Below are 283074 nucleotides of genomic sequence, written 5' to 3'. Positions count from 1 at the left end.
CTGCTGGATCCACAACCAGCTGCAGCCCATTCTTCAGGGGACCACTTTGCCTTAGGACCCTGGACTCTTTTTTTTTTTTTAAATTTAAATTTATTTATTGGGGTGACAATTGTTAATGAAATTACATAATTTCAGGTGTACAATTCTGTATTACATCAACTATAAATCCCATTGTGTGTTCACCACCCAGAGTCAGTTCTCCTTCCATCACCATATATTTGATCCCCTTTACCCTCATCTCCCTCCCCCCACCCTCTTACCTTCTGGTAACCACTAAACTATTGTCTGTGTCTATGAGTTTTTGTTTCTCATTTGTTTGTCTTGTTTTTGGTTTATATACCACATATCAGTGAAATCATAGGGTTCTCTCCTTTTTCTGTCTGACTTATTTCGCTTAGCCTTATACTCTCAAGATCCATCCATGTTGTCACAAATGTTCCTATATCATCTTTCCTTAACGCCGAATAGTATTCCATTGTGTATATATACCACAACTTCTTTATCCATTCGTCTATCGAAGGACATTTTGGTTGTTTCCATGTCTTGACCACCGTAAACAAAGCTGCAATGAACATTGGAGTACACGTAGGACCCTGGACTCTTAAAGCAATTTTTTCTTTTACTCAAATCTCTATCCTTTCAAGTCTAATTATTTAATTTTTATACATTGATGAGAAAACTTTTACATTGGTCTTGAAAAATAATGTGATTTTAAGGTAGGGCCTTAGAGAAGTTAGGGGCACAAAGAAACTATATCAGGGATTCTTAACCTGGCATCCAGGATAGAATTTATTGGGTCCATGAACGTGGATAGGGGGAAATTTCATCTTTATTTTGAAGTTTAGCATTTCCTTTTAGTATAAATGTTAGTAACAAAACCACAGCAGTACCATACTTCTGACTGTCACTGATGGAAATCACAGATAATTTCCTATCACACTGAAGTTGTAGTAGACACGTTGATATAGTTTGCACTCACTACTAGATCTTGTTATTTAATGTGTTAATAAAGAAACATTTATTACTCTCATAAATTTTTTATATTTTGATAACTGTTTCAGTATAATAGGGCTCTTCGTAATATCCTCATAATTATTTGGTACATTTAAAAACATTATTCTGAAAAGGGGCCCATAGGCTTCTCCACTCTGCTAAAGGGGCCCGTGGTACAAAGAAAGATTAAGAACTCCAACTGTAATCAAAATAAATACTATTAGTAATGGGTTATAAACCATTGAATAAAATAAGAATCCATGAATCCACACTGACATAAATAAGTAAATGAAGCATTATATAAGTGTGGGAAAAATGAAGGCTTTTCCTTTTAGTAGGATGACAACTAATACATACAGATGGAATGATGGAGTGAGAAAATGGTGGATGAAAGTTTGATGAGTAGCAGGATATTTACACTGGCAAAGTATCTCTCTATAAATTACTTAATAGTTATAAAGGGAAAATAATGGAGGAACCTCTCACTGACACCACTTTAACCAAGTCATCAAACCTATATCACTGGTACTGGGACAAACTGACATTATGTATCTCTTAATAAGAAGCACTGAGGACACAACATCGCTTCAGTGGTAACCCTGCCAAAAATGCACAAACTGAATCTAATCATGAGGAAATGTCAGACAAACCCAATTTGAGGGCCATTTTAAAAAATAACTGGCCTGTACTCTTCAAAAATGTCAAGGTCAGGAAACAAAAAGAAAGGCTGAGGAACCCATTCAGATTAAAAGAGACAAAAAAGACATGACAACTAAATGCAGTGTCTGACCCTAGATTTGATCCTGGACCAGGAAGAAAAACAGCCCTAAATGTCTTTTAGGATAATTGACAATGTTTAGTACGGGCTGTGAATTAGATAATAGTATTATATCAATGTTAAATGTCCTAATTTTTATATCTATACTGTGGTTACATAAGAGAATGGCTTTGTTCTTAATAAATAGCACACTGAAGTATTTAGGGGTAAAAGAATATGAGGTCTTTCAGTCTCAAATGGTTTAGAAAAAATGCATATATTTGTAAGTCTTTATGTGAAGAAAGAATCATAAAGCAAATGAAACAAAATGTAAATAATTTTGAATTCAGAAAAAGGACTTAGGGAAGTTCCTTCTATTGTTCTTGAAATTTTTCTGTAAGTTTGAAATGATACTGCTTGAGATCGTTTGTTTCATCTCCTTACTCTGAAGAGGTGAAAATTCAACTTTTGGAAGGTAAAGACTTGCTCAAGGTCACTCAACAAGTTAACCATGAAGTTAGACCCAAAACTCAGATCTCCAGATATGGGTTCTCAACTGGGTCTCTTGGTGTTTGTGTTTGAATGGCAAAAGTTGAGCCACTCCTTTTACTTCTCTTTTTATTTTCTTGGTTCCTTAGAGCTAGTTCCTTCTGCTAGAGAACCAGAGTAACAAAACTGTAGGCTTCTTTCAGTTCCTTCATGATTAGGCAAGGATCAATTTGAAGCTTTTGAGCTGTATGGTTAGGATATCCCTTTCCTCTTACAGGTTCAAAACCTTTTATATTGCCAACCTTTTTCTGTACATGGTTGGCTTTGTATGGTATTATTTGTACCCCCCTCCCATAAAGTGATAGTGTATTGTTTTTTAAACTCATTTCCATAGGCCACTCCATTTCAAAGTCTCTTCAATATTATCCATTCTAAAAAAAATTGCATGTTTTCATTTCTGGGATTCTATTTGGGTGGTGCAAAAGTAATTGCGGTTTTTTGCAATTATTTTTGATCTTTTAAACCGCAATTACTTTTGCACCAACTTAATATGACACAGTTTCCTTAATTGGTGGAAAATTAAGGCAATAATATACTGAAAAAAAGGGAAATATAGCATCTCAGAATTATAGTCTTGAAATAAGGAGATTAACCATAATAATAGGTGGTGGGGCCATTTAATATCAGCTTTATCAAAAAATTAAGAAATCAAATCTATCATTTTCCATGTAAATCAGCTACTTGTCATCAGTGTGAAGACTCCTTTTCTCCAAATGAGATAATGGGAAAATATTCAGTTTAACCATATGAAATTGCCCTTTTTTGTGTGTGACAATTGAGTATCAACAATTTCATATGGCTCAGCTTAGTAGAAGTAAGCATATTATTAGGTAGTGATGTATTTTTCTCTTATGGCAATGGCAGAAAAGTGGAAATAGTTCATGTGTATCTGCTTTTGACTCTTCAATTTCTCCGTTTCTTTTCCTGCCCTGGCTGTACCTCTGTCCTGACACTGTAAGATTCTTGCTAAGCTTCAGATTCCTCCAAATTTCTGTCTTGGCTTATATTAGCTTCTGCCACCTGGGAGTCTTCCAGCAATTCATAGAAAGTTAGAGATGGAATGAATATCAGAGGCAGTTTGTTCAATGTCCTTCTACTTCAGATGAGAAAACAGAGACCAGCATCATAAAGCTGTTATCTCAGAAGTTTGGCCAGAATACAATATCCTGACTCCCAGTATAGAGGTCTTTCTATCTCAGCACCCACATTCTGTCTGAACTTTATATCTTCTTTTCTTTTTTAACTTTTTTATTTATTTAAGTGTGTTTTTCCAGTACCCGTCAGCTCCAAGTCATGTAGTTGTTTCAGTCTAGTTGTGGAGGGCGCAGCTCACAGTGGCCCATGTGGAGATTGAACTGGCAACCCTGGTGTTACGAGCATCGTGCTCTAACCAACTGAGCTAACCGGCCACGCCTGAACCTTATATTTTCTACAGCCCTATTGTAGGGACTTGGGTCTATATGTCAATCTCTCTTTCTCTCTTTCCTCCCCTATCTTTTCCATAGCTTTCAATTCTTGTCAGTTAACCACCTCAATCTTCCTTGTTTTTGCCTTTTTACCATTCAAAAGCAGCCTTAGCTTGTGCATTCTTTCTCTTTCCATATTTGCCATTAATAAAGGTGAAGAAATAATTGTATTTCCTGATTTTTTTTACTTTCTGGGTGATACCATGAGGGAGTAGCTGGGATAATTTTACTTTTTAAAAAAATTTTATTGGGGAATAATGTGTTTCTCCAGAGCCCATTAGCTCCAAGTCGTTGTCCTTCAATCCAGTTGTGGAGGGCGCAGCTCAGTTCCAAATCCAGTTGTCATTTTCAATCTTTAGTTGTAGGGGGCGCAGCCCACCATCCCGTGTGGGAATTGAACCGGCAACTTTGTTGTTGAGAGCTTGCGCTCTAACCAACTAAGCCATCCAGCCACCTCAAGAGTAGAGTCTTGAATTGCCTTTTGACTCTGTTGAAAATATGCCATATCTTTATTCCTAAAATACTAAACCGTTTATTCGAGAAAACCTTTGGGGATTATGTTCAGGGGAGCAGAGTAAAATATCAAGAAATTATATTTACACGAGACAAGTCAAAGATTTTAGGGTACTGAGCGAATCTTTGGGTCCTAAGAATATTGTTACACATTTTAAAGGTCAGAGCAGAGGCAATTGCTTTCTTATAATTTACGTATTTTTAAGACAGTTCAGCTAGAGACTCAGTCACTAAGTAGCAAAACTTAGGAATGAATGTTTGGTGTATAAATCTGGGACCTTGAGGAGCATCTCAGGGACCTTGAAGAGTATGTCAGGTTACCTTAAGAGAGTTACCTATTATAAGAAGTTCCTCGCAAACCCCTATTTTGTCAGCATTTGCATCTTTGCAGGCCAGGAATTTGATTTTGTGTGCTTTTTCTGCTTTGGGACAAATTGGCCTTCTGTTGGTACATGTGTGGTATGCAAGACACCACTTCAGACTGGAGTTTGGGTAAGCACTGGCTGATAGACGTAAGCAGTCAATGGAGGGTTAACTCTTAAAGAGAAAGGTCAGTGTTTGTATTTTCTTCCATCTGCCACGTTGCTTTTCTAGAAATAGTCTGGGTTTCTTTTATTAGTTAATCTTCCACTCCTATCCCCTAACCCACCCCCATCCTCACCTCCTCACCATCTTTTTATGTGTAAATGATTGCTTTTTGTTGAAAGCATTTTATAGCAAAGTTGTATAATTTTCCTTGGAAAATAGAAGATGGATATGTATGTGAGTATCTGTCTCTTTTCCTTTTCAAGCTTTAATCATCCTCTTATTCATAGACCTGATTTGGAAAAACATAGAGGAGAAAGACCTCTTCATTTGGGGTAAATGGAGTTACCATCAATTATTGTAAATGGGGTTTTAGAGACTTAATGATTCTATCTTCATAAAGGAACAACCCTTAATTCTTTAATTTTATCAACTACGAACTTGCAGTTTTCTCCAACTATCAGTTGTTCCTATTAGAGAAGATGTAGTATTTATTTCAGGATACATTCTAATTACATAGGGAAGCTGAGATGTGACAAATGCATTACCAGGTGCCTTCTCAAATATAAAGGAATCAGTTGCTCATCACTCATGCCTCTATTCTGCAGGTATTTCCTATAAATACAGCAGGCAATACATTTTTTACAATTTCACTTTAACTTATTTTACTAATAGTTATTCTTTTATTTGTTGAATTTGCTCCAGGACTCCAAATAAAAAGAGCCTTGCTCATAAAATTTAAAGAGTGACTCAGGTTAATGAGTACCCTTTCAGATTTCTTCTTGATTAAAGAACTTGGCTGATAAACTTGACTTAGTCAAAAAGCTACCTAGATTCATTCTGCTTGGTTAGGATTTACTAGTCTTAAAAATTTGTCTCAAATGCCCTAATCTTCATACAAATTTCCTAATAAGATGGCCAAGATAATCTTGTTTGTCTAGCCATCCATTAACACATTATGCATGCCAATATTTCCTAAGCCTGTTGGATTCCTTGAGATATTACTAGGTGTTCAGAGTGAAATAAATTTGTGAAACACTGTATATTACATTCGTCTCTTGTATATATTCATAATTCATGTTATGAATATATTATAAATGAATATTAAAGTCTCTGAGAAGGTCTCCAATAAAAGAAACCTGCTTAATTTTGTTTAGCCCAGTGTACTTAGTAAATACTTTCTAAATTGCAAGTTGTAATTCAGATGTCACTTTCTACATGAAGCTTCTCATGATTCCCACAGACAGTATCCAATGTATCCACCACTAAATTTACATCGCTCAGAGTTACAGTATAAAGTGCTATAAAAATTTAGTTTCTGTTAATATTATGGTGTAATCTTTTGTTTGTAAGCAAAAGAAAACTTATCGCACACAAACTGGTTTAAACAATTAAGGGAATTTACTAGTCATCAACTGAAAACTCAGATAAAGTTTGGTCCTCAATATTGAGGTGCAATGATGTTACCAAATACCTGGTTTCTTTCCATTTCTTCTTCTAAAATATTCAAGTTTCTAAAGTTTGCTCCTTGACCTCAATAAAACTAACAGTTTCTAGGAAAGCTACGTGTGCCTCCCTCATCTCTAGTAGGAGGAGAACATCTTTTTTTTTTTTTTTTTTACTTTTACTTATTTTAAGTGTGTTTTTCCAGGAGCCATCAGCTCCAAGTCAAGTAGTTTTGTCAGTCTAATTGTGGAGGGCTCAGCTCACAGTGGCCCATGTAGGGATCGAACCTGCAATCTTGTTAAGAGCACTGCGCTCTAACCAAGTGAGCTCACCGGCCACCCTGAGAACATCTTTTAAGGAAGCTACTTCAGAATAGCAAGGAAGCATCTTTTCCAGAAACCTCAGCAAAGGTTGTTTCATATCTCATTGGCCTGAATTAGGGTCACTTGCCCGTCACTGAACTAATCAATGTCCTTGGAAATGGGATGGGCTGGTCTACCATGGATTTGGGTATGAAGTCAGCTTTCTTGGAAACTTCCTTATGTGATTACACATAAGAGAATATGGATATTATTACTAAGAAGAAGAAGGAATAAATTGCTGGGCAGCAAAAACCAATAAAAATCCACTACATGATGCTCACCACATTCTATTTCTTCTGTATTAATATTGTTATATTAATTGATACATAATTAGTACATTCATGAGCTGTCTGATGAACATGTCTTTACATAACAAGTTTTCTGTAGAAGTTCATTCTGTATTAATTACTTTATTTACACAAAACCTACACAAATGTTCATAATAGCCAAAAAGTGGAAACAACCCAAGTGTCTGTTAACTGATAAATGGATAAAGAAAATGTGGTATATCCGTGCAATGGAATATTATTCAGAATTAAAAAGGAATGAAGTACTGATTCATGCTATAATATGGATGAAACTTGAAAACATTATGCTAAATGTAAGAAGCCAGTCACAAAGTGCTACATATTGTATGATTCAGTTTATAATGAAATGTCCAGAGTAGGCAAATACATTTGCCTGGAGATTAGTGAGTCACCAGAGGCTAAGGGGATGGGGAAATGGGGCATGGTTGCTAATAGATACAAAGTTTCCTTTGTGGAGTGATGAAAACATTCTGGAATTCTACAGTGGTGATGCTTGCACAACTTTGTGAATATATTCAAAACAACTAAATTGTACACTTTAAATTTAAAAGGTAAATTTTATGGTATGTGAATTATGTCAATTAAAAAAATATACATGTATAGTATCTACCTTAAAGTTAGGAGTCCATTTTCACCTTTATATTTTCAAATCCCTTCCCCCCAACCCCAGTGCCTTATACATAGCAGGTGCACAAAAAGATATTTGAATGAATGAATGGAAAATTAAATTGAAATAATTGATTATATTTTTATCATTAGGATCCAGAAAGACAGTTACCTAATTCTCTCCTTAAATTAGCAATGGGTATGAGTGCAGACCAACATCTTTGCAACTAAAAAGTCTAAACTATCTTCAAAGATTATTCTTCACTTTTGTTGTGATTTGCCACTTGAACAGATGCCATTTGGTCACATATCACAGAATTGAGCTGGTTAGTCCATGCTTTCCTCATTTCCAAGGTATTTATTTTTCTGATTTACTTGTAAAAATTGCTTTCATTTAATTTTCAGCTTTAAGAGCAAAAAGTTTAACTGTGGCTCTGAATTTGTTTTGTCTGATCACTGCTTACAATATTTATATTATTTTTTAAAACTGTTACTTTGAGTTTGTGTTTCCTCCCCAGAAGGCTTTAATTATATTAGCACCATTCAACTTAATGGTCTCTGTACTTAGCTCTGTAAAGGCAGGATGTAAAGGGAACTATATGTGCAGGGGTAATTATTGGTGATGCAAATGTTTATGAGTCTGAAACGGGAGGATCAGAAATAAATTTATCTTCTAAGTTCTTTCTGGCTTTATTTAAACTGGCCACTGTACCTTCTCCTTGGTACCCCAGTTTATAAGTAAGATACAGAGCCTGCTTAGCTCTGCCATTCGGAAGCGTTAGATATTTTCATAGCCCTAGCATGTTGAGGGTTGGGTTGGGGATATAAGGCAGCAGATCCTGCTGGTTTTGATTTGGGACTTCCAAGAAGCTTTCTGAAATAACTGTCTTTCACCCATGGATGCTGCTTTTAAGAACTGACAGCCCCAGTGTGGCTAGTAAACATATATATATGTATATGTATATGTATATGTATATGTATATATGTGTGTGTATATGTGTATATATACATATATACACATATACATATATACACATATACATATACATATATACACATATACATATACGTATATATATATTTAAGCTAGAGAAATACTCTTATTATTTTTTCAAACTTAATTTTTAATAAATTTTAATTCTACCTAAGATTGGAAAAAATAGTGCAACAACCGTGCCATGTACCCTTCATCTAAATGTATCAATTGTTAACATTAAATTAATATTTGCCTTATACACTATATATGTATATCTATATATATAAAATACACATATATACTTTTAAAAATATTATTTTATTATTCTTTCAACAGTAAATTGCAAACTGCAGACATCATGGCACTTTCTTAAATATGCTAAATATTTTAGCATGTATTGCCTAAGAAAAAAAATACATGCATTTCCTACTGTATTTGTTTCCTGTGGTTGCTGTAACAATTTCCACAAACTTGGTGGCTTAAAACAACAGAAATATTTGCACAGTTCTGGAGGCCAGAAGTCCAAAATCAAGGTGTTGGCAGGGTCGTACTCATTCTGGGGGCTTATGGGAGAATTCTCCTTTGCCTCTTCCACCTTCTGGTGGCTTTTGGTGTTCCTTGACTTGTGGCCACATCACTCCAATCTCTGCCTCTGTGGCCACATTGCCTTCTCATCTCTGTCTCCTCTGTGTGTCTCCTTTAGGGACATTTGTCATTGGATTTAGTGACCACCCAGATAACCCAGGATAATCTCATCGCAGGATCCTTAACTTAATTACATCTACAGAGATCTTTTTTTCAAATAACATTCAAAGGTTCTGGGGATTAGGTCATGGACATACCTTTTGGGGGGCTATCATTCAGCCCAGTAATCCTACATATCCACAATACAATTGCCACACTTAAGAAATTTAACACAGATACAATTTTGTTACCTAATATATGATCCACACTGAAATTTTACCATTTGTCCTCATAATTTATAGTTTGGTTTTTGTAAATTCAAGATTGCATTTTATCCTCAGATATGTTTAGTTCTTTAGTTTCCTTTATTCTAAAACAATTCCCCACTTTTTTCATAATATTACCATTTTTGAGGTAGGCCTGTTTGGATTAATGTGATTATTTACATGTGATTAAAGTTAAACATTTTGGCAAAAATATTACATAAGTGGCCAGTTGTTCTTTAAGAAAGAGTGTGTTCTGGGGTGATTGGCCACTGGCTTCATCCCTAGTTTCCCCCCTAACACTTCTTTGCCAGCCATTTGTTCATCCACCAAGCATTTGCCAAAGCAGCCTTTAAAAAATATGTTGGTCTAGTCTCTCTTTTCTTTAGCCCTTTCCCCAACTTAATTTTTTTCTTTTATATACAAAAATACAAATATTGGGTTGGAACAAGTGAGATTCTTGAACATCATGGCTGAAAAATTCTCATGCAGACCTTGGGAAATTATATTAAAGCTACTTGGTCTGTCACTGAAGATTCTTGGGCCTAGAGGCCAAAACTATTGAAAAAGAAGCCTTTCAAAAGATCAAAGAAATGGCTCAAATTATCAGTACCCATGGAATACCAGAAAATTCTCACTATTATTAAATGAGCATATTTTAAGAACAAAACTAGGAAATCTACTTTGTGATTCATTCTTTGGGTAAAACTTTATTATTCATTTTATTTTGCTACTTCTTTAGTTTTGGACTACTGATGCTTTTCTAAAGACAGTATCTTCACGTTAGAGTTGAAGCAACTACTTAATGACAGTTTTTTCTTGCATCCTAAGAAGCTTTGTACAACTGATCACACTTCAAACTTTCTTTTTGTTCCTCTTGAAAGAACTACTATTGCTTTTCTGTTTCCTTCCTAATGTCTATTTTTTTCTTCCTACTGTCTATTTTTTGGGGGAATATGGTTAAATAGGTCCTTTCCGGTTTCCTTATCCTGGTGAAGGTGATTGCTGATGGGTGGCCTATCTGACTGGCCAGGCTGCCCTCTTAATCTTTCTCAAGAAGATTTCAAAAGGTGGCTCCTTGGTACTCACAAATATTTGGCCATTTCTCCCTTGGAGTGCAACTGTTAGAACTGGTTGATAGGGGTGCCTGAGGAATGCTCTAAATTTGTTAGTAATTGCTTTGATTTCTTATGATATTTGATATATGCTTAAGGTCTCTGATTTTTCATAGAAGTTACAGAACTATGTAGATAGAAAAACGTGTTTTGTTTGTTTGTTTGTTGCTGCATTTGACCAGTAGTGTGATCAGTGAATATCCTTTGTATGGAAGAAGGAATTAAAAGTTAGAAGGAGGGTGACCAGTTCGCTCAGTTGGTTAGAGCATGGTGCTAATAACACCAAGGTTGCTGGTTCGAACCCTATATGGGCCACTGTGAGCTTAAAAAAAATAAATTAGAAGGAAGAAGGGATGAAAATGTGGAAGGAAAACAATAAGAGTTTGTTGGAATGAAGAGGGAGGTGGGCAAAATGTAAAGTAGCCCAAAATTCAACTCATGAGTCTGTAGCCTTATCTTCTAGGCATGAAAATAAAGAGTTAGAATCTGAGAGTATCAAATTTAGTAAGAGTAAAAGAAGTTAGGAAATTGCCTCTAAAATGATGTTGTCTACTCTTCCTCAAAATATGCCTGTATCATTTATTCTTAGAAGGAAGGGGGAAAGTTTTTTGTAAGTATTAAGGTCCAGTGAATGACAAACCACCAAAATGAGCTATTTTTTGGAGTTGAAATTTATAGAATCATGACACTTAAGATCTGAGAAAAGTTAGAAAGAATTATTCTTTACTCACATTCATTCATTTATTCCACAGATATTTGTTGAATGTACCTGGTACAAGGTCAGGTCACATAGGTGAAAACATAATTCCTGTCCCGAAGGATAGGATAATTGCTACAAAAAGGTTTATGCACATTACAAAGAGCATACACAGGAAGACGTGTCTGTTTGTTTGTTTTTGTTTGCTCATTTTTGAGATGAGGTAACAATACTTAAGTCTTGAAAAAGAAATAGGAGTTTGCCTAGTGAACAGGAGGGGAAGAAATCCTGGCTGAGGAGATAGCATTGAAAAAGCACAGGAATGTGATATAGGACAGTACATTTAGAGAACAGCAAATAATTTGGTATATTAGAGATGCCAATCATTTTTCTTATGCTCACATCCCTTTCTTAGGAAGCTGTCCTCCTCAAAGCTAATATATATTGAATGACCCTGTACCCCTGGCCACAAGACCAGGAATGGGCCCTCGACCGGAGCTAATGAGATTTTCTCTTGCAGGAATAAAATAAATCAAATGGACTTTCATTGTTAGTAATGGTAGACTATGTAATTCAAGTCAACCTTCCTACTGAAGACAACTAAACAAATTGGATGAAACATGAAAAGCATCTAATCACTAGCAAGATAGTGAGGAATTACTGTAGGACCAAGATTTTGAATAGGTAAGGAGTTTGGAGTGATGAGCCTAGCACTCATGCTGCTTCTGTCTGGAGGCACTTACTGATTCAGAATAAGTAACTAGGAAGCCAAGCTGTACTTTTGGGCAGCATTGACAGCCGATGGGGACAAAAGTTGGAGTCCAGGACCCATAAAGGGTGGTAACCCTGATATTTCACCCACTGCTTTGGCCCAGGACCTTATTTATTTATTTATTTTTAAAGATTTTATTGGGGAATGGGAACAGGACTTTATTGGGGAACAGTGTGTACTTCCAGGACTTTTTTCCAAATCAAATTGTTGTCCTTTCAAGTCTTAGTTGTGGAGGGTGCAGCTCAGCTCCAGGTCCAGTTGCCATTGCTAGTTGCAGGGGGCGCAGCCCACCTGGAATTGAACTGGCAACCTTGTGGTTGAGAGCCCACTGGCCCATGTGGGAACCGAACCGGCAGCCTTCGGAGTTAGGAGCATGGAGCTCTAACTGCCTGAGCCACCGGGCCAGTCCTAGGCCCAGGACTTTAAAATACTGCATGGTAGTTGGAAGGGAGCACTAGAGGTAAACTCACCCTCCTACAGACTGCAGCCTGACTCGATACCATCTAAGTGGTTTAGAAAAATCCCAGGGCCTGAATTTGTGTTAAATTGGCCTTAATTGCTAGTGGTAAGAACAAATAAAAATCCTCTTTGTAGGAAAATATCATTATTCTAGGTCACAAATTTTTTTATATAATATATTTTTTTAAATACAGTGTCCAACACAAAGATAACCAAGCACATGAGGAGATAAGACACGATTAAAGAGGCGAAATAACAGATGATAGAAACAGATTCACAGGGATTGTATGCTGCAGTCATTGGACACAGACTATAAAACAACTCTGTGTACTATGTTCAAGATAAAAGCCAAACTAAAAACCTTGGCAGAGAACTAGAAACTACAAAAAGTGACATAAAAAAACAACATAGTAGATTTGTAAATGAACAAAATGGAAACTCTAGACTGAGAAAGTGTGAACATAGAAATTTGTAAGTTCCGAGAGACTCAAGTCTACTGGTTGGTCTCTCTGCAAGTCTAGGAAGAAATACAGAAAGAGATAAGAGAGCATGTGACTCCAGGGAGAGAAAGATGCAGAGAGTAGCTACCTGACTATTTTTTAGTTCAGCCTCTTTCTACTACAAACGATGCCACAATAAATATCTCTGTATACATATGCTTATGCACGAGTATTTTTATTTCTATAGAAAAGATCCCATATGCTACAAGAAAAGGATGTCTTAAAATTTGAAAGATCCTGCCACATTACTTTCCAAAAAGGTCATAGCAATTCTCATTTTCCCCAGTAATGTGTGAGAGTTCTCATCTCCTCACATTCTTTCCACTACTAAATGTTATCAATGTTTTGATATTTTGCCAATCTGGAGAGTTAAAAATGGTATCTTAAAAAGTCTATTTTGCATAAAACATACATAACCAATGGACTAGAAGAGAGAATCCAGAAATAAACTGTTCCATGTATGCTCAAATGATTTTCAACAAGGATGTCAAAACCATTCGATGGGAAAGGATAGTCTTTCAACAAATAATATTGGGAAAACTAGATATCCACATGCAAAGGCTCTTACCTTACACCATATACAAAATTTAACTCAAAATGTGTCAAAGACCCAAATGTAAGAACTAAAACTATGAAATTCTTAGAAGAAAACTTAGTGGAAAAACTTCATGTCATTGGATTTGAGAGTGATTTCTTGGATATGACACCAAAAGCACAGGAAACAGAAGAAAAAATAGATAAATTGAACTTCATTAAAATTAAAAACTTTTGTGCATCAAAGGATACTATAAACAAATAAAAAGGTAACCCACAGGTGGGAAAAATATTTGCAAATTCTATATCTGATGAGAGATTAATATCCAGAATACATTTAGAACTCCTACAACTCAACAAAAACAAAACAAAACAAAACAAAAAACACACAAAAACCTAATTAAAAAATGGACAAACGATTTGAATAGACATTTCTCCAAAGAAGATATAAAAATGACCAACAATAACATGAATGACGCTTAACATCACTGTTCATTAGGAAGATGAAAATCAAAACCACAATGAGATGTCACTTCACATTCACTAGGATGGCTGTAATAAAAAAGACAGATAATAGCAAGAGTTGATGAGAATGCAGAGAAATTGGAACTCACATATTGCTGGTGGGAATGTAAAATGGTGCACTATTTTAGAAAACAGTTCATGGTTCCTCCAAAAATCAAATGTAGAATTACCATATGACCCAGCAATCCCACTTCTGGGTACCTAAAAAAATTGAAAGCAAGGACCCAAGCAGATATTTGTATGCCAGTGTTCATAGTAGCAGCTTTCAGTATAGCCAAAGGTGGAAGCAACCCAAGTGTCCACTGATAGATGAATGGATAAACAAATGTGGTAGATACATACAGTGGAATATTATTCAGCCTTACAAGGGAGTAATATACTGACACATGCTACAACATGATGAACCTTGAAAATATTAAGCTGAGTGAAATAAGCCAGATACAAAAGGACAAATACATGACTCCACTTATATGAAGTACCTAGAATAGTCAAATTCATAGAGACAGAAAGTAAAATAGAGGTTACCAGGGGCTGGGGGTAAAGGGAATGGGAAGTTTCTGCTTAATGGGTTCAGAGTTTCAATCTGGTATGATGACATAATTCTGGAGGTGGCTAGGAGTTATGGGTACACCACAATGTGAGTGTATTTGTACTTAATGCCACCGAACTATACACTTAAAAGTGGTTAAAATGATACATTTTGTTATATATATTCTACCACAATGTAAATAAATCTATTTTTGTATATCCCTGATGACTAGTGAAGTTGAGTACCTTTTGCTTTTTTGGACATTGGTGTTTCATCATTTATAAATTGTCTGCTCTTGTCCTTCACCCACTTTCCCCCCCTGCTGAGTTGTTTACCATTTTGTCATTCATTTATATGAGTTCCTTTTACATTAGTAGTATTAGCTCTTTGTCTACAAGGGCTTTTTCTTCCATTTGATTTAGTTTATGGAATCTTTTGATACACTAAAATTTCACAAAATGGCTGCCAAAGACCCATTACCGTTATTAGGTGAATTTAATGTGATGAGAGGTGGTGAAAGCAGTTCACAGAACTGGACACAAAACCTAATTGGGTACCTACTAAGTGAAATTTTGTAAAGATGTGGTCTCTCCAGCAAAGAACTGCAAGGAAATGACAGGAGGCACCAGATATGGATACTATTAGCTACCAGAGTCATGGTTTACTTGTCATGATTCACTCATTGATTCCTCCAATAATTTATTCACTCATTTAACAAACATTTATTTAGCAGCTGTAACGTACCAAGCACTGTATTATAACAGAATACAAAAATAAGTAAGACATGGGTCCTGTTTTTGAGAAGCTCATGGTATATTTGGGGAGATAGAAATGTTAAATTACAAATAAATATCAAAAAGATGAGTACCACACTAGAAAGATGATGGTGTCTCAGGCTAGGAAGCTTTGGACATAAGAAGTGAATGAATTTGCGTTATATTTTAAAGGTAAAACTGGAAGAACTTATTGATGACTGGCTATAGGTACCAGGGAAAGAGGAATCAAAAATGATTCCTGGGTTTTAGACCCGAGCCACTGTGAATGTCCAGAAGCACCTTTTACTGAGCTGGAGAAGACTGAGAGAGACAGGGGTTTGAAAGAGAAAAACCAAGAGTTCTATTTTAAATATATTAAGTTTGAGATGCCTACTAGACATCCCAGTAGATTTTTTAAGTGTATATTTAACATGTGAATCTAGGAGCTCAGGGAAGAGAGGTGAGGCTGGATTATAAATTAGGTGGTTAATGGCAATATTTAAAGCTCTGGGACTAGATGAGATCACCTAGCACAAAATGTGGATAGAATAGAAAAGAGCCAAAGGCAGAGCCAATCTTTAGAAATTAGGTAGAGGAAAAGGATGATCCTACCAAGATGATTGAGGGGTGACCAAGGAGGCAAGAAGAAAACTAGGAGAATGAAGTATCCTAGAAGCAAAGAAAAGAAATTACTTCAAGGAGGAAGTAATCAACAGTGTCGAATATTGTTGAGAGGTTAAGATGAAGGTAGAGATACGACCACTGGATTTGGCAAGATAGAGAATGTAATGACCTGGACAAGGCAGTTTCAGTAGAATGGTGGGGACGAAAACTAGATTTGAATAGGTTGAAGAGAAAATGGAGATGAGAAAGCAGGGACAGCAAATAGAGACAAACCCTTTGAGTAGTTTTGTAAAGAAATAAAATGTTAGCTGAGAGGGAGGTGGGTCAGGGAAAACTTTAAAAATATTTTTTAATAAAAATAATTTTTTAATAGCTTATATTACATGGTACAAAGTTTTAAAGATACAAAAGGATATACAATGAAAATCTCACTCCCCCATCTTTTCCCCAGTCACAGCGTTTTCCTACCTCATTTCAATGTCTCCAGTCTCTCATGAATCCTTCTGAAAATATTCTCTGTATATACAAGCAAATATTTATATGTATCTTTCCACCTTCCCTCCTTTTAAACAAATATACAGATGGTAGCTCACTATATACACTGTTTCTGCCCCTTGTTTTTCTACTTAACAACATATTGTGAAGATTGTTCCATATAGGTATATAAAACGGTCTTCTGCTTTATTCATGGTTGCATTTTGTTGTTGTACCTTAATTTATTTAGTCAACCCCCTAGAAATCCCTACTGATAAATATTTAGATAGTTTCCAATCTTTTGCTATTATAACGCTGCAATGAATAATTTTGTACATAGGTCTTTTCACGTGTGGCAATATATCAGCAATATAAAATTATTTAGAAGAATTGCTGAGTCAAAGAGTAAGTACATTTGAGAGTTTGATAGATATGGTGCTAAAATGCTTCAATATAATTTGTACCAATGTACCCTACTAGCTATGATGGGAAGGCTGGGAAGGCCTGTTTCCCCATGCAGTGTGTTTTCAAATTTTCTATCTTTGCCAATCTAATAAATGAAAACTTGTCTCTTGGTTTTGTACCAGCAATGGTCTCTTTTATTTGGCATTTCTTTTTCTTTTTTTTTTTTATTGGGGAATATTGGGGAGATTGTGTTTTTCCAGGACCCATCAGCTCCATGTCAAGTTGTTTTCAATCTAGTTGTGGAGGGCACAGCTCACTGGCCCATGTGGGAATCAAACCGGTGACTTTGGTGTTATGAGCACCGCGCTCTAACTGCTGAGCCAACGGGCTGCCCAATTTTATTTTATTTTTTGCATTTCTTTTGAATGAGATTGAATATATTCTTAAAAGTTTAAAAGCTATTTGTATTTATTTTTCTTTGAATTGTCTCTTCCTACCTTTTGCTCATTTTCCTAGTGAGTTATTGGTTTTTTTCTTATTGATTTGTAGGAGCTCTTACTATATCAGGCACATTAGCCTCTATTTGTGATATGAGTTACAAATGTCTTTTCACTTTGTTTATAGTGAATTTTTTCCTGAAGAATTTTTCTTTTTCCCCACATGGGCCACTGTGAGCTGCTCCCTTCTTGGTATTATTAGCACCATGCTCTAACCAACTGAGCTAAACGGCCACCCCTCAGAATTTTCTTTCTTTATGTAGTTATATTTATCTGAGTTTTGTGTCATACTTTTAAAAGCTTCCCCATTCCAAAAGCATTTTTTAAAATTTCCCAGAAGAATTTTTTTTTTAAGAATTTTTTTAAGTATGGGGAAGGAGATACTAGGGCATGCTTGCATGTTTTCAATTGTAAGTGGGGAATTGATGATGCAGGAGAGATTAGGGAAAATCTCAGGAGCAAAGACCATGACTAGGCTAGGATGGGATGGGTACAGAACCCAAATGGGATGATTGACCTTTAATAGGAGCAAAGACACTTCTCCCTTTGTCAAAAGGAGAGAAGACAGTATATGGGTGCGATGCAGATGTTGGTGGTGAGAGGAGAAATTTCCTGTCTGAGTGCCTATATTTCCCCACCGACATGGAAGGCAACTTCACTGGATGAGTTTAGGGCAGGAAAGGGTTATTCAGGTTTGAGGAAAGATGAAGATTGAGGAGTTTTAGAGTCCTTATGGGATTAGATGTTCTAACTTCTGTTTACCCAGAATGACTTGGTTTCCCTTTGAAATCTCCTTTATCCTTGGAGAACGCTTCACATGATCAGATTAGTAGAAGTGACTTGGCCTCCTGTGCTATGTCTGGATTCCTAGTGGTCAAGAGGTGTTTGGGTTCACGCTTTGGATGACAATTGAAAGCTTCTCCACAAATAATTCATTTTCTGTACTTACCGCACAGCTGCTCAAAGCTCAACAACTTGGGTTTCTTGCCTTCTCTTTCTTCACCTGGCATTTATATATCCCTAAAGAAAGAATTTGATTGGGTTGATTTGCCATTACTCCGTATTAAATGCTCCTTTTGAACATTACTGACTCAGTGTCTGTTGGCTAGCATGTTGTAGTTGCCTTTGGCTTTTGTCTTAGCCACTGCTTAATCAGCTATGATGCCAGGGTTTGTTTCATTCAAAACAGGTTGTACTAGTCATAGTACTTGAGCAGGAAAGAACAGTTTACTTTGCCTAGAAGGGAGCCATGTACCTGGCAAGCCTAGATGGCTGCATGGACTCCTTCAACCTTTCCAGTAAATTGTTCGTATCCTTTGTCAAAGTAATTAATTAATTCTACTTCTGGGAATCTAATGTAAGGAAATAATCTTTAGGAGGCAGTATAACAGAGTGGTTAAGAACACAAAGGCTTTGGAGTCAGATACACTGAGAACTGAATTCCAAATGGTGTTGTTAAGTATCTACTAGAGTTTTATTTCTCTGCCTCTAAGTAATCACTATGCATTTTTAAAAAACAACAAGCATTTTCATTGGGGTATAATTCACATACCATAAATTCCACTCATTTAAAGCATACAATTTAATTATTTCAATATATTCACAGAATTGTGTGACCTTCACCACAATCAATTTTAGAATATTTTCGTCATTCCTAAAAGAAACCTCCTGCTTATTAAATCACTCTCCATCCTATAGAAAACCCTACACAACTAACCTTTTTGTCTATATGGATTTGCATATTCTGGACTTTTCATATAATAGAATCATATAATATGTGGTCTTTTGTGACTTTCATTTCATTTAGCATAATGTTTTGAAGTTCATCTGTGTTGTACCATATATATATGTACTTGATTCCTTTATATTGCTGAATAACAATTCCATTGTTTGAACATCACACTTTCATTTATCCATTCATCAGTTTAGCTATTATGAAAAATATTGCTGTGAACATTCATGTACACCTCTTTGTATTCAAGTTTTTGTGTGGACATATATGTTTATTGCTCTTAGCTATATTCCTAGAAGTGGAATTGTTAGGTCATTGAGTAACTCTGTTTCATTTGTTGAGGAGCTGCCAAACTATTTTCCAAAATACTGAATCATTTTACATTCCCACCAGCAATGTATGAGGGTTCCAGTTTCTCCACATCATCACCAACACTTGTTATTATGTCTTTTTTATTATAGCCATCTAGTGGATGTAAAATGATATCTCATTGTGGTTTTGATTTGCATTTCTTTAATGGTTAATGATGGTTGAGTATCTTTTTGTATGCTTATTGGACATTTACGTATCTTTGGAGAAATTTGTTTCAAGTCCATTTGCCCATTTGGGGAAAAAAATTATTGTTAAGTTGTAAGAGTTTTAAAAACTATATTTCTGGATACCAGTCTCGTATCATATGTTTTCTCTCATATTGTAGGTTGTCTTTTCACTTTCTTGATGTTATTATTTGCAGCAAAAAGTTTTTAATTTTGGTATAATCCAATTTATCTATTTTTCTTTTCGTACTTGTCTACTCAATGTTTTGAGTTCCTCTCCTCTCAGTCTCTCTTGAACCTACTCCAACCAGGCTTTTGCTTTTACCACTCCAATGAAATTACTCTTGATGAAGTTACCTGTGACCTCCATGTTGTTTATCCAATGGTCAAGACTCAGCCTTCATTCTTATTTGACAGAGCTCTCACCCCCTCCTTCTTGAAATGCTCTGCTTTATTCATTAGGTTTCCAGGATTCTACACTCTCCTACTTTTCTCCTACCTCACGCACTGGCTGTTCCTCCTCAGTCTCCTTTGCTGGTTCCTCCTCATCTCTCTGACCTCTAAGTATTGGAGAGCACCAGGATTCAGACCTTGGCTTTGTTTCTCTTCCACATTCACTCTATCGGCGATTTCTTCCAGCTTGATGGCTTTAAATATCATCTATATGCTGACAACTCCCTAACTTATATCTCTGGTCCAAACTCTGCCTAAAATGTTCTCCCCCCAGATATCTGTACTACTCACTCTCTCTTATTGACTGAATTGTGCCCCACCCCCCAAATTCATATGTTGAAGCCCCAACCTCCAATATAACTATTTGGAGATAGGGTCCTTAAGAAGGTAATTAAGACTGAGTGATGTCATTAGAGTGGGGCCCTGATCTAATAGGATTAGTGTCTGCGTGAGAAGACTGAGGAGCCCTTTCTGTCTCTCCCTCTCTCAATCTCTGTCTCTGTCTCTGTCTCTCCCTCTCTCCTTCTCCCCACCCCCTATATGCACACATCAAGGAAAGGCAATGTGAGCACACAAGAACCTTATGGTCTACAAGCCAGGAAGAGAGCTCTCACTGGAACCTGAGCATGCTGACAGCCCGATCTCAGATTTCCAGCTTCCAGCACTGAGAAAATAAATATCTGTTATGTAAGCCACTCAATCTATGGTATTTTGTTATGGCAGCCATGAGTGACTGATACACTCCTCCAATTTCTTCAGGTTTTTGCTTAGATGTTCCCTTCTCATGCGGTATTTCCTGATTGTCTTCTTTAAAGTCACCACCCTACCGAACCCTGGCATTCTCTTTCTCCTTTTCCTGCTTTATTTTTCTCCAACGAATCATCTGACATATAGTCCACTTCTATTTTTGTCTGTCTCCCACCACTAAAATGAAAGTTTTTGAGGGTAGAGACTTTTGTTCACTTTGTTCATCTCTGTGTCCTTAACACCTAAAATAGTGTCAGGCAAAATGTAGGTCTTTAAAATGTATGTTTTGAATGAATGATTACCATTGTAGCTTGAAAATATATAATAAAATTGGATATATGAAATTGTGATACGATGAAGTTAGCTACTTCTGTGGAAGTTGGAATTCAGGTTTTCGTGGTTACTTCATAGGTGTAGGAACCGTTAACTAACAGCTTTGTCGGCTTTATCAACTAGGTAACAGAGCTCCTTCCCTAATGACCATTGCAATGAAAGACACGTGGTGAGCAAGCCACAATTGGAGCTAAGATGCTCTTTATATCAACATCATATAAACAGAGCCCAGTCCTAGAGCGTCATGTTTGAATGTTCCATTCAAACACCCTATGTACAGTGGCGGCTTCCCTGAGTTTGTTAGGAGATCTTCTTCAAAGCTATGTGGTCCATTGCTGGAATTAGTGTACTTTCCCTTTTTTTGGACAAGATATGATCTATATGAAAATATCTGAATATGGGAGTACCTTCAGAGTGTCAGCTTAAATATGGTCTTTGCTTCTTTACCAGGATCTGTGTTTTATGTTGGTCATTGTACTTTGGCAATTTAAGGTAGATTTGTTTTTGATATTTCTTTATGGCAATTCTTTGTATATGACATGAGACCTTCAGAGAAACAACTAGTGAAAGATATGATGTCATTATTTTGATGATGGAACTCTATATGGATACATTAGTGTGAAAAAGTTATACTAGTAGCCACTGTGACCAGAATTGTAACAGGAGAAAATTAACTGAGTCTACTCTCAGTCATCTGTAAATCAACTGATACTTTTGCTAGTTTTAGTTAGTGTGTATATTTTATTATATAATTTGTATCAGTAGCTTTGGTTGAAGTCAGGACAGATCATATTTGATATGTTGTGGTATAATATGATACTTTAGATGTACTTTTTCCACTGAGAATGACTTCACTAGTTCTCTAAATTTTCACAGTAACATAAAATAAAAATTAATTTTAAAAGTATCTGCTGACTTGTTGATATCATAATGGCATTTGCAACCATGGCCTTTTATGAGCATTATTGTAAATACTATACAATCTTGAGACATTTTGCTCTGGGCTTTACTATTCCATGTATCATAAATCATCCAAATCCTCTGTTATCACTTGAACTTTCTAGTATTTTGAATGGCATTCTTTCTCAAGGGAGCCCTTCTAATTGTAGAATCTGTACCTAGTATCCTTGGATTTGCTGGTTCAGCATAAATAGGGATAGATTAGTCTATGGAGCCACATATCTTAAGGAATGTATATTTTCTGTGGTCTCCGCCTGCCAAACTGAAACAGCTTCTAGACCAGAAGATGCTATTATCCTTCCTCTGATTTTACTGTCTCTCTGAGCAGGACCTCGTATTTAAATTTGCTTTGGAAATTTTAAATTCAATATAACTGATGATACCACAAAAAAGCAAAGAATCCCCCCAAACAACAATCTTGAGTGAGATGGCGTTATTTCAAGTTTTGAATAGTATCATGGGTAGTCTATATCAGTCATTCCACAAATTGACCACATCTCTTAATTTATTACTCAGTAGCATTTATTGGACAGCTTTGTGGTGGGCACTTGCAAATGCTGGAACTATACGGTGATATGTTGAGGTCCTTGCCCTCATGGAGCTCACAGACTGCCAACTATTACTTGGTGTGATAATGCTACCATAGAGGCACATAAATATTTTAAGCCTATGTGAAGGATGATTTTGGGAAACACAGAATTGCAATATATTTTAGGGATGGATACAAAATGTTGCGAGCAAATCACTCTTGGGTTTAGGATTTTTTATTTTGTTTGTTGCTAGATAATTACTAAAAAATATTTGAATGCCTCCTGAATGCTGGGAGTTGTGCTTGATGAAAAATTAGATGTTATCTCTTCCCCAGAGAAGGAGATAGACAAAATTTAAACAAACATAGAATTGGATATTTTAAATGCAAAGAAGAGAAGAACAAGGTGTTCTGATAGACTACAGGAAATTTAGACAGAAGAAAAGCCACTTAGCATATTGTATGTTATCTATTGCCAGATAATAAATAATTTCAAAAATTAGCCTCTTAAGACTGTAATAAACATTTACTATATAGTTTTTATGGGTCGGGAGTTCAGGAGGGTTTAAGTCGTGTGCCTCAGAGTGTCTCATGAGCTTATAGTCAAAATGTCAGTCTGGACTGCAACAATTTGAGGCTTCCCTGAGGAAGGACAATCCAATTCTAGCACGGTTCACTCTCATGGTTGTTGGCAGGAAACCTCAGTTCTTTGCCGCATGGACCACTTCATAGGGTTGCTTGTCTTCAACACATAGCAGATAGTTTCCTCCAGAAAGTGAGCCAAGAGAGAGCAAAGCAGAAGCCGCATGTTTTTCATGACTTGCTTTAAAAGTCATATATCTTTATTTCCACAATATTCTATTGGCCCTATTCAGCATGTGAGGGTGCCTGGAATACCACGATGTAAGGAACATTGAGGGCCATCTTGGAGGCTGGCTGCCATATATATGAATCACCAAATGCCAGCTTGCTGAAATCAAACTTTTTAGAAGAGCCTAATGCAGCCACTTTATAAACAGCATCTGTTTGTGTCTCCAAGGGAAGGGTATATTTAATTGCATGTCAAGAGAGGATTTGCATGTCCCGTTTCCTGCTTAATTAGGAATCCCACCTCTTTCTACCTTTCTTCTCCACTTTATTCTAGAAATGTTTATAGAGTACCATAATCATTAGGAGCTTCATTTTGCTCAGTTCAGAGAGATGTAAAGACAGAATACTTGCCCTCAAGAGGTAAACTTACAGTACAAGTGGGATAATGGGTGCATTGAGCAATTAGATTGGAGAAGAAATATTTAAGTAGAGTTGGGGTCAACAAACTGAAGGTCATGTGCCAAATCTAGCCCACTGCCTATTTTATAAGTTTTGTTGCACTACAGCCTCTCCCAATGGTGTTATTTTTGCACACTGCAAGAGAAGAGTTGAATTACTGGGACATAGACTTTATTTAGCACTCTCATTGCTCTTGGCCTATAAAGCCTAAAATATTTACTATCTGGTTCTTTACAGAAAAATGTTGCCAACCCCAGATTAAAGGGAATTAGAGACTGCTTCCAAATATCACCAAAGAGGTGATATTTAAGATGAGAATTGGGGGAACCATAGGAGTACCTCTGCTGAGGGAAGCATGAGATAAGGTATGAAGGGATATGTCATCATACATTGGAGAGGAGTCTTTATTGGAGCAAGATACACTAGGTTAACCCCATTCTCAATCATTATAGCTTACAACGATTTGAACTGAACCAACAAGAAACTAGTAAGAAAACATAAAACCCGACATTAAGATAGTGCCAGAGCTCAAGACCCACATCCCCTCTTCCCCCTCCTCGTCACACAAAGATCCAAAGCAAAGCTTTCAATGGTGAATTGTTGACCTTTTTTAACTCTTAGTTAAACTAAGTTTTGACTACAACTGATTTTGGGCCCCAACTTTGATGTGGTGGAGAGTCTGAAGAAAGAACCTCTAGAATCCCAACACTGTTTACCACAATGAAAATGAAATGTTTCCATCTTCTAGGTAAAAAGGTAGTAGGTGCACCGAATGCCAAGTAACAGACAAAACTGTAAATCTGAAGGAAAAAAAGTCATGAAAAAAACCAAGGATGGACTTGGCCAGAGAATCATGGAATAATATAACATAGCTCACTGGGTAGAAGCAGTTATATATATACATATATATTGAACTAACCTAAAGCAGAAGCAGAAAATGGAAAAAAAATGAATTAATTAAGGCAAACCGATATTCATTTTTCATAATTAAAGATAAAAAACAGCTAAAGAATTAAAGACTTCAAAAGGCTGCTATAGATGTTAAATAAGAACTCAGAAAAGTATAATTCTATTGTCATTTATTCATCAGGAGACCATACCGCTGACTGACAGAACTTGTGAATAGCTCCTAGGAGTCAAATCATCTCATGTCTTTTCACAGAAGACCACGTCTCCTTTAATCCAGGTTGACCACTTTACATCTTGCAGTCACAGGTGTTTTAGGAAATTGCCTAAGATTTCTTCTTATTGAACTACTCCTGTGCCTGTTCTCATCAAAGTCTCAACTCCATATTCCATCAATCCAATATTTGCCTTTGCACTCTGGATGGAGGTGTTCATATCCCCGATGGCCATCTGGCTGTCATCATGTGGCTTTAGATCTGCTTTTATGGAACCCAACCCTGGCCTTTAAACCACTTGGCCAGTGTGGGCCAAACCAGATGGGCTAGTCCAAGTTACTCCCACCTCTTCCCTCGGGGGGGAATCTAGCAGTTGGGAAGAACCGCTTCCACTTTGTCATAATAATTGCTGATTATAGACTCGGTTGGTTAACACTCATTACCAGTATGTCCATGGTCAAGTTGGCCACAGTACTAGAATACATGCTGAACGCCCTCTGAGCAATAGTGTAAGGAAGGCAACTTGATTCAGACTTTGAGAGTAGCTTTCTAGGTCTGTGCACCACTAGGAGGGAGGGAGATGGAGGAAGGGAGATAGGCACCCCCCAGTCCTTAACGCTCTTCATTCATCCAGGGGCACCCAAATCCCCTATTCCTTTCTGTTAACACACAGGCACTTGACAGGTCTCTTGTCCACTTTTGTTTAGCGGCTGCCACTCCAGAGCTAACTACCAGATGTGCCTGACACTGAGCTTTGACCATGCAATGAGGTGAAATCCTTAAGGAGGGCAAAGCAACAATATGAAAAGGACCCAAGTCCCTAATTGACCAGATGGAGCAGAGTTGCTGCTGTCCAGGATCTTCCAGACTGTTGTTTGAAAAATGAACTTCTGTTTTCTTTAAAAAAAAAAAAAAAAAAAAAAAAAAGAATGCAGATTTTTGATTCAGGGTTGAATTTGAAACTCAGTTCTTATACTTAATGTTCCTGTGACCCCAGTTAAGTCACTTAATGTCTATTAGCTTCAGTTTTCCACAGATGTAAAGTAGGATTGTTATATACTGTACAGCACTGTTCTAAATATAGGGAAGAAAATATGTGCACCTGGCATATAGTGGACACTCAATTCTAAATGGTAGCTGTTACATTTTCTACCCCCCCTCTTTCCACCCCCACTCACTCCAGTTCAAGCCGTTGTTTCTCAGTCTAGTTGTGTAGGACACAGCTCCCTGGCCCATGTTGGTATTATGCGCCTTGCGCTACCCCTGTAGGTCGCTGGTCGGCTAACGGCCGGCCACTCACGCTGGCTGCCGGCCGCTCTGGCAGCACACAGCAGCCTGCAACAGCTCACGCCAACCTCCTGCTGTTCACGGCAGCCCAGCTCCACAGAGAGCCATTGTTCTCAATCTTAGCTGTAGAGGGCACAGCTCAGTGGCCTATGTGGGAATCGAACCGGCGACCTTGGCATAAAGAGCATTGTGCTCCAACTGCCACCAAGCCAGCCCAGCTGTTACATTTTCTAAATTGAATACATTGATTTTAACTTAAAACTACAACTTGGGCCTTTTTACTATCAGAACAAAAACATAGTATTTGGAAGATTCCCTGTAATCTATAAGGAGATCTGTAAATTTTACCAGGTTTCTAAGTTATTTAGGTTCTCTTTATGCCCATATTGTAAGGACTGATGGTTTGAAATCAGAAATCAAGAGGGGCTAAAAAGAATAGTTTAGAAACAAAGGAGAACGTTTGATGGAGAAAATCATGTCTGGCTGAATTGTGTTAGCAGAAAACCTCAGTTTTCTACAGCAGGTAATTTATCCAACAATCTAGGCCATCTGTAGGGGAACTGAGAATACTAGAGCAAGTGAAAAGAAACATTGAACTGCTTTTGAAAAGCCTGTACTACACACTTCCAGGAGAGACTCTCGAATTCTAAACCTATTTGCTCTTACTTTACACACAATGCTCATAAACTTGGTTATCAGTTTCCTAGGACATAGATTAGGAAGAGAACTGCCAAATCCAGGCACCCAGGAAGTAGCAAGAGGTACTGTCTAATAGCTTAACAAAAGGGGGAAAACACAAAAAAATTATTAGAAAAACATAAAATAACACAAAAACACATCGGTCTTGGATTACTTTCAGTAAAGCAAAGAACCTAGTATATTCTAGTATTTCCTAAAGATGCATTACTTTGCATTCTAGTTCTGAATGCTAATAATCCAAGAAAATAAGAAGAGGTTACATTATATTTGCTATATTTTATGAAGGCAGGGATCTATTTATGTAAATAATATTTCATTAAAGGCAAATTTTTAAACATTTTGTATTTTAAAAGATTAGTTTCAATTATTTAGAAAACTAATTCAGACTTTTCACATTCTCCAAAGGTGTTAGATAAATAAAGCTTTTCTAAATTGTAATAGCAAAGTCAGGTAAATACACACCTGTTTATATCGACAGATCTTCCAAATGTGTCTTTAGATCTGGTTGGTTGCTTTGACCCCCGAGCAAGAGCAAATAAATAATGTATTCCTCTCCAAGCTGACTAACAGTAAAAGTGTAACAAGCTCCCATTGGTATGCCTGGCCCTGTGGAAGACAAAGAGTAGAAAATGGGAAAGGTATGTAACACCTTATTCTGAGTTCCCAAGGGGCTTAAAGGATGACCATACAAACAAAGCCACGATGCGATTTATACTGCTGAATAATATGAAACTATATAAATTAACAAAGATTATATATAAGAACAGTTTCTAAGCAATGCCTAATATATATAATATATATAGTGTATATATATAATATATATATAATATATATATATATTTTAAGAATTCAATAATGTCATGAAGTCCATTAATGCTATCGCAAAGTTCCTCCGCCTTTGTGATACCTCTGTGGTTGTCGGATTATTCAAAGGCCAAAGTAAGTCGAAGTTGAAAATGTGCAAGTCTACCAGCTAGGGCCACATGAGTCCATATGCTTTTCTTCCTTGCTGTTCTAGACAGCAAGGTCTTTCTTTCTTTCTTTCTTTTTTTTTTAAGATTCTATTGGGGAAGGGGAACAGGACTTTATTGGGGAACAGTGTGTACTTCCAGGATTTTTTCCAAGTCAAGTTGTTGTCCTTTCAATCTTAGTTGTGGAGGGTGCCGTTCAGCTTCAAGTTGTTGTCCTTTCAGTCTTAGTTGTGGAGGGCGCAGCTCAGCTCCAGGTCCAGTTGCTATTGTTAGTTGCAGGGAGCGCTGCCCACCATCCCTTGCGGGAGTCGAGGAATAGAACCGGCAACCTTGTGGTTGAGAGCCCACTGGCTCATGAGGGAATCAAACCAGCAGCCTTCGGCATTAGGAGCAAGGCGCTCCAACCGCCTGAGCCACTGGGCCAGCCGAGCAAGGTTTTTCTTACCTGCCTCACTCAGGGAGAGTAGGGATCATCAAGACACACTGAGGGAATTAGCCAAGCACATGACAGATGTATTAGGGCTGCAGTCTACCATTATATGTCCTCCCCCAAGCCTCTGGGACAAAATTTCATGAGAGATTGTATACAGCACAAGGCTGGCATATAGGACTGTCCAAACATTTCTTGAATGAATATGGTAGAGTGGCAGTGAGGCTTGAGGTACCTGGAGCCTTAATTTGGAAAGACTCCCAGGAGTCAGGGCACAACCTGGGGATTGATGGGATACTCAGGGAGTACAGGGTAGTGTACCACAATCTGTAATGGAACTATAGGCCCCAAAATGAACTCAGACAAGATCCCAAGTCCAGGCGTGGGAATCCAGGGAAAGTGCTTTTGTTACCATGCTAGTTTTTTGAAGGGACTGATAATTTATGTTTCATAACAAAAATTTGGCTTTGGATAAACCTCATTTATCAAAGAAGAACATCGTGATTTGGAGAACAGAAAACCTTTTCCTTGTTTTGCTGTTCCGTTGGGCAGAATGTTTAAACTGACTTTTTTTTTTTTATAGACGTAACTTAGCATATTCAAATGTCTAAGTACACAACTGTCATGCTGCTGGAAGTAGCAAGTGCAAACAATCCAGGTAGAAATGGACAGGGAGAGATGTTTAGGTTCCCTATTCTGTGAAGAATAACATAGGGAAATGAAAGTGAACTGAGGAGTGGAAGAGCAATGGGAGCTGCAGAAACAGCCAAGAGAATCAGGAAGAGAGATTGCAAAATCCGGCCCCACTTTAGCCCCAAGTGCATTTGCAATTGCTTCTTTCTCTGACTCTTGGTTGTCTGAAGGTGCCAGGCGTGGGTTCCCACACGGCACACCCTCGACCTCTCCTGGTCACACTCTGTCATGAGTCACAACCTTGACTGCTGTAGAAACAGCAAAGAGCAGGGCTCCTGGGGAGGAAGACAGCGCCTGACCCAGTGTCCACTACTTCAAGAAATGGGCATAAGGTGGCAGCACTGGTAGTGCCTGCAGGTGTTGTGGAGAGAACTTGGCCAAGGGCCAACTGCACTTGAGCTGCTAAGTCCCAGGGAGAAGATGGAAAAAGGGAACTCTGTTACAGACCTCCTTATTAAGGTAGTAATGACGGGAGAAAGGCTTCTCCTAGGGCAGTAGGGGCACCAAGGAGCTCCTTTGGGTGGAGTGGGTGATGGGGTCACATTGCCTGGTACCCACACATCTGTTTGAAAGAATAACAGCCACTTATGAGGAAGGATTAAGACAAATTGATGAACAACATGGATGGACCTTGAAAGCATGGTAAGTTTTGAAAGAAACCAATCATAAAAGATCATATATTGCACAATTCCATTTATATGAAATATCCAGGATTGGCATATGTATAGAGACAGAAAGTAGATTAGTGGTTGCCTAGGGCTTGGGGCTGGGGAGAATGGGGGGTAACTGCTAAAGGGTATATGGTTTCCTTGTGGGCTGATGAAATGTTTAAAATTGACTGTGGTGATAGTTGCACAACTCTGAATAAGCTAAAAACTATTGAATTGTGCACTTTAATGGTGAATTATATATAATTATATCTCAATAAATCTGTTTCTAAAAAAAAAGACAAAAAAAAAAAAAGACTGATGAACATTTCCTCTAAAACCAGAGAAGTAAGGTTATAATGTACGTGCATTCTTACCATCCTCTCCCTCCTAGGTCATGAAATGAATGGCGGTGAAAGGCATCCCTTTTCTTGGAATCACCTATCTTTAAGACAGTGCCTCTTAAACTTTAATTTGCATACGAATCACCTGGAGATCTTGTCAAAATGCAGGTTCTGTTTCAGAAGGTCTGAAGTGGAGCCTGAGATTGTTCATTTCTAAGAAGCTCCTACCCTTTAAGTGATCCTGAAGCTACTAGTCCCAGAATCACACTTTGAATAGAGGGGCTCTAAGAAACCCAATAAAATTATATTTAGTCTTTAATTGGAATCATTATGTCAACTCTGTCCTGAAGTTAAAATACCAATTAAATATTTTCATTTATATCTTCCCATCCTTGCTAGTGGCATAATATATGTGATGCTTCTAATAACAGTTAATACTGGTATCTTGAAAAAGTACATTGCTAACATTATGGGATTTATTATCCATTTTATTGAAAACCTCAGGATTTGGAATTTACAAGAGAACTGCTTTTGAATCCTAGCTCTATCATTTATCAGTATCATGGCCTTGGATTATTTAATCTATCTGAGCTTCGGTTTCTCCATTTATAGAATAGACAATAATACTCAGTGGATTTTTGTTGAGTATTAGAGACTATATGGTTCACACAAAATAGTCACTCATGAGATAACTACTATTATTGTCATCAAATTTGTGTAAGATGGAAGGATCTACCCCACTTTCCATTTCGTGTCTGTATCACTCCATATTTTCTTTTAAATCTCCTAAATCTTGAAATTTGGGTTGTGTAGCTGCTTCTCGGAGATTATTTTTCTTCATTTGAGGAAGGCATTGTTGTTTAGAACTCTAGTAAAATCCATATGGGTTATAATTTTTAATATATAGATATGTGCTTCCTTTTTTAGGGATTGGTTCTGATATTAAGGGATTCAAAGTAAAAGTTCAGGATATTCAATAAGGAACTTGGGTCTCCCGATTCTTAAATGTGATGCTGAAATGATTTTTATTTTTGTTGCGTATTTTTTCAAACTGAGTTACTTCGTTTTGTTTTAGGGCCTCTGCTGTTTTCCCTTTCCTTTCCAGGTATAGCAGGCAAGTTCTCCTAATGCCTGGCCCTCAGGGAAGCCTACAGAGCAAGCAATTTCGGAAACCCTGGTTTGGAACTGAGCTGCTCCTCAATAGCTCCCCATGGAAGAGGGATTCCTGCTGCAAATGACATGACATCACAGGCACGTAGCTTGGGCTGGAGTGAGGACCGCTGTTTCCTCCTTCTGGAGGTGCTCTGATCTGTGTTGGGGGCATTCATGGACTATTTGGGCGATTGTCCGAATGTTATATTCCAGCTATTCTCTGAATGTTACAGAGATGCAAGAGGCTGCCCAATGTGTTTCTTTCCTTTTGTTTTTATATTCTTTCAACTTTTAGGCTGACTTTATCTCCTTGGTTTTCCTGGTTTCTGAAACAGAATGTGGCAAATACTAATTGTCACTGGCAAGTTCCTGGCATGCAATGTTACTGAAATTTGTTTCTTCTTTTTTGTTGAATCATATATTTTTTTACACTTATAAATTTAACCTCTTGTCAACATCTTTTTATCACTGTGTACTCAGTGTTACCTATATGATGGCCTACGCAGTATGAAGACTTCAGAATTTGTTTTCTTCTCTACACAATTTTAAATTACAAAAGAGTTGAATGCTGGCAACTGGTAAAAGTTTAGAGCTTAAGGTAAACATTACTCCAACTTTTTAAAAAGCTGTCATAGAAAACTGGTTTTGGAGATGACATTTTTTAAAAACCTGTTTTATAGAGAATTCTGAAAACAAGGGATTCTACCTGTTCAGTGCAGCTTTGAATATTTAGGATTTCTTCTGTTAACAATTCTGCTTTGTGTTGCTGCTGCATGAGGTGCTCCAAAAGGCTGAACCAGAGGCACCAGCCCCTGAAAGGGCCAGCCCCAGATTCATGGAGTGAGGAAGTGCTCACTGCTGGTCGGGGACTTCCCAGGTCACTAATTTTGAAACCCCCCAAACATTGATCTAAAGATCAAATTCTCATCTTCAGAAGCAAGGATCAAAAGGTTGGAAGGCTGTATTCTGTTTCTTCATCTAGCACCAGGGTTCTGTGGAAGAGTTGCAATCAAATGGACTCTAAGTCTGGCTTCTTCTTTCATTTTCTCATCTGTCCAATTAAGGACATTATTTGATTTGGTGCATCCTAGCCATTCATTTTGGTGGACAGTTGTGTCTCTTGTAAAAGAGACCAAAGACCACTCTAAGCCGAGAGTCAGCCAAATAGGTAGAACAAATGTCTCATAATTCCACATAGCTGCCTTAGGAGCACTGGGTTCCAATCTCTGCAGGAATCCCTGGCATGAACACTGTGATGCCCAAGAGCCTGAACTTTGAGAGCAGCCTGTGTGCCATGAATTTTACCTTGTGGACATTCCTGTGCCATTTAGTTCAAGTACCATTACCCAATGTGACAGCATATGTGACACTGAGACAAAAAAAAAAAAGAGAAGAGGAAGGAGCAGAGAGAAGTTATCTTAATTCTCTTCTCCTCTAGGGGAAGAAAATGATGAACTATATACCCTGAATGTAAGAGGATTAGTAATATTAATAATAATGCCTTTGATGATTAGGCCAGATCTCAAAGTACTTTTAACATCTATTATTTTGTTTGTACACACCAAAATCTCTAAGTTCCCATAGAATGGGAATTGTCATGTCTTAAGTTTTTCCTTGATTTTCTTTTCTCTTTGTTCATCAGCTTTCCCGGAAAATGAGGGATCTTGACTTGAGTGCTAGAGACATACACATTTTGAATGAAAAAGGCCTATACTATTTTGGAGGTATATCTTTCCTCTTAGGTAGACATCAGCTTACAAAGTACTTTATGGGCAGTACAAAGGTAGTATATATACAATGTTGTACATCACAGCAGGAAAATAATTGTCAGAGGACCTCCCATTTATAGTAAACTGAATGAGAGGACTGGCATCCAGAATCCAAAAGTGGAAAATTCTAGACTGGTTCAATGCATCCCATTGAAGAGATAGTTATTTGACTCATGGAGAACCTCTGCTCTATGCTTGTGAGCATACATCATCCATATGATTAGATTTTGTGAATCTATTTGAAATCTTGATCATTACAGTTTATAAATGGATATAGCTATTTGGAAATTTGACGTAGAATGAAACTAGACATTTGTCTCAAATGTTGAGGTAGCTCTCAAACTGTAGGCTCTTTGCCTTGAACATTAGGTAGGTCATCCTCCTTTAACCCGTCTTCCCTTTCCTCATTCCCCACTTCCACTCACCTCCAAGAATACCTCTTGCAGAGTTTTCATCTGTCTTTGTAGTACTCCCTCCATTCCTGTAACTTCCTTCTCCGTGTTTTTGTTCTGTTTCATTTAGTTTGGAAAATGGCAGTATAGAATATAGTTGTTATAACCCTAATCCTGGACAGCCTCTGTGATCCCTTTAAAAAATGTGTGTGTGTGTGTGTGTGTGTGTGTGTGTTCTGGGTTGAAAGTATAGAAATGAAAATCTTAAATAAAACACAAAACATAATACCTTATTATCCAGGTCCCCTCCATAGTTTTAGTTGTTTAAAAACATTTCTCCAGGGGCTGCCGGTTAGCTCAGTTGGTTAGAGCACTGTGCTCTTAACAACAAGGTTGCCGGTTCGATCCCCACGTGAGCCACTATGAGCTGTGCCCTCCACAACTAGACTGAAACAACTATTTGACTTGGAGCTGAAGGGAAAAACACACTTAAAAAAAAAGTTTCTCCTGTTATTCCTGTTAATTATTTCTCATATTTTGGCATCACACACCAAAATATGATGTCAGAGTTGTGTGTTTATGTGTGCACGTGTGTGTGGTAGAGCTGAAGGAGAGACTAGGTCAGATAGCATAGTGTGCGCAATGGTGAAGAGCTTACTCACTAAATTAATTAATCTTCAATTAGCAGATCACTGAGGATATAAATCACTCATAGGCAGTCAAAGGTGATGTCAGTAAACGGTTATGGCTCAGCATGACTGCTCCTGTTTTTCTATTGTATTTAGTCTCAGTGCTATTGCTATTGCAGGGCTCTCCTGTGAATTTTATTGTGGGACTTCAGAAATGTCTACTGCCAAGGCTAGCATTAATAAGGATTCTGGGAGATAGTTAAAGCAAGGAACAAGGTACTTAATGAAGTTTATAAAAATGGCTTTGGAATAATCTTATTATTAGCAATAGTCATACTATTAATTTCTAGTTGAAAGAGTAACATGATCACAAGATTTCTGAACCTCAGTAGAAGATCCATTTTGGTGAAAATTGGGTCAGAACAGCAATTCAAGGATTGCTGAAGAAGGGCAGGTGCATAGGTAATGTTGCTTTGTCATGAAAGGTGAATATTTAGGGTAGAGACTATGTGACTGCGTGCCCTTGGTCTACAGTATTTGGTTAAGTTTATAAAATGGTTTCTGTTTAACCTCTCCATAATCAGTTACAAGTTGTGCTAATGAGGCGTTACTAAAAATCCTCAGTAGCCAATCAGGTTGCAAACTCCTTACCTCTAAGCTTCTTTCTAGAGAATATCTTCTTTTTGAAAGCCATGTAATACCTCAACTCCCCTATGGTTCCATCTTGGAAACACTGAATAGTAGTAGGTCATAAAGAAACAGAGTAGTTATGGAGTCAATTAGAATCCTTCTTTTCTAGAACACTCTGGACTTCCAACTTTAGCTGGGCTAAAAGAGAAATACAACATCAGCCATGAACTCCAGTTTTTGCTGGACAGAGTGTCCTTATTTTTAGGTAGCTGTGATTGATTGGGAAAAATTACTTAAATGAGCTTTTGGACTTTGTTCTGAGGTCAAAAGGGACTTCACATAAAAAATATGTAATCTATGTCCTGGTGTTGGTATTTGGGGCAAAAATAGTGTCTAATGTTATATGGCATTATGTACTCTTTTGTTTGAGTATAGTTTGTAGATGGGCTCTATTAATGAAAACACATGTGGTGAAGAGGAGTGTGTGTGTGTGTGTGTGTGTGTGTGTGTGTGTGTGTGTGTGTGTGTGTGTTTCAGCACTGTTTTTAAATGGCTTGCTGGATAGGCTCCATGAAGTGTGTTGGGTATTTCTTCTTTGTCTCCTGTTCTATCCCTCCACAGCAAGACTGGAAGAACAACACACTTGTACAGAGGCCTTTAGTAGTCTCTTTAGGGGGATAGGCCAGTAAGAATCAACCTGCTGGTCCCAACCCCCAGCCTGTGGTACCTTCTGAATCCAGTTTCAATGTTGTTGAATTTCAGGGCAGGAAGTGATAATTTGGAAAAGTGCCAAAACCCACTGTAATTTTTTCCTGGGAGCTTTCCCTTGGTGTCATTAGTAAGTTCTGCATTTCACTAGAATGCCACACTACTACATGCCATACTACTACAGTATCCCACAGCTGATTTGTTTGTTTGGTTCACTTTTCTTCTATCTTTGAAGAAGTTATTTTCTGTTGGAATAGATGGGTTTAAATTCTATTAAAGCCAGTCAGAATGCTTTCCCTTAGGGGCTATTCACTTCCTGTCTTATGCCAAATATGTTTCTTTGGATTTTTGTTGATTCTTACTTAAAAAGCAAGGGATGATCATACTGGAGTATTCTCTTGAGATGGCTGTGTTGCAGAGAACAGGCAGCACATTTGCTGTTTTAGCCTCCTATCCTGTTTCACAGGACTGCATGCCTGCCTCCTTCCATTTTGTCAGTGCTCACACTGTGTTTATCCTTCTTTTTCCAATTCTCTTCTACAGAACTTGTGCTGGAGCAGAAGACTCCATTCCAGATCCATTCCAGAGTTGCTATGAGAAACTTACCCACTCTCTGATTCTTTTTCCTATCTCAGTAAAATGGCAGTGTAAGAAAGCTTTATGCAATCAGGACTGAAAGAAATACCCACCTAGAATATTTGATTTTCCTCTGGTTTTCTTCTCCACCTTAACTTTCAAAATTTTCCCTTACAATCATTTTACATGTATGAAAATTTTCTAGATTAATTTTAAAGAATAAAGCAAAACAAAAGCAGCCTACATTGGTTTAATATGGGAAGTCAAAGATAACAGACTTTTCCTGTTCCTGAGCAATAGCCTTCAGTATTAAGATTGGTGGCTTTATCTTTCCTTGGTAATATTGTTGGTGCTTAGTAAATACCAAACACAAAATTGTTAAGCTTTTCTTCTTTTTTTTAATTAAAATTTATTGGGGTAACAATGGTTAGTAAAATTACATAGATTTCAACTATACAATTCTGTAATATATCATCTATGTATCACATTGTGTTTTCACCACAGTCACTTCTCCTTCCATCACCATATATTTGACCCCATGTTTCTCTTCTGATGGATTATAAGAGTGGCTTTCAAGCTTCTTTTCAGTAGGTTTTTTCACATACTATTTTTGTATCAGTTGGTGAATATAAACCTTGGCTCAGCAGAAATGTACAAATTTCTGATCTACCCAGTGGTTTTAGAAAACTCCAGTCCAGGTTTGTTTGGCTTAAAAGTGTTATTAGTAGTTTTACTCTGGCTTCTCCAAAAGAATAATCGGCAAGCTCACCAATGAGATTGGTAGATAAGGAAAATGTAGGGATTTGAGTGTGAGAGAGTTGGTACCTTTTTCCTTGTGCTAAATTGACCCTGGGTGCTATGTTTTGTTTGAAACCTGCCACAAACCAGACCAGCGTGGACCTTTATTTATTTTACTTTTGATTTTAGCTTTTTGGGGAGGTGATGATTAGGGTAATCCTTATTTTATATTGGTAAAATAAAAAAGTAAATTGACTTAAATGTCTACAGGTATTTTTGCAGAGGTACTCTTCTGGTAAAAAAAAGTCTCATTCAGAAATTAATATTTCTCAAAATGTGTTCCTTATTATTCTGAAATGTAAATTCCTCTAAATTGTTTAAAACTATGAGATGATCGGAAAAAGCATCATCTAAACAAGCGGTTGTTGAAAGCCCACTAAGCCTTGATGCCTCTGGGGTTGCTCCTTTGAGATTCTAGTTGCTGGGCAAGCACAATTTTACAGCGAAGAGCCGTGGAGCGCGGTTCAGACTCCATTCCATTTTTCTCCGTGCCGATCCAGTTCGTATCTTACAGCTCCTGTTTGGGAGCCGGTAATATAATGAATTGCCTTGACTCTCGCTTCAATCCACTTTCCTCTCTTAATATGCAGCCCAAAGTTTTGCAGCTCGCTGTCAGATGGTAGTGCTAGACTTTCACACTGCTCCCAAAGCCTCCGCTGGGGCTGTTTCTGAACACAGAGTTGCAAACTTTAAGAAACAGACAGCTCCAGAAGGAAATCCACGCCAGGCTTTGAACTCTGCTCCTGGCTTCCGTCAACTGACATAGTTGCCCTTTTGCTCAAACTCGCAGCTCCAGTTCGCACTAGAGAGAGCTCGGCTGGGTGTCAGCTCTTTTGCCGCGGTGGAGGCGCATGTGGGGGCCACAACCTGGCGCTCCACCGATTCCCCGCGCCTTAGTTCAGAACCAAGGCAAATCCTCACTGGGTCCCTGGGCTTAAAACATCTTCCCCCAAAAGGAGTGGGTGAAGGAAGAAGCCTAGTTTAATCTTTTGTTTGTTGAATTTTGCATTTCGGACACTTAGGGGAAACAAATTGAGAGAGAGGAAGGGCTGTCCACCCTGCAAACGTTTCCCTCTCTTTGCAAACCCTTCAGGCCTCGATTCCACATTTTGCAGTTGACTGCGTGGATTTTAACATATGTTGTTCCCTTGTTCTCGAGCCCAATCCATAAAATGAGAGCACATCCTCTGCCATTTTCAGTCAGTTTGTCCTGGCAGCCCTGCCCCCCTCCTTGGCTGCCGCAGCCACGAGTTATATTGCTCGCAGAAACTCCGCCTGATCCTCCGGGCGGGAAATCCAGTCCACGTTTGCCTAGTGCCGTGCGGTCGGGGATGGTGATAAGAACTCTCTTGTGAGGGAGCGAGCGAGACTTTAGTCCGGTTTCCATGTCAACGATTCAGTCCATATTTGCCATCAGGCTGTTGGTGGCTGAGGCGCTTTCGTGAGGGTACGCGCTGTCCTAGTCCTAGTTCTCTAATCTGCGCCGGGATTCCTGCGCTGCCTGGGTGTGGGGTTAAAAGGCAGGGGCCGTAGGGGAGAAAACTCCACGGAGGGAAAGACCCATAGCCCCAAACCTAGGGCTCGCTGCTCGAGCCAGCCACGTGCCCAGCTCCGCCCCTCCCCCCCTTTCCCGCTGCCATTGCCCCTAGGGAAAGCTGATGGGCCAGTTTCTAAGAAAGTTCCCCTTCAACTCCGCGGTCCCTGGGATAATGGTGTGGGGCTCTAAATGTACGGGGTGTAAGAGAACACTAAAGGATTTGAGATTTTAAAAATATATAGTGGAAAAGGAGAAATCCCACATTACCTCCTCCAACCCAGTGGATAGATTTTTTTGTGCACTTTACCTTATTGCTAAATAAAAATGGTGGCTGTTTTCTAAACAGCTTGCCCACGTGTAGGAAAGAGATTTTGACACTTTGCGAATTTCACTGCCCTTGAAGAAAAGGGATGAGGGCTTCCTCTGGAGAGACCCATTCTGGCTTCCAGATTTTCACTGGGCTCTGGGTTTCCTATTACACTCAAGCTCTGAGGAAAATGGCAGGGTAATTGCATGTAAAAAATTCCTCATTTGTGTGCGGGACTCGACTGTTTGCCAGCTCAGAGGCAGTTGATTAAATAGCCAAGCTCCATTTATGAGGCCGCCTATAATTTGGCTTCTAGGACCTAGTGCATGGGGAGAGTTGTTGCCCCCGAGGAATGAGGGAAACAGGGCACTGGCCCATTCCAGTCAGTCAGGTCCTGGCGTTTGGCTCCTTCCTAGGAGGGCGGGGTGGGGGAACACCACTCTTAGATTGACAGGAAGGTGTTGTCTTATTAGGGTAGGATGCTCTTAAGTGTTTTGGGGGTAGGAATGAGTTCAGGTTTTTCGAATTATTCATGGTGACCAGTGGCACAGACATTCCAGGAGCCTGCCGAATCTGGACATTCTAAGATAATAGTTCTGTGGCCAAGAAGTCTCCATTTGCCAAAGCTGAGAGAAGAGGGCCTGATGGCTCTTCTACAGCCGAGGCTACATGGGCCTCGGCTTCTTTTTCCTAAGGCAGCCTTGGGCCTGGTGAGGCGCTGGAATCTCCTCTGGCTTTTGTAGCCTGTCACATCAGAGCATTCCAAGTCAGCCTGAGGAGGAAGAGGCTGCTGCTGGGATTTGGTTGGGCCTGTAGATCTGGAGTTTTATATGTAAGCCGCCAGCTCAATCGGCATCTCTTAGAATGTAATGGTAAAACTTTGAAGAATCTTTTCAATGGAGAATAGAAAACAAATTGGGTTGCATCCGTTTTCTCAGTGACATGTCAGGCTGCCCTTTTTCTTTTAGCCATTCTGTGTAGCCATTCCTCTCCTGCAGTGGTTCCTTCACTCACATTCCTCCATCCCTTATAGCTTCTTCTGTGGTCTGTTTATAGGCTCAAAGATACTGTATTTGGAGACGGGCTATTGGTCACCGTGGGCTAAGTTCTCTTAGGAGACAAAGATGGGGCTTGGGTTCTGCTGGAAGGCTATCATATGCCCCAGAGTAGCTTCAGTGGTGAGCATTTTAAGACAGTGTTGAGATGACCAGCTTTGATCTCAAATCCATTCTGATAATCAGATCCCATTGTTGGATATGACACAACTTGACTTTTTTTTTTTTTTTTAAAGCTTAAAGGCTAAGTAGACAAGGGCAACTTTGGGGACTCTGCTACTTTTTAAAGCCCCTCTCCTCTGTCATCTAACTTTAAGTGATGGAGCAGTCCCTTCCCCTATCTTTCAATTCCGTAAAATGGGGATAATCCGATCTCATGCCCCCAGGGCCTTGGGAGGACCTGTTACTGAGGGCAAGGGAGAGGGAAAACGGAAAGTCTGAACAATAATATGTCATTATGTCATTACATTAGGTTTGCAAAGGGGTTTAAAAGTAAGGCCCCCTCTCTCACTCAGCTGGGTCGTTAGAGCGGGTTTGTAAAAGGCTTTGAAGAAGAAAAGTACGGTAGAGGTGCTAAGTAGCGGCCAAGAGACCAGGCCCGCTGCCAGGGGGTCAGGCCTGGGCCTGAGGCGGCCGCGGTCTCAGGCTGAGCCAATTCTGCAGACGCGAGTAAAGTTCACGCTGCCCGCTCCCCTCGGTGCGGCCTAGAGGAGACCGACCCGGATAGGAACGACGGGAGGAAGGCGGCGCAGGTTCCGGAAAGGCGCAAGCTCCGGGCCGGGTTTTCCCCGAAGCCTTCGGCGGCGGCGCTGCCGAGCGAAAGCGGCAGAGGGCCTGCTGCCGCCGCGGCTGGTTATCTCCCCTCCTCCTTTGTGAGGGGAAGGGAGCGAGTCCGTTCCACGGCCTGCGCCCGCTCCGCGCTCCGTTCCGGGTTTGCCAGGCGGCCGCGACGGCGCTGGGTAAAATGGCAGTGCTGAGCCTCGTGTCGGAGTGAGGGGGACTCGGAGGAGAGTGGGGCGCTCTAGCCGCTCAGTCCGGCCGCTCGCCCGCTCGCCCGCCCGCTGCCGCGCAGCAGCCTCGGTCCGCGTCGCGGCCGGGGAGGGGAGGCAGGGCGCCCGGCCCGCGCTCCGACTCTGACTCCAGGCGCCCGGGCTGCCGCTGCGCGCCCTCCAGCCCGCCCGTCCCGGGTCCCCCTCCCCCCGCTCCCTCCCTCCCTCCCTCCCTCCCCGCCACCTCCCCCTCGCCTCCCTCCCTCCCTCCTCCTTTCTCCGGCAGCAGAAAGCGGAGAGTCACAGCGGGGCCAGGCCCTGGGGAGCGGAGCCTCCACCGCCCCCCTCATTCCCAGGCAAGGGCTTGGGGGGAATGAGCCGGGAGAGCCGGGTCCCGAGCCTACAGAGCCGGGAGCAGCTGAGCCGCCGGCGCCTCGGCCGCCGCCGCCTCCTCCTCCTCCGCCGCCGCCAGCCCGGAGCCTGAGCCGGCGGGGCGGGGGGGAGAGGAGTGAGCGAGCGAGCGCAGCTCAGCAGCGGAGCCCCGCGAGGCCCGCCCGGGCGGGTGGGGAGGGCAGCCCGGGGGACTCGGCCCCGGGGCGGGGTGGGAGGGGGGGAGAAGACGAAGACAGGGCCGGGTCTCTCCGCGGACGAGACAGCGGGGATCATGGCCGCGCAGGTCGCCCCCGCCGCCGCCAGCAGCCTGGGCAACCCGCCGCCGCCGCCCTCGGAGCTGAAGAAAGCGGAGCAGCAGCAGCGGGAGGAGGCGGGGGGCGAGGCGGCGGCGGCGGCAGCGGTCGAGCGCGGGGAAATGAAGGCAGCCACCGGGCAGGAAAGCGAGGGCCCCGCCGTGGGGCCGCCGCAGCCGCTGGGAAAGGAGCTGCAGGACGGGGCCGAGAGCAATGGGGGTGGCGGCGGCGGGCCCGGCGCGGAGCCGGACCTGAAGAACTCGAACGGGAACGCGGGCCCTAGGCCCGCCCTGAACAATAACCTCACGGAGCCGCCCGGCGGCGGCGGCGGCGGCAGCAGCGATGGGGTGGGGGCGCCTCCTCACTCAGCCGCGGCCGCCTTGCCGCCCCCAGCCTACGGCTTCGGGCAACCCTACGGCCGGAGCCCGTCTGCCGTCGCCGCCGCGGCGGCCGCCGTCTTCCACCAACAACATGGCGGACAACAAAGCCCTGGCCTGGCAGCGCTGCAGAGCGGCGGCGGCGGCGGGGGCCTGGAGCCCTACGCGGGGCCCCAGCAGAACTCGCACGACCACGGCTTCCCCAACCACCAGTACAACTCCTACTACCCCAACCGCAGCGCCTACCCCCCGCCCCCCCAGGCCTACGCGCTGAGCTCCCCGAGAGGTGGCACTCCGGGCTCCGGCGCGGCGGCGGCCGCCGGCTCCAAGCCGCCTCCCTCCTCCAGCGCCTCCGCCTCCTCGTCGTCTTCGTCCTTCGCTCAGCAGCGCTTCGGGGCCATGGGGGGAGGCGGCCCCTCAGCGGCTGGCGGGGGAACCCCCCAGCCCACCGCCACCCCCACCCTCAACCAACTGCTCACGTCGCCCAGCTCGGCCCGGGGCTACCAGGGCTACCCCGGGGGCGACTACGGCGGCGGGCCCCAGGACGGGGGCGCAGGCAAGGGCCCAGCGGACATGGCCTCGCAGTGCTGGGGGGCTGCTGCTGCGGCTGCGGCGGCGGCAGCTGCCTCGGGAGGGGCCCAACAAAGGAGCCACCACGCGCCCATGAGCCCCGGGAGCAGCGGCGGCGGGGGGCAGCCGCTCGCCCGGACCCCGCAGGTACACTGCTGAGTGGGGAGGGGCTGGGGCGAGCGGGGTCCGGGGAGTGGGTGGCGGCTGCGGGGAGCAGGCCACAGCCGTGGGCTACCCCCGAGTCCGGGGCCCCCACTGCTGGGGAGCTGCCATTGTCTGGCTCTTCTCTCTTAAAATGGCTGCCTGTCTGCCTTCCTTTCCTTCCCTCCTTCAGCCTTTGTGTGGGGCTTTCCCTGAGGTGTCTGCTCCCCTTCTCCCTCTCCCCTGTTCCCTTTGAACTCCGGGGGTCTTCAAGGGGTTGCGGGGCAGAGTGCGGGGAAGGGGCCTGGTCAGGGGTGAGGGGGTGCTGGAGGCTCAGGTTAGGGGTGCAGGCATTGCTAGGAGCTCAGGTGTTAAGTGAACAGTTCTTTGCTCACCTGCCGCTCCTCTCTGCTCCCCCCCGCGTTCCTCCAGGCCGTCCCCCATCTGTGCTTTTAAGGAGGGGCCCCTCAGACTCGGGGGGACCTCGAGGGAGGGCAGGGGCCTGCTTGGGGGCAGCTAGAGGCCGGCCGCGGTTCACCCAGGGCAGCTTGGGCCACCTCCTGCTTAGTCTCCTTCGGCCCAGTGGCCTGGGCTTCTCCCTGGAAGTGCTGGTAAACAGCTGAGTGATTGGAGTAGTAAGTGCAGATTGCTTTGGTTTGGGATTTGAATTATGGAGGTAAAATCCTTCTGTCAAAGCCAGGAGACAGTTGGTCTTAGGTTGACATCCTATCTGTGATCTGATTGGCTCCCCATCTCCTGCTCTTGGCCATTTATAATTGCCTCTGATGTAATGGTACAACAATCCTGATGAGCTCATAAACTTTTACACTCTGCTTTTCTGCCAGTGATAACCCAAACCATCGCTGCCACTATCTGCCTTTTATTCCAGAGCTGAAATTGGCTGTGACCTTGAGGAGGGAGGTTTAAGCAGCAATACTGTATCAGCAGGAGCAGAGCCCCAGACAGGCTGCCCTTGTTACATTGTGCCTGAAACAAAAGAGGAGGCAGTGGCATTTTGCTTGTACCTTGGATTTATTTTGCCTGTTATGTTTTATGCAGCCTAAAATAGATTCTGTGTTGTCAGAACAGTAGCTGGGTTTTTCTCTACAATGGGTTTGCTGTTTGTTTTGGTTTTGTGACTTTTCTGATGGTATAAATGACTTCTTTGATGGCTCTGAAGATCCATTTGTCTTGAGTAATTTTGACCCTGTTCACTTTGCAGAATTGAAATTATTTTACTGGATTTCTTATTGAGTGCCAAATGTGGGGTCTTTATGGGAGGAGGTAATAGAAAACTTTATTTTTTTTGAGAACTAGAAGCTTTCAGAGAATTTCATATTAGGTTCAAGAGTTCTGTTTTAAGGAAAGCTGGCCTCATTCTTTGTTTACATGTTGAATCTTAACACTCTTTTGTTAATTGAATTTTGGTAGAGCAGCTCAATTTAAAGGGAAGTGACATCTTTCATGATCTTGAGAGGGAGTTTATCCTAAAGACTTGGCTTTGTGTTCCTGGAATATCAAAAAGGCTAGTTTTCTATTTTGTCATTTTAGAGCTTTAAAAATAGAGGACGGCCAATTTTTTTCTTTGCATTTTAAGGTATGTTTCTTTTTTTTCTATATTTCAAGATAAGAAAGATAGGACCTATAGTGATATTTAAAATTTGCTTAGAAATTACGACTTTCAAGTACTTTTTTATGCAGTCTCTTTTATGTTGCTCTTTTTCCCTCTTCATGTTCTGTTTACAATGCTTTGATCAGAAATACTGGGTGTTTTATGGAGTCATGTATCTTTTCAAAGAGGAGGAAGAAAGCTCCAAAAGCTCCCTGCATATTCCCCCTCCCAGCAGTACTCAGTTTACCTTTGTGGTCCTAGGTTCACTTAGACAGCCTAATTAGCTGTATTCCCTCCCCATCCTAGAACTGCTGTTCTCCTCTTCCACTGACCTGGGAATTTTGAAAATAGTTGTGTTAGATGGCAGATTTAGAGCTCTGTGCCATGACTCCATGTCTTCCATGATGTTGTACATCTGGGCAAGAGATAGGGGAATTTTTTATTGGATTTCTAGTGTCTGGAGAATAAGTTTTTTGTCTTAGAAAACAACATTCTCTTATCTCTGGGTCATTCTATATGTAGTCTACACCTCTTTCCCCTCATGCCTTCTTTTTTTGGTGGGGGGTGAGAAATTTATCTGTCTTAAACTTAGAGCAAATAATTTTGGGTAAGTCAAGGCTCATTTAAAAGCAACTATTAATTTGAATTCTGGTTTTGAGATATCAGGCAAACACATGTTTTTTGGGGGGGAGGAGGGAAATAAAACCACCTTTTGCTGTATAGTGATTTCTGTTTTTCAGTCATTAAATATTTGAGCACTTTCTATGTGCTAGATACTATGCTCTGTGCTGAGTAAATGGTAGGAAAATAGATACAGCCCCTGTTGGGAAGCTTGTTTGTGCTGCCTTTGGGTGAATTTTCTCATTCCCTTTTAACATCACCAGGCCTGGCACTTCTCATGCCATAGATTCTTGTTTGGTTTCAGTTCAGTTGTCTACTACCCTGAGACCCAGAGAATGGGCTGGTGAGCATTCACTTGTGGAAGAGACGGTGCAATTTCCAGTTTTGTGGGGCTGCTTCAAGTGTGTCGTCTAGATGAGGGTTGTAAGTTGATAGATTTTGTTCTGGATCCCTCTTTGCTACTTAAGGATAAAGCTCTTGTCAGACCATGATGCCCTATTAAGTAAGCATTCTTAAATAATAGGATCTTGCTGTCTCTTTGTTTCCCTAACTCAGTTTTGGGTTATGAGTATTTTGCAGAAACTTGATTGACACAGCTAAGGTGGTAATGTTCTCATTTGACTCTGCCTTTTTGAAATAATGATTAGGTAAGTGCGTGTATTGTGGCTATGTCTTTTTCACAGGAGCTGGGAAGATTCCAGCAAACTCTCTCTCTCCCTTTCCATAAGTAAGTACTGTGTCTCAAGGTGTTGAATCCTACTGATGAAATACTTTTCGGTCACCTGATATAAAGCTTTTTACTTGGGGTGTTTCTAGGTGTGTAGTACTTTGAGAATAGGAAGTACCAGCTCATCAAAGTAAAAAATGAAATAGAATATGTAGTCCAGGATCAAGCTGGATTTGATTGTAGTAGTTTGGCTGTTAGATACTGCTATGGAAATATCAAATGTTATTTCCAACTACTGGGTAACAAATACAGGAATCCTGGGCTTATTATGGGAATGCCTACTGGCAAAAACTCTGGGCTGGCTGAAATACAGGACTCTTGGAGCTCTCTCAAGTAGGAGGGACCAGGAAAACCACACTGAGATGGCACTTAGTTGTGGGGGCTTCATGTTTCTGTACTGTTCGTGAGAGAACTGGCGTTGATGGGGGTTGGGGTGGTGGTGAGAGAAAAGAGAAAGCAGCCAGGACCAAAGTTGGCTTCTTTGTATTGGGCCCTGCGAGGACTTTTTTAGGTCCCTTCCTTTGTGTATGACATAGTAACCATGACAAGTGGCACCTACTGTAACAAGATGTCTTGGATTGCATTAAACATTCATATGTTGGATTGATTCCTATAGGGTATGATGTCTACAGTAGGCCTTTTGCAAAGTGGTTAGTGAACTTTTTAAAGAATGTGGAAATAGACAAATGGTCTGAGCCCCTTACCATTGCACACCCCCGCCCCGGTTGTATTGAATGGCTTCAAATCCCAAAATTCTAGAAGCAACTGAAACATGCAAATATGGTTAAAATAATGGTATTCAAAATAAATTGGCACCGAATAGTTTTTCCTGCCAGTGAGCTAGGATACCTTAGTCCCTGAAAAGGAGTCCTGATTCCCCTGACTTTAATCTCAGGGTTTCACCTTGTTTAGATTGGTCATTATCTTCATCGAGTTGTGTGTAGTGCATTGGTGAGGTGTAGAGAGCACAAGACTCCGGAAGAGAAGGCTTTGGTTCCACATGCAGCTCGGAATTAAGCTGTGTGACTTTGGGCAAGTCATTTGCCTTCTGTTTCTTTTGGTGGACTGCATGACCCTCTCTGATGCTGCACATCTCTCTGTGCTTCCATACCTGGCTCATTATGAGGGCAGCATCTTCCTGTACATTTATAGGTAGGGGTCTTGAGACCATCTTTTTAACCCTGGGTTCAAGGAACTCAAAGCTGTTTTCTTATGAGTATTTACAGGAACAAGTTCTATACATCTGGGTACCATGGTGGTCTGTAGCCGTTTGCAGAAAAAGCCCTACCAGACTGTTTTGCCTTTAAATTGTTAATCTGTCTGTTGTCAGTCATTCCACCTGGCTGGTGGTTTAAAAACACTAAATAGTAATTGAAAAATTAGGCAGACTTCATTAAAGCAAGACTTGAAAAGTAGTTGCTTCAAAATCTCCAAGAGGGAATTTTGGGGATGGATTAGGGATGGGGTGAGGAGTCGATATTCATAAATTCAACGTTAACACTGCTTTCAGGGGTAGGGCTGGGGTAGGAAGGTGGAAGAGGTGGCGTTAAGCTCTCTAGACTCTTTTGGTGTTTGGACAGGTCTAGGTCTGGTTTGGGCAGTTGATTGTAATCTGATTGCCTGAACTTGCCCTGTAAGTTTTTCTGATGGGAGCAAAAGTTCCTGAGAGTGGAACAGGAAAAGCTAAGCGTCTCAGGGTCAATTTCATAGGCATATTGCCTTTTCTCTTACCCTTGTTTTTTAAACTATGTGGTGTGGTTTGCAAGTCGTCCTAGAAATGCTGTTCTTTCTTTTCTCTAGCACACCTGAATTTCCGTGCTTTCTCCTCCTGGCTTAGTAGTTTAAAAGTGTAATTTAGGCATATTAGAGGTGTGCTAGAAGGAAGCTTCCCTTTATAAAAGAGGGAAGAAGGTAGAGGGAAAGGTGTTTGATAATTCTCTGCTTGACACGGCAGCTTCTTCCCCTCTGAAGGAACCAAATGTTTCAGAGCTTTGTGTAAATACTTGCTGAGCTGTCAATATGTACCCAGGAGGTTTCTGTAGTAAGATGTGAACGGCTCTATAGAATGTTTGACAGGCAAATTAATAAACAGTTTTTCAAGCAAAGATAATGCTAGTCTCTTCTCATGTGGTGCAATAAAATAACACTGGAGAAAAAGACATGGGAATACGGAAGAGGGCAATGCAGAGGGTGGTGATGGAGAGCTCAGAGATGAGGAGAGATGATCTAAACGAGTTTCGAAGTGCAAAGATGCTGGCTGCCCTGCAAGAGAAGCCTCTGGGACTCGGGCTCCGTGCTAAGTTCAGGGCATGTAGCACCCTGTTCAAAATCAGTTACGACTCCACAGTGAAAACAAAAGTTTAGAAAGAAGGCCCTAAGCTTCAGTAGTGAGGTAAGTGTGTTCCAAAGCTTGGTGTTATGAGACTTTGAGTGTTAAAGGTTTTGTAGTTTGGTGAGATGTTTTTAGGGTTGGGTTTGCATTTTTGGAATACCGGAAAGTAGAAAAAGAAAAAGATACTGCCACTTCAGCGCGTCTTCCCTGTTCTGCTGTGGCTCCCAGGGTTATAAGCCCCCTCCAAGGGGTTTATGCATGTAGTTTTTACTGAACTCTGTGTCATTTGCATGTGTATTAAAATTAATACCCCTAGGTTCCTGGGTCAGTACAAAGTCCAAATGTTTGGGGACTCAGCAAATACTGCTTGAGGGGTTGTGTGGGTAGATTCAGTCTTTGTGTTTGAAGTTGCCATTTTAGGATTAAAAACATTTCTGGGTTCCTTCAATGAAACACTCCTTACGAAGATGTTTTTAGAAGTACAGTGTATCTTTACCTGTCTGCCTGTAGTATACTCGACTTTGGTAGTCTTGTGAGATGACCACATTTACCTTCCCAAAGTCTGGTTTTAAACTAAATCCATTGACTCTGACACCAGTTTTCTTTACATGAAGTGTTTTTTCAGACCAGAGTGCTAGCATTGTAATAGGGGATACGAGTATAATCATGACGCTGACCATAATTTTTCGGTTCAGCTAACTTACCAAAACTTATCAGCTGGTCTTAAAACAAAATACAGAACCTTGGGTTGACACTAACATTGTTTGCCCTGGCCCTTCCTGATATGGTGGCGATCAGGGTATCAGAACTTCAGACTTGCTGCTGAGAGCATGATATATAGCTTTGGGAGCTCTGGAGGTTCAAATGGAGGTGGGAAATTGCCATATGTGAACACACCAATTAAATACTAAGAAGGGACTGAAAAATGAAAAGATAGAGGCAATCTCTGTTTCAGAGTAATTTCGTTTTCTTTGGGAAGCATGCTTATGTGCGTGTGTCTGGAAAACTTATAAAGCAAGGTTTTATAAATGGATAGAGACCAAACAGTCTATGGGCTGAAGGAATGTGAGACTAAGGAACAGAGTTAGATGTGTTACCTTGGGACAGCTTTTCAGAAGCAGTGATTTGTGAAGCTAAATGTTCAAGAAGGGGAAAGTTGAACTATTTAATTTGCCTTTTCATAACTCTACTGAGTTCTATGGACTTTATAGAATCCAAATTACACATCTATCCACAGACCAGTAGTTGTCTCATTCCAGTGACTTTGAGAATTTGGACTCTAACCATAAAAATTCCATGAAAGAGAGTGGTTCCAGGGTCTTAGTGGTTCCTGTGGTTATGTGGGGCCTTTCGTGCAACCTGCCAAGTTCTCGGCCCGTTCAGGGGCTCTTTTGTAGTAATTTTGGGTTTGGAAGGTCGTGTCACCCTTAGAGTTGTGTGCCCTGGACAACTCTGCAGTGACGGCAGTTCAACTTTGTTTGGAGAGCCTGGGTTGTTTTTTTTTTTTTTTTTTTTGGCTCAGTTGACCTTTCGTAAAACAAGAGCCATGAGTTACCTGTCGGGACTCTTGGATTGCTGCTATTTCTGAAGAGCTGGGAGCTGAGCTCAAGCTGAGTTGCTTGGATCAGGCCTTACATTGAGGGTTGATGGGTGGGTAAGCCTGCACTTATGCAGTTTGCCCATCTGTTCACAGAAATAGCCTTTAATATTGTTTTTGATTAGGTTGGCTGTGGCCACAAAACTCATAAATGCTGCAAATATTTGCTTATTTCTTATGGGAACCTTTGAAATGTAGTGATTTGGGTTTCTTTTCACCTGCTGGTCCGTGTGTGATTGGACCACACATAATTTCTGGCAGTTTTCAAGGGCTGTAAGTGGATGCTTAACAGCTGAAGATGCATGGAGTGTCCAGTGCCAAGCTGCTACAGTGCTGCCACCTGGAAGAGAAAGACGGCTTACCCTGTGCCAGTGGAGAAATGTGGAGTCTTGAGTACAGATTTTAGTTTAGAAATGCCCTCCAACTTCTTTTGCCTTGCCGTTCTGGCATTTTGCAAAAGCAGGGTTCCAGTAACTCGGAATTGGGCACAATGGTTCATCGGCCATGGACAGCAGGTATATCGGGGCTTGATAAAGTCCTTAGTCAATCCCAGGTTTTAGAGGAATCCAAGGTCGGGTGAACGGTGACGGAACAGCCTTGACTGCTCTTCCCTGCAATTGCTTCTCCCCCTATTTAAATGGATGGAATAGCTTTTATTGAATGTGAAGGGACATCTGAGTGAACTTTTATTTGCTTTTGTTAGTCATTTGTGCATACTAGAAGGTGGTCTTGGGACAGGTTGACTCTTTATTTCCCAGTGGCTTCTGCATTTTCTAAGGGTGTACTGCAGTGGGAAGAAGTCGGATGCCAAGAATGCATTCCAGCATGCTGCAGAGGAGGAAATTTGATCCCTAAAATGTTGACTTTGTTGGTTATGGTACATATTAGAAATCACCCAGTAATCCAGGACAGATTTTTGTCGCCCTCCTGGAAGTTAATGTTGATATGAAATACTAAAGGGCTTTGGGCGCTGCAGCTAAGTGCTCTGCAGGCCAAGAGTGCTGCTGGAAATTGCCACCCATATGAAGAGGAAATGTGCCATGTGCTTTTTCTCTCTCTTGCATTTGGGCTTCCTTATGGCTTCTTCGTTGCTTCTGGGTTCCCAAGTCTACAGTGTTAGATATTAGACTTTCTCCTCCCTTGGCACTGGCACATTCATGATTTTCTGTGGCTCATCACTAGCAGCCAAGATTTTTGTATGCTTTTTCCTTCTTAAACTTGTTAGTTTTCAGCTTGCTTATTTATAGACATCTCTGTTAAAAGGAACTCCCCCCTCAAAATCTAGCACGAACATGACAGCAGCAGGGGATTTTAGGGGTTGATGTGATATCATTTAAAGACTCATTTGCTGTGTGCTTGGTGTTTTTTATTTTGCCTCCTGTTTTCTTTGAGTTCATAACTTGCTTGCCGGGCATGAGTGCTTCTGCGTCCAGCTGTTTCCTCTCAACTGACTTGTGCCTGGTGTACTTTGACTTTTAGGAAGAGTGAGTTCAGCCTCATGGTGGACGATTAAAGGCTGCTCGTTCTGGGTGCTGCCTTTTAGAGGAAACAGATATGTCTTTGGGCTCTTCTAGCCCAGTGATTTCCCCTCTTTCTTGGGTAGACCTTATTTTGGCTTTCTGATGTCCTTAGAGGACAAGTCATCTGAGCAAGAATGCTGGGAATTAGATGCTGTTTCTTACTACGTCTTCTCTGGCAAATACAGAGGGCTTTCTCTCTTGCCCTTTGGGCAGTTTTCAGGTCTGGTCCCTAGCAGTGGAGTTCATGAGTTGGTCCAGCATTAGTTTAGTAGGAGTGTGAAACTCTTGATATTCCAGATTTGGATAACCTGCCTTTCATCTCCACACGTCTAACTTGTTACCTGTTTAGGAATCTGGGCTGCTAAAGATAACTATATTATAAAGGATTTGGGGAACAATTCTCATGGGTAGTTTATCCACAGCTTTGTCTTGGGTCAGGGATAGGCTGAGAAATTTGCCCTAGGGCAAATAGCTAGTAAAAGGTAGAGTTTGGATTTGAATCAAGGTTTGTCTGATTCTCCAGAGCTATAACACTATAAATGACTAAAATTGCTTCTCCAGAATAAATTATTCAAACACTAAGGCTTATTGGGACATTATTTTTGCAATAGCCTGGAACTCTTAAATGGGGTGAAAGACTGAAAAGCCTTCGGTTACAATTTGACATTATGCCTAGATTTTTGTCCCGTACGTCCTTTCCATTTAGGATTTTATTTAGGTTTCTGATGAATGGCCATGTGATCCCAGTGGTAAGAATTGGCAGCATTTGGTCCTCAGCTCCTTTCTTGGGAGGGATCTTGGAGAGTGGGGTTGGGAGTGAGATTCAGGTTCAAAGATAGTCGTTTACTTTGATGTAACTTGCATTATGAAAATATTTGTAGAGTGATCTTACTTTCTGTAACTTGGAGCACTCACTGGGGAGGCAGGGATTCTTGTCTTCATTTTCCACTTGGGGAAAATAAACACATGAAAGTTGAGTGCTACACACAAAGTTTCAGCACAGTCAGCTCTAAAACTGAGGTTTAAAGTTCCCTTAGGCTGTGTGACTTTAGGCAAGTCACTTAACTTTTCTGAATCTTTATCTGATTATATGAGGAAAAATACCTACCTTGTAAGCTGTAGTAAATATTAAATAAGATATGTGAAAGTACTACTGGTATTATCAAATAAAATTCGAACATGACTCCTGGTTGGTAGAGGTCCCTGCTTGAGAGGAGGATAGAACTGAGTGGTTAAAGACAGTATTGGTCTCCGCTAAATTAAAAGCTATCCCGTAGTTCTTAGCTACATCTGAGTTATATAAATGTTCTCGTTTGAGAGCTAGATTAGTGCAGTGGTTCTCAATGTGGTCCCTAATCATCAGCATCAGCATTACCTGGGCCCTGTTTAGAAATGCAAATACTCTGCCAAATTTAGTGAATCCAAAACACTGGCTCTGTGTAATGAGCCCTCTACGCCATTGTGATGCAAGCTCAGGTTTGGGAACTACTGGATTTATGCTCAACTGGGCTCCAGAGTACATCCGAATTCCTGGAAGGGCTTCTTCCAAATTACACCATAAGCTAATGTTTTAAATGTATCTTCCCCTCCCATGATGTCAAAGTATAATTGGATGGAGAAAAGGTTAAAAGTGCTTGAGGTTGGGGGAGAAGAAAGAAAATACTTTTGAGATGGATCTTCTACTGTACAATAGTGATAAACTCTAGTGATAAAACAAGTCTGTATTTATAGGACTTGGGGACTCCCTGCCTTTCATTTCTCTTTCATCTCCTTAGTGACCCAGCATGAGGAGGATAATCTGAATCTGTGGTCTTGGTTGTTTGATGAAGGTGGGAAGGATCCTTTTAGGAGAGTAACCTATGGTGCTCTCCAAGTATGATCAGCTGATTAAACTGCCTAAGGAAGTGATTCTTGAAAATGCTCCTCGAAGGCCAGTATCGGAGCATTAAATAAATGTCAAACGTCCCTCTGCTTGTGATGGCCAGTGGGTCTGAGAACAGGGCCTTTGGTGACCTGGTGATCTCTCAGTGGGCCTCTCTCATCCCCTGCCCCCCAGTGGCCACTCTTGGGTTCTGCTGTGATTCCTTTGTGTCCCTTGTGAAGTCCTAGCAAATAAATCCTCTAAATAGGCTCCTGACAAGTCGTCCCATCTCTGAAGTGGATGAGGTCTCTCTGAGGAGTGGACATTTGAGCCAAGACCTGTCCCCACTGTATGACTTAAATAAGAATTGTGTTTGACACAGAAATGGGACTTACAGGAATGGTTGTAATAAACATTGACAATGCAAAGACCAGGGGGAGAACCAGTGTTCTAGTTCACCTGGGCTTTCTGAAAACCCAATGTGGTTTCTGTGTCCTCCCCATTAAAAACACGTTTCCTTGTACCAGACCTATTTTTCCTCCTGCCAGAGAAATGAAGCTGTTGTGATCATTGTGATCTGGCTGCGATGGAGGCAGCGGCTTCCAGGAGGCGGTCTGCTGACAGTTTGATCTGTGATGGGATATTTGTATGCATAGGCAAGTACTTTAGTAGGGATTCTTTTGTTCTTGGTGTGTGTTTGTGTATTTTAAACTCACTTTATCATCCTTCTGACTTTTAGCTTTATTTTTCCTGGTCTTGTTTTTTTTCCTTTTTCATTCTCTTTTTGGCATCTAACTTGAGTAGAATGCGAAGCACATGGAGACCTCGGTAACTTTACCACGCCAGAGCTGGTAAAATGCCTCCTTTCAGGACTGTAGATGCAATTTATACCACTTCCAGATCAATGTCATTCAGTGAAGATTCCTGGTATCTGCTTACCTGTTGGAATGGCCTGGCTAATTACAGGCAGAAAGTGCCTTTCTCTAATTATCTAATAACAGAAGTTTCGTAATGATCTCTACGTCTTCTCTTTTCCTACTTTATTGCCTTTGGTGTGGAGATTTGGTTCAACCCTCCTTACTCTGTTTTTAGGGTTCTTTTGGCGCAAGACAGATTTGTAACATTCTTGTTTTTCTTTCTAGTCTGTGATTTGAATCTTCTGCTTTCCCAATGCAGCTTTGAGTTGGCTTCTTTAAAACCCCTACATAAAACCTCAAGTGACCAATATGTGGTCACATTATGGTATTTTGGGTTAAAATAAAATGAGATTGAGATAGCTGGGTGTTCACCTCTTCCCACCCCTTACTGCCCTCCCCCCCCCACACACACATTCACCAATGGGAAATTCTGTGTGCCTGGGGTAAGACAATCTCAAGAGTGTGGGAGCCAAAACAGACTTGTGGGCTGGGAGTGGGGGGAGAGATACATGTTAGTTAGATTTCCATAGCTTAGCATGCCAAGTATCCATCCCAATTTGGTTATACTGGCCAGAGACAGCAAATAAAGAAGAGAAACAAATAGGTTTCAGAAAAGACAGCTGCTAACTTTGGTCTGGTCCCCTGTGTTTCTGGTCTAGATGATGAAGCCAGGGTCTCCTGCACATTAGTGAGGACGGTGGTGTCGAGGAGGTTGACATCAGTATATTTTTGGAGCTTTGACAAGAACTGGAAAATGGACAGGATTCTATGGCTTTTCCTTCAGGGAATTTGAAGAAGCCTGAGGATTTAGAGGCGCCTATAATCTTAGTAAGGTTGGCTGTGCCCTAAGCCATTCTTTAACTTACTTAAACACGCCTGCTGTGGTTCAGAGTGGACTTACGGGGGTCAGGTGAAAACTTGTCACTTTTGGAAAGTGGTCCAGGACAGTCCTAGGAATTAATGAAATAGTAAACACTGTGGTATTGCTGCTGCTCCTGAGTGTCTTTATCAAAAGACCTGACTTGATTGGATTGATGACAATCCATGAAAGCATGATAACTGGAATCCCTGACTGCATGGCAATCAAGTTCCTACAGTTCAGTGACGTGTCACAGATAATCTTTTTCAGTATAGAAGGAAAAACTGCAGGACGTAGAACTGTGTAGAGAAATTTAGGATCTTTTTATATAACCCCTGCAAGACCAGTCCAAGTTTGGAGTTATAGATAAAATGAAAGGAATAGGCAAAATGAGAGGTGTTTTTTTGTTTTTTTTAAAGAGAAAGCAAATGAGGCCTTAACGTTTTGTCGTTTAGGAGCAGTTTTTTCCTTGCCTTTTTTGTTTGTTTTTGAGCAGTATCTGCAAAGCAGTTTAATAGGGAAAAGGGAGGAGTATTTTAGAAACTAGGTCAGAAGAAGTAGGTGTGATTTAGAAGTGTTGTTTTTATTTAAAAATTGGTATGCATCCTCCTCGGGGAAGCTCCGTACGAGTATGTGACCCTTGCTTTTATATGTATTCCTTAAGTGTATTTTATCACTTAATGATGAATGGCAAATAAGCAGGACAGAAAATGTCTTAAAAAACTGCCCCGTTCAGTTGGGTTTGTAATCCATCCGCACGAAGGTCCTTTCCCTAGTTGAAGCACCAAAGGATGGTTTGTGGGAGGAAGTACCTTTTTCTGGTGTCAACCCATACCACATCATGTGGGTAACAAGGTCTGTATGTTATTAAGCTTTCAATTATTGAGCACGTAATAGATGCAGAATACCAACCTACCTTTCTTGCATACCATCAAGATTCCCTGGACTTTGATTGCATTCCCCATTTCTTGAGACTTTTCAGGATAAGAACTTTTTAAAAACTCACTTAATTGCCCAGTCCTATTGCCGAAATGTTATCTAAAGCATACACTACTTGGGACTTGGCCAAAACGGCAATACTTTTTTTTGAAAAACCTGAGTCCCTATCACATGCCAGTTGCTTACAGTAATGCATTAACTACTTATGGAGCTTCTGCAGTGTGTCAGGCACTGTATTGTGAACATAGGATTCACAATTCCTGCCTCTCATGGAGTACTTTCTAGTGGGGAAAGATGTAAGTAAATCACAAATAACTACCGTGTTTCCCTGAAAATAAGACCTAGCTGGACCATCAGCTCTAATACGTCTTTATAGACGTATAGTAAAATAAGTAAAATAAGACCCGGTCTTATTTTAATGCTGGGTCTTATATTAATTTTTGCTCCAAAAGACATATTAGAGCTGATTATCTGGCTAGGTCTTATTTTCGGGGAAACACAGTATGTAATTATAATTCTATAAATACACTGTAGGAGACGTACTACCTTCATTAAATTATTTTTCAACTATTTTTTAAAGTAAATTTTAATTTATGATAACCTTGGCTAGTGGGGTAGTTTTGTACAGTTGGGCTCTTGGGATGGGTACTGGTCAGTTTTTTCCCTTAACTGCTCCAGGGTCAAATGTTACAGGAAATTCTCCATCTGAGATTGGACTTGAGTCTGTTAACCTCTAGTGGACTCTAATGGGCTAGAGGCCATTGTTTCTTAGCAAGGCTGTTTGTGTTGGAGGGACATTGCAGGACATTTGGCATCCTGCTCCTCAGGCAAGAAATGCCAGTAACACCACAGAGTTGCTGTGAGAACCAAAAGAGGTGCTTTCATACTTTATTCCTAAACACTTCTCCGGGGTTAGTATTGCCCCGGCTGAAAATTATTGGGCTACACTGTTAGGATTCTTGGAAGGAGCTATTGAACGGATTCCTTTGGGAGAACAGACTGAAAATAGGTAGAGCTTGAAAATTGGACTGGTCAATCCTTTTGGTGTGTAACTTGTGTGTTCTTGTTTTTTAAGTAGGTATTTTGAAATAGCTTTCAATCCCATTCTGCTTTTTCTCCTATTGACGGTGGAGAGGGGAAAATAATGTCTGTTATGAACTGGTACTGTAAAAAACATTTCACGTACTTATCATTTGAAGTGTCTCATATCTTAGGAAGTTTTTAAATTCCCATTTTACAGATGGTGCTGGTGCTAAGGGATGAAGGAACTTGCTCAAAGTAGTGCCAGAGCCTATGCTGTTTTTCTTTTTTTAAAAGTATAACCGGATTGATTGCTAGTTAACCTCTATCTAGTTTACCACTCTGGATTTCCGGTATTGAGTAAATGGGACCAGACCTTAACTATTATTCTGGTTTCTGAGTTTTATTGCTAGAAATTTGGGACTTGCGTAGGATGAGAGAATAGCTAACGTTTTAGGTGATGGAAGATACAGCAGTCAGACACAGACACATCCCTACCTCCTGGAGGTTATATATTCCAGTCTAGGATATAGATATTAAACAAGATAAGTACGTAAACCATATAGTGTGCTAGTGATACATGCTGAGGAGAAAAAGTTAATCAGGGACCGGTATAAGAAGTGTGCAGGATTGAAATTTTAGATGGGTTCACCAGGGAAGGCCAAATTGAAGTGATACTTGATATGAAAAGAGTGAGCTATACTGGTATCTGGGAGGGGATAAGAAAGAGTATTCCAGGTGGAAGGATCAGTGAATACAAAGGTTCTGAGGCCAGAGCATGTCTAGCTAGTTTGAGGAAACTGTGTTTTGTTTTGTTTTAATGTATTAACTCCTTTCATTCAACCCTGGGGGTGCTACTACCTTGTTTCCCCGAAAGTAAGACCTAGGCGGACAGCCAGCTCTAATGTGTCTTTTGGAGCAAAAATTAATATAAGTCCCAGTCTTATATTACATTATATTATGTTACATTACATTATATTATATTATATTATATTATACCTGGTCTTATATTACAATAAGACCGGGTCTTATATTAATTTTTGCTCCAAAAGATGCAGTGGAGCTGATGGTCCGGCTAGGTCTTATTTTCGGGGAAACACAGTACTGTTATCTCTATTCTGTTGATGTGCAAACTGAGGGACAGGGAAGTGGAAGGCATTGTGGGGGCAGAGCTCTTAACCACTGCCTAGGACTGGAAGTGTAGACCAAAGCATTTCCTCTCAACACCAGAGGTTAGGAATTCCAAGGCCTCTAGAATTTCACTTTCTCCTCCACAGTCCCTTTTCCTTTCCTACTTTTAAAGTTTTACACACAATTCTCTACCTTCCTGGAGCATTATATTCTAATCTAGGATACAGACAATGAACAAGATAAGTAAGTAAAGCACACATAGTGTGTTAGTGATACGTACTCAGGTGAACAAGAAAATCAGGGGCTGGGTATATAGGAATTTGGGAAAGCTTGGCTTTGAGAATGCTGTTTATTTGGGAACCTGGGAATCTGAGGTGCTGGAGATGGGAGGAGTTTTGGGAGGGAGGTCCTGTAGCCCAAATGCTCCCAGACTGGACGAATCGCCTGAGGAGATTCCTGGCCCCATCCCATAGCTGCTGATTCAGAATCTGGAGAGCAGGGTTCGATTGTGTAGCTGACAAGGTAAAACCTGGTTAGTGCTTGCCTGCTCCTCTGAGGAGTTGCAGACAACTGGGATCAGAAGCCAGGTGTTCGCTCAATCTAGTACTCTTTTCATCATGCTGCACTGCTGCCTTACTCTTGAGATGAAAAAGTTGTAAAGAAGGGATGTTTAATTTTATCAAGTGGTATTTCGGTTCCTGTTTAATCATCTTCTTGGGGCCTTACTGTTTTTATAACCGTGGGTTTTAAGCAGCATCTGAGGAGGAATTCTTTCTTTAGTTGTGTGATTGCCTTAGAAGCTTTTGTAATTTGTTGGGCATTGGGAGATACCGGTTGGCTAAGTTTGGTCTTCCAAAAAAGTTATCTTCATCATTTTTGGAAGAACATTTTTGCTGTTGAAAGGTGGCTAATGAAAGTGCTCTGGATGAGGAGAAGGAATTTATCATTTGTTGGAGAATTCATTAGTTTGATGTTCTAGCTGTATTTGAAGGGCTCTTTCTGGGACCAAAGAAGAAATAAAGAAATACCAGCCACCTGGTTGTGGTTTTTCTGCTGTGCCTCTTTTGGATGGGCAGCTGTGAGGTGGTTAGTACGTTAGGCTCTCATAATCTGAGTTTTGCTGGATGATTTAATGACTCTTCCTCCTTTGGTTTCTTTTACCCTTAGTGAGTGTTCTCAGATCTTCTGATCTGGAAGGATGGAGCACAGTAGCCTAAACAGCTCAGCCTGGGAGGGAGCCAGGCCTTTTGTCTTTCTCTGTCACTTTAGAGACAGTGTGGGTTGGAAGGTCCTAAGTCTGATGTCTTGTTGCAGCCCCTCCTAGGAGTTTGGTCAGGTTGGTGCTTTGGGTGATATCTTTGAAATGGGCTCTTCTAAGTCTATAAAATGGAATGTGCCGACCTTGTAGAATCGTTTCTGTAAGCAGAATGGGGTAGATAAAACTTTTCATTGACTTTGGATTTTTTACTTGTATTTAACTTGGACACTTATAGAACTTTGAAAGAATTGAAAACAAACACAAAAAACAACCCAAAACCTGTCTCTTTGGCATGGTAGTTACAAACTTGTTGGTAATCTCTCACATAGACCAGCTTGTTTAGAACTTGAATGAACTAGAACTAGAATGAAAGGATCTTTTTCCATCTTTTGTGAAAGGGAAAACTGGGCTTTAATTCTCAGGTTATGAATGATAAGAATCATAGGCTGAGTGGATTCGATTTCCTGGGTCAGGTGTTGGTATACCTGATGAGGGATTTTTATTTTAATATCATCAATTTAATTTCAGGAAATCTTGAATGATGTCTTCGGTGAGGCCACATAGGAGGTTAGGAATCTGTTATTGCCCTAGGTGGGGAAACATGACTGTTTAAATGAGAAACAAAAGGGAAGGAGTCTCATTTTAGGAGGCAGGGTCTGGGGGTAGAAGTAACCAAGCAGTTTCTGGGCAGTTTCTCCTCAATTGGGATAGGAGGAGTCCTTGCCCAGTCTTCAAAGCCCTGAAGTAGTGGAGGAGTGAGAAAACACAGGGTGAGGGGGCAATGGGTACAGATTTCTGTGTGTCTGGGGATGGGGCACGATTCTCTGGTCAACTCTGGGTTTTTCTGGAATTCTGCTGTCCCTCCTAAGATGTGAGTGGGGCCACGTGGAACTTGCACGTTGGTTGGGAGAGGCCTTAACTTTTATATTTGTCCCTGCCTGGAATGCTTCTCAACAGGGGAGGGTCCGGTTCGGGAACTGGATCAACAGCTGCCGCCTGTCCCTGTAATCACAGGAAGCTGAGGCCGGGTGCCTTTGTATGGGAGCTCTGCAGCCAGACAATAGTTTGTGCTGGCGGGGCCATGTGGCGAGTCATGTGACCCGGGGCTGTTTTCTTGCCGGGGTCCTTACCCATCTGTTCTCTCCGCTCTTTCTGGGTTATCAGGCGCCAGTCCAAGTCCTCCCAGGCAGCCAGCTTCATGGCCAGAGATTACGAGCACTAACCTTCCTGGCAGGGGCGGTGTGGCTTCGCGTTTATGCAGATTAGCCATGTGTTTCTCACTTCAAGGCGTTCCACAGGAAAAGCCTTTTCCTGTGTTTGGCTCTCAGTGGGCGGTTCCCAGCTTACTGTACTGGGACCCGGCAAGCAGCAGGCCAGCAGGCGTGCACAAGAGGGATCACAGTACACTGGCCCCCTCCCATTCCACCTCCAGTGCTACGTCACCACAACACAACCGCTCGCGCGCTCATACTGTTGGTGTCATTCATTCGGTGCCAAGATTGCTTTAAAAAATTCCCTTGGCCCCAGTTCAAACAGGAGTACAGCTGGGATGTGTTAGATTTTAGGCAGTCTGCCCTCAATTTGAGATGAGTTATAAATAGCAGTGCCGACTTCCTTAACTACCGCTCTCTGAGGTAAAATGCAGGTTAATTACTGTGGGAATCAATTAGGGGGTTCTTTCAGTTAAAGAGCCAGGGATGCTTTTTAAAAAATTGTTATTATTAAAAGTCATGCAACAAATCTGGCCAGGAATAAATTGAAAGCACAAGGATTAAGGAGTAATATGTAAATGTCCAAAATCCAAGATCATGGCTCTAGGTTTATACTGGCTCCAACTAGTTGGCATTTAGGGTGACAGAACCAGTGGTAGTCAGAGCTTTCTGATGGACACCTTTTCCAGCCCCAGCCCATCCCTCTCGACTCGGGTTCTTGCCAATCCAAACCTGGCTCCTTAGAGTTGCTGCCTGGTCACTTCCTTTCTCCATCTTCGTTTTGAGACTGAAGCTTGGAGCTTCCCTTAGGTGGACTTGGATTACAAGAAAATTAAGAAGTTTCTCTTTCCTGATGGACTGTCACGTGGTTTGGTGCATTTTGGTGAAAGTATCTTTCTGCTGGGAAGTTTGAGTCCCTGGTCCTTTCTTCTCGGCTCTCTTCAGTTAATCAGTGGTGGTCAGAGGCTGGATGGAGAATTTAAAGTCCAGTCTTTATAGCTCAGCAACCCCTGAGGGTCCTTATGGCTTTGCTGGATGCAATAAGAAGCTGTAAGGGGATTACATGAGCCCCCTGGTCTGGAGGGGCTTGTCATTCCATTGGCTTGGAGCAGAACTCTCTGTGCAAGTGGTTAGTCTGCAAACTGTTCTGAATATATTCAGAGGGACCAGCTTGCTAAGGCATCCTTGCCTTCGATGCCCCCCAAACTGCATCTTTTGATGCATTTCATTTGGCAGGCAGTTTGTAACAGCCAGTGATCTGGAAAGAGATAAGTGGTGGATAGAGATGGGGCGTTTTCTTACAGCTCTTTTCCCTTTTTCTTATTTTATTTTTTATGAATGCAGGAGGGTATATAGCAGGGGGCCCCACTTCCCTGATCAAGGGGGCAGCATTTTCCTCTCAATTATGTGTCTTTATGGCAGAGCCTTTGCTTTTGAAGTATAATCACAGTAATCTATGCCTGTGGTTTCCCATTGAAAGGATTTCCTTTCCGTCTTTCCCAGAGAGGAATCTCCGGCCTTTTGCAGCCAGGGTTTGGTGTTTACCATCCGTTGCCTTTTCCTTGGTGCCTGCAGACTGCTGATGATACTGGTTTTTCTGTCTTAATGTGTAGTAGAGATTTTTCTGGTCTGAAATTGCTACTTTCAAATAAACTGATTAAGTGAAGATTTAAGGCCCTTTCTGTGTTACAAGAGATTGGAAGTTGGCATTTTATCTATAACTGCAAATCACAAATCTTTCACAATGGTTTTAAATGTCAGAAGTTTGAGTTAGGTCCCTGCCCACCTCCCTTTCTGATAATGAGCAGATGTTTAACTTTGACATGAGAACAGAGTGATCTGATTGTTGGAGCCGAATGTATTTGTTCGCTAAGCTACGTATTCTGTTGATTACAACCCTTTGGTAAGGGAGGGGCTTAGCAAGCTGATGTCTAGGAAAAAGAAATGTCTTAATTTTACTTTTAGAATAAGAATTTCTTTGACTTGTGTTTATTTTTGGTCTGCAAAGATTTCCTAAAGTTGACGGATGAATCATAGAACCCTTTATTAACTAGTCCCCATGTAAGTAGCTGTCCTCTATTGGGAGTGCAGTTCACCTGTTGTGGAGAGGAAAAGGTAACTTGTCTTTTGTTTTTAAGCATGGTGTTTGGGGGTGCCTGTACGGTTTGAGGGCCTATCGGGTAAGGGATGGCACATAAGATTCTTTTCAACAGTGTGCTGTTCTCCTTTGGCTGTTTGTTCCACCTCTCGTCTTCTTTTTCAGTTCAATTCACTTTTTTTTCCTGCCCTCAAAGTCATAACCTGGTTTAGGGTGTGCCCCCCAGCCGTGTAGTTAGATGGTGTGATCTGGGCTTTTTTTTTTTTAATTGAAATGCTATTTTACTGTATTTCATAGGGAATTAGAGGAAATCTTTATTCCTATTTCAATGTGATTTAACCTCAATGGTTGCTAAAATATTTATGACACGACAAATTCTTTTGGAGTCTAATTCCTGTATTTCATAATAATGACTTTATACTCTTTTTTAATATAATTTTTTTTCAATTACAGTTGACACTCAACATTCTATTAGATTCAGGTGTACAGTATAGTGTTTAGACATTTATATAATTTACGAAGTGATCCACCTGATTAGGACCCACCTGGCACTATACATAGTTATTACAGTATTGTTGACTATACTCCCGATGCTGTACTGATCTGGGCTTTCTCTCCATAGTATCGCCTACCTACTTCTTGCATTAGGGCAGCCTGACACATTGCAGTTACTGAGCCATCGCTCTGCACTTGGGGTCCTTGGGAGGGGACACTTTGAAAATAAAAGACCTTTATCTCTGTCTTCCCAGAACTTAGCCTTGAGAGATGCAGTCAGTTAGCTGGACAACTAAGTGCCAAACCTTATGATTCTGACTGAATTTACAAGAAGACATTTAGCAATGGGAGCGATCGGAGTGTGTTGAATTGGGCAGTAGTTTCATGTTGAAAGGGTGGATTTCTGCAGGGTACCATTGCATAGATCTGGGCATGTACTGTGTGGGGAACTTGGGCATGAAACTGAAAATGTGTAGCATTGAGCATGCTGCGGAGGGCTTCGGAGCCAGACAGAAGTCCTGTTTATCATTTATTGATAATACCTATTACTTACTGGGCATTTAAATACCAGGTGCTGTGTGAAATGTGTTATGTGCATTTTAGGTGAAAAACTGAGTATGTTCAGGGTCAAACAGTGATAGAATTAGGATCTGAACCCAATTCTATTGATTTGCTACGCTCTTTGCTCTTTCTGTGCAATACTGTACAGGATGTAGCAGGTTAGGAGGTAGGAAGTTTGGAGCTATTGTTGAGCAGGGAGAGATGAAAATTATTTGCGAGCATTGTTCTAGAACTGTGTGGTTCATTATAATAGCCACTAGCCACGTGTGGTTATTTGAATTTAATTAAAAGTAAAAAAAACAATTCAGTTCCTCAGTTGCACTAACTATATTGCAAGTACTTAATAGTCACACCTCACAGGAGATTTTATTGGGTAGTGTTTCTCTGGATCACTGGTTCTCAGCTAGTATACATTAGAATTATCTAAGGATCTTAAGAGGTAAGGGTGGGGGAGCCCAAGCTCTTCCAGACCCACTAAATTGGAATCTCCAGGGAGAGGCCCAGGCCTTCGTGAATCGTCGCAGAAAATTTTGATCTGTAGCTCTGATTAATAGGTACTGCTCTAGAAGCTCCATGGTAACCATGGTAATGACTGCCCCTCATGTGTTGTGGGGAGACCTGGACTGCCGGAGATACTCAGAGTGGGCTGGTCTCTGTTTAGCAAATGTAGTCTCTTCACCTGGAGGCCACATGGACAGCAGCTGCAGTCTGGGATGAGATGAGGATTTCCTCATTATTTCTCCTCCTTACGATGTGGTGGTGTATAAGCCCCTGAGCTCTTTACCAGAGAGAATGGTGATGTTTGGCTCTATTGCCAGGTGTACCTGGGGAAGACCACATGCTATTTATTACTTACTAGTCCAGTTGTTAAATTTGAACTTCCTAAACAGTCCCAAAAGAATCCATGTAGCTCCAAAATTATGATTGGGAACATTATTGAAGCTTCTGATACAGAGGCAGGACTTGGGCGAAAATTATTTAGTTATATTGAAAACTAATAATATTATTGACAAATAATATTAAACAAATAATAATATTGACATGCAGTAGTGATCTGGGACACGGTTTTACTATGATTGTAGTTTAGAAACTTGGAAGGTACTCCCATCATCACTGTTATCTTTTTAGCTGAGATTTCAGCTGCAACCTAAGAGAACTTTGCTTCTGCTTTTCCCCTCTTGATATTTAGAATAGTCTGTGGCTTTTTGTCTTATCCATTTTCCTCATGACAGCTTGACTTCCTCTATTATAAAACTCTTAGGTAGTACTCTGCCAAAAAAAAAAAGAAGTACAGAGAACCAGTTGTTTGAATGCCCCCCGCCCCCGCCCATTTTGGAGGGGGTTTTGTGATTTTTAAGATCTACCACACCTTAAGTTACAATTTATTAATTGTGAAATAACAGAACTAGAAGGGACCCTCGGTATGATCTAGACTTGTGGTTCTTAAAGTGAAGTCCCTGGACCAGCAGCATAAATATCACCTGGGAGCTGTCACAAATGCATGTCCTAGGCCCAACCCTGAGCCTGCAGAATCCAAGACTTGGGGGGTGTCTCGACAGTCTGTGGTTTAACAAGCCCTCCAGGTAGTTTTCATGCATACTAAAGTTTGAGAACTACTGAACTCCTAAATTTGAGACTTACTGATATTCAGGCCCAGAGTATTCATGTTGACTCACGACCCCTAATTTAAGATTCAGTTTTCAAGTTTTATGTCAGGTCCAGGCCTACTTTCCAGCGTGGGTGTAGCTCTTTAAGGTACTTCGAGAAACTCCCTATCCTGTCCACACCAGCAGTAGATACAGGTAGGCATCTCTGACAGGGGACAGGATGCTGGGGCTCCCTCTGTCTTGTATATAGCTCCAACAGGATAAAGTCATGTCAAAGGTGAATGAGCTGATTGGGCCTGTTGGCCCACAGAGAGTTAAAAGAAATCTATGTTTGTAGTGAAACACCTGTGAATTGAACTTAGCTTTTATTATTGGTGCTATGCTGTACCTCTATGTCTTGTTCTTTAAAGAGACAGAAGGTCGAGTCTCCTTATACCCTGAAACTCTTGAATATTAAAGGAAATGAACTTGTCAGTTGAGAGGCACAGGCCTGTAAATTCAAAGTCACAGTTCCCTCAACAATTGTAACTTAGCCCTGTTAACCCATTTTGAAGAAAGCATTAATTAATGTGCTTGCGCCATCCTGCAAACAAGCTATAGATGTGCGAGGAAAAAAGATTCCACTATTTAAAGGATAGAAACATCTAAATGCTTGTATACTTGAATTCCCAACCACAGCATTGAAGCCTCAGTTTTGGTGTTGAACCAAGATCCTGGGAGAGTATAGCAGTACCGTAGTCCTCCCCCGGCTGCAGGGCCTTTGCTCTGATTTTCTACCCCATGGAGTGCATCTATTTATTGCTCCACACCTGACCTGTCCCTTGGATCTCAAGTAGTACCACACTTACAAAGTAGCATATAGCTTACAAGATGCTGTCACAAACTGGTGGTATTTTCATTTTACATATAAAAATCAAGGTTCTGAGGAAGGTTAAATGAATAGCCCAAGGGTTACTGGGTCTATACCATTACTCTTTCATACTGTTTTTCTGTGCAGCATACAGACCTGTATACTTGGGTTTGTGTTTATATTGGCCAGAGACCATTTGAAAGCTTCAGGTTAATGAAATGTTCTTTATTTTGTAGCCATCCAGTCCGATGGATCAGATGGGCAAGATGAGACCTCAGCCATATGGTGGAACTAACCCATACTCGCAACAGGGACCTCCGTCAGCACCGCAGCAAGGACATGGGTACCCAGGGCAGCCATATGGGTCCCAGACGCCGCAGCGGTACCCAATGACCATGCAGGGCCGGGCACAGAGTACCATGGGCGGCCTCTCTTATGCACAGCAGGTGACTCCAATTACCTTGACCCTTAATCACTCCAGGATCTGGTCTTGAGCTATAGAATCAGAATGGGCTTTGGCTTCCAAACCTCTTGAAAGGAGGGTAGGCCAACTGGCTCAGTTGGTTACAGTGTGCTACAAGGCCAAGGTTGTGGGCACCGTCCCAGATAGGCTCAGAGGAACGCTGCTCCCTGGCCGCATATCTGTCTTCTTCTTTGACTTGGCTGGCCGGCTGCTTGTACCCACTGAGTGGTGGTCTCTGAAGGAGGTGGGAAGAAAGAAAGGGAGTGACTGAGCACCTCTCCACTGCTACCAAGAAAAACTAATCATAATGTGTGCCCTGGGGATGGAAGAGGCCCTACACATTTCTCCGGGCTTTCAACATACAGCTGTCTGGTTCAAAATGAATGTTTAGGAGGGACGGGGGGTTAGAAGGAAAGGAAGAGTCAACAGTAAAGACGCTAACAGTGCTGTTAGGAATGTTAAGGTTCTGCTCATTTTGTCTGCCCATTCTCTCGTGTCTTTTTTTGTTTTGACAGCTTTTTCTACCATTTATATTTGAGTGATATTCATACTGAAAATAGTGAGGGACAGAATATAAAACCTAACTTTACAGCAAAGTGTGCCTTTAAATATAAAAAAAGATATTGGGATATTGTCGCTTTTTTTTTTTTAATGAGAAAATGGAGGAGAGATGGGATGGATATTGTTTTTTTCTTCTCCCCTTCCCTACTTACCAAATGTATCTCTGTTGCCTAGAATAGTGCCTGATAAAAGGAAGCAAACAGGCTCTCAAATATTTTTTTGAATGTGAAGATTATAAATGAAAAAGAGAGCTAGAGTAGCTGAGTGCTTTGCACACTGTCTGGATTACTAAACCCTAGGTTTTCAGTCCGCTGAGCCAGGCTGCTGTTGACTATTTGTTGTGGCTAGGATACAGATTCCTAGCGCTTATAAAAACAGTGTAGACCGTGATTTTTTAAAATAGTAGGTTCATTGGTGAAAACAGCTGCTCTTGAACTCTTGTTAAGTTGCCCAAATATTAAATAGTATAAATTTTTTATGGATGAATGAAGTCTACTTGTAAACAAACCAACTAGTAACCCAGCTTGACCATCCTTCCTGGCTCAGTTTAGACAGGGACGGTAGAAAATCCTGCGCCATCTAAGTGTGAGGCTTGGCTTGCTTGCTTTCTGTACCCGTAGCTTTGGACAGAATATCTTACCTTTCTTCATCTAGAAGAGTCAGTGCTAAAAGTATCCTTTCCTTTCCTACAGATTCCTCCTTATGGACAACAAGGCCCCAGCGGGTATGGTCAGCAGGGCCAGACTCCATATTACAACCAGCAAAGTCCTCACCCCCAGCAGCAGCAGCCACCCTACTCCCAGCAGCCACCATCCCAGACCCCTCATGCCCAACCTTCATATCAGCAGCAACAGCAGTCTCAGCCACCACAGCTCCAGTCTGCTCAGCCTCCATATTCCCAGCAGCCATCGCAGCCTCCACATCAGCAGTCTCCAACTCCATACCCCTCCCAGCAGTCTACAACCCAGCAGCACCCCCAGAGCCAGCCCCCCTACTCACAGCCACAGGCACAGTCTCCCTACCAGCAGCAGCAACCTCAGCAGCCAGCATCCTCGACGCTCTCCCAGCAGGCTGCGTACCCCCAACCCCAGTCTCAGCAATCACAGCAAACCGCCTATGCCCAGCAGCGCTTCCCTCCACCACAGGTGAGATGCCTCTGTGTCTTGCCCTGCATGTGACCCCATGCAGGTTGGCGGTTGGTGTCATGAGAACTTTGCCATAACTACTGGTTCTCTAACGTGCACGTAAAACCCCATTAAACTCTGGGTAATCATGCTAACTGGATTGATTGAACTAATAAAGGCATAACCTTCTTAACTGCTTAAAAACCTGTAGCTCTCGTTGCTGGTGAAGAAATAGAGCAGTAGAAAGTTGCATAGACAGATAAATTGAAGATAATGGGACTGTTTTGTTTTTTTTTTTTAAACTAGCATTCAGAACTTGAGCATCCAAATAAGTTTTGTCTTTTTTAAAAGCAACACTTTGGGAGGCTCTACTGTACGTTTGTTCCAACTGCCATTCCATTCAGCTATTGCTCAAAATATTTTGGATCCCTTTATAATGAAATTGCTACCAGAGCCAACATCACACTCTTCAGAATATTCTCAGTGTGGCAAATCCTTTTCTTTTTTGAGGGTGGATATGGTTTTTTGGAAATAGCTAAAATTCATTTGTAGCCATGTCTGTGAACAAGGTAGGTGATGAGGCCTAAAAATAACAATTTGGGCTTTAGTCTTTAAAGAGCAAAAAGAGGAGAAAAAACTGAGTTATGACAGATAGGTCCACTAAAGATTTTGTGCATTGGTCTATTGTTGGAAAAATACCTCATCCCAAGGCAATATCTTTGAAGGAAGCGGTAGTCATTTTAATGCAAAGGTTCTAGCATGAGTTTTCTGTTGTTTTTTAAATTAATTGGTCTCATGCCTTGATAGATATAGCTTGTAGTTAGCCAGACTTGAGCATTTAACCCCAAGGGAACAGCTCTAGGTGAGTGGTGATCAGTGAGTGGTCAACAGTGCCATCAGACAGTCTTACATCCACTGTTGACATTCTTGTCTCAAGAGCCACGCCTTGTATTTTTCTGCTTTCAGATGATGCTGTGCATAATTGGCCACAGTAGTCTCTCTCACCCAGCTTCCCCTTGGGTGAGATTCATAGCCCTTTTACCACGAAGCCAGCTTACCTGCTTTGTCAATACCAGGCCTTCACCGCTTCTGTGTTTCTTGTTTTAGGAGTTATCTCAAGATTCATTTGGGTCTCAGGCATCCTCAACCCCCTCAATGACCTCCAGTAAGGGAGGGCAAGAAGATATGAACCTGAGTCTTCAGTCAAGACCTTCCAGCTTGCCTGTGAGTATTCCTGCCACCCTCTAAAAGATGATGGGGGAAGAGAGGAAAGCAAAGAAAACCAGATTCTGGTTGGATGTTTTTTGGTGGTATTAAGCTAAATGAACAATGAGCTATTCCTTGAATTCAGGTTCAAAATTCTGAGTAGAACAATGAGCTATTCCTTGAATTCAGTTTCAAAATTCTGAGTAGAAATTTATGGACTGACCTCATAGACAGTGTCTGTTTTGGCTACCTGCCAAGGGAATAGGTTTGTGATCTCTGTCTAGAGTTTTTTGTTTTTGTTTTTAAATCTTGGACTCTTAGGCGTGGACCGAGGTGAGGGACAGAGAAGATGGAGGTGTTGGAAACACTATCTGTTCTCCATCCAAGTTGAAAGAAGTCTAGGTGTTTTGTTTTTTTCTTTAAACGGAATTTATTTTATTTTATTTTATTTTATTTTATTTTATTTTATTTTATTTTATTTTATTTTATTTTATTTTATTTTATTTTATTTTATTTTATTTTATTTTATTTTATTTTATTTTATTTTATTTTATTTTATTTTATTGGGGAATGTTGGGGAACAGTGTGTTTTTCCAGGGCCCATAAGCTCCAAGTCGTTGTCCTTCAATCCAGTTGTGGAGGGCGCAGCTCAGCTCCACGTCTAGTTGCAGTTTTCAGTCTTTAATAGCAGAGGGCACAGCCCACCGTCTTATGTGGAAATTGAACCAGCAAACTTGTTGAGAGCTCAAGCTCTGAGCCCTCTAGCTGCCCCTCCAGTAGCTCAGTGGCAGCTTGTTGTCTTCAGTCTCGTTGTGGAGGGTGCAGCTCACTGGCCCATGTGGGAATCGAACTGGCAACCCTGTTGTTCAGAGCTCGTGCTCTAACCAACTGAATCATCCGGCCTCCCCCAAGAAGTCTAGGTTTTGGTTTTTGTTTTTTAACTTTATTTTTGAGAGCTTAGTTTTCAGATTTTTGTCTTAGCATTTAGCTAAGAGGTAAGATCTGGGGTGCAGTCAGCATAGATTGTCACATTGAGCATGGGCACAATACAGGCAGTTTTTCTGCTTGGTGTTTTGGGTGAATAGGTGCTTTTGTCTAGTAGAGTGCTTGGTGCCCAGATGCTTCAGTAGTATTTATGGAATGGACTCACCATATCCTGAGAAAGGCATTATGATCTGCTGATTAAGAACTTGGGCTCTAGAGCCAGAGTTACTGGGTTTGCCACTGACTCCGTAACTTTGGGCAAGTTACTTAATCTCTCCACACCTTAGTTTTCACATCTGTAAAATGAACCTAAAAGTACCCACTTCATAGGAGTGGTTGTTAACATTAAAGAGGTTAATATAGAGTGCTGGTGCATTGTAGGCACTCCATGAATTTCAGCTATTACCATCGTCATCTCAGAGGGCATAGGAACTGTCCTTGATACCTGAAAGGCAGTTTGCACATTTAATAGTAGGCTGGTTCTGGGAACATTTACCTTCAGTCTTAGTTCTGTTAGTACATGTGAGCAAGTCAGTCAGCTTCTGCAAATTAATCTCCTGGGCACGGGAATAAAATGGGCTGCTCTGAAATCTAGTAAGACAGTAGGTAGCAAACCCTCCATTACAAATCCTGTTTCAGTTAGGAAATGGAAATTCAGCCACGTATGCCCAGACAAAAATCTTTTGAACTTTGGTGGTTCTTGGAATCAAAGCCTATCTCTTTAGTTATTCTGACTCGGGAGAAAATGGTTTCTGGGTCTTTAAGAAATAAGTAGGAGGCAGGAAGCCTCCCCTGGTTTCCCCTTAAGATACCTGAGCTATAATCTCAGCAGGGCAATGTCTGTGGAGTCCCTTCACACCTATTGTTCTGGCTTCTCACCTGGGTGAACAGCCACTCTCAGATTGGACTTTTGAGACTGTTGACTTTCTCAGCTGAGGAATTGGGGGAGGAAGTGTCTGAATAAGGCAATCCCTCTTTGTTCCGTTCTCATTCATGTCTGTTAACAATCCTTTTCTGCATCCTGAACTTCACTGGAATGTGCTTTTCTAACCTGATTCAGTCAGAAATGTGTAACCACTCCCTCATCACCTGTGGTCTGTGGCTTCAATCTGGGTGAGGTGCTATTGTGGGAAGAACCCAGATTGGTGGATTTCTGCTAGTGCTGTAAGATGCTCCCCATAAAAAAGTTGCTGCCTGCTCCTAGTGACCTTTAGACAGAACTGTGGTTGGTATATTTTAGTCCTGAGAAACCTTGCATACAAACACATTGCATGTCTTCTAAGGGTTGAGGGCCTTGTACTACTGAATACAAGAGCTTCTGATTTGACCTACTGAAGTGAAAGTGCTGGCAGCTTCTTGGGCCCAAGGGAGGGTTGTTCCTGGGCAGCCTATCGCAAGGATCATTCCTAAGTTCAGGCTTCCATAGATTCATCCAGATGGATCATTTGCTCCGTGGTAGAAGCTCCATGTGGGAGGTGAGCTGGCTGGGTTATTGGCATCTTGTTTGTTGAATTGCTTTTTTATCCCTCTGCTACTTGGACTAAGAAACAGAAGGTGGTTTTTCTTTGAAATTTTGGTTTGATGCCAAATTTGGCAAGCCACGCTGGGAAATAGTCACATCTGAAAAAATGAGAAGTTGGGATTCCCTGCAAAAGGCTCTCTCCTTTCTTAAGCAGCGCTTTTCAGGGATCCTGGGGTTTGCCAGTTTCCTCCTTCACTTCAACACCGATTTGTGCTTGGCTGCAGAGCAGATGCTAGCCTGACTGGAGGGCAGCCCCTCCAATTCCCACATCGCCCTCCTCACTCGCTCACTCACCTTATCATTTAGCCTGAAAAGCATTGTGGTTGTGACCCTTGATTTAAAGACTGTATGGTTTCTGATCCTGATTATTACAAAAATTAGAGTTTGAGAAGTTTTTTTTGCTCAGCTATTAATTCCAAACTATTTAGCCACTAACATCCTTATTATGTTAGCCCTCTATTTAAAACCTCAATTATTTTTCATTAATCTTAGAATAAAATCCCACCCCACTTTCTGATTCGATAGGCCTGGAGTAAGGCCTGAAAATTTGCCCTTTAACAAGTACCTCCATGCTGCTGATGCTGCTAGGTCGGGGATGGCACCTTGAGAACCTCTAGTCTGTCCTTTTTGACTCTCTGTCTTGCTCTCAGCTTTCTGTTCCTGTAAGGGCCCATGCTTTTGTCCTGCCTTCAGGCCTTTGCACACACTCTTCTCCTTGCCTGATAATACACGTTTCCTTCCCACTCCTCCAGTTCACATTTCAGACTGCATTTTCAAGATCATTTCTTCAGAAAACTCCTTCCTACTCAAGCTTCATCACATACTAAATAACTCAGCTTAAATAACTTCTGTGATGCCTTCACTGACTAAAGGCAGTTTTTATTTATTTTTTTAAAAAACGTGCAATATTAAGACATATGAAAAAGTATAAAGAATAATCCAGTGCTTGCGTATTCATCTTTAGAAACCAAATCTTGCTGACGTAGAGAAAAGCATCTTATATAGCCCTCTGGGTTCACTTATGTATTCTCGTACCCAAAGAAGTACTATCTTGTATATGAAGTTTCTTTGTTCCATCTTGCCAGAGCATTTTGCTGATACATCTACTTATGTGGGTTTCTTCTCCAAGGTGGTAATTTCCTGGAGGGCAGACACTGGATTATTGACCTCTGTGCCTCCAACACTGATCATGTGACTCCCAAGGCCAGTAGTTCTCTACCTTGGCTACATGTTAGAATTCCCTGGGGAGCAAATGATTTTTAAAACCAATGACCAGGGTTCATAGAGTTCTGATCTGTTTGATTTGGGATGGGGCTTGGGCTTTGGTATGGTTAGAAGCTGTCCCGGGTGATTCTGATTTGCAACCTCAGTAAAGGTCCACTACTCCAAATTATGTCACGTTCTACTGCTATATGTCTTAGCACGCATGCTTTTTGGTCAGTGCTTCTCTCAAGTGTAATTTCAATGACTTATTTAATGCAAGCTCTGTGAGGGCTTTAAGACTCGCTCTGTCTTGCTCATTGCCATCGTAGTGCCTGACACATAGTAGGCTCCAATTCACTGAATGAATGAACCATTACATTGCTCATCCAGAAAGTGTCTGTCTGACAGGGGACAGCATGACCATTATGGCCCGACTGTAGTTTTCACTGCTAGGGCCAAAGCAGGTATTACAGACTGTTATGGAAGGTCCAAACTCCATTTCAGAGGAGGAGTTGATTTATTTGTACTTCCTGAAGAAGTTGGGGTTGGGGTTTGTCATCTGTCTTGTATAATAGCTGCCACTTCACCTTATGTTAAGAAGGTTCTTGTAAAGGGATGGGTGAGCAAATCTCTAGGTATTGCATTAACTCTTTAATTTTCTTTATTTTGGGGCAAAATCTTTAAGGGACTCTGAAAATTGGTATCTGAATTTTGATTATAGTCATATTTTGAGAATGACCTGGGGTTGCATCTTTGAAAGCTTCTGTTTAAGTGTATGTCGTTTTCCTAGAATGATGAATGCTTCCCATATTTTTCTTACTGAAGCACACTTTTAAATTTACATTTTAGTCTTGAAAGTGTACCTGATTTAGGGTTTCCATTCAGTGGTAGAAAATGGATATAAGATTGAAAACCCTGATCTGGAGGGGTTAGCTAGATTAGTACTTCTCAAACTCTAGCATGTGTTAAGAATCAGCTGGAGATTAAAACCATACATTACTGACCTCTAGGCAGAGAGATTCTGACTTAGTAAGTGTGTGGGTGGGTCCCAGGAATTTGCATTTCCAGCAAGGTCTCAGGTGGTACCGGAAGTTGCAGGTACAATACTTGAATAACTGTGAGTTCAGGTGGTCCTTTGAAAAAGGAAGAAAAAAATTACTGGACTGGGAAGCCTGTGGTAACTTGAATAATAGTGGTGACTTCCACAGTAGTCTGACTCTTGATGAGCTGGAGGAAATGCTGTTGGTTGAAAATGGTGGGGATAAAAGAGACTTGGGAGAGAAGGACTACCTGCAGCCGTGGCCTCAGTGCAGTTTTTTCCTGGGTTAAGGCAACCCTTGAACTGCCGCCACCACCCTGGGAGCATTCTACTCTGGCACCCATCACTGGATTCCTTCCATAAGTTGGTCACCAAATCCTCATCTCCCTCAGAAATGGCTTTTGAATCTGGTTTCCCCTGTCCTTCTCCACTGCCGGTTTTTCAGGGCCCTGTTATCTCTCACCTGGTGTCTTGCCACAGCCTCCTGACTGTTCTGTTTCTTTTCCTTCCAAATCTGACCTCAACATAATCACCAGAGTGATCACCTTAAAAAACCAAACCTGGTAACATTACTGCTTTAAAACCTCTGGCTACCTATTGCTTATAGGTTTTTAAGCCAAAGGGTGACATACAAGTTCCTTTGTAATCTGGAGGATGAAGATACTAAAAAAATATATTTTTTTAAGTAGGTAAGTTCCCTGTCTCTGGAGTAAAACCTGGCGCACTGTTGGCTGTGGGTGTTATATAAAAGGCAAGTAGGCATTAGACAAGGGTTCGGCTTTGATGACTTCTGAGGTAACCTGAACTCTTAAATCTGTGCTTCTGAATATGACATGCTTCCTACTCTCAAGGATCCTCCCGTTTCATTAGTGAAATAGATAGAAAAATGTGCACCTAAATGTTACTGTGAGTGCTGTCAGAGTTTGGTGAAGTCGGTGATCCATTTATGTCTAAATAGTTGAGGGAAGACATCACTGCAGAAGTTTAGAATGAGCTAGGTATGGATGTATTTGGGTGATTGGAAAGTAAAAGAACAGCAGAGCAGAGGCCAGATGGGGGTGGGGTGCAGTATAGATAATGTTTTGGGGGCTGGTCAGGATCAAGCTTCTTGGGGTGGGGAGTGACAGGCAGGAAAGCTAGATCACAGGGGTTGGGGCCCTCGTGGGCTAATAAGTAAGCCTTTGGGATTTGATCTTGCAAGCCTGCCGACATGTAATTAGGGCAATAACATGATAAAACTAATATATATTTTTAAATGGTCCATTGGTGTGTAGTATGGTTTGAAAGAGGGCAAGTCTGGACGGGGTTAAGTTAAACTGTTGAAATACTTCTGGCAAGAGGTGTGGAGTTGTACCCCTCCATCTCATTTGCATGCTACGTTGTCCTAATTGTGAGATCTGCAGGAAAGAATTTATAGAACTGAGAATAAGTGGACTCTGTTGGGTGGAGAATTTAACAATTTTGAACAACAGGTGGGAAAAAAAGAGAAATCTCGTTGGCAGAAACAGAAAGGTTAATAGGAAAATTCGTTTTTGAGGAGAAATTAAGTTCCCTATAGCAAGATGTCTAAAAACAAGTGCTTAGTTACTATGAGTTGGAGACAGGAGACTGAAACTTGGAGTTAAGATCTGAGTCTGAATAGAGTGTGAGACTCTATTGGTTAATAGTTGTGGTTAATAGCAGTGGTTAATAGTTAAACCATGCAATGCAATAGGCCTCCCAGGCCACGGAGTAGAGAGAACAGAGCCCGACGGAGGCCTGAACAATGCCTGCCGTCATCGTGGAGAAGCGCCCAGCATACAGCCAGAGCGATCGGAGGACGACCGGGATTGTGTCATACTTCTGGAAGCCAAGGGGACAGAAAGCTCGTCCACATCCAATTTATATTTTAGGGAATGTAAAGTTGGATCTGTCATGGGGCATCTTATTTAAGATCATTTTATGTAGGGAGAGGTCCTGCTGTCTGAGGACTGGAGGAAAGGAAACGAGCAAGGCAAAGAGCACCCTCGAAAGGCATTGAAGGGGGAGGCAGCTGAGTCAGCCCAAATGCCTCAGCATTGTCTCAAAGACCTGCATGTTATAAGGCAGATCGGGGAAGATGATGGCAGGATATTTGGAGGGTATAAAGGGGCACATCTTTCGGGAGTCAGGAATCAGGCACTCAACTGAGTTACCTTGTAAGGGACAGACACTATACTGAAGAAGACCTAGGAGCTACTGTTGAAGATCTAGAACATACTTGCTTCCTCTGGTTAGGTGGGAGTGAAGGTTATTAATGCAGGGTGAGGTGGAGAACAGGATTAGGATTTTTAACATCTGTTAAATTATCTATAGATACTCTTAGCACTTGGGTTTCCAAGCCCTTCTTTAGATTTGACTTAACAACATAGTAGCTGTTAGCACTCAAATTTTACTTCTGTGATATTGTCAGACCCTAAGAGTTTGGGTTATAGGGATCTGGGAAGTGAAAGTGGGAGGGAACTGCCGTTTTTCCCCCCAAAATAAGACTTCGCTGGACCATTAGCTCTAATGCATCTTTTGGAGCAAAAACTAATGTAAGACCCGGTATTATATTATACTATGCCCGATCTTATAAGACTGGGTCTTTAAAAAGACGCATTAGAGCTGATGGTCTGTCTAGGTCTTATTTTTGGGGAAACACGGTATGTTGTTCCTGTAGAACCCGAATCTTAGGGGTAGAAGTGAGGCCGAGAAAGGATCTATAGCCTATACCAGTCCTCATAGAAGGGCGGGAATTGAAATATGCTTTACATAAGAAGAAACTAAAGGTCAGAACCAGGATTGGAATCCAGCTTTCTCTGATGTTTCAGATGAAATCCTTCCTGTAGCATCCCACCCAGCAGAGGAAAGACATGGTCCATCTGATCTTCTCATGTTCAACCAAAAGCCCAGCCATTTGCCATTTAACATTTACTAGAACTTGTGCTCAAAAAAGGAGTATAAATGGATTTCCATTTCACTTTTGTTTTCCCAGACCTCCTTGTAATGGAGGCACAGATGGGTTGTGAAAAGGGCAGCTGAGTAGCGGGGAGGGATGGGAGAGGAAAGATGGCCAAAATCCATAGGGCAGGCCTGCTGGAGGAACTAACCAACTAGGAAGTCACCTCAGACAGTGGAAAGTTGACTAGAGTTTGGTTCTTTGGTTCCCCTTGTGTTTGTTGTATGGGAGCAAGCCCTGTTCTATGCATTTCTTCTTAGAACACAGTGTTCCGATAAATGCTAACTTCCATCAGTTATAGCCTTGTTACTGAAAACACGTGGTCCATTATCTAGCAGCACAGGCACCACCTGGGAGCTCGCTACAAATGCGGGTTCTTGGGCCCCACCCCAGCTTTATAGAATCCAGCGCTGTTAACACGATCCCCAGGTGATTAATTTGTCTGGTTTAGAAGCAAGGAGTTTAGACCCTGAGAGCTGAGACTAAAGTTTTCAAACCTGGGGATTTTGGAATACAATTAATTTTACCCACTGTGCCTAGTAAAATATAAGTAATTTCTGAGTGTGGGGGATGGGAGTGGGAGATCACCCCCGATTGTTTTGTGGGTGGTTTTGGGGCCCTTGCACCTCACGCCTACAGTCCAGACCCCATTTGGGGGCCACCCCCAGCTCATAGCATACTTCTGCAGCTTCCTCTCTGGCCACACAGGTGTGTACCTTAAGCTCCTTAAAATTCTTGGTCCTTCCTGCCATTTTCCTTTTGCTGAAGATGTCGTGTGGGTTGTCCCCCTGACCCTTTTTCTTTTTTTAATGCTCAGCAAACTTCTACTTTGGCTTCAAAACCTACATGAAATACCTTCTCGAGGACTCCTTAATTTTCTTCAAGCAGTTTCTTCATGTTGGCATAGCGTTATGCTGGTACTTCTGTTTGAGAACTTAGGTCTGTATCTGACACCTGTATCAGGGAGATTACTCTGTAAACCTTTGTTGAATAGCCCCTAGGTTCTTGTTACCTGAGCTTGAGGGCCAGCTTTTTGTCATCTTAGGTTTATTGGGAGGAGTGACAGAAATCCTCTAACGGCTTAAAAATTGGAATGTTTGAAGGATTTTAATTTTATACTGTGTGTGTTCCCTTTTGTCACATTTCATGGTAAAAGGAGGCGGGGCCAATGGTTTTTGCCTATGTTTTTGATAGCTTATTTTCAAAGGGGTAACAGAAATGCCACCAGCAGTTTGGATACCCAGAGAAATTAGACTGTTCTGAGGTTGATGACCTGTTTTCTTTATATCTGACTGTGTCAGTGCTTGTTCTCCTTGAATTGTAGCCCAGGTGCTCTCACAAAGTCTGAAAAAGGAAATCCCCCTCCCTGCCCCCCTTGTCATATCTGCCCAGACTGCTCAGAGCAGTGTGTACCCTGTGCAAGTGGCCGTCCTTTCTCTAGAAAGCTGATTCTCTGGCAGGGCTAGCCACTCGGTTTCTCCATCTTAGTCACGCCGCTCCGGCCCTGATACTGCCTGGTGCCTGCTGGAACCTGTGCTGCTTGTAGCAGATTATTGTATGCTTGTTCCTGGGCCCATTTCCTGTTTCTATTCTAGTCGCTGGTGGCTCAGCTCTGCTTCCTGCCTGTGTGTCTCACACAGATTCCTCTTGATGGAACCTTTTGTTTTCTTCGGAACAATTTCAGTCTGAATGCTAACTGAGCTTACCTCTAGTGTGATAGCTCCTGGGGTCAGTTACCTACTGAAGACTGGTGGGCAGGACCCCCCACCCCCAGACATATCACTTGGGTTTGACTTTGTTTTTTAGTTTGTCTCCAGCCCTGCTGTAGGAAGCTGGTGGTTGCCAGAAATTGGTAAGACGATAAGCTGGGATCTTGTGCAGGCCAAACTCACTCCACTCATTAGCTGCACAGGGCTGTTAGGATTGGTGTGGCCTGGTTCTTTTGCACATGGAGTTTATAAACAAACATAATTCCTGCTGCTGAGGAAGATACTTAGTACCCTTTCTAAACACAAGCCTCCCTCAAACCCAGAGAATACTTACTTTGGTTTGGGCAGGTGATGCCATCCTCAGCAGAGTAAAAGCTTGTAAAGAATATAGGGATGGAAAGGAAAGCATGTGCTGACTCAACCTTCCATCTTGTGTGAGCAATTCAACCTCCCCAACCCCCCCCCCCCCCCCGCCCCCAAGCTTACAAGTAGGAGGGAGAAAGTGCAGGGAGGTTGTAAAAAGGGAAGTGAGGGTGGTTGTCCTGGACAAATGTATTTTAAAGTTCTGAGGCTCCTCCATCTTGCCTGTTTTCCCCAGAAGACACTGGCTTAGCAGAGAATATGCGTTGTGAATAATTCTGTTCTTTCTCCTTCACAAATACTCTTGGGTTCATCTGATAATACTGTGTCAGAGTGGTTTCTACACTGAACCCTAGGCCTAGGTATATTTAATAGAGAGGGATTCAATATAGGGAATTGGGCTTATGAAATTATTAGAAGGATTGAGGGAGTAACTACTAGGCTTGTCCTACAGGAACAGACTCTAGACCTAGATTTGACCCACCAGGGGAACTCTTACTTGTGAGCCACTATCAGATTGAGTGCTGTAAATCTGCTAACCAGGGATCAGTAAACTGGAATCAAGAAGCAGTAGCTGCTGCCATCGCCAGAACCAGCACCCAGTTAACTGGAAGATGAAACCAAAAATGCTCCTGCAGAAACAAGTGAAGGAGACAGAAATATAGTCTCTGCCATACTTTGATCTAATCTTGAGTCTGCTTCTAATTAGCAGAACCTGAATTGTATCCAAAACCCATCCACACAGCATTTTGGGAAATGTAATTTTCAGCTTTTTAACTACAATTAGGGAAAGAGTAGAATGGAGACAGCATAAGCTAGTCCACAGAATATTTACCACACTAACACAAATACCACCACTCCCCTTCACCCCCCACTTTACATATGAGGAACCTGAGGCCCAGAAAGAGTAAAGGACATGGCCAAGGCCATTCAGTAAATGAAAACATTGGGTTCCCAGACTTCTAGTCCAGTGCTTTTACTATTAGGACCAACTCCTATAAAAGGATCACGAAAAAGGATCTGGAAAAAAATGCCATCTTCAGAAAACAGACTTTGTCTTCCATTATTCTCTTCTCTTTGGAGAAAGGGAAGGAGGAGGTATGGAGAGATACGGGGTTGAGATTTCTGGGCAGAGGTAGTGATAGATACTATAGTTTCTGGATTTAGGTCTACTCTCCAGGAAGATGTAGGAAGCATTTACTCTGGAAGGAAGAAACCTCAAAAACTAGAATTCCCTGACATTCTTGAGTCAACTTATGGATGAACTCAGTTGCTTGGTAACAGTGGCTTTCTTCTACCCATTCTCTTCTTATGCCCTTTCTCTCCTGTTGGTGCGTTCTGCAAAGCTGCCATTGTTCTTCTCTAAAAAGACCAACCAAAATCAGAAAGCCAGCCCCCACATGTGATTGCCAAGCTATTTCTTTTCTGCCCTTGGGGACTTAGGCTATTTGAACAAGATATAAACCAAGTCCTCCTAGAAATGTTATCCTTACAGAAACCACTAGGGCCCCTCTACACCACAGTGAGAATTTGTTCCTTTAAACTTGGTCCAAAGGGGAGGACCTCTAGGTGTGGAACTATGTTAACGTGCCTGATAAATCAAGTATAGAATTAACTCTATCGTCTTTTTCTCATGTTTCTCATGTAGCACTGTTTGCTACCTGAAAGCTGTGATGAAACTGACATGATCTAGTGCTGTCCCTTTGGGGGGACCAGTGCTTGATCTCTTGCTCGGTTCACTTGTGTGGCCTAAACCTATTCCATCTTCTCCTCCTGGTGTCAGCATGGAATTGGCTGGTATTGTGACATAATCTCGGATTGCCATGAGGCAGAACTCACCTCTCAGCTGCTAGCTTGCTTCCTTCCTTCCCGACCTTTCCCAAAGAAGCTAAGAAGCCATGTCTTGTTAGAGGTGGGAACTCAGTGAACCTGTCCCACCCCCTTCTCCCCCACCCCCCAAAGCTGTCCCTTAAGAGTCCAGCTTTGGTATAGGAGGAATATTGAATATTGTATATTGTTTACTGAGATGAGTGAAGATAATTTTCTGATATTTGGGGGAAGGTAGGAAAGAAACCAATTTCCAAATAAAAAGAGATCAGTGGTCAGAGGAACTGTTATCAAAAATCCACCCCCTCCCCTCATTTTCTACGTTTAGAATTTGATTATGTCTCTCCCTATGTTCAGAGTTGTTCTTTTTGGTTTTAATGGCCTTTGGGGTTGATAGCTGTCTTTTCTGGTTTAAGATTATATCCATTCCCCACCCTCAGATCTGTTTGTTCTACTCCCTCCCCCAAAATGTTTGTATTTTATCTAGACCAGTAGTCCCATGGTAGAGAAGACCACTGGCAAATATGAACATAGGGCTTTCAATACCAAACCAAGGACCATTTGTCTGGCTCCCTAGACCTTGCTCAGCTGTGTTCAGCACAGTGTCAATTTTGCCTTCCCCAGTTATGCACATTATTACATTCTTGCTTGCTTTCTGTTACAATTCTGAGGGGCAGCCACATGCGGTGGAAGCCTAAGGCAGTACCCCCTCTCCCTTACACTTCTCAGACCTGAAACTCAGCTTTCTTTTGTGTTCCTTTCCTCTCCCCTTGTTCCTGGTCCCTCCCCGCCTCAAGTTCTAGGATTCAAATTGATGATCATGATGGAACAAGTTCTGTGTGGTTGGCCTTCCTAACAGTGAATGCTTGACTTGGAGAAAGTAGCGAGTTCTAACTTCTTTGCCTTCTCCAGCCTTACCGTGCTCATTTCCTGCTGAGATGAGAACAGTCTTATTCCATAAATATGCACTGCTCTAACTCAGTCCCCGCTCTGACCCAGTTTCATTTTTTTTCATATTTGGAATGAAGTATCTGTTAGCTAGTGACCCTTAAAACACTGTGTACATTTTTGGCCAAGAGGTGGTTTTTGCCTTAGATGAGACATCTCTCCTGGCCCAAGAAAGAAGCCTTTGCAGGGCAGGGGTGTGTGTCAATAGGCCTGATCAGCCTATTGGTAACATGGAATATGCGGGCCTGGTGGGGACTGTGACAAACTGCAGAGCCAAGGTTTCAACTGATTAGTACCCTGTGGGGAGTTCTAGGATCTGTCTGTCTATCTATGTATTTTACAAGTTGGGAACCTGCGTTTTTTTTAATGTAAAATCTTTGAATTATTAGAAGGGTTTGTATAGGAGTGTTAGGCAAAGGATTAAATGTTTTCTGGGGCCTGTGGCTCTATCCCTGCAGCTTCTTGTGGACTGCCCAGATAGCTTTGGCTCCCTTGGAGCTGGTGCTTAGAATTTCTCTGGGGTGGGGGCCAGCTATGGGGAGCACCATCTATCCATTGCCAAGTCTCATTGTGTTTGGTGTTTGTTTTATTGGTTTGGGGAGGGGGAAGTGCAGGGGAGATGTGGAACAGAAGCACTCAATGTGATTAAACCTCTAGCAGAGCAGATCTGTGGGAGCAGAATATCGACCCCTAGAAAATCAATGGCTGCTGCAGTGGCCAAGCTGCTGTTTGCAGGGGCTCCCACCGCAGGAATGCAGGCAGCACAACAGTCTTTCTTCTTCCCCTTTTACACCTCAGCAACACCCTCAGCCTCTACCCAAAGGGTCAGACGCACCTCAAAAGATTTTGCTGGGGTGGATTAGAACAGCAGGTTCTTGCATTTTTGGAATGAGATTGAAATTGCTCCAGTGACACAGAGCCCTGCTTCCTGACAGCCTCCTTTTCAGACATTCCTTCTCTGCACTGCAGTTCAATCAAGAGCTCTTACCCGAGTGGCACAGGCCCACTCGGGGCTGCACTTTGGACAGCAGAGTCAGTTCGCTTGATGCCAGCACCCCAGAGTCCCTCCCTCGATGTGGAGGTCTAGTGTTCAGGTGCAGGGTTCGGTGGGGGAATGAAATGAAAGGAAAGAGAGGGCTGGTAGAGGTTGGGTCTACAGAGTACGCTTTTGAGTGGATTATTGGTTAAGCAACATTTGTTAACGTATTTTGTCTTTTGGGTACCTGACATTTTTTTGGTCACTAATAACATACCGTGTTTCCCTGAAACTAAGACCTAGCCAGCCGATCAGCTCTAATGCGTCTTTTGGAGCAAAAATTCATATAAGACCCGGTCTTATAGAATAGAATAGAATAGAATAGAATAGAATAGAATAGAATAGAATAGAATACCAGGTCTTATTAATTTTTGTGCCAAAAGACGCATTAGAGCTGATGGTTTGACTAGGTCTTATTTTCGGGGAAACGGTAGGAGAATATAGCTGGTCCTGCTCTAGTCCCACAGATGAGTGGGGGAAAGACCATCAGTCCTGTAACACTGGGTCTAGATGAGCTTTGGAGGGACTCTGGACCGGGCCTGTGGGGTGAGAGGCCAGGGAAGTTGTCCTATGACTATGTAGACTCCCTCCCACCCCCGCGAGCTGTTCTCGTCTTTGAAGTTTCCAAGGCAAAAAAAAAGATTTTTGTCTGTAGTTGCTGCACCTGAAGTGCGACTTCAAACAGTTGGTCTTCCCACCCAGTCTCCTCTTTGGTGGCTGGGCAATGGTTCACCCTGCTGTGTTAGAGGGGAGCTCTGTTGCCTGTTATCCCACTGTTGGAACATGACTTTGGGCAGGGGATTAAAGCTTGCTTGGCTTTTGCCCCCAGAAAGGAACTTTCCCATTTTGTAGTCTGGGGAGTGGGGCCCCTAAACAAGGCCCTATTGTCCTGCAGTTTGGAAGGGTGGTTGCAGGGCTGGGTGAGGAAGAAAGTGTGAATATGAAATTGCCTGAGATAAGGCCACCTAGAGGCTGAGGCGCTTTCACTTCTCTGGGCCACACCCTTGTGCTTGGTAGTAGGATGAGAGCACATTCAGTATGAAAACCAGTAGAGACCAGATACTTACCTACCTTCATGGGACTTAATTTCTTGTCTCCCTAGATTCTAAGTCACTCTCTCTTCCCTGCTCCCCCTTGTAAATTAAGCGCCCTTCTAAGGATCCAGAGGTAAGAAAAATTGCTATACCCTTTAGTGTACAAAAAGTAGGTTTAAATTGAGAGTGAAGGTGAAAGGGCTGATTTGAAGCTAACCATGAAAGAAGAATTAGAGAGCCAGAGTGGTTTATAGGAAGAGTGCCTAAGAAAGGGGAGCACATAGCATCGTAGACATACAAAGTTGGATTATCTAGTTTAAGTCTTCCCTTCTATGGAGGAGCTAAGTGAGGCCTAATGAGGTTAGCTTAAGAATCACCCAGCATGCCCAGAGATGGGTTGTTGCCTGACCTTGTTTGGAGCATGGAGCCTACCTAGCCTTTGATAGTCAAGTTTCCACCTTATGGTGGAAAGAGTACAGGCTTTGGAATCAGGAATATGAGTGTGAACCCTGGTTCTTCTGTTTAATAGCTCTCTGCCCTTGGGCAAGTCATTTAACTTCTGAGCTTCCTGCTTCTTTATTAAAATGGGGTTGATACCTACACATCAGAAGACAATTGTGAGAACTAAATGTGAGTTAACCACATACCGTACGGTTGAACACATGATAGTCACATATTTGTGTCAGTTCTGCTTCTCTTCAAGAGGGAGACGCAAAGGGACTTGCTTTGTCTTTTCAGTGTCCTTTGAATTTGGAGATTTGGTCTCCCAAAGGTTTCTTTATGAATTTCAACGTGTATATATAGGGAATTTTCTCTTGGAGGTGGGCCCCCAAAAAACGTTCTGAAATCGGGAAGAGTCTGACACTCCTCTCGTGTGCATTCCTCACCAGGCAGCCAGAAGAAAGTACCAGGAAGAAATGCCCCATTATCCCCAGAAGAATAGCCTATTGTAGAAAAACAGAAAAGGGAGTTGGGTGAGGGGTTTTTGGAGATTTGGGGCAGGCAGTTAGGAAATAGAGCAGTTTATGCTATTCTAAACAGTGAGTGTAGTTCAGGCGGGAGATGGTGCTTGATCCTATGCTAAAAGGATGGTGTCTTTTCTTTCCCCTTCCTTACCACTTGCTTAACCTCTGGCTTGGAAGTACCCCAGTAGCAGGAGGCAGCCTGTTCTGTGTGTTGATTCGTTCCAGCACTGCTAGTCTGCTCTCTAGGCAGGGGTGGCAGTTAATCTGTTGAGCTGAGGTCACTCATTTGAAGAACAGTGTCGTATTTCTATACTCTGGAGCCCCTACCAGTCTGGGTGGGTCAGATCGCCCTTCCATGTAGCAAAGACTGAGGAGAAAAAAGAGAATCTACGACTGAAACTTTATTGTACTGAATATTTTTAGAAGTGTTTGATAGGGGTAGCCTTTTCTCCATCAGACCCTTGACAAGTAGTTACTTAAAGAAGGGTTTATGGAAAAACCCGGTCTCCCCAAAACGTGTGTGCCTTAAGTGGTTCTATGTAATTAAGTTTGTCTTACTCCTTTTTCCTTGAAGTTTGTCAAAGCTGTTGGCGTCCTTTCCTACCTTCTGCCTTTCTCCACGGGTTAGGCCCCCAGCCTTCTCTGTGTTCTCCAGGATTTCCTCCCACTCTCCAGCATGGGAGCAGCCTCCAGCCGCCACCGTGGATCTGTTAGACGAGGAAAATAACTTGACAAATTGCTAGTGCAGATTTGGTCATTTCAGGCTGTGCATTTGGACTTTTTTCATTCAAGGATCGTCATTTAAGTGAGTGTGGCTGAGTTGCCAGGTTCTCACCACACAAACAGACACACTAACGTACTACAAGCATGTGTGTAGGATTTACCTGGCTCTCTTGGTGGGTGGTTTCCCTGCCAGTAGTCAGCGCAACTTGGCAAAAGCTCTTCACAACTAAAAGAATACGAGGACTCCATCTGGGGGTTAACAAAAGCTCCATTTCTCAAGGATTCAGCCAAATGTATGAGAAGAGCCTGGATCTGAGCATTGCTGTGAGCCTGTTCTTTAGATTTTCCTGTTGATGTTATTTAATCTGCTCAGCAAAATGAACTGATGTCATCTTCATGAGCATCTGTTGGTAGATCGTTTAAGCCCCCCTCATGTAACCCTGGTCCTGGTATCTTCCTGCTTGAAAATGTACTTCATCGACATCCAATTCATGTTAGAACTTGCAGCCCTTCCTGTAAGAACACTAGCAACTCCCCTCCCCCAATACACCCCCCTCAATGAGGTATGGACTGTGCGATTTCAGGCATGGTTTTGTTGTGGTGTGAAGAGAAGGTGTTAGCTGCTGAGTTCTGTTTGTCAGCAGAGCCTGACAAACCCATGCTGGCACTCGCTGGAACTGGGCAACCAATCACAGCTGGAACGGTTATCGTCATGGAGTCCCTATGGGCTTCCTCTATCAGGTCACATCCCAAAATAACATTGGGCAGTATTTCAAGTGAAGAAACGAAGGCTTTCGGGGCTGTAGCCAGCCTGGAGTGTGAGATTCTGTGTGAAATAGTTGGACCTGCTCCAGCGCTTTTGATCTGCATGGTAGATGAGCAATAAAATGCATGAAACACGTGAGAAAATTCTGCCTGGCCCTGCTGCTTCCTTGGAACGGGCAGGGCACTGAGTGGGCTGATCCTCACCTCCCATCTCTCCGCAGGATTATGCTAGGAAGAGCAAACTCAGGAAAAGAGATCTTTGCACTTAAGGGACAGTGCAGTAATTCTTTCAGCGGTCCTTCTACTTAACGTACCTATTGTAGGTCCTTTTGGGAGAATTGAGAACCTGAGTCCTGAAATACTAAAGGCAGCCACCCCTCCCGCCCCCCCCAGGGAGAATTGGGTCTGGGATTGATTGAACTTTGTCTGTGGTAAGTATGTTGTGGAAAGCCAAACTTGTTAGGCACATTGAGGTCTGACTCAACAGCCAGACATCCGGCTTTTTGTGGAACAAAAGACCTGAAAAACTGGCTTTTTGTAGGGTAGAAAGCAGAGGTGTGTCCTGTGCAATAAAAGGACATGGAGTTCAGAGCAGTATCTGTTCGTGTAGTTGGGGCGGGGGTGGGGGGTGGCTTCTTCTGGAGTCTTATGCCCTTATACCTCCCTCCCATTTCCCAGTAAAAACATTTACTTTTGATTAGTCACCGGGGCTGAAGGACATGTCTTACATCTTAGGCTGCATATGTGTTGTCGTATCTCTCACTCAGGGTCTTGCTGCTGGCATTGCATATTTCATATGACCCTGACCATATAGTGCCAGTGGAATTTCTTGCATGTGTCCCAGGGGTGTGTCACAAACACAGATTTGTCCAGTCTCTCATTGTATAAATGAGGAAACCAAAGCCTAGCTTGTTGACAGCTTGCCCAAGGTCACAACTGATAAGTACCAAGAGCTAGCTGGGCCTTGATCTCCTAACTCAGGGGTGTGTGGTGTTTTTTCCTCAGCCTGTATATTATCACAGCATAATAGAGACACAAAGAACATAGCCTCTGGGATTCAGCAGACCTGGGTTCAAAATCTAGTTCTGCCACGTACTTGCTGGAGGACTTGGGCATGTAACCCAGTCTCTGACCATCAGCTTACTCATTTCAACATGTTAGTGATGGAAGTACCTCCTGCTAAGAATTGTAGAAAATTAAGTAACTGCGTAAAGTGCCTGGAACGTTGTAGATGCTCGAATGGTAGTTACTGTTAATGTAAATGATCTGTCTCTTCCTATACTAACATTCTGGTTCTTAAATTTTTTTATTATTATTGTTTTTTTAATCAACTACCCCCATACTGACCAGTTACTGATGAAAATGACAGTTTGAGAGATTGGCTTGAAACCTACCAAATCAGAGTGATAGGAAGATTAATGCTGCTTCCTCCCCCACTATTACTCTGTGCGTAGGCATCCCAGCTCACGTGGGACTGCTGTTGACAGTGGTTTATTTAGCACTTTTTTTCCAAGGAGCTCAGGGCACTTGACCAAAACTGACAGCTCTCCTCAGAGTGCTTCTGTGAAGGAAGCCACTACCTGGTCACCACAGATGCCGCCAGGCTCCTGCGAGCCCAGCCCCAGGGGCTGCCAGTGTTTTCTTCAGGCTCCTGGGATCCCTCCACTGGACTAGGACATTCCCTTGTGGATCTGTGGAGAGCCTGGTTTTTAACCCTGTGGCATCTGCAGCCCTGGCCCCTACCCTACAGCAATGGTTGGTGGGTTGTTGTTGGTTTTTTTCTCTTTTTTTTTTTCTCTTTTGCCCTCCTCAGTTTCTCACAAGGTCTCCAAGAATACACACCAGATTAAACGGGTTCCTCTCTTGAAGACAGCCAAAAGAGAGCAAAGGGGGACTTGGGCTTTACCTATACCATTTGAACTATTTTTACCATGAGAATGTTCCTGTTTTATTTGTCTAATTAAAGACAAAATGTTCAAGACACTTAAGTTTTCAAAGCCATTTGAATAGAACCAAGTTCTTGTCTTATGGATGGAACTTTGATTCCTATGCTGATTTCTTATTCATGTAAACAACGTAGCTTTTATTACCAGACGCTGGTGGTTTGATAAGGAATGGAGACTGTAGGAAGGAATGCTGAGGGAACCTACTGGTCCCTAAAACAGAGCATTGAGCTCTGGTTTCTGTTACAGACCAGAGCTTAACAAGTGGCTTTTGAGGCCCTTTTTGGCATACAAGGTTGGCTCCTCTTGTCCTCTTGCTGCCTCTTTGGAGTTTACTCTCCTTGGCCCAGAGGCCGGGTGTCCCTAGTATAGCTTAGTCGTCAATATGCGGATGGAAGCCTCCTCTCTTGGGATGAACCCAGGGCTTTTTATAGCCCCAGGTGCTTTAGTTTTTTGAGAGGGAAGAGGCCCTTTGGTGTTACCTAGAGAAGGCCTTCTTGAGTTCCCTTCCACACTGGGCCTAGTTCTGATTGCATTCTTACAGCTTACTGTGGCGTACTGTGTCTGCTTATAGGAAAGCTGATGTCGTGGCTAACACTGAGAGCTGGACACAGACACAGGTGCACACCTGCCTGTCTGCTTTGCCTTCGGGGCAGGTTTTGTTCCCATACAACTCCGCAGAAATGCTCCCAGTCCAGTGACTAGTAACCAGCTGGTTTGCAGAAGTTCCAACCAACCTGGCTAGTTGGGGGAGAGCCTAAAAGTGCCCTCTGACCTCTAATGTTATTGTCAGACTCCAAGGTCAGAGTCATCTTGATATTTCCTTGAGAGCTTGTTTGGAGGTTCTAGCAGGGGAGTGCAGCTACTCGTATACCCTTGACCGAAGCACGGTCTTCTCCTGTATTGGGGAAGGTCGTCCTCTTTGACCGAGCGCGCAGTGTCAGGAGGGACGCACATGGAGCGGTGAGGGAGAAAGGGGAAACCTGCCTCGCCCGCCAGATCATCTCAATCAACCCTGGCGATCAACGGGGTGACAGATGTCACAGCCAGAGCGCTCTCACATCCTAACTGGTATTTCCAACGTGAGCTTGTTGTGGGAATAGGAATAGAATGAAATCAGCCATTTTGGATCTCCTTCCTCTTCAAATGTGTCTCTTTAAAACAACTCTTCTTAACCATTCTAGTATAAGTGTCTTCCCAGACCTGAGCCCATATCCAAAGCTTTTATCCTTTCTTCAGGGCACATTTTGTACCCAGTCTGAAATGAATGTGTGGTGCTGAGCCAGCAGTATTGCTAGAGAATGTACAGAGGCGAGGGGTGGGATTGGGGGTGCATTTCCTGGGGTAAATAGTTTTCATATTGAGCTCCTGGTGCTAATCTTGGAGTTTACCAACCCAGAGTGAACACTTTACTGATTATTTCAAGACAAGCCCCCAAATAAATTTCAAGTTGTCATTGAAAAACTTACAACTAGGGATAAAACTGGTTTGTTCATTTAGTAAACATTTGTTCTTCCCTACTGGGGGCCTGGAATCCCCTCTTGGCAGTTAGGAATTATCTTTCCTGTGCAATATGTGGCTTTCCCACCTCCTACCCCTTATATTTTAAAATATGGTAACTTGGAGTGAGTGAGTCCTTGGTAAATGTAGTTATAATAATCTGATGGAGAGGATCTGTGATTGTTGCCCAAACTTGTTAACATACTCCTGTGGCCCCTTGGTATTATCCTGGCATTGTTTTGCAAAGCTTCCGCGCTGGAAAAGAACTGAAGGCTCACTGAAATGCTGCTCTCTTACGACTGGAAATTGGGGCTGGGAAAGAAGATAAAAGTGTTAAATCTGCTTCTGGTGGATAGACCAGAGGTCAGCAAACTACAGATTGTGGGCCAGTTGTTTTTATAAAGAATCAAATGGGTGTGGCTGTGTTCCAATAAAACTTTATTATCTGTGACTGCTTTTGCACTACAACAGCGGAGTTAAGTAGTTGTGATAAAGACTATATGGCCCACAGAGTCTAAAATATTTTCTGTGTGGCCCTCAATGGAGAGTTTGCCCCCTGTGAGCTATAGTATCCTGACTATATAATGTGTGCAGAGTGTTTGCTCTTGGTTGTTTAAGGAAAGTGTTAATCATGTAGTAGGATTGTTGAAAGAAGAGTTTGCCTAATGTTGCTGATCTGTGTCCTTGTGTGTGTGTGTTTCAGGATCTGTCTGGTTCAATAGACGATCTCCCCATGGGAACAGAAGGAGCTCTGAGCCCTGGAGTGAGCACATCAGGGATTTCCAGCAGCCAAGGAGAGCAGAGTAATCCAGCTCAGTCTCCTTTCTCTCCTCATACCTCCCCTCACCTGCCTGGCATCCGAGGCCCCTCCCCGTCCCCTGTTGGCTCTCCTGCCAGTGTTGCTCAGTCTCGCTCAGGACCACTCTCGCCTGCTGCAGTGCCAGGTACCCTCAAGTGCTGGGTTTTGGGGAGGGGGCAAGGGGACTGGTACCCAACAATAGCAGGGAGCCCCAGCCTTCCACTGGCAGAGAGAACATCTCTGGTTCATGTCTACAAAGTTTGCCTTCATCATTTGAAGAAGGGAGATGGGAGCCCCTTGGTTGGGATCTCTGTGTATGTGATACTGGGAGGTGCTTGGCCTTCCCAGGAGCCATTTCCAGTGCTGAATTGACCTCCTAGCTAGAATTTCCAGGCTTAGCCATGATTGGCTTACTACTTTCTCTGTCTGGAGCAGGCAACCAGATGCCACCGCGGCCACCCAGTGGCCAGTCGGACAGCATCATGCATCCTTCCATGAACCAATCAAGCATTGCCCAAGATCGAGGTAAGAACCCGGGCTTTGAGGGAGGGGTGGAAGGCTAAGGCCGACCCTTGAATATCCTGTGCAATTGCTTTTGGAGAACCGTATGACCATGAAACTTAGGACAGTCCCAGCAATAATTGTGAGGTTAAGAGTGGACCTGGCCATGTTGTGACTCCAGAACTGTGTTTCCTCCATAGTCATTCTTTCTCGGTATTTGTGTTTCGATGGATTCCTCCCTACATGCATTGTGCCTGGTTCGGTCAGCCAATGCTAAAATTCAGCATTGAATCTTTACCCTTAAATCCTGCACCTTTTCTTGTTGTTTTTTTGTCATTGCTATTTGTCTATTCAAACCCACATTTAGTAGAAACAGTTGGCGTGATCTGGTTAATGGCTATGTCACTTAGGAGGGTGCCTAAAATGGCACACAATTATATAGCAAATAAGATGGGGACTTCATATAATTAGTTGCTAAAGAAAATGTAGATGGTGAAGTCTTAGGATAGGGCAGAGCGTTTGTTCCCATTGTACTGAGGTAATAACTATGTGGCCACTACCCACAAATAGGTTACATGCAGAGGAACCCCCAGATGCCCCAGTACAGTTCCCCCCAGCCCGGCTCGGCCTTATCTCCGCGGCAGCCTTCTGGAGGACAGATGCACACGGGCATGGGCTCCTACCAGCAGAACTCCATGGGGAGCTATGGGCCCCAGGGCAGTCAGTATGGCCCACAGGGTGAGTATGTACCCACTTAGGAGCACATAGAGGTCAGACGAAACAAGTTCCTTGTCTCATGTGCTGCCGTTCTTTGCCTTAAATCCACCAAAGCCAGGCCCCAAAATAGAGCAGGACTGTCACTCTGGGAAAGTCCTGGAATATCCCGGAGCCTCTGTTTCATCTGTAAAATGGGGAAAAGTGGTTAGTTCAAAACTGAGTGCAGACATTTAGTAAATGATAATTATTGGTTATTATACTATTGGTTTTTTAGTAAATTAGTCCTAATAGAATGGATCTTTGTTCCAAATTAGCCCTAGATGGACTAAGCTCAGTGTCTTGCACAGAGCATGGGAGAGAAGGCAAGACGACTATGTAGAAAGAATTCTGGGAGTTGAAGAGCCTGGATAGTAGCAAAGCCAGTCTTGCCTGTGCTATGCTGTCTTTAAGATAACGGGACAACTGGAGCACTGCCTTGATATGCTTCTGGCCTCCCCTTAACCTTTTCTTTTTTTAATGGGGTTAAAGGCTACCATGAAGTTGGTCTCTTTCCAGACCAAATATTGAATGATTCCCATTGTTTATCATCTTTGGAGTTTTAGGGTTTGAGCAATATTAGTGAGTTGCTAATGAGTCACTAACCAAGTCTCTGCATCTTCTCTCTTTCTTTCTCTCCCAGGAGGCTATCCCAGGCAGCCAAACTATAATGCCTTGCCCAATGCTAACTACCCCAGTGCAGGCATGGCTGGAAGCATGAACCCTATGGGTGCTGGAGGTCAGATGCACGGGCAGCCTGGCATCCCACCTTATGGCACACTCCCTCCAGGGAGAATGAGTCACGCCTCCATGGGCAACAGGCCTTATGGCCCTAACATGGCCAATATGCCACCTCAGATTGGGTCAGGGATGTGTCCCCCACCAGGGGGCATGAACCGGAAAACTCAAGAAACTGCTGTCGCCATGCATGTTGCTGCCAACTCTATCCAAAACAGGTAAGGGCTGGGAAGTGAAGAGCGTGTCCGTACAAGGAAATAAATTGTAGAATCATTCAGTACTTCCGGACCTAAACCATGTCATCTTGGTAAATAAGCATTTTATCGAGAGTTCTTTAGAAAATTAGGTTTCCTGACAGTGAAAAACACAACAAAAGTGCTGATTCTTAAGCATCTTAGATTGGTATCAAATTTCACACGACCAGATACCATATATAAAGAACTTTATAAAGCACAAATTGTTTTAATTAGTAAAATAAGTCTTCAGATTTTCTTCATTTCTTCTGTCAATCTGGTGTCTTGGTTTCCCAAAGGAAATTTAATGATACATGTGACTTGGATCTGTGGTGTGAGAAATACAGGAGGAAGGGTTTTGTTTGCCATTTCTCCTGCTGTTCTGTGTGATCCTGTGCATTTGACTCTGGTGCTGAAGTACAGAAGGCTCATGTGATTTGCTTTAATGACTTAAAAATTCTTCTTTCTTGGCTACTGTTTTTTAAGGCTCTATCCGTGTACTCCATTGTTGGTGCCTACAGTTCTTAAAGTGACTCCTGTATTACTGGGTTGTAGATGAACCAAGGTAGAATAGGGTGATTGACTTTAAAGAGAGGTGGGCTTGGTTAGTACTTCAGAATGATGAAAGCACTAAGTTTGCAGTGGGCCTATTGAGAAAAAAAAATGCAAAGCCCCTCCAGGTGCTTTGCTATTGAGGGCTCCAGTTTGCTTGGGGTTTGATAGGACAAAGTGGTAAAATTGAGCATTTTATCTAGGCCTTCTGTCATAGAGAGGACCCTTAAATGGAAACACGCTTGACTTTAGACGTGCCTTAGAGGGAGACACTATTTAAGAGACATGATAGGGCTTCATTCTTCAAGGAGTGTTTCCTTTAAAATTGAGCTATGGTTTCCCATTTGGAGCTTGAACCCTGTTAAAACCTTCATGGGAGGTAAAAGATAAGAATGTTGAAGTCAGGTAGTGCATGATTGTGATTTTTTCCTTGTAAGGCTAACTAGATTATCTTGGCTCACACAACTGTTTAGCTCAAGTCCAAATCTGAAATCTCGGTGTCTCTAGCTCGTGTCTCTCTTTCCCTCTTTTTCTCAGGCCACCGGGTTACCCCAATATGAATCAAGGGGGTATAATGGGAACTGGACCTCCATATGGACAAGGGATTAATAGTATGGCTGGCATGATCAACCCTCAGGGACCCCCCTATCCCATGGGTGGAACCATGGCCAACAATTCAGCAGGTAAGTCCTAGTCATTACGCACCCCAGGGATTTCTTCCAGCGTGATCTTCATGTCCCAAATCTATTAAACTTGAGAATTTTTTTCTCTTTTATAGGGATGGCAGCCAGCCCAGAGATGATGGGCCTTGGGGATGTCAAGTTAACTCCAGCCACCAAAATGAACAACAAGGCTGATGGGACACCCAAGACAGAATCCAAATCCAAAGTAATGATTTATATCTTGACTCCTCTCAACTTTCTGTCCCATCCTTTCCAGTGATAGGAAGGAAAAAGAAAAGAGGGTAACTAGATGCTAGCCCTTTGTGGAACCAACTAGATCATCTCAGAAAAAGCTGATGTTACCTCTTCTTATCATGAAGGATTCCAGGATTAGAGTTCATTGAATTAGGTTTGAGTTAGCCCAAGGAGTCCTCATGTAAATAATATAATATTCTCATAGCTGTGTGTTATGGAGGAAATGCCAGACCTGCAGTATAGAATTCTCTATGACTCTGTGCCCCCTGTCTTCGTGCATCGATAGATGGTATGTGCCATGGGCATCCAGTTGCTTTTCACTTCCTGGACCTCACTCAGAGCAGCAGGAATGGTGCCCTACGTTCTTTAAAGGGGGAGATGAGGCAGATGGGGTTTGGGTCCCTGGCCTACCTGTAGGTTGGTCCTTCTGAGTATGCTGTCCATTTGGCTGTGTGGCAATCTGGGGATTTGAGCATTTGAATCATTCGAAAAATTTCTACTTTTTCATACCTCATTTTTCCTATCTTATAAAGTAGGGGAGATAAAAAATCACAGCTGCCACCTCCTATGGTCCTTTACCTCTAGCTCTAAAACCCTTTTAGCCATCCTCCTGTCTTAGGATACTATCCAAAGCCTTTCACGCCAGTGGGAGACCCTTTCTTGAGAGGAGGTAGAGTTTCATTTTAGTCCATCCCCATTGTCTCAAGATCACGTTTTGAGTTTCTTGAGTTCTCTGAAACAGTTTATAATAGTGTGTCCAGGCTTCTGGGTAAATAGTGTGGGAGTCGTGACATTAATGTCAGATGAACAAAGATTTAACACTCAGCCCTGTTACTTAAAAGCTATGAGATACTGGGCATGGCCTCCTTGTGTCTGCTTCCTTATCTTGTAAGAGGAGGATAATTTATAATGCCTAATAGGTAAAGGCATCTAGCACAGCACCCAGTGTGTAATATATAGTCAGTATTATTTTTATTCCTTTACAGGGAGAAGGTCTAGCTCCCTTTTGGCCTTTCAACCTTGCGAAGGCAGGGCAGGTGTTAGGAACTACCCCAGAATAAGAAGCTGTATCACTAAATTAATTAATTAGTTAATTAATTTTTAAAAAGAAGAAGCTGTATCGCTATCCTAGTCAAAGGACTTCTGAGTCCTTTAGCGTAGGCTTTGAATCTGACCGTTTCCTAAGAATCTTGACCTGCCCCTTCCAGAAATCCAGTTCTTCTACTACAACCAATGAGAAGATCACCAAGTTGTATGAGCTGGGTGGTGAGCCTGAGAGGAAGATGTGGGTGGACCGTTATCTGGCCTTCACGGAGGAGAAGGCCATGGGCATGACAAATCTGCCAGCTGTGGGTAGGAAACCTCTGGACCTCTATCGCCTCTATGTGTCTGTGAAGGAGATTGGTGGATTGACTCAGGTGAGTGCCTGTCACTTGGCTTCCCCCGTTTTTTCAACAAGTTTCTCTCAAGGTACTCAGTGGTTTCACCTGGTGTCATGCATCCCACAGGGACATTACCCTCTCCTGTTCTCTGAGTCACATACTGACAGACCTGGGAGCTCGGGCTTCCAGAAGTTAAGGCCAAGGCAGGAGGCTGAAACTTTCCTAGGCCGTATGAAGTATTAGCATTGTTTACCATCTGTCTAGGGTGCTACCTGGTTGCAAAGATGTGGAAAGTCCGTGGGCGTTCTGATTCCATAGGAGGTGGTTTGGCATAGTAGACAAGGGCAAGATTTGGAGAACTAGGCCTGGTTTTGAATCCTGTCTTAGCCACTTAAAACATATGTGACCTTAATGAAGGTGTATAACCACTCTGACACCTAATGTTTCTTATTTGTAAAGTAGGGACAGTGTGTACCTGGCTAGACTGTCAAGCTAAAAATAATAAACATAGTTTTTGGCAAGATTTCTGCCACATCAGTTGGTCCACAAGATGGTCCAGGTGCAGCCAGAGTAGTTGCTGACTCTTCCAGGAAGCTTCCTAGTGGAGATGGGATTTTAGGAGCTATTTTATAGAAATCGTTTATGAAGAAAAAGTAGATGGGAGATTGTGTTTAGTTAGCCGGTATGGGAAACTGCAGTGCTTGGATTCATCTCTGCTGCAAACCTCTGAGCCTCCCTGAGCTTTGCCCCTGCTCTGATACCGTACAGCTTTATTTCACACTCAGCCCAGTGACACCGCTGGCAGACAGCACACTGTGCCTGCAAACTTTCCTCCTATGTGTGTTCTGTAGTCATCAGACCAGGAGCCCTGCTGTTGGATCTGAGTTTGTGGCTGAGCTCAGAGGGAGGCGTGGCTGGGAGGGATGTATTCCAAACCTTCTAAATCAGAAGAGGAAAACAGCTGTCACCAGCAGAAAAGAAAGTGATTGGAATGAAGCCAACCAACAGTCAGTTATGAATTCCTTCTCCCTTCAGGCTTTATTTCCCTCCCCCACAAAGGAAAACAAAACAAAACAAGACACGTGCGCACTGCCACATAAGTGGCGTGGGAAGCAAAGCCACAGAAGGCTTCTGAGGTGACCCTGGGCTTATTCTGCCATTCTCGCTGCTACTCGTTCTCACAGTCAAGCCTCTCTTGCTTGTAGGGAAAAGAGGCATTAGGTTAGATTTGGCATACTTTTAACTGGGTGGGCTTCTGAACCTAAGAGGAATTACAAATGGAATCCCAAAGCCTAGGCCTGTCTTAGTTTGCAAAAGGATGCCAACCTTTTAGATGCTATGATGTACTTGAACTCTAAAGACAGTTCAGAAGAGAAGGCTCCAAAGAGGCAAAAGAAGAGTCCTGAGCTTTTCTGAAGGATAAGTAGGGTTTAGGTAGAGGGTGGAGCCATTGCAGTTGACTGGCCCAGATGGCCTGGAGATGGGAGAGTCTGGAATGTACCCTGCCAATGCCATCTCCAACCTTCAAGACTCAGCTCAGATGTGACCTGCTCTAGGAAGTGTTCCTACTCACTTTCCCTCCGTCTAGGTTGTCCCTCTCTTTGCTTCCCTGTCACTCTTCTCTCTGGTATCACTGGTACCAGATCAACAGGTATCACAACATACTGAACTTTCTCTGTGGATTGGGACTGGAAAGCCAGTCTTCCCGCCCTTGAGAGATAAGCTGACCACATGGTGGGTGAATAAGCATAACAATAGGTGAAGGAGGAGATCTGCCTGGCTAGAGCGGAAGGAGTGACTGTAGGGATTGGGGGATGGTGTTGGGCAGTGTGCCCTGAAGCTGAAGAAAGGAGGCAGAACTGTAGGCTGGTGACTTCTGGGTAGGGACAGAAGAAGTCCAAGGGACTGGAGCATATCCTGGGCAGTCAGGACAGTGACTTTTGTGGGAAAGGGGCCTGGTTATCTGTCACTGAGATGTAGGGGAATAGTGGCACAAGAATATCAGATTTGCAAGGAGCCCTACATTGAAAAAATAATCAGATGTGAAAAACCCCCATTTGACAAAGCCAGACAGGGTGGTCATTGATATTACCACGTCTCCATTTTATCAAATGTTAATTTTTATTGGTGCATTTAAAATAGGATTTGGATCTGATGGTGATCTGCACGTCTTTTTTCACCAGTACACTTGTGTAAAGGAAGCAAAGACCCTACCTTCTGAATTCTGTTCCTCTAATGGTGATGTGACATTTGCCCTAATTTGAATAAACGCTGTCTGATAGTTGCGATGATCTGTGGGCAGAGCCTGACGAGGGTAAAGGGAAGCCAGCCATGGATTTAGTGTTTGCTGTGGACTATCCACCACACAGGGTCGACTTGAGTAGTTAACTGAGAATTATGATTCTATAAGAGATGCGTACCTGGTAGCCTGATGGGCTTTGGGACTTGTGGACAGGAAGCCCAGATAGATGGAAGATATACCCTGACTCCTCTGGTTGGTTGTGCAGGTCAACAAGAACAAAAAATGGCGGGAACTTGCCACAAACCTCAATGTCGGCACCTCAAGCAGTGCTGCCAGCTCCTTGAAAAAGCAGTATATCCAGTGTCTCTATGCCTTTGAGTGCAAGATTGAACGGGGAGAAGACCCTCCCCCGGACATCTTTGCAGCTGCTGATTCCAAGAAGTCCCAGCCCAAGATCCAGCCTCCCTCTCCAGGTAGGGATTGTGTGAACGGCTCCACCAAGGTTTACTCTTCAAGGGTAACATTCAAGGGTCCAGGCTCCTTGTTCAGCGGCTCCTGCCAGCAGGCATGGTATACTCTGCCCTGTCCTACCAAAGGGTGTGACAGGTTGGCAGATTAAAAAGCAGGCAGCGGGGACTCCCTTGGGAGGTAGTTTGTAGCAGCCCTTAAGTTTTAATTTTCATTGTGTACCTGGCATCTTGCCAAATGTTTGTAAACTAGTGAATGGGAGGGAAAATCTGACAAGTAGCAGTGAGGCAGGGCCATCTGGGAGCTTTGGCCCACTGATGTCAGCGCCTTAGAATGCAGCTCAGACTAGAGCCCTGAATTCCCCAGGGAGCTGAGATGGTGATGAATGGGAAGGAGGGGGGTGGGGAAGGGATATGAATGGAACACTGATGGGAGTGCCTCTGCCACCCTCCTTTCTGAGAGTAGGCTGGGGACTGGGCAAGCCTGGGGAGGGAAGAAGGCCAGGGCTCCTAGAAGGTGGGTGTAAACACGTGTGCCCTGATGTTGACCTGTGAGGGTGTAGTGAGTGCCTGAGATGAGTCATCATCCGGGGAGGCCCAAGCAGTGGGATATTTGCTACTCGGAATGGTAACTAATGGAAACATTAATGACTAGTAGTTCTGTGCTTAGCTTAAAGGAACATTTGAACCTGAGTGGTGAAACTGGGTTAGATGCTTGAGAATAGGAGCTCCTAGGTTTATAACGTGCATTGCAGGTTTGGGGCAAGATGAAACCTTCCTACCCATGATTCCAGGCGCTGTGTGACTGGGAGCTTCAGCACCAGCATTAGGGGGCTGAATAGGTTAGACAGCGGCCTTGAAGTAGAGAGAAGTAATCAGGGAAGCGAGCAGAGACTCAAGGAATTACCAGCATGGGGATGGCATTGCCACACCACCCCTGTTCTCCAGGTGTAAAACCGCAAGGAGTGATAGAGCCCTCAAACTCCCTCGTTTGTTACCTGGCTTTGCAGATTCCCTGCGGAGAAGGGTGATTGAGGCTTTAAAGAACCCTAGCTTAGCCTTATAACAATCTTTGCTGACGAGATACTAGGGCATGTGTTTCTGTGGGAGCTAAACTTTCCTGCTCACCCCACATCTCTGTCCACAGCGGGATCAGGGTCTATGCAGGGGCCACAGACACCTCAGTCAACAAGCAGTTCCATGGCAGAAGGCGGAGACCTGAAGCCACCAACTCCAGCATCCACCCCACACAGTCAGATCCCCCCTTTGCCAGGCATGAGGTAAGGCCACAAGCAGGGGTGGGTGGTTTGGGAGAACCTGGGCACAAGTGCATGAGCTGTGCAGGCTGGTGTGGTCCCTGCTCTGCCTGCCCCACCAGGGAGTCCCATGTTCCCTGCATTATCGGAGGAATTGCTTTATTTGGGGTTTAATTGACTTTCCTCGCTCTGGAGCAGGAGCAATTCGGTTGGGATCCAGGATGCTTTTCCTGATGGAAGTGACCCCACATTCCAGAAGCGGAATTCCATGACTCCAAACCCTGGGTACCAGCCCAGTATGAATACCTCTGACATGATGGGGCGCATGTCCTACGAGCCAAATAAGGATCCTTATGGCAGCATGAGGAAAGGTGACCAATTGCTATTGGCCTTGTGCCCTTGAGGACAGAGCCAGGGAAGTAGGGGGATATCTTGAGAGTGGTTCAGGGTTCTTATCAAGCCGTTGTCTGAGATAAGGCATTTTCAGACCTAATCACCCCTCTGATCCCTCCCTCCTTTCTTGTCTTCCTCTCCCTGGCCTCAGTTTGTCACCCCTTAACAAGTACGTTCTCTGCTGGTTGGGGCCTCTTTAGATCTCTGTTTTGGGCCTGTAAGGAGAACAAAATGAACAAACCTGAGCTCTGAAGAGGGCATGGGTCTTTGGGGCAAGCAAAGTAGACTGTAGTCCTGCTCACCTACCATTTCACTCAATTGCCTGCCTTTCTGCACTTAGCTCCAGGGAGTGATCCCTTCATGTCCTCAGGGCAGGGCCCCAACGGCGGGATGGGGGACCCCTACAGCCGAGCTGCCGGCCCTGGGCTGGGAAATGTGGCGATGGGACCACGACAGCACTATCCCTATGGAGGTCCTTATGACCGAGTGAGGTAAGCGTGGCCCTCCTCCTGCCGCACCCCATGACCCCACAGCTATAGTGGACTCAGTCTGTTTCTCCCATTGTGTTTAGGACTGAGCCTGGAATAGGACCGGAGGGAAACATGGGCACTGGAGCCCCGCAGCCGAATCTCATGCCTTCTAACCCCGACTCGGGGATGTATTCTCCCAGCCGCTATCCCCCACAGCAACAGCAGCAGCAGCAACGGTGAGTGAAGCCTGGCCTCAGTGCTGCTGTGGCTCAGGCTTTGCCGTCCCGTCCTGATCCTGTTCCTCTCCCTCCTGCAGACATGATTCCTATGGCAATCAGTTCTCCACTCAAGGCACCCCTTCCGGCAGCCCCTTCCCCAGCCAGCAGACCACAATGTATCAGCAGCAGCAGCAGGTGAGGCTATGGGGTAAAGTAACACGGGTGCGCCTCGAGAGCCAGCTGGAAAACAGCTGGAAAATCTGAGGCACTCGTTTTAGATACTTTGCCGGTCGTCTCCCACCCAAGTAGCCAGTTCTGCCTCCGTCTCTCACCTGTTTAAGTCCAGTCCAGTCTCTAGTTCTCCAGAAGGGCTAGAAATTGGCCTTATTTTGATTTTTGATTTTTTTGTTTTGTTTCTTAACTTTTCTGTGGTTTTCTACTTAGAGCAAGGGAGAGCCAGCAGGGTATAGAGAATGATTCTTGCTTTCAGACACAATTTTGAAAGATGATTCCTTTGTTCCCTTGGAGTCTGTGTTCCTTCTAGAGGGACAGAAGAAAGTCCAGCGAGTGTCTGGTGTAGCTATCTTAGCAGCTGTGGTCTTTATTCCCTGAGTGCAAAGTATTAACTTCCCCAACTCTGCTTGTCCCTGTCTTAGAATTACAAGCGGCCGATGGATGCCACATATGGCCCTCCTGCCAAGCGGCACGACGGGGAGATGTACAGTGTGCCATACAGCACGGGGCAGGGGCAGCCTCAGCAGCAGCAGTTACCCCCAGCCCAGCCTCAGCCCACCAGCCAGCAACAAGCTGCCCAGCCTTCCCCTCAGCAAGATGTATACAACCAGTATGGCAACGCCTATCCCACCACTGCCACCACTGCTACTGAGCGCCGACCAGCAAGTGGTCCCCAGAACCAGTTTCCATTCCAGTTTGGCCGAGACCGTGTCTCTGCACCCCCTGGCTCCAGTGCCCAGCAGAACATGCCACCACAAATGATGGGTGGTCCTATACAGGCATCACCGGAGGTTGCTCAGCAGGGCACCATGTGGCAGGGGCGTAATGACATGACCTACAATTACGCCAACAGGCAGAGCACAGGGTCTGCCCCCCAGGGCCCTGCCTATCATGGCGTGAACCGAACAGATGAAATGCTGCACACGGATCAGAGGGCCAACCATGAAGGCCCATGGCCTTCCCACAGCACACGCCAGCCCCCATATGGTCCCTCTGCCCCCGTACCCCCCATGACAAGGCCCCCTCCATCCAACTACCAGCCCCCGCCAAGCATGCAGAATCACATTCCTCAGGTATCCAGCCCTGCCCCCCTGCCTCGGCCAATGGAGAACCGCACCTCTCCCAGCAAGTCTCCATTCCTGCACTCTGGGATGAAGATGCAGAAGGCAGGACCTCCAGTACCTGCCTCGCACATCGCACCTGCCCCTGTGCAGCCCCCCATGATTCGGCGGGACATCACCTTCCCACCTGGCTCTGTTGAAGCCACGCAGCCTGTGTTGAAGCAGAGGAGGCGACTCACCATGAAAGACATCGGTACGGAGACCTCCATGACGGTGTTGTTAACCGCCCCTTTACATCTTGTCCAGTGTTCTCTCTCCATCCTGATATTCTGGATGAGGTAAAATCTGGTCCAGTGTTGACTAAAATAGAGCCAAAGACATTTGGGTAAGGAAGGAGTTAGCTGATTTCAAGCTTTTACTTAAAGGACTCACCATGCAGTGATGTCCTGAGCGAGCCATCAGGGGCTGACGTGTGTCTTCTCCCAGATAGGAACTGTCTTCCTAGTAGCCTGACTTGGTGGGCTAGCCCTGGGGGAACCTTCAACCAACTTGGGTTTGGTGGATAGGTGACATGGAGGTTTTATTTCAGGAACTCCAGAGGCATGGCGTGTAATGATGTCCCTCAAGTCTGGGCTGCTGGCAGAGAGCACGTGGGCATTAGACACCATTAACATCCTACTGTATGATGACAACAGTATCATGACCTTCAACCTCAGTCAGGTGAGTACAGGCGCCTGAGGAAGTCTGGAAGATTGGGAGGACCTGGGATCTTCTTGAAGTAGATGGTGCTAAGTGACACAGGGAATTAAGCCCTCCCCGGCCACCATGGTCTCCTCTCCCTTGCTCATCTCTGAGAGCTTCCCTACCAGTACTTTGATTCCGTGCCAGTACCTTGCCACTGGCCATGGGCCCAGAATGCTGAGAACAGTAATAATTTGTATAAGGTGTCAGGATTGACTCCAAAAGGAATTTGAGAGAAACTTTTTGGTATTGGTAAGAAATGCAGATTCTGTTGATATCAGTGAGGACACCATGTTTTTCTAGACTACCAAGACCTATGGTCTTTATCAGTGAGCAGAGTCGTTTCTTTATTGTTCCCTTTCTTACTTTATCCACTCTAAATAGAAGAGATCTTTTTTGATCCCATTTTCCTAAGGTGTAGAACAGGAAGTATAAAAAGATATGCTTGTGTGGGGAGATGCTTTAACGGTGTTCTGGCAGAGGTGAGTCTCCAGACCCTCTCTCCACAGGATACGCACCCGGGGTTTTCCTGTAGCTGGGAAGCCTTTCTGCTGCACCATTCTGCACTTTGTTTTGATCGTCCTTAGTAGTTCTCAACCAACCCGTCTATCGAGGAGCTAACTAAGGGGGGCATTGTTATTAATAGTTACCAGTTATCGTACCCTCACTTTGTGCGAGGTACTTCATAGTTTCTTGCATGTCATACAACAGCCTTCTGAGGCAGATGTGGCCACTTAGAGATGAGTAAATGGGCTCAATCTTACCTTTGCCTAGGTTCACACAGCTGTTAGAAGAATCTTTCTGTTTCCAAAGCCTGACTTTATGTCCATTACGTAATACTGCCTCCCATGAGAAAGTAAAGGGACAAATATTGATTGAACAATTTCAATATTCCAGGTATTTGATATATTCCATTTAGACCTCAGAACTCCCCTGTAAATTTTAGGAATTTCCATCATTATCAATGGGAAGATGGAAAAAGTACAGCTTAGAGGATTAATCACACATTCAGTTCCTGGGAAGGCCAGAATTCAAACCTAGATCTTTCTAATTCTAAAGCCTTATTTTTTCCATTCTGCTATACTATTCGACTAGAAATTAATCTGACTGGAGATGAGTATTTTCTTCTAGAGGAAAATGGCCTATATAGGATCCAGCCTGGAATTTGGGTCTCCCTAGCACCAGCCTCCTAGAATGTTGGGGAGCTTGGAGAAGAGAGCAGATGAACATCTGTCCACACTGCATTTCTTCTCTCGGTTCATGTTGGAAGGGGTCATGCCACCATGCCTAGCCTTGGGCTGCACTTGGCAGTGGGATGTAGTGTTCTAAGAGGGACAATGACCAAAGGGTAAGAAACTTGTCTTGGTAAAGAAAGGCAGACATTGGTCGGGAAAGAGGAGGCTAAGAGATGGTGGCTTTGGTAGTGAAGTGAGGAACTTGTTGGGCAGTGTTTCCATCTTGGAAGCAGGCTCATGTGAAGGTAGGTTGGGCAGAAAGAAGTTTGTGCCAGTCATAGGAGAGATGAAATGACTCCCTCAGTGGAGAGCATTTGGGAAAGGAGCAGCTCTGCCTTCTCCAGTGATACAGATGTCTGACCTAGAAGAAAGTGGGGAGATCAGATAGAAGAAGATCCTTGGAGGTCTCTCAAGTCAAGGATTCTCGTCTTAGCCCACTTTTCTTCCTTAATTTATTTCCTGTTGTTTCTCTTTTAGCTCCCAGGCTTGTTAGAGCTCCTTGTGGAATATTTCCGACGTTGCCTGATCGAGATCTTTGGCATTTTAAAGGAGTATGAGGTGGGCGACCCAGGGCAGAGAACACTACTGGACCCTGGGAGATTCAGCAAGGCGTCTAGTCCAGCCCCTGTAGCGGGGGAGGAAGAAGAAGACCTTCTAGGTCCTAAACTAGAGGAGGAAGAAGAAGAGGAAGTAGTGGAAAATGATGAGGAGATGGCTTTTTCAGGCAAGGACAAGGCCGCCTCAGAGAACAGTGAGGAGAAACTTACTAGTAAGTTTGACAAGCTTCCCGTCAAGATCGTGCAGAAGAACGACCCGTTCGTGGTGGACTGCTCAGATAAGCTTGGGCGCGTGCAGGAGTTTGACAGTGGCCTCCTGCACTGGCGGATTGGTGGGGGGGACACCACTGAGCATATCCAGACCCACTTTGAGAGCAAGACAGAGCTGCTGCCTACCGCTCATGTGCCCTGCCTCCCAGTCACCCGGAAACATGTCACAGCAGCAGAGGGTACACCAGGGACAACCGAACAGGAGGGCCCCCCGCCTGATGGCCCTCCCGAAAAACGGATCACAGCCACTATGGATGACATGTTGTCCACCCGGTCTAGCACATTGACCGAGGAGGGAGCTAAGAACGCAGAGGCCACCAAGGAGAGCAGCAAGTTTCCATTCGGCATCAGCCCGGCACAGAGCCACCGGAACATCAAGATCCTAGAGGATGAACCCCACAGTAAAGATGAGACCCCACTGTGCACCCTTCTGGACTGGCAGGATTCCCTGGCCAAGCGCTGCGTCTGTGTCTCCAATACCATCCGAAGCCTGTCATTTGTGCCAGGCAACGACTTTGAGATGTCCAAACACCCGGGCCTGCTGCTGATCCTGGGCAAGCTGATCCTTCTACACCACAAGCATCCAGAACGGAAGCAGGCGCCACTAACTTACGAGAAGGAGGAGGAGCAGGACCAAGGGGTGAGCTGCAACAAAGTGGAGTGGTGGTGGGACTGCTTGGAGATGCTCCGGGAAAACACCTTGGTCACTCTTGCCAACATCTCGGGGCAGTTGGACCTCTCCCCATACCCTGAGAGCATTTGCCTGCCTGTCCTGGACGGACTCCTACACTGGGCAGTCTGCCCTTCAGCTGAAGCCCAGGACCCCTTCTCCACCCTGGGCCCCAACGCTGTCCTCTCCCCGCAGAGACTGGTCTTGGAAACCCTCAGCAAACTCAGCATCCAGGACAACAATGTGGACCTGATCCTGGCCACGCCCCCCTTCAGCCGCCTGGAGAAGTTGTATAGCACCATGGTGCGTTTCCTCAGTGACCGAAAGAACCCGGTATGCCGGGAGATGGCTGTGGTACTGCTGGCCAACCTGGCGCAGGGCGACAGCCTGGCAGCCCGTGCCATCGCAGTGCAGAAGGGCAGCATCGGCAACCTCCTGGGCTTCCTGGAGGACAGCCTTGCCGCCACGCAGTTCCAGCAGAGCCAGGCCAGCCTGCTCCACATGCAGAACCCGCCCTTTGAGCCAACTAGTGTGGACATGATGCGGCGGGCTGCCCGCGCACTGCTGGCGCTGGCCAAGGTGGACGAGAACCACTCAGAGTTCACGCTGTACGAGTCACGGCTCTTGGACATCTCGGTATCGCCGTTGATGAACTCATTGGTTTCACAAGTCATTTGTGATGTACTGTTTTTGATTGGCCAGTCATGACAGCCGTGGGACACCTCCCTCCCTGTGTGTGTGTGCGTGTGTGGAGAACTTAGAAACTGACTGTTGCCCTTTATTTATGCAAAACCACCTCAGAATCCAGTTTACCCTGTGCTGTCCAGCTTCTCCCTTGGGTAAAAAGTGTCTCCTATTTCTCTCCCCTCCCACCCCCATCTTTCTACCTTTCTGTTCCTGTCCTCACCTTACTCCCCTCAGGACCGTACCCTATTTGAAAAGACAAAGCTCTGCCTACATAGAAGACTTTTTTATTTTAACCAAAGTTACTGTCGTTTACAGTGAGTTTGGGGAAAAAAAATAAAAATGGTTTTCCCGATCCTTGCATCAACGGGAGGCCACATTTCATAACTGTTTTTAATGGTAAAAAAAAGAAAAAAAGAAAAAAATACAAAAAAAAAAACCCTGAAGGACAAAAAGGTTACTGCTGAACTGTATGTGGTTTATTGTTGTACATTCACAATCTTGCAGGAGCCGAGAAGTTCGCAGTTGTGGACAGACCCTGTTCACTGGAGAGGCCTGTGCAGTAGAGTGTAGACCCTTTCATGTACTGTACTGTACACCTGATACTGTAAACATACTGTAATAATAATGTCTCACATGGAAACGAGAAAAAAACGCTGGGTCAGCAGCAAGCTGTAGTTTTTAAAAATGTTTTTAGTTAAACGTTGAGGAGAAAAAAAAAAAAGGCTTTTCCCCCAAAGTATCATGTGTGAACCTACAACACCCTGACCTCTTTCTCTCCTCCTTGATTGTATGAATAACCCTGAGATCACCTCTTAGAACTGGTTTTAACCTTAGGCTGCAGCGGCTGTGCTGCCATGTGTGTATATATATGACGTTGTACATTGCACATACACTTGGATCCCCACAGTTTGGTCCCCCTTCCAGCTACCCATTTATAGTATGACGAGTTAACAAGTTGGTGACCTGCACAAAGCGAGACACAGCTATTTAATCTCTTGCCAGACGTCGCCCCTCTTGGCGCGATGCTGTACAGGTCTCTGTAAAAAGTCCTTGCTGTCTCAGCAGCCAATCAACTTATAGTTTATTTTTTTCTGGGTTTTTGTTTTGTTTTGTTTTGTTTTCTTTCTAATCGAGGTGTGGAAAAGTTCTAGGTTCAGTTGAAGTTCCTAATGGAGAAACACAATTGAGATTTTTTCAGTGATAAAATCTGCATATTTGTATTTCAAACAATGTAGCTAAAACTTGATGTAAATTCCTCCTTTTTTCCTTTTTTGGCTTAATGAATATCATTTATTCAGTATGAAATCTTTATACTATATGTTCCACGTGTTAAGAATAAATGTACATTAAATCTTGGTAAGACGTTTGTGAGGCTTTTTATTGTTTCCAAACTGAAAGCTCGACCTTTTTGGGGTGTGAGGAGCTGGTCCTGTTCTTGCAACTCTCCGTTGGTGTGCTCTCTCCCCTAAATGGTGGCACCCTGGACTCTCGTTTCTGTACCATATTTCACTCTACCTTCTACAGTGTAAGTCTAAATTTAAGAAAGTTGAGATGATTTTGCCTGCAAGAAGAAGTTCTAGGCATAAAAAGCATGTTAGCCTTTTGAAAAAGTGGGTTTGAATAAGCCAAAGAATTTGACGATACTCTAGGAAAAAACTTGGAAATAGTTGACAAGGGGATGATCTGTTTTTCTCAGAAATTGTTAACAATGAGACAACCATATCTCTGGAGGGACCCTCCAACTTAACCATTAATTTCTCCAGAGTAACTGCCCTGATTCCAGATCAGAGCATTCAGCTGCCTTCTTGGCATCTGTTTGGAAGTTGTCTTTTTTTTTTTTCTTTTTAATTTATTGGGGTGACAATTGTTAATCAAATTACATAGATTTCAGGTGTACAGTTCTGTATTATATCATCTATAAATCCCATTGTGTGTTCACCACCCAGAGTCAGTTCTCCTTCCATCACCATATATTTGTGGAAGTTTAATTTGAACACACCCAAATTAAAATGCCATCTTCCCCTAGAAACCTGCTTCTCCTATAGTTTTCTCCATAAATGGCAACTCCGTCATTTGGACTTGACTTTCGTTTCAACATCCGGTCTGTTAGCACTTCAAAAAATAATCCAGTCCAGCCCCTACCACCGTAGTTCAAGACACTAGACCTTTCTTGAAATAGCCTACAAACTGACTTCTGCTTGGCCTAGTTGAACCTTTTCTCAACATAGCAACCGGAATGTTCCCTTTAAAACCTAAGTCAGATCAAAATCCTTCAGTGCTTCTCACTGTAAGTGAAAGTCCACATCATTATAATGACCTACAAAGCCCTCAGTTACCTACCTTGCTGTTACTTCTTGGGTCCTCTCTTCTTTCTCACCCATTGCTCACTCCACTATACAGGGCTGTTCCCACCTGGGGTCTTTGCTCTGTCCAGAATACTCTCACCAGTTACCTGCATGGTTCAAGCCCTCATTTTCAAGTCTTTGTTCAAATATTGTATCAGTGAACCTTTCCCTGGCCACCTTATTTAAAATAGTAATCCGTTCCTCTGCCTTGTTTTTCTTTGTAGTACTTAACTATTAGGTTGGTGCAAAAGTACTTGGGGTTTTTGCAATTATTTTTAAACTTTTTAAACCCCAATCACATTTGCACTTAATTTCATCTGGTCCATTGTATATTGTACTTACTTACCTGTCATCTTCCACTGGAATGTAAGCCCTCTGAGGGCAGCGCTATTTATTTTATTCACTGCTATATCCCTGTCCTACAGCACAGCCTGGCACATAATTGTTGAATGAAATGTAGATGTTGGCCAGATGCAGTTCCTTTTATAAGGCTAATGTTGCATTATATAGCTTCTTTGTTCATCCCCTTCCTTAGGGAAACAATGGGGAAATCAGAAGCAGTAACAGAGAAATGCTATTACTCTGGACACTTAGAAGTGAAACATGAAACAACGTCTTTATTGAGTACCGACATGTGTACCAGAGATAGTACACCAAGTAATCCTACAAACAGTCCCATCCATGCCTGTGAGATCACTATTCTCGTTCCCATTTTATAGTCGAGGAAAGTAGCTTGTATGAGCTCACACACCACGCGAGGTCCCCTGACTCCTAAGGCCCATGCTCTTCCTAATACACCACACTGCCTCCTTCCTGGGTCACAGGACAACCAGGAGTAACGATCTCGCTGTGGAGCTCAGCAAGCAAGATTTGTTTTTGTCGTTATTTAGCATGAGTTAAAACTGTCCCAAGAATTTCAAGTGTTCATCAAAGGAGGAGTGGTTGTTAATATTTGGGTCTGGGACAGGAATGAATAATCAGTATTTCTCTATTGAGAGAGGGGGAGATGGAGACAGTTGGATAACTCATCAACCAAGATGCCTTCCTAGGACACTTCTGGAAAAAACTAAATGGGAAGCTTTTCATAATCTGTATTTTGATGAGCAAGGTTGCTAATGGCTATTTTTGCTCTGGGTCTCTTGAACTTCACTTTCAAGTGTAGAAAGTGCATTTCTGGGCTGTGTGTGGAGCATTACCTAGGAGTTTGGTTTCCTGGGTTCCTTTCATCTGCTCTCCTGCAATGCGGAAGGAGCCTAGCCTGGTCTCCAGTTTCTGATTGGAGTTACCACTGGCCCAAGCCACTGAGCTGTTAGTAATTTGCTTTTGAGAAGTAAATAGAACCTTGCCAGTAGAGAACCCAGGGGTGTGGCCAGTAGTTCTTTTCCCAGGCTCCTCCCTCCCCACCCCCCAAATGACCTTCACCTTCTTTCATAGCTGGAGAGCAGCCAAGTCTGGCCTAAACAATACTCTCAGCCTCATTGGCTCTTTTGCTTTGCAGCCACTGCCACCCACAGTGGTTAAGGTCCTTCCCACTAGGCCTCTCAGTGGGGTCAAGGTTTTCTAACTGAAAGGCAAACACCAAAGAAACAGTGAAAAATATCGAGTGTCCATGGCCTTTAAAGGATCAGTGTTTGAGTCCTGCAATTTAGGAGATAGGGCAGGGTCTTTGTCCTGAGGTGGATGGGCGTCTTCATTTGATTCTGCAGAGGCCCAAAGCACCGGCCCCAAACATAGGCTTTTGGTAAATGTCCAAGACCTGATTGGTGCCACCCCAGGTGTCAGGATGGATGTAAATATCACCCAGCATCCTTGGAAACTGCCAATGAATGCCGTTTACCCACAGCGAAAAGAAGCAGCGTAAACTTGTAAGGTACAGCTGCCTGTCATTACAGGCATTAACCCTGCCTGCTGACGGTTGGCAGTGCCAGGTATCAGAGACCTATGTGTTCACTTTTGTCCCAAAATCGCATGGCCTCAAAGCCAACATTCCAGATCAGGGTCAGTTTCTCCAACATTCCCATAGGTTTGGGGTCATGGAAAGTTTAGTGTCTAGAAACTGAGCTACTGAGAATAGGTATACTGGTCTGTTCCTCTGCCCTGTCTGAGGCCAAGGCCATTTCCAGATGTGGTGGCAGGAGCAAAGCAAGGCAGCTACATAATTGTCAGGTTGCTTCAGGGAGGGGAATGCTCCAGAGAACCACCAGACTTCTCCACAGTTGGAAAATCAGTTGCTCCCCTTTTCATTCAGGGAGTTACAACAGCCATCCTTTACTGAGCACTTTATGACGACAGGTACTATAAAATCCACAAGGAAGACATTATCTCCACGAGGAAAAGGCCTGTGTCTGTCTTGCTCAGTGTTACATCCTCATCCCGTCCCGTAGTAAGCACTCCTATTTTGTTGAATAAATCAAGCAGGTAAAATAGGAATTTCGTGGAAGAAAGAATAGGTAGGACATGGTGTGCCCTGTGTAGTAGTCTTGGCATAGCCTGTAAAGACTTAATTGTGTGGAAAAAAAGGAAGAGAGGGAAAGAGGTAAACCTGAGAAAAAATAATGTGGAGTGGTAGAAAAAAACAGCCTGGGAGGCTGGACACCTGAATTCAAGTCCCATTCCTGTCACTAGTTGTGTAACTTCAGGCCAGTCATTTCCTCTTTCTGAGTCTTAGTTCCCGCATCCATAAAATATAGGTATCAGATTAAACAAATTGATTTATTCACCAGATCTTTATTAAGCACATACATATCGTGCAAAGCACTGTTCTAAGTGCTAGTAATACTTTGAACAAGGCCCCCACTCTCGTAATGTTTACATTCCATAATAGGAAACCACATGATGAAACAAGTGAAATTCATGGACAGGACAACCAGGTGGTGATAAATGCTATGAAGAAAACAAAACAAGGTGATAGGATAGTACAGGGTGGTGGTTGTAGCTGGGTAGTTAGGGAGCGCTTCTCTGAGGAAGTGATATTCAGCTGAAATTCCATGCAGTGGGCTGGCCCAAGGGTGGTTGGGCAGTAAGTAATGTGTTTCAAGCAGGAGTAACAGCAAAAGAGCCAGGCAAGTTCAAGAAACAAATGTAACTCTTACATTCTAGGATTCTAGAAATAGTGATTGCTTGCATTGTTTAGCTCAGGGATTTCTATTATGAAATTGTTTCTTGGTGGCGTGGGATAGTTGTTTCTTAATGGAACTAGCTGGGTGGGGTAGGGTCTTTCTGGAGCCCTGGGATGTGTCTCTGTCTCCCTGGCTTTCCCCACAGCGCTGGTGGCTCAGCTGCCTCCCTGTGTAGATGCAGGCTCCATTTTAACTGCTGATTCTAAACGCAGACTGGAGAGAGCTGCCTCCTCCACTACTTACTCAGCCTTAGAGGCCCAGAACGCCCTCCCATCCCACCTAGTCTTCTTCCATTCTGACAAGCCAGGGCTTTGAGAGCGCAAGATTCAGCTTCCTTGTTTTCCTGTCGGAGCAGGAGCCAGAAAAATGAAACAGGAAACAGAGCGGAAGAGGAGGGGGTGGGTAGCAGAGAAGGAAAGGAAGGAGAAATGGCAGGAAAGTAGAACTGAAGATCTGGACAAAGTCCTACCTCTAAAGGGTGACAGTTGAGCTTTTAGAAAACATTCTGACTTGTCACAAGAGACCCCCTGTCCTTTTTACAAATAGATTTTTGAAGGAATTTGGCGTGGACAGAGAGAACCTTAAGAATGCATGTCTTTTTCCCCTGTGACTTCGCAAACCAAGGACAGTTCATTTCTCAGTTTTGTCTTTGCAAACAGAGTGCTGCTTGGAGCCTCGCGGAGTTCTAGGCCCCAGGCGCGAGCCTGCCCCACAGCTTGGCCTATTCACTCACAGACCTCTGGAGCTCAGATCAATCTGGAGGGAAGAGCCTTCTAAACTCCATTTTCCCCCTTCTCCAATGCAGCACTAACATGTAATTGACACTTTATCTACCTTAAACACAACAAATAAACTGAGAGCAGTTTAGGTCTCAAGGCCTGAAATGAGTTATAAAGAATCCGAAGATGCAGTCACTGGCCCCCAGAGAACTGATCTGGGCTAGTTCCTTTGCCTGCGAGATAGCAACCATCTCTTTGTTCCCACCCAGGAGCGCCTGTCGGAGAAGATAAACCCCTCCCTCGGCCAGGGCTGTGGCCAGAGGCTAACCCAGACCCTCGCACCGCGTGGAGGACAGATAACGGAAACCACAGAAGGCCTTTGAATCCTGAGAAACAAGAAATCCACCAACGGAGAAGGATTTATTATCTATTTCCTTTAAGGAGGGTGCAAAGTTGTTCTAACCGTTTCCGTTACAGGGGTACCAACTGGCCGCTCCTCCCTCACAGACGGTTTTGTGGAGTCAGCTTCTGTTTTTTTTCTTTTTCTTCTTTTTTGGCCCCACTTCGTAAGAGAGAAACGGCTTGAAGGAGGAAGGAGAAAGGAGTCCTGGGGGGAGTTCTCTGAAGTTTCCTTTACCAACCTCATTAGTCACCTGAGGTGGGGCTGAGGATTGAAGTAGGACAGAAGGGCCCTGGTAGCTGGAGGAGGGGAAAGTCAGGGGGATCCCCCACTTTCTTCACACCCAGGACGCAGGGTGCCGCTGCTGGCCACAGAAACCCCAAGAAGGCTTTTCTTTCTATTCAGAGAACATCCATTGTGTGCCAGGCCCTGTGCTGAGCTGTTGTTGCCTGACAGCAGGGAAAGTGCGGCTCTGGCTTCTGTGAACAGGCTACGGGGCAGCCCCCCAACTCCAAGAGCTTCAGCACACATCGGGAACCCAGTGGATGTTTGAAGGATGGAACTGGGGCAAGAACACCGACTGAGACAGCAGCCCTGGGGGACTAACTGAAGGTGGAAGAGGGGGCTTGAGGAGCGTGCAGTACGTGAGAGAACTCTTCAGGTGTCACCTAGGCGTGAAGCTGCCAAGGCGAAGGGGCGCGGAGTCCTATGGCTCCGCCATCCCCGCCCCACTCGCGGGGAGTCAACATGGCCGTCGCGGAGGAGGCGGGGCAGCTCCGAGTCCGGGCAGGAGGAGGGCGGGGCCGCCGTCGGCAGAGCCTGTGCGCAGGCGCGGGCCTCTCGGGGTCCCGGATGGAAGAACTGAGGTTCGGGCCGGGCCTGGGAGGTCGAAACGGGCTGGCGCTGGGGACCAGGCGCCAGCGTGGGGGCCCCGGAGTTCTTGGGGGAGGGAAGTTGTCGAAAGGAGGCCGAGGGAAATGAGGCAGAGGCTGCCGAGAAACGGGGAGCCCCGCCCCTCCGCCATTGCGTCCTCCGGGTGCCGCCTCTTCCTTTACAGCCTCTCGCCCTCCCCTGCCTTCCGGCCCTGCAGCCGGGCCGGCTCGGCCCCGCCGGCCCCCTCGGGAATAGCCAGTGGGCGGTGGCCCATTTGGGGAGAGGAGATGCCGGATCCCCGCTTGGGACTGTGTCCGAACGATGTGGGCTAGAACGGGCTTTAGACCCTGCTGGGCTGGCAGAAGGCGGCCTCTGGCTCGCGACGGCCAGCGAGGCCTCTGGCCCCGAGGACCCTTGGTCAGAGCGATTTTCCCACCCCGCAGGGATGTTAGTCTTACTCAGAGGGTCCCGGGCTCCAATCAGCCGACTTCCCTGTGTTTTCAGAGAGGGTCCTCCCTGCCATACCCACAAGAGCGTGCTCTGTCATTGGACAAGTGGGCTAGGAGTTGGGAGACCTGGGTTGTAATCCTGGCTCAGAAAGACCACATCCCCTTGGCCGGGGTGAGGCCTGGTGGGAGGACCACGAGGTTTCAGAATTTAAAAAACAAAACAAAACAACTGTTTAAATATAGCCTTCGGTGTGTCACTTGACCCCGCTGAGCCTCAGTTTCCACCTCCATAAAATGGCGATGGTAATTATACCGGCCTCACAGGATCTCATGAGATCTCTAATGTAAAAGCTGGGGAGATTTTTATTACCTCTCGGGGGCATAGTTTTCTCACGAGAAAATAAAACTAGTTGCTAAGTGTCCTAGTTCAGTCTGATTTGACAAAGAGGTTGTTGGGAAGTGAGGCTGGCAATTAGCTGAGAGAGAGAGCTCACTGGCTTTATTTTGTTTTTACTTGGTTTACCTGTAAACTACGTGTAGGCTACAAGTCTCCTGTGGTCGCTGGGGCTAGAGCTTGACTCTGGAGAAAGGAAAGGAAGAATGGCAGCCTGGTGAAGAGGCAGAGGTGGGTTATGCACTTTTCTGTTCCCAACTTCTTTCTGCATGCGGGTGGGAAGTGAAGAAGGGAAAAAGTGAATTCACCCTAGGATAGAGAACCCGCGGCCGTGTGAGGTTAGCTGTGCTTCTTTCTACGATTCTTCTGTGTTCGAGTTAGATGTGAGAAATGTTGAGTTAGGTTCACAAACTACCTCCGCTCTCTTTCAGAAGCTTGCCTTTGAACTGAATTTTGATGAGCCAACCGGTGTGGCGTTGGTGGCCCCTCCCTTCCTCCAGGCTTCCTGGTGATGGAGTAAGCATCAGGCGCCCCCTTGTGCTCAGGATACATACTGTTGCTGTTGGCCAATCTGGCTCCCTTTCTGGACAAATTTTATCTTCCTATGGCTTCTGTGACTTTGTAGTCTTGCTTTTAACATGGGTATGGTGGGAGGAATACTTGGAGCAGTGATATTATATCCAGAGCCGATGACCTGGTGATGCCATATTCTGTTCTTGCCACTTCCACTCAATCAGAACACAGATTTAAAATGCCTGCTTGTATGCTAGGCTCTGGGGATATAGTTGTGAGCAAGATAGACAAAGCCCCTGCCCTCACAAGCAAGTTAATTAAGCAATAACAATAAAGACCAGACAGCAGAGTACAATAAGAACATATCACATAGTCTAGTGAGGGTCAGAGAAGAATTCCAGAAACAAGTGATACCTAAAGGTTTAGGTATTAGCCAGATAAAAGAAGAAAAGTCTTCTAGCCCTGCCTGTTCATTTCTCAGTTTAAGTATTTTTTCCTTTAGGGATAGTTCTTCATCCCAAATTGGTGAGCTGCCTCTGATGCTCTTGCCCTCCCTTCTGATTTCCCAGACTGGTTCTGTATAGGAGCCATTGCTACTTCTTTTAGCCCAAACACTTGCTTTTTTTTATTTTTTTTAATGCCTTAAAATGCATTCCTTGCCTCACAATGGCTTTGCAATTGTTTATACGTTGCTGCCATTCCAACAAAGAGATGGGAAATAAGATTTCTCCATCTCTAGTAGTTGACTGCGTCTTCCCCCAAAGTTTGTTTTAGCAGTGTGAGCTGGCTAAAGTCCTGCCGAGTGGTGGTTTTCTTTTCCTTCTCCACTTAATTTAACAGACCAGCTGAACACACATCAGAGAGCTAAGTTGGAGTGTGTAGTCATTATGGTCTTCTAGTTCAGTTGTATGCCCCATTTTTGGGACTCTGGTTTTGGGACCTCGTTTATTATTCTGGGCAGGAGGACAGGGGCCCACACCAAATAACAGCAACCACACTATATATGTGGTAATACTTCTTCACACTTGCGTTCATTTCATCATCATGACAAGTTTGTGAGACAGGCAAAATAATCTGATCCCGCTTTATACTTAAAGAACAGGCTCAGAAGGACTGAATGAGAACTTGTGAGTGACAGAGCTAGGATTGAACCCAAGTCTTTAGTGCTTGTTTAGGGGCACTCAACAGGCTTTTAAGAGATTTTCTGTGAATTTAGCTTCCCAGTTTCATGCCTATCTGTGTGGAATTTTCCCAACAAGAATATAGTACTTCAGAGTGACACCAAATGGCATCTGCCTTCAAGATGCTTTTCCCTCATCTGGGAAGTTAGGTAGTTAAGTTTGCCTAGTAGTGCTGAAGAGGGAGTCTCCTGTGAAGAATGCTTTCCAGAATTTACTTTCAACTCATGTGTGACATTTCCTCTTTGGTTTTGGAGTTTAGAAGCCTGAGGGAGCTCAGTCCTGGCAGCAACACCCTGTATTCCTGGTGGTGAGAGGATGTGGCCCCTGGACCCATCCCAGAAAGAGGTGCTGAGGTTTGCGGTCCGCTGCCGTGTCCTGACTCTGATGCTGCAGGTCAGTCTCTGATCTTTTGTCCTGAACATGCCATTGCCACATGGCTGGGCTAGGCACTAAGAATAGTCCCTGTCTTTTTTCCACCGAGGTGTGCGCCTCCATGTGGTTGGAACCATAGACACTTAGACTTCATAGCTGAAAATGTAGCAGGACTCTTAGAAATGGTCTATTAATCCTTTGTTTTACACATGAAGCAGCAGAGGCCAGGGAAGGTTAAATGGCTTTCCTAAAGTCACATGGCCAGTTAGAGAGGGGCCAGAATCAGATCCCGGGTTTTCTAACTCCTGCACTGGTGGTCTTTCCAACAGACCATGAGGTTCTGTAACCAGAGATGCCCTTAGGGTGTGACGGCTTAAAGCATTTCCCTGGGTTCCCTTACCAGGATTCTGAGCACTGTCAGTCAGTTGAGTGGGAGAGAGGTGGCACTGTCCTGACACCGTCTGTGCATATTTGTTTAGTCAGCAGTGTCACCTACTCTTCCCCCAGATATCTCCCCTTTTTTCTCACCCACATAGCCCTCAGAATGCATTTGCACTTTTGCAACTCCCTTTCCCCTCCAAGACTGCCCTTACACATATTTAATCAAGTTTAGTATATTCGTATATAACAATATGAATTATATGCGGTGCCGAGCACAGGGCCCAGTACTTAGTAGGTCTTTAGTACGTGTTACTGTTGAGTGTACTCAACACCCTAGCTATATTTGCCTAATTATGTGTGCCTTTTAGCACAAGCTCCATTCTCTCTGAGGCTTATAGCTGGTTCCTTTGTGGAAAACTCCTATCCTCTCTCCTCCCCCACTACAGGAGACATAGCAGGCTCCATTGTGTCCCAGGTTTAGTTAAAAGTGTCTTCAACTTGGATACTAAGGCTGTTATCTGTGACTGTCACTCCTGTCCCATTTGTTTTCAGTTTGAAGTGGCCTGACCCCCCGCCCCACCCACACACCCAAAGAAAAAGATGAGAAAGAGAAAGAGCTGTAAAAATGGGTTATACTCCTGGTGCCAGGCTGGAGAAACTAACTCGATGATAGCTTTGAACCAGTATTAGCTGAGTGATTGGCAGAACCAAAGGAGCAATACTGGGAATCGGCATCTGGGATGGGGAACTGGGACAGGTGGGTTCTAATTCAGATGGTGATTTGGAAAGGAGGATGTTTCCTCTAGATTGTTCACTCAACCACCAAATTTTTTTTAAGTACCTATTCTGTTCCAAGAACTGTGCTAGGTCATGAGTATAAAAAGCCATGGTCTCTTTTCCCTTAAATAGCTGACAATCTAATGGCGCAGAAAGACATTTAACAATAATGCTATTTCATTATCCACCCCACCCCACCCCCGCCACTTCCATCTGTAAAGCTCGTGCCATCAGAGTATATTGCCAGTTACCCTTCACTGTTGCTGTCATCTCTGTTAAGGACAGCTCATTCCTTGAAGGTTTTAGCTCCTGATTGTTACTCTTTTCAGCACAACCGTTGATTTCTTGATGGTTTGAATGTTAATAAAGCTGATACACCTGACCACTGTCTTCTATCTTTCCAGCTCACTCCTTCTACCATGTTTCCCCGAAAATGAGACCTAACCGGAAAATGAGTCGTGGCGTGATTTTTCAGGATGCTCGTAATACAAAATGAGCCCTAATGCGTCTTTTGGAGCAAAAATTAATATAAGATCTGGTCCTATTTTCAGGAAAATACTGTAAGGCTTATTTTATATTATAAGCATCCTAAAAAATCAAGCTAATGCTTATTTTCCGGTTAGGTCTCATTTTCGGGGAAACACGGTAGTACCCCAGCTCTAACCATTCTTCTAACCCCTTAGGATTTATAATCCATTGATTCTACCACCATTTCATTGTCCCTCACACACCTCATGGCTTCAGCTCTGCTTCTTACCCAGCTTAGATTCCATGGTCCATCATGCATACCTGCACAACTTGGTTGCTCCCTTCTCCCTATGTCTTATTCACGAGACAGAAGCCCAACCTCAGTTAAATTCAGTTCTCTCCTATCTTGTGCCTGCATCTGTCCAGAGAAAATACACAACTGTATTAACTGATTTCTTTTTTATTCAAGATCTTTAACCCAAGTGAGTCCTTAGTGCTACCTGGCAATCTTAGTGCTACCTGGCAATATTCCCTTGCTTCACTTGGTTCTAAGACACCATGGTCTCCTGCTTTTCCTCCTAGCTCACTGATCCATTCCTTCTTTATCTTTACTGCTGTATCCTTGCCCTCTTTTGAGTCTCTCAATGTTGATGTGTCCAGGGCCAGTCCTCACATCTTTTTTTCTCTATCTGTACTTCCTCGCTAGTGCTCTTATTGTATCATACCTTTAAATACCACCCTCGTAGTTATGACTCCCAAATTTATATCTCTAGCCCTGATTGCTCTCCTGACCTCAGACTCACATCTCTCACTGCCTTGTTGACCTCTGCACTGGAATGTCCAGCTCAAACTTAACTAATCCAAAACTGAACTCCTGATGCCCCCCAACAAGTCTGTTCTTCCTCATTTTATTAAGTAGTAATTCTTTTCTTCCAGTTGCTCAGCCAAAATCCTGGTTCTCCTTCATCCCCCAGGCTCTCTTCAATGCCATCATCCCAGATCACCACGCAGAAGCCTTCTCTCCTCCTCGCCTTGCCCCCTCGGGCTCTGTGGACCAACTGGTGGAAGGTCTCCTGAGTGGCCTGTCTCACTGGGACGCTGAACACTTCCTGTTCATTGCCGAGTATGGCTACCTGTATGAGCACAACTTTGCCTTCTTCCCTGGTTTCCCTCTGGTCCTGTGGGTGGGAACTGAACTGCTGAGACCCCTGTGGGGGTTACTGAGCCTGCGGAGTTGCCTGTTAATCTCAGTAGCATTGCTCAATTCCTTGTTCTCTGTCTTGGCTGCTGTCGCACTTCATGACCTAGGCTGTCTGGTTTTGCACTGTCCCCGCCAGGCTTTTTACGGAGCGCTGCTCTTCTGCCTCAGCCCTGCCAATGTCTTCCTGGCCGCTGGTTACTCAGAAGCTTTGTTTGCTCTCCTGACATTCAGCGCCATGGGTCAGCTGGAAAGGGGCCGAAGCTGGACTAGTGGACTCCTCTTTGCCCTTGCCACTGGTGTACGCTCCAATGGGCTGGTCAGCGTTGGCTTCCTCGTGCATTCTCAGTGCCAAGGCTTTTTCTCTTCTCTCACGGTGCAGAATCCTCTGAGACAACTCTTGAAGCTGATGGGCTCTGTGTTCCTGTCCGTGCTCGCACTTGGCCTTCCCTTTGCCCTCTTTCAGTATTATGCCTATATGCAGTTCTGTCTACCAGGCTCAGCCCACCCCATCCCTAAGCCCTTGCTGCAGTTAGCTGTGGACAAGGGCTACCGGATCGCGGAGGGAAACGAGCCGCCTTGGTGCTCCTGGCAATTTCCCCTAGTATACAGCTATATCCAGGATATCTACTGGAATGTCGGCTTTTTGAGATACTATGAACTCAAGCAGGTGCCCAATTTTCTGCTGGCTGCACCAGTGGCTATACTGATTGTCTGGGCAACTTGGACGTATGTGACCACCCACCCTTGGCTCTGCCTTACCCTTGGGATGCAAAGGAGCAAAAACAGTGAGAACCTAGAGAAGCCTCATCCTGGATTTCTCAGCCCTCGGGTGTTTGTGTACCTGGTCCATGCTGCGGCACTGTTGGTGTTTGGCAGTCTGTGCATGCACGTTCAGGTGAGGTGGATTCCCAGCTAGGCAGAGGTTTCGAGGACAGGCAGAACCCGTGGGCCAGGGCCAAGGAGGACGATGGACTTCTCCCATTTGAGTGCCCTGTACCTAATTTATTCATTCAATAACTGCTTGGGGACTTTCTCTGTGCCAGACCCTGGGTTAGACCACTGAGGGTGGAACATGAATAAGATGAGATTGCTGCCCTGGTGGGTCTCATCGTAGAAATGGGGAGACAGACCTTTAGCAGATAAAGTTACAGTACAGTGGAATGGAAGAGGAATTGTTTTGAGACAAAGTACTGTAGAGGACAGAGGGAAAAGTAGCTCACTGACTGAAGGAGTTGAGGAGGGTGTCATATTTAGGCTGGGTCCTGAAGAATAAGAAGGAACTCCCTTTAAAAAACAGGGGAAGAACATTCTGGGCAAATGGAAAGGCATGTACAAAGACATGAGAGCTGTGAAAGGACCTGATCTGACTGCGATACAGGAACAAGCACAAAGGACCTTCCCCTAATGCTCAATTATACCCAGAACGTCCACGTGGATGTTGACTTTCTGAGGTACTCTTAGCTCTGGCCGGTGCTCCATTATCAGAGGAGATACCTTGTGCATGTTCAGGGTGGTGGTGGGCACAGAGGGATGGGAAGGCTTTAATCAGAGATTCGATTTTTTTTTTTTTTTTTTTTTTTTTTTTTTTTTGCTCCTGGCTGTGGCCCTAGTTTGAACATAACCCCGAGGAAGTCTTTTTTGTCTCCCTCCTGGCCACTCCTTAACAGTTTCTGCCTCTTGGAGGCACACATTCGCTGACTGTTTATAAAATTCTCTGAGCTGTGTAAGAAGCACAGGGGAACATTGCAAGTAGCATTCTGTGTTTTAGCTAGTAAAGGGAATGCCAGCAAAGCTGAGTTTCCAGATTAGATGAAGGAGGCTGAGCTCTGAACTCCCCTAAGAGGGAAAATGTTGACCCATAGTGTCCCCTGCACCCCTTTTTCTCTGCTTTCCCATGGGATGAGGGAACTACTTCAAGTTCCCAAAGCCACACACCACAGCCTAGAATTTAGAGTCCAGGCCCTGGGCTAAAATTGGACCCCGCAGTGTTTTTTATATGGATTGGCCCATTATTGTGATAATTAGTCTGTAGCTGTGTTGACTTGTAACATGGAGGTCATCTGGCTGGTGTCACACACATCTTTATAAGGCAGATCCTAAACTCTGTTAAATTTCATTTCCAGTATAATGCATTTCTAGTCATGGGGTTACAGTTCACCCAGCAGCAGGGAAGCCCCAGGCTGGTCCAACTTGAGGCAGTGACATTCCAATAAATGTGTGGGTTTTCCCTTCTTATGATTTCCAGGTTCTCACCAGGTTTTTGGGCTCTTCTACTCCCATTGTGTACTGGTTTCCAGCTCATTTGCTTCAGGATCAAGAGCCACTGCTGAGATCCCTAGAGACTGTGCCTTGGAAGCCTCTTGCAGGGGACTCCCCACCAGGACAAAAGGTCCCAAGAAATTCTATCATGGGTCTTTTGTACAATTGGAAAGCCTGTTCTCTAGTCACACAATGCATTCTAGGCTACTTCCTGACTTACTGGCTCCTGGGACTACTCCTGCATTGCAACTTCCTGCCTTGGACATGACCTGGCGTCTCCGGGGACAGACTTGAAGCAGACTTCACCCGGGGTCTGGAAGTACATGCACACAGTGGGACTGCCTGCCCGGCCTCGGGATCCTCACTTTGTCCATTAGAACCTCTCTCTCTCTATTTGAAGATTGGATAGCAATGGGAGCAGTATGAGCCACAGAGAGCCCCTTCAGGTCCTGGCTCTGGAAGATTTTAGAGTAGTAACTTTTCACAGTAAGTGAAGAAATCTTATTCCACGTCTAAAGTATACCTGGATCTGTCTCATCAACCAACCACAGCAGACATAGTCATACACTTACACGGACGCACATGGAAATTTAAATGTAAATTATTTAAATATAAATTTCTTCAAAGGCTCTAGCTGACAAGCTGGTAATCTAGTCCACTCATGATGACGGAGGCGTGAACAATGTAGTGGTGATAGTAAGGAAAGGGGGACCTTCTTTTCTAAATGGGACGTTGTTTTTGATGGTTTTTTTTCATAATTCATTTATTTACATGAAAAAATCTTATAAAGATATGCAAATTAAACAACTTTTAGTTGTATGTGCAATTAGTTACCTTTTAAAAAAGAATACAAATTACCTGGGGAAAAGTCACAGTAGAAAAGCATTACAAAAGGAGGCAGGAAACCTAGATTCTGCTCCTCTCAGTAAAACACACTTTCGGGCTATGTGACCTTGGGAGATTTTTCACGCAGAGCTTAGTTACCTCTTCTGAAACTAGGGGAAATGATATTATCCCTTTAAGGGAATGAATGGGGGAAACTATGTAATGTCTTGTAGGTAAATCCCTTTTCTGCTCTAAGATCTTAAGAGCTGCCTTAAACAATGGAATCATCTCAGTCTAAACATTTATGTAGAGGCTCAAGTATGTGATTTTAGGAGAAAAGATTCAGATCTCTTGCTTTCACCACTTAGAAAAAACTCTTCCCTTCCTCGAATGCTACTCTGAGGAATAACTTCAGTGACCTTTCCTTTGAATGAGGGAAAGCAGTGACACTTGGCAAAGAAGGCTCCTTGTCCTGCATAAGTAAACCTGTGCCAGCAACTACATGGTCAAAGTGGTGACTTGTTTTCCTGCCATGCCCAAGTGCCTGTGCTTGCTGAATTGGCTGATGTGGGCCAGAAGAGCCAGCATGGCAGCATGAATTGATAAATTGTCGGTAAGTCCAAAGTTGAATGAAATGGTGTCTGCCTGGCCCCCATTTGGGTATGAGCCCATTATTTCAATGGTAGTAAGATCATTGATCCCTGCTGAGCTATTTTTTGCTCATTTTTTGAGGCTCTGCATCATCACCACTCATTGCCCATTTGAGTGAAAAATTCCAACAAGCAGAAACTTCAGAATAAATGGTTAATCAGCAGCAGCTTCTGGAGAGCCCTGAGAATTGGAATTTTGACACGCTCCCTCTGACCATGACAGAAAGCTAAACGTGCCAGCTGAAGGGAAGCTCCTGGCTGAGTCCCAGCACCCTCTGTCGGAGCTTCTAGTCAGCCTGGCCAATAAGCATTTCCCATCCATTGCCCCAGCTTTAGCACAGCTGAGAGAATTTGGTCCAGAGTCAAATGCTTCTGAAAATGTACACACAGATTGGGGCAGCCCTCTGCCTTCTGCCAAGACACCCGAGTGCCCTTCTTGGCAAAAGATGATCATCCCTGCCCTCGTGTCCCTCCAGTTGGCAGAAACGGTTCCCTCCCTCCTCACCAACAGCTGCAAATCCAGGGACTTCCACCCTATGTGCAGGCAGAGCCAAGGTCCTGTTTCAGCTCTTCATTGTAGAGGCAGGAGCACGAGAGTCTTTGTCCTCATGGAGTCTCCTCTTTACCTCTTCTTGGGGGATAATCTAGGACTGATTTTTCCCCCCCTACTGAAGAAGTGACTCAAAAACTTCACAGGGTAGGGAGTGATTTCACTGCTCTGGCAGTCAGCTTAACCTTCACACTAGATCTCATCACACCCAGAAACAAGTGATTTCAAGGACAAGAGACCCTATAAATGGGAATCCTATTTTCTCAACTAATACTACCAAGGACCTAAATCACTCTGGTATTTAGCAAAGACCATTATAGTTCCAGTTGATCATAGGTGAGATAACAGGACCCCAGCTAAGTGGACGCACCTGGTGTGACCTGGAAAGAACAGTTTTCTCTCTGACCTTGGAGGGATCTAGTTGCTGTTCTCTAAGGATCTAAGGAATGGGCTGATTTTATGGCCAGCAGCTGTCCTTTTACCATCCTATTAACAGTCTTTAATAGTCTAGGAGAGGGACATGAAGGGCCCAAGGCAGGAAGCTTCCTGTTTATCCTGCGGTCTAACAATGCTGCAGCTGGGTTGGGCGTCTACAATTTCAGAGAAAAGTCATTTCCTTCGGAGACCTAGCTAAAACAGAAACCAGACACTTCATGTACCTAGAAGTAGATGCTTTTTTTGTTCTTTAATGAAGGTGGGTGGGGAGGAGTGTTTGACATGTCTTTACCAGTCCTCTGGGGGGAAAAATCACTCCTTTTCTTGAATAGACCCTCTCACCTTCATCTAAAAATGTAGTGTGTGCAAGGTCAAGGGATTTGAGGTTGATTGATTCTTTCAGCAATTATTTATTCCTATTTTAGGGAAATAAAAATGACTTGCTATGCCCCCCATCCTCAAAAACTGTCTCAGAGTTGCTGGTAGATACACAGAAACGTTAATCAAGATAGAAACTGATCAATTCTGAGGAATGAAAGGATACTTAAATATCTTGCTCTATATCTCTCTGCTTGTACTTTTTATGATGAGAATGAATTAAAGTTTTATGCTTAGGAAAAGGTAAGTGAGGTACAGAGTAAGTACTCTAAATTCACACAAATTAGAGAGCTCTACCAGCTTGGAATACCTGAATAGACTTCATAGAGAAATGGCCTTTGAAGGACAGGTAGGATTTGAAAGTTAAGAGTAGAGAATGAGTATGGGAAGCGAAAAATGGAACAGGACAGGAAGGCTCAATTTGAATAGGACTGAGGTATTGTCATTGAGATCTAGGCCTTGAAATCAACCTCAAGCCCAGCTCTGCTGTGTACTAGTGTAAATATTAGCCAGATACTGAATCTCTAAGCCTCAGTTTACTCATCTGTTAAATGTGAATAACACTATCTAGATCGTGGATGTGAATAATAACATTATACTGTCTCATAGGCTTGTTGTGGGAATTAAATGAAAAGTGTTTAAAACAGTACTAAGAAAGGAAAAGCTGCGTTTTGGACATGTTGAATTCCATCAGCACATTCATATGCCATGAATTGTGCAACTGGAGACAAGGCGGGGTCAAGGAGCCATCCACCCAGACATGATAATGACAAGCAGCCACGAGATGGGATGAGATTGTCAAAAGGAAAAGTGTTGGGAGAACAGAGTCTGCAAGACCTTGGGCAAGTGACTCAACTTCTCTAAACCTGTTTTCTCATCTCTAAAATGGAGGTGATAGCACCTACCATGCAGAGTAGTTATGAGGATTAAATGAGACACTGGATAGAGCACCAGCACAGTACTTGATACGTAGAAAGAACTTAATGAATGGTGGCTATTTTTTTTACTGTTGTTATTATTGTTATCATTACCTTTCAAGGGCCAGAAACAATACTGAGAGAAGAGCGAGTTTCATGAAGAAAGAAATGGTTACCAGGGTCATAATGCTATCAAGGTTAGGGAAAGGAGGAGAAAAGGAGGCTAACTTCTAAAACAACTCCCAGAACTCAGTGGTTTAATAATAAAAGTTTCTTTCTTGTTTGCATCATAGTTTAGTGCAGGTTTGGGAAGGGAGGCCTGTTTCATCCACTCACTTGGGACCCAGGCTTCTTCCATGTTGTGACTGTATCTTCCTCTAGAGTCCTCTGTTTTCAGAGAGGTTTTAAGGGGCCAGGCCCGGAAGAGAGCACATCACTTTCATACCACTGGCTAGAACTAGTCACATGGCCACATCTAACTGCAAGGGAGGCTAGGAAGTGGGGTTGCCAGATGAAATATGGAATGCTCAGTTAAATTTGGAATTCCATGTAAACCACAAATATTTTTTCAGTATAATTATGTTCCAAATATTGCATTGGACATACACTGAGAAATTCTTCATTGTTTATCCAAAATTCAAATTTAACTGGGCATCCTGTGTTTTTATTTGCTAAATCTGGTAATCTTACTGGGAAGTAAAATCTGGCTGTGCATTTGGGAAGAAGAGAACACAGATATTTGTGTATCACAGTCTGTCTCAGTCTCTTTCAAACCAAATACCTGTTTCTGCTCTCACAGAACACACTCACCCCTTCCCAAGGGAGATAACCCCAAATCCCTTCTAGTCACCATATTCAGCTCTAAGTCAGTCAGCTTCAGATATGGTTCCTTATGGTGATTTATGAACTAAAGAAAAGCAACTTATCTGTACACCACAAACATACAAAATATACAATGGTAGAGCCAGAATAGGGTAACCTCGATACAAATTCTGATTCAGAAAAGGAAAGAATGGAAGACGCACCACAGTCACTGGTTCAAAGCAGTTCTGATTCCCCACGGGTCAAACAAAGCCCTCTTCCCTAGGGCTGGAGGAAGATCCTTGATTAGACCCTGATTTATTCTACTAAGTACTCTTGTCCATTGTTCTTCATGGCTCCTGGCTTTGACTTCTGGGAACTTCTTCCTTGCTTATCTTCCATGGCTACATCTGAGATGGGCTTTGGGGAGTATGACCTCCTTGGAGAATATGCAGCTTTCACAGTCCATCCCTGCTGGGGCAAGCTTGGGAGCCTAAAAGTTATTTTAAATCTTGGGCAGCCAAAAGCTGTGTGTGTGTGTGTGTCAAATATACATTTACCAGTTTAACCATTTTTACGTGTAAAGTTCAGTGGCATTGAGTATATTCACATTGTTGCACGACAGTCACCACTATCCATCTCCAGAACTTTTTCATCTTCCCGAACTGAAGCCCTATACCCATTCAATAGTAACTCCCCGTTCCCCCTCCTGTGAGCCCCTGGCAGCAATCTTTCTACTCTGTCTCTATGACTGTGTACTCTAGGTACCTCATATAAGTGACATCGCATAATATTTGTCCTTTTGTGACTGGCTTATTTCACTTAGCATAATGTCTTCAAGTTTCATCCATATTGTAGCATGTGTCAATGTTTCGTTTTAAAGCTGAATAATAGTCCATTGTATGGATGTACCACATTTTGCTTATCTATTCATCCGTTGATGGACACTTGGGTGGCTTCCACCTTTTTGGCTATGAACATTGGTAATAATAATGCTGCTATGAACATTGGTGTACAAACATCTGCTCAAGTCCCTGCCTTCTTTGGGTATATACTCAGAAGTATATATTGCTGGATCATATGGTAATCCTATGTTTAATTTTTTGAGGAACTGCCATACTGTTTTCCACAGTGGTTACACTATTTTAATATTCCCACTAGCAATGCATAAGGATTCAAATTTCTGTACATCTTCCCCAACACTTGTTATTTTCTGTTTTTGTTTTTTATAATAGCCATCTTAGTGTGCGTAAAGTGGTTTTAATTTGCACTTCCCTAATTATTAGTAACGTTGAGTATCTTTTCAAGTGCTTATTGGCCATTTGTATATCTTTGGAGAAATGCCTATTCAGATCCTTTGCCCATTTTTAAATCAGATTGTTTTGGGGTTTTTTTTGTGCGTAGTTGAGTTTCTATATTTATATATATAAAATTTGATGAAGTCTGATTTATTGATTTTTCTCTTGTCTGTGCTTTTGGTGTTATACACAAAAAAATCATTGTCAAATTCAATGTCATGAAGCTTTTGCCCTATGTTTTCTTGTGAGAGTTTCACAGTTTTAGTTCTTATATTGTTTATCCATTTTGGGTTAATTTTTTTTTTAACAGAACTTTATTGGGGAACAGAGTGTGTTTTCCAGGACTTTTTCCAAGTCAAGTTGTCCTTTCAATCTTAATTGTGGAGGGCGCAGCTCAGCTCCATGTCTAGGTCCAGTTGCCGTTGTTAGTTGCAGGGGGCGCAGCCCACCATCCCTTGCAGGAGTTGAGGAGTCAAACTGGCAACCTTGTGGTCAAGAGCCCACTGGCCCATGTGGGAATCGAACCAGCAGCCTTCGGTTGCCTTAGGAGCACAGAGCTCCAACTGCCTGAGTCACCGGGCTGGCCCTGGGTTAATTTTTATATGTGATGTAAAGGTCTAACTTCATTCTTATACATGTAAATACCAGTTTCTCCAGCACCATTTGTTGGAAAAGACTGTCCTTTCCCCATTGATGGGTTTTAGAGCTCTTGTCAAAAACACTTGACCATATGTGCAGGGTTTATTTTTAGGCTATTTTATTCCATTGATCTATATGTCTGTCTTTATGCCAGTACCACACTGTTTTGATTACTACTATAGTTTTGTAGTAAGTTTTGAAATTAGAAAGTGTGAGACCTCCAACTTTATTCTTGTTCAAAATTGTTTTTTTGTTGTTGTTTTTTTTTTTTACATTTTTTTTTGCCTTTGTGTGTGTGTGTGTGTGTGTGTGTATGTGTTGAGAGCCCACTGGCCCATGTGGGAATCGAACCGGCAGCCTTCGGAGCTAGGAGCATGGAGCTCTAACCGCTTGAGCCACCGGGCCGGCCCTCAAAATTGTTTTGGCATTCAGTGTCCATTGAAATTTTACGTGAATTTTAGGGAGTCAAAGGCTTTTTTAGTTTGGGCTCATAGTTTCTTTGGCAATATAATTACCTCAAATCATTTTGGCATATAAGTCAGAGTTCTCCAGAGAAACATTCAATATTTATCTATCTATAGAGAGAGATTTTAAGGAATTGGCTTATGATTGTGGAGGCCGGCACGTCCAAAATTTGCGGGGTAGGCCAGCATCTGGAGACCCATGAAAGAGGTGATGTTGCAGTTTGAGTCCTAAAGCAACCTGTAGAATTCCCTCTTTCTCAGAGGAAGTCAGTCTTTTTTCTATTAAGGCCTTCAACTTTATGGGAGATAATCTGCTTTACTCAAAGTCTACTGATTTAAATGTCAATCCCACATTAAAAAAAAAAAAAAAAAGAAACAAAAAACCCTTCAGAGAAACATCTAGAATGATGTTTGACCAAATATCTGCATACTGTGGCCTAGCTAAGTTGGCACACAAAATTAATGCAACAGGTTTCCGTTCTGTTTGCTTCTACGTAGATCCATGTGAGACTAACCACACTCAAGTTCTTTCCTACGTAGAATTCTCAAGCTGGTAGATGTATTTGTTTCATCACCCTATTGTCTCACTCTCAACGTAATGGTGCCTATATGGAAACTGTGTGCCACACTCGTCACCTGATATTTGTCTTAGAAGAGATCACATCTTTCAAGTCCTGTTGTTCAAGATCTTTTCCAAGATTATACTATTTGTTGTTCAGAATCAGTTTTTCCCACCCTGAAAGGCCCATCATCTCTGGACTTACTCTATGTACCTTCCATCTCTGCTTGAGTGCTAGCTAATTCTCACCTAAGTCCACGTCTTTCTTCTAATACTTGACAAAGGAACCTGTGCTAGTTAAGTAGTTGTCACTCAGCTGCAAACCTACCCTCCTACTTTCTGCTAGGAGATACTACAGTTGGGATTCTGCAAATCACATTTCTGCTTTGTCCGCTGGCTCTGTTTGGCTCTGCAGTAAGGGCCACTAGAGGGAGATCGTGAGGCCAGAGGAGGAAGAAAGGACTCCTTTCTTCTGTTTGCTTCCTGTTCCTGTGAAGTCACCCTAGCAATGGTCTTTCACCCTGGCAGCCGCAGTTCCTTCCTATAGCAGGAGCTGAATCCACTTTGCAGTGTTTTTTAACAATTGCAAAACTGACTTCGTGGTGTTGCACTCAGAGATCCCAGCACCGACTGGGTAGCACTCCTTTCCTCAGAGGTGTTCAGACACCAGCACCAGCCTTGGAGGTCTGAGCTCAAACTCTGTAGGGCCCCTTTCGTAAGTGTCTTAAGTTTTTGCAATTTTAAACTTTTCTCTTTGCTCTCCTAACCCTAGGAATTATAGATGCTTCCTGCTGTTGCTGTTTCCATGGTATCTCAGTTTTCTTTTTACCCTTTCAGTTAATCTAGTTAACAACTCTATGCCTAGTTAACCATTCTTTATATGAAATTCTCTCTGTCCAGTGACTGTGTGGTTGCTGTCTCACTGGCTGGACCCTGATTGCTACAGAAGTTGGTACTAACAGTGATCCCAGCAAATAGAGCTTAAAAGATGGGATTAGCGGACTGGTTTGGTTGTGTCATTGGATTTAAATGTGCTAAACTCCTTGCCAATGAGAAACAGGATGCTATTAATCCATGGCATGCTGTGACATCATGAGTAGTCAAATTATTACCTGTGGTTATTTGTGATGAAGTGCCAACTAAAACAAGTGCCTTGGGGGCCCAAGTGGCTATTGTTGCACATGACGGCTAAGGCAGTGATGATGACTTAGGGACTCGGTATGGGAGGAAGCCTGAGTGCATCACAGTCCTTGCAGAAAATGACAAGCTTGGCTCTTTAAACTCCTAGCTCAAGTCATGGTCAGAGAATCATAGCGCTTCCATGATAGCCATAAAATAATCTCTTATTTCTTGTAGCCATCAGACTTATTTGCTACAAATAAAACAAAAAAGCCTGCATGTTGCAGAATTACATCAGTTGAATTCAATCTTACTAAGTCTTTCCTATAATTGAGGAGTGGGACTCTGAAACTTGGAATGGGGACATCTGATTTGACTCTCTTCTAGGTTCTCAGAGTCTCCTCCATTCTGCTAGCAGATGGGCAGAAGAACAGGGATCAGCACCTGGAAGTTTTATGGGCCAGTTGTCACTTCCACTCACAATCCATTGGCCAGAATTCAGTCACATGGCCACGCCGATCTCTAAGAGGCTGGGAACTGTGGGTAATGGTGAGAATGAGTAGTTTATGCCACACTAACTGTCACTAGGGACATTTAAGATAAAAGGAGTGATGTTGACAGAGGCCAAATTGTAAGAAGTTAAGAAATGAATAGGTGACAATGAAGTGGTAGCTACTCTTGAATATGACTCTAATGAGAGGGAAAAACACAAACCAGAAGCTACAGTGAGGTGGTAGCCAAATGTGGAAAGCTGTTTCTGCTGTTGGATTTTTAGTTTAGTTTTGCTTTTTAATTGCTGGAGGAGAACTGAACGTGTGTTTGCAGTCTCAATGAACAGGAAAGATAGGACATGAGTGGTGGGTTGGCCATGGGCAGAGGGAGGTCCACATTTTTAAGATGAGAGGAAAGGACAGATGCAAATAGAAATTAAGAGGTAGAGAGGAGGGAAGCTGAAAATCAAGTAGGATAGCTTTGGTTTCTGTGAAGGGACAAGAAACAAGAAAAGGATTAGGGTTGCAAGAGGACCCAATTGCAATAGGTTAGTAGGACTGTGTACTGGAACCAGTATGTTCAGGGTTTTTTTGTTTGTTTGTTTTTTGCTGTTTCTTTTTTTAAAAAGCTTTTTTTTTTTATTACTTTCAGGTGCACAAAACAATGTAATAGTTAGACATTTATCATTTATATCCCTCACATAGTGACAACCTCCCTACCCCCATCCACTAGCCCTCTGACATTGCACAGAGCCATTATATTTCCATGGTCTCTATTCCTAATGCTGTACTCCGCTTCTTGTAAATAATTGTAGTTGACATTCATTATTGTTCAGCTTCAGCTTCAGGTGTACAGTGCAGTGATCAGGCATCTACATTATCCCTGAGGTGGTCTCCCTAATGAGACAAGTGTTCATTGGATACCCTATAAACTCTTTACACAGTATGTTCAGTTTTGTGACTTTCATAGCCAAGGAGTGAGAGGAGAGGAAGCACACAACTTGGTTCACTCCAACATAGGGCTCATCAAATCCAGAATCTTTGGCACCAAGGGCATGGCCGGGTAACCTTTGGCATGTGTACCAATTAGTGATCCTTTAAGTCACTGTTGTTGCCTTTCTACCCCTCCCCATGGTATATTTTAACTTCCTTTCTGACTCTCTCCTAGCCTAGTCTCCAATTCTCTTTTCCTGTACTTTTCCTTAGGTTTTTGAGACCCCAGTCTGGTGGACAGACCCTAAGGTGACTCACCCCCAGTGATTTCTACCTCATGGTATTCACACCTTTGTGTAATCCTCTCCTCTTGAGTTCAAGTGGGACCTGTGACTTTCCCCTAACCTATAGAATGTGGCAAAGGTGATGGGATGTCACTCCCATTACGTATGCATATGCAGCTGACCTTTGAACAGTGTAGGTGTGCTGACTCCTGCACAGTCAAAAACCTGTGTTTAACTTTTGACTCTCCAAAACTTTAGTTGTCCCTCAATATCCACAGGGGATCAGTTCTAGGATCCTGGAAGATACCAAAATCCACAGATGTTCAAGTCCCCAATAGAAAATGACACAGATCAAGACATATAGTCAGCCATCTGAATCCACGGACCCCCAACCATGGATGGAAAACAGTACAGGTATTTATTGAAAAAAAATTTGAGTGTAAGTGGACCCGTGCAGTTCAAACCCATGGAATTCAAGGGCCAACTGTATAAGTTAGAGTATATAAAACTCTGTCTTAGCAGCCTAGAAATAGAGACTCACTCTCCTGTGGGCTTGATGAAGTAAGTGGCCAAGTTGGAGAAGCCTATATGACAAGGAGCTGTGGTAACCTCCAGGAAAAATCCAGCCAGCAAAAATCTCAGGCCCTCAGTCATACAGTCGCTAGAAAGTAAATTCTGCCAACAACCTGAATAGGCTTGCAAGTGGATTCTACCCCAGTTGAGTCTCCAGGGGAGAATGCAGCCTCGCTGACACCTTGATTGCAGCCTTCTGAGACTCTAAGCAAAGGACTCAGCTAAGCCAAGGGTGGGGGAGATGCTCCTGACCTGGAACCTGTGAGATAATAATGTGTGTTGTTTTAAGCTGCTAAAATTGTGGTAGTTTGTTACACAGCAATAGAAAATGAATATACCCACAATTCCTGAAAGAAACTGGAGCTCCAAGGCATGAACCCTACGTGACACCTAGGAAACTCTGGGTCTGGGTCCAGATCACAGAGCTGGGTGAGGGAGGCCAGAGCATGTGCCACATACAGCCACTGGGCACTTTGAACTTCAAGACAGTAGTTAAAGGCCCTTGGCTTTCAAAGAAGATTACGTGTCCCCACCCCCGCCCGCCCCATCCGCCCCTCGCTTGTCCCGCAAAATGCCTATCCAGTCAGTCCTCAGAGATAGGTGAAGGCTGGCCCGGGAGTTAAACAGATTGCAGAAGTGGATCACGAAGTTCACTACCCGAATCTCGGCGCTTGGCACAGCGCCCGGCATACAGGACACACACACACACACACACACACACACACACACACACACACACACACAAAAGGTTTGACTGAAAAGGAACAGAAAGAGCCCTCGGGCGCGCATCTGCTGACTGGTGCAGAAGGGACCGGCCGCTCCGGGACGGGAGGGACTGGCCGGCTCCCTGCAGCGGGTCAGGACCCGGCTGCGGGCCGGAGCGCTGTTCCGGGCCCCGGCGGAGGGGGCGCTGCGGCGGGAGGCCGCGCGGGCGGGGGCGGGGCGGGGTGGGGCCGCCGCCGGCGAGCGAGCGAGCGCTGCGCACGCTGCCGCCGCCACCTCCGCTGCTCGGCCCCGTCCCGGTGCGGCCCGGCCGGCCCGCGGGGCGCGGAGCCGAGGCTCGCGGCCGGCCGCATGAAGGACTGCGAGTACCAGCAGATCAGCCCCGGGGCCGCGCCGCCGCCCACCTCCCCCGGGGCGCGTCGCCTCGGCCCCGCCGCGCCCCCCGGCCCGGGCCCCGGGCCCCCGCCGCTCGCCGCCGCGCCGCGCTGGAGCGGCAGCGGCAGCGAGAGCATCGGCCGCCGCCCACGGCGCAAGTGGGAGGTGTTCCCGGGCCGCAACCGCTTCTACTGCGGCGGCCGCCTCATGCTGGCGGGCCACGGCGGCGTCTTCGCGCTCACGCTGCTGCTCATCCTCACCACCACGGTCCTTTTCTTCGTCTTCGAGTGAGTTCGGCGGCGCCCCCGTCCCCGCCCCCTCAGGCAACCCATCCCCTCCGGTCCCCTCCGTACCCTGCCGCGCACCCCACCTTCCCCAGCCCTTGATGGACACTGCAGCCCGTCTGGTCCCCTCTGTGCGCGCATCTTCTCCCGCCCCCCGGGCGCTCCACCCTTCCCAGCACCTGCCAGGCGCCCTCCGCTCCCTGCTCGTCCGGGGCCTGCGTTCTCCCCGCGCCTCCCAGTCAGCCGTCGGGCCTCTGCGTCTCCGTGCACATCTCTTCTCTGCCCCCCCGGCCCCTGCCGCCCCTCCCAGGCTCGCCGCCCTCCGTTGCCGGTTTGGATACCCCATCCGCTGGTCCCCTCCACCCTCCCAGCCACTCCATCCTCTGTGGCCTCACCCTAGCACCCCCATCCTTCCCTGGCACCCTGCCTTTGCCAGGAAACCCGCCTTCTCATGTCCCTTGACCCTTATCCCCTGCCCTCTCAAAATCTGCCCAATCCTCCCCGGCTCCCGCTCCTGCCGCCTCAGGACCCGTTTCTGGCCCATCTCCCAGGTTCTTTCTGACCCCTTGAGGCATATTTTCTTTATATCCCTTCCAGACAACTTCTGAATTGCTTCGGTGTCCTTTGGCTACATCCTCGCCACCACAGGTTTCCTACTCATCCTCCCCATTCCCCCTTAATCCCCCTTGGTCGTCTCTCTGCTCTCAGACCCTTCTCCCTTGCTTCCTCTTCAGTCATTCTCACCCGGTCCTCAGGCAATCTTCCTTCAAACGTCTTTGGGCCTCTGAGACCTCCCTTTCCCTCTCCAGCACTTCCTTAGTTTCCCCACATCTGGCTGCCCTGGCTCAATCTCCCCCTGTCCCCCCAGCCATCTCCCAAGTCCCTCCCCAACATTCAGGGCATCCATCCCTCTGGCCTGTTCCACAGCAGGAACAGCTGCAGTGCCTCTATGTTTTTCAGTAGAATCCAGAGTAGTTTCATGTGACGGGTTGTGTTTGCCCCCATGGGTCTTGACGTCTTCATATCTCCTGTGACCCATGATTGGCCCACACAGTACCTCCATTTTATGGATGAGGAGGGGATGCCTGTCACTTTACCAGGGTGTCAGAAGTTTTCCACCCTACCCTTGGTCTCTAGTATTACATGATTCCTTACATACACGCTCACAGGTGCACACTCATGCACACCCACCCTGTGCTGCATGAGCCCCCACTCCCCCTCCTAGTTCTTCCCATCCTTGGTGGTCTTACTTCCTTATATAGTGCGGTTAAGAATGCCATCTCTGGAGCCAAGAGACCTGGTTCAAGTCCCGGCTCCACCACACACTAACTGCGTGGCTTTGGGGAAGTCACTTCACCTATCAGAGCCCCAGTTTCCTAATCAATAAAATGGGGTTTATAATAGTATCCACCTCCTAAGATTGTCACGAGGGTGGCACGAAGTCACGTAAGCTTTTAGCTCATAGCAAGCACTTAATGCTGGCTGCTATTACTGTTGTTTTCGCCAAAAAACCCTTCCCCAGGGCCTGTGGCCATGATGGGGCTGCCACAAGACACTAGCCCTCAGGTACCCTTTCTAGCTGCCAGATCATGTATCTGCAACCTTGGGTTTCCCCTTGAAGCGAGGTGAGGACTTCCAACAAATTAACTTCTCCCTTTTATCCTTCCTTTCTGAGTCAGGGTAGATACAAAGTTCAGGGATCATTTAGTAAGCAGAAGCTCTGGGGAGCCCCCCACCCTCACATGTCCCCTAGACTGAGATTGAGATCCACTTTGCTGGGCCGGCCCACGTGGGTGTTTTAAAAGTGCCTTTTCCAGTATCGAGCCTGATCCTCCCACCAGGGCTGCAGCGAGCTTAGAAGGAAGCCGTGCTTGCCGTGGGTTGGCCCCATGACCTGCAGTGTGGGATTCGGTCAGTTCAGAAGCGAGACCTTCTCTGGGCTGAGTGTGTACCTTCACTGGTAACAGACTTGTCCCCAGAGAGGGAGGAAGTGAGGACTTCTGGGTTTGGGGACAGCTTGTGAATCATCTTCCCTTTATCTCTGCTTCTCCTCACTTGGGGTGGTGGAGTTGACAGGAGGGGTTGGGCCAAGAGTTCACCTCGGTCTAGACTAGGGTTTCACCTAGTCTGGTAGACTAGTAGACTAGGTTTCACCTAGTCTCAGTAGAGAGCTGGCACGATGGGAATGCTGTTGGTGAGGTCGTGGAGGGTGAGAGACTCGTGCTTGCCCATTGCTCTGGGGAAAGGGAAAGGTGGCTCTCTAGGTCCCTCCTGCTGAGAATGGTTGTACTCCATTGTTTGGTTTGGGAGATCATTGCACAGGCCTCCCAGCAGGGCTCCCAGCTTGTGCCCTGCTTCTCAGCAGCCAGAGTGCCCCTTCCACTGTAAATCAGACCAGAGGCTTCCCTGGCTGTCTAGATTAGGGTCAGAGCCCTGATACCAGGCTTCTTCCCTGTCCCCATCTCCTCCTGCCACCCGTGTGCGTTCCCCTCCAGGCACATTGGCCTCCTTGCACACTCCTACCCCAGGGCCTTGCACCTTTAGAACACCCTTCCCTCGCGTAGCCTCACACTCCCTCTCTCTCTTCCAGCCTTACCTGACCATCCCTATAACAGCAAACCAGTCCCCACCCCACATCCTCCCTGCCCTGATTTAATGTTCTCGTCTGATACACCAGTTGTATATGTTTTGTTAGTTTCTTGCTTTTCTCCATAGAGCAGGACTTTATTCTCCTCACTGTTGTATCCTCAGTGCCTAAAACAGAGCCCGGTATATAGTAGGCACTCAATACAGTAAATATTTGTTGAATGAATGGACAGAACATGAGCTAGGAGCCCCGAGACCCCAGTCCTGTCACTGGCTGAGAGACCTTGGATGTGGCTGTGAGCCTCAGGGTTCCCCTTTCTAAAATTAGGGGGCTGGGACTTGGTGTTTCTGAGGGCTCTACAGTTCTCAGGCTTCAAGTCTTCTCCATCCCCTAAGATGTCTGAATGGACTTGAACTGATTGAATTGTCATGTGGGTGACACGGAGGGCCCGGCTCTGTTTGAGGTTCAGGCCTGGGAGCACGGAGATGTTCGGAGCAAAATGTGGCCCACTTGGAGCCCTTGACCTTGGCAGTCTCTGCTCCTCAAGGGATGGGCCTCTCTGGAGGCCAGAGCCACCGATGATGGAGGCTCCAGAAATTTGATAGCACGTAGATGCCCACAGGTTTGCTTCCTGCTACTATGCCAGCTCCTGGAACCTTGGCTGATTCAGGCCTCCCAGCGGCCAGCCATTTCCCAAATAGCAGCTCCTCACCCCATCAGGTGCCACTCTGGCTCTGGGATGAAAGGCAGCGGTTAATAATGTGGGTGGGCCGCAAAGAGACCCATCTGTGCACAGGCGGTTCTCCCAGCCCACTAGAGTCGGGCCTGACAGAACTGACTTTGGACACCAGCCCTTGGGTAACAATGGTGTTGGCTGGAGCGTGCTCTTTTCCTAACCCCTTCACCTGGCTGATCCTACTCATCATTCAGGCTTTAGCTTCGGTACCTCTTTCAGCCAGCCTTTCTTGACTGTTGTACTGCCTTCCCCTGCCCTATTACAGCACACAAGGTCCAGTGTGGCAATTCTCTATTTACATGTCCATTCTCCCCGCTACCATAAACCTCGTTGAGGCAGCGGGGGCTCAGGTTATTCACTGCCAGTATTCTTGCCTGTTGTTGAAGGTATTGCCTGGCACGTAGAAAACCTCAATAAATATTTGTGTAGCGAGTGACTGACTGAATAAATGAGTGAACATTGTCACAGATGGTTCATCTCAAGTAACAATCCAGTTCATTGGTAATGGCTGCCTGAAGCTCTGTGTTTAGAAAGATTTAGCTAAGTGCAGGGGTTAAGAGTGCTGGGATCTGTTGATCACATCTGCTGACTCAGGGAGAAAGTGCACATCTGACTCGGAGAAAGTGCAAGGATCAGTTAGCGATGTCTGGTCTGGGCACTGATTGGGGAGTGGCTGCTGCCTCTGTGAGAGGCTCCATTCAGAACCTGGTGGTGTTTGCTGTAGCCCTGCGCCCCAGGGAGTCCTTGGAGTATCTGCTCATCTCTCTCTCTCCCCCCCCCTCTCTCTTTTTCTCTCTTCTCCCTGTCTAGCTGTCCCTTCCTGGCCCGCGAACTGACCCTCGCCATCCCCATCATCGCTGCCATCCTCTTCTTCTTCGTCATGAGCTGCCTGCTGCAGACGAGTTTCACCGACCCTGGGATCCTGCCCCGGGCCACTGTCTGTGAGGCAGCCGCCCTGGAGAAACAGATTGGTGAGGCCCCGACCCCAGCTGACGCTGTGTCTCCCAGCTCCTCGTTACTTGACTTGAGAGGAGGCCTGGTTTTCTCTTCCCACACTATGCTAGGAACTGGAGGTACAGTAGTGAGCGAGGCAGGCTGGAGCTGACACTAGAAAGGAGGAGAGAGGTGATAAACAAGTGGGCAAATCAACCAGAAACGCTAGCTGGCTGTGATGGCAGCTGGCATCACACTGAGTGCTTCCTGCGCGCCAGATACTGTCTTCACCTCTTTATGTGCATGATCTTATTTAATCCCCCAATAATCCTATGAGGCAGGTACTGTTGTCACTCTTCCTTTACTGATTAAATTGAGTCTCAGAGATTATGTAAATGGTCCAAGGTCACATAGTGAAAGAGCTGAGACGAGACCCCAAGCAGTGTGACCGGAGCCCCTGCTCTTCAACATTCACATATACTTATTCATGTACACTCATCAAACATTTATTGAGTCCCCACTATGTGCCAGGCACTTTTCTAGAATCTGGCAGTACAGCAGTGAGATCTGACAATAATCCCTGCGCCCTTGGAGTTGACATGCCAGTGGGAGCAGTAAGACAGTAAACAATCAATGAAAGATCTAGGATGTCAAACAGAGAAGAAGAAAGCAGGGAGGTAGGATGAGAGCTGGGGGAGGGTGTATGATTTTAAATAGGGTGGTCAGGGAAGGCTTTGTGAAGGAGGTGACATCTAAGCAAAGAAGCGGAGACCTACAGAGAGAAAGGGTTGAGCCGTGTGGGGATCTGGGGGAAGAATACAGTAAGGGGGGTGGGGTGGGGGGGCTAGTTTATATTAGGTAGTCAGGGGAGGCCTCTAGGAGGAGGCGGCACTTGAGATAAGCCCTGAATGGTGCAATGGAGCCAGTAATATGCAGTCTGGAACCAATAAAAGCAAAAGCCTAGAGTGGTGAACAAACTGGTGTGTTTAAAGAATGGCAGGAAGCCCAGTGTGGTAAGAAAGGACCTGTGCTCCCAGGTGGCCCTGGATTCCTCACAGTGTGGGTCTCTCTAGGTGGCTGGGCACCAGGGTCTTCATCTCAGTTTGCTTCACCCCAGCTCCTTCCTGCTGAGAGGTGATTTGGTATTTGCACACCTCAGGAGTTCCGGTCAGTGGTTGGCTCCTTCCCCTAACAGGGTGGCTTTCACACAAGCTTTTAAACACCCCTCTGGCCCTGAAGAGACCTCATGGCCTGTAAATGTCAGAGCCCTGCTGCGATCCTCATAGGAAGTCATCCATTAATTCTCTGCGGCAGCAGAGCGTGGGCAGGAGGGCAGAGGATGCTCTCTTGCTGTTTGTCTGCTCCGTGTCTCATCCTCAGCCACAACCTTGGTTGCTGTCTTCCTCTGCCTATATCCAATTTCCTTCCCCCTGGGCCACTTGGTCTCCTGGTTTCTGCTCCATCAGAACGCCACAGTCTGACCTGGGCTGGTCCACCTGGCACCAGGGAGACTCAGCGGCAGCCCCGTTTCTCCTCCCTCCTGATCGGGATAAACGGGAGGCAGAATTATTTGCCACGTAGCCTGGGCTCAGAGATCTGGCTGCCTGGAATCCTTTGCCTCCTATGAGCTGCCTCGGTAATACTGATAGCCGTAATTCCCCATGTTTGGGGAGAGCTTGACCATGTGCTGATGGCTTCCTATCCATTATCCGCACAAATACAACAGCCAGCTGTGCTGATGCAGAAACTGAGGCAGGTGATCACAGGCCAGGGAGTGGAGGCATGGAGACAGAGTGTGTGCCTTGACTCCCAAACCCGTTGCTTTCTCTTCTGAGATGGCCACAGGGACACGTCCCTAGTCTTCCATGGCTACACCCCTTTCACCCTTATGTCTCAGCTCAAGTGTCCCATACTCTGGGAAGCCTTTGTGACGCCACCTTCCATGACACATTCCCAGAGTACTTTGTCCTGCCATCTTGGCCCTGTGATGCATGGTGGGCATCATGGAATTGTCGGGTGGGCCCCCCATCTTTTCCTGGACAGTGAGTGTCTTGTTTACTTTCTCTGCCATGTGGGCGTCTCTGTGACTTTGGCTGAATGGATGAACTTCTAGGAAGGCCCTGCTTGCCATCCCCAGGTGACTGGTGAAGGGACAGTTGGAACTTCTCCCCATTAGGCATTATGGGTTTGATCATTTATGTGCTGGATTATTTGTGTCGATTCTGTATGCAGACTCCTAACTGGGTGGGGTGGGGTGGGGCAGCAAAGGAAGGCCTGACTGGCCAATACAGGTGAGATCAGGCTTTGGAAAAGGATCAGAGAAACCAAGAGTATCTCCTGCCTGGAGGATATGGGGAGGCTTCATGGAGAGGTGCCTTGAGCCAAACTGTAAAGTTTGGGTGAAGTTCAAGCACAGGAGGGTGTGTGAAGGGAGCCCTCCAGGCTGGTATAGGAGGTGGAGGAGGCAGAGCGGGAAGGAGGGGGGACAGGCATGGGCCCCTGAGCAGGCTGTGTTGGCTGGAACACCAGGAGAACTAAAGAGAATTCGGGAAATTCCCGAATGGGGTGGAGTCTTATGGGGCTCTGAATGTCAGGGTTAGAGACTTTCCTTTGGGAACAGTTGCCAAGCCTGGAAAGTGGCATCTTTAGGGCCTTTGAATTCTCAAACTTGAACAGGAGGCGTCTAATCAGGGCGAAACATTTTTTTTTTTTTTGAAAAGGATAAGGTCACTGAACCTTTTGAGAAGGTTGGAGGCTGGCTCTGACTTGGTGGTGCTGTTCATATAGACGTGAGCTGATGCCCTGGGCCTGGGCCCATGCAGACCGTGGGCTTCTCACTTTGGCCCCAGAGGCCAGCAGCTCCAGCCAAACAGGATGTGGCCCAGGACGCCCACCGTGCAAGCACCAACTGAGGTAGGATGACCAGTGCCTCCCAGTTTTCCCAGGATTGTCCCTGTGTTAGCACTGAAAGTCTTGTGTCTTGAAACCTCTCCGCTGCAGGCAAACCGGCAGCTTGGTCACCCTGGTCTGAAATCCTAACTTGTCAGCTGGCAGGTCGTGCAACTGGACCACTCTGCAGGACCACACAGACTCCAGGTGCTCTGGGCAGTAGGGAGAGAGAGAGGATGCAGGACATTGGTCCTAAAAAACTCCTGGTCTGATGGGAGATGACAGAAACGTCTGAACCGGAGACACAGACACTCATTTAGAGACTGTCAACTCAGAATAGACACGAAGGCCACCTCTCCCTCTGCCACCACACAGCAGGTCACAAACAGCATCCTGTCTCCAGGATGTCTCCCCTCAGGACCTTCTGAAGCCCATAGCCTCAGGACACACACTGCCTGGATTGGCTTAGGGCTCTGCTGACCAGGTCTGGACACGTGGCTTCTCTGCTCAATCATAGTTGTTTCTCTAAGACCCAGATTTGGGCCCGGCCCTCCCTGGCTTAGAATTTGGATGATTCCCTAAGTGCCCTCAGCAGCATTTCCTGAAGATCGGTTATTGGGGTACAACCTTCGTGACTTTTGTCCTTTCTGCATCTCACTGTGTACCTTTGTTTGTTTAGCATTTTCCTTTAAATGGCTCATTTTACAAGGAAAATGTATATCACCCCTGTAGGCAGAAAGTCACTTGTTTTGAATAGAAGATAATCATAAAAACAAAAACATACCAATGTCGTGGAATTCTTGGTGGTTACAGTTGCCTGCAGAAAGCAGGCACTTTGAGGCCTGTGAGATCACAGATGTTAGGTACTGAAAGCCGAGGCTTTCCCTTGATGGAGTCAGAGGCTTGAAAGAGAATTGAAAAGGGAATAACTTTCTCATTGCGTGATTCAAAGTTGCTTAGTGTCGTGGCCAGGAAACAGACTATCTCCCACCTTCCTGAAATCCCTCCCCCAGTAGAGGAGCACTGGTCTGGGGGATCAAGTCCGGCTCCAGCGCAGCCGGCCCCCCATCTCCTGCCTCTCTCGTACCCCCAGCTGCACGATGCAGTTTCTGCTGCTGTGCCTTTGCTCACTGTCATGCCCTCCTCCCCTGGCCAGGCCAAGGGATTGTTCTTTCTGATCCAGCTTAATTGCTCTTCGTCTTTTGTTGCTTTCTTCTATGCTGCCTCCTGCCCCAGCCCGCATATTCCCCTCTGTAGTCTCTCTGTGTTGAGTGTAGACACTAGTAACACTATTAACTGACTAGCTATGGGTTCAACCTTTACATTATGTCCTCTCTCATTTGCATCTCATTTGCATCATCATCTTACAAGGTTGGTATTATTGTGCAGTGAGGAAACGGAGGCTCAGAGAGGTTGAGCAGCTTCCTCAAAGTGACAAGCTAACAAATGGCCAGGCCAGGTTTCAAAATGAGATCAGGCTGGCCCGAGACTTACACACTTGACTCACCGTGTCTCTTACCATGACTCTATCCATTTGGACTCACTCTGCCCTCAGGCTGAGCACTTCCTGTATCTGCAGGTTACCTCTAAGCCTATATGTGGTAGGGGCTCCAAAACCTCTGGAATGAACAAGAACGGTCAGGTGGGGATTACAGTGGCACAGCCCTCATAGCCTGGGCACTGTGGCTGACTTGGGCTGGCCCGGAAGCCGGGGAGACCACAGACCTACAGCTGTTTCCTCCATAGGTGGAGGCAACAGTCAGGGCCCAGCAGGGCAGGTAGAGATCCCAGCCTTCCCTCACGAATGCCTTCTCAGAAGCTCGTGGCCAGCCCCAGCCATTCAGGCTCTGAGTGCAGAATACTTGTCTGCTCCTCTCCGCAGGCGTTGTTGGGGTGTAAACACCCATGGCAGGCCCCTCGGTCAGGCGAAGGTGTGGGGAGACTCAGTTGCTTCTCACAGCCCTCAAGTGAGAAGGAGCCTTCCCCACCATCACCACTTCCCCAGGGGTTTAGTTTCCCACCGGAAAGGCAGTGGGAGGGCCTCTAGGAAGAGGAAAAGCCTGAGGCCGAAAGAGCCCATAGGGTAGGGACAGCATCTCATATCAGCCTCCTCATTTCTTCAGCTAATACTTTCTGAACTAATGACCAAAGCAGATATATTTGGCTCATCGGTATGTACTCGCCCCTACTTCTCCCCTCACCTGCCACCCCCAGGCCCTGTACAGTAGCTTGGCATAGTAGATGTAATGTTTGAAAGAATGAACACGTGAATGGAAGACAAGGGTTCTAATTTCAGCCCCACCTTAAAACGCTGTGGGAGTGAAGTCGGTTTGCTCATCTTTAAAATGGGGGCACATTTCCCCTTGACCAGCCCAGAACATTTTTTGTGTGCAAGTGAGACGGGGAATGTCAGTACACTTTGCAAATTGTTTTTCTCTATTGCAGCTTAAGAGGCTTGAGCCTTGTGGTCAGAAATGGCAAATGGACTTGCTCCAGGCACTGGGAGTGGCTGCTGGAAGGAGTGGGTTGAGGAGGATTCGAAGGCTGAGTCCAGGGCAGTGATTGGCCAGGACTGTCTGGCCTGAGAAAAAGCAGTGGGAAGCTGCTTGTCTACCCTCTGTGTGAGGTCCAGCCTCTCGTGGCATCCCCTCAGAGCCTCCTTCTACCCAACTCTTTTCGGGCCCTGTGTTTGGTGACTTTCATTCAGCATCAGGGTAGCACCTTGCTCCAATGTGACACCTTCTCTCCTGCAGCTCTGGCGCTTGGCAGCCTGAGGAAGTCGGGTGTGTAGAGTTTCACTTCCTCTTTCTCAGAGTTCCAGCAAGGAGGAAGCCTGGCCCCAAGGCCAGAACTTACTGGTAGGAGTTCCCTCCCTGCCTCAGGGGAGAGGCTTGGGCTCTCCTCTGTTTGGGGAGGGCCTGTGGGAATCCTGCAAGGACTCCAGTAACTTTTCTCTTAGCCCTGAAGAAGGTCAGTGCCAGTCCTTCATTCACAGATGGGTTGTGTTCTGAAGCTCCTTCATAAATCAGTTGTTTGGAATATGGTGTTTCATAGAAACAGCAATAATAATGGCTAATATTTCGTACACTCTTGCCAGGTGCAAGACACTTGGCTAAACCCACTTGATGAATTCTCGCCCAATCCTCCTAACAACACTACAAAACAGGTGGAGTTGATTATGTCCCATTTTCATACGATGAGGGCACAGAGAAATTAAGCAACGTGACCCACATCACTCAGCTGGTAAGTGGTGTGGCCGAGACTCATCCCCAGGTGTGTGAGCACAGTGCCCAGTCACCGCGTGGACTCTGTCTAGACCACGGCTCCCGTGATCTAGCGCTGTGCTCAGAACGGTCTTTACAGAATCTTCTTCAGCCCTCGCCACAACCCTATGAGATCGAGAGTCTCTTAGCTCCATTTTACGGGTGAGAAAACTGAGGCTCAGAGAAGTGAAGGGACCTTCTTATGTAGCAAGTGGGTAGCAAAACCAGGATTCAAACCCAGTGTTTCAGACGCCAGAGCCTGCATCTTGCTGCTGCTCTTGAAAACAATAACTAGTAAGTACTTAACACATGCCACTTCCTTTCCTTGTACTATTTCTGATCCTTACAACCCTTCAAGGTAGTTGTTATTATTTGTCTGCTTTTGCAGATACGACAACAGGCTCGCAGAGGTTAAGTAACTTCCCCAAAGGTACCAGCTCATAAATGGCAGGGGCTGGATTTGAACTCCAGGCCTACCTGAGTCCAAAGCATGTTTGTTTTCTGTCCTCTTTGCCTGCTGCCTCACAGTTTAGGACTGCCTGTTTATTACACTGTCCGTGCTGTCAAGGGGTGAACGGTCTAGGCTGGAGAGACAATGTATACACACACAGCAGTCCTGTCACACCTCAGCTTGGGGCAGTGAGTGTGTTTATATGCAGTGTGCAAGGCACGAGAGCCCTGAGGCCGACGTGGTCAGAGAAGCTGCTGAAGACCAGGCAGGGCTCCAGCGAGTCCTGGTCAACAAAGTGACGGGGGGTGGGAGGGCTGGGGCTTGGTGGGAGCAGAGGCAGAAACCCCTAGGCTCCAGGGACGCAGCAGAAAAGAGGAGTGGGAAAGAAGCTGGGAACGGAGGTTGGGCCCAATGTGAAGGGCCCTAATATCAGGACAAGAAGTTTGTCCTTTATCTTGGTTGTTTTTTTTTTTTTTAAAAAGATCTTATTGGGGAAGGGGAACAGGACTTTATTGGGGAACAGTGTGTACTTCCAGGACTTTTTTTTTCCAAGTCAAGTTGTTGTCTTTTCCGTCTTAGTTATGGAGGGTGCAGCTCAGTTCCGGCAACCTGGTGGTTGAGAGGACGCGCTCCAACCAACTGAGCCATCCGGGAGCTCAGTGGCAGCTCAGCTCAAGGTGCTGTGTTCAATCTTAGTTGCAGGGGGCGCTGCCCACCATCCCTTGCGGGAGTCAAGGAGTTGAACTGGCAACCTTGTGGGTGAGAGCCCACTGGCCCATGTGGGAATCGAACCGGCAGCCTTTGGAGTTAGGAGCACAGAGCTCTAACCGCCTGAGCCACCAGGCGGCCCTACCTTGTTTTTTAGGGGAGGTGACTGAAGGGTCTTGAGCTGGGAAGTGACACAAACGGGGTTATTTCAAGGAATGTGGCATGTGGCAGTGTATACCAGGGGTTGAAAGGCAGAGGGGCTGTAAGCGGATTGGCAGTATAGACCTGGCCTCGGTAGAGTGTTGGGAGTACAGAGTGAAGTGGCCAGGCAGGAATGAGGAAGAAGGAAGGGTCTGCAGAGAGACTCCAAACTGGGTTCCCCTGCCTCTGCCATTACACTGACTGACTGGCCTTGGGCAAATCCCCTAACCTCTCTGGGCCTGTTTTCTCATCTACAAACTGAAGCAGTTCAAACAGAGGCAGTGAGCGAAGGGACATTTATCAGGTATTGCTGTGTGCCAGGGACCATGTTATATGTTGAGATTCCTGCCAACTCTTGGATTGTGTCATCGGTAGAAATAAGGAATCAGACAGGGATATATAACATTCATTATGACATTTTGAAATTATAAAAAGACCTCAAGCCCAAGCTTTGGAAACTTGCTTTCACATCCTGGTTGTGCCACTTACCAATTGTGTGGCCTTGGGCAAATCACTTCACTTCACTTTAAAGTTTCCTTAACTGTAACCTGGAGATGATAATGATAACGTTATGTCTTGGACTATTGTCAGGATTAAAGGAGATACTATACGTAAGGTGCTCCGTGTATGGTAAACCCTGCCAGTGAAGTGTTTTCTTTCCCTTATCACTTCCCTTCTTTCTCTCTAATTCTACGAGCCTGTAATAACAGTACACACGAGTTTACTTTGTGCCGCTTCACGTATATCAACTCATTGAATCCTCACACCAACCCATGAGGTAGGGACTATTAACCCCATTTCAGTCATCGAGGAAACAGGCAAGAGATGAAATGATTTGCCCTGTTCCACATCTAGCAAGTGGTGTCATCAGGAGGAACCCAGCTAGTAAGAGGTGGAGCCAGGATTGCTGCCCTAATTCTCAATGTTATTTCCATTGTACAGATGAGAAAACTGAGGCTCAGAGAAGTTCATTTGACTTCAGCCTCACACACAACCAGTCAGGGGCACAATCAGGTTTCAGAGGGTGTCTGTTGGCCTCAACCCCCCTGCCTTTTACCATGCTGCCGGTATTAAGGAAGAGATTTATGTTCCAGTGCTCAGTTCCCTTTCAAACACACTCTGCTTGAGGTGATGGTGAAACAGCCTAGCAAAAGTCTGTGTGGTAGCTGGGAATGTGACACGCAAGTCTGTTTGCTTCACTGACGCCTGCCAAACGCATAGAAGGGTGCCTGGCATGGTAGGCACTCAGTGAATAATTATTGGAGGCAAATGGCCAAATTGGAGCTATGTGGGAAGTTGAGCCAGTGGAAGTGATGGCTGGGAGCATAGCTGAAGGTTGGGGATCACAGGCTGCCCCATGTGATTCTTGGAATTCTGTCTGGGAAGGAGTGACTTGCTCCTCTGTGCCTGGGTGCCAAGAGGTTCAGTGGGTAGAATTGTGGGCTTTGCATATAGCAGACCTGGGTTCAGATTCCTGCTCTGCCAGTTTACCAGCTACATGACGTTGGACAAGACCTCGAACCTTTCATTTTCTTAGCTTTTTACTGAAGTATAACAGGCTTAGCAAAAGTGTACAAATTGTAAGTGTTGTATTTGTTAGGTGTTCACAAACTGAATCAAACATGTAATCAATACCCAGATCAAGAAACAGTTTATGAACAGCGTCCCAGAAGCCCCCCCACCTTGTTCCCTTTCTACTCATTGTCACCCCTCTAAGAGTAACCATGATTCTGACTTCTAACATGACCACTTTTACCTGTTTTTGAACATTTTGTGTGCTTACATGTATGGTTTCTTGATACAACACTTGATACAATGTTAGCGAGATTCATTTATATTGTTATAATGAATCTTATATATCAACTCTGTATACCAGGACATATTGTTGTGTGTGGTTAGAGTCATTCATTCTCCTCGCTGCGCCGCGTAGAATTCCATTGTGTGGATACACCATGTTGTTTTAATCCAGTCTCCTATTGATGGGCATTTGGGTAGGTCCAACTTTTGGCTGGTATGAGAATTGTCACTGTGAACATTCTTGTACATGTGTTTTGGTGTGTCTCACATCATGGACATTTCTGTTGGGGACACACCTAGGGATGGGATTGCCAGGGAGGCACATGCTGAGTTCAGAAAACTTCCGGACACTTTTCACAGTGGTCATACGAGATTTCTAGTTGCTTTACATTTTTGCCAACACTTGATTTGTATATTTTTTAAATTTTAGCTCTTCTGGTACATGTGCAGTGATAGCATATTGTGCTTTTAATTTGCATTTCCCTGATGACTAATGAATTTGAGCACCCTTTCGTGTGTTTATCAGCCATTTGGAAACTTCTTTCATGAAATGCCTGCTTGAATCTTTTGTCCAAATTTGAATTCAGTTGTCAGATTTTTTTCTTACTGACTAATAGGAATTCTTTATATATTCTGGATACAAATCCTTTGTCCTGTGTCAAATATTGCTAATACTGTCTCCTACTCTGAAGGTCATCTTTCATTCTTTAAATGATATCTTTAGATGAACAGAAGTTCTTTATTGTGATATGGTGCAGTTTAGCAAATTGCTCTTTCATGATTAGCTCCTTTGTGTCTTATTTAAGAAATATTTGTGTACTCCACAGTCGTGAAGTCACTCTCCTATTTTTTTTTCAATCCAAAACTTTTGCATTTATTTTTTTTTTATTTTTTATTTTTTATTTATTTTTTATTTTTTTAAAAAGAAAATATATTCCCAACATGCAGGAGTGGACAGGCCCAGGAGGAGAGAGACTGCACCCAAACAGAAAATTTAGAATTCTCCAAAACTTTTGCATTTAGAGCAGCGGTCCATGTGGAATTAAATGTGTGTTTGGTGGGAGGCAGGGATGCAGATGCATTTTCCCCTCATTGTATACCTGGTGGACCCAGCATGCTCGTTGGAGAACGTCATCTTCCTCATGGCACTGCAGTGTTGCCTTTGTCGTAAACCACACGATCATATACGTGTTGGGTCTGTGTCTGGGGTCTCTTTTCTGTTCCATTGGTCAGCGTTTCTATCCTTGCACCCAAATCACACAGTCTGAAATACTATAGCTTTATCCTACCATGTTTCCCTGGAAATAAGACCTAGTTGGACAGTCAGCTCTAATGTGTCTTTTGGAGCAAAATTAACATAAGACTTGGTCTTATATAAGACCCGGTACTAACCCGGTATGATATATGATATGATATGATATGATATGATATGATATATGATATGATATGATATATGATATGATATGATATACCAGGTCTTATATTAATTTTTGCTTCAAAAGACGCATTAGAGTTGATTGTCCAGCTAGGTCTTATTTTGGGGGAAACATGGTAAGTGTTGATATCAAGTTGTGTAAGTCCTCTAGCTTTGCTCTGCAAGAGTGCATAGGCTATTCTCAGCCCTTCGCATTTCCATATGAATTTTAGAATGAGTGTCAATTTCCACACCCACAAACCTACTGGGATTTTTGACTGGGATTACCGGTATGTTGAATCTACAGATTAATTTAGGGAGAATAAATCCTTTTCTGGTATTGAGTCTTCTAATCCATGAATATGGTATATCTCTATATTTCTTTTTCTCTTAAAATTTTTATTATAAAAAATTGCAAACATCCAGAAAATGGGAAGAATTAGTACAGTGAATTCCTATACATTCACCATCTAGATTTAATTGTTGTTACTAGAGTATTTTATTTGTGTCATATATGTTTATACATATATGTATAATTCTTATTAAAGCCTTTCACAGTAAATTATAGACATCATAGACACTTCAACCTGTATCTTCAAAATCTAAGGACAGCCTCTGATATAACCACAATTCCATTATCACATCTAGGAAAATGAATAGTTCCCTGATTTCTAATCTGTACTCATTTTTCCCCAGTTGCCCACCATGTCTTTTGTTGCTGTATTTGATTTTGTTTTTCAAATCTAGAATTATGCATTACTTGTTTATGTCTCCTAAATCTCTTTTACCTTAGAACCATCTCCCCTCTCTTTTTGTAGGTGACTTTGACTTTTGCTAGAGATCAGGCCAGTGGTCTTGTAAATGTCCTACATTCTGGAAACAGGAACTTGGATCTAGGTTTGGGTAGAGGCGGATAAACCTCACTGAGCCTTTTTGGGGTCTCCTTCTCTGATAGCCCTTCTCAGAGTTGTGTAAGGCCAGTGATGTGTGAGCAGGTGTGTAAAGCTTTAGCACATAACAATCCACTTGGTAGTAGCTCTTAATATTTATCCCTGCCTTAGGCCAGCATTTTAGCCCAATGTTTGTTCCCCAGAAAGTTTCCCTGAGGCTTCTGTTATTCCAGCTGGGCAGCAGTGGCTTCTCCTCCTCTACTGGGGCTCCTGGCTCTGGGTTTGGACATCCCCCATCTTTCTCTCCTCCCACCCTCAGACAACACAGGCAGTTCCACGTACCGGCCCCCCCCTCGAACCCGGGAGGTGATGATCAATGGGCAGATGGTGAAGTTGAAGTACTGCTTCACCTGCAAGATGTTTCGGCCGCCCCGAACCTCACACTGCAGTGTCTGTGACAACTGTGTGGGTAAGTGGGAGGCCACGTGGAGGGATCCAGGGAGCCCTGAGAGAGAGAGCCCTGGGGCCATGGAAGGCACTCACGGGAAGTGAAGTTCTGAAATATCCAGGGCTGGGCAGGAAGCCCGGTTCACCCAGATTTGCTCTGACTTAGGAGGCGCCATGGGGAGAGGCTCTTGACTTCAGCCTAGGATTGGTGGATTCCTTCCCCCCAGCTCTGAAGTATGGGGCAGACACAGAGAGGCCCTCTCCCTTCTCCCAGGCCTCAGCCTGGTCCTCAGTAGGTCCAAGGTCCCAGGAACCAGAGACTGAGCAATAACATTCTAGATATGTTTGGGCCAGAAAGGGAATGATTTACATCCAGTGGCTCAGGACCAGCTATGCTGAAAGGCTTTGATCTAATTCCCAGGGTTGGGGAGCGCCAAATATCTGGGAGCGGGAGTTTAAGCTGCTGAGGTGGAGAGGATATAGCCAGGAGTGGAAGCTAAGCTCCTGGCCCACAACTGCAGTGGTTGCTCAGGAACCAGAGGGTGTTTTGTTCCCTCTCCCTGCTCTCCGAAGGCCAGGCAGCTCTGATGGGGACCAAAGGTGTGCCCCTGAGCGGGTTTCGTAAAGGAAATGCTATGTGAGAATCCCCAGGTGAGCTGAGCCATGGTGACTGCACAGTCCCCCGGGCAGTGAGCTCATCACGCTGGCTCAGCACTTGCTGAGCAAGAGAAGAGTGGGAAACACCCCATGACTGTAGGCAGTGAAGTGGGTGACTCAGTGGGCATCATTCATCCATGAGAATCTGCCCCACCCACCCCTTTCGAAGGGTGCTGGCTTTGGCATGAGGCCTGCAACGGGCTTGTGACCCACATTCCCACAGGGGACTTTCCTCACCAGTCTGGGTGTGACCCCACCCCCAGGCATATGGTGCTTGTGTGAGATCAGCCCTCTGACCTGGCTTCTTATGCCAGTTCTGCCCAAGGTACATAACGGCCTGGTCCCTCCCTCGCCCTCTAATTCTAGTGCAAGGGCCATTGGTTGTTGGCATGTGGCAGGGGTCATAGGCCAGGCAACAAGTATTAGGTTGGTGCAAAAGTAATTGCGGTTTAGGGGCGGCTGGATGGCTCAGTTGGTTAGAGCGCGAGCTCTCAACAAGATTGTTGGTTCAATTCCCACATGGGATGGTGGGCTGCACCCCCTGCAACTAACACTGAAAAACGGCAACTTGGAGCTGAGCTGCGCCCTCCACAACTAGATTGAAGGACAACGAGTTGGAGCTGATGGGGCCTGGAAAAACACATTGTTCCCCAATATTCTCCAATTAAAAAAAAAAGTAATTGCGGTTTAAAAGGTGAAAAATAATTGCAAAAACTGCAATTATTTTTGCACCAACCTAATACTGTTTGTGGATCTTCTTTGTACCAAGCACTGCTGGACCCTGGAGTTCACCTCAGTGTGAGGCCAATACAGGCCCCCTTACAGAGCTTATAATGGAGCAGGGTAATTGGCCAGTCCACTCATTATAAATATGTAAACACCATAGGCAAAATGCTGCACAAGATAAGTGCCAGGGCAGCAGGGCAGGTAATGGGGCCCTTGCTTTGTCCAGGGTCAGAGGACACTTTATTAAGGAAGTGAGTGGCTTAGCAGCTGAGACATGAGACCCTTCACCAGGTAAAGAGATGGGGAAGACTATGTGAAGCAGTGGGAACCAGTTCACAAAGGACCAGAAGCAGGGAGTGTCTGAGGAGCTGAGAGGCGGCTGGTGCGGAGAGTAAGGGGGTGGGAAAGCCCCAGCCGAGGTGTGAGGCCTGCGAGCCCCTGTGCTGTGCAGGTGGGCACTAACCCGTCTCCCCTTTTCCAGAACGCTTTGACCATCACTGCCCCTGGGTGGGCAACTGTGTGGGGAGACGGAACTACCGCTTCTTCTACGCGTTTATTCTCTCTCTCTCATTCCTGACGACCTTCATCTTCGCCTGCGTTGTCACCCACCTTACGCTGCGTGAGTTGGCCAAGGGGGTGGGACAAGCAGACGGTGAGCCAGCAAGCTCAGCCAGTCTGAGGGGCTGTGATCACTGCCCCTCTTAGCTGTGCCCTCTTGTTTCTTCCTCGCCAGGCTCTCAGGGAAGCAACTTCCTCTCCACTCTGAAGGAGACACCAGCGAGATATCCTTTGCCCTTTGTCCGCTAGTGGTCGCCCTGGCGGGAACTGAGGCCCCTTCACTGGGGTGGGGCCCCACACCTCATCCTATACACAGAGGGGAATGGTGTAGAGCCAGTGTTTGTCCTCTAGAATCCAGTATACCAGCTGCTTCTGCTCACGCCCGGGGTGGAGCTGATCCTAAATGGGCTGTGGGGATGTGGCCGGGAACTCGCCTGAGCCACAGCCCCTGTCTTCCCTTCAGTTCCCTGGACCATGTCCTGTCTGAGGCTCTGGTGCTTGGAACCCTCAGTTCCCTCTGCCATCTATCACCCTGGGATTGTCCTGCTCTTGAAGGGAGCTCCCAAACCTTCCGTAGGGCCCAGGAGGTGATCCTGCTGAGAAGTGGTGACTGGGCCACGGGAAGGTTACAAACTTATTTCCCTTCTGGGGAACTAGCTCCATGGAAGGACAGGTGAGAAAGGCTAGGCGTGGCAAGCTCCCAGGTGCAGGGGAGTCTCCCGGCCCTGATCCCTCACCCTGATCCTGTGTGGGTCCTTGACTGCCCTGCTCACTGTGCTGGAGTTGGTGATCTGCTTCTTCTCCATCTGGTCCATCCTGGGCCTCTCAGGGTTTCACACTTACCTCGTCGCCTCCAACCTGACAACTAACGAAGATGTGAGTAAGGCTGGAGCAACCCCTCATTCCTGGGCAGGACCCTCAGAAGGAAGCAGAGCTGAGGGAGCTGGAGTGGCCACAGTGCAGCCCCAACTCTTATACTGCTGGGGAGACATGAATGGAGACGGAAGGCAGCCAGATGTCCCATTCCAATGCTCACATCTTGGCCCTGGGAGACGCAAGGCACGCTACTGAGGCCCCCGCATGCCTCAGTCCCTCAATGCAAGCTCCCAGGGCCCCCAAGTTGCTTCTTCCCTAACCCCACAGGAGCAGCACTCACGCCATAATAGTCATTACATTTGGCCAGCACGCTACCGTTTCCAGAGTTCTTTCAGTTCCCATCATCTCTTTGGGTCCTTTTGCCAACTCTGAGACAGAAGGAACTGGGATGTTTTTTCTCCAGAAAGCTGAGTGACTTGCCCCAAGGTGACACAGCTGGGAGGGGACAGAGCCAGGGTTGCGCCCAGAAGCATGGCCATGCTAGCTGCGCCCCATTGCACTTGCAGGCAGCAGAGATATGACTGTTCTTTGGGTGTCCCTGAGGCTTCCTTATTGGGGAGGGGGGGCAGCAAGACAGGACTGTGAGGCTCCATCGCCCCTCCCTTCCTGCTGTCTTACAGACCCCTACCGAGCATTGTTTGAGCACTCACTGTATGCCCAGCCCTGGGCCAGCCCTGACCTAAGAAAGCAAACGAGAACATGTGTTCCAGGACTGCCACCTGATACTAAGAGGCCCATTAACCAACAGAATATACAGTCTTTGACCTCAGCCTCTCATTTGGGGAAACAAAGCTTGACACGCGTGACAAAGCTGTCATGTGCTAGGTGACTGAGCAGAAATGACATCAGCCAGCATCTCCCAAGGCAGTTTCCTGGGTGCTAGTTCTGCAGGATATTATTACCGTAAGAATTAAGTAAAAGGACTGATATGGCCAAATACATTTGGAAAAAGTTAAGCAGGTATCCTTCACTGCTAAATTCCTCAGGGCCGTTGATAGTCGGGTCACAGAACTAGAAATGGGCAAGATTCCGTCTGATGCCCCAACAAAGCTATCCGAGTTCCCTATTTTTCGAATGAGGATTGAGACTCAGAGAAGTGACGATCTGTCCGGGGTCATGCAGTGAGTCCATGGCAGGGTCAGGATTCACAGCCAGGTCTGCCCAAGCCCTCTGCCCTTGTGCTGCCCTCTTAGGTGGATGGCCAGAGAAGGGAGGATGCGCCCTAAAAGATTCTTTTGGAGGCTTCTGTTTGGCTTAATACTCTGTCTTGTGTCCTGTTTGGGGTCTCCTCCTTTCTGCTGGCTACTCCCTAACATCCAGAAATCCCCCCATTCTCACTGAATGGTTAAAGATGTGTCCCTTCCAATAGTCTAGCCAGAATTGGTTTCAGAAATCACTGGTCTCCACCCCACCACCCACCCCAAGACCTCCCTCCTAGAAAAGCAAAATGAAAGGAGGTGACTGACCCAGACCTGCTTCCCACTTACAGATCAAAGGCTCGTGGTCCAGCAAGAGGGGCGGTGAGGCCTCCGTCAATCCCTACAGCCATAAAAGTGTTATCACCAACTGCTGTGCTGTGCTCTGCAGCCCCCTACCTCCCAGGTGAGACGGGGTGACCCTGTGAGTCCACACTTCTCAAAGAGGTTCTGGAATCAGCAGACCTCTCCCCACACCACAGTGCTCTGTCCACCATCCCCTGCTGAATGCAGTCAGGGCATTTGTCACATAAAGGAGTTCTGTGGAGAATTGTGATTTTTAATCATGTGTTCACTGTAGAAAAAAAGTACAAAATATAGAAAAGAATATTAAATCTCACAGGTAATCTTACTCCCCAGGGATAACCTCAATTAATGTTTTGGCCACACTTGTTTTGGCTGCCCTTCTGGGCTGATAGTGGGGCTGGGTGGGGCCTCTGTCCTCCCTCCTGCCGGAAGAGAGCCCACGTGGCTCAGCCCTAGTGAGAAGTACCCCATCCATCCTGCCAGCAGGAGGCGCCAGAGCACCAGAAAGGGAGCTAAATTGTAGTGGGCGCTGTAAGAGCAAGATTTCCCCGTGTCCCCCCTCCTCCTGCCCAATATGCCTGTCACCCATCCTGTCTGGGAGAAAGAACAGTAGGAATCACACTATCTCCACATGTCCTTTCATCCTTGTTTTTCCCATTATCTGGCAACCTGGCTTCTTGGCAGCCAGACAGAAAGGTAGGCCAGTGTGAATTAGCAAATGAATAAATTCCATGGCCAAAAGCCAGGTGTCCAGAGTGCAGAGAGGGCAACTCCGGTAGGGAGGAGTCTTAAGCCCCCAGTGGGAAGGCAGCTCCCCTTCCCTTAGCCTTTCTAAGGCTGAGTCTTTCCTTGACTTGGAGGTGGACTCTGTCATCCAGCCCCCGGCCTGGTGCTCTGTTAAATGGTGGGGTCCTCACGTGTCCCCCTTGTGTTTCGGAAGCCTGATTGACAGGAGGGGATTTGTGCAGTCCGACACCGCGTTGCCCTCGCCCATCAGAACTGACGAGCCAGCCTGCGGAGCCAAGCCCGACGCCAGCATGGTAGGAGGTCACCCCTGACCTGGGCTCAGTACTTGCCACCTGCTGGTCTGTCCGCCCCTCTGCACTCACCTGCCGCTGTCCACCTGCCGGGATCCTCCCCATTCCACCCAAGGGAAGCAGAGCCTCCAAAGACTCAAGTCTTTTCGTATTTATTTCCCACCCTGCGTGGCTTCCCCCACACCGTTCCATGGCTGTATCCTCTGCTCCCCGAACCCAAGTTCCCACGGCCTTGGGCCCAAGATCCCCCCAGCTGATCAGTGGCAGGAGTGACAGGATAGAGAGGCCAGGGCCCCTGAGGCCGCCCAGAGGACCACGCCAAGTCAGCTGTGCCAGGGCGAGCCCTGTGTGACTGAGGGTACAGACTGAGTGCTGTGCCTCCCAGTTGGGGGAGCTGCTGGGCCCTGCTGAGCCAGGGTGCTGAGGTGAAGCAGGGCAATGAGCAGCTGGCTCCAGACAGTGGGCTGTGAGAGGACGCCTCCGTGGGCTGCTGTGGTTTGTGGGCGCCTTCGTTCTTGTGATGATCATTGTGCTTTCTTCAGTGGTTTTCTTTATATATATGTATACATATGTATATATGTATATCTATGTGTGTGTGTATATATATACATATATATGTATGGAGTTGGCCAATAGGCTAGAGCTGGGGTTCCAGGTCGAGAAGGCAGACTTGCGGCTGGGTTGAGGGCCACCTGTGTCAGAGAAAGCCAAACCAGCCAGGCTGGCCCCCAAGACCTCAGCTCCTGCATGATTCCTGGGCAGCACACTAGGAATTGGGGGCCTTGCCCTCTCTCTGCCCATGGAGGTTTCTCTGTGGGATCCTAGCCTGGCCTGCCCCCCACTGCTCTCCCAAGACAGGTCTGGGGATGGGTAGGTTATACTCATGCTGGCAATACTTGAAACGGGTTTATTAATGCTGGATATTTTGCACAATTTTATAGACCTCTTTTCTACATTTTTTAAATGGAAGAAGAAAAAAAAAAAGTCAGCCACAGTGCTATCTGTGCAGTGCCAGGTTAAGGGTTATCAGAAGGCAAGTAGGTTTTAATAAGTTTATTACAAGAGAACTTCTGGCTGTGAGAGAGAGAGAGAGAGAGAGAGTGTGTGTGTGTGTGTGTGTGTGTGGCCTTGTACAAATGTGGCTGGCTCCCACTTCCCCACATCCCCTGAGTTGCCTCCCTCCCCACCATCCCCCTTGAGCTGTGGGGACAGGGAGCTGTGTGCATTGGCTGTAAGAGGCCCTGCTGCTGTAGCTCAGCCAGCACCATCTCATCTTTCCCTTCCCTAGGGACTTCAGACAGCCAGTGGCTGGGGACTTAGCCACCCCCCACCCCACCCCTGCCACCCAGCCCCCAGGTCAGGCTTCCAGCTGGGATCTGCCTAGACAGGCTGAGGCTGGGTGTGGTGAATGGGGTAATGGCTGTGGGGAGTGGCTGCCATGCTACAAGCCACACCCCCTTCTCCAAGCCCTGAGTATGGGATCCAGTGCCAGAGGCCAGAGGAGAGAGAAGGAGTCTCTGCCAACTGGAGGCCTCCATCCAGAGAAAAGGAAGGAAGGAGCAGGGTAGGCCAAGAGACGGGTGAAGACTGGCCTACATCTGCGCCAGAAACTCAGAGGATGGCCATCCTCTTCTGGGAGCTGTAGTTTCTTGTCAAAATAGATGGGAAATTGTGCTTCTATTCCTCTCCTTGGCCCTTCAAGTGGGCTGCAGTCCTTAGAAAGTGACAGGAAGTCCCTGCATCTTGCCCTTCCTTGCTCCAGAGGCAGCTGAGAAGTGGCAGCCACAGAGGGTCCCCTCTGAGAGAAACAGCTTCGCCCCCACCTAGGGTCCCTGGGCCGTGCTGCAGTGGTGCTGGGGGGCGGGGGGGGGGGGAAGCTGGCTAGAAGAGGGAACTCCCACTTGCCTTTTATTTAAGCCAGTATTCTTTGTTCCTGCTTGTAATAAAACTTTTGTTTTTAAGAGTTGATTTGCTTTGATTGTTTTTTGTTTGCTCTTTCTTTGCTGAGGCCCCCAAATGGCAGCCATCTATACTTTCAGCCAAACTTGGTCTTTCCTGGGGAGACAGAGAAGGCAGACAGCCTAGCCAGCGTCACACCTAAAGTTCTCTCCTGGCTGAGTCTGTCTGCTGGAAGCAGAACAGTGGGTGGCAGCTAGGCCCGCATAGGTGTATAAGAAGAGGCCATCCGATCCCTTCCTTGTCCCCTCTCCCTTCCCCTGCCTCAGGAGCTTGGAGACCCTCAAGTTCTTCCTTGTTGCCTTTCCACTCTGACCCCCAGTGACTGCTCAGCTAAGAAAATCTTTACGAGATAGTAGATTCCAGTTTGAGAGCTGCAGTTCCCCTGGCCCCCACCCACGCCTGGGCAGCAGGGCCCAGCCAGACAGTTCATAACACTGGCCCACCTCTCTGGTATCTCCTCCAGGAGGACACCTGTCAGGATTTTGCCATCTCCTGCACAGCCTGAGGGGAGCTAACAGGCCTCTTTGCAGAGGGTTAGCTGGTAAGACCGGATCTCCCCTGTCGGCCAGCACTGCCCGCTCCCCTCACACGCCATCTCATGCTCATTGCATGCCTCACCCACCCATGGAGCCCATTCATCTGTCTGGTGTGTGGTGTGGTGTGTGTGCTGGCAGTGGTACGGTCCCCAGGGCTCCCCCCTGAGCAGAAAGATGGGGGCGTGGGGTCAGGGCGAAGAGCGCAGCCCCTCTCTGGGCTGAGGAAGTAGCTTTGCGCAGGGCAGCTGCCCCACTGGAGCAGGAGGTGAAGGGCGAGGATGGGGTGAGGGTGGCGTACCTGCTCGGAGGGGCTTGGGCCTGTTCTGGTGGTGTCCCGGTGTGCAGGGCCCTCGGTCACTAACACTGTGTCCTGGCTTTCTGTCCCTGCTGAGCTTTCTCTCACCTGCCCGTTTTCTCTCCTGCTTCATTGCCTGCTGCCCGAGCCTTGGCCCTTCTGTGGGGAAGAGGCAGGTGCTGTGGCAGCACCTGTACCCACAGCATCCCTGAGGCCTCTTCTCTCCTGCCAATCCCGCTAACCCTCTCTCTTCTTCTTTGCTGTCCTGCCCGGGATCTCCAGTGTGTGCAGGGGCTTAAGGATCTCCTGAAGACCGCTGCTCTCTGCCTCTCCAGGAGTGGCCTGGGGAGAGCCAGGCACCCGGCACCTCCACCTGCCTAATCTGTGGCCCATCTGCCACCGTCTGTGCCTACAGGGTCTACCCCCAAGCCTGCCCCACACATGTGCTCTCTAGGGGCCCCCCATAGGGGGCAGGGGCTGGTCTCTTTGCCCCTACCCGCACTCCATGCCGCCCAGAGTGTAGAAAAGCCATAACGCAGCTGTCAGCACATTGATGTAATAACTATGCTGAAACTCGCCCTCCCCTCCTTCCTTCCCCTTCCCCAGATTTATAAGGTGTCAAGACTCTTTAGGAATCTTGCCTTACAGCCTGCCCCCCCAGAATCATGCAGCCATAGTCGAGCTGAGCAGGTTTCTTCAGGAGCCGTCTGGGGTGTTGATGGTTGATGACGCTGCTGAACAAGTTTGGTGACTGTTCTAAGCACAACTGGTTTGACACTGTTCCCACGGCCCCCTCCACCCCCACCACCCAGAGTAGGTAGGTTACAAGGAGGATGCTTGGACCCTTTGCTCCAGGCACTGAGGGACAGAGGAACTGCAGGAGCTGGGCTGGGCCTCGGAAATGCTGAGCCCATGGTTGGGGGCTGCTTGGCTGCTGTCCTGTATCTTTTTTTAACCAAAATAAAGATTTCCCTCTTCTTGCCATACCCTTGACTGTCTGGTGCCACCTTTACTTTGGGGTCCAGGGGATGGGGGCTAGGATGAGCGTGTCGGAGAACATATGGCTTACCCTCACTGCCAGCTTTGTTCCAGCTGGTCAGTGCTGTTCTAAAGATTTTAAAAAGAGGCACAACAAAGCCAGAAGTGACGCAAGAAGAGTGACCAGTGACCTCTTCACTGCCCTTCCCAAACTCCTGGTCTCTGTTCCAGATACCAGAGACCTTCAAGCCTTAGCCGACCTCTGAACTCTGAAAGTTCCCAGCCCAGGCTGGGACAGAGCATTTAACTCCAGTCTGGGACTGTCACAGCCCTGAACTGAATGTAGCTCAGTTCCTTCCTTCGCCCCACCTGCCGCCCTACATCAAGATACAGACACAGTGCGCTGAGAGCTAAAAAATAAATACAGCGGCCATTTAGCAAGGGCTTGCCAAGCTTCGGGCCTGTTTCCTCATCTAAACCTGTGAGGAAGGTGATGTCACCCATTTTACAGATGAGGGAACTGAGGCTCAAGGAAGGCATAGGAATTACCCACGACCCCCCAGCTGATAAAGCAGCAAATTCAGGATTTGAACCTGATTGCTGCTGTGATTTCTAACCCTTGTGTGCTACCTAAGGAATGAATACAGCTGCTTCAGAAGGAGGGGATCTCAGAGGGAGAAACCCTAAAATTAGAGAATGTCTTTCATAGCCAGCAAGGGGCTTAGAGATGATCGATGCGATGCAGCCTCCTAGTACTGATAAGGAAACTGACGCCCAGAGGCAGAAAGGGACCTGCTTAAGGCCTTAAAACAGAGCTGAAATGCAATCCCACACCCTGAGTTCATTCCATTCTCTTTCCCAAAATTCCACACTATGTCCTAGATTGGACTTGTCTGGAAATGTGGGATACTCTAAACAGCAGTGCCTTAAGGAGAAAAAGTCTCAGGGTAGCTGAGTCACTTAAAAGTAATCTAACATCCCCTCCCAAAGGCAACTAGTAGAGTGAACTCTTGGCTGGATAACTGAACTCCTGTTTACAACTAGCCAGGGGGAGAAGATGCCATAGCTTCCTCCAGTCACCTGTTTAGTTTGATCATTCCAAGACTGAAATATTTCCTAGGAAGTTCTTCCTGGAATCTTAACTAGAGTCCCTCCAGCTGCAATCCGAGCCCTGTCCTGTCTTCTCAGTGGAGATAGCAACTGGTGGCTGCCTTATGTGTGCCCTAGCCCTTCAAAGCCTGTTATTACCAGCTGAGAAGGATTGGTTGTCTATGGGACCAGAGGCCTTGAGCCTTCTTGTAGAGTGGATCCTATACAAAAGTATGGGAGGTAGCAGGCAGGGTGAGGAAAGCCACTTTGGGCTGCAGCCCCAGCTCCTGTGCTGCTGACTTAGGCGGCTGACTGTGGAACTCTGTGCCCTGCTGGGGCCTGCTGCCTCCTGCCTGTCTGGGCTCCTGGACTTGGGACATGGAAGCCTGGAGGCAAAGGGAGGTGCCCCAGACAGGAACTGAGTCAGGACCGACAGGCCAGAGCGGGCAGGAGATGTCAGGTAGCCTGGCTCCCAGATTCAGCAGGGGAGGGGGAGGAGCGAAGGGGCTTCCTTTCTCTCGCCCAGGGCTATGCTGAGGGCATGGAGCTTGCAGTGTGAGCAACGTGGGGCCCTGCCTCCCAGGGTTCTGGTGTTCTGGGATCTCCAGCTTTCCCCAGGACTCCGAAAGCCTGGGCGGGATGACTAGTACAAAGGAAAGTCCTTGAGGGCCCAGCATAGGCCAGAGGAATGTCCAAGATGAAGAGGGAGGAGGTAGTGCTGAATGAGCACATCTGACCATTCAACCATCTTCTTTCCCTGTGGACACCCAGCTAGGCAGGCTCTGGCCTTCCACTGAGGCCTGGTGGGGGGCTCTCCCTCATTTCATTGACCCTGACTCCATGTTCCTGCTATGTGTGTATATGTTTCTAATAATAAAGTTGGTTGAATTTTTTTCACACGATAATAATATAATAGTTACCATTCACCCTCCTAAGTGCTTTCCATCAACTCACTTAATCCTCACAACGAGCCCCATTTTACACTTAGGAAAACAGGCTCAGAGAGGTTAAGTCACTTGGCCAAGGCCAAAACAGCTTGTAAGAATTGAACACAGGTGGTCTGATACCAAAGCTACTTGGCTATTCTGTCTCTCAGAAAAATAATACAGGGGTGGCTGGTTAGCTCAGTTGGTTAGAGAGTGGGGCTGATAACACGAAAGTGGCCGGTTTGATCCCCGCATGGACCACTATGAGCTGCGCCCTCCTTAAAAAAAAGTAAAAGAAATAAAAATAAAGAAAAATAACACACATTCACCACTGATAAAATAGGAAAAGAAAGAGGAAAGTCACTCAGTTGCACTACCTAAAGATACCCTCTGTAAGTTGGAATGTTAGTGTATTTCCTTTCCATAATTTTCTGTCAGTGATCTGATGTGAGCAAAGCCTTCAGGATATCAAGCCTAAAATCCTTTCTGCTTCCTTGGAAGACCTGTAGCATCAGCCCAGACATGTCCCTACTTTTCCTTCTAAGAGGCAGATCTCATCTTTGGGCCTCAGAGCTCTGGCCTAAGCCTCCCTCCAGAAGGAGAGGGTGGGTGTTCAGACACCAAGAAGAACCTGGGAGGGACAGGCCTGTGAAATGGTCCTGGCTTCAGGATTCAGCTCGCTGGATCCCACAGAGGGGAGACCCACCCTTGATCCCCTTCTAAGCTCTAGCTAGGGGTGGGGCAGATAAGCAGGAATTCACCCTCATGGGCCCAGTGCCAACACCTTTAGATGAAAGAAACTCTTGGCTGACATGAGGACAGCGCCCCAACAAATAGGGACAGAAGGCTGGCAACAGAGAAGTCTCTATCTCCGAGGCCCCGGTCAAGGGTCATCCGTGGAGCCATGGTCAAAGGGAAAGGACCGGAAAACTGAGAAGCAGGCTGTGGGAGGTGGAACTCAGCTGGGACTGTTGCCCTATAAAACAAAATGGTATGTGTCACCGCCACCTCCTTTTTCTCGGTCCTGTTTCTCTGTCCAGTTGCTAGCATTTCCCGTGGGTAACCAAAGTGAGCTGAGCACCTAGGTGGCTTCCCAGCCTTTTGCAGAAGGCGGGATGGGTCAGGCAGGAAAGTGGGACAGCCAGCTAGCCTGTCCCCCATCCTCTGTAAGCCCTACTGATACAGGATGGCAAGTGACTTGGAGGGGGCAGGTGACCTGGCGTGGAGAGCCAGAGGGTAAGTCCTCGAACAAGTTGCAACAGGCCACCAACTTGAAAGGGAAAATTGTGCTGTGATGGGAAATGTGTCCAACAAACCTACTGGGTGACTAATTACAAAGGCTGGGCTGGAGCGTCAGAGGCCGCTTGTTAAACACCTCATTAAGTGGCACCATGAAAGTTGCTACCTGTGCATTCTGGGAGCTCCGAGGGGGAATGAGGATGGGATAGAACCATTTTAGGTAGATTCCAGAAGAAGCTTGGATCTCACTTCTAAATACAGCCTGGAGCTCACAAGTCAGAAGCCTCAATGGGAGAGAAACCAAAGGAAGTATTTAGGATGCAGGGGACTTAGTAGCTGTGTGACCTTGAGCAAATCTCATCCCTCTCTGAGCCTTAGTATTCCTATCTCTAAAATGGGGTAGTAGTCACAGTCCTGCCCACCTCACAGAGATATACATAATAGGGATTAAATTAGATCGTGGATATAAAAGTGCTTGGGAAACTATACAGCTCTATCTACACATGAATGATATCACCTGAACCAAGGGGCAAACATACTTCTCAGGATTAGGAACCCCATCCTCCTACAACCTGGCTTTATGGGGTCTGTCTAGGCTGAAGAGGCCAGGTGGCCAGGTGGTTGAAGCCATCCTTAGCCCCTGAAAGGACACCATGAAGGAAAATCTGATTTGAGAAACTGGGGCAGTTACCTAATAGGGACACCTATGTAATGGAAACCTTGAATGAGAGGGGGCAGCCTGGAGCCTGGAAGGTGCCTGCGCAGGTGGGACCAAACCCTAATTTCTCCTGCTGACTGTATGATGACTCATTCCACATCCCAGCCCTCTTACCTTTAAGGAAGAGCCGGAAAGGGTGTGGGGAGGAGAGGGAAGTAGGTCTTCGGCCTCAGTCCCGCCCCTTACCCCTCCCTCCCCACCCTGCTCCGGGCCAGGCCACCCAGCCAAAAGGCAGGCTGAGAGCAGGAGAGCCACAGAGTCCAGCACTGGTCCTGAGGCAGCCAGTTACCCCGCCACCTGTCTGTCTGTCCGTCCACAGAGCCAATGGAGAGAGCCAGTCTGATCCAGAAGGCCAAGTTGGCAGAGCAGGCCGAACGCTATGAGGACATGGCAACCTTCATGAAGAGTGCCGTGGAAAAGGGTGAGGAGCTATCCTGTGAAGAGCGAAACCTGCTGTCAGTGGCCTACAAGAATGAGGTGGGTGGCCAGAGGGCTGCCTGGAGGGTCCTGTCCAGTATCGAGCAGAAAAGCAATGAGGAGGGCTCGGAGGAGAAGGGCCCGGAGGTGCAAGAGTACCGGGAGATGGTGGAGACTCAGCTCCGCAGAGTGTGCAACACCGTGCTGGAACTGCTGGACAGCCACCTCATCAAGACGGCGAGTGATGCTGAAAGCCGGGTCTTCTACCTGAAAATGAAGGGCGACTATTACCGTTACCTGGCCGAGGTGGCCACTGGTGATGACAAGAAGCGCATCATTGACTCAGCCCGGTCAGCCTACCAGGAAGCCATGGACATCAGCAAGAAGGAGATGGCGCCCACCAACCCCATCCGCCTGGGCCTGGCCCTGAACTTTTCCGTCTTCCACTACGAGATTGCCAACAGCCCCGAGGAGGCCATCTCACTGGCCAAGACCACCTTCGACGAGGCCATGGCTGACCTGCACACCCTCAGCGAGGACTCCTACAAAGACAGCACCCTCATCATGCAGCTGCTGCGAGACAACCTGACCCTGTGGACGGCCGACAACGCCGGAGAAGAGGGAGGCGAGGCACCTGAGGAGCCCCAGAGCTGAGCCGTGCCTGCTCCCCTCCCTGCCCTGCCCTGCCCTGCCCGCTCCAGTTCCCCGCCCCCCGGCAGAGAGGACTAGTATGGGGTGAGAAGCCCAACCCTTCTCCCCAAATGCTCTGCCCCACCCAGCTCAGAGAGGCTCCACAGAGAGGGACCAGCAGAGCTGAGGCCACCTGGAGCCACAGCATCCCACTCTTCTTGCAGCTGCCGTGTGCTCCTAACCGCTGGCCATCCCACCCAGCCCTGCTCTCTGCACCCCCGCGTCGAGACTCTCCCTGTGAACCGGGCCACTTCTTTCCCACTCTTGACTCCCTCCTGCCCCTGCTGCCTCTGGATCTTAGGAATTGAGGAGTGTCCACCCTTGTAGTGGAGAAATGGACCGTGTGACAGGCTGGAGATGAGTGTGTGTGTGCGTGTGTGAGAGCGAGACCGACCCAGAATGAGAGGGAAAGCATGTCTGCTGGGTGTGGCCGTGTTTCTCTCAATAAAGTTCCCCTGTGACACTCCTCCTGTCTTTTCCAGTTATTGGTGGAGGGCTGGGACTGCGATTGGCGTCTGATTTACAGAAAGCCTGACTTTGGACCTGATTTAGGGTCCTAACCTCCCATGGAGCTGGCTCAGTCACCTGCAGGCAAGACTTTGGGGCCGGTGACTCCAGGTGAGAGGTGGGGGTCCAGCTCTCTCCACCAGGGTGGTCCCCAACAAAATAACTGGTCGGGTCGCAGGAGGGTCAGGTGAACCCAAAGGTGGCTGGGTCTCCTCTGCTGAAGAGCTCAGATCTGAGGGGCCAGGGAAGCAGTGAAGTCTCAGGTGTGAGGTCTGAGTACAGCGCCGCATGGATATACTGTAGTGAGCTGCATTGAGCACCACCGATTCGAAAGGGAGGAATCGTCCCATCAGGGAAATGCTCAGCTCTGAGAGGCGGGCAGTACGTTACAGGGGAGGAGTGTGACGCCGCCATCAAACGCCCAGCTCCGAGGAGAGGGAAACGCCCCCTTGCGTTCGCAGACGGTCACAAAATGAAATGGGCTGACGGGGCGGGGGCGCGAGCCGGGTGGGGGCGGAGGCCAGTCCAGGCCAGCCGAGCCTGCCGCCTCCGCTCCCAGCTGCAACACGCCGGAGCCTGCGGCCACCTCGCTCACTCCCGCCTTAACAGCCAGGCTGGAGGCGGGCCCGGGGCCGATGTAGTCCAATCACTGGACAGGGCTCCTCGGGTTACCGCCCCCGGGGCCAGACTGACCAATGGGATAATGCGCGGTGGACGCGCGCGGCGCGTCTTCCCGACGCCCGCCCAGCCCTGCGGGAGCGGCGACGCGCTGCGGGACTGAGTGGCCCCGCCACCCGCCGAGCGCCGGGGGCGGTGCTTTCCGGGTTTCACTCTGACGAGTTGCTGCCTGCCCCGCGCGAGTTCGGCATCAGAGCAACGGGACGGGGCGGTGCGGGAAAAGCAGTCCCTTCCCTTGGAGTCATCTGCTTCACCTGCGGTGCCCGGTGGGCAAGGCCGGCTTGGCAAAGGCCACCAAGGCATCCCCACCACTTATCAGAGTCCAGGCAGCCCCGAACTGGTGGCCAGGAGGCTTGGATTGTGTCCCTGACTTGGTTGTGTGACCTTGGAAAAGCTATTATACCTCCCTGGACCTCAGTTTCCCCTTCTGTATCAAAAGAGGCTTGAACTAAAGACAATGTAAAAAACGTGAATGTGGGTTCTGGACTCAAACTGCCTGGGTTTGTCTCCAGCCTGCCTTGGCCAAGGCTTTTAACCTTGCTTACTTTTGTGTCCTCATCTGTAAAGTGGGGATGAAAAAAAAACCAGTACCTTCCTCTTTAGAGTTGCTGTGAAGTTTGAGAAAATAAATGCACTTAGAGTAGCCCATAGTACATGTTAGCTATTATTCTAGCATCAATAGTCGAGAATTTACCCAGCACTTCTGTGCCAAAAGCAGCAGCAGCAATCAGGCCCAGTCCTGAGGAGCAGCTTTATTGCCAAAGCTGACCTGCATGCTCAGCTGGCCTGACATCAAGTGGTCACTCCTCCACCTGGCAAGTTTGGGGGAACTCAGCCCCATCAGGTTCCCCAGCGTCCATGTTTGGCCACACCCATGTGACTCAAAGGGAAGGGTTCTTACAGAGCTAGTAAGTCTAAAGGGGAAGTTGGCAAGACCACCCTGAAACCTTCTGGGTCCCCTGTTTTGTCCCCTCCTTTCCTGGAAGTGTGTTGGGTTTCAAGCCTCCAAACCAGGTAGAGACTAGGCTAGGGCAGGTGACTCCCCCTCAGCTATGGAAGTGACCTGATTTCTCTTACCAGACAGGTCTGGTGACTTTCTCTTAATGGGGTTAGGTCCTGGGAAAGGAACCTCTTTCTCTTCTCTCAGCCTCTGACTTTGCCTACTCCCTCTACACCACTCACAGTTGCGCTATATGGGAGAAAGAAATGAGCTACCCTGAGGTAGTGTGTTGGTGATGAAGAATTTCAAAAGGGTATGCTGTGAATTGGGACACCATCAAATCAGGTGGCTAGATGTGAGCTGGCTTGAGCACCCACTTCTGACCATGAGGGTCTCAGACCTTTTTATCCTTGACATGTGTTTTAAAAATCGTTGTAAAGCTTTCTTACTGTTACCCAGTGTGGGGTTTCAGTGAGCATTTCTTGCCATCTTTTCCTGGCCTAGGTTTGCCATTTTTAAAATTTCAGTGTTTCTTTTGGAGTGATGAAATGTACTGGATTTAAATTGTGATATTTGCACCACTTTGTGACTATATAACAATACTGAACTGTACACTTCAGAAAGATGAATTTTATGGTATGTGGATTATGTCTCAGTTTAAAAAAATCAGTCCCAGAGGGCAAAGCTAGTAAGAATGCCAAGTTCTGCTGGAAATTTCATGGTGGCCATTTCCCCCTCCCATTGTCCTCGCCACTTGAGCACATTCTTTTAAACTTTTCCAAATTTCAGGTCTGCAGGTCAAAACATGACTAGCCACTTTCCCTCTCCCTTTAAAACATATACAGAGCCTCGGATATGTGCTATCTTACCAACACCTTTCATTTATATAGGTACATTTATTCAGTTATGGTTTCATATCTACTTGATTCTACCTCTGGGTTTGTAGCTATGTCTTGGATTTATTTCTTATCTCCCCAGAGATCTTCCTAAAAATAGTTACTTTGTCCCATGATTCTTCCTTTCTTCCCACAGTGTATCCTACAACAGTTTGTGTACAGGAAAGGTGCTCAGAACTTAATTTTAAAACCACCCCTCCAAATGCCTGGAAATCAGGCTTAGTGCCAGGTCCTCTGTGTGGAAATGGAGATATAGCTGGTTCTGAGAGAAGGCAGGGCTGTCTATAGAGATTGAGCTTACAAAGATTCAGATAATCCCAGCCCTATCCTTTCTGCACTGCCAGAGTGTCCCCCAGGAAACAAGTGAAAGTCTTGCAAAGATCTTCCTCTATCAAGAATTTGGGTGGAAAAAAAAAAAAAAAAAAAAAAAAAAAGAATTTGGGTGGTATGGGGAAAATCTGTAAAGCTTTGTAAAATTTTTCTATAGAAGGTATCTACTTCAGAGAGCAAAATTCAAATAGGCTCTGTAGATCCACAGGAGTAGGTGATGGAGGGCAAAGCATTGGGGTCAAATGCCTTCTCAGAACCAACCTGGTACCCCAGGGAGGCCACGGCATTGGAGTCGGGCAGGCCACTGTGGCTCCTTCCAGAAAGGCAAGATACTCCTATACACACACACGTCTGATGTCCAAATGTCCAGTGCCTTTTCAGGAAAACCTGGATTTCAGATGCCTGTACCAAGATTGTTCATTTAACCAACAGTGCCCACTTCTTCCTAGAGAACAGAGTACCGTAATAACAGCAGCAGGCATGACTGCTATGTGCCGGGCAGTTTCATACCTTAATCCTCATAGCAATACATATTATCATCTTTGTTTTGCATATGAAGAGACGAAAGCTCAGAGTAGCAGCTAAATAACTGTGGGGATAGAGTCCCGGAGAGCAGTTTCCAGGCTCTCAGGCTCATGTGGAAAGGTGTTGGCTCGGGTAGTAGATGGCCATCAGCTATGACTCGTTGGCCATCAGCTGTTACTGGTTAGCCATTAGCCACTGATATGACTGCCACGGCTAAGCTAGCAAGGGCGGATTGCAGTTAGCAAGTGAGGTTGGTTGGCAGAGATGCAGCCGGCGGATTGCGCATTGTGTGGAGCCTGTTTCCTGTGTCTCCAATCCAGCTGCCAGCGAGAATATAGTGGTAAGACTCCCCTATCTATGGCTCTGTGGGTGTTGTTTTTTGGCCTCACCATATCCGGTGTTCCTATGTGGGGAGCGGGAGCTGAGACCCTGCGTGACACCCTGCATAATAACCTAATAACTAAAGTTATTCAACTACTTATGTGCTTGGGGAGTGTAATGGGTCAGACCCAAGTCCCATGATTTTTAAACTCCAGCAGCTGTTTTCAAACTATGTTCAGAGGGTTCCCCAGAAGCTGCCACAGAGCAGGGGCTCAGTGGTCAGGGTTTCCCTTCCCACACATGTTAGCTAAAATAGCCACACGTGTGTCTGTTTTGTATATTGGAGTCACATGAGTTAAAAATAAGTTTAAAAAGAACCACATTATGCTATGCTGCCCTGCTCTTACCTTGGACTTTCTAAGAATCAAAATCTTCCTCTACTCTCAATCTAATGGCACCCCAAGGCCCATCAGGAAGGAATCACTGGAAATAAGAAAAAACTGTAGTGGACCAATTTCCTGGCTTGTTCATCAAGTTGTTTTCCTTAACCTGGTTACATTCTTTGTTCCTTTTCAATTCTTCACTGTTCACAGGGCCTACCCATCCCCTCATCCCTGCTGTGTGTGGGGGGGGTGAGGAGAATAGGTTTCTGCGGAATAGGTCTCCTCTCCTCTCAGAACCCTCCAGCCCCACCTACCCACTGAGTCAGGAGCCAGGAATGTCTGTGCGGGCAGCAGATATGTCACCCTGGGGGTGTCAGAGGCTGATTCATCTCTCACCTCCACCCAATCCTCTTACTGCTCTCTGGGAAATTTAAGTCTTTGTTTAGAGATACAAAAGAGAGATACGAGACTCTGAATGCATGGAGTCTTCAATTTGTGGCTAGGGATAGTACTTAATACATTAAATTATGGTATTCAATAACTATTTGTTGAAAGAGAAGGAATGAAGGAAGAGGAGGAGGGAGAGAAGGAGGGCATATTTTCCCCTTTCTTCCTCCAGAATCTCCAGAATACAGTTAACCTGAAATTTCCTTGTCTGACTGTAGTGGACTGATTTTTAACTCAGAACAGATTGTGTGACCACTGGTATGCTTTATGAGTGGGAGAAATCTTATCCAAGTCCCAATGTTCCTTCCGTGCTGTTTCTATGATCCTCAGAGCAATGTGGAGGCTCCAGAATTAATATATAGGAAAAGGTGACCATCCAGTGTGAAGGCAGCTTTTCGCACGGCAAGAATGCTATTTGAGATTTTATATTTATTTGGGATGGCTTTGAAAGGGCCTTTCATCTCCCTCTTCTGTAACTTTTTCAGCATTTTGGATGGGAAAAGGAAATGAAACTATGTATTCTAGTCCAGAGCATTTTACCAGTACGCATATTTTTTTCACCTTAGTTGGGTTCCAAATCCCCAGCCCATCCCCTCACAGCTCCTGTCTTAAGCTACCTGGACGCCTCGGCTTCTGGGGTGTCTGAAGTTGGCTCCCTGGCTGGAGATGGAGGACACAATGGATTGTAAATGAAGCTATGCCTTCTTCTGTCCTCAGCAGGCCTGATGCCATTGAGATACGTGATCATTTGGGATTCTTCCTTCTAATGAGGACAGGAAGAGGAGGTGGGCAACCCAGACCAGGCTGGGTCAGGGCTCAATGGCCAGGAGCAAGAGAGAAGAAAAAGGGGGCTACTCAGCTTGCCAGAGAACTTCCCTCCAGGAGTCTGGGGCAGTTGGGCCTCCTACTGCTTTCAGAATCAGGGTGGGCCTTGGCAATGCTGAGATACGTCTGAAGTCAGTTCCCTCCTCTCAGGAGCCTTGAGAAAGGACAGGGAATCTCCAAGATTGACCTTCCCATAGACCCTAATGGAATCAGGCTTCCTATTCTCAGCCAACTGGGGGGAGCATTTTGCTAATTCAGAAACAGCTGAGAGCAGACTGGCTGTGCTTTAGCTCTGTGGACCTTAGGGTGTCACCCCTGCTCCTCAGCCTCTGTCTGGGCTGGAAGCCTTTCCAATTAACTGTGGTCTCTAACTGTGGTCTCCAAACACTATCTTCCAATTGTTGGGTTCCCCAATTCAGAGCCAGGAAATGCATCTATCCTAATGTCAGTGGTTAGCAGAAATGACCAAAAAGGTCCCCTCTAAGGTACTCAGAGATGGTTTCTTCCCTCCAGTTGTTCACGATTTGCCAAGTGAGGTCTGGAGAGAGGAGCATTTCAGACAGTGTCTGAGATGTAAAGTGGCACTTTTCTGGAAGGCATTTTGGCAATATGAATCCAGAACCTAGAAAATGTCAGCTATTTAATTTCTAGGATGTTATCACAGCACTACTTACCATAGCAAAACCAGGTAATGACTTATACATAGATAAACAATGTTATGGTCATACCACAGAGTATTATGTAAACATTAAAAAGGTCTTTATATTTTTAATTACATGGAAATAGTGTTAACTAAAAAAGGTTACAAAGCAATTACATCTCACTTATATAAATGCTGTCACTATCCCTGTGCACGTATAGAAAAAGAAAATATACAAAATATATATTTGAAAATTTATTATAGATTACATTTTTATTATTGGATTATGGGTTTCATTTTCATTTTCCAAATTTTTTACTTTTCTATCAGGAAATTAAAAAAAAAAAAAAAAGGAAATCTTAAGGATAGTTGCCATATGCCAGCCATACTGGAGGATGGTCTTTCTCCCACCCTGCACCTTTCCCGCAGAACAGACCTGGAACCCAGATGTCTCTTTTCTGCATTGTACTGTCCCCACCCCAACATGACAATCATTTTGCTACCAGTGGAAGGTTGACAGAGCTACATTTACTGGAGAAACAACCTTGTTGTTACACCAAAACCTAAAGTTTTGGATTATTAATATCCTTCTCCATTCCATGACTGCAGAGAATAAATGCTGAGGGTGCTTGCATATAAGCCCATAAACGTCTAAATGGCACCTTCCTTCCAACTGGTTTGCTTTGCTGAGAGCTGCGGCCTCCGTGACGGGGTAACCTTAAAACTCATGACCACAGCTATTGGAACTATTTTCAAAAACACAGCACCCACCCTCCTGCCCTGATGAGAGATTTGTCCAGTAGCCTGGGCGTCAGATTCCTGGGCTCTAGGCCCCACGGGTGATTCAGCCAGCCCCAGGCTGTGCCTCCCGGCCTCAGTTTCCCTGGCTTGCTCTGTTGATACTACCCTCCTAATTTGCAGGGTGTTAATAGGGCTGAGGTGCTTTGAACTTCTCAGATGAAAGAGGCTGGAGAAGCAGCACCCAATTATTATTCCCTACAAGGCCCGGCGTGGGAGCAGAGGCTGGCTGCTTTCATACTGTTCCAGCCACAGGGATCTCCTCAGAGCCCTTCACTCTGCTCTGGCTGCCAGTACTGGAGAGCTCAGTCATCTTCATCTCAATGCCACTTCAGAATCGATTTTCCTAACATGAGTTATCCAACCGCCCAAACCACCAATGATCTATCTTTCCTTTGCTGTATGATTCAGTAGTACTCTACAGGTGTCTAAATTCTTTCTTCCAATTTTGGCTACAAATCCTGTGGGCTACTGGCTGTAGTTTTCACCATTATGTATTCACAATTAAGAAGCCAGCAAGTGGACTACGAGAGCCATGCTGACTGAAGCTCACACTCACCTGCTTCCTCACTGTGAAGGGGGGCTTAGTAACAGTCCCATCTTGTCTGTATCTCTAGGAGTTGCTGTGTGGATCACATGAGGGACAGCTGCAAACTGTCCCCTGGTGCCCCCAAGCTACAACTGCAAAATTAATAAACCTGGGTTGCCACCTATTGGTTGAAAATATGAATTGCATCCAACCAGTTGCAAGATCAAAGGATGCAATCACCAGTGTTTCCAACTTCAAACCATCTTAATTTTTGCCGCCCCCCCTTAGGCTATCATATTATATACTTAATATTTACTTTTCTTCAAACAACTCACTTTGTATAAATAACTTCATTTTTTAAGTAAACTTTTGATCACTACTATAAATGGAAAACTAGTTAGCACTTGCCAAAAATAGAACAAAAGCATGAAATAAAATGAGAAGAAAATGCTAAGATCTAGTTAGGAAATGTTGCCTGTGAAAGCTCAAGCTTACGGACCACTGTGAGAACTGAAGGGTAACAAAAGCGCACGACTGGAGGATGAGTGTCAGTCCTCTAGTACGGTCCTGTGCGTTGGGGGATACACTGCCCTGTGTGAAAAAACAACTCTTCTGAGGCAAGGTGACATGCCCTTGTTCTACCCCAGCTCCTTGGATGCTTGAAGAAAGTTGGAGAGCCACACAAAGTAGAAAATAAACTCTTGTATTGTAGCACATTCCGCCAGAGCCTGAGTGGGCCAGTGCTGAATTCCTGGTGGCAGTGCCCGGAGCTCATGAGCACTGAGGGTGTGGTGGGTGCTCTGCTTGGCGCCGTCTGACTTTTGGTCAGCAGTCCTTTGCAAGCTGGGTGTCCCCTCACCAGCCTCCCACCTAGGGCTGGGAGGCCCGTTCATGGATTTGCAGCCTGCTGAGCTGTCCGTTGCTCGCCGGGCGCCGCAGCTTTCCCCAGCTGGGTGGTAGGGCTTGTTTTCCAGAGCCCAGGTTGTTGCTACAGCTGCATGGCTTCCTGCTCCACTGATTGGTCTGGGGGGGCCAGGTACTTCTCCTGGATGCCCAGGGTGCTGAGGGGGGGTGCGTCAAGGCTGAAAGTACAGGCAAGAATGGGGAACTGATGTGGGCAGGAGCTGACCTCTACTGATACCTGCCCTCCAACCGTGTCTGGCATCTTCCTTCCATCCCCTCCCTTCCTCGTAATTACAGCTTCAGACAACAGTGCCCAACAGGAGTCTGAGAATCCCCTCAAAAAACCCAGACCCATATGCTCCTGTATTTGCCTCTTCCCACATTGCTGTGGCTCAAAGGACCAGAGAGGTGCTAGCTCTGTGTTATGACACATGCTCAGAGCCAGACCATGGTAGTTTAAATCATGATTCTGCCACTTCCTTTTGCTCATCTATAAAATAGAGTCGTTATGAGGATCAAATGAGACAATGAATACAAGTGCCCAGCATGGCACCCGGAACACAGTAGGTGCTTTAGAAATGTTTGTGATGTCTCTTCTTCTGCCTGCCAAGGGAGGGAACTCAAGGGAGCTCAAAGAAAACAACAAATTTCTGCCTGGGCCACAGGGTGCCTTCTACCTCTCTCTGGGATGGCAGTAAGGACGCAAATCAGATTCACAAAGGGAAAAACCATGACACTGCTGATGGAACCCTGTGAGGCTGGCTGAGGTCTGGATGGAACCCTGAGGTCTGGATCTGGGGTCCGACCAGGAGATGGGGGTTGACCGTGGCTAGGCTGGCCACCACGGCTGCTCTACTAAATGACTCCAGTGTCCGTGGAGTAGAGTGTCCTCTACTAAATGACGGAGATTCTACAACCAGGGAGACTGAGGTTTGACCTGGTCTTCCAACACGTGCTGAGTAGGGAGCTCGCACCTGGCCCTCTGAACCCCAACTGCCTCATCTATAAAAGAGGACTGAATGAGGATTAAACGACATCCTACAAATGATGCAGCCCACCAAATGTCAGCCCACAGCCTATTCTTTACCATCTCCTGGGTCCATTCATCAAAATCCACCTCCGCCCTGCACAAACCGACTCTGAACCCGTATCCTCACCCTTAACTCTGCCTCAGAAGGGTCACTCAGGATCAGGGCCATTCATCTTGCTTGACTTGGAATCATCTCAAACCTGCCTTGTCTCTGGCCGGAGGCCCCATTCCTGAGCAGGGCACATGAAACCCTGCATTCTGTCTGGCTCTGTCACTGGTCCGCAGCCAGAAGCCCTGTCCTGCCCACCAGTCATGCCATTCTACGTGCAATGCCCTTGAACTCCTACGCCTTTGTATATACTGTTCTCTCTGCCTTGAACTTCCTTTCCCTCTTAACCAGCCTGGCTAACCCTCACTTTGAGACGATTCAACTCAAGTGCCACTACCTCCATGAAGCTTTCTAGACCTACTCACTCCTCAGCAGAGTTGACTTTTCCTTTCTTTGTATGAATCCCTAATTATCTGACACAGAGTGAAGTTGAACATTAAGGAGAGTAGGGTAGGGGGCACAATCTAAAACCCACACAAATATATATGGTTAAAGTACCCTTAAAATTCCTTAAATCATTTAGTAAACATAGTATACGTGGTGTTATGAATGGAATCCTGTATGATAATATGTGTGAACATATAATGTACGGTGTACAAACTGTCACAGCACTACTGAAAGATCCCCTCCCTTTTTAGCTGAGCATATGCAGTTGAACTTGCCAACATTAGCTGCACGCGGGAGGCGGCTCCTCGCGCCCCTCTTCAGGCAGGGCCCTTCTTCAGACACTGCACACTCGACCGCCATCATTTGTAACTCGCTTATTTCCCTGTGAGCTTGTTTCCTACATGTGAAAGGGCCTGACACAGATCAGTAAGTGTTGGCTGCAACTATTTTCCTTCCTCCCCAAGGACTCTGGAGACCCCCTTGTCTCCAGTGTCCTGTGTAGATGCTAAATCTGAAACCCGCCTACAGGGCCCGGACTTCCCTGTCCTGCCTCACATGTGGCCTCTGGGACCTGAGAGACATTCACATATGACCTTAGCTCCACCCCCACAGGTCCAATTCTGAAGGTCTATCTGCCTCCTAGACAGCTGATTGTCCCAGGGCGCCCTCAAACATAGCACGTCTGCCATCTCCTATCCCTTCCATCCACGTGACAAACCTTCCTCTACTTGCTTACCTCAGTGACTAGCCCAACCACCCACACCACTGTCTAAGCCGGAAACTAGGAGCCTAAGTTCTGCTCCACCTCCAGCTAGCCTATAACCATCTACTCACCAACTCTGGTCGCCTGTCTCCTTCATATTCTCCCAGTCCACACCGTTCTTTCTATTCTCACTACTGTTTCATCTCTTCTCACGGAGACTGTGAGAGCTCCCCTGCCCCCCGTCACATCCCTTAAATGCATTTTCCACTCTACATCTGATCACGTCACACCCTGCTCGACAGAACTATGCTGGTTCCCAATGCTCACCCGCGAGCCGAGGTCCACACTCCTTAGCAGGGCACTCAAGGCCTGCATCGCCAGCCCTGCCTACCTCCCCTGCACCCCTATTCCCCTTCACACTCAAGACACTAGGCAAACTGAATCTCCTGCGTCTCTCCCAAATGACCAATGACCTTTCATTCCTCAGCCTCTGGATTTGTTGCTCCTTCTGATCAATATCGCCCCCTAGTCATTGGGTACAACCAACTCTGAAGCCTTCTAAAGCACTAGCCTTTGCACATGAAAGACCGTTACTGGGGGGTCCAGCTGGTCAACATGAAATCAGTCATTTCCGAGGGTAGATGTGGCCATTCCTGTCTCCTCCCTCTTGGCTGTGGCTGAGGCTAGAGTGCAAGGATACGAGGAGAAATGGAAGTCAGCTCCCATTGCAGCAGACATCATGGCCTCCAGGCTTCGCTGTTCTTGGACCCCGAAGCAGTAGCCGTTGGCTTTATCCACAGCCTGCAGGACCCGCTGGATACTCTCCTTGTCCTGGTTTGGAGGAGAGAAACAGCTCTGTGAGTGAAACAGGTATATGGACTTGAGCTTGCAGTCTCCACCACCCTCACTCCATCTTGTCTCATGAAGCCTTTGTACATGCAGCTTCCTGGGCCTGGAGAGGTTCTATATGTTCCGAGAGGCCTGGCTACATGCCACCTTTCCTGGCCACTAACCCGCCTAAATTAGAATAGACCCCAATAAGCTCCTCTCTGCACACCCACAGTCCCCTGGGCTTATCCCTATTGTAGCTCTGATCCCACCATCTTACTAACTATTCATAAGTCATTACTCATCAGCCTCCTCTACTCGACTGGGCATCCCTTGAGGTCAGGGACTCATCTGTCAAGGTGTCCCCAGTGCCCGGCACAGTACTTAGCTTGCAGTAGGACCCAATAAATATGCATCAAACCTATCTGCTCATCCACAGAAAAGTAGTAAGAACAGTAGTAAGTACAGTTCATACATCACATTACGGGAAAGAGAGATGAAAATAATGCATTACAGTCCGTAACACAACACCTAGCATAGGGAGTGGTATCTGTTATGATTACTACTACAGGGTTCACACCTCCTTTTAGAGAAGACTGCCATTAAAAAGGGAAGAGACAAGTTCGCTCAAGCCCACCTAAGCAGAAAGGAATCTAACAGATTGGTGTCTACCAGGTTATCTGTGCAAGGTGAGAGGCTTAGGGCTTGGGTATTACTTTGCAAAGTCAACAACAAGCAGTTGCCCATCTTGAAGAAGCCGGCAAGGCTTGTCCTTAGCCTTGGTCAAGTCCCTTGCTGGTGACTTTCTGACCTTATCCATTTTCACACTGAGGAGGGAACATGTGTAGAGAGGACCCAGCAACGCAGAACAGATAGGGCCAACGTTCGGTCCACCCTCTTTAATGGAACCCTGCCCACCAGAGCCCCTGTGCCGAAACCAAAGGAACTGAATGACAGTTGGACCTACGACAAAGCCCACTGTTTGAGTCCTCAAAGCAGCCTGTACCCTTGGCGTGGGGAGGTCCCAGGCACTACAGTCAGAGCCTGTAGCCAAGGCCTCTTAGTCCCCCGTACCTGGATATTGAGAGGAATGAAGGAGACCAGGCTGTAGTCTTCAATGAGCTGCACCAGTTTCTCATTGAGCTGGCGGTAGTGACGGAAGAAAGGGTCAGAAGCCAGGTGGTCGAGCAAGTATGAGAGGTCCAGGACCTCTGTGTAGTACTCCAGGTTGAAGGCTAAGGAGAGAAACCAGTGTTTGGGAGTAGCTGGCATCAGACAACAGCCCTAAGGACAGGGACTGTATTTTCTTTCTTTCTTCCTCTGCCTTCATTCATTCTCTCACTCACTCAACAACAGCACTGCAATGAAGTTACTAAGAAAATACTTGGTTTCACCGGCTGGCCCTGTCATTTACTAGCTCTATGGGCAGATACCCACCTCATGGGGCTGTTGTGAGGATTGAATGCATTAAACTCCAGTGCCTGATACAGACAAGTGCTTCATCAATGGTAGTAAATAATGATATCAAACATGTACCAGTTACAGCGCTTGGTCCCTCTCTCATCAAGCTCTGAGTCAGGTAGTACCCCCAGGACCCAGCACACACACTGTAAGGACTCTAGCAGCGTGGCCTCTGGGTAAATCACTTTCCCTTTCTGAGCTAGTTCCTTCTTAATGTAAAATGAAGAGATCAGACTAGATGACTTGGTGGTCCCTGACTCAGTTCTATGAATACAAACTTCCCACTAAGGGAAGGAAAGCAGGCCTCCCTGAACTGTCCATTTCAGCCTGGAAAATGTGAGCAGTTGGACTACTCTGCAGATTTGTCTCAGAGTGAGCCGAGGGAATCAGGCTGTCAGAGATCAATTATCTCACTCCCTGCACTCTGCCTCACACATTCTAATCAGCTCTAATTAGAAATACACCCCTGGGCCTATAAGGAAGACTATCCTGGGCATTCCAACAAACTTCTTGGGTTGCTTGGCAGATACGGTTCTTAATGAAAATTAAGAAACTGGAGCCAGGTACACTTGGGAGTAGATTTCATCTCAGCTAACATACTGGATGATTGACCTTGGGCTATTCATATGAAGTCTCCGGGCCTCAACTGCCTCCTCTGGTTTGCACATCAGTGAGGATGACTGTCAAGAATCAGAGCTAGAAAGGTTGAAGACCACCACGGCTGGAGGCTATGAAGGGGGAGAGGGGCTTGGGGGACTGCAAATCTGGGCATTGGTAAAATGGGGCTTCTGGGCTTGCCAAGAGGTGGACCTGGACTCCAGGCTAATGTGGCCCCTCCCAGGGGCTGACATCCTTCCATAACCTCAATGGCAGTCAGTTGGCCTCCCTGGACAAGGTCCCTACACGTCAATCTTCTAACAATCTCCCTTCCTGCTCACTGCCAGTCACTTCAGCTGTTCTTCTCTAGGTTCTTTGTGGCTGGAGGTGTTATTTAGAGAACTGATGCCCCCAGCTCAGAAGAGCACTAATTTTGCAAGAAAGAAAGGACTTTGGCCATAGGGTCCTTATGCATTTCCCCTGCCTCCTACCAGCCTGCTTCTTCCTCAACCTTCCTCCTCACCTTGACAAACGGTACCCTTATTTGTCCACTGGCTAGGACAGAAACCTGAGCGTCACCCTTAATTCCTCTGTCTCCATATCCAACCCACAAACAAACCCTATTTCTTGAGCAAGTTTTGAATCTATTTCTCTCCATTCCCACTACCACTGCTTGGACTGCTGCAAAAATCTCCTAAAGGAGCTCTGTCTTCATTCTTGCCCCTTTCAATTCATTCTCCACAAAGCAGCTCACATGACCTTTTCAGTTCATGCTATTCCCTTGCTTAATATTCATCAATGGCTTTCCTCTGTGTTTAAACAGTATAGGTTCTGAAGCCCACCTCCTTAATTTCATTTCCTACCATGCTTCCCCTGACCACTATCTTAGCTACCCTGCCCCCCGAGCCCTCTTTGAACACACAAAAAAGCTCTTTCCTGCCTGAAGGCCTTTACCCCTACTGGTCCCTCTGCGTAGAATAGTTCTCCCTTGGCTGGCTCCTCACCATTCTGTCCCAGCTCAGATGGCACTGCTCATTCGCTGTCCCTACCACTCCCTGTCCCATCACTGTTTTAATTCCTTCATAATACTTGTTACCATCTGTAGCTTCCTTGTCCTCAGAATCCTGGCACACAATCAGTGGGGCAGAGCTCCGCCTGTGGGGATGACCACCAGCTCATGCACGGCCCCTGGAGACAGCTTCCTTCAGCTGAGATCTCTCCTTCACTCCGGCCCAACCACTGCCTTACACCTTGCCCGCCCAGAACAGGAGTTCTTACCCAGCTTCCCATAGTGCTCAATGAGGTCCATCTTGGAGAGCAGGTTGACGTGAGGCAGCTCTACGTGCAGCATGGTGGCCAGGGAGGTACACAGTACTGAAATGAACTTGGCCGGGTCTGTGCAGTAGTGAGAATCCACCAGGTGGACAGCAGTCAGCTGGGAGGGAGGAAACAGGGTGAGAGTAGCCTGGGGAGGCAGAGAACATCAGGGCTATGTCTCCCTGATCAAACTGGGGACTCCGGAGGAGAGTGCAAGCCTTTCCCATTAGACTCCTTGTTTCATTCTAACAGTCACACTCATTTCCTTCTCCCAAGATATATGGGCATTTTCTTACAAGATGCTTTGCACTGAGCCTCCCAGTAGGCAACTGGTTCAATTCCCACTGCATCTGACTCTATTCTTTCACTTACTTTTGTCCCCCAATTCACAACAACCATCACCATATCACTTTCCACATAGCTCCTTCCATGCTTGTAATAAACTCAAGTTGAGCACTAACCCATCCATTTTGTAGATGAGAAAAGTAAGGTTCTGAGAGATAAACTGACTTACTCAGGACCCCACAGCGTGTCAGTGGCAGAGCCAGAATTCGAAATCACACCTGTTACACTCCAAAGCAACTCGGTCCCTACTTCGCTGTGTGACATACAGGCATGGCATGTCCTCCCTGTCTCAGTTCCTCCATCTGCAAAATGGGCCTGCCCGACCCAAGACGCACCCGGAGGTCCCACTGTGCCATCTGGGAGAAGATGCTGCGCAGGGCACCGTGGTGTGTGCAGAGCTCCACTTGGCCTGGGCAGTCGAAGAGGAAGTAATGGCCTCGGAGGGGGTCAAGCTTGGCACGCAGCCAGTCTAGGTTGGCCTCCAGGTACTCCATGCAGTAGAGCAGGCCGCCGTTGGGCCCCAGCCGCAGCGCGTCCATCACGTCGCCCAGCCCCACCAGCTCGCCCACGTCCACGGCGCACTCGTACGGCAGTCCCTCGTTGGCCGGGTCCAGGTTCACCACCGCCACGGGCCGGCCCAGCGCGCGCAGGAACTCACTCATGCCCAAGCAGTACGTGGTCTTCCCCGAGCCGGGCGGGCCGATCACCGCCTGCCCAAAGGCCGTGGTCGGAGCAGGCCCCGCCATGGGCGGCACGCGGCCCCGTGTGCAGCAGGTCAACTCTGCGGGCTGAGATTAGAGCCGAGGGCGACTGGACTCCCCGCGTGAGGGGCGGGGGAGATGCCCCGGAGTCGCCTGAGGAACAGCAGGGAGCAAAGCGATGCAAGGAAAGCAAATGGCCCGGTACTGACCCGACCAACCCCGACTTCCGGACGACGTCGGAAACTGCCGGGTCAGGGAGAGGAAGTCCCGCCCTCACGGTGACGACACAGCCTGGCGCCGAGGGGCGCGCCGGCGCGCCGCGTTTGACCCACTGTAGGGCCGGGTCTGGATGTAGGGCGGGCGTGGGGAACCTTTCTCGGGATTTACCAGACTTTCCAGGCCCAAATTTGAAGGAAAAGAGAAATACGGTTATAAACTTCTTTATTCTTCCATTCGGTCGCAGATCCAGGCCCCTCCCGCGGACTCTCCGTGTCCGGTCCCAGCCAGTTAGCGGTAGAGGCATTGGGGGGCCCGCCCCAAAACCGTTTCTTCGGGGCACCACAAATCCTCCCCTTCCCGGCCCCTTTCCCTTTGTGGTCTTCGTGGTGACCTCCCCAAGGACGGTTGTGCTGATAACCTCAGTCAATCTAGCTTTTCAACGTACTGGGGGAGGCAAGAGGGACAAGCCCAAACGGACAGGTCAGGAGGCCAAGGAGAGGTCATGAAGCCCTAATATCAAAGGGGAGGGGAGGGGGCTTTTTGTAAAAATGCCCTTGAGGTAGAGTGCCAGAAAGCAAGTTCAGAACAAAGCCCCCTGAACAGGCCATGCAGATAGCTGCTCCCAGACTTCCTCCTGCTTCCGTGGGACGGAAGGCCAGGGCAGAGGGCTGCCACTGTGTAGTTAGTGCTCCTGACTGAGGAAGCCCCCAAACCTGTCACTCAGGCTCTGAGGAGCTGCGCAAAGCACAGCGGGAACCTCGCACGAAGGTCACGTCTGTCCGAAACTTCATGCTGGTGGGTGGCTGTCTGCGCAGCAGCGACTCCCCCTGGTCCTGGGGTAGAGGTTCATCATAAACGGTGGAGATGAGACCCAAACCGGTTCCGCGGGACCTCTTCAGTTGCCCAAATGGCTGTAGCTTCTCTCCGTGGTACCTGGATTAAAAAGGGCTCTCAGTGAGATAGCTGCTCTCTCTCAAACCCCAGTAAAAGGGGTTGGGAATGGACAGAGAAGTAGCTACTACATACCTAGTTTGTCCCAAAGACAGAGCCTTTAAATCTGGATCTTTGCTCTCCATCCCCCTTATATGTCCATCAACAGTGCCAGCAACCAGGGGCCTCACATACTGCTTTCATTTTAAATAGTACACCAAGTTGAGAACAACTGTCACCACTGGGCTTATAGGCACTTACTGATGGCAGTCAATCATCAGTTCCAAACCCCTCAGACTAGAGGGCATGACCCCCCAAGAGATCCAGATCTACCTTTTCCTTTTAACTCTGCTTTGAAGTTCATCCCTAGAAGTCTCCAGCACCCATCCCAAAACCAGAGGGAAGAGGGAACGAGGTACAGCTTGGGTCCCCAGGGAAGTCCCTCAGCCATACTCACCCCAATCCACGCTTGCATCTAGGGTGCTGGCCGTCATTATCCAGGGCCTCAGGCACCCCTGAGCACTGGCTGCCCAGGCCCTGGCCCTCAGCCCAGCCCTGCCGCTCCATCACCTTCCGCCCAATGCCCTGCAGAGGGAAGGGAGAAAACTCAAGAGGTGGGGCTCTTAAGGGGGGTGAGGGTGGGAGGGGGAAGAAGGGAAGGAATGGGAGTGGAGAAGGAAAAGGCCCAGTGCTCACCTTGGTGTGGCGCTCAAAGGTGCCCACCTGGCGCCCGATCACAGAGCCGTCCTCCTGACCATCACGGAGTCTGCGTTCCAGACGCATTCGGACCGAGTCTCGGGCATCCTTGTCTCCACAATCTGAGAAAACAGAGCCCGTTTGCAGGAGGGTCTCTCTTAACAGAATGGGGGAAACTAGGTTTCTAGGACCTCCTCAAGATTTATGTATTCATCTTTATGGTGTTTTATGACTTCATTATTCTCTCTCTCCTTAGACTGGGAGCTTGCCAAGAGTGGGAATCATGGCTCGCCCATCTTACAGATGAGGAAATTGTGGTACAGAAAGTCATAGAGGCAACAATGAGACAGAACCAAGTCTTCCCCTCCCACCACCACCCCCAGGTCATTTTTGACTCCAGAATCTAAATTACTAAACAGAGCCTGAGTTCCTGATGCTCCTACTCTACCAGAACCTGCCCATCTGACCAGCGCTCCCTGAGAGCTGTCCCCACATGCCCTTGCTCCACAAAGAAAGGAAAAAGGCTTTCCCTTTAACCAGCACTTAATGCACTCAACTAGAGATGTCTTAAGAGAGGAAACCTCTCAATAAGCTACCCCAAGGGAACTGGGGTCCTGTCTCAGCCTCTGCTAAGCAGGTCTGGTAAAGAGTCACTGCAAGGCCAGGGCACCAGTTCCACGTCCCAGTACTGCCACCCCTGGCCCAGCACCGGTACCTCTGTCATAGTACACACTCATGTCCACATCCCAGTCGTCAGCTGTCTGTTCATCAAAGTCTGCAGATACAAAAGCAGCAAGCAAACACAGTGAGCAAAGCACTCTCGGTTCTGTTGAGAGTTAAATCTAGACTTAGACATACATTCTACAACTTGGGGCTTCTGACTGTAGTTTTAAATCTCTCCTCAGGGAGGGTCATTAAGAATTTGCGGGAGGGTATCTTCTCTCCACACCACCGATTCCCCCACCTCTAAAAAGGATTACTGGTCTCTTGCACACAGTGAAGGTAAGCTGCTTCCCTAGCCCTACCCTTGGGCCCACTGCCAGGGAATCCACTCTGTGGAATAGAGTGCCCTGAGCAAGTGTAGCAGGGATCACTCCTGCCCTTGCCTGGTGCCACCATTACCTCCTTCTTCCTCCTGCCAGAACTGGGCATCAGTGTAGAATACCAGGCCAGAGCCACCCTTCTCCCACTTGAGCTCGATCTCCTCCTCAAAGAGTCGCTCAGCAGTACGCTCCTGCCCGGTCACGTCCTCATGCAGCGCTTCATGCCGCTCCCACTCTTCACCCCGGTCATCGTCCTGGGAGAAAGTGGGGACAGGTGACTTGTCTGACTAGCTTCCTGACCTTATGCTCACAAGGAGGGCAGCTCAGGGTACAGAAGGCCCATGAGATGGACCCTCAGCATCATTCCTCCAAATTTTCCTGAGGTGCAGTGCATATTAGGCCCTTATGGCCTTGATGAACACATTTCTCCCTTCCATTTCTCAACATATTTGGCTCCTTCTCCTGACAAGCCTAACTCACTTTTATTCCTATGCTTTTGGTCATATTATTCCCTCTACCTGAAATATATGCCCTCCTCTCACCACCTTCTCTTCACTTGGTTAAATCCTCCTCATCCTTCAAGTTCTACACAGCACTGCCCACACTGAAGCTCTCTCACTGGTCTCTGAAATTCTCAGTGCTAATCAGTACACATTGTTTAGGCCTTTATACATGATGTCACAAAGAAAGAAGGGACAAGAACTAATACCTATTGTCTACTGTCAGGCCTTCACATAACTTGGTTCCTTTAATCACCCCAACAACCCTGTAAGTACCATTATCCCCATTCTATAGATGAGGAAACTTGGGTAAAGTGATTTGCCCAAGATACAACAAGAGAGTGGTAGAGTTAGCATTCAAACCCAGCTCACCACACCATACAACCTTTCCAGACGCTGGTTCTCTCCCTTCAGGGAGATTTAAGGCTTTTTGATGGCAGGAAATGGGTCTTAGAGTATCTTTGGAATCCTGTGTTAGCCCCTGTGTTTACAACTGCTTAAAGGACTTGAATGAAATCTTGGGGGCCTCTGTTCCAGTTAAACTCCAAGAGGCCTCAGGAATCACTGCTGCAGAACAGGTGCTGGAGAAAACTCAGGACAGTACCACACTAGGAAGTGGTCCAGATGTTAGCAACTCTGCACTTGAGGGCATAGGTGAATTATTTTTTACCCAGAGTGTGCATTAAAAAAAACCAAAAAACACACACAAGGTTTCCAACAAATTACACCTCTCCTGATATTATGGATGAATAACCACGTTTGGAGAAAGAGGTAGAAGAAATGTGTATTTCATTAATAAAGTTAGAGTGGAGGCTAGTATTCAATCCATAGACTCAAGGTCAGAAAACAGGTGACTTCTCATCCACATAATGAAAGCACATAGAAGTTAGATGAGCTGTGAAGGGGACTGGGTTCACATCCCAGCTCTGCCTCTACTTTCTTAGATCTTATCTCTTGGTCGTAGGTTTTCATCTATGAAAAAGACCCTCCTTCATTCCTTCTGAGGGAATGAAAAGAAGGCTGCTGTGAGAATCTTCTGAGAAAGGTTCTGGCCCCTCCCCAAACAAATGCATATTTGCACACGCAAATTGTTTTATATTCAATGTCAGGGAGTCCTAACTCTTCGGAAGCCTGAGGACTCCAGATTTAGAACTCATGTAATGTATAATTGAAGAGTGGTATTATTAATGCCTTGGCTTCTCTAAGCTGCCAGCAAGGACGGGGGCTCACTGTACTCACGTCATCGGAGTATGACTCCTCTTCCTCCTCCTTTTCCCCTTCTTCTGCGGGCTCTCCACCAGGGCTGGCTGGTACCTCTGTTAGGCAGGTTCCCTGGGGTATCTCCTCACCCTCAGCTGTGTACACAAGCTCTTCCTGCTCCACAGTCTCTGAGTCCTCATACTTGAAGGGCACGTTGCCATAGCGTCGGGAGGAACCTGTCTTGGGGAACTGGAGCTGCAGCTGCGTGATGATCCGAGGAGGGAGGCGGCAGGCCCGGATCAACTCCAAAAACACCCGCAGGGGAGTCCCCACATTTCCATTGGGCATCAGCACCGGTGGGTTCAGCTCTGGCAGTTGCCTCAGGTCGGCCAAAGTGAAGGCTTCACTCTTAGCCTTCCGACTCTGTAATTCCTTCCGGGTCTTGAAGGGAAAGGAGCCCAAACCTTGGGAAGAATGGCAGGGAGAAGAATGGCTCTTGAAATCTAGAAGCCTCCAGCAACACTTGAGCCAGAAATCGGTCGAGGTTTGAATCCTTTAGCTTAATGCTGTTTTTCCCTTTCAAACTTCTCCAGAATCCCTTCCTCTATTCCCTGACTACAACTACCTAACAATTTCATGCCATTTCTCAGCACCTCAGCTGAGAGCACAAGTTTCTTCTAGATCTGGTTCCTGTTGACCTTTTGATTGTCAACTGCCACCAACTCCCACCCCCTGCACACCCTCATACCATGTGCTCCAGCCACATCAAACAATTTTACATGTCATGAAAGCTTTGTGGACTTTCACATCTCTGTGTTTTTGCAAATGTCATTTACTTTGAACACCATTCTTTCCTACCAACTCCTGTTTATCTTTCAAGATCCAAATGAAAAGCCACATTTCCTCATCCCTCTAGGAAATTGGTTTCTCCCTCCTGTATCTTCTCACAGTACTTGATAATAAACAGCATATGAGAAGGCTCTGAAGCAAAATGCCTGGATTTGTAATGTGACTCCGCCACTCACTAGCTCTGTAACTTTGGCCAAGTAACATAACTTCTGCATCCTTCAGTTTCCTCACCTATAAAATGGTTAACAATAGCTACCACCTTATTGGATTGCTGTAATGGAATCAATAAGGAAATGAAAGGTTTAGAACAGGGCCTAGTAAGTACACCGGAAGTGCTCAGTAAATGTTAACAATTAGAATGGCATATTTGTACTAATTACCTTTTTACACATCTGTCTTCCTTTCTGAGCACAGAATGTGTCCAACTGTTCTCTCTGCATACCAGCTAGAGCCATACTAGGTCTAGAAATATAAGCTAGATTTGTTGAATGAATGAAACTAAAGGGATCTGCACTGTTTCCTGTTCCCCATCAAAGTGATTTCCCATGAAAATGGGAGCTGTCCACAGAAAAGACAATTGGCTCTTGCATCTTGAAAAGAGAGGACTGGGTGGGGAGCAACAGAGTGCAATAAAGAAAATAAGAGGATTAGAAACCTGATCTCCTTTTTATTTTACGCAAAATCAATCCCTCACAGGAAAAGGGCTCAAAGAGGGCAGAAATTGGAAAATGGAAGATCATCTTCCCGATTTCTGTTCCCCGAGCTAGATTAACGTGCAAGTTGAGCCTGAAGCTCTGTCCAGAAATGACCCTAAACTTCTAAAGAGTCGTAACCAGAAACATGACTATCCCTATCACCTCTCAGGAAAGGTGTCTCTGTTCCAGGGCCAGTCGATTATCTTTCCCAACCGTACCTGATGCCTCAGTAGGTAGCCGAAGTCTGCGGATACAACAACGACCGGGCAACCAAGTCCCCTGAGAATCCAGCCACTGGCGGCCTGAGTACATGCGACGAAGCCTCTGGGCTTGAGCCGCCCCCTGCACCGCGATGACGCAGCAGCAGGTGCGGGTCTGAGCGGGAGCAGAGTTCCGAGTGGAGAGCGGGCGGGCATCGGTGACCGAAGTCCGGGCGAGAAGCTGGCCGACAGCAGTTTGGGCAGAGTCGGGCGCGGCCTGGGGAGGGGCCCGCTCAGGACGATGCCGGTAGTGGAAACAGAGGAAGCCACAGTCGCGCTGTTCCCGGAACTGGCTAAAGTAGCTCCGCAGCTGGGCTGAGCGCAACTCGGAGGGGATCCCGCTCACTACTAAGTAAACGGCCGCCTCTTCTTCCGCCTCACTGGGCGCCGCCATCTCGGATTGTCACATGATCGGCCGGAACCAAGTCTCTCGAGAACACCGCCAGTGGCGCCGAATGCCTGTGTCACAATACCGCGTGACCCACGATCAGTCCGCGGGGCTCGTGGCTGGGGAACCAGGAGGTGGGGTGGTCCTGCAGGAGTTGTTTGGGTCTCTCTCCCACAGACAGAAGCTGGCGATGATGGAAAAGTTCTCCCGAGAAATGAGGTTACAGAGCTCTTTCATAAACTCTAATGAGGATCAAATTAGCCTGCGAGAGGCGCAGTTCGGAAGATTTTCAGTTGTTGGGAGTCCTCCAAACCTTATCTCAGTTCTTCAGTCTTTTCAGTCGTTCATCCATTTATTCCCAAAACATAGTGGTGAACTCCCACAAATCAGTAAGAAAAAGATCACCCAGTTGAAAAGTGGGCCGAAAGCATTTCACAGAAAAAAGAAATACATCCAATTAACAATGAAAGATGTTCAATATCATTAATAATCAAGGAAACGCCCTGACACCCATTTCACATTCACCAGACTGGCAAAAAGTTTTAAATCCCCGACTGTGGGTGACTGTGGAGCAAGTGGAGCTCCCATACACGGGTGGAAGTGTAAACTGGTACAACCACTTTGGAAGACATTGTGGCATTACCCGGTAAGGCTACACATAGCTTTTGACCCAGCAATTCCACTTCTAGGTATATACCTTAAAGAAATTCTTGCTTATGTTTATGAGGACATGTATTGATATCGTTGCACTTTACCAAGCTCAGTGATTCTGGAAAACGGTGAAGGTTAAGAATCCCCTCTCATCCTTTTGTGTTCTGGAACTTTACTTTCTATAACTGAGATAAAACTCATGGGTGCCCCCTTGTTTACCAATGACAAGGCTAGACATAGACTCCAAATTCCAATTCTTCGTCTCATAAACGTTTAGAAAACTGCTTGTCCCCACTGACCAGTCAGAACAAAATGCTTGTTAACCAAACTTTGGTTAAGCTTCTCTCCTTCCCCGCAAGTCCCTGAACTTTGTGATTCCCCCCACCCCCAGCTTAAGCCAGCACACAACCCCTCCTTAACAGCCTCTCCAGGGAATAGGCTGGCTTCAGGGTAAAACATTCTCTGATCTCCTGTCCCATCATGCCACTGCCGGTCATCCCACTTCCTCACACCCAGTTCTTTCTAGTCCTGTTTACTCCTCCCTGTAAAATTAACTCTTTTGCTTAACCCTTGAAACACGTGTAGATCTTATGGTCAGAGCGCTCTCCCATTGCAAAAGCCTCCGTCTGTCTACTGCAATAGTTCCTTTCCTCCCTTGCAGTTAAATCATTTCAAATAAAGCCTCTCCTACTAAGTCCAGATTTGTTTTTTTATTTGACAGTGTATATGACCATTCATAGCTGCAGTGTTTTGTAAGAGCAAAAAAATGGCATTTAGTACTAACAATATCAGGTATATGATGTTGAGTGAAAATAAACACGTCAGAGAACACAATTATTCCATTTATATACAGTTAAAAAAATATGAACTAAAAATGTGTTTTGTTTTAGGGACACATACATAAGTATATTTTTAAATGATAAAGATAAGTAAAGAAATGATTAACCCAAAATTCACAGTAGTCATTACCTTTGGGGAGAGGTGAGAGATTTAGAAAGGGACTTCAAAGTTGGTGATAATAATGACCTATGGAAAAATGATGAGGGTTCATTGTACTGTTATTCTTTATTCTTTACATATATTTTATAAATATTATTTTGTTTTATTCAATTTTAATAACATTAAAAGAGAAAATAATTCATATTTCAAAAACCAATAAAGCAAGCAGTTACTTGTGGCAATCACAAATATACACCTATTTGAGAAATTAAAAAATAAAAACAGTTCTAATGAGCGTCTGGGTAATTGTGGATAGGAACAATGTTATATCTGGATTTTAAAATCTGCTGATGGAAGTGTAGATTGGTACAACCACTTTGAAAAGCTGGAAAGATCTACTCAAGTTGGGCACACATTCTATGACTCAGTAAATCCAGTTCTTGTTATACGGCAACAGATCTGCAAACTTCTGTGCACCAAAAGACATGTGCAAGAATAATCATAGCAATATTATTTGATGAATCAAATGTTCATCAGCAGTATAATGGATAAATGAATTTTGGTGTAATGGGATACTATACAATGAAAACGAAGGGTTAATGCTACAAAGGGCGGAAGAATGAATCTCAGACATGATATTGAGTGAAAGAAGACAAACACAAAGGAGTACATACTATATGATTCCATTTATATAAAGTTTTAGACAAGCAACCTCACTTATGATGTTGGAAATACAGGCTAGTGAGGCTCTTTGGGGAGGAGGGGGGAAGTAGTGATGGGGAGGATTTCTGGGGTGTTGCCAATGCTCTTCTACTTCTTGAGCTGGGTGGCGGTTACAAGAATGTATTCACTGAGTAATAATTCATCAAACTATACACATATTATTTGTGTACTTTTCTGTATGTTATACAGAAAAATGTTCAGTTAAAACTATATCTTTGAGGGGCGGCTGGATGGCTCAGTTGGTTAGAGCGTGAGCTCTGAACAACAGGGTTGCCGGTTTGAGTCCCTTATGGGCCAATGAGCTGCTGCGCCCTCCACAACTAGACTGAAGGACAACGATTTGGAGCTGATGGACCCAAGAGAAATACAGTGTTCCCCAATATTCCCCAATAAACAACAACAAAAAAAAACTATGTATTTGAAAATCTAAAAATTGAAAAATAAGTGCTTTATAGCAAACAATGTGGACCAAAATAAAGATGGTGTGCTCTGGAAAAGCTGTGAAAAGCTGTCAGGTGACCCAAGAAGTTACGCACTTATGATTATACACAATTGCCATTTGTGGGACTAAATTTCCAGGCCCTTGCATCATGCTAGATATGTAGTAGACTCTCAGTAAGTCGTCACTGATGGAATGAATACTTCTGGCACTAACATGGGGATGCACTGCTGGATGTTGGTGGAGGACTCTTTCCAGCGAAAGTGGGCCATTTCTGTGGGGGAACACATAGGCCAGATTTCTCATCAAAAACTGAAACCCAAAAGTAAGCAAGGGTACATTTTCACTGTCATTCTACCTTAGAGTGAGGTAGGGAGGGAAAGGAGGCTAGGTGCTGGTATTTATTCTTCAGTTGATCACCCCTGACCTTTAAAGTCGCAAGACAGCATAGTGTTCAAGAGCATAGACCCTAAATCCAGACCACCTGAGTTCAAATCCTGACTCTACTACTTATGAACTGTGTAACTTTGAGCAAGTTACTTAACCTCTCTGTGCCTCAGTTTCTTCATCTATGAAATGGAAGTAATGATAGTACTTCCAGCACAGAGTCGTTGTGAGAATTAAATAACATAATCCATGTAGCAAGTTCGGAGCACAGCTTTCAATAAATGTTTTGTAGGTACCCAGAATGACCTGCCAGGAATGGGCGGTCCTCTTTGCTAATCCTGATACCCCTGAGACCTTAGCCTTGTCACCTCCACCAGTTTCATTGGGACTGTCTTTCTCTGCTGCCTTGTTCTGTGACATGATCGCTGTCCATCTCTCCAGGCCCATCTCTTGTTGCCCTGGGCCCCATCTGCCCCAGACCACTTGCAGTTAGCTAAATACCCTTGCTGTCTGACACCTCTGTGCCTTTGCCCCTATCAGGCCCTCTTTCTGGAATGCCCACCCTCTTTCTGGTGCCTGGCAAACTCCTATTCATTCTCTCTCTTTTTTTTTTTTAAGTTTTTTTTTTTTTTATTGGGGAAGGGGAACAGGACTTTATTGGGGAACAGTGTGCACTTCCAGGTCTTTTTCCGAGTCAAGTTGTCCTTTCAGTCTTAGTTGTGGAGGGTGCAGCTCAGCTACAGATCCAGTTGCCGTTTCTAGTTGCAGGGGGCGCAGCCCACCATACCTTGCTGGAGTCAAACCCCCAACCTGTGGTTGAGAGGACGCGCTCCAACCAACTGAGCCATCCAAGAGCTCAGTGGCAGCTCAGCTCAAGTTGCCGTGTTCAATCTTAGTTGCAGGGGGCGCTGCCCACCATCCCTTGTGGGAGTCAAGGAGTCCACCAGGAGTTGAACCGTCAACCTTGTGGTTGACAGCCTACTGGCCCATGTGGGAATCGAACTGGCAGCCTTCGGTGTTAGGAGCACAGAGCTGCCACCGGGTGGGCCCCCTATCCATTGTCTTTAGTTCAAAGTCATCACCACTTGGCTGAAGCATTTTTCTTACCTCCAGGAAGATTTAATTACTTCTTCTGAGCTCTTTCTTCCTGTGTACTCCCTCTAACACACTTCAGAATTATTACTTATGTGTCTCTCTCTACCATAGATAGGATGTTCAATGAAGTTAGGGACTGTAGCTTATTTATTTGGTGTCACTGGCATCTAGCACAGGGTCTGGTGCAAGTGGATTTCCAGAGAAATGTTGAATGATGGAATGAATGGATGGATGGCTAGTGGGTGTTGGCTTTTTGCCAGCATTATAGGTTCTAGGGGATAAGTGACTGCCCCAAGGGCAGGGTGTGTCTGTGCAGGGCACAGTACACATCGGCAGCCTGATTGCTTAATAACAATGATTTGGCTAATGAAGGTAGAGGTAATCATGATAATAAAATGGTACCTGAGGCTGAACCTGCTTCCTAGTGAGTCATCCTTGGCTGGGCCTGAGGACAGAGATCATGGCTGAAAGGTAGATGGTCAATAAACAGTAGCTGAGCTGGCTCCAGACAGCCTGATCCTGGCCATGAGTCACTCCAGCCCATGCTGGTGGCAAGAGCCAGGCCTCCAGCATCCCACAGCCCTGAGGCCAAATCCCAGCACAGTGATTTACCCAGACCTTGAGTAAGTTGCTCACCTTGTCTGAGCCTGTTTCCTCCTCTACCTCCCTGGTTTATGAGACACAGGTCCCACTCCTAACATGCTGGTAACAGAGAAATAGCCTCCACTTTTGGAAAGCCTGCAGTCTCATGGAGAAAGCATTATTTTCCTTATTACACTGTACTACAATTCTCTGTTTAGTTTTGCTCTATTTGTCTTTATAGTTCTCCCAGAAAGCTTGGGTACAGGTGAGAAGCAGACAGAAATGTAGCTCCCAGACCACAGGGAAGAGTAGGGAAGGAATTTGAAAAGGGGTAAGATAGGGCTGATAAGGGAAACTGTTTGGATGATGCAAACAAGTTGTGGTGGGTAGTTCAGAGGGGCACTTTCTAATGAATGGCTGTTCAGGGTTAGTGGAGGAGCGGGGTGAGAGGCTCAGCCTGAGGATTCAGAGAGGTGCAACAGTAAACTAATGGGATCAGTGTGGGAAGGGCCATAAAAGATAGAATAACCCGGGAATCCTGGGATCTGCTGGATTTGGATCCTGCAGGAGACGAGGCACCTGCTCTTGAAAGAGTTACCTCCTGCATCTGCAGGGTGAGGTGGGGCCGTGTGGGCCAAAGTGCACGGCAGGGCGGGGAGAGGTGCCTGGGGGCCTGAGGTCTGGGTTTAGGGGTTTTGTGGGGGGTGGGTGGGTAGGGGAGTGGCAGGGCTTGTTGTGAGCTCTAATGGATGCTTCCATTTGGGAGTTTGATTAGGTCATGGCTGGGAGGAGTGTTGAGCAGGGCAGGGTCTGGCTGAGAGCAGGGTGGCTGTTGGGGTCACCGTGGGGAAAAGGGATGCTTGGTTAGTTGAGGTCCTGAGCCCCAGGCAGAGCAGTTTGGCCTGGGTAGACCTGGAAGATGTGAAGATGCAGGTCTACCTACTTTGGGGGCCACTTTTCCTTTTCCTGTGACACACAGAAGATGGAGAACATGCCCTGGTGTAAGGGTATCTCCATGATGTGTGTCCTACCTATGGGCGCAGGGTTGTGTGTGTGATTGTCTGGCCTGGGTGCTTGTCTCTGTGGTGTGGATGTGTTTGGGTCTGTTGTATGTCACTGAGTGAGCATACCTGTATTTCCACGCTGTGTGTGGGTTCATGAGGGTCTGTTTTATGGGTCAGCACAGGCATGTCTGAGTTGTATGATTTAGTGTGTGTATGTGAAAGAGAAATCTGTAAGTCTGAGTTGTGTGTGTCTTTGTTGTGATGTCTAAGCTGTGTGTTTCTGTCTCATTCTGGGTGTCTGAGTGGTGAGTGGGTGATAGGGTAAGGGACAGTGGTGCCCTTGCTGCTGGCACCGGGTGCCCGTAATTGGTGCTTGGCCAATTCAGCTGTGGTCCCTGTCCTGGCGGCCTTAGGGAGAGGACTGAATGATGAATCGATTCCTAGACTGTTGTCCCTGAGTGAATGACCTCTCGTTCAGCAATAATTAACTTGGCCCCCGTGAGAAGAATCCAAACTGTGGTGGTGAAGGGGGTGGGGCCTGGCCTAGGCAGGCCTATTGCGGGAGAAAGGAGGAGGCCTGAAAGGGGGTCCTATAGGCATGTGTGCTGTTATCATTCCCTTCTGTTCATCCTACAGGTCAGTCACCCTGACCTGGGTGATATTCAAAATATTTAACAAACGCTGAGGAACAGAGATTGACCAATCAGAACAGACACAAACCATACCCTGAATTGAGAAGTCCTGGAGGCCATGGCTATGCCAAGCATTTCCTCTCTAGTTGCTGGACAGTGGGAATGGATTCCAGGGACAGAGGGGCAGTGGAAGGGAGCTCAGGAGGGCTCCGGGCAGTGGCTGTGAACCAACTGTCATGGAAATGTTTTAGACTTTAACAGCTAGTGTGGAAGCTAAACCAGGGCAGTAGCCAGGCCAGCCCTGGATACCCTTGTCCCCTCCCATTGGGAGAACAATAGGCCATCCTCTTCTGTTGTCTATAGGCCTGAAGGAAGTGAATGATGCCAAACTGCAGAAATTCCAGTGACCTTGTCTATTTCAGTATGGGAATGGGCTGCTTTGTTTTCCTTATTGTCTGTGATTGGGAGCCTGTAGTGGGCAGGAGCTGAGGGGTCAGTGAGGGGATTGGGGACAAAGAGAAACTGCTCCCCCCACAGAAATAAAGGCAAGGAGGTGACGGGGTCCTGAACTGATCCTATCCCCTGGATTCAGAAATGTGCAAAATCAATCTCATCCTCAGAAATGAAATCATCATTCCACTCTGAAAATTAATATCCTGGTTCTCTGAGGCCTGGCTCCTGTACCCCTTATGGTTCCTTCCTCTTGGGCTCCCTCTGATGGGGGCAGGGTGGACCCTGGAAGTGAGATGGTCCCTTCCAAATGTACAAAACACAATGTCAGGCTCCAGGGTGTAAGCCTTTTATTACAAAAACCAATAACTTAAGTCAATTCTGTACAGTCAGTAGGACTTTTGGCCCAATGAGGAGTCTAAGCTTCCGTCTCCATCCCAGGAGAGAACAGAATTCTTGGCCCAGAGACTCTGGGGACCTCCAAGGGCCAGCCGGACAGCTGGAGCACTGTGTCCAAACCAAGGAAGACCAAAACAGGCTGTGGCTGAGTGAGAGGGCTCATAGTACGTCTGGCTGGGCTAGGGCCAGCTTTCTCCTAAGGAGCTGAGTGCTCTCTAATAGGCTTGCCCCCTCTCGGAGCATTGGGTCACTTCTGGAGACAGCTGGGCCACCAGCTTCTGCCCAAGCTATACCTGATCTCTGCTTGGGCTGGAGCAGGTCGGCTCAGCAAAAGCATGTCCTCAAGGAGGCCAGCAATGTCCACATCTCCAATGACAGGACGAAAGAAGAGGTCCCCAAGTAGGCTGTGTGGAATGGACTTGAGAGAAGAGGCTGTGAGGAGGACATGGGCCAAACGGCCTTGGCCTGCTGGGCACCAGGGCTCCAGGACCTCCGACAGTGCCTGATGAGCCTCCTGCTGCAGGTGCCAGATGTGGGAGGAGGCGTGGAGACCTGGCATGTCTGCGGGCAGAGGGTGAAGAGCGCTGGTAAGCATCCCATTCCCAGCCACCACAGGGCGAGACTGGCCCCAGACCTGAGGTCACTGTGAAAATTATGTTATCTCTGTGCCTCGGTTTCCTCATCTGTAAAATGGGTATAATAATAGTTCCTATCTTGTAGGCTTGTTATGAGGTTTAAATGAGCTAGTACATGTAAAATAATGGAATCAGGCCTAACATACGGTAAGTGTAATATGAGTATTTCGCTACTATTATTATAATTAATTACTATAATTTACGTATTCCTTGAGGGCCTGTTGGTGAGGAATTCTTATTGAGATGCTCTCCAGATTACAAACAACACTACCTCTATCCCTTGCTCTCCTAGCTAAATGTTACAAAGACTCCTTCCCCACACTCCCTCATTTTCATTCCTCTTTTCTGTGTGGTCTTTCTGAACCCACAGTTTTATCTCTACTGAGGCATACCTGTGTCTGCCCCACCTCCCCTCCCCCACTCCCTCTTTTTCTGAGGGTCAGGGCAAGCTTCTTGGGCAGAGTGGTAAGGGCCAGTCTCTGGTATGTACAGACATGAGTTCTAATCCCTGTTCTGCCCCTTCCTGGCTCTGTGACCTTCAGCAGATCACTTAGCCTCTGTGAGCCTCTTTTGTGAGATGACTGGTGATAAAGAGGACCCAAAGAGATAATGAATGTCAAACCCCTAAAAGGTGCCTTCCCTGGCTGGGCCCTGTCCCCCTCCAGCCTCGGCCCTTATCCTGGAATGTCTGAGAGCTCACCAGAGTTGAAGAGGACGGTCCCTTTCAGATAGGCATATTCTTTGGGGCCCAGCTCCAGGCTCCAGAAAGACTCCAGGCAGCACTGAAGCCACTGCACCGCAGCTAGCGAGGGCTGGGGCCGATCCGGCATCTGGCTGCTGCCTGCATTGCTGCTGGGCTCCTCCAGCAAGATCTTCTTGAGTATGCTGGGAACCGGGGCCTCCGCCACCTCGAAGGTCACAGTGTCTTGGGCCAACCCAATCAGGAAGAGGGGGCCCCAGCAGCCTCGCAGCAGCTGCCGCTGATCCTGGAGGGGCAGCTGGCAGAAGGATGCCAGGTTCCTGAGGAAGACCACGGTCTTGGCCAGAACGTCCAAGGCCTGCCTGCAGGTGCGATGGGGAGCACGCAGCCGGACAGGCCGGTGCTGCCTGCACAGGCAGTGGCTGCGGGCAGGGGGCACAGAGGGCCTGGCCCTAAGGCTGGGGCTCAGGAGCGCGTACAGAATGGCTGGGCGGCCTGCAGCACCCTGACATGGGCAGGTCCCCGGCTGACTGGAGCTCATGGTGGAGGAAACGCTCCTCCTTCCTCTGGCTCTCCCGCCCTCTGTGCTGTGGGCACTATTTATATTCCCAATGGGGAGGAGGGGGGAGCAGCCCAACAACCTTGACTCCAGAAGTCATATTCATTGAAAAAAAAGAAAGACACTGACCCTGGCAGGACTGGTGGGGAAGTGCTGGGGGCGGGGGCCTTGGGAGCTCCACGTGGCCCTGATAGGCTTCAGTCAATGAAGTGGTCGGTGCAAGGCATGGGGCCACCTGTCCGCTGGGCCGGCTGCCCCTTATCAGATGACTCAAGCGGATAAACAGGGTCATTAACCCAGGCTGTACCAGGGTACCAAGGCCTCAGGTGCACAATCAGCAGGTGGCCATGGCAGGTGTCCCTATTGGTGCCTGCAGGACTTTTGCTAAGCTGGGAAGTCAGCCCCAGAGCTGGACAAGCCTTGAATGCAAGGCCCAACCTGGAAATGCCTTATCGCTGGTTTGTTTGCCTAACCTTGGGGCCCAGCTCCTGTTGTTGGTAAGGAACAGGCTGCAGAGAAGGGAGCCGGGACCCTGGGGGCCTGGGGAGGACTTTGCCCACTGAACAGTTTCGGAGGCCCCTTCCTCTGACTCCAGTTCTGGGGGCCCTGCAGAAATGAACTCTCTCTCCCCAGTCTGTATTCCTAGAGCTCCTGAAAGGCCATATCTGCTGAGAAGCACTGGCAGAATGATAATGTAATATGGTGACTGTTTATTGAACACTTTCTATATGCTACCTACTTTCCACTCTAATATTCAGAGCTTCCCTATGAAGCAAGATTTTTACTTTTTGAGATTCACAGAGGGGAAGTGACTTGTCCAAGGTCATGCCACTAAGAAGAGACAGAGCCCAGATCTATCTGATATCAAAGTCCTTGCTTGTTCCCCTGAATCTACTGGCCCAATTGTGCAGCAAGAGCTGTGTGGCCTGAGTTTCCCAGAGTTGGTGGCTACCTGGACCCCCACCTTGGTGCTGCCTGGTCTGCAGATGTTGCCCACTTATGATCTAGGCAGAAATATTGCTCTGCTACCAGCCACACAGCAACTCTGTCCCCGGCATCTGTCTCAGACAGTGGGGCATATTATGTGAGAGTGGTGGGAAGGTCCTTGGCTGTGTCATGTCTGTGGACCTTGGCAAGCCCAGCCTGGGCAGCCATCACCATCCCTGGCATCTGCTCCTGGCTCTATCACTTTACAGTTGTGTGACCATGGGCTGATTTCCAAATTTCTGTGGGCCTCTGGAGTTTCATTTGAAACAGTAATGCCTGCCTGCAGGACTGCTATGAGGACAAAGTGAGGGCCTGGATGTCAAATTCCAAGCGGTTTTTGGCATACAGAAGAACTTTGCTCCCCCATTGCTTCTGTCTAAGGAACTAAGCCCCAGCAGACAAACAGGCACACATCTTTCATGTGATTGTGAATTGTCTTAATCTTAACATGTATAAAGTTCCTTTCACATCTTTTTTTCTCACTGAATTTTCCACAGCATCCCCTCAAAGGAGACTCTGGAGTCAGATTGCTTGGGTCCAAATTCTGCTTCATCACTTAGCTGAGTGACCTTGGGCAAGTCATTTTATATTTCTGTGCCTCAGTTTCCTCATCCTTAAAAGGGTGGCAACAAAGGCCAATAGTAGATATTGGTTTATGGGGCTTGAAGCTTATACAATTTGGAGGACTCTGTTTAACAATAGAGAATCAGGTATACAGGTGAATATTTAAAATACGAACACAAATCACTACCAATTACAAACTAAAATGAACTGACAGAAAATACAAATGTCGCAAACCCAGTAGAATAGCAAGATACTTTTACTGACCGGTTGTCTGACAATATTTGCCTACGTGTTTTAGCTGTATCCTCTTTGCTCACCTCTTCACATGTCAATACTATTTCTTTTGAAAGCATCACAAACACAGAAAGATGGCAAGTACAGTACAGGGAACTCTTTATTTTTTTTTTACCTTGAACCATTTGAGAGTAAATTGCTAACGTGATGCCCCAGAATTCTCAAATACTTTAGTGTGTAATTGCTACAAACAAGGACATTCTCTTATAAAACCACAATATAATCATCAAAAGCAGGAAATTGACACTGAACAAAATCAGGAAAGCAACATCTAATCTCAGACCCCATTTCAGTTTCACCAAATGCTCTTGTGAAATCAGTGACAGTGACTGTGCTCAGTCCAGAATCTCACATTGCATTTCTTTGTCATGTCTCCTTTGTCTGTCAGTCAGTCAACTTTCCCTCTGTCTTTCCTTGCTTTTCAGGACCTTGACCCTTTTGAAGAGTTGTAGTTATTTTGTAACAAGACTCTCAATTTGATTAGATTCAAATTATGTGTCTTTAGCAGCAATATCACAAAACTGATGTTGTGTTCTTCTTGGTAACATCCTACCAGGGAGCACATACTATTATCCATTTGTCCCATGGTTCATTTTGGTCACTTAAGGGATATCTGCCAGGCTTCTCCACTATAATTACTCTTTCCCCTTTGTAACGAGTCAGTATTTTGTAAGGAGGCATTTTGAAACTATGTAGTTATTCCTCCTCATACTTCTTTTTTTAAGATTTTTTTTATTGGGGAAGGGGTACAGGACTTTATTGGGGAACAGTGTGTACTTCCAGGAATTTTTTCCAAGTCAAGTTGTTGTCCTTTCAGTCTTAATTGTGGAGGGTGCCATTCAGCTTCAAGTTGTTGTCCTTTCAGTCTTAATTGTGGAGGGCGCAACTCAGCTCCAGGTCCAGTTGCCCTTGCTAGTTGCAGGGGACCGAGCCCACCATCCCTTGCGGGACTCGAGGAATTGAACTGGCAACCTTGTGGTTGAGAGCCCACTTGCCCATGTGGGTATCGAACCGGCAGCCTTCGGAGTTAGGAGCATGGAGCTCTAACCGCCTCAGCCACCGGGCCTGCCCTCCTCCTTATACTTTGATGTATGTATGTATGTATGTACATATGAACTCATGGTCTCCTACTTTATTCAGTGGTTTGTAATCTATTACTATCATTATTTATTTTGATGCTCAGATTGTCACAGATTTGGCCAATGGGAGCCCCTTCAAGCTTGAATCTATATATATCCTTTCGACATTCCCCATTGTTCCTTGAACATCCCTTATTTTCTGGTATAACAAGGTGTCTTTTTTCCAGCCTCTGGAATCAGTCAGTACTCCAAGAAGCTCTGATTCAATTTTTTAATGGAGAACAGTATTTAAAAACCATAATCTGGGCACTAGAACCATGTCTAGAAACCAAGACCCTCTCATTGCAATTAAGGTGTCACTGCTCGCAGGCCCGCCCAGAGCTAAGAAATGCCCACATGTGCTCAAGCACAAACACACACACATTCATACTTAGTTCTATTAATTATTTATAGATATTAAAAACCCATGAGTTCAGACTATTATCTCCAATTCTAATACACCATAAAGGGGGTTATTGTAGTTTTCACCTCCATTTATACCTCCATCTTCTGACACTAAGAAATCTGGCTTCCACTATTCTTAATTTATTAACTTGTTGGATCAAGCCCTTGTTTTTAACCAGTCTTCCATTTCTGCCACCAACTTGTCCCATATGAGATGCCTTCCTCACCCCTTGGGCTCTGATACCTTGTGTCAGGCTGCCACCTGCCACTCAGGGACCCCTTCTTCTCCCTATGGGGCCCCTGTCACCCCATGCCTGGTCACCGCTCTGTGTAGACACACTCCTCACCATGCTGGGGCTCTGACTTTTGCTCTGGGCCACTGTGGCTCCCGTCTCCTTTACCTGTGGTGCATACCTCTACCTTGTTCCACTCAACCCAATAGTTTTAGGACTGAAATTTTCAGGAAGAGAAAAGAAGAGGAGGAGGTAGAGCTGTCAAAGATTTTTAAAAATAAATTTCTACGGTGAGACTAGAGAGATGATTTTGTCTTTTCACTTGCAGGACTGATCAACAAAATTTCATTTTTGATAAGAGACATAAACTTCACACACAGATGTATATGCTACTTGTAGCACTGTTTGTACGTTTGCAGTAGGAATTTTCATAAATTCTACTTTGTGTAATTCTTATCAAAAAAGAAAAATATGCATGGAGCATTTATAATTGCATATGCTGCATTGTTCCTTATAGGAAAGAACTTCTCTTTTGAGTTGGTGTCAATATGAAATGACAACTTAGTGATGACTAAGTGATAGGATTTGGTGCAGCTTTGCTTTTTGTTCTACACATACCCTGTTTATTTTCCCATCACCGACGTATTTCCAGGTGTCTTGGGAATCATTCATATTGGGAAGTGGGATGAGAGTGGGAAGAAACAGTGGTCCTAACCAACTGTAGTTTTAAATTTTTATTTTTTCAAATTAAAAAGAAAAAATATGTATGTATATGAGGTCTGACAATTACATCCGTGAACTTGATATCAGAGGAATTATTCATTATGAAGTTGTACCAACTGGACAATCAGTTAACCAAGTTTACTACGGTGTTTTCCTGAAAATAAGACCTACCCTGAAAATAAGCCCCAGTTGAGATTGTCAGCCAGACAGATGCATTTAGTACGTTACGACGATGTCCCAGAAGAACATGAAATGACTGTATTTGAATATAGATTGTTGTACATGAAAAAAATATCTCCTGAAAATAAGCCCTAATGCGTCTTTTGGAGTAAAAATTAATATAAGACCCGGTCTTATTTTTGGGGAAATACAGTATAAGACGTGGTCTTATTTTCGGGGAAACATGGTATTTGGAAGTGCTGAAAAGGCTGCGTGAAAAAGTTAGATGATCTGAACTTTTCGCCAACAATTTATGCTTCTTGCATCACGACAACGCACCAGCTCACACTGCACTGTCTGTGAAGGAGTTTTTAGCCAGTAAACAAATAACTGTATCGGAACACCCTCCCTACTTACCTGATCTGGCCCCCAATGACTTATTTACTTACCTTAAGATAAAGGAAATATTGAAAGGAAGATATTTTGATGACATTCAGGACATCAAGGGTAATACAACGACAGCTCTGATGGCCATTCCAGAAAAAGTTCCAAAATTGCTTTGAAAGGTAAACTAGACGCTGGCGTAGGTACATAGCTTCCCAAGGGGAGTACTTTGAAGGTGACCATAGTGATATTCAGGATTGAGGTATGTAGCACTTTTTCTAGGATGAGTTTGTGTACTTGTCAGACCCTATGAATTGGTGGGAAGTCAATTCTGTCCATAACAGAAGGGAAAAAAAGTGTTTCCAAAAGGAAGAAAAGGTAACCTGTGTCAAATGAGAAGTCAAGAAAGATAACAGTGGCCCATTGGCTTGGCAATATGGAAGTTATTTTAACTTTGGTCAGTCTTTTAAGAAAAGAGGAGTAAATTAAGGAGAAATGGAAGGTAAAGAAATGGAGAAACAAATACAGTAATCTTTTCAAGTTTTGCTATGAATGAGAACTGAAAATTGGGTGATATGATAAGAGGAGAAAGTGGGGTTATAGAATAGTAAAAAGGTAAGTGACATTAAAACATGTTTGTAAGTTGAAGGGAATCATTCAGAAGAAATTTGTGATACAGGAGATTTAAAAAAGGATAATAACAAGGGTAGAATCCCTGAAAAGACTAAGATGATGAAATTCAATGCAAACATGGAGAGGCTGCCCTTAGATGGCTGCGACCTGTCCCGCACATTAACAGTAGTAAAGGTAGAATACAGCACTTGTTACATAATTTTCAGGGCCCAGTGCAAAATGACTATGTGGGGTCTCTTGTTAAAAAATTATTTAAAAATGCAGGACTGCAATAGAAGAGCATTAAACCAAGCACAGAGCTCGTCTAAGCCCAGGGCCAGTGCAACTTCAGTTTGTATACCCATGAAGTTGGTTCTGGCAGAGTTTGTGATGATGGAGACAGGCGGTCCTTTGGGCAAGTCCCTTCTTTCTGGGCCTCCATTGCCCCATGGAAGGACTAGAAGTGCTAAGGACACTTTCAGCTCCACCGTTCTACAAGCTTTGAGGGCATTCTTAAGGTGGAAGAGCAAAGTTTGCCCCTTTTTAACTTCCAACCCGGCCAGACTTTAGCTCAGGGATTTCTGGAAGGCTCCAGAGCATCTGGTGACCATAGCAACTTACGCCAAACTCTGGCGCTCTCGGCTCCGCCCACAACTTCATGAACGCGCTCGTTGATTGGCTCAGCAAGCTGACCAATGGTCGGTGAAGCGGGCTGTTTGCGCGCGCTGAATGGTCGCGAGTCGGGAGGGAGGCGGGAAGAGAGAGAGCAAGCAGGCGGGGCTGGGCGGCTGAGCACTTGCGTGTTTCCGGCTCCGCTGCGGAAGGCGGAGGACTGGAGCCGTTGGGCAGGACGCAGCCCGAAGGAGCTGGGAAAGCCCGGGACGCAACAGCGAAGCTCGAAACTCGAAGATTGGCTAGAGGCCGGCGCGATGGGCGGAGAGCAAGAGAACGAGCGGTTCGACGGCATGTTGCTGGCCATGGCGCAGCAGCACGAGGGCGGCGTGCCGGAGGTAACGGCCCGCTAGGCGTCGGCCTGGCCTGGTCCAGCGGCGCCCGCCAACCCGGGTGGCTCTAGCCAGGCTCCCCCCGCCCTCCTTTGCCTTCAAGGGCCGAGATCCATTCCTGGGCCTCACGGGCTTCTGGGATCCCCCCACATTCTCACCGCGCCCCAGTTTCCGGTTTGGCCTCCCCGCCGCATGTCTTGCCCCCTTTCGTATGAGTCCCGGACCCGGTGCGGCTCAGCAGCTCCTATCTGAGCAACTCTGGGGATTTTGAACCTGGCTCCGAAAAACCCCAGAGCCGTGGCATCACCCCCCGCCCGTCCCCCCAACAGTCTCAGACATGCTTCCGCCTTCGTTTCCTCTCTGATGGCCGCCCCCAAAAGAGCATCCCTTAGCCCGAATCATCCCAGACATTGGGATTTGCATCTACCGACTTCGAGCGAACCGAGGAATGTGGGGTGGGGGTGAGTGGGAATTGGGGGGTGGGGTGATGTTAGCACGTGGTCTGTTTAGGCCTTGAATGGGGAATAGGAGGCCTGGGTTCACAGTTGATTTCCACCACCTACCAGCTTGGGACCTTCCCACGTTTCCAAGCATCAGTTTCTTTGTCTTTGAAACAGTTGTGAATCCCTATTTTGTGAATCTTTGTAGATTAGTGGACAGTGAGGACTTCTCAGTAACCAGGTTTGTTCATCTGACACGTATTTGTTGAGTGATTGATGTGGGTCAGACACTCACAGGAGCAGGTCCTGGGGATACAGCCGTGAACAGAAATCTGTCCTTGCTCTGATGGAGCTTACAACGAGCTTTTCAAAAGTATGATTCATATTAGTGACCACACACAATAATAGTGTATATGAATGATAAGGACCAACTAGTATTGATTCTGGAGTTGGTTTTTTGGACCAGAAACGTGGAAAGATAGAGGTAGAAAAGCCTGTAAAGATCAGTCATTCTGTAAAGAAACCAAGGGAACTTGCTCAAGATCATCCTACAGGTTCCTGATCTAGGCAGGACCAGACTCCTTCAGCCAGTGTGCTTTCCGTCCATTGCTGATTCTCTGTCTCACTGGGGACAAGTTTTCATTGAACTTTCTATTCGTATTCTTTTTTTTTTTTTTTTTTTTTTTTTGGTTGTTGAGAGCCCACTGGCCCATGTGGGAATCGAACCGGCAGCCTTCGGAGTTAGGAGCATGGAGCTCTAACCGCCTGCGCCACTGGGCCGGCCCCTCTATTCCTGTTCTTTATCCAGGTGCTATTGGTGACCAAGGACTCCTAAGCCCTTTGAGGTGGGAAGAGAATTACTACTAATTTCCAAATATGCAAAGGTTCTCTCCCTTCTCCCCCCTAAATTGTTGACACAAAACTGAATTTGGGAATGAATTCATTTTTGGGTGAATTAAAAAAGACGTCTAGAAGCAGGAATTGAAACCATTAAGATAAGTTCTAGCATTATATTTAGAACCATTTGTTTGGGCAAATAAAAGGGCTTGTATGTGCTAACCCTAGGTTATCACTAGTTCTTTTCATTCAGCAAAAGTTTTACTGAGCATGTACTCTGAGCCAAATCTGGTGCCACACATTGGACATGTAGTCAGAATAAGCCATGGTTCATGGTGCCTACTTGTGAAGAATTCACTCTCCGGCAGGAGGTCTCTTGCTCTGGGCCACACACTGCTAAGGCCCTCACCTCCATCATCTCATTTGATCCTCACAAGCTTCCTAGAAATGGGTCCTGCTGCTATTTCTGTTTTATAGAGTTAAGAAACTTCCCCAAGGTCACAGAGCAAATACAGATCAGTCTGATACTCAAACCCATGCTCTTAACCACTTGGCTACACTGGTGCCCCAATCAGAGTTAGTTGGTCCTAACCTTCTTTGAAGTGTATTCATTTGCTCCCCTCATTCTGGCTCTGCCCTAGTAACAGCCAGTGCACTCTGGCTGGGCTGTTCACTATCTGGAGAGGAAAGCAGGACCTATACTTTTCAAACCCTGGATGCAGAGAGGTCCTCTATATCCTTAGGCTGCTTCTAGGGACACAAGGAATATACAACACACATGAGAAATGGGGAATCTGCCTTTCAGATGAGATAGGTAAGTCTAAGTTAGGCTTTCTGGCAGAAGTGACAACGGTTGGGCCTATTTGAGAGGATATCTTCTCAGTTGAGAGGCTCAGGTAAAACGCTCAATCCCGAGTTCCTCCTAGACTAAGAAAGTTGACTTCTGTGCAGTTGAGGGGCTCCCAAAATGGCATCTCCATAACTTCAGCCTGTTTTTGTCTTTCAGCTTGTGAATACTTTCTTCAGCTTCCTTCGACGCAAAACAGACTTTTTTGTTGGAGGAGAAGAGGGGATGGCAGAAAAGGTGAGTGTTGGGGGCTGCTATCCCTTTGGCAGCTCTTCAGAAGAAAAGCTCATCTGGCTTTCCGTTGACATAATAATAGCCTTCAGCAGAAGCAAAATAGCAAGGACAAAGAGTCAGGGAAGGGAAGCAAGCTGTCATTTATCGAAGCCCCTCTCCCTGCCAGGTGCTTTACCTACCCTTTTTCCTGTGCTCCGTGAGCATTTGAAGAGGTAGGTATTACTGTTTCCCATTTTACAAATGCAGAGTTTGGCTCAGGAGTGTTTGGCTCTGTGTCCAAAGTCTTGAGATGAGTCGTGGGAGAGCCAGCGTTGGAAACAGAGTCTGTTGTAAAACTACCTTCTGTCCTTGACTCTATGCTTCCTGGTTCCTTTACCACGGAGGAGGTTTATTTAATTATCTAGCTGGGAGGTAAGAGTGGGCAAATGTGAGAAATTGAACTTAGAAATGTAGAAAAGTTCAAAGCCAACCAATCCCAGTTTTCACAGATGTTGTGACCAAAAGTTCAGGGATTTGGGAATTGTATTTTGTGGTACAGGTTCTGAGATCTCGAACTGCCTATTGATTTCTTAGGCTGTAGTTGCGATTTTGAAGATTGTTAAATCATAAAGATGTCATCTCAGTGAACTATGATTTTTATAACCTTGATGTTTGTTTTCATTTAAACTTAAGTGACATCGTAATAAGAAGGAGACGTTTTGCAAATCACTTTCTATGACTTCAGAGTTCTCATGAGCTAGAGTGTTCTATAATGTGTCTTGACAACCTAGGGCTGCTCTATCATACACGTTGGCCTGGAGTAGGAGTTCTAAGTTCTTGGTCTAGCTCTGTGGCCTCATTGATTTCACCACAATACTCTGGCCTTTCAGTCTTCACGTCTGTAAAATGGAAGAAGGTGGACTTTTGTATTAGCACTAGCGCCTCCCGTTTTTTCTGTGGGCCGGACAGACTACCTTATAATATCAGTAGTCATTCATTCATTCAATGAATGTTTATCGAACACTTAACACTTATTTTGTGTTAGATACTATGCCAAACCCTTGGGGAATACAGAGGTGAATACAGATGTGGTCTTCGTATGTATGGATCTCACAGTGAAGCCCCTGAAAAAAAAATAAAGAAAATTAAGAAGTGGTGGTTGTTTGGGCAGAAGTCTTGGGAACATAAAATGGATATTAATCAAGGAAGACTTCATGAGGAAAGGTATGAAGGCTGAATAAGAGGTAGCTGGAAGAAGGGAGAGAGATGACTAACATTAAGAGGCCTCAGAAGTATCGGGGTGATGATAGCTACCATATATTGGCGGTCTGTAGGTCCCCTCTTAGACCTTGTCATGCTCCTTGTCTCTTTGTTCCCTTAGGGTCAGCTCTTTTCCAGAAGGTTGGTCAGACTCTCAAGTAGGCAGAAACCTGTCCAGCCTTTTCACCTGGTCTCCAGTAGTAATAGTAACTCCTTTGTGTTGAGCACCTACTATGTGCAGGTCCACCAGATACATTTCCAGGTGCAGTGGTTAAGAGCAAGGGCTCTGGGGTCAAGCAGACATGAGTTCAAATCCTCGTCTCCCCACTCCCCACTTGAAAACTTACGGCGTTTGGTCAATCACTGTGTCTCTGAGCCTCATTTTTCTTTCATGTAAATGGAGATAGTCTTTACCTCACGGGACTGTTTTGAAGATTAAAAAGGTAATACAGATGATATGGCTGGCATATGAGAATACAAGTTCACAGTTTTTTTTCTGAACCTCCAGGGGGCCAGATGTGTTTTGGGATTTAGAATTCTTTGGATTTTAGGAGGCAGTACAACATATATACTGTACATTACATACAATCATACCCCATATGTACATTACATACCCCAATCAAGGGGTCAGGAGCAATAGCTTGTAATCAAGAACATTAAAATTTCTGCAGATAAATGTGTATCAGTATTTATACCAAGTGGGAGATATGAAGTCTGTAAATACCTTCATGCCACAGAGCTACAGAAAGTACAAAAACACTTAGTTTGTTAGGTTTGGGGTCTAGGAATTGTGGATAAGGGATTGTGGATTTGAGTAAAGTTATAATGACTGTATCAACATGATACGGACATAGGAAGAGAAATGGACCAGTGAAGCAGAAAAGAGAACCCAGGAAAAGTCTAGCATACAGAGAAGGTCCAAGATGGCGGAATAGGTTAAAAAAAAAAAAAAGTTTAGCATATATGAGGATTTTATGTGTATCTAATGTGGTAATTCAGTTCAGTAGGCAAAGGATGATTTAATAAGTCGTGCTGCTGCAAGTAGCTTTTTGTAAAATAAAACAAAACTGCCTTAATGTGCCATCTGTTTTACTCATGTAATAATAAATTGCAGATCAAGATGAGTCTTGCAAGGAAAGCTAGGAAACTATTTATAGTCTTGTGTGGAGAGGCCTTGCAAGATTAGAAACCTGGAAACTATAAAAGGGAAGGTAGCTGTGTGCCTCTTCAAACTTGGAAAACTTGTATATGGGAAAAGAGATACTGACATTTAAAGCCAATTGAAAAACAGTAGATTTGGAAAATTGTGCAATGCAGAAGACAGATTAAATTTAATAGCTAATTTAATATGCAGGAATCTTATAAATTGACAAGAAAAGGATAAACAAAAAATCAGCAATTCTAGGGGCAGCTGGATGGCTCAGTTAGTTAGAGAGCAAGCTCTGAACAACAGGGTTGCCGGTTTAAGTCCCACATGGGCCAGTAAGCTGCGCCCTCCACAACTAGATTGAAGACAACGAGCTGCCGCTGAGCTGCTGGAGGGATGGCCGGAGGGCTCAGTTGGTTAGAGCGCGAGCTCTCAACAATAAGGTTGCTGTTTAGTTCCCGCATAGGATGGTGGCCTGCGCCCTCTGCAACGAAGGTTGAAAACGGCCACTGGACTTGGAGCTGACCTGCGCCCTCCACAGCTAGATTGAAGGACAACTACTTGGAGCTGATGGGCCCTGGAGAAACACTGTTCCTCAATATTCCCCAGTTAAAAAAAAAAAAATATCACCAATTCTAAGAAAAGCAAATCCAAAGAGCATATGAAAAGATGCTCAAATTCACTAGTAGTTAGGAAATGAAAGTGACATGCCATTTTTTCAAGGAAATGAAAAGAAACAGGGACATGCCCTTCCTGTCAACAAAAGGATGGGGGAAAAAGGTACTCTTTGGACATTGCTGGTAAAAGTGAATTATTGTAGCTCTCTAAAAACATTGCATTATGGGCCGGCTGGTGGCTCAGGAGGTTAGAGCTCCATGCTTCTAACTCCGAAGGCTGCCGGTTCGATTCCCACATGGGCCAGTGGGCTCTCACCCACAAGGTTGCCAGTTCAATTCCTCAAGTCCCTCAAGGGATGGTGGGCAGCGCCTCCTGCTACTAAGATTGAACATGGCACCTTGAGCTGAGCTGCCGCTGAGCTCCGGTATGGCTTGGTTGGAGCGCGTCCTCTCAACCACAAGGTTGCCGGTTCGACTCCCACAAGGGATGGTGGGCTGTGCCCCCTGCAACTAGCAACGGCAACTGGACCTGGAGCTGAACTGCACCCTCCACAACTAAGACTGAAAGGACAACAACTTGAGTTGGCAAAAAGTCCTGGAAGTACACACTGTTCCCCAATAAAGTCCTGTTCCCCTTGCCCAATAAAATCTTTAAAAAAACCCCACATTGCATTATAAAAGATGCTCAGCATGACTAATTATCACAGAAACACAAAGCAAAACCATGAGACACCACCTTACACCCATCAGGAGGGGTGCTGTCAAACCAGAAAGTAACAAGTGCTGGTGAGGATGTGGAGAGATGGAACCCTTGTGCACCGCTGTCGGCAGGAATGTAAAATGGTGTGATTGTTGGAGAAAACAGCATGGTACTTCCTCAAAAAATTAAAAATAGAACTACCATGTGATCCAGCAATCCCACTTCTGGGTATATACCCAAAAGAATTGAAAGCAGGTTTTGAAGAGAGTTTCGTCCACCCATGTTCATAGCAGCACTGTTCACAATAGCCAAAGGTGGAAGCAGCCCAGGTATCTGTTGACAGATGAATGGATAAACCAAATGTCGTATGTACACATGATGGAATGTTATTCAGCTTTTCAAAGGAAGACAGATACACAAAAGAACACATGATTCCATTTATATGAACTTCTAGGAGTACGTTATCTCCTCAGATGTGTTGGAGGCCGTCCTGTCCCCTGCCACCAGGCAGATTCAGGGCTTCACACCTTTGGATTCGACTTAAATATCTTTCAGTGTCTTCCCTGGCTAGGACCGGTGGGAACCACTGTTTACTCTCTTGTCACCCAGCCTAGGCCGGGAAAAGCCTGTGTTTGGGTATGCCCACTGAGCATTCTGGGGCCTGTCTTCTGGAATGGACTCAGCATTCCTCATCCCTTGCCCACTCTGGTGGGCTGTGGTTCCCAAAGATGTGTACAGCACCAGAAGCTGGACTCTGACAGCCTGCCGCTTGGCACCTCTGAGTAGACTACACACTGCCAGGGGTCTGCCTGAGGCTGGGGCTGGGCCTGGGTAAACCTGGTGGGAGGAGGCGGGGCGGAGGGGTCAGAGGCTCCTGTGATTGGCCTTGACTCTGCCCTGTGATTCAGCTCTGCCCTTACCTAACCTCCAGGAGCTAGGAAGGAATAGGACGAATGGGATGTAACATGATTCACTGGAGCTGGGGCAGGGGAGGACCGTGCTCCCGCCTCCCCTTGGCCACTGGTTAGCAAATGGCTTGAGTTCAAGGTCTCCCTGATTAGGGACTTGGGACCAAGGCCCTATGGTGGAACAGCCTCCGCTGGCGTAATTGTCTCATGACTGATTCTGTTGTCTCATGGCTGATTCTGTTGACAGTAGAACGGCCTTCAGGTGGCTCGTTTCTCTCACAGACACCATTTTATTAATCTAATTAGTTTGGTGGTAGTGGTGGTGGGGTGCTTTTGGTGACCTTTAACTTCCTAGAGTACAGAGCTATTGCATTGTGGCATGGGGTTGGAGATTTTGGGGGTAGCAGGAGGAATTGGCATCAAATGAATGAGGAGTCATGGGCATTTGGCAGAACCCTCAGTCTGGGAGCCTATGGGTAACTTTGGTGAACCTGAGCCCCACACGGGCCCCTCAGCTCGTGTAGACCCTTGCAACTCGGGCTCAGAGATGCTTGAAAGATGGTTTATTGACCACTGATCACGTGATGGGTGCCCTGTGAGGCCTCCAGGTGTGGGTCGACACAGAATTGGTTTTCCTAAGTTTGGTATGTTCCAGGACTTGCTGAAGATGAAGAGATGAAACTCCAGAGACACTTGAGCTGGTCTTGGAGGAGGAGTAGAAGTTTGCCAGGTGACCTGAGAGTAGGGACAAGGACATTCAAGGCAAAAAACATCTTATGCAAGACTGCTTTTAGGAATAATAGAGGCACAGAGAGATGACCTCTGGGTCACACAGGTAGAAGTAGACCAGGTACTCAAATCTACATGTAACTCCAATGGGCATGAGATTTGGCCCGGAGGGCTGGTTAAAAATACAAATTGCTAGGCCATGTCCCCAGAACTTCCGATTTAGTAGGTCTGGAATGCGGCCTGAGATCGAGCCTTTCTCACATTCTGGGTGATATGCTGATGGCTGCAGGTTGGGGGAACCACACTTTGAGAGCTACTGGTCGAGCCATCACGCCCATCATATTTTTATAGTAGAGAAGGTGCTTCTCCCCAGCCCCTACAGTTGACATGGGGTTAGCCTCAGCCAGGTAAGGAGTGTTGGGAAGCCAACACTTTAGATGTGGCCATGATGTGGCAACGACTGTGCCAGGCTCTAGGCGAGTGTCTGTCATATTTGATGTCCATGACAGGTGAGGAAATGGGCTAAGAAAATGTCAGAGTTCACTTGCCCAAGGCCACACAGCCAGACAGTGACAGATGGGAATAGTTTTGGGGTAGCTCTTGGGCAGCAGTGAGGCCAGCCAGCAGGATGTAGGGGGCACACATCCTGGGAAGGTGTGGGAGAGCAAGGCTGCAGGCTGAGGAGCGGAAAAGGCGCCTCTTCCCTCAAGAAAGCTCTCTGGCTTCCTGCTTATTTGGCGGTTCTGGGCGTGGTGCTGAGTCCTGCACGGCTGGGCTGCAGTCCTGGAGACAGGTACCCAGGTAGGTCAGAGAGAGCAGGCAGAGGAGGCGGTCAGGGTGGGCCTGGGAGCTCCAGAAAGGCTTCTCAGAGGGGCTGAGGCTGGACTTCGAACAGCTTCACTCTAGTGCAGGGATTTCAGAGCCCTCAGCACAGGTCTGCACAACAACCCAGTGAGTTGGGGAGTCATCTTCACTGAGGAGGAATTTGAAGCTCTCACACGTTCAGTAATTTGCCAAAAATAAAATAGCTGGTGTGTGACAAAGCCTGGATTAGAACTCAGGTTGTCCAACTACAGTGTCTGCACTCTGAGTCACTAGACTGCCTTTTTTTTAACGTAGCCACTGTTTATTGAGTCAGGTACTTTGCAGGTATTCTCATTACAATTGTGAGATACGTGTGTGTTATCCCCATTTTGTAAATGAGGAAACTGAGGATCTGAGTGCACTGGCCCCTACCCTGATGCCTCATCTCCTTCACTTCCTTCCCCAGCTCATCACACAGAGCTTCAACCACCACAACCAGCTGGCACAGAAGGCCCGGCGGGAGAAGAGAGCGCGGCAGGAGACTGAGCGGCGGGAGAAGGCAGAGCGGGCAGCCAGGCTGGCTAAGGAGGCCAAGTCAGAGAGTTCTGGGCCCCAGATCAAGGAGCTGACTGATGAGGAGGCAGAGAGGCTGCAGCTGGAGATTGACCAGGTAAGAGTGGGCTTCCCTCCCCTGCCCCCTCATCCCTATTGGCACTAGAAGAGGGGACCCTCTTGCCAACAGCTTTGCTCTTTGCCACAGAAAAAGGATGCAGAGACTCATGAGGCCCAGCTCAAGAATGGCAGCCTTGACTCACCTGGGAAGCAGGTGAGATGGACTGGGGGTACTCGGGATGAGCCAGGAGCTTGGGAACTTTGGGGGACTCTCCAGCATTTCCCTGTCTCTGGAATGCCCTCTCCTACCTCCCTTCGCTCAGCTTTGGTTATCCTCCCCATGCTTCAAGATTGCACTCAGCAACATTGGACTAAAGGATCTGCGTTAAAAATAAAGCCACAACCTCCTGGCCTTAAGCCTTGGCAGGAAAGAAAACCCAAGAGCCAGAGAGGGCAGTCCCTGTATAGGGTGGGCTGGGGTCTGAGGGCCAGCCTGGCCCTTTGTGGTGGGGGCCTCTGACACATCTGCGGGTGGCGCCCAAGCTTTCCAGAGGTTCTGCTCTGAGACTGGGAGTCTCAGTCCTACAGACACAGGAAAGGATAGAGATTATCTGGCAGCCTGGTTTTGTTTTAGTACAGTCTTGTTCACGGCCACTTCGTGGCCTTTTGTTCCGTGCTGGGCTTTCTTCCCAAGTTCCTTGGCTTAACCCCACTTTGGGTCCCATGGGTCCATCTCTGACTGTCACTGTTCCCAGCTGTGTCCTTTGTCACATGGTTATAACAGTCTGAGCTCTCAGGTGGAGATCAGAAGAAGGTTTTACCTCTGTCTCCCAGTGGGCCATGGAGTAAGCAGGGACCAGGTCTGTGTTATTCTGTGGCTGATGCCCGGTGCTAGTTGGCCCGGGGCCTGGCTTAGGGGAGTTCAGTCTGTCAAGTAAGTAGCTTTACTGTGAGCAGGAAGCTGAGGACGACGACGACGAGGATGAGAAGGACAAAGGCAAACTGAAGCCCAACCTCGGCAACGGGGCAGACCTGTCCAATTACCGCTGGACCCAGACTCTGTCGGAGCTGGATGTGAGTGGCAGCGCTGGGGCAGAGGTGAGGGAGCCAGTCTGGGCCCCCTCCTGACTGCTCCTACCCCATGCAGCTGGCAGTGCCCTTCTGTGTGAACTTCCGGCTGAAGGGGAAGGACGTGGTGGTGGATATCCAGCGGCGGCACCTCCGGGTCGGGCTCAAGGGGCAGCCTGCGGTCATTGACGGGGAGCTGTACAACGAGGTGAAGGTGGAAGAGAGCTCGTGGCTCATTGAGGATGGCAAGGTGGTGACGGTGCATCTGGAGAAGGTGCGAGAGGCGCGGCCTCTTGGCCTGCGCCCTGATGGAGGAGGGGGGGGCATCTGCGCTTTACACTCAGGCCATGCTGGGGACCTGGTGGACATACCTTATTTAATCTCACAGCAAGACTTTTAAAGTAGGTCTGCCCCATTTTAGAATCAAGAAAAGGGCAGCTCGGGTTTGCCCAGGCTCTTACCTCCAGGAAGGGTTGGAGTCAGGATTAAAACAGTCTCTGGTGCCAAAGCCTCACCTTTCCAATAGGTTCATGTATGCATTCAAATCAACAAATACTTGAACACCTACCATGTGCCAGCGATTGTTCTATATACTAGAGAGAGAGAACAATGAACAAAATGTAGAAAACTGCTTTCAGCAAGCCTACATTCCCTCAATCCCTCAAAAAGAGAGATGGGACATAGACACCAGTAAATAAAGGTGGTCTCTAAAGTGCCGAGGGTCCAAGGAGAGCTTCCCGTGGCTCATAAGGCCTGGCCTAGCCTACCTGGCTGGCCATGGCTGCCTCACGCACCTCTCCATGCCCTTACACTTTTCCTCTCAACTGGAATGTCTTTCCCTGCTTTTTAAATCAGATATATTGCTTGTCCCAGCTAGGTGTCACTCTAATTTCTCTCCTTTCACCCGGGATGAGTATCTGCCTGTGTACTTTATTCTTTCCCTTATCATGCTGATTTATATCTGGGTCTGTCTCCCCAGTAGCTGGGGAGGGCAGAAGTCTTGCTCCTCTGTACCCCAGGTCCCAGTATCGGCTTGCTTGGGTCCCAAGTGCAGTGTGTGGATGGGAGAGTTCGGTTCTGGAATGGTTGGGTGGTTTCTGGGCATAGAATGAGCTGCCTCCCATCCCCCGGTGGTCCTCCTTTTCCTCACAGATCAACAAGATGGAGTGGTGGAGCCGCTTGGTGTCCAGTGACCCTGAGATCAATACCAAGAAAATCAACCCTGAGAACTCCAAGGTGAGTCCTGGCTGGTTGGGGGAGCTCCAGCTGGGAGATGAGAGGCCTCGGTGGCCCCAGAGCTTCACTTGTCCCTGTCATTGCTGTTCCCAGCTGTCAGACCTAGACAGTGAGACGCGTAGCATGGTGGAAAAGATGATGTATGACCAGAGACAAAAGTCCATGGGGCTGCCCACTTCGGACGAGCAGAAGAAACAGGAAATTCTGAAAAAGTAAGCAATATAGAGATGGGTGTTTGGGGGTGGGTGGGGGCTGGGGCACTTGGCCCTGGGTGACAGCAGCCAAGTGTGTCACTGAGCATGAGCCAGCCAGGTTTATGGCTTTATAGCCTCAGCCTGCCTACCCTAATCACTTGCTGAGGTCATCTTGAGGACAAGGCCGCCTGAGGATAGGAAGGAAGGTTATAGATGGTTATTGCCACCAAGAGGAGAGCAGTGTCAATATTGGTACCTAAGCTTCCAGCCTCAGGCAGGAGTTCAAATGGGCCTCAGAGACCCTGCAGAGACCCTGGGGCCCCACCCCCTGCTTGGCCGGGCTCCTGCTTGCTCAGGGTTCTAGGGAGATTAGACCTCAGCTGGGAGGCTGGGAGAAGGCACTAACTTTGTGGGAGAGGGATAGCCTGTTTCACTTTCTTCCTATTTTCCCTTCCCAGGTTCATGGATCAGCATCCAGAGATGGATTTTTCCAAGGCCAAATTCAACTAGCCTGTTTGTCTCCCTGAACTCTTTGGGCTGAGTCCCCAGCTATCCACCTCCTTTCCCACCCTTCCCTGGGACTTAAGGGTCTCAGAGCTGAGGCAGGCATGAGACTGGCCCAGGCACACAGGCCCCAGGGTGTCCTGGGGAAGGGCTGGGACCTTGGGGGGGTCTTGTCCTCCCAGTTGGCCTGCTGTTACACATTAAAACTATTTACCCATTCTGCCTGTGTCCTCTCTTCTAGCCTTTCCCTGGGGGACAAGCCTCTTATGGCTGCTTCAGGGAGCTGGGGGCTCGCCTGCTGATTTTTCCACGTGACCTAGGGAAAGTCCTTGCCCCTCTCTGGGACTCAGTTTCTCCTTACTTAAAGGGAGGATTGAAATAAGACGTTTAGTTTATGTATGATTCTGAGCAAAGGTGAGATTTTCTGGCTATAGGGACCAGAACATATGTGTGATTCTCAGAGAGGCCCATGACTCAACAGAGTTTAAGACCAGCTGGACTTGATTCCATTTTCATCTCTAAGACAACTTCCAGGTGCAGTGGATCTGTCCTGCCCTAGACCAAGTGTTTCAGAGAGACGCCAGTTCCTCCTCCGCCCGGGGCCTCCTTTCCCTGGGAGCCCAGCCCGCCTGGCATCTCTGCTCGCCCCGCCAGGGGATGGGGCCGCCCCCCTGCAGACTCCGAGGCGACTCGGCCCCTCGTGACCGCTCTGCACAGCCTGGCGCCGCGGACCCCAGGATGAAGGGAGGCGAGGGGTACGCGGGCGAACAGGCCCCGCTGAACTCGGAGGCCGAGAGCCCCGCGGGCTCGGCCACGTACGGAGAGTTCGTGCACCGCGGCTACCTGGACCTTATGGGGGCCAGTCAGCATTCCCTGCGGGCGCTCAGCTGGCACCGCCTCTACCTCAGCCGTGCCAAGCTCCAAGCCTCTAGCTGCACGTCTGCCCTGCTCTCGGGCTTCGCCATGGTGGCCATGGGGGAGGTACAGCTGGAGAACAATTACCAATGTCTGCCCTGCCTGCTGGTGGCCTTCAGTGCCTGCACCACTGTGCTGGTGGCCGTGCACCTCTTTGCCCTCATGGTCTCCACGTGTCTGCTGCCCCACATCGAAGCTGTTAGTAACATCCACAACCTCAACTCTGTCCACCAGTCTCCACACCAGCGACTCCACCGCTATGTGGAGCTGGCCTGGGGCTTCTCCACTGCCCGGGGCACCTTCCTCTTCCTTGCTGAAGTTGTCCTGGTTGGCTGGGTCAAGTTCGTGCCCATTGGCGCCCCTGTGGGCACGCCAGCCCCCGTGGTACCACCCTCCCACGTGCCTGGGACTCTGCCACCCCTGGCCACCTCCTTTAGTCCCGCTTCCAAGCCATCCTCTGCTCCTGTGACCCCGCCACAGGCTGAGACGTCTGTGGCCTGCCCACCCCGGCAGGTCTGTGGCGGTGGGGCCCATGGACCAGGCTGGCAAGCAGCCATGGCCTCCACAGCAATCATGGTACCCGTAGGGCTTGTGTTTGTGGCTTTGCTCTGCATTTCTGCCGCTCCCTGGTAGCACACAAGACAGACCGCCACATGCAGGAGCTAGAGGAGCTGAGTCGCCTGCAGGGGGAGCTGCAGGCTGTGTGAGGCTGGTATGGCCACCGCTACAAACACTGCCTCCCTCCGGGTTCAACCAGAGATCCCAGGTCTGCCGACTGCTGCCCTGACTCTGCCTGGAGCCACTTCCTGAGGCCACTCTCAGGTAGAGACCAGATTCCTGCCAGCAGGGTCCTGTGGGCAGGGCCTCGGGGCAGCTCCCACATTCCAAGGGATTCTCCCTGTCAGCCTGCCCCATGGGCTTTGTACATTCTGCTCTATACTGGCTTGGAGGAGCGAGTGAAAAGTGCTCAGTCCAGGCTCCTGGGATAGGTGGAGGGGAGGCAGGGAGACCCTGGTCAGACCCTTGGTGCTGACCCTTAGCTACTTGCCCCTATACAGGACGTAGAGGTCTGGTGACACACCCTCCCAGCTGCCCAGAAGGCAGCAAACCCTTGCTTTTATTTTTGTAGAATCTATTTTGTGGTTACCATTTATTGGGAAGCTTTTCCCCATCCCCAGATTTGGATGGGTTCCACACTCTTGCTGTAGCTGCTGTAGAGAGGGGTTTGGGCGTTTCTGCCCTGGCATAGGTCCAGCCTCTCTTAGGAGGAGCCTCTCTATTTTTGGAAATTCAAGTGCCTGTCCAACTTCCCTAGACCCACACTTGATGCTTCTAGAACTGGTTCTCACTCTTCTGTGCCAGGATTGGGAGAGGGGGGCACAGGGGTCTTTGGAGACCAAGGGCCTGTGAGCCCCAGCCTGACTGCCTATCAAGGGTTGGGGTGAGGTTTTAAAGGAGAAGGTCCAGCCCCTCCTGAGCCTTTGGTATCCTGACACTGAATTTTTGATGCACTTTGTTTTGTATAATAAATTGTATTTCACAGAAGAAAAAAAAAAGAAACAACACACTTGTTTTCCAGGGGCAGAGAGAGGCAAAGGCTGGGGGGACCACCCTGTGCTCACATCTGTGCTCTGTGTGGTGCAGGGGCCTGGTCCAGAGGGCAGGGTCAAGTCCAGTGGGGCCCTGGGGTCTGGGTGATTGTTTGTCTCTGACCTGGATGTCTGCAGACTCCAGGACTTCTCACTCAGAGTTAGCTGGGGCAGTGCTTCTGCCCAAATTCAGTCCCTAGAGCTGACCCTGCCCCACCGCCCTTTGGCCAGAGAGTGGAGGTCACTGAGTGCAGGGGGCCACAGAGCTTGAGGCTACAGCAGTGACTAGGTTGACTTGTCCAGAGTGCTTTGCTCTGTGGGCCGAGGGTGACCCCTGAATTTCTAGAACATAGCACATCCTTTTGGCATTTCAAAATAGCTTGTTAAAGACTTAAAGAGGCTACGCAGTTCCTAGTTTTGTCCGTTTTCCAAACTTGATAAACCATGTTTTCTGGGAATACCAGTAGTTACCAAAGCTGGCACTTTAGGGCCAGGATTGGGGTGGAAGGACCATGGCATCACTCGCCTACTCTGTTCCGTGATCTCTCAAGACTCCACGGCCCTGTGGTCATTGTCAGTCTTGGAGAGGCCTTGAGCTGGGTGAGACAGCAGGGCTTAAGGGGTGGGGCCGGTTTTATCACTGGTACTTGACCCTCTGGTCATAGCCCCAGTGGACCATCCTGTGTGTCCAATAGGAAATCGGACAAGTCTAGTTTGTCTAATTGTCACTTTCCAAAGGGTGCCCATGAGGACAATAAAAGGGCTGTGGGGGCTGCAGGCAAGGTGAGGGCAGAGAGGGTCCTGGATACCTTCCAACTTGTTCATCAGTCAACTGGGCTGCTTGCTGGTCCTGCTCCGGCCTCCCTGTTGAAAGACACTGCTGTCTTGAGTTGCTAAGTAGTATCCTTTTGAACCCAGCTGGTCTCCAGTGTCCAAACAAGGGGACCCTATTCCTGTCCCAAGCAGGTAAGCTTGCCAGCTTGGGGGCCAACTTGCGAAGGTCAGCTTCCGGGTCCAGACCCACAGTTACTAGCTGTATGACCCACTGAGTTCCTTGATGCCTCTGAAACAAGGACTCCACACGAGGGTTGTTGGGAAGGCCAACAATGTAACAACCCTAGTGCTGTCCACACCAGAGACAGGTGGAGGGAACAGCAGGTCAGGGGCTGGGTGGAGACTGACAAATGCTCCAGGATTTGGGAAAACTGCAGGGATGGCCAGAGGCTGGCCAGCCTGCAGGCAGTGCACCTGGGCAGCAGGGGGAGTCCAGACAGCCAGACTTGAACCTCTCAAAATGACAGAAGCCACGTGTGAGACCTTTCTTAGGTACACTGCTGGGCTCTTCATCTACAACTCAGTGAACCTGAGGGGTGGGCATTATCGCTCTCATTTTAGCCTGACTTAGACCCCGCAACGCTAAGCTAGGCTGGACTCTCTGTCCTGCTTCCTGCTCTGGACAGCAGTCAGGCACATGGGACAGAAAGGACAGTATCAGAGTCAAGACAAGACAGACAACTTTATTTCTTTTGTGCTTGCAATTATAGTCATATTAGTATGTGGAACAACGAAGATGCAAACTGCTCAACAGAATATGACATGGAGTAGGCACTGCCCACAAAATTCCAGAGGCCCTCCTGCCCCCAACCCAACGTAAGATAAGCTTCTTTTAGCTGTCACCCCCGAGCCCCCATGCAGGGAGGGGGAAGTCTGCATGATGGGTCAGGGTGGCAGGTTATAAGGGGTAGAGCTGGGATTCAATCCCAGAAGGTAACTCCAAAGTCTTTGCTTTCCGCCTGACGCCAGGGGCGGAAAGGGACAGATCAGGCCAGCTGGGGATCTAGTAGGAGAATGTGGGCACCATGGCCCAGTGAAATGCACTTGGTCCAGGAACCAGTCAGCCAAGGCAGAGGAGCCAGAGGGCACTGCCTTCCCTAAAGGGGGTCTTGGTCCCCCTCTTCATTCTGCAGGCTGTGCTTCTTTCAGACGGGGTGGTGGCCACGGGGCCTGGCGGGGGTTAGCAGTACACCTGGAGCAGGGGTGCCCCTGAGGAGTCTGTGTCAGTGCCCTGGAAGGACGAGTCGTGGCTGGCTGGGTATCCTGAGGGGGAAGGGAAGAGGAAAGAGAGACTCAGAGAGGAGAAGGAGGTCATCCCGGTCCCACGGGCAGGGAGAAGCCTGCTGAGAAGGAGCAGAGTGGGACTTGAGCCTCCATCAGTCAGACCTACCTAGGTGGCCCACTCAATTTCTTGACCTCTAAACCCCATCCTCGCTCTCTCTAAAAGGGTAACGACTCTGCTCCTGGGCTTGTTATGACGGCCAAGAAGACAGCAGTAGAAAGCACACAGTGCCTTTTCAGCACCAGGCTGGATGGCCTCCCGCCCTCCACTTACCCCTCCCCACCACCAGTGACCTGGCATTAGAGGCTGTGGTCTCATCGCTTCCAGCTTGCCTGTTCTGGGCACCTGACCCCTGCTGGTTATCTTCCAGATGAACCCTTTAAGCCAGCTTGAAGGATTAGGATGGCATCTGTGGCTTCTCATCCCTTTCTGATATCTCATCTCATCCCACCCCAGGAGAGAGCTGGGAGAGGGTGGCATGGGGAGGCCCCTGGGGCAGTTCCCTGTCCTCCTCACTCCTCCTCAGGTCAGGACCAAACCTGGGGTTCCATAAGGCCTCAGCTTCCTGGCGATGGCGTCTGCAGTCGTCTCCTGGGAGATCTGCACTGTGAGTTCTAGGAAGGGAACATGAGGGGGGCGGCGGTCATCATCACGTCCTTTTAGCCCTCCTCCCCACTTCTGCCCCCAGCCCAACGAGGGAGGCGCACTCAGCCCTGGCCAGGCTAGAGAAACATTTAAAACCAAGACACAGATACATCCCATGCATGTGCAGTGGTGGGTGGTGGGGTTTTGACTGGGCCAGGACAGGGCAGAGATCCCAATTCATATGGGTTCCTGTCCTGTTAAGCGGGCCAGGCCTGGAAGCGACTCTGGCAGGTGACAGTAAGGATGGAAGGAGCCTGTTAGGGGACACAAAGGAGTTAAGAAAAAAAGAGGAAAAGGAGGAAGAAGAGCGGGGACTGGCTGAGAGGGGTGGACCCACAGCGGCCAAAGACCCCAGTGCAACCCTCCTGTGGCCAGAGGCTCCGCCATTCTGCCCGTGGGCCCTGTGGGGCCCCACCTACCATCCTGGCTGAGCCCCGAGCCCACCATAGTCTCATGGCCACTGTCAGGGGCAGCGGCAGCCGGAGGAAGAGGCCGGGTTGAGCGCCCTTCTGCGGTCTGCGGGCGGCTGCGGCTCTTGCGGGTGCTGATGCGGATGATGCCCCGTACAAGACGGCCCTCGGCGTCCTGCTCATCCAGGTGGTAATCCTGGGTGATGCTGCTGATAAGGTCCGAGATCTTACTGGTCTTCTCCAGGAACACGGTGTCGGACGTGCACTTGGCCAGCTCGTCGATCTGGTGCACGCTGAACAGCTCTGTCAGCTTCTTGAAGATGAGCACATCAATCTCTCGGCTCGACATGGAGCCGCTGCCCATCTCAGGCAGGTCCAGGTCCGACTCGTGGAAGGAGTAGTATTCCTCCGAGCCCCGGGGGCTGCTGGCAAGAGTGCTCGGCAGGCTGTGCCGCAGGGGCGGGGGCTCGGCCAGGGGCTCCTTGCAGCAGGAGTCCGCATCAGGGGCAGGGGACGTGGTGCTGCGGTAGGGATAGACAGGGATACCTTTGAGCTTGACGTCGGGGTAGCTGAAGCTGCTGCCCATGGTTGACTTGAGCCTCTGGCCATCCCGCCGACTGGGGGGTGCGCAGTCGGGGCTCGGGGGCACTCCGTTGTGCTCTTTGGCCCAGTTGGCTTCCGCAGCCCCCTCAGGGGAGTCCCCGGTGGACAAGCAGGGGCTGCAGCCTCGTACACAGGCTCCGCAGCGCTGGAGGCAACCCCGGCAACGGCGGAAGCAGAAGGCAGCCCGGCACCAGTCCCACACCCAGGGCCGCCAGAGCAGGCAGCAGGCTGGGGGCTCTGCAGCAGGCTCAGCAGAGCCAGAGATGAAGGTAAGGCTCTCGGGCCCATGGTGGCCAGGATCCTTGGGGTCTGGCCTACGGGTGCGGCGGCTTGGTGGGAGCTGAGACGGCTCATCATAGGTCTCCAGGCATAGCTCTGTTGGCTGCTCCCAGGGTCCCAAGCGTGGGGGCCCAGATGATGGGCGGGGGTGTCCAGGACGGGGCATGGCTCATTACATGGTTTGCTGCAGCCAGGCACCTATGGGGAGAGGCCAGGAAGGAGTCAGGATCAGAGGTCAGGGGCAAGCTCCTGCTGTGACCTGAGGAGCTTCAGACTTCTGGTTTTTGAGAGGCCTGCGAGGTGGCCGGGCCCAAGTACGCCCACGTATACTCATCTAGTGTTCTCTCCGTTCCCAAGGAGGAAGTTCTCTCTGCGGTCTAACCTACATGGGAAAATCTCCTAAGACTTCACACACATTAGAATGACTACTATTGGAAAAACAGAAAATGGCAAGGATGTGGAGAAGGTGGGACTCATGTGCATTGCTGGTGGGAATGTAGAACGGCGCAGCTGGTGTGGAAAACAATAAGATGGTTCCTCAAAAAATTCACCATCGAATTACAATATGATCCAGCAATTCCACTTCTGGGTATATACAAAAGGACTGGAAACAGGGACTCGAACATATATTTGTACACCAATGTTCACAGCAGCATTATTCACAACAAGCAAAGGTGGAAACAACCCAAAGGTCCGTTGACAGATGAATGAATAAACAAAACATAGTATACACATACAATGAAATATTATTCAGCTCTAAAAAGGAATGCATTTTGATTCATGCTACAACAGACGAGCCTTGAGACATTGTGCTAAGTGAAATAAGCCAGACATAAAAGGACAAATATGTATGGTCCCACTTATATGAAATATCTAGTCAAATTTATAGAAACAGAAAGTAGATGGTTGTTGCCAGGGATTGGGGGGAGGGAGAATGGGAAGTTAGTGTTTAATGGGTAGAGTTTCAGTTTGAGAAGATGGAAAAGTTCTGGAGATGGATGATGGTGATGATTACACAACAATGTGAATGTGTTTAATGCCACATGATTGTATGGTTAAGATGATTTTTTAAAAACTTAAAATGGTAAATTTTATTTTATGTATATTTTATCATATAAAAAGAAAAATTTCCTGGGACCTCATTTCTGGGGAATGATCTCCCCCAGTTTCTTCCCACTATGGTAAGCCCACCCAGCATGAGCCTCTATTTTACTATAAGACAGGATCTTATATTAATTTTTGCTCCAAAAGACACATTAGAGCTGATTGTCCGGCTAGGTCTTATTATCGGGGAAACACGGTAGTTACCACCTTCTCTTTCTTCCCCTCCGCCTTCAAATCAGACATAGGAATGTAACAGGTACACCGTCAATATTTCAGTCTGGCTCAGATTTGTTCTCCTGGAAACATTTAACACCAAGCAGCTTTGCTTCCTTTGATTAGACAAGAAAGCCGAGCCACAAAATACATCTTCTTTCCCTTTTTAACTTGGTTGCCAGCAACTCAGAGCTAAGTCTTTACTCATTTCATAAACACAGAACCAGGCACTGTGTTAGGTACAGCAGAACCAAAGATGCACGAACTACCGATCCTGTTCTTGTAATTCACACATGATTTTGTAGGGAAAACAGATGCTTAAAAGCTTGTAAGTTGGAATGTGGATGAGGCATTATCAGAGTAAATAACCACCAGAGGGAGTCAGGGGATATTATATAGAGATGTATTTGGAAGGGTCCCTGAAGACATATAGGGGTTTGCAGGGCAGTAACAATCCTTAGCCTGGATTTTCTAAGCTATTGATCCTTTATCTTTTTATTCCTGATTTAAGGGCACTGGGGTCCTAGAACTGGTGATATGTGAGGAACCTGGGACTGGGTGTCAGGCTATCTGTGTTCCAGTCCCAGTTCTGGCTCTAATAGGCAATGTGCTTTGAGCGAATCAGTACCACCTCTCTAAACAGGGCCACCATCACCTTTCATCCAGATACTGTCAAGGCCCCCATTCTGGCCACCTCCATTCCTTTCTATTTGCTGTAGCCAGTGAGAAACAAACAACTCCCCCACCCCAAATCTGGAGAAATCTGGCAAAGATCACTTTAATCAAATGATCAAAGTTAACGTCACCAATAATGGGATGTACTGACATCATGTGCCTCCTGATACTGTGCACTAAGAAGGCTATAACATCACTTATGAAGTATTCTGCCAAAAATGCATAACCTGAATGTTATCATGAGGAAACATGAGACAAGCCCAAGTTGAGGGATATGACAAGTAAATGCAATGTATGATTCTGGACGAGATCCTGGATCAAGAGGAAAAACTGGAAATTGAATAATGTGGGTAACTGGTGAAATTTAAAAATTGACTGTATACTATTTTATAATATTACGTTAATGTTAACTTTCCTGAATTTGATTACTATGGTTACATAATATTCTTATTCTGAGGAAATATACACTGAAGCATTTAGGGATAAAGGAGCATGATGTCTGCAAGTTAATCTCAAAGGTTCCCTCCAAATCAGAATAAGGGTGGGAGGGAAGGAGGGAATGTTAGCCATGGTTAATGGGGATGAGGAGGGCGCAGGAGTTCTTTAACTACGTCTGCAACTTTTCAACGCACTTCCTGGCCCCCACTCAGCACTCCTTCTCCAAGGATCCTTCAGAACCCCAAGTCAGATGGGAGCCCTTCTCCCCACAGCCTTCTGCTGGGCTCTGTTCAGCTGAGTTGGCCTTGAACCCATTGAAGACAAGCCTATGTGACCTTAAGGGGCAGGGACTGTGTCTGATTCCTTTCTGCCTCAGCGTCTGGAACAGGGTTGAGTACAGTAAGTGCTTCAGGGGACTGGCACATTCTCTATGACCGCAGGGTAGAACCAGGACCACTGGGTGGAAAGAAAAAGGACTTAGGCTCCAGGCTGACCAGAGTGGGGGGAGCAGTGTCTGGAGGGGGGTATTTGTGTGTGAAATCCCCTCTCCAAAGGTGAGCAAAATGAAATTGGAATAGTTCCTCACAGCACCGAGGGGCAAGTGGTTAAAAACCTTTGGCTTGGTTTGAGCAATGTGGCGGTGGGAATGGATTAATTTATTCACTCAATTAACAACTATTAACTGAGGGCCTACTGTCTGCCAGACACTGTTCTAAATTCTGTGGACAGTGGTAAAAAGACAAAATTCCCTAACCTCAGGAGTTTGCATTCTAGTGAAAGTTAATTATTGATGGCTTATATTGTTCTAAGTGCTTTAAATATATTAAACTAATTCTCACAACTCTATTTGCAGGTATTATTATTATTGTTACTATACTGAGGCACAGAGAGGTTCAATAAGTTGTCCAAAGCCACATATCTATTTGTACCCAACCAGCGTGGCCCAGACTCTTATCCACTACCCCATCCCGTCAATTACTCGGGAGGAGGGGGCAGTCAAAGTGGCCAGCGGCCAGCTCCATGGACATTCCTGTGTCTGAGGAGAGTCCAAAAAGGGAGCCCTGAATCTTTGAGGCTCAGGCCTTGAATGAGGAAGGTGAGCGTATCTACACTGTTTCCACCACACTGAGCTCTGGGGTACCTGTGGTTTGTGAAAACAACAGGGGGTCACTGATGATGGATAGCCTAGTTAACTGTCTCCTCTTCCACCTCTAAGGCTTTAGGATTCACCACTATTCATTAAATTCATCCAACAAATATTTAGTGAGCACCTACCATGTGCCTAGCACTGTGCCAAAAGCTGGGGAAACAGCAGTGAATGGGCCAGAAACAGGCTCCAGCCAAGAGGACTTTTGCTTTATTTAACACTCACAATATCCTTGTAAGTATATCTCTGTTATATAGAAGCCCAGAGACATCTAGCTGGAAAAGGATGGAGGAGGATTTGTACTGTGGTCCGCCAGACTCCGGAGCCCACGCACTTCGTTCTGTGCCACACATCTCGAATGGCAGTGGGATGGAGGAAAGGGGAACAAAAGGTGAGATAAGGACAGTGCCTGGCCTCAGTTATCCCCTCCTCTTTAAGCCCTGAACCCTCCTGAAGTCAAACTCAGCCCATTTTGTCTAGGCTATATCTCCCCCTAGGTGCTGTTGCCCCCACCTCCAAAATCTTAGGAACACTGGACATTTGGTTTTGTGAGGGGAGGTCCCCTGCTCTTACTGTGGTCTGGGGCAAGATTCTAGGCCTGTTTTCTCATCTTTAACAAGGGGACAGCTGAATATCTTCATGGTCCATGGGAGGTTTAAATGAGATACTGCATGTAGGGGGTTTAGCACCCGGGAGGGACTGGACTGGGCACCCCAAGGCACTGCAGGGCTATTCCTCAGGGTCCCGGGCTCCACACTCCCCAAACTTTCTATTGATGCTCTTCCCCTCCCCCTTAGTCCCTGAGAACACACACACTCAAGGGTCTGTCTCCCTACCGTCCCCCTCCTCCTAAAGTCTCCAGGACAATCCCGGCTGCACGGGCCTCTGCCCCACCCCCGTGCCCAGTCGAGTCTTGCACACCCGCCCGGAGGGACACACCAGATGAAACAGCCGTCGGCTCTCGCCCCGGGTATCAATGCACCTTCGATCTCCTGCCCCAAAGGCTCAGCCCCCAGGCTCGCATCCGCGGGCACCTGGTCCCGGGACAAGTGAGAGCCGGACCCCAGCACTGCCCCTAAGACTAGCACAACCCCTACACCAGCAGTGCCCTGAGGGCGAACACCACCCTCTCCAGCTGCAGGGGTCCTCCGTCCAACGGCGGACCCAGCGTCTCTCCCGCCCTGACACTGTTCCTCAGGGTGTGCATGGCCCCCACCCCTAGCCACCGCAGCCCTTAGGGCGAGCACTGTCTCCCTGACTTCACTCTGCTAGCCCGGCCCAGGCGCCCGCTCAGGCCGCTCCCCGGCCCGGCCCGCGCACCCCGGAAGTGGGAGGGTGGTTCCCTGAGAACCGGCCCCGGGACCCTCCCTCGTCCGGGAGCAGCCTCAGGGGTCTCTACACACTGGTATCGCCCTTTTACGCGCTCCCTCGGGCCCGCGCGGGGCTTACCTGTCCCGCCAGGTGAGCGGCCTCCGGCTCGGCCCCTCCCCCCGCCCCCCTCGCCGCTCACCTGGGGCGCATGTGAGCGTCTCGCGGGAGCGCTGCACGGGCCGCCGCTGGGGACACACTTCCTGCCTCCGCGAAGCGCCGCCGCCGCACACCTGGGCCAAGGCCCCGCCCCGGGGGCTGGGCGGGCACCGTGGCCTGGCCTAGGCCCTCGGCCGGCAGAGTCGAGAGCCGCGCTCTGCCTAGTCCAGGTGAGGGAGGCCTGGCGGGCAGAGTGGACAGACGCTTGGGCCCAGTCTCTTCTTTTGTCAAAAGGGCAGGTGGTCCTAGCATCTCTGAGCTTCTGGGGAGCGCTTGCTAGGCCTTAAAGACCCAGCGCGAAGGGCATGTCTCCTGGGACGCCTACCCTGACTCCTAGGCCTGTCTGTTTTTCTGTTATATAGAACAGTTCTCCGTATTTCTTTATCATGATGCTCAGCATACTGTTGTTTTCTTGTTTTCTGTCTCCTCCTTTAGCCTCTGACCTTGAAGAGACAGTCTGGACTTGTTCCCAAGGCTTCCTGGTGCCTAGCGCAGGACCTGGCACATCGTAGATGCTCAGCAGATGTTCTAGATCGAATGAACCACTGGCTCCGATTTCTTGCTTTGCCCTGAGGCAGAACTGGGGGCCTTGGTTCTCTGCTAGCTGGTCAGTTTACTATTTCTATCCTGGAACATCTGCAGAAGAGAGTACCTCTATTTGGGGGCCTGGGAGCAGGAGGAAGAGGGGGCTTGGCTATGGAGTCCTGAAAGACACATCCCACATCAGCAGAAATGGCCAAAATGGGCCAGGATCACCCCATGTCACAGGGTCTCTCTACAAGAGGCAACATCACTGAGTGGCAAGAAGTCAGGGCTCAGACTCTTCTGGTTCCTGCTCCCCTCAATAACAATAAGTGAATAGCAACAATAGCACCAACAAATAAGTGACTTTTAGGGAGCATCTTCAGGATCCATGCTAAACGCCTTACTTGCAGAGTATTATTTAATCCTTCCACTAGTCTGGGAGGTGGGCAGATGTTATTATTCACATTTTACAGATAAGGAAACTGAGGATTAGAAAGGGGAAATTATTTGCTCAGGCAGTTGGCACAAACTGTGACTTAGGGCAAGGTACTTTCCTTCTCTATGCCTCCTCTGTGGAGATAATAAATAGTACCTCTCTCCGACTGGGATAATTAAAAAAGATAATGGATGCAAAGTGAGATAAAAGCTATGGGAAGAGATGACTGGGGTAAGGTTTGGTAAGTGGGAGGAATTCAGTACTGCCAAGCTCCATTCTCCTCCAGGTACCAAAGATATAGGACCTCTCAGCCTCAGGCCTCCTTTCGCCTCCCAGCTCCCAGATGGAAATACTGCCAATTAGGGCAGAGCCCTTTGTCTGTCCTGTTTGGGTTGCCAAGCCCTGTCCTTGCCCAGCCAGGGTGGGACACTTCTTAGAAGATGATTCCTGCAGCAACTAGGGGATTTCTTTCCCTATCTCACCTCTCGGGGCACCATCATCTCATTCCACAGGTGCCCTACCAAGTGCACACAGTAGGTGTTCAGTTTCCACCAAAGACCCTTCGTAGTAACCCCTTCCACCACATCTTCTCCACTTTCTCACCTGGGGCAAGTGGCATGTGTCCTCATTTGGAGCTCAGAAAGTAAGTCACATCGTGTACAGTTGAACATTTCTGTACCCTAAGATTTAGCAAGTCCATTCTTGAGGTAGAAGAATTGCACACATGCACCAGGAGATGTGTATAAGAATGGAAGTAGAAACATGGTTCACAGTAGGCCCAAACCAAAAACATCCAAATGCCATTGACAGGAGATAAAGAATGAAAAACAGCAATTATGGCTGGATCATGATGATATACTGAGTGAAAAAATGCAAATCCCAGAAGAGTACATATGGAATGGCATCCTTTTATAAGGTTCAAATACAACTAGAACTACTATGCTTAGGCATAATATTGGGTTAAATCATATGAAATTACTGTTTTTTGACCTAGAAAAACAGCAAATTCATAAGGTTCAGCCTAATTTATGTGTGAAAAAAATATTTAAAAGAGCAAGAGAATGAGCAACACAAAGTTCAGAATCATGATTATCTGGGGATGGGTTAGCCCATTAGGAGATTCAATTTTTAGTAATGTTTTGGTTCTTGGGTTGGATCAAGGTTCAAGGATTTTCATTTTTGAATGAATGAAGAAAAAGTAAAAATTTATGCTCTAAATAATTAAGGGCACTGTCACTTGCAAAGTTCTCAAGGTAGCAAAACTGTGAGAGTCTAGAGTCTTATTTAGTTTTCCTCCATTCATTTATTCTTTTTTTTTTTTTTTTTTTAAATTTAAGGAGGGTGCAGCTCACAGTGGCCCATGCAGGGATCGAACTGGCAACCTTGGTGTTATTAACACCACTCTCTAACCAACTGAGCTAACTGGCCACTCACTCATTCTTTTTTCTTTTTTTAAGTATTTTTTTTTTTAAGATTAAGGTATAATTTACATATAGTCAAATTCACCTTTTTAGTTTATAGTTCTGTGAGTTTTGAAAAATGCATACAGTTACATAACCACTACCACAATCAAGATGTAGATCATTTCCACACCCCAACAAAATTCCTCTAAACCCGTCTGTAGTCAATCCCTCCCCTCAACCCCAGTCCTTGGCAACCACTGATCTTTTTTCCGTCCCCATCCATACAAGTAGTTTTGTTTTTTCCAGAACATGTTTAATGGTGAAAGTGCGGAACTGCACTACAAAATTCTCATTCTGTGGTACCTAAAATGCTGTAGATTAATAAGTAAGAACATGATGACTGAAGCAGCTTGGAACTGATTTCTTTACCTAGAAAGAAAAAGAAAAAGAAAAAGAAAGAAGGAAAATATGACCTCTGAACCTCTAGCTGTACTTTCGGATGTGTGGGGGGTACTTCCTCTGGATTCCCAGCCTTGCTTCTTGCCAGCTTGCGGCCTTGGAGAAACCACTTCCCTTTTCCTCATCAGTAAAATGGGAATGATAATATTTCCCCTTCTAGAGTGTTTTGTGGAGTGTTTTGCAAAAGGCACAAGTTAGCTGTTATTCTAATAACCACAGTCACATTGAAACCTCTCTCTTTCTCTGCCCCTTTCCCGCCCACATGCAAACACACTGGCCCCTGTGTGTTCATACTGAAAAACTCTGTCAAAAACCGATGACACTCCAGGTATATACCCAAAAGAATTGAAAACAGGGACTCAGACAGATACTTATGTGCCAGTGTTCACTGCAGCATTATTCACAATAATCAAAAAGTGGAAACAGGGGGCACCGGTTAGCTCAGTTGGTTAGAGCACAGTACTCTTAACAAGGTTATCTGTTTGATCCCCACATGGGCCACTGTGAGCTGCGCCCTCCACAACTAGATTGAAACAACTACTTGACTTGGAGCTGATGGGTCCTGAAAAACACGCTTAAAATAAATAAAAGTTAAAAAAAAAAACAAATTCAAAAAAAGAAAGAAAGGTGGAAACAACTCAAGTGTCCATCAACAGATAAATGGATAAACAAAATGTGGTGTATTACATATAATGGAATATTATTCAGCCTTAAAAAGAATGATATTCTGATACATGCCACAACATAGATAAACCTTGAAGATATTATGCTAAGTGAAATAAGTCAGACACAAAAGGACAAATATTGTGATTCTACTTATATTAAATATTTAGAATAGACAAATTTATAGAGACAGAAATTAGTAGTTACCAGGGGCTGGAGGGAGGGGGGATGCGGAGTTTTTGCTTAATGGGTGCAGTTTTTATTGGGGATAATGAAAAATTTTGGAAATAGATAATGGTGATGATTGCACAACAGTGCGAATGTAATTAATGCCACTGAATTATACACTTAAAAATGTTTAAAATGGCAAACTTTATATATATGTATACATATGTATATATGTATTTTTAAACACAACTTTAAAAACACAAGGTACCTTATGGGTCCACCATTCAGCATAACAAAGGAAAGAGGTCTACGGGAGTGAATTCATGAAATAACAATCTACCTCTCCTGTGCACTTCCCTTTACAGCCTACAAAGCAAACACTTTTTAATGTGTTCCTTATAGCAGTTCTAGGTAGGCACATTCACTTTACAGATGAGGAAACTAAGGCTCATCAAGGTCCGAAGGCCCTACTGTGACTGAGTAGAGGAGCTGGGTGGAAACTATTCTTCTGGCTCCCAGTACAATGCTCCTTCCTGTGCCCTCCCCCCAGCTGTAAGGCTGCATTTGGGCTTCTTTCTAAACAGAAAGGCCTGCCTCTCTAACCAGAGCCACCCGAGCTCAGTTTTACCTCTTGGCCATGATTGGGGGCTATTGTCCTTACCCTTTGCTTCCACCACTGTTGCTTTTCTATGTTCAATGTTAACTTTTCTGGTCTTCTTCCTTGACCATCATTCAGGTTCTTGGGCTGGGGGGATGGAGGTGGGGGTGGGGGAGACGGGTGTGTGTGTCAAGGATGGCTGGGGCTCTGGCGTGTGCTATTGGATGGATGGAGATGACTGGGAAGATAAGTTGGGATATAAAAGTGTAAACTTGGTGTTGAATCTGAGGACTTGTGAGATAGCCCAGAAATATGATTGTACATGTGGGTGACATTCAGAGTAATATTTAGAAGCTATAAGACCTGCAGCTTTAGGTGTGGGGAGGAGCAGTGGTTCAGGGGAGTGTGGATGCCTGGGTGTCTGCTCCTTGTCTCTCGTGTGCTTCTTCCATCGGGGGCACTAGGGGGCAGCACGCAACAGCATAAATTGTGGGAACTTCGGAGTCACAGGATCCGAGTTGGAGTCCTAGGAGCACCCCTGTTTAGCTGCCCTGTGAATTTAACCTCTTTGAGCCTCGGCATTTCTCATCTGAAAATGTGTTTAATGTGAGATAGGATAATACAGTGATTCGTAGTGTGAACTCTGGAGTCAGAGGGCTAGAATGTGTGCCCCAACTCTGCACTTACTAGCTGGGTAACTTTGGCCAACTTATGGACGTTCTCTGTGCCCCTGATACTTTGCCTATAAAGTGAAAGTAGTAATAGTTTCATGTGGTGATCACATTAGAGGCTGGCACATAGAAAGTGCTAAAAAAATAATAGCTATTTGATTTTAACCCCTTCTTCCTGACCCCTTCCCTGCCTCTCCAGGGTCAGCACTCTCTGAAAGTAAGACCAGCACCTCTGAGAATAAGCAGGAGAACAAATTACTACTACTGACTATGACCACCTACTACATGTTAAATGTATCATGTGCCTTATTCCTCACAATAACTCAGTGAATAGGCTAAGAAAACAGAGGCTCAGAGATTTAAGCCACTTGCCCAAGACCACACAAGTAAGTGGCAGTAAGTAAGTAGTAAGTGGCAGAGCCCAGATATGAGCCCAAGTCTATTCTGTTCAGAGGCTGAGCTCTTGGCCATCACTCTTCTGGGTACCTCAGAAACTGGGCCCTGGAGATTGCCTCAGGCCCTACCAGAATCCCCTAACAGGGATTCTCTCCTCAAGAATTCCCTTCTGTAATCAACTCCAATTCTGCCTACCATACCTCTCTTTCCCAGATAGAATTTCCTGGAATTCTGAATGGAATAAATGGACTGGAACCAATTGAAAGGAAACACTGTGAAGTGAAAAGGTAGAGGGTGAGCGGAATTGGAATGTGGGAGTTGGGGTTGTCCCCGGCTTCTCTGATGGGTCAGGTCTGTCTGTGCAGGTCAGACAATGGTCCAATGACCATTCACAGTTTCCTCTTCCCTTTCCTTCATTGGCCAAAGTATGGTGTGTTCTGGAGGCTGGAGAGAACCAGGGGAGTCTGGGAGTTACCCTGGGGAGTGAGAGGCAGGTGAGCTGGGGTCTGGGCTGGGCTGATGGTGCAGCTGGAGCCCTGAAATTCTAAGGAGCTGGACTGTTGGGGCTTCTGGAACTCTACATTGGGATTTTGGGTGGGAGACCCCAGATCCACCTGATTCCTGGGGCTCCCTGGCTTTAGCTAGCAGGCACCCAGTTGGTAGGCCTGGAGGGAGTTGCAAGCTGAGACTCCATCCTGTACCAGATTGAAGCAGGGACTGCTTCTTTGGTCCTGAATTTATTTCCAGGCTCTAGTAGAAGTATTTTCTGCAGTCTTTGTGCTGAAAGAAGCTTCATCCAACTCCCTCAATTTGCTGGTGAGGAAATGTGGTCCTCAAGGGGAATGACTTTCGCTGAGGTTACATGGTGGATAAGCAGTGGGCCCTGGAGGATGTGGACCTCCCCTCTTTCACCTTGGTCTGTGTGGTCTCAAGATAGACCTGGATTCAAACCCTGCCTTTACCACCGAGTGGCTTTGTGAACTGGGGCAAGTGACTCAGCCTCTCTGGGCTTTAGTTTCCACATCAGTAAAATCCATTCATTCAAGCAGTCCTTCTCTTGCCGACCCTCCACCTTACCCCTGCTACTGCTCACACACACACTGGCGTGGACACATATGGCCCATGCTGAGTCTCTTGGTAAACTGCAGGGAACAATAGGCAGGTCTGGCCACTGAACACCACCTCTACTTTCTGCCCCTCTCCCTCAGCCAATCTCACAAACCCTGTGAAGCCTTCTCTGAGAGCTCCCAGCTAGAAGGCTGTCTTCTTGAGCTCATTCGGAAGGCTGCCTGAGCCCCTCTGATGGCCTTGACCTCCTCTGCTGCTTTCTCTGTCCCCAGATGGGAACTCCCAGAGGGTAAAGTCTGGCCTGATTCATCTCTGAGTCCCTAACCCAGGGCAGGGTCCAAAGGCTATGGCTGGGAGTGATTGTGGAAGGAGTAACTGAAGGAAGCCCCTCCAAGCCCTTCCCTTTCTCAGGAGCCCATGCCCACCAACTTCACCCTCCCAAACCATTGATGAGGTAGAAAGAGCCCTGGAATGTGTGTGTGTGTGTGTGTGTGTGTGTGTGTGTGTGTGTGTGTGTCATCACACAGACCTAGGATGGAATCCCAGCCCAGCCTCTTCCTAACTGTGTGAACTTGGGAAATGACCTCACGTCACCAAGCCTCAGTTTCCTCTTCTATAAGTAGCCTTCCTGAGGAGGGGACATTTAAGCTGAGAACTGAAATATCTAGATAGAAAGACCTAGAGGAACTCTTCTGAGCCCCGAGGTGGGAATCAGCTTGGCATGTTCCAGAAATAGAAAGGAAGCCGGTGCCGCTGGAGTGCAGTGAGCAGGGGGAGAATAACTGAAGTGGGGCGGAGACATGCAGGCACTACACCACACAGGCTTCGAAGAGGACTGAGGAGTCCGACTCTTAATCCAAATGATATGGGAACTGACTGGAGGGTCTGCAGCAGGGGGTGGCTTGCTCTGCCCAATCCCCCAGGAGCTTCATTCTGGTCACTGTATGGTGACTGCCGGAGTGAGACAGGACACAGGGAGTCCAGTGACGAGGCTGTGACAATAAGCCCGCCGAGAGACGATGGTGGCTGACGAGGGTGGTGCCTGGGGAGGCGGTGAGAAAGGTTGGGCGTGTGATCTGTCCTGGAGGTGTATCCCACAAGACTGGGTGTGGAAGACGAGGGAAGAGAGAACTCAGGATAGCCCTTGTTTCAGGGACCTATGGCTGAGGAATTAACTACCCCAAAACGTAACTGGCTTAAAACAACAATGATATATTATTTCTAAAAATTCTGTGGTTCCGCCAGAGTCAGCTGGCGAGTTCTGCTGCTTTCGCCTGGGGTCACTCGTGTGGCTGCATTTAGCTGGGGGTTGGCTTCTCCTCCCCCAGGACCTCTCTACGCATGGCCTCTCATCATTCAGAAGTCTAGCCTACAGCGTGGCAGCTGGTTTCCAAGAGGGTAAGCCCCAATGTGCAAGTGCCTATTGAGTCTGCTTCCTTCATGCTTCTTGATGTACCATTGGCTAATCCAATTCACATAGCCAAGCCCAGAGTCAGCTTAGGAGGGGACACACAGGGCATGGCTACCTGGAGGCCTGCTTCATTGGAGGCCACCAATGTGTCAATTTAGCACACAATCCCTCCCCCCCCTTGCCTCCACTGTTTATGGCTTGAAGAAATGGGTGAAATTCAAGGGTAGAGCAAAAAGGGTGGGGTTTACCGGAGATGGTGCAGTGTCCTGCCCCTGGACCTCCCACGTGAGACCCTGGGGAGGACAGTGGGTTTGGGAGAGCCAACAGCAGTGGAGACACACAGTTCTTGGCAGGTATGGTGAGGCGGGGTTAGGGTTAGAGACCAGAGGAGGATAGAGACCAGATGGGGTAGTAATCATGGTAGAGGACCTCAGAAGTCTCTGGACCGTTTCCTCACTCAACAGGCATCCACGAGCCCCCATGCTGTGCTTTGCCCTGGGGTGAGCACAGAAGACACTGAGAGAATTGAGATTCAGCCTGTGACCTTGGGGAGCTCACAGTGTGAAGGGAGACAAAGCACGCCCAGAGATGCCAACACAGCATGAGAGGTGACAGCTTAGTGATGCAGTGGAAGGTTGTCTGAGACTCTTTCGGATTCCAGGGGAGGGATTCTAGGAGTGCTTCCCAGTGCAGGAGTGCTAGAAGAATAAACTGTTAATCAGACAAGATGGTGCAGCTCTGGCAGTGAAAGACTGGAAGCAGACCCACAAGTGGGCTCTGGGAAGATCACCTGCAGATATCATTATTCCCATTTTATGGATGAGCAAACTGAGGCTCAGAATGGGGACGTCACTTAACCTAAACAGAGCCCCTACATCCTGGGCTTCTTTTCACCCTGTTTAGTTCTTGCTGAAAGCATAGGGAAGGTGGGGGAGGAGAGGGCTCGCTCTTGATCTTATAGGGATGAGAGGCTGGAATGGAAGTGGGAGGAGCTGCTGTGAAGTGCCCCTCCCTGTGTCCTGGATTTGTGCCACCTCCTTAAGGAAGGCAGAGCCCTGTGAAGAGACATAAAAGGAGGTGGTGGCATGGACTGGGGATGGGCAGACCCAGACTTGGAGCTCCTAGTCTAAGCAAAGAATCTCGGTCTTGCCCTCAGGACTCTCTCCCAGACCTCACCACCACCATGGAGTCCAGCACTTGTGCCCCGTATGAGGAGGTGTGGGGGGGAAACATAGGTCTGAGGGATGAAGAATGGAGGTCAGGGGTCAGGACAATGGGAGAGCATGAGGTACCTGTGGTGAGGTGTCGGACTGGTTCCCTATCAAGTGGGGAAGGGTGAGGGGTTCCCAGGTTTAGCCCTGGGAACCCAAATTGGGGGAGTAGGGGGGAGGCTGGGAGCTTAGAACCTGGCCCAGATCAGCCTCAGCCTGAGCAAACTTGAGTTTGTCTCAACTCTTCTAGGCTGGTGCCACGGGTCCCCAGCGCTCTGTCAAGTGGAGCCACCAGCACAGGAGCTCAATAATACATGAGACAGCTGAGCTGTGGCCTCCCCTCTGAAGGGAAAGGCAGCCCCACATCCAAGCCCAGCCAGAGCTCTAGTGTTCCTTCCAGCTTTTCTGGAGGTAGTTATGGGGGTGGCTGCTGAGTGCAGGCTGCAGAGATACCACAGGAGGGGTGTGTGTGGAAGGAGATGGACAAGGGGGAGGGGAGGTCCTGGCATCTGATGCACTCATGGCAAAAGCCTCTTTTCCTGGAAGCCAGCAAAAGAGAGATTGGGGGGGTGGGGGGAAGGAGTAATGAAGAAGGTTGTTGGGAGGGGAAAGTAGAATCAGAAAGGCCTGGAGAGGGAGGTACAGACAGACTTAGTGAGTCAGAAAGAGATAGAAGGGAGAAAATAGGCAGGAGTAAGTGTAAGGATATGACACATTCAGGTAGGCAAGAAATAGGCTGTTTACTTTTTAAATGCACTCAGAGCCCTCATTTCACCTGGCCCATGGGAAATCCAGTCTTCATTGTTGTTGGGCTCTCGCAACACATGACAGCCCCTAGAGTTGAGCCAAGTCCCAAAAAAGTTACATAACCAGACATGGACAAGGTCCTTCAGTCTGGTCAGCAGGCCTCCCTAGTCACCTGACTAGCACAACTTCCTCAGGTCAGAGACTATGCCATTCAGTGCCAGCCATGCTTGGAGCATAGAATCACTGGTGATCTGGGAGCCACTTAATGTGAGGTCCAGTGTTCTGAATGCCACTTGATTCCTTGAACCCAGGGTCTAGATCTAGCCATTCCTTGGGACTGGGGAGCCTGAACTGCTACCCCCACCCCCCCATCTAAGAGGTTGGGGAAGAGTCTCCCACTGTGGTCTCTAGAAGTCTCAGGCAGTTGTCTGTCCCAGAGCCATACCCCTGTGACACTCTGACCCGTGGGTGTGGGGACCTGTCGTTTAGCACAGTCTTTGTACCTCAGCCTCCTACAGCTGAGCTGTTGGGACCAGCCCAGCAGTCCCTCTGGGGCCTGGAGGTTTCAGGCCCAGCCAGAAAGCCTGGGGGAGTGTTCCCCAGAACCTCCACGAGCCACCCCTGTGGTGGGGGGGGAATGGCAGACCACCAGAGCTGGAGCTTTGTCATGAGTGAGCGGGAGGGACCTAACCTGCAGCTAGATGGTCATTAAATTATTCGATGCACATTTATGGCGTGTCTGCAGTGGGCCAGGCCCTACCCTGCTCTACAGGCCCCACATGCCCTGGTCCTTACACATTTTTTATTTTAAAAACTTAATTGTGAAATGTCATACATGCAAAAGAATATATGTGCATGTGCATACATGTATGTATACTTACATACACAGTAATACATATATTTATACATGTATCTATATAAAAGTATATGTATTGTTTAAAGAGTAAAGATAAAATGAACCACCACTAGGCACTCACCACTAGTTTAATGGGACATTCCAGTACCTTCGAAGCCCTCTGTATGGCCCTCCTCTGTTGCCTATCCTTTCTTTATCCTCTGAGAGATTAACATCCTGAATATGATGGTAATCATTCCCTTAATGGCGTTAATCATTTGAGTGATTTGTCCATTGGGCACAGTAAGCACAGTACCTAAGACCCACAATACTTTTCATAGCCCACAAAAATGTTTTAATTTCTTTTAAAATCAGAGATGATTGAATAAATAAATAAATGGGGGAGAAAGACATTTTCCTTACATAATTCCAATATATGTAGGTACAACCGCGCTCCAGAAGGGGGCGCTTTATCAGGTTAATGGTGCCTTATACCTCGTTTGCTAGGAATTTTTAACATAAATGATTGTTGAATTACCAAATGTGTTTTCTGTATAAATTGAAACGTTTGCTTGTTTTTTTCCTCTGAAATATTATCGTTAACTGGTAGATTTTCTAATGTTGAATCAACCTTCCTAGAATAAACTCTACTTGGTGATGAGTTTAAATGCATTGTTAGATTTAGCTTGCTACTCTTTTATTTAGGGCATTTACATCTATGTTCATAAGTAATATTTTTCTGTAATTTTTCTGTCCCATCCTGTCCTTGACTGTTTTGATATAAATTTTTATTTTTCCAGGAATTTGTTTATTTTTGTTTTAAATTTGTCATAAAATTGTTTATAATATTCTCCTATTGCCTTTTAAATCTCTGTTACAGCTGTAGTTCTGTAGTCCCGTTCTTAAAATCTAACACTGGTAATTTGTGCCACCTCCCTTTTTATTTTGCCTTGGTCAATCCTGCCAGGATTTTCTCAATTTTGTTCCTGTATCACTTTAAGAATTAGATTCAGCTGGAAGACACAGACCCCACATAGCAGGTCACTGTCCTACCATCCCTAGAGTGAGGCCCTTATCTTAGGTCCCGGATGGTATCCACCATACCCATGTTTCTGACAGCAGAATGGAGAAAAGGAGAAAGAAAAGGGCAAAGGTTGTGGGCCATGTCTTCTCACTGGCTGCTTGACATCTGACTGCCCCAGGCTCTGTCCTTGGTCCTCTTTTCTTCTCTGCCTTCACTCATTGCATGAGAATCTCATCCAGTTAAACAGTCTAAATGCTGATGATTCCAAATTCATATCTGCAGCCTAGTCCTCTCTCCTGAGCTCCAAACACACAAATTCAACTGCCCGCTTGAAATTTCTGCTTGAATATCTATCCAACAGGCATGTCAAACTCAACATGGCCAAAATTTAACTCCCTAGAAAAGAAAAATTGAACAAAACGCTGGAACCCCAAATGGTCCCTTTCTTCTGAATGCTTCCTGAGTGCAACTTGTAGTTTGGTTGCACCTTGGCTGCCCCTCTCCAAATAGAATATTCTGCAACTCTTGGTACTCCCTCATTTAATGGATCCCAAGTAGCATTAAAAAAAAAAAAGAGGAATCAAATAGCATGAAATAGACTAGACCAGGAAATATCAGGGTACCTCCCATGTAATTAGGGTGAGTACTGCTTGTGAAACTTTTGTCTAAGTCCTGAGTCCTGTTGTAAAATGTCTTATTGTGGTTTGAAGTAAAAAATTTTCACTGGTGCAGGCCTCAGAGTTCAACAGGTGCCTTCAGGACAAACACCAGCTATAAGTCCCATTTACTCATTGCCCTTTGTTGTCATTTCTGGCCTCTATTATTTCCCTTATTTTGTAGTCAGCTCATAGATACTTTCAAAAGATAATTTTAAAAATGTATTCATCATTTTTAAAGTGCTACATGGGAAAGCATTTGTGCACCCTTCGTCTGCCATTTTGCTGGAAACGAAACTTTCTTCCTGTGATTCTAGCCCATCTCCTTCACAGCTCATTATATTCCAGTTTCACTTGTCTCCTTCATGTTCCCCAAATATGCCAAACTCTTCTGCAAAGAATCTTTGTACTTTCTGTTCCTTCCACCTCGATTGCTTCTCCCTGGCTCATCTAAGTCTGGCTGCTTTGTGTCCTTCAGGCCTTCTTCATCAATCAGGATTTGTTCAATTATAAGTGACAGAAAACCCAGCTCAAAATAGCTTAAGAAAAACCAAGAGAATTTACTGGTTTACTTACCCGAAAAGTCCAAGTGCAGCACTACCTTCAGGTATAGCTGAAATCAGGTGCTTCAGTGATTTCTCCACTCTTCAGGTCTCTGTTTCTGAACTTCCTTGCCACGTAGCAGGCAGGCACTTCCCTTGTGGTGGTAAGATGACTGCCCACAGCTCCAGGTTTATAATCTACTCAGTTAGCAATTCCCAGGCAAAGAAAGTTTCTTTTTTCCCAATAGTGTCAGCAAACGTCCTAGAACTGAGCTTCATTGGCTAGGCCGGGATCACAAGCCCATTCCTAAAGATGGGCTGAAGTCTGCTCCACAAAAAAACATGTATTAAGCATGTAGGAGAAGTGGTCCCGCCCACTCCCCATCCAAATATAAAGGCTCTGTTATCAAAAGTAGGACAAGTGGATGATGGGAGGCAAAAGCCACAGCTTCCCACTCCTTGACCTCTAAAGTACGTCAACCTTGTTACTCCCTATCACGTCAGCCTGTTTATTTCCTTCAAAGCAGGCATGTAACCTACTCGGAAATGCTCTTGTTGATTCTTTATGGCCTTCCTTTCTTCCTCTGGATTGAGCATGCTCAGAAGGCAAGGACCTTGCCTGTCTCAATCACTGGTATATCCCCGTAGCACTTGGAATGGTGTCTGGCACACAGTAAGTACTTGATGAAGGCTTGTAGCAAGGTTTGTGAACTGGAGAACCTATCCTCTCTTGCTTCCTGAATCTCCCGCCTGAGGTTATTACTTCATGCCAGGCAACCGTACTTCCTTCTCTATTGGATCAAGGCCATTGGCATATAAAGCTGCTCCTAATAAGCTTCAGTCACAGAACCCCTGTTTGACGTCACTTTCTTGCCAGCTGCCACCCCTTTCTCTGCTCCTTTTCAACACAAAACTTCACAGAAGAGTGGTCTACATTTGCCATGGTGACTTCCTCACTTTGAATTTATTGTTCAGCCACTTTGTTGTTTTCTCCCTCATGGCCAAGCACTCTTGCTCAGGCTCCATTGCTGGTTCCCCCATGTCATCCTGACTTCTAACTGTGGTACCTCAGGCCTTCGTCTGCTTCTCTTCTCTATCAACACTTTCTCCTGAGGCCATTCATCCTGTTCCATGGCTGTCAGTACCATTTATATGACGAGGACTCCCCGAATTCAAGTCTCCAGCCCTGAACCTCTCCAGTGCTGACCCAGAATCATCTATACCTCTGCCTTCTTATCATGGATATCCAAGTTGGGTGTTGTGAAATAATAGAAAAAAATATATCCAGGTATACCTGGGGGATATGGTGTGTTCAGTTCCATCCACAATAAAGCGGATCATAATCTTTTTGCTGGTAGAGGGTCTTGCCTTCAGTTTGCAAAACACACAACATCTGTGAAGTGCAATAAAGGGAAGCACAATAAAATGAGGTGTCCCAGTTTTGGTGTCTACCCCCAGTTCCTGACACAGAGCAACTCCATCCCTTGGAATTTCCTGAGTCAGAGCAGCGCCTTTTGTTCTAATGAAGTGACTGTTGGTGGGCACGTGGGTAGCTTCAGGATGGGAGCTGGTCGCCAGAACTACCAAGCCATGATTAGAAGCTTGGAATTCTTAGCTCCAGCCCCCACCCTTATCCTCTGGGAAGGGGAGAGGGGCTGGAGATTGGGTTAATGATCAAGCACGCCTATGTGAGGAAGCTTCCACAGAAACCCCCAAAATATGGAGTTCAGAGAGCTTCTGGTTTGGTGAACACTTCCACATGCTGGGAGGGTGGAGTACCCCAGTTCCATTGAGACAGCAGCTCCTGTGCTCAGCACCCTTCCAGACCTTGCCTTTGTATCTATTCATCTGACTGTTCTGTATCCTTTATTATCCTTTATTACATCATTAACTGGTCTATGTGTCTCCATGAGTTCTGTGAGCTGTTCAAGCAGAGATTGAATCCAAGAAGGGGGTCATGGGAACCTCTGATTTGTGGCCAAATCAGACAGAAATTGTAGATAACCTGGGGACCTACTACTTGAGATTAGCATCTGAAATGGGGGGCAGTCCTGTGGGAATGAGCCCTTAACCTCTGTGTCTGTGTGAACCCTGGTTAGCGTCAGAATTGAATTGAATTGCAGGACACCCAGCTGGTACAGGAGAATTGGTTGGTGTGGGGGGGAAAAAAACCAAAGACACATTTGGTGACCAGAAGTGTCAGAAGTAAATTATTCTGTGAGTATAGTTAAGTAGAGAAGGAAAGCAGAAAACAGTTTCCAAAACAGGTGTCCAAAACAAAATTATTTCCATAAGTTTTTCTATCCTCTATGTATGTAGACATTTAGCAGAAATATATTTTTCCCTCTCTGTATTATTTTTATTGTTTTACTTTTTCTCATTAGACTGATAAATAATGAACATGATTTTACAAATCAGACCTTCATTTTCCAATGCACAGTAACGCAAACCATATTATACGAATGCTATGTTAATGAGTTACTTCAAATAACCTTTCCACCCTTGAAACTGAAGGTACACCCTCTGCAAAGTATAATATTTCTTAGCTGGACTGAAAAATGGGAAGCTATAATTGGCTAATACTGTAGACCCCTTTTTGTTCTTTTTTGTTTTTGGTTTTTTTGCAATGAAGCAATTGTTATTTAGGAAAAAAAAAAAGCCTGTTGACCTTGAGTTCTACAATAACCCTGTTCCTCCCTTGGTCTTTGCTCTTTTCCATCTCAGTCAAGGGCACCACAATGCATTCTACTGCTCCCTCCACAAACCCAGACAGCATTCCCTCACTCCCACATTAATCCATCCACAAATCCTCAGTTCACAACCAAATAAAGTCCAAATTCATCCCCCCGCCCCCCTTGCCATTACACCCGACCTGGAACCGTCCTCTCTCAGCTGGATTACTGCAGTAACTCCTAACTGGTCTCCCTCATTCTCCCTCTTGCTCCATTTAAGTTCATTCTCGACACAGCAAACAGCACGATCTTTTAAAAACAAATCAGATCAAGAATAGAATAAATGAGCAAACTAAACAGAAACAGTCTCAGAGATATAGAGAAAAAACTGCTGGTTGCTAGATGCGAGGGGGGTGAGGATAGGGGAGAAGGTTAGGGAATTAGAAAGTACAAATTGGTAGCCACAAGATTGCCATGAGAATATGAAAGACAGTTTGGAGAATATAATCAATAATGTAAAAATTTTGTAGGGTATCCGATGGACACTTGTCTTATTAGGGAGACCACTTCAGAAATGGTGTAGATGCCTGACCACTGCAGCGTACACCTGAAGCTGAAGCTGAACAATATTGTATGTCAACTATAATTTCATATATATATGTATATACATACAGACATATATACCTATATATGGGATGTGGAGTACAACAGCGAATAGATTCAATGGAATTGTAACAGCTATATATAATGTTAGAGGGGAAGTAGATTGGGGGAGGGGGTTATTACTTTGTGACGGGTGTAAATGTCTAACTATTACATTGTTTTGTATACCTGAAACTAATAAAAAAAACTGCAAAAAAACAACAACACCCAAAACAAATCAGATCATGTTGATCCCCACTTACACCTTTCAAAGGCTTCCCTGCACTAAGAGTAAAATCCAAAACTCTCACCCTGGCCTCCAGGCCCAGCCTGTTCCTCTGACTTCAATTCTCCCCATTTTCCTGCTGGTTTACCAGGCACTGAACACACTGAGCTTTCTGTCACAGGATCTTTGTTTTCTGCTGGGAAATCTCTCTCCCTAATTTCACACGACTGGCTCCTACTTATCTTTCAGGTCTCAGTTTAAATGTCACCTCCTAAGGAGAAACCCCCCTGATTCCCCTTTCCATTATGTCACCAGTTTGTTCCTCGTTCATAATTTCTAGGGAAGCTCTGTGGCATCATGGTCGAAAACAGACTCTGGAGGCAGACGGACTGCACGTTGAATCCTAGCTCGGCTACTCTTTGACCGTGTGACCTTGGCCACATTTACTTCACCACTCTGTTCTTCAGTTTTCTGATCTGTAAAATGGGGTATGCTAATAATAGCACCTCCCAGGATCGGTGCCTAGCACAGAGGAAGCACTATGTAAATATTAGCAGGTATTTTATTATTCCTTTATGGCACATGCCTTGGGATTTAATTATTTATATTTCTGAAATGTAAGCTTCGAGGGAAAACGGACTGTGCTTCTTTTATTTACTGCTGTGCCCCTAACACCTTACATAGTGGCTGGTACATAGCAAGTGTTTAATTATGTTGTTGAATAAATGCATGAAAACAGAAGTGCTCTCACCTCTTTGGGTGCTGACAATCTAGAGATCATGGAGACTTACCTTGTCCTACTTACCCTTCAACCACTGGCCACTTTAGAGATGTGAAAACTGAGACCCATAAAGGTGGTGTGATTTGAGCAAAGACTCATCAAGGGGGCAAGGGTATTGCTCTTCTCAACCTCCCAGAGGGAAATACAATCGTCAGAAACGTGATGAAGCACCCAAAGCACGTGGACCCTGCTGCATCTACCGTGTTTCCCCGAAAATAAGACCTCGCTGGACAATCAGCTCTAAGGCGTCTTTTGGAGCAAAAATTAATACATGACCCAGTATTATATTATATTATATTAATTATATTATATTATATTATATTATATTATATTATATTATATTATATTCTCGGTCTTATAGAAAAATAAGACTAGGCCTTATATTAATATTTGCTCCAAAAGACGCATTAGAGCTGATTGTCTGGGTAGGTCATATTTTGGGGGACATACGGTATGTGAACACAAATCACAGCCTTTTATTCTAGGAATAATAACTAGGGCAAAATTTTCATCACAAGAGAAATTAAAAACAAAGAAAACCTGTGAGCCTCTGGGTGGAGCAGCAAGGGGGATTGAAGTGCTGTTGGCTGAGATGGCACTGACGCTGCAGTTGTGCCTTTCTGGGGAAGACATCCAGTCCCCTGTTCAAATAATTGCCACTGCCCAAACATTTTATTCCTGCCACATTTCGGAATCCAGAGGCCTCATTTTGCAAATGTGGGGACAGAGGCTTAGAGAGAAAGGACTTATTCAAGTGCACATAATCAATTAAACCTAAGATTCTGACAAGCTTCTGATCACAAGACTCTTTTAAGCTCCAGTTAATATAAAAGCTCTAAATATGAGAATTGAGAGAAAGAAGAGGCGAGGAGGAGGGTGGAGAAGAAGGACTAGAAGAAGGAAAAGGAGGAGGTGTCAATTCAGGTGCCCATTGTCAGGCAGAGGCACTGACAGATGTGGGGGCAACCAGAAACCTTGGGGGGAGGGCAGGGAGTCTGCTCGGGAAAGAGGAGATGGAGGCTGGGCCTAGTTGGGTTATTTTCAGAGCTGCTATCTTTGTCTGCATCTGCTAAATTATTAAACTGATATCACATCCTGGATGGTGCCAGGCCAGGTTGCAGGGAAGAGACTGAAAGGGAGGGGTTGGATTTCTTAGCAGAGGCCTCGAATCTTCTAGGCTGGGATGCAAGAAGACTTCTCAGGCCTTTACCGCATGCCCCAGCACACTGTCAGCTGATGGAGGGGATCCAGCTTTGGGCCACAGCCACAATGTTTCTTCATAAGGCTCCGTCTCTGCTGGCTGCTGTCCTGGGAGGGATGTGTACATAATGGACAGGACTCTGGAGCCAGGTCCCTCTCGGGCTGCCTCTTCTCTTTCAGGGTCTCTGACTCAGACCAACGACAGATATTACTAGCTTGTGACCCCTTGGACAAATCCTGCATCTATCTGTGCCCTTGCCTACGAAATAGGTATTAGCAGTTCCATTCCTCAGACCCCCAAGATCACAGGGGAAATGTGCCTTTCTTAGGGTGGCACAGCTAGGAAAGGACTCAGCTTCAATTCAAACACAAGTCTCTAATTCCAGATTCCTTCTCTCTCTCTCTCTCTCTCTCTCTCTCTCTCTCTCTCTCTCTCTCTCTCTGTCTCTCTCATCTTAATATTTTATCTATTTCCCATCTCTACAAAAAGAATGTATAACTTATAAAATCAGAAAAAAACAATCATTATAGTTTAAAACTGTATTTCCTAATTCCAAATGCTGTGTTTGCCAGGCTGGCTGTGCTCTCAGAGGAGGTTGGCTGGGCTCCTGTCCACGCCTGGGAGTGTGGAACCCAGGCGATTAAGGAAGCTGGGAAGGAAGCTGGCTGATGCCAAAGCTCTCACCTCTGGTCCTGTGCACAGGATGTACTCATCCTGAATCCTTCTCCCTTCCCATCTTTGCATCACTCATTTTGATTCATCCTTTAGGTTGCAGTTTAAATATCATCTGCAGGGAACTCTCTCTAATCCCCTCCTCACCCAGCTGAGCTCAGTCTCTGCTCTGTGTTCCCAGTAGATACCTCACTGAACTGCCATCACATGTCTGTGTCCCCCCTAGACTATGTGTTCCTTGAGGGTAGGGGCCCATCTGATCGTTGATATTCCAGCAGCCAGCCCAAATTTGTCGAATAAGTGAAATAAAGAATGAATGAATAGGGCGGACGTGTGGCTCAGTTGGTTGGAGCGCCGGTTTTTAACCACAAGGTTGCCAGTTTGTTTGACACCGGTTCAACTCCTGCAAGGGATGGTGGGCTGCACCCCCTGCAACTAACAACGGCAACTGGACCTGGAGCTGAGCTGCGCCCTCCACAACTAAGACTGAAAGGACAACAACTTGAAGTTGAACGGCACCTCCACAACTAAGATTGAAAGGACAACAACTTGACTAAGAAAAGTCCTGGAAGTACACACTGTTCCCCAATAAAGTTCTGTACTCCTTCCCCAATAAAATCTTTAATAATAATAATAAAAAGAATGAATGAACAAATGAATCAATGAAGAAGGGGACTTCCCTATTCTCCTCAAGCTCTAGCTACCCTTGCATTATTTTTAAGTTCAAACAAATGTTATTGGGTGCTTTATTGGGGGGGCAGGAATTCTACTTAATTTCAGGGGAGTCTAATGATAAGCAAAACCAGTCCAGGGAGAGAGACTATTAAATAACTAAACAATAAACAAATACATATGTAACTTGTGGAAAATGCCATGGAGGATGGGAAGAGGAGACATATCAAAGAATAACAGGGAGGTGAGCTATGACTTTGGCGTCAGTCAGATCTGTGTTTGAAACCTTGCTTGGCCACTTATCTGCTGTGTGACCTTGAGCAAGTCTCTTCACTTCTCTAGGCTTTGGTTTCTCACCAGGAAGAAACGGCTGCTGATGCCCTTTTCTTAGGGATACTGTGAGGAAATAGAGAACATTCATCCATTCAATAAATAAAGGTTGAGTATCTCTTCCTACTCAGAGAAAGGGCTTTCCCAAGGTCACTCAGATGGGATTTGAACTCAGATCTGGCTAGTTCTCTGGATCTGGCTGATGGTGGGGGGGAGGGATAGAGGTAAGTCCTAGTCTTGTCCCCCTCATTCATCTCACAGAAGTTGGGAGCAGTGATATATGCCTGATGCAGACAAAACACCTGTCAATCTCCCTACAGTGACAATGGGGAGGGGGTCTTCTGCACAGAGAAAAGATACAAGCGTTTATGACACAAAAGGATGACATTTCATGTCATTCAAAGGGATGTTTATGTCATTCAAAGGGATGACACCATTCAGCAGAGCATTCCTCCTTCCTGAGGGGCAACTTGGTAACTCCCGAGCCTCAGTCATTCTGAGTCCCTCTGACTCCCTGAGGCCCTATTTCCCTCATTGAATTTCCCTTCTCCTTCTCCCTCTATGAGCCTCCTCTAGCACCAATGTGCCCACTAAAACCCTCCCCTCTCCCTGAGCCCATCACAATTCACTGAACCCCTCTTCTTGCCCTCACTGAGCCCCTCTCCTTCTCCTCCACTGACCCTCCACTACTCCTGGTCACTGAACACCCTTCTCCTCACTCCCTCCTAAGTCCTCCTCCCTTCCTCTTCACCTAGCCTGGCGCCCCTTCATGGACCTCTCCCTCCTCTCTGAGACCCTTCTGAGTTGCTTCTCAGGAGCCTAGCTGTCTCGCCCACTCCCATGAGTCCCAATCACTCGATCCTAGGCACCTGAAAGCACTTGAGACAACGGGGGTGGGGTGGGGGAGGCTCCATCTCTTTCCTCCTCCACATCAAGCCAGGGCAGCTCCCGCATCTGCCTCCTCTTCAGACAGAGGCAGTAATCACACTGGCCACACTTTTGGCAATCCCCCTGAGCCCAGGGTTGGTGGGCAGCAATTCCCAATGGGTCAGAGCTGATTTCTGGCCCTCCAGCCTCTGCCGGGCGGCCATCACAGAGACCTCCCATCTCTGATGGTACCTTTAAGCAGATGGATACTGAGGCAGGGCCATGGCATCTGGACCAGTGTTTGGAGGGGGTACAGCGGGGTCATATCTGCTGTTCTATCATTTTGCCAGGATGACTATCCCAGTTAAGGAGGGTCGCCCAATGACAGTGAGGAGACCCAGGTCTCTGAGCCCCCACACGGCATAAATGGCTAAGTTGGTCCCATCCAGTGGCCCAGATTCAGCAACCAATCTGCAAAGTGACCTTGGGGAAGGCACCACTACACCTTCTGGGTCTGTTCCCCCCCCCCCCATTAAAGGTGTGGGGACATCTACTGGGAGGAGCAACTGAAGCAGAGTAATGGAAAGAATTTTGCACTCCGTGGGGCCTGGGGCTCCTCTGGGAGGCCATCAAGGCTTGCCCAAGCTGCGCCAGGCTCAGCATCAGCGCTGTGGTTTGACCGGGACGCCAGTCACCTCTCTGTTTTAACCCCTCCATTGTCCCAGGGAGATTGAGAAGGGAGTCCTGGTGAGCCTTGTGGCCCAGGAAACCAGGCAGAACCGATTCGACTGAGGGACCGCGTGCGGTACGAGGAGCACTGTGCAAGGAGTCAAACCTTCAGCCACTCACTGTCACATAGTGTGGCCTCAGGCAAAACCCTCCCCCAGGTGGAGACTGTAGCGAATGATTTCTAAGCACCAGCTACAAGAGCTTATGACTCAGGGCGCAGACCAAAGAAGATGCAGTCCTCTTTCCACCCAAAATTTTTGGTGAAGTGGATGGGAACCGAATGCCCTAGCATGGCAGAGCGGATCTAAGGACCTGAAGGGTTTGAGCACTTTGGTGAACCCGCCGGGCGGGGGAGGCGGGTTCAGGGTATACCAGCCTTTGATTGGCTGTGCTGTCCATCGCTCAGCCCCGTGTTCTATAAGACTCACCGGCAGCTGGCGCTGCGCTGGTGCGGGGGCCGCGGCTGCATCTTTCTGGTGGTTGTTGTCCATCCTCCCCCGAGCGGGGGCCTCAGGCCAGACCAGCGGGCCCACCGCTGCAGACCGCTGCGGGGGCGGGGGATGCCGGGCTGCCGCATCAGCGCCTGCGGCCCAGGGGCCCAGGAAGGGGCGGCGGAACCAGGGTCCCCGCCGCCGCCTCCCCGGGGGCCCCTGCTGTCCTCTCAGCCCCCGCCCCCAACTCCGACCTTGACCGGGACCCAGACCCCGGCTCAGGCCTCGCAGCTGACGGAGGCGGCCCCGGCATCCACGGGCTCGGCGGAGGGGCAGGAGCTGCAGCGCTGGCGCCAGGGTGCTAACGAGAGTCCGGTGGGCACCGGGCCGGCAGGGGGCGCGGGCGGTGGCCCGGGCGCGGGGGCTGCGGGGGCTGCGGGGACAGGGGGCCGCGCGTTGGAGCTGGCCGAAGCACGGCGGCGACTGCTCGAGGTGGAGGGCCGCCGGCGCCTGGTGTCGGAGTTGGAGAGCCGCGTGCTGCAGCTGCACCGCGTCTTTCTGGCGGCGGAGCTGCGCCTGGCGCACCGCGCTGAGAGCGTGGGCCGCCTGGGCGGTGGCGTGGCGCAGTCCGAGCTCTACCTGGCGACTCACGGGTCGCGCATCAAGAAGGGCTCGCGCCGCGGCCGTCGCGGCCGCCCGCCGGCGCTGCTGGCCTCGGCGCTGGGTCTGGGTGGCTGCGTGCCCTGGAGCACCGGACGCCTGCGGCGGGGCCATGGTCCCGAGCCCGACTCGCCCTTCCGCCGAAGCCCGCCCCGCGGCCCCGCGTCCCCCCAGCGCTGACCTCAGCGCCAGGACCCCCGGCCACCCCCCAACAGGCCATCGCCGAGGTGCCGACCGAAGGATTGCGGACGCCAGCTGGATGGACGGCGTCACCGACGTGGATGGATGGACTGACCGACCACAGGAAGAGACAGTCGGGGGCCGGGGGACCAGTAAAGCAGGCTGAGGTGCGGTCTTAGCGGCTGGTGCGTCCGAGGGGCAGGGCGGGGTGTTGCAGGTTCCCGAATCTCCCTTTCTTGGAGTGCACTTTCTGTTGCCGCCTCTCCCAGACCTTCTTGGGAGTGAGGTAATAGCACCAAGTTCCCCCGGGTTGGACAAATTGAGGGTGCTCAGACCCCAGGAGGGGTTTACCAGCACTTACCAACTGGAGCCTGCTGCACTGACGCAGCACACCCCACCCTCACCTCCACCTGCATCGCCTTTCTTGAGTCCCTTGGGGCTGTAAGAAGAGTTTTGCCCTTGAGGCTGCTGTGTTCTGGCACCACCAAGTTGCATGGAGGACAGAATAATGAGGTCCCAGGATGGGGTGGGAGCTGGCACAGCAGTGTACCCCTGAGTTCTCTCCTAAACCCGTTTCCCACTTGGGGAGATGGATCCCAGAGAGGTTGAAGATACGTTCCCATCATTCTTAGGCCCTTCCATTTCTAAGCGACAAGATTTTTTCTTGTGCCCTCATGCAGCTTTGCTCAGAGTACAGCCAGACTTAGGTATCCAGTGTTTGGTAACTGCCTAAAGCCTCACCTGCTAAGCCTCACCTAAGCCCCCCAGCTCCTCAACCTGTCCCTAAGATGGCTCTGCCGGAGATGGAGCCAGGTGATAGCCTTTAACCGGCCCCAAGGGGGTAGGTATGTCATCAGCTTCTAGACTGGGGGGACTTAAAGGGCCAGCCATAAAATGAAATCTGCTTCTCTTTCTGTCCCCATGCCTTTCAGGCTCCTTTCCCCTGTCCCCACCCAGCTGTGAATGGCCTGGCTGCTGCTTTGCTGCTCAACAGCTGAGTTGACTGCAGTGTCATTTGTCAGTCTGTGAAGTGACAAGTATCTTTACCTCCCGGAAGGGCTATTGTGTTTAACAAAGGGCAGAGGTCTTCTTCCCCCATAAGTCATGGAAGAATGTTTTATTCTCTCAATCAAACAGGCAGTGCTTTTGTTGGTGGAACCAGGAGCTAATTTAAAGTCCTCATTTTGCAAAGTGGCAAGGTCGCATGCCAGCAAGGGGACAGAACTAGGTCCCAGGCCTCTGTGTCCTTCTCCTAGTGTCTCTTCCCTGTCCAGGGGCAGGGGCTAGAGAGCTGGTGTCTGGCCTGTCTGCTATGTGACCTCGAACAACTCTGCCCCTGTTTTGGCTAGTTTCCTCAGTCTCTCTGAATGTAGCTATGCCCCCCATGTCATGGCTTGAGAATGGGGAGAAGGGAGTGGGATGAGAACACCAGAGTCAGAGTCCTGGGAATCTGGCTTAATCCTAGAGTCCTGAGGTTCAGGTACTGCTCTGAAAGGGAAAGCCCCAGGGACCCTCTGACCTATCAGCCCTTCCTCTCCACGGGTACCGGACTTTTTGGCTGGTTTCTCAACTAACACCCAGGCCTTCCTGAACTTATTCTTAGCTGGGGAAGGGAAGTCCAGGAGGAAATCTCAGAGACTGAAGGAGCTTGGGCACCAGGAGAGCAGTGGGGGCCCTGGCATTCTCTGGCCTCCCTAGAGAGAGAGAACCTTCCAAAGCTTCTTGGGTCATTTATGGTCTAGAGGTTGAGAAAGGACAAGGACGTTCTGGAGGTGACACAGTGAGGAGCTTTGGCCGCAGTGCTGGGCCGTAGCCAGAACTGTTTGTTTTCTGGGTTGCACAGAAGAGGGCACTTGGTCCAGAGAAGCTTTTAGCTAATGGTGTAAAGTGCTTGGTGCCGTCACAATTTTGCCTTTCTCTGGGGTTTATTGGTAATCAGCTTTGTCCTGATTTGGAGGGGGGGCAGAAGGGGAATTAGAGATGGCTCTTGCTGGAGAAAGTGATGTATATGTGTGTGTGTAGGAAATGGAGATTGATCCTAGTGTCCCAGGCAGCTCTCTCCCTTCCCTCTGCTTCCAGATGCTCCACTGCTTCTCACAGAGGGCCTTGGCTACAGTACACAGCGCTCAGTGACTTGAACCCCAGCTCTTGATTCAGTGCTTTGCCCACTATCTCTCAGCCAGCTAATAAAAGTTACCTTCCCACCTCTGCCGGGCCCACCCAGGGCTCCCTCTAGGAAGCTGTTTTCTCCTTAGTCAACAAACATTGGTGTCTACTCAGTCCAGGGGCTCAACAAGCAGTACTGAATCAGAGGGTGTCTGCTTTCAAGGGCTTGTGTCTCCCAGCCCTCCTCTAGGCAGCCTTCCCTGACAGTCACCATCCCAGGGGACACTCTGGGGGCTGGGCAGTGTGTGTTGTTGGAGGGCTATTTTTAGGTCTTCAGGAGTAACTATAGCCCCTGGCCAGGAAACTGACTCCCCCACCCCCATGACTTCCTGAACACATTCATGTTGGCCACCAGCCCTGGGGACTGGACTGACTACAGGGGATCTTGAGGGACCTGAGCATTGAGGACATTGATTGCCACCAGTGAATCTGGGATCTCATCAAAGGGAAATGAGCCTTTCTTCAGGTTAGTGCTTGCGGTTGGAAAACAAGTTCAGGGTTCTGGTCTGGGACCTGCCCCTTCCCTGGATAAGCTCCTTCCCTGTCTTGGCTAGCTCCTGCCAAGTGAGGGTGTCTTTGGAGTCTCTGGATGGCGCCACCAGAGGGCAGTGTGGGGCTGCTTCCCAGGGCACAGGGATGGCCAGGAGCAGGCTGGGACCACAGTGTCCTCACCCCCAGCCTGCCTCTTCCCAGGAAATGCTGGGCCTTCTTAGGCCTTGAGCTTTAAAAGCTTGGCAGAAGAGCGGTATGTGGAGGTCATTTGGAGAAGGGGCTGAAAGGAACTCTGGTGTCCGGGCCCGGGGGACAGTCCGTCAGGAAAGGCTGCCCTAGACAGAGAGGTTGCTCCTCTTGGTGGTCACCATCTGAGTAAAAGCCTGGAGTCAGTGCACTTCTCACCACTTTATTACACTGATAATTGGTCAGGACACCCCCATCCCATTGCCACCTGGGGACCAAGGAGGCTTCCTAGAGATTTGGCTGAAATAACAGGTCTCTGCTCAGGTGCTCTAAGCCTGCAGTGGGCAGTCTGCAGGAGGCTCCCTTTCCCTGACAGCCAGCTGTAGAGAAAACCCCGGGCCCAGGCCTCTCAGAGCTGAAGGAGAGGTTCTTTACAGGAGGGATTGGGGGGGAGGGTGTATTTGAGGAAGCTGAGAGATCCCCAGCCTATTTCTTCCTCCATGAAGTCCCGACTGCACCCTGGCCCGGAGTCATAGGGGAAGGGAAAATCCTTGGTTCTGGAATAATACATTAACTGCCTCCTCTATGCTAGGCATTGTGCTACGCACTTTTACACCCATTATCTGTTTCAGTCATCCAAGCTATTCTGCAAAGTAGGGGTTATTATCCCCATTGGATAAGGAAACAGGGTCAGGGAGGACAGGTGACTTGCCCAAGGATATAGAACCTGTAAGTGGGGTTCCCTTAAACATTTGGCTATGTGGCTTTTCATTTATCAGGTGAATGAGGGCTCCATTGGGGGGATTTCTGGGCTCTCACTTTTATGTCTGGGTTCAGTGACCTCTGACCTTTGGTTCTGGGGAGGAATGTGATGAGATGCTGGAGGGGTGGCAGAAAGTGCCCCTCCCCAAGGTCTGCACCTCCCCGCACCCAGAGGTTGGCTCTCCAGCCTGGTTGTCTGGGCTCTGGAGGGGTGAGTCAGGCTGAGTCAGCACACCTGGCTTCAGGCAAGGGCTGGCTGACTATGCTCAGGGCTTGGGCTTGCCTTGGAGGGCTGCCTCCTCTCTGCACAACTGAGCTAGAATGTTTCCTGCCAAGGAGAGCAGCGCCTGGGATGGCAGAGGAGGGTGACAGGCTCCATGTTTGGGCAGAAAGTACCCCTGGGCTTGGAACAAGACAGACCAGGGGTTCAGTCCTGGCCTGGAACCTCTCAGGTGGGAGCCTTTGGGCAAATGACTTCCCTTCTCTGAGCCAGTTTCTTTTCTGTGTGTTTTGGGGATCTAGGGAGGAACTAGCTTCTGAGTAGTAAATGAGAGGTCACACTTAGCACATAGTGGAGATGTGTAAAGGTGTTATGGAGCCCATCTGCCTAACCTCCCAGGACAGAGCCCCCAGGCAGTGTGGGCCTTTGCTTCTCCAGAGCATCGCCAAATCAGGAATCCCTGGAACAGTCCCCTGCCCTCCCACCGCAGGCCCTGGGGAACTCCATAAGGGGAGAAGTGGAGGAGGGGTCAGGCTTCTCTTCCCAGGAACATTCCATTCCAGCTGCTTAGACCAGTAGGGATCCCAGCCAAGGACAAAGGCCCAGGGGAACCTCTGCTTACCCCAGGAGCACCCACTCCTTCCAGGGTGGGAGCCAGTGGAGCCCAGCTCCATAACATTGCTCCTGTACCTTCTCTTCACAGTGGCCCCTCTTAAGGAGGTAGATGTTAAAGGGTTTGGGTGGGGCTGGGTGGCTGTGGGAAAGAGGTAATTAAAGCTCTTGAAATTATTTTCTCCAGCTCCTCCCAGCTCTTTAGAGCCTCCGCTGTATGGATCTGAACTCCTTCCCTGGGCACCTCCTTCAGGAAGACTTCGGTGGACCCTACACATCCTTGAGCCCTCCTCACTTTGCAGGAGCGTGTCGTTTTACAGGAGCAGGGGGCTGGACTCAGGAAGTTGCCTGTGTGAATTTCTTTACGTATGCTGCATTTGACTTTGGCTTACCCTGTGCAGTTGGAAGTGTTACAACAGGTTCTCGATACGCAATCAGGTTGGTTAAGAGTGCAGCAAACTTTTCCAATGTGAAAGTGAAAAGGATTTCTTCTTACAAATATAGTTATCATTCTTAAGTCACAGTGCAGCTTGGTAGCTGCCATTGCTTCTCAGTCTCACAGCACCGAGACCTGTTTGACAGAAAATGGTCTGAGAAAATCCCGGTCTCCCTCATCCACTGTCCTTGCCCTCTCTGTGTGGGACGTGCCTGTGGCTCCTCAGAAGGATGGTCAGCTCTGGCTCCTGGGGCCGGGGGAGGGAGACACACCTCTTTCTCAAAAGAGGTGGTAGCCACATAAAAACTCTAAGCAAAGTTTTAAATGAGGAAAGAAAACCACATTTATTCAAATATCTTGATTATAGAAGGAAGGGGGGCTACATTTATACACAACCTAGAACTTGTAGAATTTGGCAAAATGAATGTATATTGAGTCAGTCCCTTGATTCATACATTCAGGAAGAATACATTTCAATAATGCGAGACAAATGCATGTGGTTTTGAAGTTTACTTTGCAAGTATCCTTGCCTCCTTTCTTTTGTATGTGTCTGTCACGGCTCTTTAAGCTGGCAGTTCCTTGAGCACCTTCCGGTTAGTTTTGTTTGGCAATCTTGGGCCTGTTGACTGATTTGCAAACTGATTTCTCCCTTGACCTGGCTCAAAGCTGACCCACTCCAGGAAGTCTTCCCCGATTAAGGATGTGATGAAGCAAGGGGGTGGGAAGGCACATGTGAGACTGACCCACAGGGATGCCTGCATGTTTGTGATAACATGGCAGCATTATGATCTGTGGAGGACTGTGTGTGACTGTGGTGGCCGTATGGACCTGTTTGTCAGTCAGGGTCCCAGCAGGAGACAGGGCACTCAAACAGGGAAGAGATTGAAAAGGGACTATTGCCAAAGATGTGGGCTTAAGAAACTAACAAGGAACGGTGCTGCTCTCTGGGGACAGCAACATTGAGAAGGCTTTACAACTCCTGGGCCTGAAGTGGGGAGGAGAGGGGAGGGCAAAGGGATCTGGGGAGTACAGCTGTGTGGAGAGGGCCCCTGACAGGAGAAGTGACCTTTGATTGAGAGATGTAGCGAACCATGGCATCCTGGTGGGGAGGGAGCAGGGGAATAAACATCCCATTCTCCAATTTCCTGCTGGAGCCTTTCATTGGCTGGACCCAACAGGAAGGCAGGGAACAAGGGAGCCAGTGATGCAAAGTCCCTAGAGGTCATCCTGCCCAGGGCAGAGCAGGGAGAAGGACAGAGAGTGGGACTGGAGGGGCCAACACATCATGTAACTGCCTGGGGGCGGGGTGTATCTCCTGTTCCCCAATGTTTGCAGCAAAGCTTCTCCTCTGGAATCCCCCCTACCCACTGTGGTCCTAAGGGGTTTGGAGAGCACTGTGGGGTTGGGGTAGGGGATGGGGGTTCCTGCCTCGGCCTTCCCCTCTCTAGCTCTCATTTCCAGTTCTGGATTCCTGCCTGTCCTGGCAGCTTACATGGCTGCAGGAATTGTCCACGAGCGCACAATGCCAGCCACTGAGTCAGTGTTTTTCTCACACCCGGAAACACTGCACCACCCCCAAACATAGCCAGAGGCATACCTGTTGTCACCCCCGACCTCTGACATAGTCATCACAAGCCAGGGCTGTTGTCACATATACATCAAGAAAAGCCTACATCTTGGCACCCTGCTAGAGTCATACATAAAATGGCAGTCACAGTCATGCAGACTCACTGTCAAATGCCAAACATGCCTCGTTGCATATATGTGCAGGAGACGCTGTCAAGTTCATCCATGGGAAATCAGAGTGTAGGGGCAGGGCTGGTGCAGGGGTTAATGGCAATGGCTCTGGAGTCAAACCTCTGACCTCTCTGGTATCAGTTTCCCGGTGTGTAAAATGGAGATAATCCTTGCTCTTGTCTCTTGGAGTTGTTGCCAGGATGAAATGAGGGTAATGGTTGGGAAGACTTGAGCGTAGTCCTGCCCTGGAGTAAAGCACTCCAGGAACAGTAGCTGTGACCGGAAGCTCCTTTCTGTGTCCTGCTGCTCACACCCATGCAGGCTGCACATTGGCCCCGGTGAGTACATACACCTGCCCAAGGTCAGACAGCCATGCCTGCCAGCAGGCGTACACTCTCAGACCAGTTCTCTCTGCCCCCAGACATCCACGTGGCTTGCTTTCCACTATCTTTAAATCTGTTCAACCAAGTGGCACTCTTACAATGAGGTTCACCCTGAAGTCTTAAAAATTGTATGCGCCAGCTATTCTAATCCCTTACGCTGCTACGTATATTTGTGAGCACGGCAGACCTTCTAAGACTATATGGTTTATTTTCCGTCTACCCCATTAGAAGGTCATCTTCATGAGGGCAGGAATCTTGGACTTTGGTTTACTGACATATTCCCAACCCCTCCAGGGGTAGCTAGCTCACAGTGGGCTGAATGTAGGTATACGCACGAACCACGGGTTCCTGGCTTGCTCATCCTCGGAAACAAGCACACCCAGGTGAAGCCCGCTTCCTACCCCAACAAGCTAAGCCTGTATGCTTATCCTGTGAGCATCCCCAACACGCCCAAATCAGGAGCTGGGACCACCTTAGTCCCTCCCAGGGCCTAGTTGGGTGGGTCTGGTTGGAGTGAAGGGAGTCAGGGAGGCTATTTTCAGTCACCAAGCAAAGAAAGCCTTTCCACAGGCTCTTCACACCATTTTGAGCCCAGCAGGGACCCACTGAGCAGGTGAAGTGGCTGGGTTCACCCAGGTGACCTGGGGCCTCCTCTATGGACTTGTGTTTTCCACCCCGGCAGAAACCATCAAAGCCACCACTTCAGAGGCCACTAATGAGGCTGAACGTGTTAAGAGCTTTGCAATCCCTGGATCAAAGAGGCTGGGTAAACAGAGTGGGCTGCACTGAGGCCCATGACTGACTAATGCCTGCGGAATAACTCCCAGAGAGCTTGACATTCACTCCCAGCCTGGCATGGCCCCAAGTGGGTTTGGGAAGGAGAGACCTGCCCCTCTAGGGGATCTGCTTGGGGTAAGCCGAAGTGTACCTGCCAGCACTTGGGGGTGATAGAGGGAGCCAGAGGGTGGAGGGAACCTCTCCCAGGTAGGGAGGCCAAACCTAGGCTCTGGCTTTGGGGGACTCTAGAAGTCTCCCAGTTTCCCTTGCCACTATTGGAGGGGTCTCTAGTTTGGATTCACCCAGCTTATTCTCCACCTGCTTCCTGGGAAGGAGTGGGGGTAGGGGTAGTGCGGGCAGAGATAGGGTCAGGCAGCCCTGAGTACCAGAGTGTCAGACCAGGTCCGGGGTCATTAGGACTCTAGGTAAGAAACACTGAAATATTTACTCTTTAATAAGAGACTTGCTGAGGCAACGTGTGGGTGCAAGTCCCAAGTGTGGACAGGAGCTGCTAGCACAGTTGTCAAGCTGGGGCTGGTGTTGGGGGAAGGAGGGGCGTTCCCCCCAGCCACAGCCTAGGACACATACCGCGAAACGTAACCCTCCCACAATATAAGCCAGACTCAGGCTGGGGATGGCAGCCACAGCCCTCACAGCCATGGAAGGTCCTTCTCCCAGGAGAAAGCATGGTGCTAGGCTCAGTGTAGACAATCTTTATTGGCAGGTGTTAAGAGTGCAAAATAGTAACAAGAGGCTGGGCATGGCTCTCCTCCCCCAATTGAGGACCTTGTAACCAGTCATGTAGGGTAGGAGCACTTGCCTGTGGCCCCTTTGGGCCCACACTCTCTGAAGAATAAGCTCCCAAGTAGGAGGGCTCCTCATGACATGGGCGAAGGGAGCAATCCCCCAAAAGGGTTATGGGCTGTGTCCCACCCCAGGCCACTTGGCTCCTGCTCACCAAACGCAACAGCTCAGGCCAAGGGTGTTAAGGTACTGGGCCAGGCACGTCCCTCTCCAAACCCAGGTGTCGGCCTCATGTTTCAGTTTCCCTCCTCCCAGTAATTAGCCAGGGTGGACCACCAGGCCCTGTTAGTGGCCCAGCCTGATTCAAAGTGACTAGTTCCCATAACATACCATGTTTTAGCCGCTGTGTAGGCTGCAGGCCCTTGGATCACTGAAGGCTGGTCCCAGCCAAAAAGACCCTTTCTAGGCCACAGAAATCAACCCAAGATGATGGACGTTGAGGCTACCACCCCAAACATGCTTCATCTCCTAAAGGCAATCGATCCCCAAACAAACTGCTCCTGTACCCCACAATCATGCTGGTCTAAAAGTGTGGTACAATAAGCGAAGGGTCCATCTGCCAAGGACCCGTTTGGACTTAAGCTCTCAGGGGCCTCCCTCGGGGGAGTCTGGTCTGTTCAGTCCAAGGCCCAAACCTGCAGCAGTGCTGGGCCACCCGGCACAGGCCGGTCATGTCCTCCACACACTCCTGGTGGCCCCGCTCCATCTGAGAAGGCTCAGTCCCTCTGGCCAGGGTCTGAGTCAATTACAAGGCAGCCAGGTGGGATAGCAGGAGTGGGCCCGGGCCAGCAGAGGCTGCACAGGGGTCACGTAGTAATTGACAGTGGTAGGCACAACCCCATCCGGGCCTGGAGGGCGCCAGGCCAGGGCGGCTGCGGCAGCCGGACCCTGCTCAGCCAGCGCCTGGAGCGCCATCGTGGCGATGAGGTCCAGTGTCTGGCGGCGCTCGTGGCTCATGAGACACACGGTGCTCTCATTGACCACCCGGTGCAGCGTCACCAGGCAGGCGTAGCGGCGGGCGGAGTCAGCCCCGCGGAAGTGAGCGTCCAGGTAGCGCTCCAGGGTGCGCTGCTGCTCCACCAGGTCTGGGAAGTCGATGAAGAAGCGGGAGCACATGTAGCGTTGCAGGGCGCGCACGTCGGTGCTGGGCTGTGGCCGGAAGCCGCGCACCAGAAGGTGGCAGTACTTGAGGAGGCCGCCACCTCGGATCTCCTCGGGGCTGCGAGTGGCGATGACTCGGTGCCGCAGGTGCTCCAGGGCTTCGGCAAAGTCCCCGTATAGGCTCTCGCCTGTGACTGTTGGGTGGAAGGCCTCAGACATGGGCGTGGACGAGCACTGACCAAAGAGCAGCAGGGAGTCCAGGATGATCTGGAAGGAGTCCACGCTGAACTCGAACTGGCGCCTGACCGAGTCTACGAACTTGAGCTCCACGTTCTTGCCACTCTTGTTGGACAACGAGATGAGGCTCCAGCGGTCCGTGTCTGTGCACACTTTCACGAGCTTCTGCACGTATGCCTCCTTGAGTGTCAGGGGTGTGATCTTGGCCCGGCTCACACCGGCCGGCAGGAAGTCCAGCAGGCAGGCCAGCACCACCTCCTTGGTCAGATGGAAGGAGCCCTCGCTGCGCAGGTCCACACGGAACACTAGGTCCAGGTCCTTATAACCCAGGCCATTCTCGGGGTGCAGCACGTGGCTGGCAGCTGAGCCGTGCAGCCGCACTCCGTGCACGTGCAGTCCCTGTGCCTCCAGACTGCTGCGGACAACCTGCAGAGGGGACGGCAGGAGGGAGAGGTATCAGGAGCCTGGGTCCCCGGGTCCACTATAGGTTTCTATGTAATAGTAACAATAACATCAACCGCTGTTGACCCCTTAGCAGCTATTGTGCCTTTGGCAAGACATTTAACGCTTTAAGCCTCGATTTCCTAATCTGGAGAATGGCCCAATTTGGAGGAAAGAATAGCAATAATGACAGCACACACAAGCATGGAATTTACTAAAAGCCAGGTTGTGATCTAAGCACTTTATACATTAAGATATAAACTCATGTAATTCTTACAATAGCTCTGTGAGGTAGTAATTATTCCCACTTTACAGATGGGAAAATGGAAACACAGTGGGGCCAGGTAACTTGCCCAAGGTCACAGCTGGTGAATGCACAGCAGGGAATTAAACTCAGAGCCCAGGTCTTAACCATATGCTATTCTACCTCTCTAAAACTGCAAGTAAAACAGTTTTGTGCCAGACACGATGCTAACTGCTCAAATGTATCGAGAATATAGTTGTCATTGCACACATATTACTACTATGTGTCCCCCAAAGTAAGACCTAGCTGGACAATCAGCTCTAATGCGTCTTTTGGAGCAAAAATTAATATAAGCCCTGGTATTATATTATACCCAGTCTTACAGTAAAATAAGACCGGGTCTTACATTAATTTTTGCTCCAAAAGACACATTAGAGCTGTCCGGCTAGGTCTTCTTTTCGGGGAAACATGGTACATTATTCCTCACATTAATCCTGTTTGAGTATTATCCCAATTTATAGATGGGGACCTGAGGCACAGAGAGGTTAAGAAACACGTCCAAGGTCAGAGTGGACAGGCTGACACCAGAATCCAGGTCAGTTGGATTCTCAAGCCCATGCATACTCTTTTGACTATGAGACATTCATCTTAATTCATCTTAACAAGGACCCAGTAGGGCAAATATTATACTTATTTTATAGATAAGGAAACTGAGGCTTACGGTAGCGAAATATCTAAGACTCAGAGGGGAAGTCATTCAGAAATTGCAGGGCTGGAAGTGAAAACCCAGACCCTTTCTGCTCTTAAGAGAGGGGATGGGTCAAGATCTCAGGAAGCCTCCCAAGCCAAATGGAAAAAAATACAGCAGACCCCATCTGCTGGTACAGGAACATGACAAGTAAACCTACAAGTCCTCTTGAACCTGCTACTCTAGCAATTATACAAGCCAGGTGAAGACATCTGTTCCCTTAGGATTCTAGAACCTGTCTTCCTGGGCCTAGGACCAGTTGGAGAGGAGCTAGGCTAGACACTCAATTTGCTCAGCAACCCAGAGCACTTCACACACGATCCTGAAAGAGACCAGGCAGCATTCCTACCCTGAGTGATACTGCAACCTGGCTGCCAAGTCAGCACCGGCCAGGCTGCCCTCCTCGCCTCCCAGGGAATTACTGTAAAGAATTTACCTGAGTGCTGAGGAAGCAAGCTGCAGTGGGGCAATCTGAGGCGGGCGGCTCCCTCCAGGAAGGCTTCCTGGAGGAGGACTAGGGGAAGGTATTGTCATGGCTATGGGGGATGGGGGAGAGGTTAAACAACTGGCCATCAGGAACTTGGGGTGGGGAGCAGCTGGGGGAGGGGAAGAGGAATACTGGTTAGGCATCTATTGGGTGCCGGGCACTGGACCTTCTCACCAGATCTATAGAGGATAGGTCTTATGATCTCTAAGGAATAGATGGGGACACTGAGGCTTACAAGAGTGAAGTCACCTCCCAGGATCATCCAGAGGTACCTTCAAATCCAGGTATGGCTGACTCTACAGTCTATTCTCTTTCTACCATATTACTATCGCATAGTTCAGAAGGAGCAGAGACCAGAATCCTCTTTCCCTTTCAAAATTTCAAAATGAGGCTAACCCTCCAGTCACTGAAGCCCAGACAGAGCCAAAGTAGTCGGGGAGCAGGAAGGTGGGGGTTGCAGGATGCCCTTGTCAGACAGACAGGGGAGGCTGGAGGTAAGGGGCCAGCTGCTGCCGTCCAGCCTATGGGACCTCTCACCCACACCCTGGCAGCTGTGTCCATGTAGGCCAAGGAGAGAAATGGGCCAAAGATCTTGTCCCAAGTCCCCTGCCAGACCTGCAGAACAGACCAGCCCCCTCCCCAAATCCTATTAGAGCTGACTAAGCCTTACTCAGTGCCAGCTCCTACTCCCAGGCTGATGCCCACCCCAGGGCATGGCATCTAGCCTGGTGAGTAGGTAGCAGAACTCTTGTTAAATCACCTGCGTCAGGCCATGGGGTTGGCTGTGTCAGCCAGACTGTGCCTGCTGTCTCTTTCCCAGGGGTGACTACAGCCAGCTTGGCAGTCAATCCCCAGATACCGCCACACCCAAGGACTGCAGGGCAGCTTAGAGCCTCCTGAATCAGACTTCCCAGCCACGGAGGGGGCAGTGGCTGCACCCTCCTTTCTCCTGGGCCAAGGCCCTCCACAGAACCACTCTGCTCCCAAGCCACTCCTGAGATCTGTAGGGAGACTGTAGGTGCTGCCAGCCAGCAGGCTTATAAAATTCGTATTCAGAGCTGCTTAATGCAGGCCCTCTAGCTGCAGCTGGAGAGATCAGATTGTCTAATTCAATCCTCTGGGCCCAGAGAGGGCAAAGGTCTTATCCAAGGTCACACAGCCAAGAAATGGCCGAGCTGAATTAGAACCAGGCCTCCTAGAAGATAGGGGACCTCCTACAGAAGAGTGGGTCCTCCTAGCCTAAGTACAAGCTAGAATATCTTTAGCCACTCAGATTGCTCTGTAAGTGAAACCTTGTTGGGGAGAGAAGAACAAAGATTCTAATTCTTAAACTGCAGAGCAACTCAGCACTGGTGAGAAGCTCAAAGTCAAGATGCAGCACCCCCACCACACACTTCCCAACAGCTTGTGAAGCTGCCAGCTGCAGATTCCTGCCAGGCGATGGTCTTTCTTTCCTGTGGAGGCAATTGTACAGGTCAGGTGAAGGCACCTGTTCTCCTTGGATTCTAGAACCAGAAAGAGAACAGTCCAACCCATCCTCATTGAACAGATGGGGACATTGGGCCCACAGAGGGACCAGACAACAATGCAGACTTTGAAGCCAGATGTCCAACTTTCCAGTCCAGCTCTGAAGTCTCTGCTGCCCCTCACCACCACAGCTGGCAACATCCTGGTCTGTGATGTCTCTGACCCTTGTCTAGGAGGACACTGTACTATTAGCTACTATTATCACATTGTAAAGTCAGCTCCTATTGACCTGCAGTCTCCTCCACCTGTCTGGGAGGACCTGGAAGGCAGGGAGGCTGGGTCCCACTCACATCTATGTCCTTGTGTCCTGAATAGGGCTTGGCACAGAGCAGGCAGCAGTTTGGACCAAACTGACAAGGGCAGGGACTTCTCCTGCAGGATGTGCCCTTCCTTGCAGAGGGGAGCTGCCACACTGAGCTCCCCACCATCCCTCCCATGCCTGGGACAACAGTCCTGGAGGTACAGCAGTTGGCGATCCAAAGTTGACCTGATTGTCCTGGGGAGAAAAGCCTCAACGGGATTCCTAATTACCCCACAACAACGGAATGCTTCTGTGAAGTGCCACTGGGCTTCGGATGAGTCAGCCCTGGGGAATCTGCCCCCACTCCCTCCCATTCCTTGGGTAAATCCCAAGTGAGCACTCCTCCCCCACTGTGGAAACTAAGGCAGCAGGAGGCAGGGCAATAACCTGCTTCACCTTGCTAGTACTGTGTTTCCCCGAAAATAAGACCTAGTCGGACAATCAGTTCTAATGCATCTTTTGGAGCGAAAATTAATATAAGACCTGGTCTTATTTTACTATAAGACCGGGTATAATAATATAATATAATAAATGTAATTAATATAATATCATATAATAAATATAATACTGGGTCTTATATTATTAACTTTTGCTCCAAAAGACACATTTAGAGCTCATTGTCCAGCTAGGTCTTATTTTCAGAGAAACACGGTAATAGGCTGCCTCTCAGAAAGTCCATCTGCTGGTAGGAATGCGCAGGAATGTATCTGATTTTCTGGTTTCTTCTTACCAGAAGGCACCACTAAGACCTAGAAGTTGAGTCTTGGGAGCTGGGGAAGGGGTTCATACACCTTGAAATTGTGGCAGCCACTCCTGGGAAGACCCAAGATGCTCTAGGTTTGATTTTCACCTGTTTAGGTAATCTTAGGCAGCTCATTGCCCCTCTTGGGGCCTCAGCTTCCCCAGCTATAAAATGGGTACAACAATTGCCATATCCTGGTATTTCAGAGCGTGAAAGTGCCTGGGCTATACAGATGAAAGAGTAACTTTAATGTTGCTGAGAGTCAGGTTAAGGGAAGGGGGAATCTGAGGAAGAGAGGGGTTGCCAGAATTCTCTTCTCCCACTCCTCAGGACAGAGATGGGGCTTGGGAGCTGGGCCAGCCTTCATTTCCAATCCCGGGGATGGGGAAAAACACCTAAACTGGACACCTGAGGTTGCCTTCAGCCTGCGGGGCGTCAGGTCTGGTCTGTGCTTAATCTCCTGCTACAACCTCAACTGAGAGGGAGGGAGTCCTAGTCAGGATTTTTAGGCTTTTCCGTCTACATCTAGCTAGGGGGCTCTTGAGCCAAGGGCTGTCTGGGGCACAAGATATTCTTCCCCCAGAACCTTGAGAGAGGGAAGGGGTGGGAGTGAGGTCCAGGAACGACGATTTGGGGATGAAAAAAAAACTATTTTGGACCCTAGCATGCACACTACACCCCCGTCACCCCGGCCGCCCGTCCCACAAGCTACCTAGCATCTTTTGTCCTTGTAGCCAGCACAGTTCTTCCCTGGCCGCTGGGTCCCTGCTCATTCTCCTCCCCTCTCCAAGCCAGGACCTGGGTGAACGGTCCGAGGGGAATCGCGGCTCCCCAGGGGCAGGGGACGAGAAAGCTGAGTAAGGACTATGCGGTGCAGGGAGAAGGAGACATGGTGTGCGATTTTGTCCTTCTCTGAGCCTCTTTCCCCCTCGCTGTCCAGGAAATTGAACAGACTCCAGGTGCCTTCCAGCCACGAGAGCCGCAGCACAGATCCCAGACTCCCCACCCAGCGTCCTCTCACCTGCACGATCTGCCGGGGCTGCACACTCAGCGTGGGGAAGTTGCCGCGTCCGTGAATGGGAATCGGCTCGCTCAGGAGCGCGTCCAGTCGCTTCACCTGTGGCCAGCCCAGCCTACTCAGGTGCCGTCCGAGGGAGGCGGATGAGGTCTCTGGGTCGGGGCCGCCGCCTGCCTGGGTGGCCGTGACCGCCTCCGAGACCGCAGCCGTCCCCACCTGTGCAGCTGCTTGGTCCCGGCTCTCAGCTCCGCTCCCAGACGGCATCCTTAGCCTAACCCCGGGTCCCCGACGGCAGAAACCGGGGGGTGGTTAAGGGGAGGATGGCAGGGAGAGCGGCTGGGCCGGGGCCAAGGCGCGGGGAGCAGCTGCAGGGACCGGACGGCAGGTAGGGCGAGGCAAACCCAGGATACACCTACGAAGGAGACAACCAACCGACCCTAATGCCTGTCGCCCGGGGACCAGCCCAGCCTTATAGGCCGCGGGCGACATGCCCATTGGTCCCGAAAGCTGTCACACAGAGGGAGCTTAGTCGCTAGGGAGATTCCGATTGGCTGGAAGGCACGCCCTTGCCCCGCCACCTTCTCGGGCTGAATTCCCTCCTTTGGTCCTTAAAGAACTTCTGCTCACGGTGATTGGCTGGGGCGGAGCAGGCCTGGATTTAAAGGGACTGCGCCCTCTACGGGCCGGCTGGAGGGAAGTGACCGGTGGAGTTTGTAGCGGCGTCGGACCACTAAGAAAATCCAGAGGTTTTGTTTTTTGTTTTGGCTGTTTGTTTTTGGCTCTGGAAGGAATTTAGAAATCACCTGGCCTGGTCCTGGTCATCCGCTATTTTCAGAAGCCCAGAGAAATTGCTCCACTTGTTCAACTCAACACAGCACTCTTCCTGCTTTCCCGCAATCTTCCAGAGTCCAAGAAAAGTAACAAACTCAGAGTATACCAAGGTAGAGATTCTTTAATGTACTCTTATTGGCCTTTGCCAGCCACAGTCTGGCCAGCCTTAATGTTCATGTTCAGCCTAATGTTCATGTTCTGTTCAGAGAGGGGATGTGACTCCCCAAGGTCACACAGTGAGCAAGTCGGGCCCTGGTGCTGACTCTGGGTTACAGAATCTGTGGGCGCATGTCCTTTCCACTACACTTGCGCAGACCCAGGGCCTTTGCGAGACTGGAGGATGGAGGAAGCTGGAGCAGGGGGCTGGTATTCCTGACCCAGCGTTTCAGGACCATCTGCAGCTGTGTCTGTCAGGGGCTTCCTGGAGGGCTGCTAGAAATCTTTCATGCCAGCCTCTTCTCAGCCTTCTCCACACTACATTCCAAGGGCACCAGCTTGCCTCTGACATACGTAGGACTAGAACCCAGGATCCTGACTTGCAGACTAGAGCAGCCACTTCCTCTTCCTGGAGGCCCAGCCCAAGCAAAATCCTGCCCTTGTCCCCTCCTTCCATCTTGCCTGCGATCAGGGGTTTCTTCTGGCCCCCAGGAAAGACAGCTGCTGCTTACTCCACTGCTTGGCTGTGTGACTTTGGGCAAGTCACTTGCAGGGTTAGCACAGTTGCTTGCTATTTGTTTTGCCTTCTCTTGAAAGATAAGAAATAGGTAAGAAACCTTCTGTGGCTGAGCCCAGAATCTCCAAACCCTTGACCCACCACTTCCATGCCCCAGCAGAGGAAGGAATGCTAACATTTACTGAATACTTGCTATGCACCAGATCACTTTACATACTAAACATACACCTCAAGATATGGGCTCATTATCCTCAATTTACAGATAAAGAAACCAAGGTTTAGAGAGGTCAGGTGGAATGCCTAAGGTCACACAACCACTAATTGGCAGTGTGGGACTCAAATCCAAGTCTCCCGACTCCAGTGTTCTATTTTTCAACTGCTCCTCATGGAAGAGTTGGTAGAGATCACAGTCATGCTTGGCACCGTTCTGGTACCACCCACAAGATTCATTCATTCATTCATTCATCAACCAACATATACGCGTATATACGAAGCACTTGCTACATGCCAGGTGCTGGGCTAGGCCCTGAGGTATGATAGGCAAGGTTCCTGCCCTTCTAGATTCTAGTGTAGAAAGACAGTAGTCAAGTAAACAAATATTTAAGACAATTCAGATAGTGCTAAGAAGAAAATAAAACACGGTAATAGGAGAGAGAGAAAGCAACCATGTGTGTGAGTGTGAAAAAGATATAGTGAGAATAAGAGACAACTGGAGAGATCAATCTCCATCATTAGATGGTGTAATCATGGAAAGTCTCCCTAATGAGGTGACTTTTCCATTTCATGTGCTGGATGCACTTCTGCCCTGTCTCCCCATGCTTGTTCCTATACAATCAGGGCAGAAGAGAAGGTGCTAAGCTACATGTTCCTAGAACCCCGAAGGCCCAAGCTCTAAGGTCTTTTGACAATCATTTTGTCTACTGTCTTTGCACTTTTTAGATGGGAAAACTGAGGTCCAGTAAACAAGGGGGATTTCCCCAGAGAGACTGGCTAGGGCTGGAAGTACACAGGGGCAGGGCCTTCTGGGGGTGGCCTGGGGCTGTGCCCACCCCATACACTTGAATCAAGTTCTTTTAGGAAGGAAAAGAAGATCTCTTTTCCTCCCTCCTTCCTTCGATCTGGGCTAGGAGGAGCAATTAGCAAATTCATGCACTGTGAATCACCCTTCTGTAGACACTTCTATTCCCAAGCTAATTGGTTCTGTGTTTACCCAATTACAGGACCTGAACATCACTGTGATGTGTGTGTGGGTGACTTCGGAGGAGAAGAGAGAAGATGAGAGAGAGCTCAGTAGAGTTTCTTATTTTCACCAAAACCAACTTTTAATTGTCCCAGTGAATGGAGGTGAACGTATAGCTGGGGTACATCTAAGAGTCCAACTGGCTTTCAAATGTTATGTATGATGAGCCTTTCCTCCCTGTACAAATTTCCCATCTTAATTCTGACTTCGATTGATTTTAAAAGGGAACTTACTCTCTATGCTAATTGACTCTTAGTGACATAGGTAAGTCACTTTTCCTATCTGGACCTCAATTTCCTATTCTGTAAAATGGGAGTGAAATAGGAGTTAGACTGTTCCAATCCCACCTTGTATAATTTGAGGTGAGGTGGTGGGAAGGGAAAAAGTTTCCTTGGGAGAGTCTTGGTCTCTACATTTTCCCCTCTTCAGCTCCGGGACTCCAGACAAGAACATTCTAGGATCAGGTCACATTACTGAGCACCCCGAGCCTGAAACAACACTAGGCACTTTCCACACAGTTTCTCATCCAATTTTTAGAACATAATCTTCTGACACAGAAGCAATCTTTCACTTTGCATGAGAGGAAACAGGCTCAGAGAAGCTAATTAATTTGTGCAGGGCCCCACATTTGGAGAGAGGGGCTGAATTTCCTGTCCTTGCCCTACCCAGGGCCTTGCCTCTGAGAATGACTCGGTTTGTTCAATTACACACAAATGATCCTCCCCTGTGGTGAATCACCTGTCTCCGACTACCATGGCTTTTGTCCTCCACCCCGCCTCAGCCCCTCACGGCCATCAATTACTGGACCTTGTCATCACCAGTAATTTCACCCCTATCCTGCACAATTTCAATATCAAGTACTCTGTGCTCCTAATACCATCTCCTGTCTTTCCTGCTCACTCTTTCTAGAACCCTCATTCCAATGGTTTCTTCACCCACCAGAATCTCCAATCCCTTGATCCTCCCACTTTTCCCCCCTTTGTTCCTCGCCTCCTTCATGTCCTGACTTTCCTCCTTAACCAGCTGAGAGTCCATGGACCATCATTATAATTACTTCCTTGCCTACACCCTCAACCCCTTGCTCTTTAGTTAAATTGTGCCCACCTGGCAAAACCACACCCTGGTTAATCAAACTCAGCACTTGCACCCACACAGTTGACTGAAGCTGGAGAAAGACATACAGCCCTGCTGACCTTAAAGTCTCACTTTAACATCCCCTCCACCATCCTTCAGGGCACTGGCTGGTGAGCCTACTATATGACCCAGGCCTTTTACTCTCTCACAGTCTTATAGACAATTGCTAACCTCCTCTGTCCTCAATTCCTGACAGCTTCTCCCACTCTCAGCTGATAACCTTCCTTCCTATTTCACTGACAGAAGCGATTAAAAGAGAACTGCTGCAGACTCTCAATCAACACTTCCTCTAGCAATCCCTGGGTCTGGGCCTCATGTTTACTCCCTCCTGCTGCCTTGGAGGAACCACTTGCTCTAGTCCTCCACTTACACATCAGAACCCCCACCTTTCACCTGCTTGAGGACTTCACTCAGGAGATTTGCCCTTCTCGACTGGATCATTCTAATCAGCATTAAAACATAATTTCTTGCATCTCAAATAAAACCCAAAACAAAACCAAAAAACTCTCTCTGGCCTTACGTCTTCCTCCCCTCTCCCCTATTTCTCTATATAGCAACATTCTGAAAATGTCTATACTTGCTGACTTGTTCTGTTCTTTCTTGAACACACTTTTCCCCCCAAAGCTCCACCAAAACTGTGTTTGTCAAGGTCATCTGTGATCTTCACACTGCTAAATCCAATCATCGTTTTTTTGGGTAATAGCTTTATTGAGATAAATTCACGTAACATGCATGTCACCCATATAAACTGTACAACTCAACGCTGTTTTGTATACTCACAGAATAACTCAGCCAGCACCACAATCTATTTTGGTACATTTTCATCATCTCTCCCAAAAAAATCCTGTACCCTTTAGCAGTCACTTCCCATTCTCCCCCAAACCCTTCAGCTTACAGCCCTAGGCAACCACTAAACTACTTTCTATCTCTATATAGATTGGCCTATTCTGGATATTTCATATCAATGAAATTATATAACATGTGGTCTTTTGTGACTTGTTTCTTTTATTTAGCATAGTGTTTTCAAGGTTCATTTTGTTGTAACATGTATTAGTATTTCATTTTTTCTTTATCGCCAAATAGTATTCCATGGCTATATGGATAGACCGCATTTTATTCATTCATCAGTTGATGGGCATTTGGGTTGTTTCCACTTTTTGACTGTTATGAATGCTGTTATGAATATTCATGTACAAGTTTTCTTTTAACTTTTTTTTAGGGCAGTTTTAGAGTCACAGAAAAATTGAGAGGAAGGTAGAGATTTCCCTTTTAACCTCTGTCCCACATATGCATAGTCTCCTCCATTATCAACAAAACCCCACCAGAGTGGTCTGTTACAACTGATGGATTTTTATTGACATCTCATAATTACCCAAAGTCCATAGTTTACATTAGGGTTCTCTCTTGGTGTTGTACATCTATAAGTTTTTGTGTGGATGTATGTTTTCATTTCTTCATTTCTCTTGAGTATATATGAGTGAAATTACTAGTTATAAGGTAACTTTTTTTTTTTTAAGATTTTGTTGGGGAAGGGGAACAGGACTTTATTGGGGAACAGTGTGTACTTCCAGGACTTTTCCAAGTCAAGGTATTGTCCTTTCACTCTTAGTAGTGGAGGGCACAGCTCAGCTCCAGGTCCAGTTGCCATTGTTAGTTGCAGGGGGCGCAGCCCACCATCCCTTGTGGGAGTCAAACTGCAGTCAAACCTGGCAACCTTCTGGTTGAGAGCACGGTCCAACCAACTGAGGCACCTGGGGAGCTCAGGGGCAGCTCATTGACTTCATTCTAGTTGCGGAAGGCACAGCTCGCTGGCCCATGTGAAACATGGCCCATGTGGGAATCAAACCGGCAGCGCTGTTGCCCAGAGCTAGCGCTCTAACCAACTGAGCCACCCATCTGCCCCATAAGGTAACTTTATGTTTTACTATTTGAGGAACTGCCAGACTATTTTTTAAGGCAGCTGCACCATTTTACAGTCTCACCAGCAGTATATGTGGGTTACAATTTCTCCACATCCTCGCCAACACTTGTTATTATCTGTCATTTTGATAATAGCCATTTTAGTGTGTTTGAAGTGGTATCTCATTGTGGTTTTGATTTGCTAATGTCATTGAACATCTTTTCATGTGCTTATTGGCCCATCTATATCTTTGGAGAAATGTCTATTCAAATTCTTTGCCCATTTTTAATTGCATTATTTTGAAAATTATTATTGAGTTCTGAAAGGTCTTTATATATTCTAGATACATGTCCGTTGTCACGTATATCAGACCTATCAATTTCCTGTGACCCACCTGATCATTCCCTCCTCTTTGAAATACTTGTTTCACTTGGCTTTTAAGATATCTGTCCTGATATTTTCTCCTACTTCACTGACTGCGGTTTTGTGGTTTCCTCCTCATCCCCTCAACCTGTGAACAGAGAAATGCCTGGGACTCACTCCCTGGTCCTCTTTTCTGTCTGCACTCATGCCGTTTGTTGACCTCATCCAGTTTCAAGCTGTAAATGCCATCTGTGTGCTGGCAAATCCCAAATTTATATATTCCAGTCCAGAGCTCTCTCCCGAACTCTGGGCTCATTTATTTACAACATCTCTACTTGTATGTTTATAGTCTTCTCAAACTTTGCACATCCAAAGCTGAATTCTTGAACTGAATTGCTCTTCCTACAGCAAATGGCAACTTACAGTTCTTGGGTTAAAAATCCGAAGCCATTTTTTACCCCTTTTTCTGTCACGTTCCACATCCAATTTGTCAGCAGGTCCTGTTGGCTCTGCCTTCAGAATGCAGACGGAATGTGACCCCATCTCACCCCCCCACCCCCACCCCAGTGTTACTGCTACCTCCTTGGCCAATGCCCCCCCTCTCCTGGATTACTGGAGCCTCCCTACTGGCCCCCCAGCTATTGCGCTTGTCTCCTACCAGCAGCCAGACTGATCCTTTTAAAACACAAATCAGATCATATTGTTTTAATGCTTCCATCTCACTTGGAGTAAAAACCAAAGTCCTTCTGATCGCCACAGGCTCTGTTGGATACCCTCCCCTCTCTCCTCCCTCCGGTGTTGCAGGCACGCTGGCCTCCTCGACCTTCCTCCCACCTCAGGGCCTTTGAGATTGCTCTCTCATCTGCACGACACCCTCTTCCCTTTACTAGCCACATGGCTTCTCCCCCGTTCCTCCTGGTCTTTTTCTCATTGTGTCCTTCTCTCAGGGACGCCTCCCTAACGACCCAATTAGATCAGCCACTCCCCTCCCCACCTCAGCTATCCTCTTCTCTGCTTTACTGTTTCCATAGCACCCAACACCATCTACACGTCACACACCCATTTATGCATTATCTGTTTCCTGTGGGAACAAAAGCTTCCTCAGGGTAGGGGTTTTGTCTGCTTTTGTTTTCTGTGTATCCCAGCTCCTGGAACTGTGTTGACAATTATTCAATGCTCAATAAATATTCATGGAATGAATGAAAGAGATACTTGAGGAAGGAGCACTCTTGTAGAACCAGATCTTGCGAGGAATGGTGCGGTGTGGCACATCTCTGACATGGGGCTTTGAGCTTGGGACTTGGGGAGTCCTCCCAAAGTCACTGAAAGTTGGTTTCTGAAGGACCGAGACGCACCACTGGGCAGAGCTGTTAGAAAGGCACTCCTGGGCCTCACTTCCCTCAGCAGTTCACAAAGTCCCTTCTTGTCCCCTAGCTCTTTCAAGCCTGTGCTGTGGGGAGGCAGGTGGAGATGACTGATGATTAAGCCCATTTCGTGGGCAAGGCAACTGAGGCTCAGAAAGGTGGGGATATGCATCTTTGTCTCATCTCCCCTGCTAGAGTGGAGGCTCCTCAGGTTCAAGAGCTGTTCGCTCCCATTTCTGCCTCCTCAGGGCCTGACGTTGCCGACTGAAAATAGGAGTGGGCACTTATCAGTGGACTGCTTCCCAGCCCTCGCAGACCCCACCTCCCTTTTATAACAAATATCTTGCAATGCCTCTTCCCTGTAATGAAATGAAATTCATAGATAATATATCCTATTTATATAGTCCTAATTTTGAAGACAAAATCAAGATAATGCTCTCACTGAAATGTAAAGAAATGAAGGTAATCTGTCTTTTCTTCATGGTTAGTTTTTCATTGAGATATAATTGACATATAACATAAATTTCAGGTGTATAACATGATTTCATATTTATGTGTATTGTGAAATGATCACCACAATAAGTCTAGTTATCATCTAGTACCATATAGTACACTGTTTCTTGTGATGGAGAACTTTTAAGATCTACTCTTTTAGCAACTTTCAAATATACAATATAGTATTATTAACTATAGTCACTATGTGGTACATTACATTTATTTTACAACTGGAAGTTTGTAGATATCTTTTTTTTTTTTAACCTGTAAATGTACAGGCAGATACTTGTAGAACAGGGCTTCTCAAATTGGAATGTACATAGGGTCATCTGGGCATCTTGTTAAAATGCAGATTATGAACCAGCAGGTCTGGGGAAGGACCTGAGAATGTGCATCTCTTAGGTCTAAGGACCTAAGAATGCGCATCACATTCTAATTAGAGAATGTGATCTCTAATGTGCATCAGCTCCCAGGTTTGTCCAGCGGCTGCTCAGCAGGCCGTTGAAAGGTGCCTCCAGTTCTCTGGGCCCACTGTGGGAGCGCTGCCCAGAGCCACCCCCTTCCCAGGCTTGAGCAAGGGGCAGCACTGAACCCAGCCTGCCTTACCGCTGTCCAAGAAAGTGCCCTCCTTGCAGCCCAGCCTTATTCCTGGCACACATGTGGCTGGGTGCCCACTGCAGAGACAGCAGTTCCCATGGGAGGAACCCGCCCTGGGGAATGAGCCATGAGGGAGGGAGGGAGGCCCCAGGAATTGATGTCTGAGTGGGTGGGTCCTCTCTGTGGTGGAGGTGGTGGGTGGGCTCGTACCAGCCCCACCCTCTTCCCTGCCACAGCTTGGGTCAGTAAATCCCCGTGCACTGATTCCTTGCCTGCCTGCCCTCCCATTCTCCTTTCTCCCATTCCTCCCTCCTTCCCCAGTCCTCAGTCAGGGCTGGGCCCCTGAAATGGGGAGCCCAGATGAATCCAGCTATTCCCTGCCTGAAGAAACTCAGTCTAGGGGCCATCAAATAGGCAGACACCTTTCATCTTTAAGCAGGTTTTCTGTCAAAGGAGGAGTGTGGGAGGGCATCCCAGCCTTTTGGGTGCCCATCAGGGAAGGCTTCTTGGAGGAGGCAGGAGCCCAGCAGGGCATGAGGGTTGTGGAGGGATATCCTGGAAAGCCCCTCTCACCCAGAGTCATGGGTCTGGCCAGTGCCTGCTGTCCTGGGGCACCAGCTAGAGCAGTGCTGCTCTGGGGATTCCAGGGGACTCTGTTTTAGAAGGCAGGGTACAGTCTCGTAGGAAGGAGAGGCCCGGTTTTGAGGCCTAGCTTTACCACAAATGTGTTGCATGCCTCTTGGGGCAATCCCTCCTCCTTTCTGGGCCAGCATAAAGGGATGGGATCTGAGGATCCACAAGCCAGTCCAGCTCTAAAGGCCTGATCCCACGGTGGCCAGTGTGGAAGATTGGTCCAACTCTGGGGCAGGGAGGCCAGGCAGGAGGCTTATGTCGGGCTGAGCTGGTTCTGGGCAGGGCAGCGGTAGTGGGTCCTGGGGAGGATCTGAGGGGTCTCCACTGAGAGCCAGGCCAGATCGAGCCACTCTTCTAATCCTTGAACATGGGGCCCTAGATTTCCATCAGGGCCCTTCACTTTGCATATTAGAGCTGGAAGGCTAAGTCTTTCACTAAATAGTCATGCGCCACATGATGGATATTTGGGTCAACAACGGACCATATATGCAACAGTGGTCCCATGAGATTGTAATGGAGCTGAAAAAATTCCTATTGCCTAATGATGTCTCAGCCTTGTAACCATGGTGACTTTGTAGCACAACCTATTACACAAATACTTACCATTGTGTTACAATTGTCTACAGTATTCTGTACAGTAACATGCTATACAGGTTTATAGCCTAGGAGCTCTAAGGAAACAGAATTTGTCATCCCAAAATATGTCTCTTTGGAATAGGATTACAAAGAGAAAAAATATGTCCCTTTGGCTTAATTTTAAGAAACAGCAGCCAGGGAGAAACTCTGAACACCAAGGAGAGGTTCCCCTACGTCAGACCTTTACATCTGTAAGGAAAATATCCGTTTGCAATGGTGTCCCTTGCTGTACCAGGAGAGAATGGTGACCTTATCTCTTGGAACTCATTAATTCAGAAGGCCAAGACAAATCTGCATAACAACGTTCCCCTGGTTACTGTGCCTCCCATAACCAACTCTCCCCATCCCCAACACCTTTTGTCTTCAACTGAAGATGGTATTTAAGGTGGTGGCTTCAGCCATTTTGGCAAGTTACTCAGTTTTCCTGGGTCTCTCCCATGTATCCAGGTGGTATATATCTCATTAAACTTTTGTTTGTTTTTCTCCTGTCAATCTGTCTTTTATTATAGGCATGTCTCAACCCAGAGAAGGGTAGAGGGAACATTAGTTTTCCTCCCCTATGGAGCAATAGGCTATGCCATACAGCCTAGGTGGCTACACAGTCTGGGTTTGTGTAAGTGCACTCTGTGATATTTGCACAAGGATGCAATTGCCTAATGTCACATTTCTCAGAATGTGTCCCCGTCATACAGCGGCACATGACTGTATAGATGGGGAGACTGAGGCCCAGAGAGGAGAAACGTCTTGCCCTAGCCCATAAGCCAGATAAGGCCACGCCCTCCAGCCCCTGGGCTCTCAGATGAAGTTCCTGAGGCTTCACAGTTCCCTCTTCTCCGGGAGCCCAGCATGGGCAGAGAGGGGTTAGAGCCTTAGAACAGAGATTGTGCCTTTAGGCTTTATTTCCTAAGAGGAACCTGTGTCACTAAAGCAAGGAGGAGATGGTGGTGGGCTTTAATTTGGTTTTGTTTTTCTCTGTTTGCTTCCCAGGCAGGAGCTCAAGCCGCAACTGCAGAGGTGAATGGTGCTGAGCCAACCCCACTCCAGGCCTGCTCCCCTCTGGGCTGAAGGGCCAGGCTTGTCGTGATTCTAGGGCTGAGCTGGGGCCTGTGTCAGGTGCAGATGGAGGTGAGAGTGTTTTCTGTGGCCCGATCAGTGCCCAACTCAAAACCAGGGTGGGGCTCTCCCTGGGCCTGGGTGGAGATCTTTGTCACCTGGCTCAGGCCCAGTTTATGACCAAGGCCAGGGCTCATCCTGGGAGCAAGGAACAGGGAGAAGCAGCCCTGTTCCCTCCTAGGACAGACCCAGCCCAGGAGTCCGACTTCAGGAGCGTGAGTCAGGCAGCCCGTCTGGGAGCCACAGGCCTTAGGCTCCTGGGCTGGAGAGGAGGCTTTGGTGAAGGTGATGGTCTGAGCTAATGCCCAGGGTCTCAGGTCCACCATCAGGTGTGCCTTGTGGGGAGGTGACCTCCCATGTCCCCTGCATCCCCCCACCAGATGATCTTCCCAGCAGGACTCTGCACAAGGTTGGCCGGCTCCTTCCGCTGGTCCTGCTCCAGGTGCTGGAGTTTACAGAGACAAGTGAGGAGCATCAGGGCCCCTCACCATCCTCAGGGCTCTGTCCAGAAATGTGCTGGGGAACTGGCTAGCTGGGAAAGATAACCAAAAGCCCTCCACTGTGGCTGATTTTAAGTTACCCACGTGATGTCCCTGCATTCTGAGAGTCACTGAATTGGCTCTCGCAAGATGGTAGGAGCGGACTCCAGCACGCTGCTGGCTCTGACCCAGGATCGTCCCGTTGCCTTCCACAGGCCCAGGACGGGGCTGGGGTCCTGCTAGCTCGCAGGGTCAGGGTGCGCTTGAGGATTTCCTATCCCGTCCTTGTGCCTGTTGCTGTGAAGATGACAGTGATTATGATTGTGGCTGTCATTGAAATTGTGATTGTGATAGGTGAGGCTTCAGTTCCTACCGCTAACTTCTTCTCAGTGACGGGGAGGGGTCAGTCAGAGAGGTGCCCCCATCCTCCTTGGGGAACTGCTAGGAGGTGCCCAGGAGCATGAGGGCCGATCAGGCCCTGGGTTACTCAGGGCTGTGTCACGGCTCTCTCTAGGACACTGGCAACCAGCTGTGGCCTAATGGACACATGTCCTGCCACTCTCCCCCTCCCACTGTGCAGTGATGACCTAACCTCATACGTCACTGAGGACACAGGAGCCCAGGTGGGGGGAGCCCTTACCTCACCACCACTGAATCTGTACACCTGCCACTAGATTATAAAGTCTCTGGGGTAGGGCCCTCATTCTCTGCTCTATCAGGTACCTAGTTGGTGCCAAATTAATGGACATGAAATAAATGAATAGATGTCTGTGCTTCTTTCCCCTTTGTTCTCCTTGGGCCATTGATAGCATCTTGCTTGAATGTCCAGATTCCTGCTCTACACCAGTCTATAAAAGGAAGGAGCATTGTCCCATCTGCTCTTGGCCAAAGTGTGAAAGATGGACCAGGGCCCACAGGGGCACCTGTGGTGGTGGCAGCAGAAGTTCCTGGGTGATCACAAGGGGCTTTGGGTTTTGGTTGAGAGGTCTGGCTACTTCCAACCTTGGTTTGGTTTTAATAAAGAAGACAGCATCTCCTCTCAGTTTCTTTATTCCATCACCACCACCAGACTTACTGAGTGGGGTTTTGTTGGGTTTTGGTTGCCCTGCATCCAAACTCCCTTTCTCTTTAGGGGGAAGCCCCTACTGCATGAATCTTGATGGACATCATGGCTCCACTGCCTCCCACTGAAGGTGAAAATGACCCCAGACCCCGCTTCCCACTACCTGGCAGATACGATAGGCACATTACCTGGGCTTGGCCAGGTGGGTGCTTTAGCCCAGGACTTTGAATCTTGAGTGAGTGTTGCAAAGACAGGAGGATTTAGGATTTGCTCAGAAAGGTGGCCTGTGGTAGTAGCAATCAATGTGGTGTCTGATGGTGACAGTTGTGTCTGAGTGTCTTGCAGAGGGGCTTGGTCTATCCAATGCTGTCACTTCCGTAGTTCCTGCCCTTTATCTGACCTGGGGTCTCCAGGCCTTATGTCCTTTCTAGGAGGTCCCCAATATCTTCCTTTTCTTCAAAGTCAGCCAGAGTCAGATTCTATTGCTTGTACCCAGGCCCTCTTGTTATTGCCTGCCCTCACCACCGGACATTGTCATTGTCACCATTTCTGTCAATCTCAAGAGCAAACACCTATCAAACTAGCTTCACAGTCCTCACCAGACACCATCGTCATCCATGTCACCATATTTGTTACCTCAAAACCAACAGCTTTACCATCAGGCTATTAAACTGTATTTGTCAGGGTTCAGAGCAGGAAACAGAAATCCCCCCTTAGTGTTTCTGCAGGAAGGTATTTAATGCAGGGCAATTGTTGGAGAGGCTGAATGAACCACGCTTCCAGGAACGACCCTCAGAACTACATAGGACTGACCCATCGAGAGAGCTGCTACTTCTGGAGCTGTGAATTCGAGAACACACCTCTGAAGCTTCAATCCAGGGTTCAGGAAACTGCATTTAAGAAGCTGCTACTACCACTTTCACCACTGCCACGCCTCTGGGCAAGCTGGAAGCTGGCGTAATTTGGGAATGCTGGAGACCTGACACCAGAATGCTGTTACAGAAAAACTTCTGTTACTGCAGCCTTGCTGGTGGGCAGAAACAACCCAAAGGGGCAAGAAACAATTAAAAAAATTTAAAACGACAATAGCAACAACAATAACCAACACTTATATAGTGCTTGTTATGTGGCAGGCATTGTCCTATTGTATCCCTATTTTCTAAACAAGAAAACTGAAGCACAGAAACAGTTGAGTCTCTACAGGGTGGAGCCTGTTCCACATGCAAATACTGTGAGGGAGGGAAATGTAGTTGCTGGCTTTTCAACCTCTCCATCTAGGAGGGTAGAATGGAGGCTGAGAGCCCAGCCACAGGGCCTATCCAACTCATCGCTAGCATTGCCACCTCTCCATCAGGGCTATGATCCGCCACCACCATTCGCCACCACCTTAGCCACCACCAAGTCAATTACCAGCACGGTCACCTCCTCCGGCAACATCAAAATCTGACAGAGCCATCAACTTGTCCATAACTTCCTGTCACCATCAATGTCACTACTGCCACTGCCATGATTACCCCCATTACCTCCATCCCCAGCGGCAGGGTGGTGTCGAGTGGCCAGTGAGGTCACTTCCTCGCCTTGGCACCCCCAGAGGTAATTGCTTAATGAGATGGTTGCTGCTCTGAGCTATGAGTTATTGCACAACTAGGAAATCTTCCCAGGTTCTGACAAGCCTGGGGATGGTTTACACACAGGAGGGGTCTTCAGCTATGAGTGTGGGTGTAAAGGTCCAAAACTGGCCTCTGGGAAGCCATGTCGTCCATCCCATCTGTCTTTGTGGTGGAGAAAAAGCAACACAGTGTAGTCAAGAGTGCTGGTAGAGTCGGCCTAGGTCAACTTAGGCAAGTGGCTTCACCTTTCTGGGTCTCAGTTTCTTCACCTGTAAAATGGGAACTATAAGAACTATCTTATAGAGGAATGTGGGAATTAGAGGTAATGTATATAAAGAAAGTGGCACAGTGCCCAGCGTCCAGGAGGCTCTTAAATGGAAGTCACTAAGGTTTTTTGTTTCTTTTATCAAACACTTCTATAGCTCTCACTTTGTGCCAGGCAGTGTTCTGAGCACTTCACACATTTCAGTTCGTTAACTGAAACTTCATAAGAGTCCTAAGAGGTAGGTATTACCATTGCTTCCATTTTACAGATGAGGAAACTGAGGTACAGAGAGGTTAAGTAGCTTACCCAAGGTTATACAGCTGGTTAGTGATGGAGCTGGGATTTTAACACAGGCAGTCTACCTCAAGTCTGAGCTCTTGACCTTGATACTCTTGATGCAAGTGCTCCCCCCACTCCTGTTCTAAAAAGCTCCCCTCACTTCCCCATTCAGTTTGGAGAAGACCCTGCTCTTTCTGTCTAGCAATTAGATAGGGGCCTCCAGAAGTCATTGTGTTCAGTCCCTTGTCTTGGAACAGAAATGCCCCCAATCACCTTGTCCAGGTCTCCCATCCCTCCCAGCCAAGAAGTCCTTCCTGTTGTCTGACTTGTATTTGGGCTGAGGCAACAGTTCCCAGGGGAGAAGCTCCTCAGCTGGGATGCCTTGTGGTGGGGGCCTCAGGAAATGTGGTGGACGAGGGAGGGGTCTTGACCCTGGGCTCTGAGAGAGTGGAACTGGGAGAGTTCTGGGCACTGAGTGGGGGTGCAGCTCTGGGGCAGGCCTCTCTGCTGGCTGCTCTTCCTCCACGACTGTACCAGGGACCTCCCATACCCTCACTGAGCTTCCCCCCTCACCAAGCCCTGCTCTCAAGCTTCCACGTCCTCACGTCCTCCTCCCCTTTGCCCTCATGGTGTCTGACATCGTTGCTGCTTCCTGGATTCTGAGACTCCATTCCACTTAGGCTCCCCCACCACCAATCCTCGTGGTATCTTCTCCCTCTTACCCCTTCATCGGGGAGGAAGGGTCCTCAGGGAGCTGGCACCAGACCCGAAGGCCCTGGCATCTCGGTCACACCACAGCCTTGGCGTGTCCCAAACCTACCACATTTGTCCCCAATTCGGCCTGTCTTACCCAGGGGCCCAAACCAGAAGGAAAGCTGGGACTTTCCCTAGACTCTCCCCTTTCTCTTCCCTCCACTCTATCCTGGGCAGCAGCTAACAGTGAGTAAGCACTTACTACATACCAGGCTGAGTAGCACCCAGAGTTGGGGCTCACCAAGGTGGGTTTCTGTACCTATATAAACATCCCCAAAGTTCCCACAAGTAAAGGAGATGGGGAAGAGCTTTGTAGCAAGTCTAAATTTTCCACAGTTAGGCTGGGGTGAGGAAGGCCCCCATGGGGGCTTGTGTGAAGGAGCTGCTAATGGTTGCTGGGGTGTACCACCCAGACTCCCCTTCAGGATTGAGGCTGTCACTCCCCCAGAAGCTACCTGGTACAAGAGTATGTTTCCTCCCTGCGGGCAGTCTGTATTCAGTGATAGGTCGTCATGGAGACTCAAAGGCCTGGTTTCCTAGCCTCAGTTTGGGCCAACCCTGAAGGGCCATCCCAGCTCCTGAACTCCCCACAGGACAGACTGAGGACTAGCATCAATTTGCACGTGAATTACCACATTTTCCCAGGTGGTTCCCTCCTTCCTGTCCTGCCTTTCCCCCTTTTCTCCACGGGGATCTCAAAGCTGATCCAGCAGCTCCCCAGCTTACAACTCTTCCAGGCTTCCCATTGATTTTAGAATAAACTGAACTCCTGACTCTAGTGGCCCAGCTCACATCCCACCAGCTGCCCTCACTCACCTCTCAGCTCCTCCAATGGCCACAGCTCTTCTTTACCTCCCAGCTTTCACACTTGTCGTTCCCTCTACCCAAGCACTCTGTTCCACATTTCAGCCAGCTCCTTCACATCCTTCAGATTTCAGCTGAAATATTCTCACGGACAATGTCATGTCCCCTCCTGGGGGACAGCCTGTGACTGGCCAACGGGGAGGTTCAAAGGCCGCAGTTTGGGTTAACCACGAAAGGTCGTCCCAGTCCCTCTGGGAACCATTTGTGACACTGTGCCACAAATTAGGTGAGGCCTCCTCTTCCCTCAACTGTAGGTTTCCTGTGTTTTTCCTTCATAGCCCTCACCTACTTTGTAATTGTCTTCATTTGTTTGTCCAGCACCTCCTATGTACCCGGCATGCTCTAGGCACTGATACCACAGTGAACAAGAAAGAAGCCTGCCCTAGACAAGAACAAATACGTATATAATATAACGTGAGGTGGTGATCTGTGCTCTGGAGGAAAGTGAAGCAGCACAAAAGATAGAAGGAAGCAAGACGTAATTTTGAGATGGTAACATTTGAACGGAGGCCTCTGTGAGGTGATAGAGGAAGCCACAGAAAATATCTGGGTATGGAACATTCCAGGTAGAGGGAACAGCAGGTGTAAAGAGCCCAGAGGCCCATGAACTTGAGAAACAAGGAGGCCAGTGGTTCCAGAATGGAAAAAGTGAGGGCCATAGTGACAGGAGGTGAGACTGGAGAGATAACAGGAAGCCTGGTCATGCAGGGCCTCGTAAGTCACCAGAAAGAGTTTGGATTTTATTCTGAGTGGGAAGCTGATGAGGAGTTCAGAGGGAGAACAGTTAGGAAGCTCGCTCTGCCGAGGTGGAGAACTGTCTGTAGAGGGAAAGCTGGAGGCCTCATTCCCAGGATAATGCAACAATCCTGACAAGAGATGGAGATGGTGTGAGTGAGGGGCAGTGTGGGAGCAAGAAGTGGTTGTCCTCAAGATGGAGAGGGTAGAGCCCATGGGACATGCCGATGGGTTGGCTGAGACATGAAGGTAAGATGCTGCGAGGATAACAGCTGTGAGACGAACCCCTGGTTTTTATGTGATTGTTTGATTACTTTCTGTCCGGAAGAGCCCTTATCTGGTCTGTTTTTGCTCACTGTGCTTAGCTGACGCCTGGCACATTCTACCTACTTCATACATGTTTGTTAAATGATTGAATGAAAGAGATATGGCACTTAGTAGGACTGGAACCCTGGTCTTCCAGGTCCATACACAGTGCCTTTTCTCTCCTGCCACGTTTTTGGTGAGGCTCAAAGGAGACAGGGTGTAAGGGCTTTGCAAGTAGCAAAACAGAGCCCACACACAGATGGCTCTGGGGTCATTACCAAACTGGAGACAGTGCAGCCTCCAGCCTGCTCTGCCTGCAGGTAGACATGTTGCCAAGCCTGCCTGGCAGAGCCTCCCCTGGGGAGCAACCCTCCCCCCAACTCACCGCCCGGCCCCCTAGACCTAAGTTTGAAACAACTATGCCTAAAGGGTAGGCCTATGTGTCCAGGCTGGGGCCCATGGGAAGGGAACGGTACACTCTGCCCCTCAGACCCCAGGGCACTGAGCCGGCCCCCCACTTCTCTGGAGATACAAAGCAGATGTGAAGTGATGTAGGACTCCACGCAGGCCCATTTCATTTCCTTGGCGTCTCCCACAGGCCTCACTCCAGGGCAGGGTCCTTTGGCAGAGCTCTGCTTCCCCCGGGGTCAGCCTGGGTGGGAGAAGGAGTCAGCTGGATGTGCTGGGTTCCTGGGTCCTTCATGCCTTCTCATCGGTGCCCTTGGGCAAGAGCCTGCCTGGCCCTGAGATTCGGGGTCTCCATCCAAGGCAGTGAGGGTGAGTTATCTTTGGTGGCTGCTGTGTCGGTGTGTTGAGATTAAATTGGAGTCGCTTGTGATTCTCTCTCCTGCCCCCTCGCCCTTATATTTTTCTCTCC

At 46.9% G+C, this 283074-nt stretch overlaps 11 protein-coding genes across 25 annotated transcripts; 6 read left to right on the top strand and 5 right to left on the bottom strand.

Moving 5' to 3' along the window:
• Nucleotides 1-41259: 41259 nt before the first annotated feature.
• On the top strand, nt 41260-107220 carry ARID1A (AT-rich interaction domain 1A). Of its 2 annotated transcripts, none has more exons than XM_081057314.1 (20): nt 41260-42407; nt 65854-66063; nt 67334-67786; nt 68873-68989; nt 90192-90432; nt 90723-90812; nt 91359-91526; nt 92185-92497; nt 93602-93747; nt 93843-93952; nt 95190-95399; nt 97871-98078; nt 99220-99352; nt 99527-99699; nt 100062-100212; nt 100293-100427; nt 100508-100604; nt 101066-101957; nt 102294-102424; nt 104158-107220. In XM_081057314.1, exons 1-20 carry the CDS (start codon nt 41292-41294, stop codon nt 105883-105885), a joined length of 6822 nt encoding a protein of 2273 aa, XP_080913440.1. In that variant the 5' UTR covers nt 41260-41291; the 3' UTR covers nt 105886-107220. The 2 variants fall into 2 exon arrangements, with proteins under 2 accessions (XP_080913440.1, XP_080913439.1); XM_081057313.1 differs by having other exon boundaries at nt 99524-99699.
• A 5987-nt stretch (nt 107221-113207) lies between these two features.
• PIGV (phosphatidylinositol glycan anchor biosynthesis class V) lies at nt 113208-122123 on the top strand. 7 transcript variants are annotated; one of them, XM_081057929.1, is made up of 7 exons: nt 113208-113313; nt 114310-114394; nt 114595-114679; nt 116117-116250; nt 118830-118990; nt 119288-119951; nt 121302-122123. In XM_081057929.1, exons 4-7 carry the CDS (start codon nt 116173-116175, stop codon nt 121581-121583), a joined length of 1185 nt encoding a protein of 394 aa, XP_080914055.1. In that variant the 5' UTR covers nt 113208-113313; nt 114310-114394; nt 114595-114679; nt 116117-116172; the 3' UTR covers nt 121584-122123. The 7 variants fall into 7 exon arrangements, with proteins under 7 accessions (XP_080914055.1, XP_080914054.1, XP_080914050.1 ...); XM_081057928.1 differs by adding an exon at nt 120354-120507 and having other exon boundaries at nt 118830-119951; XM_081057924.1 differs by having other exon boundaries at nt 118830-119951.
• An 11182-nt stretch (nt 122124-133305) lies between these two features.
• Nucleotides 133306-164598, top strand: LOC308501452 (14-3-3 protein sigma; the record flags this gene model as incomplete). 5 transcript variants are annotated; one of them, XM_081057932.1, is made up of 10 exons in its annotated part: nt 133306-133616; nt 137747-137907; nt 149802-149951; nt 151794-151931; nt 152046-152094; nt 152644-152746; nt 154236-154348; nt 155189-155288; nt 157708-157785; nt 158358-159061. In XM_081057932.1, the coding sequence occupies 9 exons, from the start codon at nt 133306-133308 to the stop codon at nt 157747-157749; spliced, it is 1167 nt and encodes a 388-aa protein (XP_080914058.1). In that variant the 3' UTR covers nt 157750-157785; nt 158358-159061. The 5 variants fall into 5 exon arrangements, with proteins under 5 accessions (XP_080914058.1, XP_080914057.1, XP_080914059.1 ...); XM_081057931.1 differs by lacking the exon at nt 157708-157785; XM_081057933.1 differs by lacking the exons at nt 157708-157785; nt 158358-159061 and having other exon boundaries at nt 155189-157252.
• A 6011-nt stretch (nt 164599-170609) lies between these two features.
• On the bottom strand, nt 170610-181069 carry GPN2 (GPN-loop GTPase 2). Its single transcript, XM_081056879.1, has 5 exons — nt 179967-181069; nt 179248-179404; nt 176986-177146; nt 175784-175914; nt 170610-173012 (listed from the first exon to the last, which is right to left on the bottom strand). Exons 1-5 carry the CDS (start codon nt 180375-180377, stop codon nt 172940-172942), a joined length of 933 nt encoding a protein of 310 aa, XP_080913005.1. The 5' UTR covers nt 180378-181069; the 3' UTR covers nt 170610-172939.
• On the bottom strand, nt 180758-187144 carry GPATCH3 (G-patch domain containing 3). The gene is made up of 7 exons (XM_081056878.1): nt 186683-187144; nt 184960-185384; nt 183300-183474; nt 182893-182952; nt 182178-182299; nt 181939-182066; nt 180758-181484 (listed from the first exon to the last, which is right to left on the bottom strand). The coding sequence occupies exons 1-7, from the start codon at nt 187116-187118 to the stop codon at nt 181268-181270; spliced, it is 1563 nt and encodes a 520-aa protein (XP_080913004.1). The 5' UTR covers nt 187119-187144; the 3' UTR covers nt 180758-181267.
• Nucleotides 187145-194660: 7516 nt separating this feature from the next.
• On the bottom strand, nt 194661-196289 carry NR0B2 (nuclear receptor subfamily 0 group B member 2; the record flags this gene model as incomplete). The annotated part of the gene is made up of 2 exons (XM_081058062.1): nt 194661-194974; nt 195749-196289. The coding sequence occupies 2 exons, from the start codon at nt 196287-196289 to the stop codon at nt 194661-194663; spliced, it is 855 nt and encodes a 284-aa protein (XP_080914188.1).
• A 6301-nt stretch (nt 196290-202590) lies between these two features.
• On the top strand, nt 202591-215126 carry NUDC (nuclear distribution C, dynein complex regulator). Its single transcript, XM_081055312.1, has 9 exons — nt 202591-202796; nt 205074-205151; nt 211759-211962; nt 212053-212118; nt 212862-212978; nt 213052-213246; nt 214125-214208; nt 214302-214420; nt 214861-215126. The coding sequence occupies exons 1-9, from the start codon at nt 202716-202718 to the stop codon at nt 214910-214912; spliced, it is 996 nt and encodes a 331-aa protein (XP_080911438.1). The 5' UTR covers nt 202591-202715; the 3' UTR covers nt 214913-215126.
• A 518-nt stretch (nt 215127-215644) lies between these two features.
• Nucleotides 215645-216454, top strand: LOC308500448 (protein orai-3-like; the record flags this gene model as incomplete). The annotated part of the gene is made up of 1 exon (XM_081055313.1): nt 215645-216454. One exon carries the CDS (start codon nt 215645-215647, stop codon nt 216452-216454), a length of 810 nt encoding a protein of 269 aa, XP_080911439.1.
• Nucleotides 216455-218903: 2449 nt separating this feature from the next.
• On the bottom strand, nt 218904-248738 carry KDF1 (keratinocyte differentiation factor 1). Of its 4 annotated transcripts, none has more exons than XM_081056318.1 (4): nt 248601-248738; nt 220591-221661; nt 220066-220140; nt 218904-219507 (listed from the first exon to the last, which is right to left on the bottom strand). In XM_081056318.1, exons 2-4 carry the CDS (start codon nt 221627-221629, stop codon nt 219425-219427), a joined length of 1197 nt encoding a protein of 398 aa, XP_080912444.1. In that variant the 5' UTR covers nt 221630-221661; nt 248601-248738; the 3' UTR covers nt 218904-219424. The 4 variants fall into 4 exon arrangements, with proteins under 4 accessions (XP_080912444.1, XP_080912445.1, XP_080912443.1 ...); XM_081056319.1 differs by lacking the exon at nt 248601-248738 and adding an exon at nt 239415-239790; XM_081056317.1 differs by lacking the exon at nt 248601-248738 and adding an exon at nt 226490-226537.
• TRNP1 (TMF1 regulated nuclear protein 1) lies at nt 248622-254829 on the top strand. The gene is made up of 2 exons (XM_081056321.1): nt 248622-249610; nt 254069-254829. The coding sequence occupies exon 1, from the start codon at nt 248733-248735 to the stop codon at nt 249441-249443; it is 711 nt and encodes a 236-aa protein (XP_080912447.1). The 5' UTR covers nt 248622-248732; the 3' UTR covers nt 249444-249610; nt 254069-254829.
• TENT5B (terminal nucleotidyltransferase 5B) lies at nt 254640-265310 on the bottom strand. The gene is made up of 2 exons (XM_081056316.1): nt 264868-265310; nt 254640-259782 (listed from the first exon to the last, which is right to left on the bottom strand). The coding sequence occupies exons 1-2, from the start codon at nt 265126-265128 to the stop codon at nt 258760-258762; spliced, it is 1284 nt and encodes a 427-aa protein (XP_080912442.1). The 5' UTR covers nt 265129-265310; the 3' UTR covers nt 254640-258759.
• Between the last annotated feature and the right edge of the window lie 17764 nt (nt 265311-283074).

The sequence above is a fragment of the Rhinolophus hipposideros genome (genome assembly GCF_964194185.1).
Source record: "Rhinolophus hipposideros genome assembly, chromosome: 8".
NCBI classification, from domain to species: Eukaryota; Metazoa; Chordata; class Mammalia; order Chiroptera; family Rhinolophidae; genus Rhinolophus; species Rhinolophus hipposideros.
The sequence above is the reverse complement of the archived record's forward strand: the minus strand, read 5'-3'. Positions and strand labels throughout refer to the sequence as shown.

Bases quoted from the DNA above. Each gene is read 5' to 3' on its own strand.
- PIGV (XM_081057924.1), top strand. From the start codon at position 116,173: ATGTGGCCCCTGGACCCATCCCAGAAAGAGGTGCTGAGGTTTGCGGTC. The intron at 116,251-118,829 runs GTCAGTCTCTGA...TTCATCCCCCAG, and splicing joins TCCTGACTCTGATGCTGCAG to GCTCTCTTCAATGCCATCAT. The intron at 119,952-121,301 runs GTGAGGTGGATT...TATGATTTCCAG, and splicing joins GTCTGTGCATGCACGTTCAG to GTTCTCACCAGGTTTTTGGG.
- ARID1A (XM_081057313.1), top strand. From the start codon at position 41,292: ATGGCCGCGCAGGTCGCCCCCGCCGCCGCCAGCAGCCTGGGCAACCCG. The intron at 92,498-93,601 runs GTAAGGGCTGGG...TCTTTTTCTCAG, and splicing joins GCCAACTCTATCCAAAACAG to GCCACCGGGTTACCCCAATA. The intron at 100,213-100,292 runs GTAAGCGTGGCC...CATTGTGTTTAG, and splicing joins GGTCCTTATGACCGAGTGAG to GACTGAGCCTGGAATAGGAC.
- TRNP1 (XM_081056321.1), top strand. From the start codon at position 248,733: ATGCCGGGCTGCCGCATCAGCGCCTGCGGCCCAGGGGCCCAGGAAGGG.
- GPN2 (XM_081056879.1), bottom strand. From the start codon at position 180,377: ATGGCGGGGCCTGCTCCGACCACGGCCTTTGGGCAGGCGGTGATCGGC. The intron at 177,147-179,247 runs GTAAGAACTCCT...TTCTCTCCTTAG, and splicing joins TGAGCACTATGGGAAGCTGG to CCTTCAACCTGGAGTACTAC. The intron at 173,013-175,783 runs GTATCCTTGCAC...ACCCCCCCTCAG, and splicing joins GCTGACTTCCATTTCTCCTC to CACCCTGGGCATCCAGGAGA.
- GPATCH3 (XM_081056878.1), bottom strand. From the start codon at position 187,118: ATGGCGGCGCCCAGTGAGGCGGAAGAAGAGGCGGCCGTTTACTTAGTA. The intron at 182,953-183,299 runs GTAATGGTGGCA...TTGTATCTGCAG, and splicing joins CTGGCAGGAGGAAGAAGGAG to ACTTTGATGAACAGACAGCT. The intron at 182,067-182,177 runs GTGAGCACTGGG...TTCCCTCTGCAG, and splicing joins CCTTTGAGCGCCACACCAAG to GGCATTGGGCGGAAGGTGAT.
- TENT5B (XM_081056316.1), bottom strand. From the start codon at position 265,128: ATGCCGTCTGGGAGCGGAGCTGAGAGCCGGGACCAAGCAGCTGCACAG. The intron at 259,783-264,867 runs GTGAGAGGACGC...TCCCCTCTGCAG, and splicing joins AGCCCCGGCAGATCGTGCAG to GTTGTCCGCAGCAGTCTGGA.
- KDF1 (XM_081056318.1), bottom strand. From the start codon at position 221,629: ATGCCCCGTCCTGGACACCCCCGCCCATCATCTGGGCCCCCACGCTTG. The intron at 220,141-220,590 runs GTAGGTGGGGCC...TTCCCTTCCTAG, and splicing joins CTCGGGGCTCAGCCAGGATG to AACTCACAGTGCAGATCTCC. The intron at 219,508-220,065 runs GTTTGGTCCTGA...CTTCCCCCTCAG, and splicing joins GAGGCCTTATGGAACCCCAG to GATACCCAGCCAGCCACGAC.
- NUDC (XM_081055312.1), top strand. From the start codon at position 202,716: ATGGGCGGAGAGCAAGAGAACGAGCGGTTCGACGGCATGTTGCTGGCC. The intron at 212,119-212,861 runs GTGAGATGGACT...TACTGTGAGCAG, and splicing joins TTGACTCACCTGGGAAGCAG to GAAGCTGAGGACGACGACGA. The intron at 212,979-213,051 runs GTGAGTGGCAGC...TACCCCATGCAG, and splicing joins AGACTCTGTCGGAGCTGGAT to CTGGCAGTGCCCTTCTGTGT.